Below are 287,000 nucleotides of genomic sequence, written 5' to 3'. Positions count from 1 at the left end.
ACAACAAGGTGTCCCAGGGCCTGTCCGGGGCCAGGGCCGTTATTCCTGCCCAGGGGCAGGACTCTGCACTCCCCCGCCCGCCCCTTCAGCAGCTTCCTGCCTGCCCAAGTCTCCAGCCTGGCCAGGGCCCTCTGGAGGGCAGCGCAGCCCTCTGGTGCCTCAGCCCCTCCTCCCAGGTTTCGACCAGGAGCAAACTTGCAGAGGCTGCACTGTGTCCCCGCATCCAGGTCCCTGAGGAATGCATTGAACAAGACTGGACCCAGCACCGACCCCAGGGCGCCACCGCTAGCTCCAGGCCTCCCACTACACCTGGCGCCGCTGCTCGCAACCCTCTGAGCTCTGCCATTCAGCCACTTCTCGATCCGCCTCACCGTCTGCTCACCTGGCCCACGCTTCCGGAGCTTGCCTAGGAGGATGTGACGGGAGACCGTGTCAGAAGCCCTGCTGAAGGCAAGGCAGAGCACATCCGCTGCTCTCCCCTCACTGTGAAGAGCGGAGGCACGCACGCACTGCAGCCGAGAAGGCTATCAGATTGGTCAAGCCTGATTTCCCCTTGGTGAGCCCTGGCTGACTGCTCCTCGTCCCCTTCTTCTCCTTCCCATGCTTGGCAATGCTCTCCAGGAGGAGCTGCTCCAGCAGCCTCTGCGCCAGGCCTCGAGGAGGGCAGGCTGACTGGCCTCTAGTTCCCTGGCTCCTCCTGCTTCCTTTTTTGGAAGACTACAAGGACAGCTGCTTTCTCCCAGGCCTCAGGCACCTCTTGTCATCGCCAGGAGCTTTCCAGGGTGATTGAGAGCGGCCTTGCAATGACATGCGGCCGCTCCCGCAGCACTCATGGCTGTATGCCAGCAGGGCCCATGGACTTGCGGGTGGCCACTTTGCCAAAGTGATCCCTCACCGCCTCCTGCTCCAGCGAGGCAAAGTCTCCCTCTCTGCAGACTTTCTCACTGCTCTCCAAGGAGAAAGGTGCCTTGGTGACTCCGTGGCCCGAGAACTTGGCTAGAGAAATGGGAGGCCTCAACGTCAGCACTCTCAGCCCTTCCCCTTCCAAAGCCACCAAGCTTGCCTGCCTCCTCAGTGGCCTTCCCTCCTTCTCAGCCCGCTCCGCCTCCTGCGGCCACCAAGGCCAGGCGCACACGGCCAGGCTGCTTGCCACCTGGCCAAGGCCTGCGCGGAGGAGCAAGGAAGGTCTTGGGCAAGGTCTTGCCCAGAGCCGCAGACAACACAGCCCCACTGCTCCCACGCCCGCCAGCAGCCCCCGCAGCAAGGCAAAGCAGGAGCAAGGAAGGCAAGGAAGGCAAGGGGCATCAGGCAGGACGGTTGAGAGCAGCTGAGAGTTTTATTCCGGGCGCTGGGTGCTGCTGCCATTGCTTGGGGCTGGCCCACGGCTCGGGCGGCAGAGTCTTCAGGGCCGGCGGTAAGGATTTTGGGAGCGGCGGAAGAGCCTGGAGCGGCTTGGCCTTCGCTCTGGGCCCGTCGGCCGTGTCGGGCTGCGGGTGTCGGGAGGCGCGGGGCTGGAAGATGCCGGCGGTTGTGTCTGGCTGTTTGTGGTGGGGCTGTCCAGCTCTGACTGCGCACTGGAGGCTGTAAGGGGAGGCAGAAGGTCAGCAGCACGGCCCCATGCCCCGCGGCATGGGCCTGGAGAGCCGCGAGCGGCGCCGCCAGCCCTCCCGCGGGCAGAGACGCACGGGCAGCCGTGGCCTGAGCACCCACTGCCAGGCCTTGCCTGGCCCCTGGCCCCTTTGCCTCTTACCGGGGCCCAGGCCGGCACACTCGTCGCATTCCCAGCTTGCGGTGCCATTTCCCAAGGCCAAGCAGCGCCGATGGGCCCCTCTGGAGGCGCAGGAGGAGCACAGCAGCAGCTCCCAGGGCCTGGCGAAGCAAATGGGTTGTTGGCGGTGGCAGCCCCGGGGCTGGCACTGAGGCCAGCAAGGCAAGCAAGGGGCAAGGGGCCGGAGCAAGGCAGCGGCCAGCACAGCTCTTGTGGCAAGTCCCTGCTCGCAGGGCCCCTGGGCAGACGCCGAGCCCGCGCAGAGCCCCAGCAGCACCCAGCAGTGCTTGCAGGAGCCCGGCCTTGGGGCTGGAGCGGCCCCCTGCCCAAGGGCTCTCCCTTTCCCTCTGCGCCAGCCCCACCAGCGGGTCGGGCCCTCCACCTCCTCGCAGCCCCTGCTGACACCGACACAAAGGCGTCTGCTGCCACCCCGGCAGCTGCACAATCGCCGCTTTGCTGACGTACCCCGTTGGCTCTGCCTGCTCCCTGCCTCGCGGGTAAAGGCACTGGCTGGCATCGCAGCGGCTGTGCCGCTGGTATAAATCGCGGTAGCGCCCGCCTTCCTCCCAGGCTGGTCCTCTGCAGGAGAAGGAAGGGCAAGTCAGGAGCCTCCTCTGCCCGGGCGCCAGGCACATGCAGGACGCGCCTGCTCTCCTGGCCCCCCGTCGCGCTGCAAAGTCCCCGGGGAAGCAGGGCCCAGGCTCGCTGCAGCCCTGCGGGCCACCACTGCCTGGGGAGCCCTTGGCCCGGCACCGTGCTGGCACCCTTCTGCCTGGGGCGCCCGGCACAGGAGCAGCAGGAAACTAACCTGAGGGGGATTGGGATCCCCATTTTAAACATTTCCGGCAGAAATTTTCTTCTGTTTTTACACATCGGGCACCGGAAGCAGGAAAAGCCGGCGTGCACAGCCTGTCCCTGCAGGAGAGGCACACGCAGCGTTAGCGGGGTGCTGTGGCTGGCCCCCCTGGTCTGTGGGCACGGGGTTGGGGAAGGGCCTCCTACCCGGATGCAGCCCCGGTGGAACCAGGCCCCTTTGCACGCCGGGCACACCATGGTGGTGTAGGAGAGGGCGTCGTCCACGGGCTCCAGGCAGATGAGGCACGTTGTTTCTGCCTGGGGCCGTGCCGGCACTGCCTGCTGCGGGCGGTGCTCCCAGCAGAAGGACCTGGGGGGAGCAGGGAAGAGAGGGCCGAGGTCAGGAAGGGCCACGGCCTGCCACGCTGCCGCAGAGGAGGGCCAAGCGGGCACCAAGGAGGCCTCCGCGGCCGGGCTCTGGCAGCTGCCCACAGGCTTCGCTACGGGGCAGGCTGCTCAGCTGCTCGGCCAGCGCTGGCCCGAGGGCGTCGAGGCCGGGAGGCTGCAGCGGCAGGGCCAGCGGCACTTACCGGAAGGGCGCAAAGAACTGCGTGACGCAGCCGTGCTCCGAGGCACAGGGCAGGTGGAAGCAGCGGCTGCAGCCCTTCCCCTGGCAGGCGATGGCGGCCCCGCGCTCGCCGCAAGCAAAGCAGCGCTGCAAAGAGCACAGCAGACCCGTCAGCCCCAGGCAGCGCGCCTGCACGGCCAGCCCCGCACCTCCAGCAAAGGCCCAGGCACCTGGGCCCTGCTGCCTCTCGTCCCGCCCCGCCACCTCACGCACGACGTTGCTGCCTAGGCTGGAGGTGCCGGGGAGCTCCCGGGAGCAGCAGCCTTGCCCAGAACGGCTGGCAAACACCAGCATTTCTCACCGTGCCCCAGGCTAAGCTCCCCGGAGCCTCTCCGTGCACCAGCCTCCCCATCCCTGGCACGTCCTCACCTTCTGCGCTGCACTCCTTATTTTCCATTTGATATCCACGAGCAGGAACCCACAGATTCCTTCCTCTCTGCTCCCGCGCTGGAACAGCCAGCTGGCGAGAAACTGCAAAGCCCCAAAGCGCAGCAGCTCAGGAGGTCGGTGAGGCAGGCAGCGGTTGCTGGGGGAAAGGTGGAGGGAGCCCCAAGGTGCACTCACCAGGCAGTTCTCGTGGACGCAGAGCCCTCTTTTCTCATGCTTCGGCCCGCAGATGTCGGCACTGGCATGTGCCCGGCGGCACAGCACGCATGCTGCAGGGGAGAGAGCAAAGGCCACCAGCACTGAGCACCCCGCCAGGGCCTGGGGACACGTCCCTGAGCGACTCCCGCAAGGCCCGGCTCTGTCCCGGGCCGGCGGGGGGCCAGGCAGGGCCGGAGCTGCTGCAGAGGCGCTCTGGGGTTAGCAGGGGATGGGGCTACGGCCCGGAGGGGGTCCCAGCAGGCGCCTGCGCCCAACCTGGGCACCGCTTGCTCAGGGGAGCGCAGGCTCTGCAGCGGGGCACGGGGGCAGCTCCTGCCTGCCCCTGGCGCTGCTCACGGATGGCCGCGACACCACCTGCGCTGGGCCGCGAGCTGCAGGCAGCTGTGGGCATGCACACGGCGCCCTCACCCTGCTCCTGCGAGTCGGGAGCCTTTCGCTTCATGGCGAACCCAGGGGCCAGTCGACGGAGTGCTCCGGAGAGCCCCGGCCACCGCAGCGCCGAGGTTTCTCTTCCACACGCTCCTCTGCTGACCCTGGGGGAGGAGCGGGACCACAGTGAGTTTCCAGCACGGCACCCCAGAGCCCCCAGGCTCCCGGGGCAGCCCCGCGCCGGCCCCTGCCTCCATCCCTGCTCCCTCCCTGCCCTCCCCTCCCCTCGCTCGCCTCACCCGCTTGCTCGGAGGTGCTGCCTCCCAACCTGGCACCTGCCAGAGCCGCCCAGCTCTTTTCAGCCTGCCGCGGGCGGTCGTGTCACAGAGCACCGCTGTGACCCAGGCGCTGCCGCGGGGCAAGCTCGCCGGCCAAACACGGGCAGGAAAGCCGGCAGCTACCTGCTGGCCACTGTGACACGGCCAGCGCCTCACGAGGGCCCGGGCAAAGGGCCGCCGAGGGGCCCGAGCCCTTGGCTCGCCAGGCAAAGCGGCAGGTTGCTCTTGCAGCCTGCGCCGCTAGTGCCCAGGCTGCCGCTTGGCGCTCCCTCCGGGCCGGAGCCAGGCTGCAGAGCAGCACAGAGCGCTGGAGCTCGGACGCCTCCTCTGGAGATCATCTGGTCCAACCCCCCTGCCCCAGCACGCTCCCCCGAGCAGGCTGCCCAGCGCCCTGGCCAGGCGCCTCTGGACCATCTCCAGGCAGGGAGACTCCAGCCCTTCTCGGGGCGAGCTGCTCCAGGGCTCTGTCCCGCCCTCCCTCACAGGGAACAAGATGGTCCTTACGGTCAGGTGCTTCGAGCTTCCTGCGTTTCCGGTTGGGCCCGTTGCCTCTCGGCCTTTCAGGGGCAGCGCTCTGAAGAGCCAGGCCGCGGCCTCCCTTCCGCTGCTTCTGGCCTTTGCTAAGGCGCCCCCGCAGCCTTGTCTTCTGCGGGCTCAAGAGGCCCAGCTCTCTCAGCCTTTCCTCAGGCGAGAGGGGAGCCAGGGCCTTCGTCCTCTTGGGAGCCCTTCGCTGCCCTCCCGCCAGGAGCTCCGGAGCTCGCTTGGACTGGGGAGCGCAGCGCCGGCCACGCGTCTCCAGGGGTGGCCTCAGCAGGGCTGAGGAGAGGGGGGAGGATCACCCCCCCTTGCCCCTGGGGGCGCTGCTCTTGCTCAGGCAGCCCAGGAGCCCAGGGGCCACCTTTGTCCCCAGGGCCCATTGCTGCCTCGTGGCCACCACAACAAGGTGTCCCAGGGCCTGTCCGGGGCCAGGGCCGTTATTCCTGCCCAGGGGCAGGACTCTGCACTCCCCCGCCCGCCCCTTCAGCAGCTTCCTGCCTGCCCAAGTCTCCAGCCTGGCCAGGGCCCTCTGGAGGGCAGCGCAGCCCTCTGGTGCCTCAGCCCCTCCTCCCAGGTTTCGACCAGGAGCAAACTTGCAGAGGCTGCACTGTGTCCCCGCATCCAGGTCCCTGAGGAATGCATTGAACAAGACTGGACCCAGCACCGACCCCAGGGCGCCACCGCTAGCTCCAGGCCTCCCACTACACCTGGCGCCGCTGCTCGCAACCCTCTGAGCTCTGCCATTCAGCCACTTCTCGATCCGCCTCACCGTCTGCTCACCTGGCCCACGCTTCCGGAGCTTGCCTAGGAGGATGTGACGGGAGACCGTGTCAGAAGCCCTGCTGAAGGCAAGGCAGAGCACATCCGCTGCTCTCCCCTCACTGTGAAGAGCGGAGGCACGCACGCACTGCAGCCGAGAAGGCTATCAGATTGGTCAAGCCTGATTTCCCCGTGGTGAGCCCTGGCTGACTGCTCCTCGTCCCCTTCTTCTCCTTCCCATGCTTGGCAATGCTCTCCAGGAGGAGCTGCTCCAGCAGCCTCTGCGCCAGGCCTCGAGGAGGGCAGGCTGACTGGCCTCTAGTTCCCTGGCTCCTCCTGCTTCCTTTTTTGGAAGACTACAAGGACAGCTGCTTTCTCCCAGGCCTCAGGCACCTCTTGTCATCGCCAGGAGCTTTCCAGGGTGATTGAGAGCGGCCTTGCAATGACATGCGGCCGCTCCCGCAGCACTCATGGCTGTATGCCAGCAGGGCCCATGGACTTGCGGGTGGCCACTTTGCCAAAGTGATCCCTCACCGCCTCCTGCTCCAGCGAGGCAAAGTCTCCCTCTCTGCAGACTTTCTCACTGCTCTCCAAGGAGAAAGGTGCCTTGGTGACTCCGTGGCCCGAGAACTTGGCTAGAGAAATGGGAGGCCTCAACGTCAGCACTCTCAGCCCTTCCCCTTCCAAAGCCACCAAGCTTGCCTGCCTCCTCAGTGGCCTTCCCTCCTTCTCAGCCCGCTCCGCCTCCTGCGGCCACCAAGGCCAGGCGCACACGGCCAGGCTGCTTGCCACCTGGCCAAGGCCTGCGCGGAGGAGCAAGGAAGGTCTTGGGCAAGGTCTTGCCCAGAGCCGCAGACAACACAGCCCCACTGCTCCCACGCCCGCCAGCAGCCCCCGCAGCAAGGCAAAGCAGGAGCAAGGAAGGCAAGGAAGGCAAGGGGCATCAGGCAGGACGGTTGAGAGCAGCTGAGAGTTTTATTCCGGGCGCTGGGTGCTGCTGCCATTGCTTGGGGCTGGCCCACGGCTCGGGCGGCAGAGTCTTCAGGGCCGGCGGTAAGGATTTTGGGAGCGGCGGAAGAGCCTGGAGCGGCTTGGCCTTCGCTCTGGGCCCGTCGGCCGTGTCGGGCTGCGGGTGTCGGGAGGCGCGGGGCTGGAAGATGCCGGCGGTTGTGTCTGGCTGTTTGTGGTGGGGCTGTCCAGCTCTGACTGCGCACTGGAGGCTGTAAGGGGAGGCAGAAGGTCAGCAGCACGGCCCCATGCCCCGCGGCATGGGCCTGGAGAGCCGCGAGCGGCGCCGCCAGCCCTCCCGCGGGCAGAGACGCACGGGCAGCCGTGGCCTGAGCACCCACTGCCAGGCCTTGCCTGGCCCCTGGCCCCTTTGCCTCTTACCGGGGCCCAGGCCGGCACACTCGTCGCATTCCCAGCTTGCGGTGCCGTTTCCCAAGGCCAAGCAGCGCCGATGGGCCCCTCTGGAGGCGCAGGAGGAGCACAGCAGCAGCTCCCAGGGCCTGGCGAAGCAAATGGGTTGTTGGCGGTGGCAGCCCCGGGGCTGGCACTGAGGCCAGCAAGGCAAGCAAGGGGCAAGGGGCCGGAGCAAGGCAGCGGCCAGCACAGCTCTTGTGGCAAGTCCCTGCTCGCAGGGCCCCTGGGCAGACGCCGAGCCCGCGCAGAGCCCCAGCAGCACCCAGCAGTGCTTGCAGGAGCCCGGCCTTGGGGCTGGAGCGGCCCCCTGCCCAAGGGCTCTCCCTTTCCCTCTGCGCCAGCCCCACCAGCGGGTCGGGCCCTCCACCTCCTCGCAGCCCCTGCTGACACCGACACAAAGGCGTCTGCTGCCACCCCGGCAGCTGCACAATCGCCGCTTTGCTGACGTACCCCGTTGGCTCTGCCTGCTCCCTGCCTCGCGGGTAAAGGCACTGGCTGGCATCGCAGCGGCTGTGCCGCTGGTATAAATCGCGGTAGCGCCCGCCTTCCTCCCAGGCTGGTCCTCTGCAGGAGAAGGAAGGGCAAGTCAGGAGCCTCCTCTGCCCGGGCGCCAGGCACATGCAGGACGCGCCTGCTCTCCTGGCCCCCCGTCGCGCTGCAAAGTCCCCGGGGAAGCAGGGCCCAGGCTCGCTGCAGCCCTGCGGGCCACCACTGCCTGGGGAGCCCTTGGCCCGGCACCGTGCTGGCACCCTTCTGCCTGGGGCGCCCGGCACAGGAGCAGCAGGAAACTAACCTGAGGGGGATTGGGATCCCCATTTTAAACATTTCCGGCAGAAATTTTCTTCTGTTTTTACACATCGGGCACCGGAAGCAGGAAAAGCCGGCGTGCACAGCCTGTCCCTGCAGGAGAGGCACACGCAGCGTTAGCGGGGTGCTGTGGCTGGCCCCCCTGGTCTGTGGGCACGGGGTTGGGGAAGGGCCTCCTACCCGGATGCAGCCCCGGTGGAACCAGGCCCCTTTGCACGCCGGGCACACCATGGTGGTGTAGGAGAGGGCGTCGTCCACGGGCTCCAGGCAGATGAGGCACGTTGTTTCTGCCTGGGGCCGTGCCGGCACTGCCTGCTGCGGGCGGTGCTCCCAGCAGAAGGACCTGGGGGGAGCAGGGAAGAGAGGGCCGAGGTCAGGAAGGGCCACGGCCTGCCACGCTGCCGCAGAGGAGGGCCAAGCGGGCACCAAGGAGGCCTCCGCGGCCGGGCTCTGGCAGCTGCCCACAGGCTTCGCTACGGGGCAGGCTGCTCAGCTGCTCGGCCAGCGCTGGCCCGAGGGCGTCGAGGCCGGGAGGCTGCAGCGGCAGGGCCAGCGGCACTTACCGGAAGGGCGCAAAGAACTGCGTGACGCAGCCGTGCTCCGAGGCACAGGGCAGGTGGAAGCAGCGGCTGCAGCCCTTCCCCTGGCAGGCGATGGCGGCCCCGCGCTCGCCGCAAGCAAAGCAGCGCTGCAAAGAGCACAGCAGACCCGTCAGCCCCAGGCAGCGCGCCTGCACGGCCAGCCCCGCACCTCCAGCAAAGGCCCAGGCACCTGGGCCCTGCTGCCTCTCGTCCCGCCCCGCCACCTCACGCACGACGTTGCTGCCTAGGCTGGAGGTGCCGGGGAGCTCCCGGGAGCAGCAGCCTTGCCCAGAACGGCTGGCAAACACCAGCATTTCTCACCGTGCCCCAGGCTAAGCTCCCCGGAGCCTCTCCGTGCACCAGCCTCCCCATCCCTGGCACGTCCTCACCTTCTGCGCTGCACTCCTTATTTTCCATTTGATATCCACGAGCAGGAACCCACAGATTCCTTCCTCTCTGCTCCCGCGCTGGAACAGCCAGCTGGCGAGAAACTGCAAAGCCCCAAAGCGCAGCAGCTCAGGAGGTCGGTGAGGCAGGCAGCGGTTGCTGGGGGAAAGGTGGAGGGAGCCCCAAGGTGCACTCACCAGGCAGTTCTCGTGGACGCAGAGCCCTCTTTTCTCATGCTTCGGCCCGCAGATGTCGGCACTGGCATGTGCCCGGCGGCACAGCACGCATGCTGCAGGGGAGAGAGCAAAGGCCACCAGCACTGAGCACCCCGCCAGGGCCTGGGGACACGTCCCTGAGCGACTCCCGCAAGGCCCGGCTCTGTCCCGGGCCGGCGGGGGGCCAGGCAGGGCCGGAGCTGCTGCAGAGGCGCTCTGGGGTTAGCAGGGGATGGGGCTACGGCCCGGAGGGGGTCCCAGCAGGCGCCTGCGCCCAACCTGGGCACCGCTTGCTCAGGGGAGCGCAGGCTCTGCAGCGGGGCACGGGGGCAGCTCCTGCCTGCCCCTGGCGCTGCTCACGGATGGCCGCGACACCACCTGCGCTGGGCCGCGAGCTGCAGGCAGCTGTGGGCATGCACACGGCGCCCTCACCCTGCTCCTGCGAGTCGGGAGCCTTTCGCTTCATGGCGAACCCAGGGGCCAGTCGACGGAGTGCTCCGGAGAGCCCCGGCCACCGCAGCGCCGAGGTTTCTCTTCCACACGCTCCTCTGCTGACCCTGGGGGAGGAGCGGGACCACAGTGAGTTTCCAGCACGGCACCCCAGAGCCCCCAGGCTCCCGGGGCAGCCCCGCGCCGGCCCCTGCCTCCATCCCTGCTCCCTCCCTGCCCTCCCCTCCCCTCGCTCGCCTCACCCGCTTGCTCGGAGGTGCTGCCTCCCAACCTGGCACCTGCCAGAGCCGCCCAGCTCTTTTCAGCCTGCCGCGGGCGGTCGTGTCACAGAGCACCGCTGTGACCCAGGCGCTGCCGCGGGGCAAGCTCGCCGGCCAAACACGGGCAGGAAAGCCGGCAGCTACCTGCTGGCCACTGTGACACGGCCAGCGCCTCACGAGGGCCCGGGCAAAGGGCCGCCGAGGGGCCCGAGCCCTTGGCTCGCCAGGCAAAGCGGCAGGTTGCTCTTGCAGCCTGCGCCGCTAGTGCCCAGGCTGCCGCTTGGCGCTCCCTCCGGGCCGGAGCCAGGCTGCAGAGCAGCACAGAGCGCTGGAGCTCGGACGCCTCCTCTGGAGATCATCTGGTCCAACCCCCCTGCCCCAGCACGCTCCCCCGAGCAGGCTGCCCAGCGCCCTGGCCAGGCGCCTCTGGACCATCTCCAGGCAGGGAGACTCCAGCCCTTCTCGGGGCGAGCTGCTCCAGGGCTCTGTCCCGCCCTCCCTCACAGGGAACAAGATGGTCCTTACGGTCAGGTGCTTCGAGCTTCCTGCGTTTCCGGTTGGGCCCGTTGCCTCTCGGCCTTTCAGGGGCAGCGCTCTGAAGAGCCAGGCCGCGGCCTCCCTTCCGCTGCTTCTGGCCTTTGCTAAGGCGCCCCCGCAGCCTTGTCTTCTGCGGGCTCAAGAGGCCCAGCTCTCTCAGCCTTTCCTCAGGCGAGAGGGGAGCCAGGGCCTTCGTCCTCTTGGGAGCCCTTCGCTGCCCTCCCGCCAGGAGCTCCGGAGCTCGCTTGGACTGGGGAGCGCAGCGCCGGCCACGCGTCTCCAGGGGTGGCCTCAGCAGGGCTGAGGAGAGGGGGGAGGATCACCCCCCCTTGCCCCTGGGGGCGCTGCTCTTGCTCAGGCAGCCCAGGAGCCCAGGGGCCACCTTTGTCCCCAGGGCCCATTGCTGCCTCGTGGCCACCACAACAAGGTGTCCCAGGGCCTGTCCGGGGCCAGGGCCGTTATTCCTGCCCAGGGGCAGGACTCTGCACTCCCCCGCCCGCCCCTTCAGCAGCTTCCTGCCTGCCCAAGTCTCCAGCCTGGCCAGGGCCCTCTGGAGGGCAGCGCAGCCCTCTGGTGCCTCAGCCCCTCCTCCCAGGTTTCGACCAGGAGCAAACTTGCAGAGGCTGCACTGTGTCCCCGCATCCAGGTCCCTGAGGAATGCATTGAACAAGACTGGACCCAGCACCGACCCCAGGGCGCCACCGCTAGCTCCAGGCCTCCCACTACACCTGGCGCCGCTGCTCGCAACCCTCTGAGCTCTGCCATTCAGCCACTTCTCGATCCGCCTCACCGTCTGCTCACCTGGCCCACGCTTCCGGAGCTTGCCTAGGAGGATGTGACGGGAGACCGTGTCAGAAGCCCTGCTGAAGGCAAGGCAGAGCACATCCGCTGCTCTCCCCTCACTGTGAAGAGCGGAGGCACGCACGCACTGCAGCCGAGAAGGCTATCAGATTGGTCAAGCCTGATTTCCCCTTGGTGAGCCCTGGCTGACTGCTCCTCGTCCCCTTCTTCTCCTTCCCATGCTTGGCAATGCTCTCCAGGAGGAGCTGCTCCAGCAGCCTCTGCGCCAGGCCTCGAGGAGGGCAGGCTGACTGGCCTCTAGTTCCCTGGCTCCTCCTGCTTCCTTTTTTGGAAGACTACAAGGACAGCTGCTTTCTCCCAGGCCTCAGGCACCTCTTGTCATCGCCAGGAGCTTTCCAGGGTGATTGAGAGCGGCCTTGCAATGACATGCGGCCGCTCCCGCAGCACTCATGGCTGTATGCCAGCAGGGCCCATGGACTTGCGGGTGGCCACTTTGCCAAAGTGATCCCTCACCGCCTCCTGCTCCAGCGAGGCAAAGTCTCCCTCTCTGCAGACTTTCTCACTGCTCTCCAAGGAGAAAGGTGCCTTGGTGACTCCGTGGCCCGAGAACTTGGCTAGAGAAATGGGAGGCCTCAACGTCAGCACTCTCAGCCCTTCCCCTTCCAAAGCCACCAAGCTTGCCTGCCTCCTCAGTGGCCTTCCCTCCTTCTCAGCCCGCTCCGCCTCCTGCGGCCACCAAGGCCAGGCGCACACGGCCAGGCTGCTTGCCACCTGGCCAAGGCCTGCGCGGAGGAGCAAGGAAGGTCTTGGGCAAGGTCTTGCCCAGAGCCGCAGACAACACAGCCCCACTGCTCCCACGCCCGCCAGCAGCCCCCGCAGCAAGGCAAAGCAGGAACAAGGAAGGCAAGGAAGGCAAGGGGCATCAGGCAGGACGGTTGAGAGCAGCTGAGAGTTTTATTCCGGGCGCTGGGTGCTGCTGCCATTGCTTGGGGCTGGCCCACGGCTCGGGCGGCAGAGTCTTCAGGGCCGGCGGTAAGGATTTTGGGAGCGGCGGAAGAGCCTGGAGCGGCTTGGCCTTCGCTCTGGGCCCGTCGGCCGTGTCGGGCTGCGGGTGTCGGGAGGCGCGGGGCTGGAAGATGCCGGCGGTTGTGTCTGGCTGTTTGTGGTGGGGCTGTCCAGCTCTGACTGCGCACTGGAGGCTGTAAGGGGAGGCAGAAGGTCAGCAGCACGGCCCCATGCCCCGCGGCATGGGCCTGGAGAGCCGCGAGCGGCGCCGCCAGCCCTCCCGCGGGCAGAGACGCACGGGCAGCCGTGGCCTGAGCACCCACTGCCAGGCCTTGCCTGGCCCCTGGCCCCTTTGCCTCTTACCGGGGCCCAGGCCGGCACACTCGTCGCATTCCCAGCTTGCGGTGCCGTTTCCCAAGGCCAAGCAGCGCCGATGGGCCCCTCTGGAGGCGCAGGAGGAGCACAGCAGCAGCTCCCAGGGCCTGGCGAAGCAAATGGGTTGTTGGCGGTGGCAGCCCCGGGGCTGGCACTGAGGCCAGCAAGGCAAGCAAGGGGCAAGGGGCCGGAGCAAGGCAGCGGCCAGCACAGCTCTTGTGGCAAGTCCCTGCTCGCAGGGCCCCTGGGCAGACGCCGAGCCCGCGCAGAGCCCCAGCAGCACCCAGCAGTGCTTGCAGGAGCCCGGCCTTGGGGCTGGAGCGGCCCCCTGCCCAAGGGCTCTCCCTTTCCCTCTGCGCCAGCCCCACCAGCGGGTCGGGCCCTCCACCTCCTCGCAGCCCCTGCTGACACCGACACAAAGGCGTCTGCTGCCACCCCGGCAGCTGCACAATCGCCGCTTTGCTGACGTACCCCGTTGGCTCTGCCTGCTCCCTGCCTCGCGGGTAAAGGCACTGGCTGGCATCGCAGCGGCTGTGCCGCTGGTATAAATCGCGGTAGCGCCCGCCTTCCTCCCAGGCTGGTCCTCTGCAGGAGAAGGAAGGGCAAGTCAGGAGCCTCCTCTGCCCGGGCGCCAGGCACATGCAGGACGCGCCTGCTCTCCTGGCCCCCCGTCGCGCTGCAAAGTCCCCGGGGAAGCAGGGCCCAGGCTCGCTGCAGCCCTGCGGGCCACCACTGCCTGGGGAGCCCTTGGCCCGGCACCGTGCTGGCACCCTTCTGCCTGGGGCGCCCGGCACAGGAGCAGCAGGAAACTAACCTGAGGGGGATTGGGATCCCCATTTTAAACATTTCCGGCAGAAATTTTCTTCTGTTTTTACACATCGGGCACCGGAAGCAGGAAAAGCCGGCGTGCACAGCCTGTCCCTGCAGGAGAGGCACACGCAGCGTTAGCGGGGTGCTGTGGCTGGCCCCCCTGGTCTGTGGGCACGGGGTTGGGGAAGGGCCTCCTACCCGGATGCAGCCCCGGTGGAACCAGGCCCCTTTGCACGCCGGGCACACCATGGTGGTGTAGGAGGGGGCGTCGTCCACGGGCTCCAGGCAGATGAGGCACGTTGTTTCTGCCTGGGGCCGTGCCGGCACTGCCTGCTGCGGGCGGTGCTCCCAGCAGAAGGACCTGGGGGGAGCAGGGAAGAGAGGGCCGAGGTCAGGAAGGGCCACGGCCTGCCACGCTGCCGCAGAGGAGGGCCAAGCGGGCACCAAGGAGGCCTCCGCGGCCGGGCTCTGGCAGCTGCCCACAGGCTTCGCTACGGGGCAGGCTGCTCAGCTGCTCGGCCAGCGCTGGCCCGAGGGCGTCGAGGCCGGGAGGCTGCAGCGGCAGGGCCAGCGGCACTTACCGGAAGGGCGCAAAGAACTGCGTGACGCAGCCGTGCTCCGAGGCACAGGGCAGGTGGAAGCAGCGGCTGCAGCCCTTCCCCTGGCAGGCGATGGCGGCCCCGCGCTCGCCGCAAGCAAAGCAGCGCTGCAAAGAGCACAGCAGACCCGTCAGCCCCAGGCAGCGCGCCTGCACGGCCAGCCCCGCACCTCCAGCAAAGGCCCAGGCACCTGGGCCCTGCTGCCTCTCGTCCCGCCCCGCCACCTCACGCACGACGTTGCTGCCTAGGCTGGAGGTGCCGGGGAGCTCCCGGGAGCAGCAGCCTTGCCCAGAACGGCTGGCAAACACCAGCATTTCTCACCGTGCCCCAGGCTAAGCTCCCCGGAGCCTCTCCGTGCACCAGCCTCCCCATCCCTGGCACGTCCTCACCTTCTGCGCTGCACTCCTTATTTTCCATTTGATATCCACGAGCAGGAACCCACAGATTCCTTCCTCTCTGCTCCCGCGCTGGAACAGCCAGCTGGCGAGAAACTGCAAAGCCCCAAAGCGCAGCAGCTCAGGAGGTCGGTGAGGCAGGCAGCGGTTGCTGGGGGAAAGGTGGAGGGAGCCCCAAGGCACACTCACCAGGCAGTTCTCGTGGACGCAGAGCCCTCTTTTCTCATGCTTCGGCCCGCAGATGTCGGCACTGGCATGTGCCCGGCGGCACAGCACGCATGCTGCAGGGGAGAGAGCAAAGGCCACCAGCACTGAGCACCCCGCCAGGGCCTGGGGACACGTCCCTGAGCGACTCCCGCAAGGCCCGGCTCTGTCCCGGGCCGGCGGGGGGCCAGGCAGGGCCGGAGCTGCTGCAGAGGCGCTCTGGGGTTAGCAGGGGATGGGGCTACGGCCCGGAGGGGGTCCCAGCAGGCGCCTGCGCCCAACCTGGGCACCGCTTGCTCAGGGGAGCGCAGGCTCTGCAGCGGGGCACGGGGGCAGCTCCTGCCTGCCCCTGGCGCTGCTCACGGATGGCCGCGACACCACCTGCGCTGGGCCGCGAGCTGCAGGCAGCTGTGGGCATGCACACGGCGCCCTCACCCTGCTCCTGCGAGTCGGGAGCCTTTCGCTTCATGGCGAACCCAGGGGCCAGTCGACGGAGTGCTCCGGAGAGCCCCGGCCACCGCAGCGCCGAGGTTTCTCTTCCACACGCTCCTCTGCTGACCCTGGGGGAGGAGCGGGACCACAGTGAGTTTCCAGCACGGCACCCCAGAGCCCCCAGGCTCCCGGGGCAGCCCCGCGCCGGCCCCTGCCTCCATCCCTGCTCCCTCCCTGCCCTCCCCTCCCCTCGCTCGCCTCACCCGCTTGCTCGGAGGTGCTGCCTCCCAACCTGGCACCTGCCAGAGCCGCCCAGCTCTTTTCAGCCTGCCGCGGGCGGTCGTGTCACAGAGCACCGCTGTGACCCAGGCGCTGCCGCGGGGCAAGCTCGCCGGCCAAACACGGGCAGGAAAGCCGGCAGCTACCTGCTGGCCACTGTGACACGGCCAGCGCCTCACGAGGGCCCGGGCAAAGGGCCGCCGAGGGGCCCGAGCCCTTGGCTCGCCAGGCAAAGCGGCAGGTTGCTCTTGCAGCCTGCGCCGCTAGTGCCCAGGCTGCCGCTTGGCGCTCCCTCCGGGCCGGAGCCAGGCTGCAGAGCAGCACAGAGCGCTGGAGCTCGGACGCCTCCTCTGGAGATCATCTGGTCCAACCCCCCTGCCCCAGCACGCTCCCCCGAGCAGGCTGCCCAGCGCCCTGGCCAGGCGCCTCTGGACCATCTCCAGGCAGGGAGACTCCAGCCCTTCTCGGGGCGAGCTGCTCCAGGGCTCTGTCCCGCCCTCCCTCACAGGGAACAAGATGGTCCTTACGGTCAGGTGCTTCGAGCTTCCTGCGTTTCCGGTTGGGCCCGTTGCCTCTCGGCCTTTCAGGGGCAGCGCTCTGAAGAGCCAGGCCGCGGCCTCCCTTCCGCTGCTTCTGGCCTTTGCTAAGGCGCCCCCGCAGCCTTGTCTTCTGCGGGCTCAAGAGGCCCAGCTCTCTCAGCCTTTCCTCAGGCGAGAGGGGTGCCAGGGCCTTCGTCCTCTTGGGAGCCCTTCGCTGCCCTCCCGCCAGGAGCTCCGGAGCTCGCTTGGACTGGGGAGCGCAGCGCCGGCCACGCGTCTCCAGGGGTGGCCTCAGCAGGGCTGAGGAGAGGGGGGAGGATCACCCCCCCTTGCCCCTGGGGGCGCTGCTCTTGCTCAGGCAGCCCAGGAGCCCAGGGGCCACCTTTGTCCCCAGGGCCCATTGCTGCCTCGTGGCCACCACAACAAGGTGTCCCAGGGCCTGTCCGGGGCCAGGGCCGTTATTCCTGCCCAGGGGCAGGACTCTGCACTCCCCCGCCCGCCCCTTCAGCAGCTTCCTGCCTGCCCAAGTCTCCAGCCTGGCCAGGGCCCTCTGGAGGGCAGCGCAGCCCTCTGGTGCCTCAGCCCCTCCTCCCAGGTTTCGACCAGGAGCAAACTTGCAGAGGCTGCACTGTGTCCCCGCATCCAGGTCCCTGAGGAATGCATTGAACAAGACTGGACCCAGCACCGACCCCAGGGCGCCACCGCTAGCTCCAGGCCTCCCACTACACCTGGCGCCGCTGCTCGCAACCCTCTGAGCTCTGCCATTCAGCCACTTCTCGATCCGCCTCACCGTCTGCTCACCTGGCCCACGCTTCCGGAGCTTGCCTAGGAGGATGTGACGGGAGACCGTGTCAGAAGCCCTGCTGAAGGCAAGGCAGAGCACATCCGCTGCTCTCCCTTCAGCTCGGCAGCCAGGCACTGCAGCCGAGAAGGCTATCATATTGGTCAAGCATGTTTTCCCCTTGGTGTATCCGTGATGACTACTCCTGATCAATTTCTTGTTCCTCATATGCTTAGTGATGACTTCCAGGAGGAGCTGTTCTAACACTTTTCCGGGGATCGAGGTTAGGCTGGCAGGCCTGTAGTTTCTTGGGTCCTCCTTCTTGCCCAATGTTTTATGAGTTCTGCTTTCCATCTTGGCCTTATGTCAGTCTGAATTAATAATACAGCAGCAGTTTACCTCTACTATCAGCGGTATTTTCTTGAAGGTTTTCTTTAAGGATTATCTTTTTTAGATGTATGAATATTTTCTTTCAAGATTTAGTGCAAATTCAGACTGAAAACATTTGATTATGTTCTCTTTCCTGTAGTGTGTTTTTTCCACGTTGTTTGTTGCTGCCTTAACTTTCACTAACTATATTTTTCTCTTAACATTTCATCTAAGAATTACAGAGAAAAGGGGAGAGACAGAAGTAAAGGAATGGTTGTTTTTTAATTCATTTCAGCCAAGGCAAACTGAAGATTTGCTTTCCTTTGCCATAGTTTGTTTTACCACTTTTAAAAAAAAAATCATCCGGATTTGGAATTATTTGTCCACTCTGAATCTCTCCTCGAGTTCATTGGTCTTTGGGTTAGGCTGTAATTTTACATAAGCCAGAGGTGATGGCTACAATCCTCCTCTGCCTGCTGGTGCCACGCAGATTTCTGGGAACATGCCATGAGCCAGCCACACTTACCCTTCCAAGCACTGTTTTCCAATTAGTGACTCACCTTCTCCAGCTCTTTGGCTGGGTCCCTGCATCTTACGATGTTTCCCTCTTACCAAATGTAGCCTGCAGAACTTAGTAACCTTTCTAATTGTGGGAAGTTGTGAAGAAAGTTCAGCACCTTCTATTCAGGGTGCCAATATAAAGTATTTAAAGTTGGTTTTCCTTCACCACCTGCAATTTCATTACTAATGCTACCTGAAGAACATCTTCTTTCTTCAGCTCCTTGAGCTTTTTTTTGTCACTTACATAGGCAACACTCTCGGGAATCTGTTCTTGTCAGAGGTACCTCTCAATGGCTTCTTTCTCCCTGAACCTTTACTATTAGGTATCACACCCCACTCATATGTCTTTAGGCTTTCTCCCATTTGGGTAAAAACCAGTATTTAGGTGAACTTTTGTAGTGACTGCCAATACCAAGGATATAATATCAACAGCTGTCATGTGCCTGCGGGACATACGGCTTTTTATGTCTCCAGCTGTTTCAGGAATTACACTCAGTCGCAACTGATGAATCAGAAAATGAAATAATAGCAGGCAATCTCACCTTGTGACAGGGAAAGGGGAACATCTGCTGCAGATGTGTTGCCTCCTCAGCTCTAAGAGATGAAGTCTGCATTACACATGGCTAGCTTTCTCCTCACAAGTACCACTGGGTGCACCTCTTTGTCTTGCCTCTGTCTCATGAATTCTCTAATTTTGTTAGAAATTTGGTCCTGCACCTAGAAAAGAAGCTGAAAAAAAGCCCAGATGGTTAAAGCCTATTGATATCAAATGGTGTATCTTCTTAGCTGTGCCTTGATTTTGAAGACCTCATCCTTTGAGTCATGATCCTCTGAAGTAAATATGTTTTCCTCAGCAACAGAGGCAGGCTTTAGCAGTGGGATTCATCTAATTACAAGTAGACATCTGCAGAATCACTCTATCTTTCTTTTATGTTTAATAGGGAGAGTTGGGCAGTTGCAGTGCAAGGTACATCTCAGCCGACAGTAGACATCTAAATAGGTTAGATGAATCATGCCTTGAAAGTATCTGTTTCTCTACTGACTGCAAAGGACTTCAGGTGACTCTCTAGGTGTGGAAGTCTATTTTATCTATTCTAGATACACACATGTAAGTTGCTGCTCGTTCTGAAGGGTTTCCTGCCTCTGAATGCTCCACTGATGAAATCTCTGCTGATTTTCCTGTAAATGTTTAGAAGTTATGAGCACTACAGACAATGCTACCTTGACTTCTTGATCATTCCGTCCAGGGAAGGAGCTTTTCTTTATTACAAGCCGTGGCTGTGTTTTATTTCTCTCAATGAAGTATAAAAAGGCTTGGAAGAGCACTCCCCGGAAATGCAGTGGAAAAAATTTCCGTGAGTTTCAAGTGCATCATACTCCAATACAGTTAGTGTGCCTAAAAGGTTAAATTCATTGGCCAGTAGATTTAGATTCATTATTATTCAGGCAGAAGATTGTCTCTTAAGCATGTCTACGTATAATGAAACTGGTTGCCAGCTACATAACTATTCAGCAACAGTAGGTGTCCTTGTTTCCCTAGATCCCCCATTGAATTAAGTCCAGGTTTTACCTTTTGATATCTCATGTTTGGAGCTCTGATGCTTTTGAAGTAATTATTGAACTTTTCCCAGTGAACCCCAGCTGCTCAAACTCTTCACCCTTTCCTGATCCAGGTCTGAAGATACAACATATCTTCAAGAAGCAAAGCTAATTCTGAAATCCATGTCCACCATCTAGCCCTGAAGCTCATGTCTTTGTAGTCCACAATGCCCTTGTTTGACTTGTTTGCCCAACACAGTGATTCTTTCCTGCCCCCTCATTGCCACTATTCAAAACTTACGCATTCTTGTAGTGCAGCATTTTCTTATAGCACCTTTCGTCCTCAGAACAAGGTCCTTCTAGGGTAACATTCTTCCTGGCACAGGACTGTGCCTCCTCAGACTTCTGTGCACCCACACCAGACAGGAATTGCCCAGATATTTTATATTTGAGAATAACTTTCTGTTGTCCTGGTTCACACATGACCGAACCCAACTTATGCACTGGTTTTGCCCTTTAACATAGGTATGGTTACTTGCAGTAGGATGTACCGTCTCTTTGACTTTTGGCATCTACGTTGCTGAGCCTGTCTAGATCCTGGACCAGTGTCCCTGCGCTTGCTGCTGTTGTTCCAGTGACAAGGCTAGGAGGACAGAGTGCTTATGGTCAAAACCATCAGTGATTTTTCCACCTATACATTAAGGAAGAGAGTCTCAGATGCTACATATAGCCATATTATCTCTGCTGTGTAGGTTTAAAAGAAGTTACTGACAGTCAGTTTATAGTTTTCTGTCCCATCACTGTTTGTCAGCTTGTATCTTGGATGCATCTTTCCTTTTTTTAGGACAGCCCTTGCATGGTATTCTTGAGGGGGGATCAGGAGGGACAGTAGAAGAGATTCCCAGGGCCTCCCACTACCGCTGATTCAAGCCAAAAGTGCTTGTGTAATGTAGAAAATCCTTTGCTTTGGTGTTTGAACCAAGAGCAATATTTCTTGAAAGTCAGATGGCCTGATGGTTAAAAGGTTAAAAGCTTTGTTAAACATGTATGTGTGTTGCCATTGATTGTGGATTTGATGGTATTTAAGTGTACTTTGAAAGGAAACCACTGATGTAGGGTCGTCTCCTTGTCATCTTTACTCAATTCCAATGTGAAACAGCTTAACGGGTTGTCAATTTATTAATTGACCACAGAGTGGAGGTCAAAGGGCTGATGTATAGGGGTGATAATTACTGCAGTTTGATAAATCTGGGCACCGAAAAGTTCACTGCAGCTTCAGTGCAACCTTTTTGTATGGTGAGAAGACTGACACAAATCAGGGGCTAGGTCTGGAGGACACATTCAGTATAGGTAAATGCCAGAAGATCTTTTCAGATCATTGTCTGAAGAGCTCTTATCTGGAAATGGCCATATTCAGGAGCTCAGTTGTCTGGAAGGTCAGCATAGACTCAGTTACATTTGGAAAGGAGTGTTGCCATTCTTAAAAAAAGGAAAGAAAATACTAAGAATACAATTATTATGGTGATATGTTTAACAGAAGAAGGAGAGCTCTTTTTACTGCATAACTCTTGTAGTACTTGCTGTTGTTCTTCTTTTGATTTGACATTAAAATAAATTGTTGATCTTCCTCAGTTGTACCTGGATTTTCAAAATTTGTAGTAAGTTTTAAAGGCAAGATTCATGAGGAATAAAAGTAAGCGGTACTGCTCTACAGTACACGTCATATATAAACGATGGCAGATCAAAATGAGTTTGTGATTCAATTATTAAAAATTGTTATGATAAATACATCTGTAAAACACATTTGCTTACAATAAGATACACCTGTTAGATTTTTCTTCCTAAGCATGTAAATCTTTATAGTCTAAGCCTAGACTATAGATAATATACTTGTGGCACTGAAATAATTAGTATGAGAACAATATCTGAAAAGACACTGGTCCAGCTAGTATTTTGTAAAAATTACCTAAGATCAACATGCTAACACTAGCATGTTATTTCTGGTGGCCTAGAAATGCTGACCACAAGCACAAGAATGCAAGCACTTCAGAGCTGACAAAACAAAAATCATACGCTTTTGCAAGCAGAGCAGCATCCATGAAAATGTGTTTTGACTGTTCTTGGTTTTGAATTAACTTCCTGTTCTTGAATATCTGGGATGATCCTGAGAATTCACAGAGGTACACAAAGACATTTGTTAAAAACTTCTACAACAGTGCAAAAAGCAGCTTATGCCTTATTAGATGCAGATGGGGTTTCTTTCACCTCCTAAGATACAATGTTTTTGTGGAATCACCCCATGCATTTACACAGTCAAATGCACATCCTCAGATGCTCAATCAAATGTGAGCACTATCCACACTGGAAACTGATCAGGCTGTTTGACTGCCACTCAGGAGGACATGGAAAATTGTGGCCAGAACATATGCTGAGAAAATGCCTCCTACTTGAGGCTAAGCAGAAGGAGACTTCATAAAATGAAGAGGATCTTCAAGGACCTGTAGGAGACTTCATAAAATGAAGAGCATCTTCAAGGACCTATAAAGAGACCTGAACACAGAGCTCACTCAAGTGCACTACTAGAGAGGCACTCAGTTGGCAAGGACAGGGAAGAGTAAAGATGGAGACCATTTCCCTCAGAGTTAAAATTATCAGACTGTGGAAGAGTCTCCCAGGAGAAAAATGCTGGAAACACCAATACTTGGCACGTCTAAAACAACCTTAAATAAAGCACTCGAAAATCTACTCGAAAATCTGTAGGCAATAAAGTTGCACTGGCATGACAATGTCCTGATCTTCTATCCTACTGATGCCCAAAATCATAATATCCAATGTCTTAATTCCCAAATGTGTGTCCTAACAGTTCCTTTTCAAGTCATTTCTATGATTAGATCCTGCTTGAGCAGGGAGGTTGGACCGGATGATCCCAGAGGTCCCTTCCAACCTCAACCTTTCTGTGATTCTGTGATTATGTAAATACAGGCTTCGTTAAATGAGGCAAATATCAGAACTTTTCCTGCAATTAAAAATTTACTTTCTTCCTGGAGCAAGGAGAAAATCAAGGAACAATTCATATCTTCCTAAAGTCCACTCCTTTTTCTGTGCCATTTCTTGGGTGCCTATCCTTAGAGAAGACAGCTTCTTACCTGACAGAGCATCCCTTAGCCTTGTACTTGCATAGCGTACATTGACTCTGCTGGATTTCAGAAACTGTGAAAGTGGATGTATCTGTCTGGAAAATTGCACAATGATCTGTTGAAGGCACATAACTGACCATTTGACCTTTAGGCTGAATCTCAATACAAGGAGGCTGGATTCTTCTGAGGTTTTGTATGCTTTTTGACTGCAGAGTGTGAAACACATTGAGAAATGAAAAGTAATAAGGAAATACAGGGGCAGTTTGACCTCTGCTTAAAGGAAAACAAAGAGAATAATAAGAGTAGTATGCCAGCTGTAAACTAAAGAACAGCCCTGGAATGTTCTAATAGAGGCCTGAGGCACTGGAATAAGTAAGGCTAGGCTGAGCCTTCAAAACTATTTTTATAACAGTGTCAGTACCTCTTTGTCTGGCAATAATGGTGCTAAAAACTCTTCTCATCACAGAAGATGCAGTAAGACAAAAGACCTGACTCAGCAATGAACTATCCTACTTTCATGTTGGGGTAGGTCCTCTGAAAACAAACAGATGCAATAGCATGCAACTGATGAAACAGAGGTGTGAATCTACCTAATCTCAAGGTAAAGATGTTCACTTACTGCTTACAATTAATAAAAACAGCTTATTTTACTGAAATAGAATACCAGACACCTAATACATAGTATATTTTCTAAACTGCACTATATTATAAACAGTTTAACAAACTACAAGGATGGTATCCTATATGTCTTAATTATGTTTTTAAGGCAGTTGTCATCAGGGAGTACCAATCAATACACACGGTCTTCAGAAAGTATTTTTCTTAGCATACAAGCAAAAGAAGATACCCTGCAGTCTGAGGGAGATTCTGTATGAAGGCAGTGATCTTGGCAGAAGACTTTTGTCTTCACTTGTGTCTCCAAATAGAGACAATTTCTGAAGAAAAGCTGCATCTGGAAGTGGGAACAGTATTGCTGCAGGATTTCTGAAAGAAGAGGTTGGCTATATGCCATTCAAAGACCCGTAGGCAAGGATGAGGGGGAATACAAAAGGTATCCCTTGGAATAAACCTAGATTTTGTACATCATTCATTTCATCACCGGACCCTGAGTACATGTTACCTCATACCAGAAGGGAATTTGGGGATTATAACAAGACATAGGTATTGGAAAAATATGCAGAAGTGTTAGTCACTCGATTGCATTTTCTGCAAGTTTGAGGGAATACTATAGACATTGTCCCCTATACTGCAAGGCAATTACTTAAAGCACTGAGTTCTAGGCACTCCTGAGAGTTCATCTGTGTAAGCTCTAGTCATGATGCTGGACACTGGTTGACAAGAGCGAAACCCGTTGAGCCCATGGTACGGCTCCTGTCAGAAAGGAGTGCCCAAGATAGTAAGCATTCCCAGCTGAACCTAGAGACTCAGAGGTCCCGATTCCCGTACTCAGAGAGCTCATCAGCATAGCAAAATGCAGTGCCAGGTCAGGTCCCAAAAAACTATAGCAAAGTTCAGAGCCAGCTAACAAACGCAGAACCAGCTGGCCTGCTCCGCCCAGATGCCTGAGCTAGTTTGTTTATTTGTTTCTTTTATGCTTTTTGCAAATAAATATATTTCCTAAGAGCAATATTTCACCCCATGAATAAAGGCTATATCTCTGTAGAAACATGTGATAAAGTCATCTACAACTCCTCCCAGTAGACTAAAGAGTGGTGAGGCTTGCAGTGTATGAAACCACAGAATCAACATGCCTGATTGCATTTTATCAAGGAAATTCTGACTTCTTTGAAACCTATAAGAAAACTTTCACTGACTTTTGCAGGGTCAGAACTTAATTTTACTCACACAGAACTAGATAAAAAGTTTTAGTGAAGCCAGTGGGATTCTCATACAAATTTCAGGGAGACTTGATGGACTCTATTTCTAAATATTTTTAAATATTTTTTTACAGAATGCGTCTAAACTCTGAAAAATGAACACCATCTCCAAATACTCTGTTAAATATTTTCTTTCCCCCTATACTCCATTCCTCTTCAATACTTAGGAATCATTTGGGACAATTTTATTCTAATTCAGTAGAACTGGTTTTCTAATGACATACTCATATGCTTTGTGTACACAGCATTCCTATCGTCTTGTGGAGACTAGACCTCGTAACAGTAAGAAATAAAAGTTCCCAAAAGTGCTGATCAGGTTTCTATCTTGAGAGAATAAAGTCATGGAAATTTTTATAATTATACCAAATACTGCTGCTCTGTGCATGGCGTGATTCTCTTTCCTGGATCAGAAACCCAAAAGTTCAGCTCACCAGCTTGGAGCTGGCCTCCTCCACAAAGCTGACATCATAATTAATTAAAGGAAGTCACTGTAGTACTGGTATTCTTTGGACGAGGCATTAGTGCAGTACATTCTGGACAGCATTCACTCTTACAAATGATATCACAAATTGCTTGGCACAGATACAAGTTCTCATCATGAAAGGAAAGTGCAGGAGAGCTATTTGGATTCCTGGCGTAGAGTAAAAAAACAAAGAACAAGAAAAAAAAAAGCAATTATTCAGTCTTTAGGGGTGATAGGGATGAGAAGCACTGAGACCATGCTAGTGGGTCCCTAGTAGCAAGAAGTAAACTACATTAGATTACACCAGATTATGCTAAGAGGTAGTAGCTGCTTCTGATCCCTCCCTAGAAATAGGAGAGCTTTCTGTGTACCCTCTAAAGTCCTAGTGCTCCTCTCGCATCACCACTCTTCTGTAACATGTTACGTTCATTCATTTCCCAGGATGAAGCTGAGCACAGCTGCCACATGCCTATTGATTTCACTCTTCTGTATTTCTAGGCATGTTGTTCAATTTTGACAACAAATGGGTGAATTATAGTTACCTTCTCTTCTCAGATAAGTATTCATAGCTCAGACTACTGTTACTTCCGTAGCTCTTGCCATTGCTGTTGGTTGATCATCTCCAATCTCTGTCATTTCTTCTCTTTGAGTAGGGCTTCCCGGTAGGGCTAGTGTCTATGATAAGCCTTTCTGACTGTGATTCCCAGAAGATGCAGAGAGTGGACACCCAAGTGACTATGACTCACTCTTGGAAGCTGCTGCAGGTCCCAGCTTCAGAAGCTTTTCTCCTCTTTTGGCTTGATTTATGAGCCGTGTAAAATGATCTGTGATTTTTGAACACTGCTCTTTGCAGCCAAACTACAAAAAGAGGGGGAGGGTGAAGAAAAAGAAAAAGAAGAAGAAGAAGAAGAAGAGGAGGAGGAGGAGGAGGAGGAAAAGCAAAGCTCACTTCTGATGGTAACTCTGTGTTTCAGTGCAATAGTCAGAAGTATTATTCCTCTTTCTTAGCTTTACATTGTCTCAAAAGTCATCATGTGCTGAGCTGCATAAAGATTCTAATTTCTGAAGGGAATAAACTATTTCTTAGAGTATAAATTTATTGAACAAGATCACTGAATCAGGGGCTGCACTATTTCAGTTTCCTGGATCTATTTTGTGTTCTAACATGCAGAGAAAAATTAGATTGTCAAAATGCAGAGCACTCAGCTTTTGTTCACTGTCTTTGTCTACTTAATAATTATATTAACATGTAAGGTGCAACATAGCTTTACACATGTAACTTATGGGAGTAGGTCCTAGGTGCATAAATATGCAGCTTTTTTTCAGTGGGATAGTGAAGGATATGGTACTTCTGCATTAGAGATTAACTGTCAAGAATGCTTCTCTGACCTTAGGGGAATATAAGACCCGTCTAGCCATCTCTTGAGTTGGGAACTGCAGGCATGCTTCCCAGATCCCAGGTGGGCACATGCACTCCAGACATGGAATTGGTGAGATGCTAGAAAGCACCATCCCTGCCCTCCCTCTTGGCATTCTGGTGTCTGCAAAGGGGAACTGAGCCACAGCACAGTACAGCACAGAAGGTCCCAAATCTGGGCAGCTGGAGTCCTCCAGATTCAACTATGAGATCTGCACTGATGGACAACATTTTTCCTCAACTGTTCCAGATAGTAGCCTAAGAGGTGATGCAGTCCTCTGAGTCCCCAGTGTTAGACCTGTCTGCATTTCCTGAGGCACCCTGTAGTTCTGTGTGGCCAGTTTAGGACCAGGAGCATGAACTGAAAAGGAAGGAGGGCAAGATCAGAAATTTCCAGTATGATCTCATATGTCAAAATCTCTAAATTTCTACAATTGGTCAAAGGAGAAAAAAAGAAGTTGCATAACATTTTCTTCAGAGCATATATAAAATATATAAAAACATTACTAATTACAATTTGAAAGAAAATCAGCACACGGAGTTTTCATAAACGACAACACATACAGGGTTTTAAAGAGATTTACATTTTCAAAAATGCTTTTTTGACACTGTGATTCACTCCAGTGAATCAAAGTTACTGTTCAGTCAAGCCAAATGTTTTGCACCTATGAGAATTTAATATATAAAGTCAAAGCAGGGAAAGCAAGCAAGCAATGAATCAAAAGTTCTCAGGCATGCTTTAACCAAAGGAGCTGAAGTTTTTTTCCTAAACTGCACATCTGTAACACAGTATAAAGCCACATAAAACAGCTAAAAGTCGAACTCCCACTGCAGGGTAAGGTGGGTTTTCTCTGCTTTCCACTACTACAGATCAATCACAGCACGTTGATGAGCCCAGTCGAGAATGCCTAAAGATCTCAAACAGCTGAGAATTCACCCAGAATTTCCTGAATGTTTTTACTCCACTGATTCATTAAGTTTTCTCCAAGATACAGTGTCCATGAAAGCTACTTTACTTCTCTTTATCTTTCAATCTTCTCTTTCCACTTCCCTTTTTTCTTTTTTCTTTTTGTTATGACAATTGAAATGAGTTCATTTCCATGTTTCATTTTCCCAGAATCTTTCACTTAGGTGAAAGATTGGTCTCAGTTTATTGGGAGTCTCTACAAGATCACTTAACTGGCATTTAGAGTACTTAACTTAGGGAACAGTTGTCACAAAAAGAAAGAAATATATGCATGCATACATACATACATACATATAAAATCAGAAGCATCTATAACTTCCAATAAAATATTTAAACCAAAGTGTGAAACACTATTACCTTGTGTTCACATGAGATGTAGATAGTCAACAAAGTCCATGCTCTGTGTATATTTTTATTCTTGTTAAAAATTCAAAAGGCAAGCTTTTAATGTCCTCAACATTAACTTAAGTTGCAGTCAGTCCGTAAAACAATAGGAGAGATGCTATTATAAGTATATTAATAATAAAACAGATGCTTTAAAGAAAGCTTAGTATCACAGCAACCTCAGTCCACTTTGCTTTGGGTGTAGCTGGATTAAGTGAGAATCGCTGTGCTTCAGTAAAGCTTCAGAGTAGAGCTTTGGGTGGAAGATTCGAACTCTTCTCTGAAAAATGAGTCTTAAGTGCTCTATGTATGTATTTTCCTTTGGAAAATAAGCAAATTTAGTTCTAGTCTTTAATTTAATCCCAGATACCAGTTAATGTGGTCATAATTTACTTTTAAGGAACATTGATCCAGACTCAAATACAAAACAATCATCTGAAGAGGATCAAGCCATGGCGGATAAGTTGAGCAGAGCTTTTGTTATTGGAGTATTATGGCTGAAGAAAAAGGAGATGTGATTGTTAATTCCCGGTAGTTTCAACAGCATGAATGTTTCCAGAAGTGAGACCTGACCCCAGCTAGTTCAGAATCAAAATGACGAGGTGCAGGCGAGGCCATCCTGACAGAGCCTGTCCTAAGTCGTAGCAGTAGCAGCCTCAGACAGAGCCATGGACCTGAGCCAAAAAGTACACTGCAGAGTCAGGACAGAAGAAAAAGGTTTCAAAGACAGTTTTAGAGCCAATAACCTTACTTAGAAACATATACTGTGTCCCTTTTCCTGCCAGTTTCTGTAGCTTTTGTAAATGTACTCCTGTTACAACATATTAAAACATTATGAAAATCCTGCACTAGATCTGAATAAAATATAAATGACTATTTCTATAAAGTCCATGCCTGCACTGTCCATTTTGTGGCACATTATCCTTGCCAATATGTCACAAACGTACACACTGTCCTTTAGAAATATATATATATGCTGGTGCATGCACTGTTAGTACTTTCATATTGTTTCTAAAGAAAAATTCTTCATTACCAAAAGCACTTACTTTGGTACAGCTGAAGCTGCCACCTCGTTCTTAAAAATAATTAACTTAGGGCATATATAAGCTCTTGATAGTGATCTTTACATCTACAAAGTGACTCTCTGCTTTGTTGAGATTTTTACAGATCTATCTGTTTTGTCTGCTGCTGCCAGCAATATAAGCTTATCAAGCAGCGGCACTGGACAGTAGCATTCAAATACCTATAAAGCCTATTACAAACACTGATGTAAAATTTTATCTTTGGCAGTTACAGTAAATAAAGCCAAAACATCAATATTTCCCCATTTAAAAGAGGCTGGATCCCTCTTAGTCTCAGAGATCTAAGCTACTTAGGTTACAGAGGCTCTTACTTGTTAACTTATATATACATATTGGTATTAATTTGGGGGCCCGATACAATCAAATGCTATTCAGGCAATACATACTACCATGATTTTTTCTGGGCTTTCATGAAATTACTTAAAATGTTTGTGGGTGATACACTGCCTCAGGTTTATGGAAGGGTAATACACACAGGTACTACTTTAATACATTTCAGGTTTATGTCTTGCCTGTTTTGTAACACCTTTAAAGAGTAATAGGAATTAAGTGCATAGTTCTAAAATTATTGGACAGTCTCCAGCTGACCTAGGGTGGCTTAGGTTTTACAGTAAAAGTGTTCTTTATTACTCAGATTAGAAGCCACTCATAAAATGGTTCCTCTTCTCCCCTCGTATCTACTATTGTACTTACTATAGAAGCATAATTTGAAGGAAGGTACAAGGCGCAGGCATGAACCAGTCATCCTCCCTAACGCAGAAAAATAATCTCACGTCCTCTGCGTATGTTTAAGACTCCTTCATCCTCCCTAAGATGGAAAGGGGGGCTCTTTGCTGCAGTGAACCAGCTCACCAGTGCAGCCTTATTTTCTGCGTCAGCACAAGCTCTCAAGCTTGCACAGGCAGTGGGATAAATGCCAGGCAGAGCAGGGGAAGCACGGCAAGCTTTAAAAAATTCCCCTTCACGTTCTTCCATGTGGCCACAATCCCTTGCATGGGACTCGGCATTAGGAAGCCACAGACTGCGCCTTAGCGGCCACGTGCAACACACATAGCAGAGTTCTCACCTCTCGATTTACAGGCTGGGGATTTGAGGGAACATAATGTAATTCACATTCATTTTTGCCATGGAAAGGGGTGTCTGTTCTGCTGCAAGGGCTCACGGAGCGTTGCCCTTCTGGAGGTTTGGTTGGGGCTCCCAGACAGCTCTGCGGAGCTGACACCCCTTCCCCGGGGAACTGCTTTCAGTGGAGCCTTTTGGTCCCCACCTGAACTACAGCCCCACTGCATCACAGCCAATTCCCAGGCTGGTTACGAGCCTTGCCAACACTGACCCCCTTGGCACACAGTCAGGAGCAGCCAGGTCCACACATCGAGCAGGGAGTAAGAGCAGGCTCCCGGATCCAGCCATACAGATGAAGCCGGAAAAAAATTCTACAACTTTGCTAGTTGGAGGCAGCCCCCCAGCTGCATGCTTAGGAGACTTGCTCCTTTCTTGATGCTGCCTGCGAGGTACAATGCATCAGTGTTAGAGGAAAGCATCTGGGCTGTGCATCTGCAACACAGGAGCTTCAGGAAATCTGAATGCTGAGCAACTTGTGGTTATCACTACACGGACTTCTGTTTTTACTATATCCACATTTACTAGTCCTACTGTAGAAAATATTTATATCCTGTTTCACATTTGTATGTTTTCAGAGAATAACAGTGATGGAGACCACAAATCCCTTTGAGATCAGTGGGTAAGAAGCTAAAAAGGACAGGCAGGGTCCCAGCAAATCCTGTCCATAAAAATAAAATGCTAAACATCAATTCATTAGTTTTACAAGTGGTGACAGATCGAACGATACACAATAATCTGTGAAATCTCTTTACCCATCTGCCCGCTGAATGTCATTAATTCCATGGCCACCTATCACTGGTTGCAAGAGACTCCAGACAATTTTTGGTAGATAAAGTGACAGAGTCCTTTGCCAAGCACCTGCTGTCTCAGGAATTACAAATATGTAGCTGTACACCACTTCTTACTATCCCAATAGTACAAGCCATCTTAACTTTAAAAAAAGAAAAAGAATATGCCTTGTGAAGCTTAAAATGCTGAACTTAAATTAGAAATCAAGCCAGACTCAGAATCAAAAACCCTGAAAGGGAGCTTAAGGGAATTAATGGATTACGGCAATTCACGCTGAACTTCTCAGAGAGGGAACCTAAAGTTTCTGTTTGTTTCAATATTTACAGTCTGTCTTCAGAGCATCTCTGGCCTCTACTTTTCCTTGGGGATCCTTTGGCTTTCCTCAGAATCTATATATGTTTAAATTCTTTGCTTTGCTTCACTCTGAAGAGAACAACAGACTCTGGTGTGTACACCATCACTCCAGCATATGTTTCAGACCTGCTTGATTTACAGGCTGATGCCTCTTGGTAATGTCAGCTCTGAGAGTCGGTCTGGCACTTTAACGGGTCAGATGGAAGAGCTCACATCGCCTCTTGATACAATGGTAGAGAGAACTGCTGTTCAGAGACACAGAAATATTTGGGAATCCAGATATTTTTACAATCACAGTTAGGAAAACCAGGTACTGGGGTTCCATTTTTAACCCTTTGAACGTAACAGAAATGTGGTATAATGCATAAGTAACAACACCATGGAACTAGAGTTTTTAAAGTTGGGGAGGCTTCAGCACACTTTATGCTTGTATTTTTAAACCAATTTTTTGCCATTTCACTGCAATTATTGGGAGAATTATGAGGCAGTGCTGCAAGACTCTCTTCCTCTGGGTGGCTTTCCTCCAGCTCTGAATGCCAGATCCTTCTGGGCTATGATGGTACAGTCTTTGTTAGTGGGATGTCTAAAAAATATGTTCTCCTCATTTATGGCCTCTTTCACATCACTTTTACCTTTGAGCTCACTGAGACATTTGACATCATGTGCCTTGCATAGCCCAGACAGGGCTATGGTTATACTTGAAGAGAAGCCACAGCCTTTTGGGGACTAACCCAGGACTGTTGCCATTTAAATGTGAGAACTTCAAAACAGAGTAGTCGTTAAGTTATTTTTCAGAAGTCAGATGTTGCATTTATGGCGGGTGGGAGGAAAAGAGAAATGAGGCATTTGTACAGAAATTTATTCTAGTGAAATGCAAAACAAAAGACTGATCTTTTCCTGGATTGCATTCCCCACTGTTATTTATCTGAGGATTTAAGACTTTATCTGCAGCTTACACCGTAAGAATTTCCAGAAGAGTTTTCACAACATAAGAATGTGATAGCAAAAAAGGTTTATAATTAAAACAAGCTATATTTAAACCCAACTACTAAAAAGAAAGTGGAGCCCAGTTTTTGGTTTTATGCATAAAAGACCACAAAAATGGCACAGGAAAAAAAATTGTAGGGATGTGATAGCAATGCAATGATAGTTAGACAGTGTGGATGCAAGCTCAAGACAGAAAAATCTTGAGTGTTCTTCAGCAGAGTAAATAGATGAGCATGGCTGAAGCTCTTTCTAGGCACGCTATATAAAAGGTTTTTAAAGCATGAAGTTAGTGAAGCAGACAGTCTTTGGTCTTCTAGGTAATGGCCTTCATTTAGAATTATATCAAAGAAGTATTCTAGTGTCATCTTTACTCAGCATTCTTGTAGTAATTATTACTAATTACAAAACATTCCAAAATTATTTTCACAGAAAGATAGTTAATAGGGATTTTAAATAGATGCATATATTCTGGAGGACAATTTTCTTCTCGTTTGCTTTTCTCCTGATTTTGCTGGTAAATTCTAGAGAAACCGTAGGATTTAAAAAACGTAGGTAGAACTTTATAGCAGCTGCAGTGATATATAAATTTTCAGTGAAGAATGAATTGCCAAGGAAATACTTCTGCTGAACTATAACCACCCCTACCGATCCCTTTCTATATGTTTAGTCAAACAACAATCAAAAATTCGCATGACAGAAAGAAATAACAACAGAAAGGAGAGGGCATACAAGGCACTCCTAGAAGTCAAAGAACTTGCAGGATCACTTGCACAAATTTTTCTGGAAGTCAAGGAAATTTCCAAGTTGTGAAGTTAATTAATGCAAAACTTCAACCTTCTAATAGATTGAAACCGTCCCTCTACGCTTCCTACCTCCTTCCTTCTTTATCCCTCATCTCAGTTATATCTTCCTCAATTCCTTCTGACTGCAACTTTTTGGATGTGGGACTATCCTGTTTCTGTAGCTCTACCACTCAGCACAGCGGGGTCCCGCTTCTGATTGGGTGCCCTGGGTACCACAGGAATAAATAATAAGATAGGATCATGCTGGAAATATGCTTTTTTGCTCAAAAATCTTTCCAAATAGGACTACCAAGTGGGTAGATAAAGAAATGTAGTTCTATACCTGCTAGTACCCATTCTCTCACAGACAAAACACGTGAAAACTACAGTTCTGACATGCTAATAACATCTGACTGATCCATCTGAACTCCCTTCCTACAATTCCCTGTATATTCCCAATGTGATCCATCAGTTTTCAGATTAAGAACTCTTCGTATCTTATTATGTTACATACAGATGGACTCAATGTCTTAAGATGAAATCTGATAAGATTAAGTGTTGCATGCACAAGGAGAATTTTTCTAATAAAGCACTATGCTTCCTGTAATGGAAACTTATTTTTAGAAAGTTAATAAAGAGGTTAATCTTCCAGAGCAGAGGTAGTAGGAACAATACCAAACTAACAGTTCCTTAATCATAAAGAGCAATAAGATGCTGTATGATGTGAAACACAAGACTAGTCACTGACCTTTTTTGGTGGGTGAATGGACCATTATATTTAACATTTGAAATTAACCCCGTACCACAAGTGCACAGTAATTGTGATTTTATTATACATTCACATAAATAATGCAATATTTTTAATGTTCCATAACCTTTGAAACAACACTCTGAAAACCACATCTAATACAATAAGGACTATGCACTGTTTAATTTTTACTACCATTAAACTAGTAAGAAACATTAAGATATTCAAAGAGCTTTAAAGGAAAAAAAAACATTTTAGCAATGAAATTGTCTGGCTAAAACATAGCACACCTCAGCAGATACATGCCTCATTGATTAGGAAAGAAAACTGGAATCAAAAAACATAAACACAATGTAATAACAAAGTCTGACTTAATCATTATTTTGACATTATACTAAAATAGCATCTTATGCATGTAGGAGTTTTTTAAACTGAACAATGCAAATACTAAACTGCTAAAGAATCAGACACATGCATTTCAGCATTTTCTTAACTCTTCTAAAAACAGTATGTATGTTCCTTTTCCCACCCCACTAAAGAACAATAATTTAGTAAAAATATGGTACTAAACAATTGCTTTGAAATACAAGACTCTCTGGGGAGCCCATCTTCTTGCCCCATGGGAACGGACCTTTCTGATTGTTTAGTCCCTAGAAAGGAAAAGTCGGAAAAGTATGCATGAGTGTGACCCAGTGAACAGCTTTGCAAAAGGATTGCAAATAGACACACACATGTGAGTGGGTGTTATTGGGCAAACGAAAACAACCAGCCCTGCTCTTGGGCTTTCTCTTTCTAGGACTGTCCTGCATCTTGTTTTGGGTCAGTACGCATACTCTTGCTTCAATCACTTCCATCCTTGTGAAAGCTCTTAGTCACATGGTAGCATGCGTATTGAGCCAATATTGCGTTCTCAGCTACAGCTATGAGCCAAAGGTTTTGCTGGTGTTTGAGCACAGTCCTACCCCTCCTTTTGCAAGAATCTGGAAACTGAAGCACATATACCTACATGTTTAATCCTTTCACAATTCTCAGAGCCTGTCTCTTGCAGCTCTGCTACTGCTCTCTGCCCATTCAACCCTCTATGGGCAGCTTGCTGGTTTGTATAAAGGGCCAAGGCCATTTTCTAGACTGGTCAGCCAAACAGCTTGCTAGAAACAAAGCTCCAGGGAGAGAATCGCAGAAGACGTCTGATGACAGGGTACTCTTCTGTCACTGTAAGCTTCAGTCAGAAATGCTGACTTGGCTTTCATGGCAAGGAAATAAGAGTTTGTCAGAGATGCCCATTCTGCCTGAAAGAGCAGAGGTCTGCTTTGCTTCTTACAGAGATGTGTGATTTGCCAAGTGCTTTTTAAGCCTTTCCAAATGTTTTCCATAACTCTAAAGACATCAGTAGCTCTGATCGCTTGGTCAACAATTCTCAGTACCATAGGTCTCCTCACCAGGAATCCCACAGGAAAAAGATGCTCCGTAGCACACTGAAGTGCAATTTCTCTGCCATGTCTTGTGCACACTCTTATTGTGAAAATTAGCAAATTATATTTCAACTGTATCAATCAGATCTGTTCACTAACTTGAGTATCTTGTAAGTACATGACAGTACTACTATTTAACACTAACAAGAGACCTTGCTTGTGAGCAAACAAAACAACAAACAGTTCCCCATGCCTCAGTATCCCCTGTGATCCTTTTTCTACACATCAAAACTAACCCTACATCACTCACAATTCCTTGACTTCACTTCAACAAACCAGACTCATTTTCACCCACTGAAACACTCAGATATGTTTAGTCTCAGACATCAGTTGATGATATAAATCTGCTTCACAGATCTCTCAGTCAGTGTAACTACACTAAAACATAAGCTAAGCCTATGTCTTAATTTCTCTGGCTGATTTGAGTTTTTATATATTCTGTCGAAGATGATAAAATCTAAAATGAAAGGAAAACTAGAAATGTGGTCTTGCTCATGCCTGATCCACATAAAATCTAAATTGCTGAATGATCTGTCAGTACACAGATTGAATATCAATGATCTGTGAACTTTGCTTTTAAACATCGCATCACTGACTATTGTGCAGCAGCTAACTCCAGGCACCTAGCTGCTCCCTGGAATGCTTGTACACTACCAAAGCAACGTTTAAAGACACCTCAAATTCTCCAGAAACACATGAAAAATACCTGTATGGTGGTCAGATACAAAGTGTGACAGCTGCCTGCCGGTGCAATGTCAAAGAGTTGCTAACGTGGAACAGCACTATCAGGTGAGTAATTATAGAGAAAAGAGGAGCCTGTGCATCTTTTTCATGTTCCAAGATACTTCAGGGGCTGGGGGGAGGGAGTGCAGAAGACATTAAGAGATCTTCCTTCGAGAGCGACCCAAGTAGCTCTGTAGCTTTTTGTTCCTCTGACAAGGAGCATAAAAGCAAAATGTTACATCTCTTCACTTATCTCAGTTATCCTCACAGCTGATACAACCAACTCTAACCAACCTTATTTATCATTAAAAATTAAAATCCTGTTTTTCAAAAACACAGCCTTGGTACTTTCCAAATTTCTATTTCCTCTCTTCTAAACCCCAGTTTAAAAAATAGATAGATAAATAAAAAGGGAAAAGCTACAGCCTGCCATTCTTCATCTAAACAGCATGATGCAGTTGCACAGCATTTATTTCTTTGAGTTCTGATATTGAACAGTTCAACAACATCACAAATTTAATTTATTCAGATTCTCATCAATCCTAAAGACAGCCATACATTTTAGCCTGTTTCTTAGTTTCTCTGAGTGGACTTCACACATGTAAGCTTAAAGAATTCTGAGATATTCACACAGGTATAACACTTCCCTATCTAAGCTACTACACGATTATAAATGGGAGCAAGCTAATAGGGCCTCTTGACATGTCCACCAAGGCAAAATGCAGATCCCATCAATTTGAGCAGGAGTTTTGCCATTGAATTCAGTAGGGCCAAGATATCATGAATTACTGTGACAGCCATTCTAAGGCTACACAAATTGACAGTGGATTCAGAGAATTCTTCTAGTCTCTCTCCTTCTCTTACCAGCAGAATTTAATTTCCATTTTAGTTCTTTGTTGTCCCTTGATGAGTTTGATCTTACAAGAGTTGAGAAAGGTTCTTCTGAAGTACAGTTAGGTCTTTTCATTTGGAACTGAAAGACACAAGGACTAAATACCTCTGTTTGCTGGACAGTGATAGAAAAGACGAGAGGGGAGTACACTGTGAAATAGTTCCCCTCTACTAGACTAAAGGGAATGAACAAAGCAGATAACCAATGCTCACACAATCCTTTTTGCTAAATCTTCTGCCAGCAGCACTTCTGGCTTGATTGGGTCGTTTTAAAGATACAGAGGAATTGGCCAAGATCATCATGTCTTTTCATGAACACCATTTGATAGCAAATATTCTTGTCAGTAGCAACCTGGCTAGATTCAAACTGAGAGGTCCTGTAGCTCATTATAAATCCCCTAACTTAGGCCATTATGGGTCTTTTTAAGTTTTGGAGCTTGCTGTCTGCATGAGATTTCCTTTGGTCTGTCACAAACATCAAAAAGTGCTTTAGACTAAAGGAATCACAAAATGATTTACACAATGGAAAAATACAGCACTGAAAAGCAACCATGAGCTGGTTGCTTACAGCTACCCATGTAACGAGTTACACGTGTAGTTCTGCAAGTAGTTCTGCACTGATAAATAGCTTATTTCTTTCAAACTTCAGATGAAAAAGTCTCCCAGCTTGAACATGAATTTTCTGTAGTGTAAGAATGCTTTGTTACTCCATAAATCACAGCAGTCATTAGATATGAGATAAAATGAAGCAAACAAAGACATTAATTCCAAACTTGTCCTTCATCCTACTTGTTGCTTCATACTGCTTCCGATTTACTGTCCTTCTTCAACATATGGGCCAAGATTTAATCCCAGTCACGCCAGTATATCCCAATTCTCTTCAGAAGTACTAATCTAAATGTCTGTCCACATACCATAAAGCTGACTTGCATGCCAGGGATCAAAATTAGGAAAACTTCTAGATAAACAGCAGACTGTAAGCTAGAAAAATGAATCAGTAACTACCAGTAGACTTCATTTCTGGTAAATTTATTTGGAGTGACATTCTGCTTGTTAACCAAGCTATCAAATATTATCAGTATGTCACATTAAAAAGATGTTCTGTTTGCCTTTTAACTTGAAGAATGCTGTTAAAATGTAGCTGTCAAATAAAATATTTGTTAAAAAATGTAAACTTTGATTGTTGTTGTTTGTTCTCAGATTCTGCTCAGGCAGCCTCATGGCTTACAGTTAAGAGGTGTAAAACTCCTCAATTGTTTAATCACTTTTCCAAAAGCATTCCGTCCTCTTGTGTGAAGCAGGTTTTTTTCCACGCTAAGTCCTGGTCCTTTGGAACACAACATTTATTACCTGCCAAAAGCTAGAAAAGGTCATTTTATATAATTTTCACTTTTCATCCTTAAATGAACAATCACTACATCCATGTGAAAATCATAAAAAAAGGAATCTTTTGCTCCTATCTTTTAACAAGTGGGGAGGAAAAAAAAAGACATCTGATGGAAAACATTTTATAAACTAATGAGGTTGCCGCAATCATCAACAACTCTTCCAGAACAGGAAAGCTACAGAGAAATTTTCTTCTGTTTGAGTAGAGGAATAGCACTGGTGTTGGTGACCTACCTTTCCATGGAAATTCATGATATACCACCAAGGTCAGAGGAACTGAAAAGGAGTCCATGTTTCTGTGTCTTTTTTATCTAACTGATTAGCAAGAAATATGCAAGAAAACAACATTGGAAGAAACTGTTATAGAAAATCAGGTATGTCTGGAAGAAGCCTCACATTCACAGGCCCTGGTTTTCGTGGAGGATTTGAACCACCCCAATATCTGCTGGAAGGGACAACATAACAGCAGTCAGGAGGTTTCTGGAGTGCATTGATGACCGCTTCCTAATACAGGTGATCAAGGAGCTGGTAAGGGAAAAAGCGCTGTTCTGCACCTCATACTTCCAAACAAGGAAGAACTGATTGGGGATACAAAGGTCGAGGCAGCCTTGGCTGCAATGACCATGAAATGGTGGACATCAGGATCCTGACCGAGGAAGCAGGGCAAATAGCAGGATCACAGCCCTGGACTTTGGGAGAGCAGACTTTGGTCTATTCAGGGATCTGCTTTTAGGAATTCCACGGGATATGACCTTAGAGAGAAGACGAGTCAAGGAGAGCCGGCTGATTTTCAAGGATCCCCTGCTCCTAGCTAAAGAATGGTCCATCCCAACAAGCAGGAAATCAAGCAAGAGCAGCAAGGAGGTCTGCATGGATGAACAGGACAAAAGTCAAAACATAAAAAGAAAGCATGCAGGAGGGATCAGGTAACTCAGGAGGAGTAGAGAGACACTGTCCAAGTGTGCAGGGATGGGGACCTGTGGGAAAGTCTGGAGCAAGGAAGACTTACCCTTGGTGGAGGAGGATCCTGTTAGGGAACATTTAAACAAATTAGACTTACACAAGTCCATGGGACCTAACAGGATGCACCCGAGAGTGCTGAGGGAGCTGGCCAATGTCATTGCAGGGCCACTCCTGATTATCTTTGAAAGGTCATGGCAATAGGTGGAGGTTTTTGAGGACTGGAAGCAAGCAAATGTCACTGCTATCTTCAAGAAGGGCAAGAAGGAAGACTGAGGCTGTCCAGCCCCACCTCAGTCCCTGGGAAGGTGATGGAGCAACTAATCGTGGATATCATTTTCAGACACATGAAAGACAATAAGGTGACTGGGAGTATTCAGCATGGATTTAGGAAGGGGAAATCATGCCTGACAACTTGTTAGCCTTCTATGACAAAATAACTCTCTTGATGGATGAGGGGAAATCAGTGGATGTTGTTTACTGTGACTTTAGTAAGATTTTCAGGAGTGTCTCCCACTACATCCTCACAGGCAGACTGATGCAGTATGGGCTAGATAAGTGGAGAGTGAGATTGGTTAAGAACGGGGTGAACTGCTGGGCTGAAAGGGCTGTGATCAGTGGCACGAAGTCCAGCTGTAGACTAGCCACTAGCAGTGTGCCTTGGGGTTGATCCTGAGGCGAAAACTGTTCAGCTTATACATCAATGACCTGGATGATGGGACAGAGCACACCCTAAGCAAGTTTGCAGACAATACAAAATTGGGAGGAGCAGTTGATACACCAGAGGGCTGTGTTGCCGCTCAGAGGACTCTCAATAGGCTGGAAAAATGGGCAGAGAGGAACCTCGTGAAGGTCAGCAAAGGGAAATGCCAAGTCCCGCACCTGAGGAAGAATAACCTTGTGTACCAGGAAAGGCTGGGGCCAAGTGGCTGGAGAGCAGCTTTGCAGGGAAGGATGAGGAGTCCCTGGTGGACAGGGAAAGAAGCCCCAAGGCATCCCTGCTACATGAGAAGACTGTTGCCAGCAGGTTGATGGAGGTGATTCTTCCCCTATACTCAGCACTAGTGAGGTCACATCTGTAGCATGGTGTCAGTACTGGTCTCTCCAGTAGAGAAAAGGCATTAAGATGATTAAGGGACTGAAGCATCTGACATATGAGGAGATATCGAGAGAATCGGGACTGTTTAACTTGGAGAAGCCTCAGGGGGATCTTACCAATGTGTGTAAATACCTGATGGCAGGGGGAGGGCAGGATGCAAAGAAGACTGAACCAGACTCTTCAGTCATGCTTTGTGACAGGACAAGAGGTAACGAGTACAGACTGAAATAATGGAAATTCTGTTTAAACATAAGAAAAAAACTATACTGTGAGGCTGGTCAAACACTGGCACAGGTTTCCCAGAGAGGCTGTGGAGTCCACATCCTTAGAGATATTCAAAAATCAGCTGGACACAGCCCTGAGCAACTTGCTCTACATGATCCTGCTCTGAGCAGAGGGGTTGACTAGGAGATCTCCAGAGGCCCCTTCCAACCAAACCTTTCTGTGATGTTGTGAATTAATGTTTGCTATCTGCAACCAAGTTCTGAAGACAGATATTTTTTTCTTCTCCCATGGTGTGACTCTTGCGTCCTCAGTTTGGAAACCTGCAGGCTTTTATATAATGGCTGGATAGAGATGTACTGCACTTAATCTTGAAAATCCCGAGCCTCCAATGTGCACAGACAGTCTAATTCGCATTGTATAGGAAAAAAAAAAAGAGACAGATTCCAAAATACTTGCAGTAGGCTTAACCTAAAATCCTCAGTGTTATTTTATCTATTTCCACAACCTGTTCCCATCTGAACAAAAGTAACTTTTAGTTAAAACAAAACCCATTTAGCAATTCTAGAATGATATTGATTTCTCTTTTCTCCAGAAATTTTAAAGTGCTGAAACAACACGTGATACAGAAAAATGATGCAAACAAATACATATTTGAGATGATTACCAAAAATAATAATATAGCCATGAATGGGATACCTAAAAAACATCTGATGACAAACTGGATCTCTGAGAAGAAAATGTAAGGTTTACTCTCAGAGTAGATACTAGACCTGTGCTTAGATCTCTCATTCAGCTCTGTCTCCTTTCTATTGAAGCATTACTATTAGTACACAGAGGTACAAAGATTACCACCTGGCGGTGTTCCTTGTACAGAAGAATATCTTGGTGGCATGAAGTCGACGATGCCTATTTAGTGCTGGTGGTTTCAGTCCTACATAAAGGATGGCTTTCATTGCATCATCTGCCTGTGTTAGTGTTCCCAGCCAAAACCAGAAGCCTCAACATGACAGTTACTTGTCCACACAGTATGGAAGGCAACGGCAAAGAAATAGTTGCAAAGGAGGATAGCAGCGGGAAAGGACAGGAGGAAGCAGAGACAGAGGAAGGCTAAAAAGGAGCCTAAAAGGGATATTTCTTTGTACCATGGCCTTCCCACCTATGAATGTGCCTAACACTATTTTTCTCCTCCACAAAGTGCTCTGAGATGAATTAAAGAGATAATTGGAGCTGAGACACTGCGAGATACTCCTCCGTCTCAACAGGAGAGTCATTGCTTATAGGTAGGTCTTCATGTGAAAACCTGATAATGTGGCTTAAATTCTGGGTTTATCTTTGTGCACCTGAAGAAGTTAAACAGTCACTGTAACTACCTGTAGCATAACAATCCAACGCTTTCCATGTGTAAGAGCAGAGCATGACAATTCTACTTCATGAAGATCTGGAGGATGTGAAAGACATTTCAGCTGGGAAAGAAACATGGGAAACTCACTGCACAGAGAAATGCACATGTAGAAAATAGTACTGTAGATCTTGAATCCTTTCCTTCTTTTGAAATCTAAACACATTAGGTGGGATTCATCTTGCTTAAATTTAGGCATTTAAAAGTTTGTCGTCAAAAGCAGTGTTGCCAGCCGGGCTTCCTTGACAGTTAAGTAGAGAAAAACAGGCACTCCTGGGGGAAACTCATCTAACCAGTCTCACAAGTGCACTGAAAGACTGGATGAATTGCTTTCTGAAGATGACAATTTATTTCCAATGGCTTCTAGAGACAGAGCTTAGGGTGACTAGCTCAGATTTGGTCATCTAACTCTAGATGCCCATGTTAAAACAGATTAATTGCATTTTTCTTTTCAAAAGTCAACTTCTCTCAGTTTAGGAGAATGATTTAGGAAACCTGTCTATATGTTACATATGAATTCTGAGCAAGGATAAAAACAATTGCATCACTGACTGAGTCTGAGTTTGTGGAGCTAAGATGCAGTCAGAGCTGTGCTGTGCATCTCCAAGGAGGAATGGAGGGCTGCTATCCTCAAGTACTCCAATTTGTACTGAAGCACTGGGACATATCTTAGGGGAAATGAGACCTGTCCAACTTTTCAATAGGACAGTGAGCATACAGACAGGGTCACAAATATGACAACCAGGTTGCCACATGTCCCTTCTAAAATACACAAGGACTCATAGTCTTGCAAGGAACTCAAAGAACAAAAGGAGGATTAGGTAAAGGGCAGGCGTGTGTTTGCCCACAAAGCGAGAACACATTTTTCAATTTGAAAGGGTAGAAGGAAAGTGACTACTGGAAAAAACAACTTCACGATTTGCAGGAAAAATCATGTTCAAGGGAGGCAAGTCTGGACTCTTACACAGAGCAATCAGAGGTGTTAAGGAGACAGAAGCAAAAATATAATGATTTTACCTATCCTTTTCTAAATGTTACTATTCCTTGAGTCACAGGAAAATGAGAAAATGGTTATCAGAACCTTTTGCAAGCCTATATGTTTGTTTTTTCTTTCCATTGTATCTCCCAAAAAAGTCGAATGGTTAATCCAGAATAGCCTCAGAGTGGGAGGTAGGGAAGCAGTGCGCCCCATGTAAGGATGGCTCAAAAGTCATCTGCTCTATTTCTCTCACTAAGGCATCTGAATGACAAGACTTCTGCCTCTGAGATGGGAAACTTGCAGACAAAATTATCCAGCTAATGTGCTGGACAAATCAAGAAAAGAAAGCCGAGCAGTGACACAATCACTTTTAGTTTAAGAAAAATATCCAAAATAGTGAGACCTAGAAGCCATAGCCTCACAAGTGAAGAGCCTGGGAGACTTAAGTGCACTGTAACAACGCATACACGAAAAGATAGAATTTCCCCTCTTGCCCCTCCGCTCAAAAAAAACATGAAAAAAAAACCCTCCATCAATGTCAAAACACTTTCCACTGTTTCTCTGAAAGATCTTCCCTGAAATTTCTGCATGACAGGCAGAAAATGCTGTGCTTCCAAAGCATTTAGATTCATTGGTAAATGGTTCTGCCAAAAATTTCTTGTGCAGTTCTAATAGCAAAATATTACTTTTGCAATACTTACAGCTCAATTGCATTGTGGGAGTAAAACTGAGAGCAGAATTTCATTTATTACTTTCAATGGTAATATCCCACAAGAATAGACAGTCCCAGTATAATAAGACTATTTTTCCCAAAAGCAATGATTAAAATGTTTTTGTCCATTTTTGTGTTCTAGTGTCTCACAGCTGTTCAGACACCTTCAAAAGTTTGTATCTCTTTGTGCAGATACTGTCATTGCTATATGACCAAAACTCTGTGTTCTCATTCTGTGTTTCCAATAAGTCATCACGGACAACCTCGCTGAATTGGCTAAATCTGTATTTCCAATGAGTTAACAAAATCCGAAAAGGGATTCCTTTTCCACATTTGCACCCAAGGTATCCTTTTCACGGTGAAGGATAACTATCGTCATCTACCTTAAGCTCTGGATTTTGCTCCCACTTAGACATGAGTAATTTCATGAAGTTAATGGATCTCTCATATCCGCTGTAAAAGAGATCAGAATCCAGCCTATCTAGAAGTAATATCACCCACCACAGTTTAGAGTGCATGTTGGCTTTCATTCTTGTTTAATGATTTTTGTCTGGTTTCCTAAGAAAATGAGGATTATACAGTCATGCTCTGTTGATCTGGCTGTCAATCTGTCTGATCAATCTGTTGAGTTCTTTCCTGTGAACAGTAGCTTCTGAACCTAGTGGCTATTTTCAGCTGAATTGCAGGAGGGCTCACAGTTCTTTTTAAACTCTGGGAAAACAAGTCACTTCTTTGTAGCAGAAAGATTTTTATCATCTGAAAGGAGGAAGTTTTTAGCGTGAACTCAAATGTTACTATATGCCCAAGAATACACACTGCAAATTCTATTGCTCCACCAAAAAACATCAATTACTGCCTATATCTTCTTCAAAAGATACTTTACACAGTCTATGAAGCCTAGGACACAAATCCATAGGAAAACCGACTTACAGGATGTTTGCTATTATTCATACATAAACTTTTCTGGCTGAAATTTTCCAGAAATATTTTCTTTCTGTAGACGAAGACTGAATGAAAAAGTTCAACTCCTTTGGAATACAAAGAGAGCTGGGAAAGCAAAATAGATTCCATTTGTTAAAATATATATTTCAATATATTTTTATTCAAACTTTCCTGGCTGGGAACAGAGGGAGGATAAAGTGTGAAAGCTCTTGTTCTGCCACTATCTTGAGCAGCAGATAGCTTCCCTATGACTGCCAATCCTTTGTTCATTAAAAAATAATGTATGCTTAGAAAAATAATGCTCTATCTTTTCCAGTGTAAATCATTAATGTTAAATCCAACAAAGGCATGATGGCTGAAGTAAGAGAATACTAAAGCCAGTACTTAGACATGAAAAATATACTATATTATTTAACAGTGAATTGGTTTTTAAAAACCAAAAATACTTCTGGCCTTACTAGAGGAGGTTGTGGATTCATGTGCTTCTAGTTCCTGGCTATGTGCTTCAAAATCTCATAATAATGAAGATATGATGTCAGAGTACTTGTGTAATTTTCATGTCTGCTTTACCCTGTTGTTGTTAGCCAACCTCATTGACATTTGACCAAAATACTGCTTTTAGAAAGCTAACTCTTCACACAGTCTGGGTTCTTCAGTTATTTCACTGAGTGATTTTATGACGTGCAGACAGTGAAGCTCCCTGAAGGAAAGATACTGTACATAGTCTTAAGAAATTCAAACACAGGTGATTTTCACTGTGATATGTGGATTTTTTTTAGGTTTGTTTCACAGGTTTGCTTCATGAATACAGATTTTTATTTGAATTAAAACATTATTTTCCTTTGTATGATTCTTTTGCTGCATTAGGGTTGACAGAGCCTATCAGTCTGATTATCTTCTAAACGCAACTATTTTTTCACTTCTCTTTGTCACCTTGAACAGCATTAGCCTTTTTTTGCTTCGAGTGGCATAAAAGCCAGCCTTAACCATGTCTTTTGAAACTACTAATACGCAACTGAAAAAAAGTTTTAAAGTGATATTTTGGATTTTATATCAACTCCGTGATTCAGAAATAATAAAATTTACTAATATAGGGTCAAATTGAAACATAATTTCTGCCTTCTTTTATAACCTGTTGCTGTAGTTAACATTTAAGATTCCTATAACTTGAAGAAATACGAATAGTTTCTATCAGATAACAGCTGTTACTTTATCCTGCTGTCTTTGCTTCCTTTTTGTCTTTGAGACCTTTCAGTATGAACATGTCTAAGTAAATGCACATTATTCATTACTGTTTCCATTAGTCATGACATAGGTAGTCAATCATTTGTGAAAAATCAAGAGATTCAGGAAGCTGTACAAATGCGTAAACAGAGATATTTGTTCCTGCCACCTACTTGGTTCTCACAAAATCCATTCTCTTCTACATGAGTTAGCTCACATAATTTGCAATCACTTGGCATAACTATATATATTTTAAACATCTATATTGGGGCTTCAGGAAAAAAAAAAGAAGAAGAAGAAGAAGCTTTCAGGGAAGTCATATGCATTAGTTCGTATAGTTAAGTGCAGAAGATAAAAATCTCACTCCAGCCTTGCAATGCCTGTAAGGCGAAGATGGCTGAAAATGGAAAGCACTGCCTTATCTAAAGAAAGAGGATGTTATCCATTTATCAGCTTGATACATTTCCTTAACAGTGTTAGCAGTAGCAAAGTGATAAGATAATGAAAAACATATTCATTTTAATTGTCTTGAATATTTCTCCAGCGAAGGAGAATAATTCATTTGCTTTAGTAATGAAGGGATAAAGGACCTAATCACATGTAAGCTAGATATATTTAAATAAAACAAATGTTGCATCGTAGTTTACAAAAAGATGTATTTTTGCATAAATTAATTTGCTACTTTTATTTTATGCCGACTTCTAGCTTAGAAATGTATATAAGAGCTTTTCAGTAACCTTGTCACTGTGGCATTTTCTTCAACTACAATTAGCATCGCTATTTTAGATTAGTCTTTCCTTTTAAATATGTATTAGTAATAATAACTCAGTACAGAGTCTGCTTTTTTGCACACTGATTGTTTTAATTTAATAAACTTTGAGTGCAGATCATGTGTAGGATCTGCGGAGATCGTAGTATTCTGATGGTCGCTACCTCAGCTCCTGATCACCATCAACGCTGATGGGATACTGTGTATTACATGCCCAGTCATCTATAATTCACTATGCAGTTACCATAACCATAAAGATTTAACATTTGCACTTCCTCTGAGTAACTGAAAATACACATGAGCACAAACAAATCACAACAGAGGAGACTTACTCCTACCTAATCCCAGTGATCAATGTATCACTGTCTGTTTAAAGATGACAAATAGAGACAGGAAATCTGGAAGCTTGCTATTCAAAGACAAATTTTGATAAAATAAAAATAAAATATGGCTTTCAATCATAGTATGTAAGCGCATTGATTAAACGTATCATTAAAGAACACAGGATGCAACCTGAAATACTCATGGACGTATACTTAGTAAAGGAGTCTTTTAATAGTATGCGATTTTCACTAAATGTAGATTAGTGAGGTCACTCTCCTTGACCTGTATTGCCCAGTTATGTTTCTGGACCAATGCTATACCAGGAATAACTTCATTAAACCATCATAATTAAGGCATAAACCCCAGATGAGTGAGAGCAGGTGACATATTCTGTGCACTGAATGACAGATTCTCTTCTGTCCGAGGCTCTCAGTGAAGCAAATACTTCTGGAAATGGCAACCCTTCCCAAGAAGGGCTGCCAAAACGCAACATACCCACAGCTGCTCCTGGCCACCCTCTATCCAGCCAAGCTCGAGGTAGATAAAATGGATGCAGTCACACACAAAGCAAAGACACAGTTCTATTTTCACAGAGGCTCCATAAAGACAGCTACAGTAAAGATCTTACAGTAAACACAATGTCTTCTCCGTGATAAGTGTGCCTTTGATCTTCCATAATTCTGAAAACATCAGGGAAGCAACTTTGGCTTAAAAGTGCACAGAGGGATTTTCTCATACAGGTTGAAATATGATTATTAAGGTATTAGGATGGACATGCCAATTAAAAGCAAACAAGTTTCCACACTCTGCTCATTGCTTTTATAGCTACTAGAACAAAAATTGAATTAAGAGTGGAGAGATTTTTTTCACTGATGGCCTAATAAGTTCTGATTTATCTTTCTGTGGAAACAGATTTTCTTCGGAGCCCCTCAATAATATTACTGATGTCTACTCTAGTACACTTCAGGATTTCTCCTTGGAAACAGGAAGTGTCAGGAATCAGTGAACTAAGAAAAAAAGGAATTAAATGCAAGCATCAGCCGGAGAGCACTTCAAGCAATGATTATTATTTCAGCATTCAGCTAATTACTCAAGATAACTGACTGTGATTAGAATATTACCAATCACACTTAAAAGCAAGCACGAATTTATGATCTATTATCCAAAAACATAACAAATAGCACAGATAAGTTTTATTCTGGTGTCATTTATATCAGCTTTTTATATGCACAGTGCAGTTTGACCTTGGTCTGGTCGCAGTCACCTTATTAAAATTAAAATTACTTTTGCTGAACTGTAAAGACTTCCTTCAGATTACACAGAATGAGATCAGGATCTAGATCCTTGATTTTAATGGACTAACACCTAATTTAGAGCAGCATGAGATTAGAATCAGCCTTGACTGTGAAGAAACAGTAGGGTTACAGTTTAAAGATATAGTAGAGTATGACATAATGAGAACAGAGTGCCCAGGACCATAGGGTGTAATATGAAAAATGAAGCATTATTTTCATCCTCACACCTGAAATGCAAATGTATAACAGATGTTTAGATATCTCCATTCTTTTTAGCAACCTCACATTCATCACAGTACAAAAATATGTAACACATCATAATGGAACCGATGGAAAGGCTGCATTATATAAGTGAATGTAAGGAGTTCTCCATTAGTATGTCTGATTTAATTTAAAACAGAGAAGTTTGATCTTCCCTCAGAGTGGGCCCAAACCACTTTTCACTGAGAAATCACTCTTAAGAACTCCTAATAATAGCTTTTCCATCCTCAAAGGTCTCAACATGTAAGAGTTCTGTGAATTACAAACCTATGTAGTATTTATATGGGGTATAAGTTTATGTTTAGTTATTCATATGCATACAAAATTGCATGAAAATATATGTTTTATATATTCATATTATACTTTAGTTGCTATGCTTTCATTTTACTTCAGCTGAATCCCCCTGTCATCTCATTTGTTTGGAATAATATGAATTTCTTACAACAGGCCACAAAGGATTAGGAGCAGAAGGAAATAAATAGTGTTGGAACAGGGAAGAGTGATCTTGTGACTAGAATAAAGCAGCCAGGGCTTTACTCAAGTTTCTTTTCTCATTGTTCCACCTAAGAGAATCAATAATGTCTCTGTATCTTAGGGCACACATTTACAGGAAGTCTAGAAAGTAGCAGTACACCTCTTCTTCAGAAGGGAGTAGTTTATGCATTGAATAAGGTTTTAAAAAGCTTCAGAAATTTATTTTTGACGTCTTTGGGCTAATTTGTGATGCTCCCTTCACGTTCTCTAAGGTTTTGCAATCCTTTCCCTTCTTTAGACACCCAGTAAAATGAAACGCTGACATTATTCTGCAAGGTTCAGATAAGCTATTGATTTGTGATCTCCTCTGCTAAGATGACACAAGAGCCTTTACTGATCAGAAGAGCACGTGGTAAAGAGAGGGAGCAAACAGTAGAGTTTCCAGCATACGGTGCTCTCAGCAGTGCCTAGGCAAAGCCAGTATTTTATTATAGAAGGAAAATGTTCTTCTCAACACATTAATAATTGAAATTACCAAAACAAGGTTCACAAAAATCAGTTTCCACAGGGATGGACAGTAAAAGAGCATCAACATAAAAGTGAACTTATATTAAATAGATTGAAAGGAGAAAGATCTCACGTTAGCAAAGTTTATGGTGCTGGGACCCACCCAAAGTTCACTGCTGAAAACTAGGCATCTTTTTCTAAGCATCTTTTTTTTTTAACTTCAGTAGACTTTGGATAAAGCATATTTTGAGCAGGAAGGAAATTCAGAGCAATTTCTTATTGCACAGTTGTGCTCCCAGCAATCCAAAAGGCCTAACTCTCGCATTAGATTACCAGATGCTCAGGGGTTCACTAATCCGTTGGCTATTACATCTGCATTCCAGGGTTTTCATAAGAAGTGCTACAGCTGTGAATCTCTAAAGTGTCTCCTGAAGCGATGACTGACTTCAGAGATTATCACTCCCTTTTCCCTCAGAACAGGATGAAACTTCCCCAGCGGTTTCATATCATTGGAAGAGATTCTGAATAACCTCTGACTGTTTAATCCCCACAAGACCTTGGGAGCAGTGCAAGTGTGGGTGGTAGATAGAGAGGAAAGTTTTCCTACTGAACTCTGAGAATTCTTACCCTTCAGGTGCTCCCTGTTTTCCAGGAGTGTCCGTGATTTGCTGTCAAGATTTGCAGAAGAAGTTCGAAGGAAAATGTTTTCCCTTAGGCTGAGATAAACCCTGTGTCTCAGAGATGCATATGCAAGCCCAAAAGAGGCAGAAGAGATAGGGGAGTATACATACAGCCCTCTCAACAAAAAGAGCAACTCCAGTGTTAAACAAAGTTATTCTAAGGAAATGTGCATACTCTAAAGGCATACTGAGCATATAAGTAGTGAGGCAAGAGAGTTTAAATTTACATTTGGAGCAAACAAATAACTTTTATGAAATTTATGCTAATATGGTTCAAGCCAATACCTCCAAATAACAGTGAATGTGACTGCATAAAGTGTATGTGTGAAGCTCAGCAACTAAAGACACCGCTTGTGAAGAAAATTTACCAGAACTGGTAGCAAGGAAGACACTTAAATCAGTTCTTCCCTCTTCACCCACATCCTTCATTCAGATCTTAACAAGGGGCTTATAGAAACTCTTCAAGCTCTTTTCAGATGTTACTTTCAGATGGTGAAGAGAAAAGTACTTTGTCTCTCTCAGTATAAATTATGAGCTCTGCTTCCTCAGACACTAAGGGAAAAGCAAAGACAGTCAATAAGTCTCTAGTTAAACACCTTCTCTCTGACTTAATGTAAAGCAGAAACTCATACTAAGACATTGGTCCACTGTCAAGTGAGTTTGGGTACAAGCCTGAATCTCCATAACAGGTTGTATTTTGTCTAGAAAAAACATAGTAGGCCAGGTTATGTTCGGCCTTCAGATGGAGCATCCCATAATTTTTCTCTTCCCTCTGACACACACGCATAACGAAGGTAGAAACAGGTGAAGACTCCTGTGTCGAAAGCTGCTCTGCATTACAGCCAGTTGGTGCAATCCAACTTGATAATGGAGTCAAACCCATAAGGCCAAGAGCTATAAAAACAGTCACAACACATCCTCCCTGAACCTCTACCAATGGATAACTCACCTTATACAATTTGCTATTCGCCTGGGGCTTTCTGGATCAGCTCAAAACATTCAGCACTTCAGGCACCTTTTCTCTGAGCTTTAAGAGTACTGACCCTGCTATCCACCGTGATGTTTCATTGTCATCCTTTATCAGGGGAAGAGGTAGAAGAAAAGAATAGGAAGAGGAGCATTAGTTCTTAATTTGGACATCATCAAAATGTAGTTTCTGAGCAGCATAGCAAGTGACTGAGTTTCAAAACAAACATACTTAAAACAAGTCCCAAGCTTATCTGATTGTGCAACAACTATGAGGAGAAATGCTCTCCCAGAGCAACGCCATTTGCTTTAACGGTAAGCTCAGCCATTCAACATATTGCATACATTCTTATGTACCTAAATATTTTGTGCTGAATTGCATTGTTCTTAGTTATATTGAATAGAAAGCCTTTTAGCAGGTATCGTATCGCTGAATTCAAGAGGACTACAAGTGAAATAAGATACTTCTGTGATTTCACATCCCTAGCAAATTTTCCAAATTTTGGAGGAATGGAAGCATAGTACTTCTTTGTTTGTATTCAGCTGCCAAATATATTTGTACATGTAAGATCATGTTATTTCTAAAATATCTAAGACCTGTCTGTGAAGAATAAGAAATTTTATTTTTCCTAGAGCTGCATCTGTGTTGGATTTAGGGAGCCTGTGAAAACCAAATGTTGAATGAAACTGCATACCTTCAGTGCTGAAGGACAAAGAAAAATGGCTTACAGCAACATATATAGTTTAGAGCAATTTATGTCAATTTATTACTACAAAGCATTCTTGCTAGTTCCTCTTGCTTAATTGTCACACTAGATAAAAGGACAACACAGGGTGCAAAGACAAGTTTTGACCACAGAAGCAAATTTCAGAAAAATATTGCAGGATTAAATAAAAGTTGATGTAGCAAAATTCAAATATAAAAGACTCAAGATTTTCAGAAAGAGGTGTACAAGGAGATGCTTCCGAATCCATACTTAGGTATCCATCTACATAGCCTAAATTTCAAAGCTGCTGACTATTCAGATACTCCAGATGACCTCAGGCATTATGGCCCTCAGGGATTATGGATTATGGATTATTTAGAGTTTTTGAAAATCATGCCAGTTCCTAATATGTCTACTCACACTAAAGAAATGTATTCCCATGAAAGTTATTTTCAAAAATCTTATCAGTATAAATATCATAGCATACTGAGTAGTATATCATCTACTCTGTAGTACCAGACAGTATGAATTGTTTTCCTGTTAACACATCCTGTTAATAGATGAATGTTTTTTCCAGCTCAAGTAAGGTACCAGAATTTGGGCAGTAGACAACAGCATCCAAAGTATAAATAACAGGGGACCACGTTTGCTGCCATCATAATTCTACATCAGTCAATTTGGTTACTTCAGAGACCCCGGGCTCGAGCTAGGTGACAGCATAAAGGAAAATAGTCTCTTTTCCTCTACCAAAATACCAGTGTGAGAGTGAAAAATAAAAGAAGGGCAAAATATTGTTTAATATGATACTGGGCAGAAAAGAGCAAGTGCTGTTGTGGAGGTTCATACACAGCTTTATGCACCTCACAAAAAGAGTGCACTTGCAGTACAGGTTCCCTCAGTTAACAGCTACAGGGAGTTAATTGGATGTAAACCAGTAAAGCAGTAAAGTCATCCCAGAAAGCAGTTGCCATTGCTTTGTAGTTCTAGCTGGCATGAGAGTTGTGTTTATACTGTAAATCCTCACAGTCCATTTTTCTTGTATGCCTCTTTTTAACTTTCCACTTTCCAATTGCTTTACTGCAGAGGGGATTATGTCATCTTTTACCTACTGTGAAGTTATAAACTAATAGCTGGGAATGTGCTTGTTTTAAATGTTTCTGTTTAATAGAAAGGAGTAGATATTATTACAGCTTTCAATATGCTTCTCCTTACAGATGCTCAGTTTCCTCACCTTTTAATGTGGAACACACTTTATTTTCCTGAAACATTAGGGTTTGCTCAAAAGAAAAACATTTTGCTTTGTAGACTTGAATTCTCTGCTCTTTGTACAGGCAGCTCCTTCTACAGCCTGATCCAGCTCTCATTTACCTCACTTTTTACAATGATTTCATTAATTTCAGTAGACAGGTTAATAAGATTTAGGCCAAAAGGCAGTCACGGCATTATGAAAACCCATTGATGACTGTACTTGCACTGATCACCCTAAAACACCTATGAACCGCCTGCCCAGCCGCAGCTGTCTCTAACCAGATGCAAATCAGTGTGCAGTCATTTTGAAGGAAATGGAAGGACTCCGTAAAATTGGTTTACACTTACTGATCTGCTGAGTTAAGACATTCAGGTATTACGGGAGGATCCACTAAGGCCGTCAATAATATAAAATTTTTTCAGGCAAAAATTCCCTTGATTCTGTCTGATCATTTGGTCAGTTTAGGGTAAACACCACAATTTACAGCAGCAGCAGACAGTAGGAACGATGCCTAGTGTTGCTTTTCTTCATGCTTGTCAGCATCCTAAAAATAAATTTAAAACATACAATAAACAAATAAAACAAGTTACTACTGATTAGCCATATTTACATTGTATAATAGTACATATACATGTAAAAGTATAAGAGCAGTTTAGGCTAGAGTCATTATAGTTCTTACTTGGCAGTTTTTCGTCAAGTCTTATGACATATACCTCTGCAAAACATTCTGGTGTAATAAAACACTGCAAAAGTGCATAGTCAAGTAGTAGTTTAGGCAGGATTTCTTTTGACTTTTTAAATAAAATGGCCTTTTAAATGCCTTTTAAATGATGTGATAACAACCTAACCCATTTTCCTGGCATCATCTCTCAAAGCTTACAGAGGAACAACCTAGATGCACTACATACAAGATACTTTTCCAAATCCAGTGACTTGCAGCATCTTGCAGCTCTTCTGTATGTGGAAATCCAAAGTGTTCAACAGCGCACATGGAATGAAATTGTTTACCAGACTTCCAAGAAGCAAAGAATATGAAGCTAAAGGCCAAGACAGAAAGGGAGAGGAAATTCTAAACCCTTTATAAGCCCTTAGAATTTGGTGTTAACTGCAGTATAAAACGAGTTGTGAGGAGAAAGAAGCAGATAAGAAGATTGCTCTGCTTTATAGGAGAACTTTCTTTTTTGCTTTGATAGCAGGTTATCCCACAGAGCGGGCCAGATCCTGACGATGTCTTGTGGCATGGCTGTTGCTTAATACTCTGATGTTTGTGATGGTGGCAGGATCTCCTGTGGAAAATTCCTTCCTTGATGAGTATTCTAAAGGCCCTAATACAGCCTAATCCATTTTGAATTCCTTTAGTTTTTAAGGTATCCAACCGGCTTTGCAGTCGCTAAATTGTGTGCCTCAATGGTATTTTTACAAGCATGCCTGTATCTTTGCAGTTCAAACTAAAACATGAATGTTCCGACTGAGTCCAGAAAATATTTGCCAAAAATTCTAATGGCAAGTGTTAAAGTAGTTCTGAATAGATTAAACTCACAGCATCTTTTTATTGCAGGCCACGGAAATAACCCTAGTGCTTGGTTTCTATCCTACATATTAAACTCTCAAAGGAGAAGGAAATTCCAAATAAGAGATTGTGACTGAAGGGATGCTTTCACATTTTCAGCATTGAAAGAAATAACATTTATTGGATAACCCAACTCTTTAAATCCTATACCATTTCCATAAGTAAAGAATCTTAACAATGTAATCATCTACAGCAAACTATGGACAGCTCAGAGGATAAACAGAAAAAAAATTACCTGTATTCATCAAAACTTCACAAATAAACACTGAAAATAAAAAAAAAGTTTCTGAAAAGTGTCCTAGTTGTAAGCAAAAGTGGAAACATGGATTTGTGAGGAGCTTTTGGCAACCAAGAATTTAAATCAGCTTTTGTAGATATAAATTTTCCAGTTTTCTAAGTCTCTCCTAGTCTACAAGCAGATTGGTACTATTTAGGAGTGGCATAACTTTGTGTAAAATGTAATTCCAGCTGTCAAGTGCTTTATAATAGTTACATAAATACCTTAGACCATAAGTGTTTAAATGAAGCAAGTTAATTGCTCCACAATGCAGAGTGATAAAAATTATCTATCTGTCAGAAATTAAGAGGCTGATTCGTTAATGTCATTCATCCTCCTCCTCCTACACAGACTGAAGCAAACTCTCCTATTCAACAACTAGAACAGTGTCTTATGAAGACCTCATGTAGGGCTACCATAATTGCTTTTGTAATTCCATTGATACTGAAAGAATCACATCAATAATGTACTCTCCCTGAATATAAGCTGCAGAACATCCTCTGCCTCCCAATTAAAAAAAAAAAAAATGTTTTCAGAATTATACATTCTTTCCCAGAGATCTGTACTCAGCATAGCTCTCACTAGTTAGCTTTCAAAAGACTAACAAGTCGCCTGTTGAGTTAGGGCTGCCTATTCTAGGCCTACTATATCTAATCTATCCGATTGCCTTCAAAGGGAGACACAGAAGAAGTAGCTGACATTAACCCTTAACACTGGGCTTTGTCTACCTGGGATATAGAGAACTGTTTGGCACATGTGGCATTCGTTTAGGAAATGGTACTGAGAAAAGAAAGATTCATGTTTACTAACTCCTCTCAGGGACTACGAATGTGCTCAGTAAATCCACCTTTGTACGAAATGGAGCATCAGCAGCAGGAAACCGGTGGTGGGAGCGTGGGGATTGACTTGTTGCTGTGAACAAAGAGTGGGGCCACAGCACATGGGGGGAAATGAGGTGAAAAATGGCTCAGTTTGTCCATTAGGTGATACGTAACTAAAGTGCATTCTGCCATGCTGACTTGAATGGACAGCAGGGTCTGGATTTCCACAGACACCTGTGTCACTCCTACCCATGCTGGGCTGGAGGTGGTTTGAAAGACCTGACTATGAAGAGTGACAAGGGAACTGTGATTCCTCCTGGGAGCCGGGAGTCTCCACCTGTCCCTGCCACCACAGCTGTTTAATAGCAGCTCAGCACACATCCCAACCTGAACTGGCTGTGAGGATGTTTTGTTAATTTGTTAGTAGATGATGCTGCAGGAGTAAGATCATCGGGGCATTTGACTACAGCAGTGGTGCCACAATAGTCAGCCTGATGTAGCTCAAGGTTTGTACTTGAGAGTTAAAAAAAAACTGACCATCTTTGACAGCAGATTGTTTCCTTGTTGTTAAAAACAACGTTTTAGCAGGGTCATCCAGTTCAGCCTTGATCACTTTTCCTGCATGTGATGAAACTGGATGTGACAAAAATAACATAGTGATTCACTGACTCAGGGTCCAGCATTACAAAGCCGTGTAAAGCACTAGATGTGAATTCCTCTACAGGAAGTTAGGAAAAGGTCAGTGCATCGTAAGACTTTCTTAAATGCACTTAAACATGAATTGAGAAGGGTCTTATTTTTGGTGAATTGTGGGTTTTTGGTATCTCTTGGCATAGCTTCATCTTCAAAGTACTTTTAGGTAGCTATCATCCACTTCTGTGGATTTCCAGCTTAAGAAAGAAAATTACATCTGGAAAATAGTTCTCCCTGCCTTTCCTACTAATGCCTCCATGAATTTTCACAGAACTGATTGAGTTTAGTGGTGTTTCAAGAACACCACTGTTTCTTTTCGTATAGAATCCTTTGCTAACAAATAAATGTTGTATAATTCACATGAATCAGAATCTCATCTGGCCTGAGGCTCTTACTAAAAAAAAAAAAAAGGAACCTTACCAAGCTGTACGAGAGCATAACACCTGTGATATGAATGAGACGCTTAATATGATAAACTGAAAACAAAACTTGCTTAGTATTCCTGATAAGTTAGTTTCAGTTTAAATCCCAAACTATCTTTCCATACTCTATCTCCAAGAAACAATGTTACAGAAAGCTCTTTCAGTTTATATTAGACTTATGGTGGACTGGGATATCTTTTTCTGTACAGTGCAGTTTTAAGATAATCAGGTTTTTTTTGTTTTTTGTTTTTTGTTTTTTGTTTTTTTTTTTTTTTGCTTCTTGACACCTGAAGTGAAGACCCTTTTGATTGATACACTGTAGGAGCCCATATGATTTCAGCTTGATTTTTCAGGAGGACTTTAGTATGGTGGCTTCCTATCCTGTCACCCAAATGTGTTACGGCACTCTATCAGTTATGCATGAATGTGCAAGTAGAATTTATTCATATATCTCGGCGTTCTCAAATAAAAAGGGACCAGGATTTCAGCCTCCTCAAGAGCTAGATCTACGTTACAAGTGGCCTTTCATTACAAAGCTTTCAGCAAAGCCACCTTTTTAACTGTAAGTGTACAAAAATGCATCAAAGCCCTTAGAAATTCATGGGTGTATTTCTTAAAAAAAAAAAAAAAAAGAGAGAGAGGGAGAGAAATGCCAATGTAAGCCCTCCAAAAAAAAAAAAGGTTTTTGTGATAGCATCATAACCATTGCTGCTAAAATATGTTCCATTCATTTTCAGCGTGTGTCAGTGCTGTTTCAGTTGCACGCATATGAGTGATTCTTAGACATGTTTCAAGAGTTTATCTAATCCATGCAAAATTATTTGGAATGAAAAGGCAATACAAACTGTTCCACTTCAGACAGCAAGCTTGCACTATTATGTGTAGGTCTTCCAGAATTTGAAATTGCCCCAAGACATAAAAGCAATGTATTCTAATGGGGAAACTGTTTATTTTTCATTTCAAACATACAGATATCTTGTTGCACTCTAAGGGGAAGAGAATTCAAAGGAAGGGAGAAAAACACAAACATGGAAAGAACAAATTTTCTACTCACTTTCCCTCAAAGCATACCAAAAGCAATGGATGTTTTAAAGTAGTGAAAATGAGTTGAATGATTCATATGAATTTTTGGCATTGTTGTATGCCTAACTATCACATTATCTATTACTTGCCTTCAAAACATCATTTAATTGCTTCTGAAAGAAAAAGTATCACACCAAATGGAACAACATCAGACTCCGGTTTCCCCATTTACCTTGTTTTTCACCACCCTCTTCACAAAATGAAAAGTATTATGCTGCTAAGAATGTTTGGGTATATGGTATCCTCTGCTATGATACTATGATCCCCACTTTCATCTTGCAATGTAATTTCTATATACTGGAATATAGATTTTCTGTGTCTTTTCACTAAGTACAGTGACAGTCTGTGAATAAACCTGTGAGTTTATATCCTTGATGAGGCATGTAGCCTTTAAAACTATAGAATAAGTGAAAGGTCTGTATTCAAGAACACTAACTCATTTCTGAATATTACACAAGGCTCCTTTAAACCTTTCTTAAGATTCAGCATCCAAGAGTGAAGACAGAACTAAACCATTTTGGCAGCTATTTTCAGAAACCTCAAAGGAGGGTGACTATAAACTTCGCCACAGACACAGGTAGAGCCAACCGAAGCTTTGGGTATCCCCCTCAATCAGGTATATGGGCAATTTGGCAGACTGGATCATGTAGCTCCAAACTTCTCAATTAAGGTAACATTATCAGCAATTTGCTGTCTTACCTCCTTGCTTCTTCACTTACACACAGAGGTACCGTTCAGTTAGATTTTCTGTCACCAAGGACAAATTCAGATGTTTCACCACTTCCAAGCACAGTTCCATTAGGGAAATTTCAGACAATGAACCAATGGTTCGGCTACAAGCTGAATGGAGACATCCTGAGATACAGTGACTGAATTAAGCGTAAGAGGTAGTCAACATAAAATACAGACCACATAAAATATAGTCAACATAAAGTGACTCCTATCCCTTTCAGTAGTACCTAAGCCTACTAAAGTTTTCAGTGCTCTGAAATGAAAGAAAATTCCATGTCAACAAGAAATTTACAGAAATATTTAGCTACCAAATCATGCTTCTCAAAGAAAATACATCATCTCCCTCTAATTTCAAACAGGAATACAATCACTCTGTATATCCAAAGGATTTACCTTTTGATTCTATTGAGTTTTGTAACACAGAGAGAACGATGTACACACCTTATAATCCAGTGTGTGTCAGGTGTACAACTGAAGTCATAATCTCAGATAAATTACCTTTCCAAAACTGCCTTTAACTGTGCAATTGTTGCTTTTAAAATGTTGAACACTGAGACTAAAGGCCAAATCCTCATGTGTACAAAACCAGGAACCTCTGATATCTTAGCAGTGCTCTAGATAATACATTTTCAAGTCCCAGGTTTTACTTTAGGAGGCAAACTTAGGGTTTCATATGCCTTATCATGAAAATATAACGTGGGTGTTTTTATCCACTTTCATGGAAACTGATGGAATTGAACACTGGCTCTAGTACTTAATTACTTACTGAATTACTGCACCAAAGCCATATAAAAATGGAGCAAAATTAGACATATCAATCATATTTTGATAACACGTAGAAAAAGAAAAAAAAATCAAATCAGAAAATTTGTGAAGAGAAAAAGACTTTGGTTTAAGGTTTTCAGAACCATTTTCTCTGTGAGACTATTTTCTTTTCAGAGTTGCACAGAATAAAGCTAACCTGAATATACATACTGTTTGAAAAAAGAAATAATACTATTTTTGTGCATTTCTGAGTGATTTCTGACTTCTGCTAGAATCACAGCTCTCTGACTTTGCTCACTTCCAAATCCTGGTGTTTAACCACTCAAACAGGTTCAATTTCAGAGGAAGAGAGTTTAAGACAAAGGTACCAAATTGGGATCTGGTCTAAGAGGTCACATTACTCGTGGCATCGAATTTAGTTCCTTGTTCTTTCAGAAAACTGTGCACAGATAGAATTAAGGCAAAAGTAAACCCCAAAGTCATTTTTCAAGAGCAAATCTGACTCTTATTTCAGTTTTGTTTATAAATAGAACTTAACGTATGAATGAAGGTGATAACTGAGGTTCCGTAGTGACTGTATTGTCATTTAGTGATGACTCATGACCTCTGTTTTATTTCATGTTTTATTTTTATAAAAAGTTCTCCTTAATAATTCCTTCATAGGTGAGTAAGGGGGTAAGTGATTTGCCACATTAGCAAGCTGGAAGAATCTGGAACTATGTCGGTGATATCACCTACTCAGTTTCCCACACAGCAAGAGTTTGAGCATGCTTATGAATCATGTGCTTCCTGAAGAAAAAGAGAAAAAAGAGAGAAGCGAAAAAAGAGAGAAACGAAAAAAGAGAGAAGAGAGAAAGCCTCTTGGGCTTGATCCTCAGCTAAGCACTAAGCATACCCGATTTCTAGGGAGTGAAAAGAAGGTTCAGTCAATCTGTATTTTGCTTTCCGCTTCCTCTTCCAGGATGTGGACATCATACATCTTTATGCACTCTGAACATTTTCCAGATACTCAAATCTTTTTTCCAGACAATTGAAAAAGTTCTTCAGTTTGTGTTTGCATTTCACCAGCCATCTGAAAGCTGATATGCAATTTATGATTCTCCACAGGGCGTAATAAAAAGACATGGTAAATGACGTAACGAAGTCCCACATCTGATCTAACCTCATGTAGTGAATACAGCAACTGTACTTGTATTTACTTCTTGCATGTACATGTCCAGTGACCATGGAGCAAAGTGAGTGACTGCAGGACAAACTAAAACTGTGAAATGAATCTGCAGTTTTATAGCTACCTGGAATACTGGGATGATGATGCTTTCTGAGGTAAAGTTAATTTAACAGTTCATCAGATTTTACTAGCTAAATCCCTGTCTAGCACTTAAAGAACTAACCAATTAGTCAAAACAAGGGTCTATCAAGAGCTAAGAATAGGTTCATGCACATATATATACAGCTTGGTATGTTAGAACACTCATATGTTATCACTTAGTTTTAGTGTTGTTCTCTAGTACAGTAAGTACTTTTCAAATATAACAGTCCCTGTGCTCCTGGAACTTGCTGATGAAACTCTAGGGAACAGAGAGTAAAAAATTTCTATTTATTTATTAAGGAGGACAAATATTTTGTCTAAATCAAATGCTTCCAAAAGCAGCAGTCTAGATACCTTCGCAAAGCTGGAATACATTCCTTTAAAAAAGCTTTGTTGTGCAAGAAGACGGTGGGAAATATTCTAAAGACTTCACTTTTTTCCTGAGCTTACATATCAGCCATAATCACTCATCTCCTCTATTGATTTTTTCCAAAATATTCCCTATGACCTCTCTCTGACAGAATCAAGGTCTGCTCTGTTGCCTCAGCACTTTTCCTAGTTATAAAAATTAGGCCATCCAACCAGAGAAGAGAAACAGTATCTGCAATTTAGGCAATCAATCAGAGCAACTCATTTTTTACTTTACAGGGTGCGATGGGACACTTTGTGCACAACAAGCTGCTTCTGATTTGTAATGTCTTTGCCTTTCAACTGCAAAGATGCATTTCAGCAGAAAACAATAAAATTTTACTAATGAGGAACAAGATATGGCAGGCTGATAATAGCAGATGATGTGTTCAGTTCAGACATCAAATGTATACCCTATCGTGTGTGAGAGGAAGAAATCAGCACAGAGCGTCTCAATTCAAAACAATACCCCATTTTGCATGCTCTAGAAGATCTAGAATAGACTGCAGCTATGCCAGTTATGTGAAAAATGCTGATAAATTGATGCTACAACTTAATTTACTCATGCAATCTGAGGGGAAAAAATTGAGCTGTACACTTTTTGCAGTTAGATTAGCCGAGGGATCAATGATCCTCTCATCACAGTAAGTTCATACTGGTGCTAGGCAAAGGCCTAAAATATGGTATTAAGCTTTCTGTCTACCCGGTTACATCTCAACAAGTATTTGTTTAGAATATGAACCAAGGATTTGGATATACAACTGAAAATGTTTTCTATGTCATTGTTCATAAAATATAAGCAAAAAAGTACATTTTCAGAGGGCCTGAGAGCAGAAGACATCTAACACTGCAATGTTCAGTTTCCTCTCTAGCCCATCATTATTCCCAAGGACTTCTAGGGACTTGGCAGCAAGGTTTCCCAATATTTCCAAGTGAGGTGATGCCCCTGCAGCAATTCCATCCTGTTCTGGAGGGAAGAGCAGCAATAATCTGCAAAGTCTGTCATTGCTTCAACAGGCATTTAATGGCTGCAGCAATAGCATTTCATGTGAAACCACTGGAATGTAAACGTAATGGCGAACGGATAAGCAAACCCCTGAGCATCTGGTAATCTAACACTCAGATTAGGCCTTTATGGATTGCTGGGAGCATCACATCAAGGCAGTGCTCTGCATTTCCTCCCTGCTCATAATGCCACAACAGCTCATCTAAACAAGGCAAATCAGCTTTTGGGCTGCTTTGCAAGGTCACTCCTAGTTAATTCCACAAGGCTTGTCTCCTTGCCTCTTGGGATGCATTGCACCAGCTGTAACTTGCATAGGATCTTCAATGTTGTCTCCATCTGGCAGATACTAGAATAACCCAGTTGAGAAGCAGGTGCTCTGACTTTCTTTTGCAGTTCTTGCAGAGTTGCAGCATGGAGCCTCTGTCCTCATGAGCTGAAACCTTGGGGGGGCGGGGGCAAATGAAATAGGGCCCCTGGGGGGCATCGGGCACCACCACACAGGTGGGATGGGACAGGGCCAGGTGGGTACCTGCAGGTCTGGGCTAAGCACCCCAGAGACACAAGCAGGGCTATGACACAGCAGGGCTGTAGCTCATCTGGGCCCAAAGCAGCAGATGCTCAGCTAAGAAATAGCGCCGATGGGATAGGAGTGAGCCCTGGCCAAAGCTGCTGACTGTGCTGCCAGGAGCTGCTCCCCACACGTCCTGCAGGACAGGGCCAGCTGCAGCCCCGCTGGCTCCAAGCCTGGCACCAGACCTGGCGAGGAGATGCTCTCCAGGCCCTGACATTAACTACAAGGTGTAAAGCTCATGGGCCTGAACTTAGAGCTGGATACAGCAAACAAAACAGAATATATCCCAATCCTGAGGTGAAACTTCCTCTTAAAATCCATTTCTCTTTCAAGGAATATGCTAAGTGCTCATACACTGATCTTTAGTGTCATGACATTACAAGTCAGACTCTAAGAGACCTTGTAGCTATGTATATTCATCAGAACAAATTCTGTGTTTAACTAAGATGTAAAATGAATCATAAAGCCCTTTTTCCCCATAACTTTTAGGATTCTTCTAATTTTACAAGTTCCAAAAAATATATATATATACACTTCTCATTTCCCACCCCCTCTCTTTTCTTTTAATCTTTTCTCAAAAATGTAAGGAGTGGATGTCACAGAAGGACTGAGTGCCAAACCAGTTCAAAGACATCTTAAACAGTTTATAGAACCGTAACAGAGAACAGGTTCGGATGTCGGTAGAGGCGTTCCTACTATTAACGAATGGATTTGATAACGAATGAATTAATTAACTAGTAAACATACTTATCAAACTATTTTTATATATCAACAATTTACATATATTCATATGTTGTGGCACAAGGAAAGGAACAGAAACTAAACCACAGACAAGAGAAGGGTAAGTAGCTGCTCTCAAACGGGAAAAGCAGTGAAGAGCAAGGGCGCTATCGCTTCCTTGGACCCCCCCCGTAACAAAGCAGCTTTGCCTCTGCAGGTCGGACAGTAACAGTCCAGTAGGTGAACCGAACGCTCACGCAGCCATGCGGAAAGAGACTTAAATCCTGGCAGGAATCCCTAGGGTGGCGTCCAGATCCGAGGGGAGCTCGTCACTGCAGCAGACCAGCTGTGTCCGATGAGGCAGCCTCCACGTCTGGGAGCCCCCAGCGGTTATTTACAGCCGTGATGGAAAGGGGGGTGCGGCCATACGAGCAGGTGGTGGCTCCGGCAGGGTCAGGATGATTCCGGCATGTTCCGGAATGTTCCTTGACGGACAGGTGCCACTCGCTCTGCTCACGTGGGATTTGATGGCTGGCTGTTTCCTCCAATCACCGTCCAGTCGCTAGGCAGAACCCTGTCGGCCCCCGGCGGGGTCAGCCGTAGGTCAGGTCAAGGGACATCAGGCATACCTGTTGACTTCTGTGGGTGCCACCACAGTAGAGGACAACAAAGTTTTACACTTTCAAGAGCAAAACTTTTGCCTACCTATTCCCATCTCATGTGGTATCATATTTAAAGCAGACTGCCCACTCCTCGGAAGAGAGACACCACACTTGGCTCTTTTCCAGGTTACAAAGGGATTGAAAAAGGAGTTCCTCGTTCTGGCTTCAGTGCCATTAAGTTAGGACAAAACTGAGCAGAGATATGAAAGAATCAGGTCTGTGTTCTCATAGCCACATGACCACAGGCAAAACTTTGTAATAAGTAAATACAGAAGTTGGACTACTGCCTAACTAACATGCATATAGACCTTGATTACTAGGGTCCTGAATAAAAAGCATATTCCACATACAATACTATTTACCAGCAAGCATCTTTCATAAATGTTTTGTAGTTTGCAGTTCATGAGGGTTCCCATTCATCCAAAGCTCCCAGGGTTTTGTGGACATCTGGTATATAGAGCATAGGCTGTCAGTTAGCTACTAGAAGGCACACCTAAATCCTCCAGAGCCCTACTCAATGCCTTCTCACTGAAGGCGAGAAATTTTATTATAAGGAAAATTACAATAGAGACAACATCCAGCAACTCTGCTTTTATGCAAGGAAGGACTACTGACCAGTTGTCTAAATATTGGCTTTCTGTGAATTGCACACCAGAGCTTTAAACCTCTTTGCACTGTGACTACGAAAATGGTGCCAAGGCCCCTTGATACTTTGCATCTGTCATGCATTTACTTTTCAAGATTCCCCAAGAAAACAAAAATGTCAGTTTTCATCTTGTGAACCATATGGTTCAGGCATTTTAGATCTGGCCCCTTAATCTCACAGATCGGGCAGTTTAGTCTCACTGTATTGTTTTTCACTTTTAAAACAAAACCTCTGCTTTAATACCTAGCACTGTGCTAAATGAAAACCTCCATGCAGGACCTAGCATGGTCCCCATTATAAATGTTGGCACAGGGATGTGTGCTGAGGAAATGGACTTCTGAGTTCTTAGAAGACAACCATAATTCACCTGTAGAAATCAGATCATAACGGAGGCCTTGTCTCCACACTGTCCCCCCTTCTCCTCAGTCAAGATCCTGTTGTATGTCTTCTTAGCTTGTGAGCTCCTGGGAGCTAGGATGCTTGTTTTATGCATTCAGACACAGCTTTGCAGAACAGGGCCCTGATCTACAGTGAGAGCCATGAAGGTGATAACAGCAGTCTTGGTTTTTCATTGCCAGTTACTTCAGAGGCTCTCACTTAGGTGTTACATCTCCCTACTACAACTCCATGAAGGGAAAAAACTCTTTGCAGTTAGGATATTACCTGACATGTGCAGAGTTGTGTGTTCACCTGAACCAGGTCCAGCTGGGAAGCGTGGTTAGCTTGTTGCTGTGCTCGAATTCACAAGCCCTATAGAAGAGCAAGTTGGGGATGTCGGCTTAGATGCACGTTTTCATCTGCATTTTATTAAGTAGCCTTTCTGTGACTTGTAGCTGTGTTAGTGCAGCAACAAAGGCCAAAAGACGTGTTTCCTTTCTGTGTCTCTTCATTAAAAGCCTATAGGACAATGCAAACACGAAACTAGTCTTTGTCTGGCACTTGTTAGCTGATGATTGTGTATTTACTGCCTTTGCTACGTAATAAATCCCCTGGCTGTGGCTTATGCTTGTTAGTGTCTATTTTCAGTTATTCATAGGCCCCAGAAATGTAAAATTCTGATTATGGTAGTTGCATAACAATTTGCAGACCAGCATGTACTGGACAGTATAATATGGGGTTTAAGTCTCATGTATTATCTTTACTCAGATAAATCAGAAAGTTACATTTCACAAAGCAGCAAGCAGTGCATCAAATCACTTCCCAAACTAAAATCATAGTAGGGGGAGTGGGGGGAGGAGGTAATCTAAATTACCGCTGCTGTATAATTGGCTAGCACACTTACCGTAAGACAGGGAGTTGGATTTGCATTTTAAAAAGTAAGAATTGTCTTACAGTGTGAGATCCATAGTCCCTCTAATCTAGCTTTCTGTTTGTTAATCCGACCAGCACTGAATGCTTCAGAGGAACAAACTAGCCTGCCATACACGTGACGATAGAATAAAAGTCCTCTCTAGCTGTGTTCATCTGGGCTTTAATAGTTAAAATTCAGCTTGTATTCTAAAAGTCCTATTTAATAAACCCATTCATTTCTAAATATCTACAGGTGTGACAGCTCTGAGTGTGCAGGTCTTCACCATTTAGTCTAATTTTTAAATTTACTAAGTTCTAATCCTCAATGACTAGCTGTAGCAGTGAGTTCCTTGAGCTCACTACACTGTACCTGTGGAAAAGTACATTCTTTACCCATTAGGAATTTGCTACTTCCTCATGCAATTGAATTGCTCCAGTTCTACTTGGGAAAGGATCTAGCTTTAACCCCTGATCTAATTCACTCCACTGATCATCTTATGTACACTCATTACAACAGTACCTTTTATTTATTTCCTTTCTGTGGTAAACATCTTCTCTACATTTCTTCAGAAAAAAAGCTATTCCATGTCTTAACCATTCTCAGGCTTCCGTAGCAGCTGACCAAAATTGTGATAGAAAATGCAATTACTGCCACGCACAAATGACGATATGCCACTCTATAGACCAGTACTACTGTGCTTTCCATGATGATCATCATGTCTTTTTCCATATATCTTGTTTTTCCGTTGTATTTTTTTATGTTGTTTGGCTTTATTTTGTCTCACATTTATTGAGATCCTAGTAAAATATGTAAGTTAAATGTTTTCCTTCAATGATTATGGATTTTTTAACATTGAATTCTGCCTGCTACCTTCCCACTCAGTTCACTCAGCTGCATGTGAATCTGGCCCTTGTTTGTTCTTCCCAGTTCAAAGTTAGATCAGGGCTCAACACAGCAAATTAATTCAGGGAAGCAAAAGTGGTATCCTCTTCTGTTTGCCTGCACTTTTGTTGCCTTAGAAAAGGGTAGCTAGAAGGTAGCTTTCTGTTGATCTCCTGTTGCAAAAAATTACACTGTCTTGTAACCCACCCAAAACTATGTTTACTTGAAATGCTGGTAGCTCTGCCTGTCCTGACAATACCAAAACCTTGTCTCTTTTCTGCAGGGTGTGGAAGAAGGGATCGTATCTGTACACTCACGCAATAACCTAGATTTCACTCATTTACAACACAGTAACATGTATTTGCATTATATTACAAAGCAGGTGCTTAAGACAACTCCCATAAAGCAAAATATCTAAGCATGTGCTTAACTTTTAATAATGCTTTTTCTGGCAATTTTAAATTAGGAACTCTATGAATGTTTTTAAATTGCAGTATTAAAAGGAAATCACAAAGCTATGCAGCCCCTCAGTTTAAAAGCCTTGTCAATTTGTCATCTTGGGATTTCATGTCCATCAATCTTATCACTAAAACATGTTATGTTCAGATCAATGAAGTGTCTTGTCTATAAGAGAATAATAGCTTGTAGAAATTGGAGACCACTATTATAGATAGTGGTTGCTATAAACTAATAGATAGAAAACAAATGGAAGGGGTACGACCAGCCGAGGAAAACCCACAGAAAAAGGATAAAATAAAGCAAAAAGTCACTTGTCGGGCAAAAAGTAGAAGCGATATAGTGTTAGTAGGAGAAAAAGGATAACGGGTAACCACAGGGTGACAGAAAAGCACATAGTTGAAAGAACACATTAAATACAGATAACTAAAGGAACAGTATGCAATCTTCGTGTAGGTGCTCGTACTTCACACTTCAAGGTTTTTGTCACTGGAAGAGAATCCAGTTTGCAACATAGCCATGAAAGAGGGTATCTCCTCTCCCGTTCTGTTTCTCATACAGCACTGAGGAGGGTGAAACACAGACAAAGACTGAAAAGAAAAAAATACCCTTCTGTGAAGGCATTTGCAGTTTCTTTAGCGTATTATTTTGACCAACATTAACATCTTGTTAAGTTTAGCACACATGAATTGTAGTGGATAGATGGCACTAAAAATTTAAGTCATCTTTACCTACTAATGAGATGATGTGAGTGTTTTCCCATATGAATATGCCTCAAACTTAATCTAGAAGCAGAACTGCCATGGATGAGATAAGCCAGCAATGACAAGTCAGTGATAAACCAGTCCTTAGGTTTTTTGGTTAATAGTAGAAGATATATCTGACCAGTAGAAATTACAAATAAGAAAGTAATCACTAACTGTGGAAAAGGCCTGCAAAGAACCACGAGCAGTGTTGATTTTTAGTCATTTCAAGTTCACCCAATATAGCTGGCATTCAGTTTGCAGGAAGGCTATCCAGTTTAGGATTCACTTTTTTTCAGGTAGCTGAACTGGCAATGAGAGACAAAAAGAGGTTTGTTCTCTACTTCTTCTGCAGTTAGAGGGGAGTGAGGAAAAAAATCATACCAACACACTTGGTATTTAGAAGCCTAATTTCTGTTCACCTTCAATAGGAATTAAATTTTTAATAAACATCTATGCCTCAGAAGTTTAACTTCTATTAAACAACTAATGGCAGTTGGCCTCCTAAATCCCATTGGTGCCTTTGAAAATCTCCCATGGAGTCTGAAAATAACACTTTTACATTTATTACATTATGTATAAGCTGTTGAGGATACACAGCGATGCATTTATTTCATCTCTTATGCGTTATCAACCAGTAAAATCAGATGTTACCGCACACCCTGTTAACTAAGATCCCTTACAATGGGGATGCTGTAATATGGGAATCCCCTTTGGCTTTCATTAATTCAATACAAACCTGAAACTTGCAGATTCAGCAAGATTGCCTATGGTAATTTCACTGGCCTTGCAGGGCTAAAGCATTGATTTGTTTCACTCGGATGAAGACAGAAGCCCCACAAGAGCAGGTGCTGTGTTTGGAGGTCACTGACATGCAGTCATAGGCTAGAATGCAGGGAGATATTGTTCGCATCACATTTGGAAAAAAAGACGGTTGACCAATATGCACAAAATGGTCTCTGGCTGGTTTGCTCCTACTAGATCATGTTACAGAGTCAGCAGAAGTATTCATCACAATTGTGAAGGAGTGTTAACATGCATAACCCATGAACAACATGCAGAAATAGCAGTATGTTAAAATTAAAAGTTAAGTAAGTTAAAATTAATTTCCAGCTGTGACAGGCGTAACAGTTGTTTTAGCTGGCAGAGACAGCCCTCGTCTCAATACCTCCTGAAACAAATATACAAAGACAGAGCAGTTAGCTTTGTAAAAGCCACAAATAAAAGAGTCTTCCTGCTCTGAAAGAGTCTACTTCCTGCATTATCAGTGGTTCAGTACAGGTCCTTATATCTTGCTCTTTGCAGTGGTACCTGAGCACTAACAACACAGTAACTATTGAATCAGATTCACTGACACTTTTCTATTCATTCTCTGCAGAAGGAAGGGCTATGTACAGTCTTAGTTTGCCTAATCCTCAGTTAATGTAATGGTTTCTCTATCTTTTTGCCCAATACTGAATCAAAGAAATGCACTGGGCACTTCCAGTAGCATAGTTTGAAGAGGTCCCCAGATTTTTGTCTGCTTAGGGGTGGCAGAGAAAATTCTCTCCTCACACAGGTCAGCCTTCCCCTTATGGTAGACACTTCCCTGTGCCTAATGAAAGTGTGCAGCAAGGACTTTCTGGTAGAGTTTGAGAAGATCATCTGAGCATTCTGCTCGCACATCAGAATGGCTATTTTATCTCCAAGTCTGAATTAAAAACATTAAAAACAAAACAAGAGAACTAGCACACTCCAGACAGGCTCTGGCATATGTTTTATATGCCATTACATCTGACTGAATTTGGGCCTTCACATGGGACACGTCCACGCTGCAAGTGAAAGCATGATTTCTAACAGAGGCCTCCCGAAACCAGGTTTAACCTACACATGCCAACACAGCAATTAAAACATAGGTCTACCAGGGACCCTGAACAAATACTGAGGTTTTTAGCATGAGCTCAAATTTCATCCGCCACATTTTGCTGCTGCTGTTGTCCAGATTGAGTTAAAACTAGTATGGTTGTCCCCTCCACTAACAAGGCACCTCCTTTTGAAAATGGACATTTCCTTAAATAAGGAATTGTTATTTTTCTCCCTTCAGCCACAACACAGTCTGTTCATTGCCTGAGATAAAAAGTATGTCCTCTTCTGGAGCTTTGCGTTTGTTTTTTAATCAAACTCCACAACTGTTAATAACCAACACTGAGACAACCTAAAGTCAAGTTCAAGTCTGTTTTCAAAAACTGGCTGAGTCTTACGTTCGTCTTTGTCTCATACAGATAATTCTTCTTAGAGCATTACAGAACTGAATCCTTCCTTTCTCTCAGTGCCTACAACCGATAAACTCACCTTCCAAGGCTGGCATTTCCAACAGGTTTTGAAAGAAGGGCTGACTGCCATTCACCTCCAAAACTGACCGCTGATTGTCATCTCTCAGGCAAGCAAAGGGTTTGACTCTCCTTTTAGGAGGGAAAGATCTGTGCACTTGCAGCTCTGAAAACTGGACTTCTTCAAGCACAGCCTTTCCAAAATGTTGGCACACATGGCATTGCCCTTAGTAAGAGGTAGCTCAGGCCTCCCTTGCTAGAAACAGAACTTTTTTCTTCTTTCACTTCCTTTGCAATGCATCATCAAAATGTTTATAGAGAAATGCCACTGCTGCAGTATATTTTAGTTATGGGCATATGGTAGCGCAACTGAAGTGCACAGTGTATTTATATATATATATGTATGTATGTGTGTGTGTGTATATATATATACACTCACTCACACAGCCCAGTAAACTTTGCATAGGACTACCAACATATAGAGGGGGCAGCATGACACCAGCAGATCTTGGCTATAATGTTTCCCAGATGGATCTGGGAAGGTTCCTTAAACGAAAGCACACTTTTTTTGCACATGAATATGAACTTGTGTGTAAAAGTTGTGATTACAGTACCATAGGCTATAAATTGTGCTCCTGAGGTAGCCTACAGCAAAAAAGTCTGAACAAGGTTTTTTTTGCTTTGTTTTGTTTGTTTGTTTTTTTACAAGTTTGTAATAAAAGTACCAATCAGGTAGGTCTTTACAAGGTTCGGTTCAGTTAAGAGACTGTCCATTTATTCCTTCTCTGGTCAAACTGTCTTCTTGTGTGTTGTGTCAAGATATTTTTCTTGCTTTGATTAACCAGCATATGCATTTCCATTCCTTTTTTTTTTTTCCCTGTCTTCTTTCTGTTACCTGCATATAACTACATGCTGTGCACCTGCTAAAGTGACAGAAGAATGTTCTTACTGCAAGATGTACAAATTAGGGCTTTAGTTACATTAGTCATTGAGGTAGGGACTGTTTGCAGAACCTGAATTATGCAACTTAGAGAGGTTTAGATCACAAAGATGCATATATTGGAAAGTTCTGAAAGGACAGTCTGGGGAAATTTGCGTATTTTCATTTGTAAATCAAAGACTTCCGAAACTCAGAGGCTCAAGGTATCTTGAGCAACCAGACTAGGGCTATGCAGACACACATCTACATGCAGACTGGAAGCAAAGGAACAACAGAAATCCAAAGAAATGGAATAGGATAGAAGCAGAGGAAGAAATTTTTGTCTAGAGATGCGTTGTGTAAAGTGTAAGAATAAAATCTGCTGTTCTCAGCTATTTATCCATATCTATTTCTATATCTTAATAAAAACGTTGCAGAAATCTCATAACTTCTTTGACTCATCTCTGCATTTACATAAAAAGCAGTTTTCTACTCTAAAGAATTCTCGTACCGTTGCTTTTGCTGTTTAGACAATAACACACTTGGTCCCTTAGTTTTTCTCCCCCAAAATGAGGGGAGAATTTAAATGCTTTATCTACTCAGTGAGAGGAAATAACTCCTCTGTAAATTGAAAGCTAATGTAGTAGAAGCCTCCTTACCCACCTTGCCTAGCTGCGGTTTACAGATGCTACTGTTAGAAATTTTAATGAAAAATACATAAAGGAGTCCTTAGCTGGAAACAGTCCTTTAATGTATAGTCAGTTAATAAGACAAGATTTACTCTAGGCAAGTATTAGTATTTCCTTCCTCCATAAGAATTTTAATCTTATTTTCTGATTTAAAGATCTCAAGAGCTAGAAGAGAAGATGGGGAGACACTAGATATAAATAGTTCATTCTCTTCTCAGTCACGCCGGGTTAACACAGTTTTACTGACCTGACAAACTCTCCTATTTGTTAAACCTATATAGACTGGATCCTCAGCTGGTGCAAATAGCAGTGGTCTGGTGGCTTTACTGGAGCTGCATCAGTATACAATCTTTATGAATCAAACTCTGACTTTATATACTAAATGGTAAAATTTCAGTGAAAGCTAGCAAAACCCACAGTTGATTTACCATTGACTGCACTGAAGCCACACTGCTCTGTACAATGGAGCATTTGAGTTAAACCCTATCTGATTCGCAAATAACTTTATAATATGTGAGATTATATTTGAAAATAACCCCCATCTGTTAGATACTGTTCTGATTAACGGCAACCAATGACTATGCCACTCTGACTTCAGTATTACTCAGTGCTTTCTTTGTGTGGTAGTTAACCTCCTATCAGTGATGATGTACTCAATCTATTCACATGACTTTATAGATCACGGCTGTGCCAAAGTAATTCTTCAGTTAAAACATTAACTTTCTATATTTTCTTTAAAGTGGTCTAATCTCCTACTATTTTTCTTATTCAAAGTTAGTAAAAATTAAACAGCTTTTATTTATGTGTGAGGTTCAGTTTCTAGTGTGGTTATTAAAGGAAATGCTTTGTTGAAAAGCTTGCATTATTTATCTGAAAGAATAATGAAATCATAATTGCTGCACACTCGTGTTACCAGATGAATTTCAAATGGAAAAATTCTCTCATTTCTCCCTGAGATACAGGGGGCATTTCAGGATCAGGGCTAAATGATGGCATTATTGTATTAACAAGTTACCCTCCAGTTAAAGGAATTGGGTACAGATCAAATTTTAGCAAAAGTTGCACGGTATTGCACAAAATGTATCTGAAAAGTTCTGGGGGCCAGTGAAAGCTGGTAGAGAAGATTTTCAGGGATTCCTGTCTCAGCATAAATGAATTTACATAAGAAGCTTTTATAGCTGTATTTTGTGGACTGGAATACTCTGTGTTATGATATCTGTGAAGCTTCCTGTTTGCCACCCTCACTGCGGAGGTGAACTTAATTCTCACGGGGCAACTACTAAAGCACTGAAAATTACAGCCTGCATATTTAAAAAAAAAAGATTGACTTCAACAGTAGCAGTTTACTTTTTAGTGCTGCGCTGCAAACTGTAATGGTTCGGGGTGAGAATCAGGATAATTGCCTCAACTTGCCCCACTCAAAAAGTGGTACCCTCACCTTATCAAAATTTTGGAATATTATTTTTCCTTGTCATATTTCGGTAGATTAGAATCAGACAAGATATGTTACTTTGAGTGCTTTATGAATGAGAGCTTGTGCTCCCCTTATCTCTTGAAGGATTTCCTCTTCTAGAATTAAAACATGTAGGACGTTTTGGTCCTGATTCAGCAAAGCATTAAGAATGCTTCATTTTATGCACTTCAGCATGCATTAAAAATCTATTAATTTCAATGGCATAGTAGTTAACACATTTAGAGCACTTTGCTGAATGAAAGCTCTTTAGTCAGATCAACATATGAAATCTAAGAATTTGTTTTTCCCAAAAAAAAAAGCAGAGATTTTTACATAAATGTTTTTCTTCATTATAAATTGATTTTGTATTGAACAACTGCTGGATCTCATGTAAACACAAGCTATAAATTTTTAGCCATTCCCATCTTCCCCTAATTCAGTTCTCACCATTCACAACATAAGCTGTAACCAAATTTTGAACTTTTAACACCTACAGAGTAATAGTTTGCCACACATTCTACTGCAGGCAGGCCTAAGACGACAGCCACAGCTATCTATGTTTCACATTAACCTCCTAAAGTAGGAGAGTATTTTGTCATGTATAATTTCTAAAGCATTCTGTTAAGCTATTGCTTACAGATTACAGGCTATTCATATCCTGTTAGCTTTCTTAGATCAAGTTAAACTGGTATTATGGAACATAATATGATATCTGCGAAGATACAAGTGTAATTTATCTCCACCTTGGGACGGTAGACTGTCAGCATTTCTGTACAAACAGAGGTTTGATACTCCTCTTGCACAAGTTCTACACTGCTAAAATTTCACCAGCTTCACTGGAACTTATCTCCGAGTGTTCACTCACAGAAGTAACAGGAGGGTTAGAAATATTTCCCTCCTTCGAAGCATTGAAAGTAGAGCCAGGGACCAGTTTCCTGGCTGGTAGCATGAAAACAGCCATTGGAAAATACTGCAAATCCTGAAATTGTATCTATTTTAAAGGCTAAATGGTTGCTTATACCCACTGAACTTTGAGACCCCATAATTAGAGGGGAGTAGAGAACATTTTTTTTCCACAAAAAATGTGAACACGTGCTAATATTTTCATTCTTTAATTTTTACCTATTTCTAAAAAATAACATTATTGCAGTACACAGCTATATTATTAGAGTTCAGCATCAGAGACCTTCAGCATCTCTGATTTCCCATTATAACAGCTCTTGCACTTTAGCTGGGAGAGACCGATGTCAGTTGCTTATAGAAAGAGCTATTCTTCCCACTTCACACTCCACATAGGGAGCATTTGGTCCTTTATGCTATTCAAGAAACAAAGTGTTTGATCTGGATTAATTTGCTCTTAATCTTTCCAGAGGTGCAAGGTAACCAAAATGGACTTGTCAGGATTCTCTAGCAGTTAATTTCAAGTCATAGCTGTAACTGATAAAGAAAGAAGAGATGCTGGTAACTCCCCCTATTCCCAGGTCATGGGCAACCAGCTGAGTGACAGTACTGGTGTCAGGATGGAGGCAGCCCATAAGTATAAGTGCCAGCTAAAAGTAGGGCTTCAGCACCACCAAATTCATCTTAAACAGCTGAGGACCAGCACTCTTACCAGACCCAGTTAAGCCAAGCAGAGGCTGTTGCCTCCAGAAGCATTTGCGCTCATGCAAGCGCACAGCGGCCAAATCACAGAGATTAAGTGTTCTTCAGCAGTTGCTTTTTGGTGGGACCAGATCCCTGTTGTAGCTGCATGTTTTTGCTAGCTGTAACAAAGATGCAGCACCGGCCCTTCAGGAGGAAAACTAGATTTAGACCAAGTTATACTGATTGCAAAGCCACACACATTGGTCACTGCTTTTTCACAGGGGCTACCACACTATCTCCCTATCTCAGGGGGCAATGACACTATCTGTGGCCTACCACTCTTGCAGTCAAAGTTTTAGGGAATTTTACTGGCATAGCTTTCCCTACAGCTTCTATTTTATTACTCATATTTCTAAAAGCAATGTTTTTATTCTCAGTGATTGAGATCTAGTCTGTGCAGAGGACCAGCTCAAGTCCAACTACCAAAATAGGCCACAGCAAAATAGCTAGTATGTTGCTCTATAAATTCAGCAGGACTTCAGCAATATACAGTTTTGATGTTCTTGAACGTATTTTACCAATAACCGTTTTTTCCTCTATGTCTATAGCTCCACAAATAACTCTACTAGAAGTTGCATCTGCAATATTTTCTCCTTGTGCCAAATAAATATGTTTCCAGACCAAGAAACCATAGATATGTTTTGCAAGTGGTTAGTGTCCTATTAATATCTAATAACAGAAGGGCTCACCCCATTCCCATCGGCATCTGGGAGAAGTGTATCATCCAGTTCAATGAAAGTTCTGGCATACAACCAGTTTGCAAATTAGGACCCTGCTTTCATCACTGCCCGAATCTGAGCTACTAAGGCAGATAGAATTATTTCCGCAAGTACAGAGGCACAGTTATAGAGATCTTCTAGCATGTATTTAAGCCAAATTTTTGAACATAGGCACCTAAATTCTTAAATCTACATAAGACTTCTTCCTATAAATTCAGCCTTTATAGATGGTAAACGTTCAGGGTACTTAGTTATTTTAGAAGAGAAATAGAAAAAACATACAAGAAATTAGGGCTTTTTGTTTATAAAAAGTTTAATTTTCTTGCCGTATATTTTGAATACATTTACTTTGTTAAATTTTGGTGTTACTGAAATAAAAGAAAAATTGCCAGCTGAATTGCAGCTGAATCATATTTTCATTGACTATAATAATTATTTAAATATTTTGGCTTTAGTTTGTGTACCCATTTTCACCTACCTGAAATATTTGCATCTTAATAAGTGCTATGTATTACTTTTGTATATTAACATATATATTTACCTTTTTGCTGATATGAACACCTAATAAACACGTTCACAACACCATTATTATTGTTAGGTTTACTCCAAGGTCTTTAAGCCTGAATAAATGAATAAACTCAGAAATAAGTTTGCTTCTGCACCAATTCAATAAATACCAACATTCCTATTAATTTCCCTGATTAGTATCATACTGATTCACTAAATGTAGGCATCTGTATTCTGGCTTTTAGTAAGACTATTTTAGAGATATTCTTTAACCTCGTGTAGGCACTCCATGGCTGATTTGTGTGCACAGTTAAGAGGTGAAGGAGCAAATGGGGGGGAATAAGCAATGTGATAGCTTAAAGAAAATAATCAGAAGTAGTCCTACATTGCATTAATACTTTCCATTTCATGGATTTATATGAGTCAGATGAAAGCCATGCAAGTTCCTGAAGGAATTCAACATCATCAAGCTTTTATCGCAGCTGAGATATGATTCAGAGGTTAAATGGTCAATTATGTGCTGCAACAGCCTATTGGGCAATTTTCCAGTCAGACACATCTACAGTCTCGGTTGCTGAAGTTCAGTAGTAACTGAAAATTTACACCATGTTCACAGAATATAAAATGACTGGAGGAAATTCATACTGAAGTGAACAAGAACAGGACTATTCTAACCAGGATCGTCTTTTTGTTTTCGCTTTTTCCTACAGAGATGCTTGTTATTAAAACTTGCAGTAGAATGATATCATTTGCTTTATGTAAATGAAGTCATTTTTCATAATGGCACTGTATTTGAGTATAAGACTGATGTGGCACAAAGGACCTGACAATGTCTCTTTTAGGGCCAGTACAGCATGATCAGAGGGGCAAATGTGATATTAGCTCCCACAGTAGCGCTTCCTGGCGCTGCACAGATGGGCCCAGCAGAGGGGTAGTGGTCTTAACATGTTCATCCAGCTCTGAAGTCAAGTTATTTGTCCATCTGAAGCAGGGAAGCAAGTTAAACTGGTTTCTCCCCCAGTTTGTCCCCTGTTAGACCTCTGGCTTCTTGTTTCAGCCCCTACTACCCCCTGCGTTATGCCAGCACAAGCAACTGTGCTGCAAACCCAAACAGGGAACCAAATCTGCAGAGAGAGGGGGAAATAAAAAAAAAGCACACAACAACAAAACAGTTATTTTAACAGGGTTTTTTTGGTTTACCACTTGGGCACACGAGTGGCTGCGTTGGCATAGCGCAGAGATGGGAACAAGCAGCCAAGGAGGCATATAGCATGGGATTTTGCTGGCAGCTTATACTGCAACGGCTGTAGGCCTTCTAGCAAGAGTTTTTCATGTACACCATCTCCTGCCTGGAAATTCTGGTGTTTCACTTCCTGAGACCATACCTATTGCTTTGATATTCATATACGCTAATGAAGAAATACGTACTAATAATGACCTTATTACATGTGAAAGCAATCAAAAAAAAGCCTGCATTGTACAGACCTAGAGGAAGAAAGATGACTGCTCCCCAGATATCCCTGTGCATATGCTGTTCAGAAAATCTGCTATGTTCTCCATGACTATTGGTATCTCCGACTATACAGGACTCACTTCCAAGCTCCCATTGCTGTGTCATGGGGATCATTTATCTTTGGGAATGTTTCCCCCAGAAATGGCATAAACTATTGCTCACTATTGCTACACGACACGTATGCACACTTAGCATTTACAGTGGTAACAGGTCTCCGTTTCAACTCAGCTATCAACTGAGTTCAACTCACCCTACAGTCTGACCGTAGGGTGGAATTGTCTTCCTAATATGCCCTTTTAGATCAGCTATCTATATACAGTAGGATAACTCCACAGGAAAAAAAAAAAAAAAAAAAAAAGGAGACTAAATTATTTTGAAGTGGTTTGGGATTTTTTCTTAAAGTTACCTTTTCTTTGATTTCTTTTTTGGAAATGTTTCTGAGATCACTCAGGGTTATCTCAAAGACCAAGAAAATCCAGAAGCTCAGAATCAGCTCATCAACTTCAATCAGATCATGGTGCTATGGTCTCTCAGCTTGCAAGTGTTTTTATTTTCATGTTGTCTGCTTTGCTCTCCTAAACTTCCATAAACAAGGCTCTAGAAGCCCATTTGCTTTGTTTGAGACATTTTAACAGAATATTGAACAAAACATTAGCTCCTCAAAGAGAACTGCTATGTAATGTATTTATGGATTTAAAAACTGGTATATGCTCAGACCGTATGGATTTATGTGCCTGAGGCAAGAAAGACCTAATGGATGTAATCTATAGCAAGTAGGAGAGATTAATACCCTTATTTATTGATGGCAATAATCTATAAATAATTGAAATAGAGTTCCATTCCTATTTTTCATACACACTCTCCCACATCATTCATGTTTATTCTGCAATAGTTTATCAATATCATCCGTGCTGGTATGTTTCTACTAATTATGTTTTTACAATGATATATTTTAGAGGTATGCTGGATTTGCCCCCAACTTTGAAATCCTTTGGCAAATTCAAGAGTTTAAATACAGTGGTTTAGTTTTTCTTAAGAAAGCAGAGAGGGTGCAAATATGGAAAACATCCAATAAAAACACAAATAAATGTGAAGTGGGCTAAAAACAACACCAAGAAACCCATGAAGGAGGAGGGGAAAAAAGAGAGGGAGAGGAAAACATATATTCTAGCAGAAAAATCAATCTATGGGACAAGACACCTACACTACTTTGCTCATTTTACTTGGTTCAAATGCCATAAAACTAGCAGAAGACTGACCACAAACTCTTTTCTGGAATACCTATCTTATGAATATGCTTAAGCAGGATTAACAACCAGGATTTGGAGTGGATATGCCCAGCCTGTAGATGGAAAAGTGAGGTATAAACCAGATCGAGGTCTGGGGAGCAGATTTTGACATATAGGCAATTAAAAGAACAGTGAATTTAAGCAGATTTGTGAAACTTAAATATTCAAGCCACACTTACAAATTCACAGTTCAAATTCAGGACTTTATTTGCCTGGAAGCCTTATCGGTGGGCCCGCTGTGACTCCACCAACATCAACATAATGGTAGAAAAATGTGATTCAGAGCTTAGACTAGATCCAAGAAAAGAAAACATAAGTGCGCTCAGTGGCAGTCCTAATATTAACTAGTGGTCATCTCAGTAGAAAATTTTGCAACAAGTTGCCTGTGCTCACATGCACTCCCTGAACACAACAGAAGTTTAAGGGAACAACTTCATATGAAACAAGAACAGTATATATTATTGATTATCATGATAATACCAGCAAAAAGAACTGTTTAGTAGTTTTACACTGAAAAACAGAAGAAAAAAAAATCCATTACCTTCTGAAGGACCTTGTAGCTTTCTCCTTCAAGCTGATTCTTGTGCTCAGCCTAAGGTACGTCTCTGTGAGCTTGGAGACGGCCAGCAAAATCCCCCCAGGTGCTGTTACATAGGCACAGCATACTTCCCAGGCTGGTGTGTACTCCTGTCCCTGTGTGTCATGGTGTTGGTCTCAATAGCTGATGTACACCATCTGCATCCAGTGCAAGAGAGAAATAGGACTAGAAATACTGTACTGGGGGTTACAAAAGTCTGCTGCAGATGGGCCCCATAATAAGAACCAAACCTGTTAAACTAGAGTGCTTTTTGGGCGTAAAGTACCACCTGTGCTCAAAGCTGTGACCCAAAAAGGAATGTTTTATCCCCTCAGACTGCTTAGGCTTACTGATGGTCGTGTTGTTGCAGCCATCACAGCTTAAGGTCATAGGCAAGGAAAGGTTTGTTAACCAGCCATGCCCTGTTTGACCTAAGACATTGCAAGACACCTGAATTTGGCCAGCACTGCTTTAGGCTGAATACCTTGGTGTCTAACTCCCATGAAAGCCCTATAGAATCCAAGAAAAAGTGAGGCAATTTTTAAGGTCTTTGAGAGACCCAGGCTAGCAGGATGGTGTGAGTATATTTCTTACACCCAGACTCCCTCTGGCCAAAGTTTATTAGCTATTTTCTGTCAAAATGCAGCCAAGAGAGGCCCACATGTTTCCTGTAACAGCCTAGTGAATGAAGGAGTCACACAGGCAAGGTAGACTGAGTTTCTCCTCAGTCTGATGATGTGCAAGCCATGAAAGCACAGTAACCACCACTTTATAGGTCATCAGAAAAAACACAGAAGAAAAGCCTGGAGATGTAGACTGGCATCCCTCTCCCCTAGCAGTTTAACCACTAAGCTCTCATGCTCATTTCTTTCTGAGCCAAGATGTTTGACACTGTTCTACACAATCACAAAAGGTGAAGAGGAGAGACAAAAACACTTTCCATGTAGACAAACATATAGTCAAGGAACAGGAAGTAAGGGCCTACACAACTCAAGACTTCCATGTCAAGGAGTGCACCAACAAGTATTTTTTAGGCTATTACATTGTAAGATGGACCCCACCAACTCCACAGCTTCTCCATACAAGGATAAGATTTCCATCATACCCATGCTTTCAGGTATTTTCCACTGGCTTGCTCAGGATGCAGACTTTCTGGAGCAGTACTCTGAAGCACTAAACATCCTCAAGGACTGCAGAGAGGCAGACAGCAGCCTTCAGCTCTGGGTTTTATATTCCACTCTTGCACCACACCTTTGACTTGCAAGTGTTCACATTTATTTGGTTCAAACTCTCAAACTTAAGTGACATCAGATCAGCTCTTCAACGTGCTCCCCTACAGTATATCCAACAAGCACTAAAAAAACCTATCTTTCAAGAAAAACCTGATGTCAACATTACAGTAATCACTCTACTACCTCATTTCAGAGTTATTCAATTTTTAGCTCACTTACATGTTTTTGATGAGGTGCTAAGTCCGTCAATTAAAGACAAAGGCTGCAGAGACACATTTACTCTTCACAGATGTGCTACTCAAAGATTTCCCCTTCTCCACTCCCCAGCTGTTAGCAACTTGTCTGCTGGAGGTTACCACCCTTGCAGAACAGTGTGTGTGAATGATGCATAATCAGCTTCTGGCAAAACCAGCTGAGTTAATTTAAACACTTCATATAATGGTTTGAATTAACTTGGCTTATTTTGCCTGACCTGGATTAGGGAGTATTACAGGATCCTTTTAACAAACCACAATTGTGGGAGGTGGAAATTTCAAGCCATTCAAGGAAGACACCCAGCAGGGAGTAGGCAGTAATACCTTCAGCGGATGCTGTTGCTTTCAAAAGAGAACATCTGTCCGTGGAAGAAGTTGTGGTTCCAGAGGCAGTATAAGAGTGGAACTTTTCACTACTGAATTCAGCAGACATTAAGAATTTGATCCAGATCAGATCGGGTGTGAACGTGTAATTGCATTTTTATCACCTGAGCCATAGTAAACAATTTCTGATCAAATAGAAACTTAGAGAAGTATGACAGGTATGCTTGAGCCAAAATAAACTTGATAAGAACAACATTTCTCCGTCTAAAAAAAATAAAGGAACAAAACACATTGAAATCACTTTGGACAGTGGAAGTGAATTTATATTGCTTTAGTGCCTTGGATCATACAAATGCAGCATTTTTGATCCAGGCACAAGTGCCCTAAACCAAATTAATGATCTAATGGAATCACAGCCTCACAGAAGCTTACTCTGAGGTGTTTTTTGTGGGGGGAGAGGTGGGGCAGGGGGGAAGGAGGAGAACGTTTCCTTTTTATGATTTGATATAGAAAAATCCATACTTCCAATGTTTTTGAAGAGTTCTGAGATTCCCCCCTCTGTGGAAACAAGGGCAACTCCACAGAACTGATAGGAATGAGGGAGCACCCTATCTATGAAGATGTGGAGACAACAGGACAACTTACCCCTGAAAGGTCCAAGCCACTAGTGTTTTCATTTTTAATAACTGTGTAAGCTTCATTATTGATCATATACATAAGTAAACTAGTGGATTGAGTATGGATTCAACAACCTGTTTTTAAAATTGTGTATTGAAGATCAAAAAATTGAATATGCTACTAGAACAGGTGATGACCAGGAAGACTTTGATTTCCCTTAAGTTTTGTCTGTCCTAATGATTATCGTTTGACCAAAATATCCAATGTAAAAGTGAGCCAAAACCAGAATGACAGAGACAGAGCCGAACATTCTTAAACTGTAATGGAAACTTAACCTGGGTCTGAGAAGCTGTCACTGTAAACTTCCAAAGAAAAAGTCTGGGATGGAGATCTCTTGAACTATGCAGGATTTAAAACCCTGATTCCAATGTAGATCGGAATTTTGCATCTCTATATTTGGACTATCAACCACACTACAGCTCCCTCAAATATGTAAGAGGAAAGGAAATCTGTAGAACCAGCCAACTAAGAATACTTTTAGAGAAAGGAAATCTTGTGTGGAGAAAAGCCCTGCTTTGCAAGTCTTCTCATAGGTGTCCCGAGGTATGGCAGGGGAATACTGCAAGAGTACAGCTCTCCTCTGGTGATCTGGAACTGTTTTTAATTGACATACAAGACAAGCTTTCTGCTTCCTAGCTGGTAATTTATGGTCCTCTCTCACTCTGTGAGAATACAAAAGCTGAGAAAAATCAATTTTGAATTACAAATGTGTAGATTTCTTTCTGTTTGTGAAATGTAGAAAAGCAAAAAACTAGTTTAGCACTAATGTTTGCACTGCAAATATCCTAGCCTCCACTCTCTCAGCTGTTTATTTTTAAAATACATAAATAAATGCTATTTCTATTATTATTTTTGTATGTCCTACAGCTACTAAGCAGAATCTGGGAATGAGTAAGCCAAGTTATCCAACCACACAAGAAAACACTGCTCTGTCCCAAAAGGCATTTGAAATGTTTGAGCCAGTGAGTTTCATTTTTGATGCCTGAGTTTTGCAGCTTAAATTATGTCATTGGGAGCTACATGTTAGAAGCACCTTTGTAAATCAAGTCTGTATCATCTTTGCCCTCAGGGAGATAATGGGACACTCCCTCCAATAATCCATTTCTACCATAAAAAAGCAACAGATTTTTTGGTGCCAGCAAAGCCAAAAATAATATTGCATACTGTGGAGCACCACCTACTGGTGCCTCATCTGCTCTCCAGCTGTTAGAGCAGTTTTTTTGGCTTCTGATTTTTTTTTTTTTTCAGTGAAATACTTTGGATTTGCTTTGATTAGGAGTAACTAAAAAAAAAAAAAAGTTGATGTTTTAACCAGAAGTGGAAAATTTAAATAAATCTGGAGAAAACTGACGCAGTCCACAGAAAGGTTCATAGAATTTCCAGTCACTCTTGGTATACGTATTACCCAGATATCTCCGTTTTACAGAGTATCTGTATAATGAACATATATCTCAGAACACACAGGACAGCTGAGAAGCTTTAATAGCACACGGCTGAGCTTTTAAGGCAGCCCAGGGCAACAGGCATTTGGCCGTGGAGAATCGCTGGGGAGGAGAGCAAGAAAAGATTAAATGAGATATCAGAGAATAAATGTGGAATGGGGTCTTAACAAGGTTTGTCTCAAAATGGCTATTATGATTATAGCTCCAATATGGAGCTAAAATCCACTATCCTGAAGAGGTGCACAGGGAAATAACAGGAGCCACTGTTACTACGTTGTTCTTCCAGTTTCTCCAGTATTTGACCTTTCCATTGAGCACAGCTGGCTACCACTTTCTATCTGAAACAGATTTGCATAAAATATTTTAAAAGGAAATCTGTAAAAATTGAAATATTTTGTGATCATATTCTTGCCAGTTCGGTGGACTGCCTAAGAGGCAAGAGCTGCCAAGCGTTGCAGTTCTGGCATGGGTATGATTTCGCAGCTGGGTAGCCAGGGCTGCACAGCCTTGGCCATAGGGACTGCCTTCTTCCTGGGACAGATATAGCTAAGTTAAGAGGCTCAGAACTTGTGTTTCCCAAGGAAATTAAAAAAAAAAAAAACCTATATCTTATATAATTTACTTAAATCACTTCTAAAAATCAGTAAAAAATAGTACAATCTTCCAAAATAGCGCATTTTTAGAAGTTTCTGTGGATGGGAATTTCAGTTTCTGAAGGGTTTTGCCGCTGAGCTAGACTTCTCTGTGCACTACTGGCTTCTGAAATCCTGTTGTTGCCAGTCATTCCTCTGGGAAAGGAAAAGGGGCCCAAGCTCTCCTCTCTCCCCAAACACACATGCGCACACACACCCACATCTAGATACCTCTTGGAGCCATAGTCATTTCAGCAAATGTTTTCAGTGGGCCCCACAACTTCTGAATTTTGATCAGCTGAGCTCCCAGCAGTATTGCTTCACTTAGCATAAATTATTAATTTATTTCAAAGGGATAGAGGAATAATTCAGCTAGATAAAGACATCAGTTGCAAAAAGAGGAAGGGGAAATCTTTGTATGGTTAGAGGAAGAAATCTCTGCTCTCCGTTTTTCAAATGAAAGTAAGTGGTAAGGTGGCTCACCTGGACATGAAAATTCTCAGGCTTCTTCCTAAATTAATTACTCCGTGGATAAGATCCACAGGCAGCAGAAATAAGCACACACCTATTCAAGTCATATTGATTTACATCAGCTGAGGACCTGCTTATCATTTGATGGAGACTGGGTTTTTCCTTGAGTGATTTTCTCTTACTTTCTGACATTATTTTTCAGAAAAAAAATCTAAAGAGTTGTGACTATCTTGAGGAAAGCTGTGTTATAATACGATTTGCTGAACATCTAAAGCTCTGGAAAACCATCTAGCGATACTAAAGGATCTCCTTGTTTCTCCAAAGCAAACAGGAAAAGGAAAAGCAGCAGTCTGGAAAAAAAAAATGTTTTCATGTTCTTACTCCAGTCAACTACAAACAGCTGATTGCATTAAGGATAGCATATGTCCACTCAGAAGAAATGCCTGGTGTTTCACAGTTTTACCTGTACGCCAGAATGTAGATTTTTACTCTTTGTACCACAAACGCTTGCATCTGCCGCTCACAATTGCAAAAAATAAGCATTTCCACAAATCTGATCTGATGATAGGGTAGGGATGAAAATATGCCTCAGCCTACAAGTTTCAGAGTGTAGAGGGGGTTGAATAAATATATTGGCATATATATGCCAAAGTGCTTTATGTATCCTTCTCGGTTACAGTCCTTGTACTGAGCTAGGCACTTGTCAACCCCGAAATGGGGTTCTTGCCACCATTATACCTCTGCCGGGTGGAAGATTAGCAGAAGATGGCTTCGGTCACCTGTACAAGCTCAGCTCCCTCAGATAACCGTGCTCAAAGGTGGCAGCAGCAGTTGCACAGCAGGGCACAGCAGTAACCATGGCACAGGGGCTTTGCACGTGGGGATGACTCTTGCCTATGCATCCACCCTGGGATGTGGTGCAGCACCAGCCTGCTGCAAAGTGCTTCAGCCACTGCTGAAGATTCACAGCCCCTTGGAGGTAAGAATGACAGCTGGTGCCATCATAACCAGCATGCTTGATAAAATAACCCAGGCTGACATTACTGGCTGCACTGTAATAGATTTGAACTAACTATTCAAATAACTGATGTCCTGAGATTGAGCAGACTGCGTAAATGAGAGACCCTGAGACAGAAAGTAAACAGTGACAACCAGGAAAATTGAATATTTAAAGCAAAACAGTGCTTGATGACTATGGCCATAGGACTGGGAAAAAAATTGAAGACTAAATTATAGTTACTGTCTTTCTCCTCCTCTCCCTTCCTCTCTTCTCCTCTTCCCTTCCCTCCACCCCAGCCAGAAATGCTCACAGCTCTCTTCAGGCTGTGCTGGGAACCTCGGAGCTAACAGAGTGGCTAGTGCAAAAACCCAATGGAAATGCTGCCATCAAGTGCCCAATAGATCTGTTTGCAGTGAAAACTTTTTCAACTGCAGCTATAAGCAGTGGTGTGGATGGTAATATGGAGTAGAAATCAGTTGTGGATATTAATGTGTAAATCTGCTTGGTACAGGGTCAAACAGTTAAAGAAGCTGAACACACATGTCAATGCAGTGATCCACCTGAAGACAGCAGAGCTGCGACAGATTTAGCAAGTATAGCCGGGACAGGAACTTCATCCTCTTTCTATGCCTGAAACGTCCATTCCATTTCCTGACATGCCCCAAAACTGATTTTAAACCCTCTCGCTTGATTCAGCCCTTAGGCATGCTGGCAAGGGCTTCAGAAGAAGCACACCTAAAGGTGTGGGGTGGTGTCCGGCACCCATAAGAAGGGGGGCACCCCACCTTGCATTAACGTGGGCCTCCTTCAGAGCCTGGCTGTGTGGGCAATGCTCTGCCACAGCATGAGGTGGCCCTGCAACACTGGGAAGGAGCCACCGATCTGCTAGCGACCCCTGAGGGCACAGCCTGCCCTAAAGGCTATGGTCAGCTCCTGGGGCTCATGATTTATTTCTGCCTTGCTTAGCAGGGCAGGGGAGACTTTAACTGTGTTGCTTATCCGTCCTGTTGGCTGCCTGGATGTGAACCACCTTCTTCTCCACAACTTTGGAAACCATAGGCCAATTTCAACCAGATCTGACTGAACCTATGTGTTTTTTGAAAATCTGCTGTTTTCTTTGAAAAAGAGAGACCCCAGCTGACCACCTTCTAGCATTCTTGAGACCCAGCTTATAATAATAAGCAATGAGATGTTATCTCACTGTTAATAATTATGCTTGCATTTTCACTATGTTATTATGTGATATTTTGAGCAGTTAATGTATAAAGCATGCTTTACATTACCAAATAAAACATATCTTCTGGCCATGTTATACGTTACACTGTAAGTGGCTTGGCAGTGTAAGTCAAAGTTACATGGGAACAGAGTGGTCACAGCAAATATAAGTAAGAAAAAAACAGCAGCAGAAAAGAGTCATGGTTAAACCGTCTTCAGAGAGATTTGAAGGGAGAGAGGAAACTGCTTGGGGACAGAAATTAGGCTACTGTTCCAAGCCCAGGAGACATCAGAGCAGGAGACAGGAAGGTGAGAGGCTAAGAAAGAGATGAAAGAAACAGCAAAGTGAAAAGATTAGGAAAAGCAACAGAATATAGGAAAAGCTGCAATAAATTAAATTGACGAATAAAGTAGAAACATGATTATTTGGGGCAGTCTAGGTGAAGACACAGTAGAGATGAGTTCACAGAATAAATAGCTTGAATATTGTATAAGGCTTAAAGGTGAAGACTAAAAGCCTGCAGGAAGAAAATCAATGAGGTGTTTCCAAATGAGGTGATCCAAGAGACTGAACAAGAATATAATTTTATAGGCAGGAGTAGGTTAGACTGTTCTGTGTGGGTTAATTATTAGTATTACAGTAATACTTACAGGCCTTAGCTGGGCTCAGGTCCCTGGTGATGACATACACACGGCGCTGACTACTGAATGCTGGTGGGAGACCAGACTTAGGGGTGACCTGCTGCCTGTCCCAGTGCTGTCCTAGGCAGAAGGGGAAGCTAGTGCTCTTTTCCAAGTCAAACTATGACTTCTGCCAGGAAAACAGATCCAAATGTATCCTTCCAAATGCATAGTTCAGATATTTTTGTTCTGTTATGCAGTTAAGAAGTAAGGGAATACATATGAATGATCAGGTGTAAGTAATAGGAAAAATAATGCTGATATTCACTTTTTAATCCCCAAAGACAACTTAGAGGACCAGTGCTTACTAACAGTGTAGCTTTAGCATAAACAGAGGCTTCCTGCTCTGATATCCCCTGGTGCATGGCCTAGCCGGAGTACACTCCACCCAAACCGAATTTTAGCTACCAATGAATGTTACTCCACTGCAGAGAATGAGATAATATATTGGAGTTTGTTTCCCTCACAAGGAAGAAAGAGGCGGGCAAAGTGTGCCTGACCTTTAATGGTTCTCCGCATCAATCACTGCTAGGACTGTAATATGATTCCCACATACTGTGGTTTGGTGCTGCCTAACAATTAATCTCATCTCCAGCTGGTGCAGGGCAGCTCTGCAAGGTAATTTGCTTCCAGTGGAATTTTCAAATATGCTTTAAAGTACTTAAGTGTAAAGCTGCGTAAAATGAATAATCCATCACAAATAATTAGAGCTGCCCCTAGAGGAGTTAGTTAGTCAGTCAGAAACAGATCTGTTATGTATTTAGCTTACTGGTTATGTGTGGCCTGAAGAGTCAGCTTTCTCCAGCAGTGGCTCCTACGTGGATCACAGTCAGCAGCTTCAGAGGGGGTCAGTGAGCTATTTGTTCATGTGAGGAAAGGCCACAATTGAAAGAGAGAATGGAAAAGGAACCAGCAAATGCTTTTGCAGTGCTTGTAGAAGAGCTGTATCATTTTATTTACTTAATTTTTTTTTTCATGTGCAGTTCACCATCCAAGTGGCATTTGCTGGTTTTCTGGCACACAGCATCTTTTATCTCATTGCATTCTGCACCAGTGTCAATACGTAACCAGAACATCTTGCTCATCTATATGGTTACAATTCCTTCCTGCTTTATACTCATTTCACTACTTTTTTAGTCTACCTGAAAATAAATCAATTTTTTTTTCCCTGGGTGCTTCTTTTGAAAAACTTCTTGCTCCCCTTATATACGGCTGTCCTGCTTCACTGTAATATTCAGGCTTGGGAATCGAGCTTGCAAGGGTTTGAGTCTGACTTTCTTTACTGTGCCCCCCTCCCTTTTCTAATCTTCCAAAAGCTCTTATCCCTCTTATTCACCAGCAATCCTCAAGCATCCAAATAGCCTGATACAGGCCCAAACGCTGGGAACTTAAAGACATACATGCACAGAAATTGCAGCCTGTACTGAGATCTACCCGAGGAATTAGATGAGGATGAGGGGGCTGAAAACTAGAGAGAACCGGAGACTAGAAGCTTTGTGCAGTCTCTATCAGCAAATTACACGGGTGTTTCCAGTGTAAATTAGATCAACAAGGAGTAGTTAATTTTTCCGCCTTTCTTCTGGAATAGTACTATCTATCACTAATCCTTTGGGCTATGTGGCACTAGTCGGCCAGGGGGAGCTCTCTCGTTGAAAAAGCTGGCAGAAAAATCACCTGTGTAGTACAGTGAAGTGAGATAGATGTTGGTTTTGCCAACAACAGGATACAACATCAGAAAAAAACTGTTTCCAGTCAGTTTAGTGTGTCAATTTTATGATTAGGTTGCTTTAGCTAGCTGTATATTTAACAAAATCAAAAAGGCCACCATGTCAGCAAATATTTAGCTGAAAGGCTACTAATGAATGCAGGTACCCTGCAGTATGGTTACATTTTAAGAAACATGCAAGTTAGGAACTTTCAATTATTTTTTAAGTATAGCAAAATGAGAACTGCAAAAAACTGTAAACCTAAGCTACCCATGAACAGATAAGCTGTGGGAACAAGGGATTTGTTGGTTGAAAGAGTAACCATTTGGGTGATTATGATACTGAATTTGGATCCTCCAAATCCACGTATGTGCTCTCAAGTAAATCCTTTGCCTTGACAGACAAGCTATAGTTGTGTTTCTTGAAACAAAAAGATATATATCCTAAATTCTTTAATTGGAGGAGGGGCATCACATCTCCTTATAGTAAACTGTGCTTGGATACATACCTTTAATCCCAGGCATAATGCCGGGTTTGCTATCTTGAAAGAAAGGTTTAACTGTTTCCCAGACAAAGAAGTCTTTGTGAGCCCAGGCGATACGTGATGCCGCCCTGCCAGGATGCCGCAGGGTGTGAATGATCTGCAGCCCAGGCATTATTTTTATTTCAGCTGGCCGAACAGGTTGGGACTGCTGTCATGTGCAACTTAGAGCTGCCTCAAACTTTGCTGTAGGCCAGATCATCCCTTGCACATACCAGGTTGATAAGAGTTTTAACTGTGTTAATGGTAGTATGTTAACAATGGTGGTGTTAAGCCACCATTGGCCTCTTCATCTCCTCAGCTGCAAGCAAAGGCCTGAACTTCTAAACAGCCACTAAAAATTCAAAAGAACATTTTAAATAGTGCCTCCTCCCTCCCCAAGCAATAGCAGTTTAACAGATGCCCTGGAGTTCAAACTGAGTGCACATGTTGCCCTTGGCTGGTATAGTATTCCACAACTCAGGGAATTATTTTCCTTTCTGAAGCGTATATTACCTCAACTGCTGCATCTGTTCAATAAATGTAAAAAATGTAGATACAAAATATGCCATTAGAGGCTTCGTAATGTTTAAATATTTCAATGAATTGACTTCCTAATATTCAAAGAGAAGGGTTTTGTTTTTATTTTAAAAGGCTTTGTTGTTATCGTTGCTTTCGAGCTGAACTCAGCACTTGAGAGATGCCTTTAAATAGAATCACATTGGATGAACCTATTGCATCATGCAGAGAGATGCTACATCATCTGGTGCTCCTAGGGAACCAACACAGGGGAGATATTTAGCCCAGTCACTGCAAGTTAATAGGTTATATTCAACCCAGTTTGTTTTCAAGGCTTGACCTTCCATATCGGGCTCCTCCTTGAAGTTTTATTCTTGCTGTAGACCTGTGGAATATTTATTCAAAACTACAGTGGTTTTGCATGCTCTGTTTCAAAGGCATTCATTCCACTAAGCGTGTGATATGTGACTAAAGAGAGATCATCCACTGAAGGTCTATGAGGGTAGTGTATTTTCCAGCACCTTAGAGGAAGGGTCAATGTCTCAAAAGTTCAGCCAAAAAACGCACAAATCCAAGACAAAGCTAGTAGGTAAATCAGAGGCGAGGTGAGGCAAGGCAAGGGTAAATTTGCAATGCTTATATACAAATGCTTAACCTCACTCCAGTGAAGGCAGCTCCAGGACTACAGCTGGCAGAGCTCTCTGTGTAGCATAAGCTGCTCTGATTGTGAGTTTTGTGGCAGTGAAGCTATGTTGCTTGCGTAAGGAGTATCTCTGCAAGGAACCACATTAAGTAGGGTATGCTCTTTACAAATTACTTTGGATCCCAATAATATCAACGACTGATTTATCATTAAATGTAAGAGGTGTAAGCTCAGAGCTTTCTGGGATGGCCTCTTCACTCCCCAAAAAGCAAGGATTCACACTGGCCTGTTAAAGTTTCTCCTTATCAACATACTCATACATTTTGAAACTCCAGAATCATTAAGTGTGTCAAGGACTCAGTATTCACACAGAAAAGTAACCACTGTTATTATTTGCATAGCTTTTCCTGGTGGAAAGACATCTAACTGCTTCCAGGACGTCTAGGTTCTTCAGCTTTCTCTGATTCATGATTCCTCTCTTTTTCCTCCTTTAGAAATGATTTATCACAAGAAAAACATTTATTTGTGCAGCTGAGATCACCCTGTAGATTACACAGTACAGGAAAATCAGAACAGGGCACTGACACCTCCATTTACTCATGTGAAAAGTTCTTATGTGAGGTTACCACTTCAGAAAGTTGGTGTCATTGTTTCGTTCAGAACAGGAACAAGCAATCATAATGCTAAACATTAAAACGTTTAAACCACGTCAGATTCTGCACTCATTGTTAAAAATTAGAACCGGTTAACAATATTTAGAAGAAAAGTTTATTTCAGGAGAAGAATTCCCAGAGTTACATAGATACTCAGAGACAGTGTGAGTTAAAAATCTAATTTAATGGTATCTTCTGCACAGGATAATGTTTACTTGGGAAATCAAATTGCTGACCAAATTGCTGTCGCTATCCAAACGCTGCAGGAATCTCCATTGCAAATGTTCTTAGAACGGCATCTTCAGCCGGATCAGATGAGACTCCCCAAAATGCAGTTGTGGTGAATTTGCAGCCCTAGAGGTCCTATTAGGATTTTGAGTGTCACCCTAGGTCCTACTAGGGTGACCCCTCGGGTGCATGCACGATCCACTGCTATTGGTTATTTTAAACGACGTATAAAATATGTTAACTACCTTAACCAGATACAAAAGACTTTCCTACGTGACCATTCCTGCATATGCAGGAAGAGTTTCTGATGACTGCTTAAAGTATTTTATCTATGCAAATTTTGTCAATTCCTTCTTTTGCAGGAGGAACTGCCTGGAGGAGTCCACAGGCTTGCCCAGCTTCTCCACCCAGGGGGTTAATCAACATATCTCAGGGTGCTCATAGCACCTATCCACTGGGCTGTACACAGCAGGAGCTGCTGGGGGAAGCCCTGGCACCATATGGAAACTGGCCCATGGATGAATCCTGTACCAATTAGCCAATTTTTGTTGTAAAGGAGGCTTGGAGTTTAGTCTATTAAGTTGTTGCAAATGGGTCTGCCATTGTAGCTATGCAGAGACAAGCTGAGGAGTTCCCATGACTAAAGGTGCATACCTCAGGGTACTCATGCAGACACAGTCCTTGTACCAGCTACACCTTGACTGTAACTACAGGAAAAACTTGCATTTGATGACATTTACAGACTGATGACAGTTATGCAAAGGTCGGGTAATCAAGAAATACCAGAAGTGTGAGGCAAGGATGAACTGGATATTTCTATAGGTTTTTATGCTTGATTCATTGATTCAGTGAATATTGGATATTTCTATATTATCTATTCTAAAGGTTAGAAGAAACTATTCAAGAGTCAGAGAGCCAATAGCCATATTTTTACCTCATTTAGATTAAGATTAAGTTGTCCAAATACCATCCACAGATCAGGATATTTTAGATAATCAAGACATTAAAAAGCAGCCTTAGCACCCTAATTGCTTGTCTCTACCTTTGAACCTATATTCACACAGAAGTTCCCACCTGCAGATAGCCAAACCATTTTTGAAAAACAGTCAGTGAACAGAGATAAGATTTCTACCCTAATTAAGTGATTTCCCTATTAGCATTCTTTGAAGTGAACTTTCCTGTTGAATTTAGGTGTATGCCTTCTTTTATATCTGCTTGTGTTTTCATTCTGCATTCATATAATGTTACATGAACGTGCTATGAAGCTATTTGTATAATGTTATTCTTTATTTAGTCTGCCTCGCATGATTAAAATGTTGCTTTTTGGTGGTGGTGGAGGGGGGGGGGGTAATACTGAAAGTCTGTGCCTTTTGGAGAGGTTTCCTTGAACTTTGCTGAAGTTGCTGCTAATGTCGGAGAATCACCAGCTGTAGGATCCCTTCTGTTTAGCCTTACAGAGGTATTTGTCACATGCTGAAACACAATAGCCCTCAAAGGCCCTGCACTTTCCTCCCAAGAAGTCGTACCCCCCTGACTCATTGCATTTGTTAAACACCAAGTTCTTCTGCGTCAATGTTTGCCTTCTGTCAAGGGGTAACTTTAGGATAACTGAGAATCATGAAAAAGCTTCATCTCTGCTGCTCCAGCAACTCTGAAAACCAGGGAAATGAATCATCTTCTCTGGACTTTGTTGGAGCATTCACGTTGTACCCAAAGTATCTCAGAGGGAGAGCCAGGAGCCAGCCTGAGCGGGAGACTCGCTGAGTGAGAGGCTGAGACTCGTGTGGACCAAGGAGTCTTCAGTGTACAGCAGACCCCAGGAGGCACCTGGACACCCAGGGGCTCCAGCAAGCTTGTTAAATGTGGTAGCAGTGTATTTTCATAAGGTCCATCTGGCAAAAGGTAAAATTATTCTGAAAAGGCTGATGATTTTCTCCCACTATATAGCTACGTAGCAAACAATTTTTCATACATGCTCTAAGGAAGAATTCAAGGTATTCAAGCCCAGCTAGACATTGTGTCTCAAAGGTTAGACACTCTGGACTGTCCATCTGTTATCTTATGGCTTACTCAAGGCTCTGTTTTCCAGAGCAAAGTGGAAATTCCTTTGTCCATTAGACATTTTCTAGGTCAAAAGTTCACCCTTTCTAGTCTAAATTCAGATTTTCAGAAACATGCCCTGGCTTCCACCCCATCAGCTTAATTTATTTTCCAAATGGTTTAGGAAAATTTGTTTTCCTTCCTTAGTAAAACATCACAGAAGAAGAAACGGTTCAATCAATATCAATGCTTTATGAGGTACACAATACATACATTTGTACCAAATGGCTGCAAAAACATATAATGCTGCTTTAACAGCATTTTCTGTCACTTTACCTTGTACAAATGTAAAAGACTAAAAGAAAATGGAAATTCAGGCTTCTATTTAGTGTCTGCCCTGCACTACATTTTAATTTTTTCAGATATTTCAAAAGCAGATTTATCTTGGTTAAAACATTTTATTTTCTGCCTTTCCCCTAAGACTGCAGGACTTGTAGGTGAGAATTCTGAAAAGGCATGTTCCCCTTTGAAAAGTCAGATTTTCCAAGGGAAGTGGATGTTGAGGGAATGTTTTACATGTATACAATTGTCTTTCTTTCCCAGAAGAGACTTATTCCTTACCTTTACCTTTTATTCTCATGACACTATGGAGTTTTGAGGGAAGGACCCAGGAAAAGAAATGCAATACACAAAACTTACAACAAAACTGTTGGTTTCTCAAAGATATGCTTTTTCTATGTGATAAATTAACAGCAATCCACTGTGCAGTAGTAACCAGCTGCTTGCAAATTGTATAGATACACAATTGAAGTTCTCCTAAAATTAAATTTTTCTTGGTCCGTATCAAAAACGTTCTGATAAAGCATGTTCAGATACTTAAATCCTCCAATGACCTCCCAAACTTTTCCAGAATGTTGTTTTAATGTAATAAAGTGCTTTGCTTTCCTAATATCTCGTTTCTCAGGGCTGCTAACCAAAACAGCAGCATCCTTTCAGTGCATCCAGAAACTTTTATGTTTATAAAAAGGCAAGTGAGAAGAAAATGAGGTAAATTATACATGTGCCTTCAAGTGAAAATGAAATTCCTCCATGTATTAGGCACAGTAGGAACTCAATCAGTTAACAAACTATTTATTTTGCATTAATACCATGTAAGTGTGATACACAAGATGAGTTTTGTCTTTCTGATTGGTCTGCCTTTAAAAAAGATAAACAGAAACCTGACTGTGAACTATATTAGTTTGTAGTTCTACTAACTGTAATTCACGCAGAAGTACTGGGGCTGAACTTAAAAGTTTCTTAGTATTATTCCTAGGAAGTAGTTCCTCAGTTGCTGGAAATTTTTCTCTCTTTTGTTATTGTTAGGCAACAGAGTTTGGGCAACATATATTGTTTGAGCCTAGCAGTGGTAGCCTACAGCTGTAAAAACACCCTAAAAATTAAAAGTCAGGGTCTTTAATTCCTTCTTTCAGCTGGAGAATTCACATGGATTTGGAAAGCAGATGCCCAGGCTGGTTATCAATTGCAATGGCAGCGTGTAGTATCTTGTACGCATAACGCTTCCTGAAAGTCAAAGTCTTCACGTAAGGATTTAAACTGATAAGAAATGGGAGGGGGCTTGCCATGAATCAAACATTGAGCAAACTCTTGGCTGATCCTGCCAAAACAGTATCAATGAGTTCCCATCTGTTGTTTAACTGCATGGCCTTTGTCTGCAGGAAAATGGCATATTTCAAATTTTCTCCGGTGTTCTCAGGATTTGTCTTGCACATGGGCTTTTCACTTTTTTAATTATCCCGTAAGTTTACTAAAGTTATATATAATTCAGAGGAGGGAAGCTTGTCGATATTATTCTGACATTTCTCAATGGAAAAGAACTAGTTTTTAAAATGACCTGATAAGTTGCCAGAAGGAGAGGAGCAGCAGCAGAAAACAGTTGTGTCTGGTTATAGTTACTACTGCAGAAGTTTCGTCCAACCATACAAGCGCACACTAAAGATTTTAGGATTACAGAGGCTGGCTCTGAAAATGATACAGTGAAAATGAATGTTTCCCTGCCTTCTCCCCTCTGCCAGTAAAAGCACACTGGAGGGAAGAGGAGGAGGAGAGAAGGCATAAAGGAGGAGAGAAAGAGCTGAGCTATGCAGCAATCAGCAGTCGTTTCTGTCAAACTTAGTAAAGACACTTACAGCTATTTCTTACTGGTGAATAGTGTGCAAACATAGAGAAGCTATTAGCCACAGAAATTGCTCTACAGAGCCAATATAAATAGCAACAAAAAGTCTGATTTCAAAATCTGAGGCATCAGAAAAGGTTGTTAATTATATATCCTGTTTTTCAAAGTCATGCACTCCTTACTGAAACAATAGAGAAGACAACCTGTCCTCTTTTTAAGCAAATAGTCAGATGGAGATTCAGATAGCATTCACTGCAAGTATGTGGTTTATAATATTAATTAAAACACAGTTATATGATGCCTCAAACAGATGCATCATCTTATTTTTTCACATAACTGTTCTGTACTTCCAAGAAATATATTCAGTCATGCTAATTCACTGGCTCTGTATTTCTAAAATAGGGCATCATTTCTGCATCTTTTACAGGAAGAGGAAAAACTCAAGACATTTTCAATCTCCATGTAAAAAGCTCTGAATTCAAGAACCCAATGAGTACATAAATATTTGTTGCTGTTTTTCAAAGAAACAGAACACTTCTTCATTTTTTTGTCCCTGAAGAAATTATATTAGTTCAAATTCTGTCTCTCACTAGTATTAGTGAAGTTACACCAAATGAGCTGTAAACCAGAAGTCTATAGGCAACTAAAACATGCTTAGGAGAGATCGAATTAGCAGTCCCAAGAATATAACTTTTTGCTCTTGCTGCCCTGCAGCAAGCCTGAAAACCCATAGGAGAAAACTTTTTTGATAAAGGTGAATAAGCACAGGGCAGATAACCAAATGAGCATGTGTCACCAGACTTAGCATGGGAAACAAAAACGCGTAACACATATTATTGGAGGCTTAGGAGTTGCTCCTTTTTTCATGTTCTCTCTTGCTAGATGGAGTCCCTAACAACTATAAAAGCACAGCCGTGATGACATCACAGAAACGGTGGCTTGAAAATAGCTGCTAAAAAGAAAAAACCATGCTGACCTCGCAAAGAACTGGGTGGGGAATATTTTCCATTCACTTTTTGCTTCCCCGAGCAAGGCAGAAAAGCCAGAAGTCATGTAAAAACACATATTTGCCTTTGGGCTTGCCCAGAGAGACATCTGCCTTTTGGGGCATGCAGAAATCCTCCCTTCTTGTCTGGAAACCTTGAATTCACTTTTCACGCCAGCCAAAAGGGGCTGTACCAGGGGAGAGAAAAGGTGGAGCCATGGATGAGTAAGAGCAACCTGAGCATGCCTCCAACGAACCAAACCTCAAGTGATAGGCACTGATCCTGTGGATGGATTAACCAGACACATGCTGGCTGCTGGTGTCCTATGCCACAGGTAGCTTGTTGCTGTCACCCAAATCTCTCCTGCCAATGCTAGGCACATGGAGCTGAAGGAGAATGCCCGTGACCACCCAGGAGTGCACAATTTGGCCTTCCAGGTAAGCTCATGCGGTTTTTTTTTTTTTTTTTGTATTTTTTTTTTTGTGGGAAAGAGGAAGGACTTAGAAACTGCGAACAATGCTCTAGTTCAGTACACGAACAAAGAAAGAGCAATTTCTGCTCTCTGCCCACAGATCTTTTACACCACCCTGCACGCTTTGCACTGGTGTCCTGCCAAAGTACAAGGCTCTTACACAAAAAGCCGGAGCACAATTGACACATCTATGAATAGGCTCCTTTTACTGCCTTCTTCTGCTGCCTAGCATATTGGCATCTTTGAAAAGTCTCCTGACTCAATAGTAATTCACCAGTTGATGGGCCTTGCTACTAACTCTTCCATTAATCCCATCTGTACTGAGTTAAAGCTGTATTAGTGGTTGCTTTTTTCTGAGGATTGCTAATTTACAGTTCTGTTGAATGGGGGTAATTGCTATGCAGCAGATATCTATCTCATCGAAGCAATATATATTAGCAACACGAGGAAAATAGTAGTATAATCACACTAGGACAAATCTTTCTTCCACACATGCCACTGCTCAAATAAGGCAGATGTTTCTTTGGCGACACTAAGCATCTGGCATATTATGCAACATCAGTGATGTCCAAACACTCTGTATCAAGAATTCAGTATTCATTTGTCTACAGAGACACACAAGGACAAGACTGATTTGATAATCTGCTTGTTAAGGAATATTTGCAGAAGGTAAGAGATGTAGGGTCTAGTCCCTACTCCAGACAATAGTTAATAATTCACGTTAAGTGGGACAGCTTCAAGCGGAGACAGAGATACTAGTAGTAATAGTATCATAATAGTTCAGTGGTTAGGGCATTCTCCAGGGTAATCAGAGTGCACTCATCACGCTGCAGCTTGGGAGCAGACAGACAAGCAATCTGAAGTTGGGTCTCCTTCAGCCCAGGGGAATGAGATCAGAGAGGGCTTCAATGTGGCTGCATCTGCACTTGAAATAGGTGCCTAAGACAGGGCTCTCAGCTCCCAAAGCCTGCGCCTAGAACCCTGCGGGGGAGAAAAGCATCTCCCTGGCTGCAGAAGGGTGCCTGATGCTATTGGATGGTCTGAATTTAAATATCATCTGTTTTCTCAGCAATCTCCGCAGTGACACCACTTCATCCCCTCTTTTATGTATCTGACTCACCTAAGCGATGTGCAGGGAAACAGGTGGTTCACCTGCTGCCCAGCTCAGAAAATGGCAGAGCCTCTAAGTCCCCTCTGAAATAATTCAAATGCCAAATCACTGAGACTGGACGATAGTGGAATTTGGGACTTCGGGCATGGTTTCTGGTTGTTTTTTTCCAGAAATAGCAGATGGGAATATAAACATATACAGTTACACAGTCTATCTCTGATTCAACAAATAAATTATTCCTTTAAGAAGATAAGAAGCAGAATAAAAGAAGTAACCTTCTGCATATACAAAACCAAATCACAGTAGATGCCATAGAGAAGAAAAAATTTCATCACCTTTTCCCATTTTCTCATATTTGAGCTTTTGTTATATGAAGAACAAATATTTTTTTTCTTTCAAGTCATGGTGTCTTCTTGTATTTTCTTCTCCACTGCTCAGGTACTAATCAATAAATATCTTCCCAAAATCATAAAATATAAAAGCATTCTGGAAAGGAATGAATTTAAGGCATTTTTAAATAGCTGTGTGGGACTGTACTCTAAATGTACCTTTAGATGTACCTGAGCTGTTTAATGATTAAACTGCAAAGTGATAGAAAAAAAAAAAAAAAAGGACAAAGTAAACCTAGCTTAGGCAGTTTGTTTTACAAAGTAAATAAAACAGCTCTCAATGTTATGCAAAGCAGCTCAGTGCTAAATAGTGATGGGTTAAGGATCTTATCAGAGTTGTATTATATCAAGAATTGAGAGGCATTCTGCCTGCTGTTCTGGAGAAAATCTAACGTGATGAAGAGGTTGTAATACACAGTAATCTCCATTTTACCTATTCACACCAATGTTCAGAGGGGAATAACTGAGCTCTTTCCACTTTGCACATTGTCTGTGGATACTTAAACATACACATCTTTTTATGATGCAACAGGATTTCCACTGCACCACAGAAGCATAAATCTTTTTCACCTGGATTGTAGTAGGCTCTCAGAAAAGTGTTGTTCAATGTTGTTTTTCAAAGAGGGTATGCGGTCCATCTGCATAGCATAAATTTCTACTAAAGGCAACAATTACATTTTAAAAAAATGGTTGATCCTGCAAAATATCAGCTACTCTTTCTGTATGCTACACAGGTGCCACTGGAGCTGTTCAGAGGAATAGCCTCAAAAACTTCTGGTCCCGTTTTATTGTCTTATGATAATGCCAGTATTTGGGAGACTCGGAAGCAACTTCCTTACCTCATTTACAGTTTACTATGGTCTCAAAAGAAAATAGACAATAAAACCAAATGGACAGCTCCAAATATCACTATCTGATGTTAGGGACCGCTCAGTTACTAACAGCCACTCTAAAGTACAGAAGGAGAATGAAGTTACCAACTTCATGCACCAGCATTACAATGAGTAATGTAGTGGTATTGATTTTAAGAAAATATGTAGCACTTCCCATACCACTGATTCTTCCCAAACACACTCCTACTCCCTCAGCACAACATTTCTATGATTAAAAACTCAATGCAACTATAAAACTTGCACACTAAAATTTCATGCTTTAGATGCTACCTCACAGCTAGAATCAACAGTTTGCTGTGCTGTTTCTACCAAGACATTCAGGCCTTTACTAGTTTTATTCCCCTAAATACATCAGAAAATTTAAGGAACCTAAATTATTATAAGGTATGCTGTCTGCCTAGTCTCATTACTATTCAGAGAACTGTTCATGTTACGTGTGTGCATGTCAATGCCATATACTGTGTCTGTATCCGCAATATCACACATAATACACAGAGATATTGCTGCACCTTTTGCTTTCAATGCAGTTCAGTTACCTCCTCTCTGATGACACTGGTGGAGCATTGCTATAGTTCCCCACAGGAATTCCTACTCGGGAAACCCTACAATGCTGACAGCAACCCTAAAACTGCAATTAGATTAACCTAGCTTGTGTTTAGCCCTAATTTAAGTTGCGAAGGTTTTACCTAGTCAATTCTGCAGATTCAGATCTCTGCTAATGATGAGATTAAACAAGAAGTCACACTTCTCCCTGAAGCAATGATAAGAGCTGGCTCATAAAAAGAAATGGCAGGGTGGACAAAATACTCAGGACTGACTTTTAAAAGGAACTCAGAGTTAAAATATAAACTAAGTAAAATGCAAAGTGCAGAAAACAGCTAATAAATATTTATTGTTCCCTGAACTCTGATTGTCAGTGTTATGATGCATTAAGCAATCAGAACCAGTTACTATAGCAAAGCACTGCGTGGTCTCAAGAAGCTGACCCAAGGAAGGATCCCCATTAAAACTCTACGTTTTATCCCTTTTATCTGTGTTACATAAGAACACAGGTATGACCATAACATGTGACTTTCACACTCCATTCCATTCAAACAAGCTAATACATCCTTAAAAAATACCTTTTTTTTTCCATCTCTCTGTATTTATCTCCATCTTCCACAGCTTCCTAGATACTCCTCATGGTTAATTAAAAGTATATAGGTTATTAAGAATTTCCATTTCACAGAAATCACTGTTGCAATGTCCCTTGGAAATTATGAAGCATTGCATTGTATTCCTGCAGCAGATCCTGTTAGGAAAGTACACAGCCCTTTCCCACAGTTCCCAAATTTGCTTTTCAAAGGCATGCTTGTTTTCCAAAACCATTTTAAAAATGTTTTTCTACTGTCATGTACTACTCCATGTCTTTCAGGAAATAAAATTGATCATACCTCTAGGCTCTTTTTTTGCTCAGACTAAAGTAAATACTGCTTGTGAGAACCATTTTCAGGATTCTTGTGCTTGTCATCCTCTTTGGGTTACTGCTTGCTATCAACAGATGTTTTGAATGCCACAGCTAGAGAGGTCATGGACTCCTTGCTATCTTTGCAAGAGTGCAAAGATTTTTTTTTTTTTCCTGTTTCAGTTTCTCCAGATTTTGCTTTCTGCCTCTCATACATTTCGTTAGCTCTGAAAGCAAACAGCTTTCCTGTTGCTTTTCTAAGGCCATTTTATGCGAGACTATCATTCTAACTTGTTCATCCTGCATTTCAGGTTACCTTCCAACTGTTGTGCTTAACATTGACAACTTAAGCTTTTAAAGAAAAGGTTAGAGGTGGGTGAGCCTACTTTACAACCCATTTCAAAACACCTCATTTAGATTTAGCCAGCTGAACTTAGATCTGGCAATGCTTTTTTTTTACCTGCTGTCTCTACAGCTCGTTTTCTTCAGTTTAACAAAAAAGCAATGAACATTTGTCCTTCCTCTCCAGCAGTTTTGATCCTGCACACTGAATGTTATCATTTGGCAGGAGCTGATGAACTTTATGATTATTGATCCAAAAAATTCCTCCTCGGTATCTAACACGCATTTTAAACCCTTCCAAATCATGACACTCTGGTTAACGAAGGATAGCACGTTTAATGGCAGGGGGAATCTTAGAGTAATTATTTTCATTTGGACTGAATATTAAAAAATAGGAAAGTTTTGAACTGTAAATCAGACGACTTCATTTCAACTGAGTGAATGAAACCCATGACATCCAACCAGGTGACTTGAAACACAGTATTCCTTTGTAGCATCAGTTTTCCACTGAATTCCTTAACCATCCTGACTCTCCTCTCCCAGACTGATGTAATAATCCATCCTTAAGCACCACAAGTTTAAGCAGTTGCTGGGGTGCTCTGACAGCCGATCTGTTCTCTTCACTAACTGGAAGAGCCTGGAAAACCATCTGTTCTAGCATGGGTGCTGTTGTTAAATGCACAAGTGAAAATCAGCAATAAGCAGTAATGCTCACTCTGTAAAACTAATTCTTCTCCCTCAAAACCCAGGGAGGAGATAGGAGGGAAGGTCAAAGACTGTAGTTATGCAAAAAGACTTGGCAGGTGAACTCCTCCTCTACAGGAAAACAAGCAAACAGTGAAGGAACACTTCACTTAAAAATACAATCTAGCTCCATGCCCTTGCCATTTAATCAAATATTTTACCGGTGGAAAACACCAGTGACTAAAAGTACAGCAAATGGAGTGTAAAAGCAAAAGCTCAACTGCTTAACACTCTTGTATCGCTCAAAGTAAAGGGATCAGTTCTATAATCTTTCTCATGTAGTTTAAAGGGCAGAAGTTCATCCATTCAGGCTTTTCTAGTTTTAAGTCTCTGCTTCTTTATGTCCCTGGGGCTTGAGCAGGTTGAGCAGTGACTTGTCACGTCATGTTGCTGGATCTGGCCTGTGGCTGTAAAACACCTATGCTGGCCTTATTGGCTGGGGACTGAGCCCTCATTTTTCTGCTGCAGTGCTTCGTTCTGCAAAGGTTTCCAGTGAGGACACAAAGACCAAATGTGGGAGAAGCTTTTCTGCCCTTCCTGAGTGCTTAGGTAGGTGGTAAGCACAGACAATTTGACATTTTCTTGAGGAATTTCTTCAGCAAACTAAGCAAGTTTTTAAGCGAGCAGCAAAAAGGAATTAGCATTTTTTGTTTGTCACTTGAATATTGCTGTTCTTACAAGGTGATGGAACTCTTCTTCTCTGCAAGGGGTGGGTTTAAAGAGCACCCATTTCCACAGAGCAAAACATCACGGCAAACGGAAGGATGATGAGACTGTATGTGAATAATCACCTGCAAAATACATGAAAATTACTCAGCTTCACAGGACTTATTCGAAGACTGCTTTAGTCAACGGAAATTGTCTCTCCCTTCAGTAAACTTGTCATCAATACTAATTTTCCAGTTCCTACTAAGTTTGGAATAAGCTCAGATCGAGTGTGATCAGTTGAAATCAGTGTTCCCTGCACTTGCAGAAAATAATACAGATCTACTGTTCTGCAGCATGGACTTTTTAGAGTTCCAGCAATCACGGGATGCTCTTGCTCGTTTTCTTTTACATAGCTCATCCACTCATAATTACTTTCTGTAGGCAACTCCTATGTAATTATTGTGGTTGAGCAGTGCATTGGACAAGACAACTTCTAGAGGTCTCTTCCAACATAAATTATTCTAAGCTTCAATTGCTGGCAAACAGTAGTTTGGGTGTTTACTGTTTTTTCAAAGAGACTAACCTTGGGCATGGGTGTCAATTATAGAACTTTATCACTTCTATTGCACTATACTATTGTGTAGAGTATTTTTTAGACACTGTATAAGAAAGCTACAATGAAGCATTGCTTGTTGAGCTTTTTTTTTTTTTTTTTTTTTTTTACTTTATGAACTGTTTCTTAGAGGTTTTAACTGTAGATTGTAGGGGCAGCTATGGTAAACTCTTCACATAGCGTAGTTAAAAGGCAAACCACCAACAGAGGTACTTTCTCAAAAAGAAATACATCCTTCCTAAGGGAATGTAAAGACACTCATAGGGTAAGGAAGAGAAACTGGAATCTGTTTTATCAAGGCCACAACCAACAGCTACTTGGGAATCTTTCTTTTTCTCAGACACGTAAGATCCTAGAATGAGTTTTACCGAAACAGATTTTTTTGTCACATCTAAAGTCAGAACATCTTCAAAGAAAACATAGTTCTGAAAAGGGTTCTTGTTGCTTCTAAGCTCGTGTTTCCAGTAAAGGGCAAAATTTAGTTTATGTCTATTAGCATTGTTTATTTCTACCTTTATCATCATTTATTATAATTAGGCTTATTTTGTGTGTTTCATTTGCAAATGTTCATTATCTTAGATGGATAAATGTCTGATTTTAGATGACTAATTCACTGATACCATTACCGTGTAAATAATGAAATATTTCATACAATAAAAGTCAGTGAAATAATTACTGCTATAAGAAACCACTGAAATATCAAATATTTATATCAATTGGGGAAATTAGTTATCTGACATTTTGTTTAAGTGGCTTTCTCAGCAAACCAAAATAAGAACGAGTCCTTCAAGGATCATTAAAAAGAAATAATGTCTCCTTCAAAGAATTAACAAACACAAAAAAATTCACCTTAAGAATTATAAGATATGCAGAAATAGTGGTCGGTTATGTCTAATGGAAAAGTGCAACTCTTAATACACTCCATTAAAAGGAGTATCACAGAAAATTAATATGACAAAGCTCAATGCTGTCTTTATAGATACTCTCAGAGTTTTATTCTGGAAGCAGTAGAAGTACATATTGAAAAAAATTACACTTTTACTCCATATGCATTACTACATGGCATTTTCTTGAGCAAAGCTACTGAAAATGAGGCAAAGCCCCAAAGAGTCAGTTTTACCCTTGCCAGGAAGAATGGATAGATCTCTGTAAACTCATTAAACCAATCCTGAGGCAAAGGTCAGCACCAGGAGGAGAGGCTAATCTGGATTAAGAAAACAGCAGATCCAGTCAGTGGAGCACCATCCTTGAGAGATGAAGCTTTGCCTAATAGCAGCAGGACTTAAACCCCCAAATTCTGTACGCTGACTTTTGGGCTATTCCATATTAGTAAAGTAACACATGGAAGCACAAACACCAAAATATAAACCAGTTCCTACTGCACATGAACGCAGTTTCAGCTTTTGATTTAAACAGATACAATTTCTGATCTTGTCGCATCCCAGAATGACAGCGATGTGGATGTTATAAATCAAGAAGGTCTTAGATACCATTCACAGAGAATCAAAAATTCACAGAATGAGAAAACTGTGCATACTAATCAATCAGATGAGTTTTTCTTTTTCTCTTCCAACAAGTAAAAAATATGCAATTACCGGAATAACCTTGTTTAAATTCGGAACTGCAAATTCAATGTGAGTAATTGGTTGTGATAATATATACAAGACAGATATTTTAACAAAACCCAAACTTGATTTAAAATTCATAAACTGACAGATAAGCCAGTACTGTTCTCAGAAATCCATTAAGAAAAAACACAGAAAATTGACAGGACACACAGGGACTCATAAAAAATGTTTTATAATATCATAATGTCTTCAAGCACTACACATAAGAGGCATCAGAAATGACCGTCAGGGGGACAAGGAGTTGATATAGGAGCATTTTCTCATGGAAACGGAGAACCTGGAAACACTACTTTTAGTGATGCCAGCTTTCAGATAGAAGCATATATTTATTATATACCTGTTCAGATTAAGGTGGTAACCACCCACCCAAAATAAGGGAAATCTCAGAGAAACAAGTTAGAGGCAACAGCTCTGACTTACGATTGACCAGAGGAAAAGGAAGATAACACAATACAAATGGCTTCACAGTAAAAGCATCCACTTTCATTTCTTTTGACCTTAGATTTGTCTAGGCCTACATAGTGACTGGCTCATTATTCATGAGAGTCAAGTAAAAAATCAGACATTTTACTGATGTCATGTATTAATATTTGCACACCCACATGCAAAAAATAATTCATTACTCTGCAAGTCCCATTAAGAACTTCATGTACTTGCCTATGCTGAAAATACATCTGCTTGTCAAGTTCAGTGACGGTACTTGAAGCAACATGCAAGAGAAAAGAGGTTTCTTGACACCGTGGTCATTCATTTCTGCCTTTTAATGATTTTTGGATTTGATCAGAGGCAGCAAAGAGGCTGCCTCTCAAAGCTGACGTGATCCTGGATTTACAACGAAGGAAAAAATCACTTGGTCTACTTCTAATATGCTCCTGGAAAGTCATCTGAGATCTGAAATCCTAGGAGAGGGAAGTGGCAGACAATGCCAAATAGCAAGCGGAATATCAAAAGAAAAAGAATAAAAGGATTGTCATAACTGTTAGAAACTGTTGAAAAATTGAGAAGAGTGGTCACGGTCAATGAAAGTTTTAATTTTAATCAAAAAATCCACTTTCTCACTGAAAAAAAAAAAGGTTTGGCTGAAAGTGTTCAGCCAGTAGTTTGCACAAATATACTGAAGGGATGCATATGCACACTGAGAAATTCTCAGACGCACCATGCCTGAGGCAGCAGAGTTTATTTTGGGACTCTGGAGCAGACCAGGACAGACTTTGTTATATCCTGATGGCAGAAGTCAGTATGCTCCGTACCGCCTTAAGGTCAGTCTCCAGAAATGCCAGCACAGCCCAAGAGCCAGATCTGGCATCATATGTGGCCAAAGAAAAAGCAAGAAGAAAGGAGTTTTGATCCATTTCCCTCTTCCCTTCTATATCTGCACAGAGTTAGACAGAAAGTGATATTTGAATTCAGATTTTCTTAACTCTTTTTTTTTTAATGGAGATGGAGGAAAGCATTTGTGACAATAAAATAGTGGCATTAATATTCTAGGCATATTTGAACATGTTGTCAGCAATGTGAAAAGCCGTGGATTGAGGCTTTTCATATTGAGACAAATCAAAAGAAGAAAAAACAGGTTATATTGTTGATATAAACTCTTTGAAAGTGATTTTTTCCCTAGCTTTCTGCACCTGGAAACTATATCACACCAATGTATTGCACAATTCAAAGAGCAGGGAGGTTAAGGTCAGGTAGCCTGAGAGGCACTACACAGAATATTCTCCTGTTTATTGCTCCGGTTTTACAGCCGAGAAGTTTTAGATGCAATTGAAAAATCACATCATATCCTGTTTTCGAAATACCTTTCCAACTTCCGACGAGCCTCAAAATTTGAGCTGACACATCGCTCAAATAATATCGAGTTTCTGAAAAATGTATCACATCCACGAGCCAGAAAACGTTATTGCTGCCCATTGATTTTAAGGTAACCACTCTTTCTCAAGCAGTTTCACGACAGGTGGATGGCAGATTCTGTGACAAGACATCTGGGCACCCGGGGCACCCACAGAGGACAGTGAAGCAGCTGGGGAAGGAGTGTGGGTTACTTCCACCAGTGAAGAAGGGAGCACGGTGACAACATGAAAAAAGACACGGGCTGAGGGTGTCGGCGGGGTTGTAAGGGGCCAGTCAGGGCTGTGGGCTTCAAGGTGCCATTTGGAGCGAGGAGACGGTATGGGAGAAGGTCGCAGCTGCCTGAGAGTTTGGAGGCACAGCTCTTCCATCCAGAGGCCTGGCCACTCCTGATTTGTCATGTAGCTTTGAGACATTTACATCTACAAACTTAAACATCTGTGAGAAGGACAGGAATGCAATATAACCCCAATTTAAGCTCAGGAAAAAAACAGTACACTGTTGCCATCAGCACTCAGTATCCCTTAGGTGAGAAGCCCACCTCCTACAGCTGCTGGGAAGGATGCTCCTAGTTACCAAAAACACTAGTAATTCAGTAGGCGGCAGCATCTGCGTCTCAGATTTATTTTATTTCACAGTAAATAGCAAAGAGAGAAAAGAGTTGAGTCTAGGAAAAACATGGCCATTACTTACAGTGCAGCTCCACGGAGCCGAATCTCACCCACACCCCTTTTCGAACATTTCAATTACGAGGACTGAGAGATTCCTATCTGCATCGCGTTGCACTTCCTCAAAGACGAATAAATGGCAGCCTTTATGTACATATTCCTACATGCCACTTTAATTACTGGCCATGTTTCCATCCTTTGTTCGTTTTGCCTTTGAGTTGTTTCATTTCAAATCTCTCACTAGAAACTAATTTAGGATATTCCAGAGCTTTCAGCAGAGTCTGTAATATGCAACAGAAAAGCCAAACTGAAAGGAGGGGGGAGGCCTATGACATGTCTTGATTTACAAAGTCATTTCGGATTAGTTAACATAAATATTAAAAACACAGAAAAATCTATACTAACCCAACCTGTAACTGCTCCAAATGGTTGGCCAAATCAGAGCGTTTTCTGTCTAGACGGTTCCACGTAGTCAAGAACGGCTCAGGAAATCCTTAGGAAAACAGTGTTTGCATAACACAATACAGTCACAACACAGTCTTCAGTCACACACGACATAGCACACACCTGGTCGTGCTGCTCCATTTCAACGTTAAAACAACCTGCTGAAGTGGCGAGGCAGGCAGGACAGGCAGCCACGGTGCTGGCGATAAGGCGAGATTCAGTTATTCTGTTATTTTCAAATGCCAAAGAATACCAACAGCCAGGTGCTCCCAGGCCCCTGGCCACCTCTTGGTGCACCCCAAGGACCCTGCAATGGATCATAAGGTAAGTCCACAAGAGGGGAGTGTTCAGCCTTGCCTGTGGAAGTCATCCCTGCCCTTCGCCCACACAGCCAGTTATTGGAGATGGGAGCAGGGGAAGTAATTTCAGGGTGGGGTAAGTCAGCCCCTTTTTTGCATCTGTTCTGAAAACGTAGCAGATTGCCTGACAGCTTAAGGGGACTTGTCTCACTCTGAATAAGGGCAGTGGTTGAACTGCACAGATGAATCTGGCACTTGACATGGCATCAAGGCAAACTACCGTATTAAACTACGTACACGTTCTGCAGGGTAAGATTACAAACCTGAAGTGAATATCCTCTGGCAAGAGGAGAAAGACCAATTTCCCTGACAAGTCGAGTAACTGACATGGAAAAAAAAGCATACATCTGTTACTTTGTGCCAGGCGTGCAGAGGCCATACAGGGACTGCACACACTGACTCGCTCCGTGGGCGCAAGCTGCCGAGACCTCCGAGCTGCCTCCTCACCGGCCAAACCTGCAAGGAGTTAAAATGCTCAAATTGGAGTAGATTAAGCTGTAATTTTCCCTAAACTTGTAATACGGCCAGATTTAGGTGGATTATGGCTGCAAAAAGGTACATTCCTGATGAAAATGGGCTATCTGGCCAAATTTCAAGTTTCTACTGTAAAGCCCATGGATATTCGAGCTCTTTAAAAGACTTGCTGCAACAAAAGCTTTTGCTTAGCAGTTTTTCTTTGGAATAGATTAATGGGTTTATTTGAATTTTTTGGAACATTAATCAACATTTTGACAACATTAAAGATTTGCAAAGAGAGGAGCAATGAAAATAGGAGGTTGTCAACAGGAAGTGCTGGGCAAGCTAGATAAGCTAGGGCTCTTCCAGCACGGCCTACAACATCCACTTTTTGTCGTTTGTGCAAAGGCATTCTGCACTGGGCTCTTTTTAGCTCTGAGTGACACCGGTAGCTTTTTCCTTTATTTCCCCTTTCAAAATTTTGTGGAAGGCTGAGGAAAGTTTGCAATTCAAAACGCTGATGACTTGACACCCATGGTACTGCCTGGTGCTAATAACAGCGCTGGCGCCAGACGGGCGAGCTGAAGCCGGGTGCGTAGCGGAAAAGGGAAAGTCTCGAGGCTGCGTCAGCCATCTGCCTGCGGGAATCTGTTCTTTCCAATGTTGCTGAACAAACATGCTCACAGTATCGGTACCAATCTGTTTTCCAGGAGGACGAATACATCAATATTGAGAGCGATCAGCCCCAAAACAAGCCTGACTCAGTGGATGAGGAGCAATCACTCATAAAAGGGTAACGTTTTTTTGGATGAGCAAGTTTTCCGCCTACTTTGCCCTGCAAAAAGTTGCCAGTGTTCCACTTCCGGCACAACTGCCAGAAATCCCCCGCCACATCTCTGTGCTACATAGACCCTCATACTGGCAATAATTTGCGTAATACAGAAACACACTATATTTAAAAATATTCTACCGTTTGACTGACATGTATGACGGTGGAACTATGCTTCTGAAAATTTTAGGAGCAGGGTTTATTTTTTCCTTTTCATATTAACTGTTTTCAATATTTCCCTAAGTGCCTTTTTTAGAGAGAGACTTTAAACAATGATCTCCTGCAAGAAGTTAAAGATTCTCCATTGTCCTACACTTCGCATAGTTATTTATCTGAGTGCAAAGTAAGAGTAGAACAGATGTAAAATAGCCATTTTGAGGTAGCAGAAATTTTATGCTTTTTTAGTACTGATGCCCAGTGACTAATGTGGAAGCACGCATTTACGTTATAATCGGGGATGGGATTCGTTTTTTGAACAAAACCTACAAACTCTGTATAAAACATTTTAAAACTTGAGATAAAAATCAAACTACATGTTAAAGGCTTTACATTATATTTTTCTGTCATACTAAAACTTCAAATAAATCTTCATACAAAGTATGCTATGCTCTTTCTCCAATTTCGATCACTGCGGTCTGTTAAACAACATGTCACCTCTATTTTGAAACTGTCTTTCTGTTGAACAGCTGAGCAGATTCTAGCAAATCACTTACTGGATATCTCGAATTAGGAATCTATCTCACGCAAGGCAGACTACTTGAACTGATCTCATGTCTGCAGAAACAATACACGTAAATTCAGAAATAGTACTTTCATTTATGCTCTAGAGTTGTGCAAACAGAATTCAACAGACCTGACAGTTAACATAATGAATAACTAAGGTTGATTTTGCGGGGCTTTGTTGTTCTCCTAGGTTCCTTTGTTTTTCTATCCAGAGCACCTATCCTTGCCCAGGGTAGATAAATTCCTTTGTAGATGGGCAGCTGAAAAGCATTTTGCTCTGCTCTCTAATTACACCCAGGCCATGGGTCTGTGTAGCTGGGTTTCATGTTTGGGCTCAAGATTTGTTTTTGTGTGGAGCATCTGGCAAGGGCAATGGTCTCTCTACTGAGATATTTACTCTAAGTTAGCTCTTAAAAGCTCCCAGTCTGACCTGATGTTTTGCTTGTGTCTTTCAAAAGCGGCATCCACAAAGCGTTTCATAGTTTCAAATACATCATTGATTTATTTCAACAGCTAGTACGGACAGACCATTGTCCAAGACACAAACCCTACAAAAAAAATCAGTTCATTGACAGCAACGATGCACCTTGTGGGCAAGGTGATATTCAGTTATAGATTATATACAGACCAAAAGAAGGATTTCTGAGTTGCAAAATGAAAGGACAGGAATTCCCAGAATAAAACAATGAAATATCAAAATCAACTAAATTTCTCAGAGATAATATTAGTGTTTTAACTGGTGAGCAAATATATTCCTCTTCTGCTGCTCTGACTGCTAATATGAATTAAGTTAACGTTTCTTGTATTTCTCCAATTTCTTTTAAATTTAAGTTAATCGTTTTGTGTACTGCAGCAAAAGAGGGCTCTTCATGCTTAATTTCACAGCACATCTGACTGCAGCTGCATCTAGTTTCCAAACAAGTACAGCCTGGATAATTAGCATCTCTAAATATGTTTCTTTGCCTTTACAGTCTATAGGGTGTGAAACACTATCTAAAGAGACTTAGCTATAGCTGTGACTTTTTTCTTAGCTTGCACAATACTAGGGAGTTTACCTACCTGCAGCTTTTGTAACATCTGCATCACCAGCATACTTAACACTGGAAATCTAGGTTCAATCCACTCCTTTCACTGCTGTTACCCTAAATCTCAGCCTCCCCCTGAAATCGCTGTGATTCCCTAGTGAGGGGAGAAAAGAAATGAAATGAGGCATTTAATGAATGGAAGAACTAAAATAGGGTATGATTCAAATATAATGAATGATTTTAGCTTCCATAATCTGAAGTCTTAGATGAAAAGTTTATATAATTAACAGCCACACTTTCAAATATCCAGATATATCCATGCACGCCAAGACAAGGTTTTAGGCAGATGTTAGTTATTTTGCGTACTTTAGAGGCTAGTGGAACCAGTCTGCAAACTTTGAGCCTTCATATATCTGCCAGATTTTCATTTTACTTGTCCAAGATGAAACCCGTGTCCGCCCAAAAAGATGCCAACATGATTTTCTCTGGTGCTTTGCGATACAAATCTATTCTAATGTGGGGCATTACAGTGGATAAATTTTGGTGGACTTAACCTGATGTTCCTGTGCAAACTACTCTTCTCTTATCTATGGCTTAAGCTTCTGTTCTGTTTGTTTTTTCATTTTCCTAGGCACTTTGAAAAGAAATATGATGAAGTGTGTGATTTTTGCAAGAAGCATAAAACTAGAATTCGTTATGTGATCTATGGCATTTTAATAACAGGTACAGTACATTACACCCAGTCTTGTTGAAGACTTATTTATTTACCTATATGAGACTGTAGACCATGCCAGCCTCGTACCTGACCTAATACAAAAACCCTCGAGTATCTCAAAGAATGCTTTTGAGAGGAGGTAAAAGATAAAAGTGAATTTCGTCCCTGATAAAGCTCCAGACTGCAAACCTCCTCCCCTTCCCAAATGCACCAGAAGCCCAGGCTTTGCTACACCGCTCTGCCAGAGTGTCAGCTCTGACTAGCAGTTACCCTTGGGATAAAAGGTCAATTCAGTCTTTGTATCTACTCAATAATCAGCCCCTTCCAAGAGGTCAGGTAAATTACAGCTCTCAGGAACTAGCCCAAAACCACAAAACCACACTAAAAGTAGTTAGGGACTAACCTGGACTGAACTTAAGTCCAGAAACGAGAGTTTTCCATTCTGACTCAGTTTCCACAGCAAATATTTGCTAAAGGAAACGTGCTGTATTTCAGCCTGCACAGCAAAGTCATTCAAACGTTCTTCTTTGTCCCTTTCCTATTTATGCAGTAGATGATTGGTTTACTTCCTTCCGTTCCTGCCAAGTTTCTTTTTGAGGTCCTCCTACCAGAACACTTTGTGAAAAAACATAGATTTAAAACATGCGATGTGGTAGAAGTCAGTGTAGCATAGAGATACCTACTCGGCAGGTATAAATAAGCCCATTTCCTCCTACTGAAAAAAGTGCCTTCCTAGCATCATTCTCATCCTGCTTTATCGTAGCGCAGACCTGTCCTGGCTCAAGAAAGGATTCTAAGGATATGTTGGTGTTTAACACGTTAATTCCATAAAAAACAACTTACCTTACAAAAAGCGGTAGTTCTTTCCTATTCTCCAGTTGGATAAAATCAGACTATTATTTTCAAGCACTGAATGCTTCATTAGCCAGCACATGGTAGCATTGACACTGCCAAATGACAAATCATTTCATAGCCAATTTATGAAACAAATACAGATTCTGCTTCTAATCTTCCCATTTACTTCAGAGGCGCATCACATCAGTCTTTTATGGTACAACAAGATAAATGTTTTTAAGTGTTTCTCTTAATTTTGTTAGATAGACTCATGCTGCTGTGAAAGTGAACTCATTGTTCTTAATTCACTGTTTTGACACTGAAAAAAGGTGTCCCATACAAATGTGTTTAATCTTCCGAAACGACTAATATATTTGATATACACTTCACTCAGCCAAAGCATATATCCTGCTTCGACAGGATGAACACCTCCAAAAAACAACTCCACCAGCAGCACGTTTTCATATCGGAAAGCATATATATCATCAATAACAACACTATCTGTGAAAGCAAGATTGTTTTCAGTATTTAGCCGAATCATAAAAGCCTTCAAAGATAAGCACAGGCCTGACTTTAAGGAGCTCTTTAACACTAAATTTAGGATTTGTTTCCATTTTTAAAGAGAACAGACTTAAGTGATATTTTTTGTTGTTTTTGTTTGTTTGTTTGTTTTTGTGACAGCGTACCTGGCAGCAGTTATTGCAGCCTGCACCCTAAATTTTCAGAGGGCCTTGGCACTTTTTGTCATCACCATCCTGGCCATCTTCTTCATCTGCTGGGATTTTTTAATAGCTAAGTATGAAGACAGAATTGCTGCATTCTTTTCCCCTGGAAAAAGATTTCTGGAGAAGCAGTGGTTTTGGCTGAAATGGTAAATATGAATGATTTCTTATTTATGCAGAAAGACAAAGCATTAGCCAAGCTTAGCCCTTCTGTTTTCCAGTTTTCTTTCAATTTTAAAAGTTTCACCATAATTATACCTTACAGCACACTTATACCTGTGCTTTCATTTATCCAGAAACATGTGTATGTTCCAGTTCATAGCATCCAAAACTACTCCTTGCTAGATTAAGGTTCCCAAACTAATACCACCACAGGTGACACTTGTAGCCCCTTACAGCAGCTCCTAAAGCATTTCAAAAGAAACGGTGGCAAAAAGACAGGCAGGGAAGGGTACTTGCTAGCAGATGCTACCACCTCTCTGCCTGGATTTCCGAGAATGAAATGTGCTGCATAGCTTACGCCCACAGAAGCACAGGGAGATGAACAAATCGTACAAATTGCAATAAGAGAAATGCAATAAATAAATTTTCCAGGGCAGTAAATGTGCAGCACAAGAACTGTGGAAACTGCCTAAGTTTCAGGCACACTGTTAAGATTGCAATGCAGTAGCTAAGTGTCAAAAATTTTGACAGAGGGGGTAAAAATTCCTCAAATCCAGATAGGTCAAGGTTGTAGTGATAAGGGATCATGTCTGGAGAAAATCAGGTGTGTTGTAGCCTTCTTCATTCATTCTGGAAGCCAGAAAGTACCTCACTGTCACCCTCTCAGAGAGCAAACCATTAACTTGTTATCAACACATGCGAGCTGCTAAAGACTGAAGTGTATTATCTATGTGACTAGTTGTTCACATAGACACATAGTTGTTCACATATCTCCATAACAGCACACAATAAGCATTTTATACCGTAACATTTGGGAAACAAAACCTGGAAGCCACATATGATGTCATGATAGAATCATATAGCCTTATCTGGGATAGTAGACATTTGTTTCCCGAAGAGTTATGAGGCATATTTATTATTCCCGGGGGAAGGAGGAACCTAAGGAGGCTCTGAAGTTCCCAAAGTCCAGTTAAAGTCTCATTAAAGAGGAAAGGGAAACTGGCCAGCTATCTTGACTCTCAGCTAGGTCATCTTCTCTCTAGGAAAGGGATCTAAAAAGGAGTCATTCTGGATTCAGGAGAACATATCCCAACCTAGTTTTAAGATTTTTGAAATGGTTTTGCCCCAGCAGCAGGAGTTTCTACCCCTTCTAGGGCAAAAACACCCTGGAAACAAAAGTGCTATAAAGACTGTGTTTGCTCTTCTGGACAGGAGCCACACTAGAGAGCAGTGGCACCGAGCATTTCAAGCAGACAACCTGGCAACGTCCCAGAGGGAAGAAGTTAACAGAATAAATGTGCACTGATGAGCCGATGGAACAAGCCGGGGCAGTACCTTCTGCATTTAGCCAGGCTGCAGTCTGTTAAATTGTATATATCAAAGATCAGATACTTCACTGTCAACCATGGTATCTGCCAGGGAGAGAGGAACATAGAAATTCAGGCTGTGGTGTTCAGCATTGCAACAGCCAACCGCATTGTGTTTTTGGTCCAGATCTAAAAAAGGAATTCAGGCTTCTTGGTACCACTGAAATCAGTAACTGTAAGAATCTGGGCCTACATTTAGCCTCCCTCTAAGTGGGGTGATGTATTTCCTTGTTTCTCAGGCCACTGTCAGAAAATTGTCCCCAAGGTGGGACCTGAATACAGTTCTGTCACAGTAAAAGGGCTGAACACAGACACATGCATGGTTCTTGTCACTGTTTCTAAGCTAATTAGAACTGTTGTGATTAAAAGTTATTTTTCTAAGCATACTATAGCCAGTTACAAAGAAGTGAACAGCTACAAATCTGCTCCTCAGTGCTAGGTAGTTCACAGGCCAACCAGTCAAACCATGCAATGCAGATTATGAAGGAAAAAAAAAGGAATATCTAATCTCTTTCAGGAAGTCATGCCTGATATCCTCACATGCTTTTTCCACAGGGTGCTGTGTGTAGTCCTTGCTACACTTGTCATCTTCTGGCTCATCTTTGACACAGCAAAACAGGGATCCCGCCAGCTGATCTCCTTTGGGGGGCTTGTGATGTATGTTCTCTTGATGTTTATCTTTTCCAAATATCCAACCAGAGTGAGTATTTAGTCCTTTCTGGATCTTCTATTTAATGTTTCAAAAACTGTTCTCCATACACATGGCCAAGCTCAGTAAGGGTCGTGGAAAATCCAAGAATATCAGAATTTAAGCTTACCAGAACCCAGACATGTTTCACTTATGAGGAAAGCCGTTTCACTCTGAAGACCTGGGGAACATGCACGGCCATACCAGTGGCTGGTTCTCCACTTTTCGGAAGGCCATATCACTTCCTTTGTGCCAGCCCCACTGCAAGCCAGGATGCATTTGTTCCTAGAGCATTAGAGCAAGCCAAGGCAGGCTGCTCCACACCTCCCAGCCCACGGTGGGCTCACCGCTGCTCCCAGACTTCGCAGGTGCTTCTGAGGATATCGTTGTCACACTAACACAAGCCCACAGGAAAACTGGAGATGCGCTTCCCTCGTGAAGCTCTCCGTTGAGTGCCTCCCTCAAAGGTTTGATTCCTGCTGCAAATACAGCAGCAGCTAAGACCAAGTGAGCCACCACATTGCGCTAACCCGCTTCCATAGGCTTGTCAGTGCCATTTAGTTTTCCAGCTATGATGTACCCCTTAATACTCTGTGATAATACAAAAAGGTGTACTTCTGACAAGTCCCAGCTCAGTTTTCACTCCTATATGTATGCACACAGTGTATGTCTTCATCAGTTATGCGGTAATCCACTGCCCAGGTCACCAAGTTTCACCAATTTTTTTACCAAGCTCCTGCATCTGTACTGAAGCTTTTCTTAGCCTACAAAGTAAAAGCAACACAAAAATAACTCCACAAGAGTGCTCGGCACATGTTCCAAGTAGCCCTCACCAGGGCCTGGTGTCCTTTGTGCACGCCGTGTGCTCTTGCACGGGTCCTCGTTATGCCTAATTGGCTTCTGTTATTTGGGTATTATCTGAATAAATTAGCAGGTGGTATCTCAGCTCTTTGCCTTGTAAATAATCAGATCCAGTTTTCACAAGACAAAGATGTTTTCCGGGACGGCAGAGCAGGAAACTGCAGTGTAGTGAACTAGAGAGACTGGTCACCAGCAGCCAGTTTTTCCTACAGCTGCCTTGGTATCATGGGAATCACAATATTGAAAGCAAGGCTGCTCTCAGGTATCCAAGCTCTTTAAAACTGGGGAATATGGAAAGGGAGTTGAAATTATCCAGCCACACAATAACAGAAGTAGCAGAATTTCCTTATTCCCAGGCCAGATACCTGAGGAATCCCCGTATTCTGTTACTTTCGTTGATGTTTCCAGTCTTCAGTTTTAAAAGTAACACTTTTCTTCTGCCCTCATCTACATTTGTTTTATCTTTAAACTGAGGCACAGGAAGGACTGTCTCTCCTTTTCTTATTACTTCATTACTTGCAGCCCATAATGCCATAATACTGAAATGAAAAGGAAGGTGAAATGGGCACCTGCGTATTTATACCTCACCAGCCTATCAACAGCCAGCTCAGATGGAGACATCCACACTGCAGACATCGCAGAACAGGAGAATATGACTCATACTCCAAATCTCCTAAAGCTTGTTTTGGCAGCTGCTGCTATCCTGCAGTATAGTCAGACAAACCCCTTACACCATTTTAGCAAACGTTCTAAAATACATTATTATTTATTTAAATAACAAGTGGTTTCTCTGCTTTTATTTTTCTATCTGTCTAGGTTGCTTGGAGACCAGTATTTTCAGGAATAGGATTGCAATTTGTTCTTGGGCTTCTTATCCTGAGGACCAAAGTAGGGTTTGATATATTTAACTGGCTAGGCATTCAGATCCAGGTAAGATAAAAGACAGAAACTCTGTTTTTTTAATATCATTTTCAGTCTTGAGACTCTTACAGTAGGATATAACAGTTAGGCAGTTCAAGGATCCATTTGCCTCTAAACATTTACGCCTCTTGTTGAAAATTGGGTCCTCAGAAAGGTAACTGAGTACCTGAATCCATTCTTATTTCTCTTTCTATCTGGTTAATATAGGATGCTGCGGGACAGGCTAATAACTAATGACCAGAGCAATCTCTGTCTGTTAATGGCCTTATCTTCCTTGGGCTGAAATGATATTTTGCACCCCTGCAAACACAAAAAAGTTATTATGCCACAGGACCCCTAGAAACTCTTAAATCTGGCCCAGTTCCTAAACATCCTTGCAATATGCCTTACCCGCTGAAATGCCTAGGGATTTGGCATGCCAGAACCCCCATTGCCCTAACCCTTCAAACAAGGTAGCCCACTGGCCCCAGGTGCATTTGGTAGCTCTTGTGATGTGTGATATGAAAAAGTAAGTTTGCATATGGGTGGGAAATCCATAGCTTGGACGAGGCAGACCTGCTGCTTGCGAGGGGCAAGGGATCCCTCCGGAGCAGGGAGGGATCCTGCCACAGGTACCTCTGCAGGCAGTCTGCAGGCACAGAGTTTTAAACAAGTCCATTACTGGAAAGCGGTAGATGAAAGCCAACAAGAGGATCAGAGAGTACCCACCAAAGGACATTCAGCCTCCTCATACCAGGGACGCTGTTCACACAACTGTTCCTCCCAGTACAGATAATTAAGCTCATTTAAAACAAGAAAGCACAGAACAGAATGAGCCTGTGCAGGAGGGAAGGCGCAGGTTGGATGTCAGGCTGCTCATCTACCAGCAGCCTGAGTCAGCTGGGCTTCAACACCAGCTTCTCCATTTCACCTTTCAGCTCAGACTGAAGCAGGTCTGATGCTAACTCTTCTAACTTCTGCTCTTCTTCTTCTGCTAACTCTTATAGCCCCTCTTTTCCACAACTCATTACTTCAGCCATTAGATCTCCATTTTATGCTGTATAATTAATTGCATATGGTGGCTTTAGGAGTAGAGAAATGCACCACAGTATCAGGACTGAAAAATAAATCCTTCTTTTAGGCTAGCTTTTGTCTACTCTTTTCACAGCTCATTGTTTTGGCCATTAAATCCTCATTTTTAAACTATATCACTTCTTGTGTGTATTTATATTAGAGGGAGCAGAGCAATGCATCACAGTATCAGCATTTAAAGATAAATTCTTCTTTTCAGTTAGTTTTTAGCCCTTATCCTGTCAGGTGCAGCAGGTAAACATGCCCTATGGCCTTGTCTGCATGGTCTGAGGCAATCTGCACTCTTGCAAGAGCAAAGGAAAGAGCCTAGACTCAGACAGATGTGGAGATAGCTAAGCTTCACCCATATGGAGCAGAAAGCTCTCTGCACCTCCCCAGAAGTCTCCACAAAGCAGCTAGTAATACTGGCGTATTATTTGGCAGCAACCCACAGCCCGTGACCAACTTGTTTTGTTTTCTGCCTCTAGACTTTTCTGGAGTATTCTGATGCAGGCGCTAAGTTTGTGTTCGGTGAGAAGTATACAGATCATTTCTTTGCTTTTAAGGTAAGGCAGCTTTTATATGCGCTGTGTGCATGGCAGGTAGACAACTGCCAAGGAACAAGGAACCTGGTCATTGAAACAAATATTACCTCCAGCTTACCTTTGCCACCTCTCCACAAATAAAGATCCTATCCTATGCTATGCCATCCTATCCTGAAATTGTGTGCAGACCACTGCATCACAAATATTGCCCCCATAGAAGTGGAACACAGAAGGGTATACTTGCGCATACATGTATAAGCTACGTATGTATAGGTGGGAAGAATTACAGAGTTATATTTGGCATTAAGGAAATCCCAGGGAGATTCCACTTCTCTTCTACGGGAGAACTTGTTGGGAAACAGCTGGAATACAACTCACTGTGCTCTCTAACCTGCACCAGCGTCCCATCTGGTTTGGCAGCTACACATAAGCCATGTCATAACACCTGCTTAGGCTGAGATCGAGCATATGTAAAGCGAAAAATAAGATAAATTATTTTAAAAGAACCCTGCAACACAGACCGAAAAAGCATCAGGAGTCCAAGTCCATTCTTCTGTCTGATAATTCAGTCACCTGATTCTGTGGACTTGCACACATTTTTATCCTCTTTCTTTCCTGGATTGAAGTGATATTCCAAACTGGGTATTTTTCACACTAAACTCTTTCACTATCTATAAAATATGCCATTACTAAGAATAGTCAAAAATTCAGAGAAGAAAGAAAAAGAATTTCAGCAAGGAACAGAAATTACATTTTAATTGCCGTCTCTTTAACTACAAAACATTCTGTTTTACTTTTCAGTCACCTCTCACTCTTACTCTGCTCAGCACTCAAATCACAGCTTGCATTCATGATTAAGTATTCTGGGGGTGAAATGGTTAAACCCTTCCCCAGAAATGTTTCCTGTATTTTTGCACAGTTTACTCTGAATATCATTTTTCAGCTAATTTTTTAATGCTTCAGTAGTGGTGCAAAATGTTTTGCTGACTGACGCCAAACCTAAGACTGGATTGGCAGGAGTCTGCCTCCGGGCAGGCACCCCTCCATCACTCTTATTCTATGGGCTAAGCCTGCAAGAGACACGTGTGAAATTTCTAGGGGAGGGTAACAGGCACTATTAGAGCGTTGTCACTCTGAAGAGTAAGAAAGCAAAAATCATGAGTCTATTTTCAGAGTTGCACATGCCTTGGGATAGAAACGTGCACACTAAACAGCGTGGCAGGCAAGTGCACAGCAGACCCGAAACCTTTGCCGTCTGCTTCTTCTGTATATCTCTTCCTACAGCCTAAGTGAGTGACAGCTGTCCTAGTATCTCTTGAAATATTTGCCAGGTACTTGGACATCCAGCAGGTCAAAAGTGGGTTTTTTTTGCATCTTTCACATATTTAATCCTATCGGCATACAGCGGTAAGCTGCCTAAATCCCACCCCAAGGTATTTCAAACCATCGCCCAGAAAACTAATGTTCTCAACCGCAGGCTAGCTCTGGAGCGGGAGCAGACAAGTGAGAGGGCGTCTCTTTGCAGAAAGCTGCCCGAGCCCCGGCCGTGCCCACCTGACACCCTTGGCAGTGACACCTTCGTTTCCCACCAGCGCAGAGGCACCCAGCGGCAGACCCAGCCCCACACTGCGCACCCGCAGGGTCGTTCTGCCCAGCTCTACTATACTCATTAATCAAGTCTCTCAGAACCCAGTCCTGGAAGCACTAATTAGTCATGTAAACACATGCATTGGCATGCATGAGCCAGGTTATTTTAAATGTGGATTTCCGTATGCATACGCAGAATTTCAGGGTCCTGGAACAACCACCACTTGCCCACGTAATTAAACAAACACATTATTTTCCAGTAAAAATAGATACTTAAGCCTAACAGAGAGACCACCTCGGCTCCACTACCAACTCCAGAGAGCGAAAAAACCGCACAGAAATATTCCTTACCTCGAGCAAACCCATATAGTCTGAAAACACCTCTCAGTACAGAGTCTTCTACCTTGTTTACTATGAAAGGCAGGTTTACTGCAGGCAAGCAGGGTGCTAGGTGTCTATTGTATGAGCGAGCAGCTTGCTTTCGGTGCCAGGAGCATTACAACTCCCTGAAAAGGGTTTTGCTGTGAAGCTGCGGCTTTAGGAGTGCCTGAAACCAGAACATACCTTAAACAGCCACAACTGCTCCTTTAAAGGACTGCAAGGAAAAAGCTGAGCCTCAAGTCGCAAATGGGAAAGGGGTTGTGAGCAGCAAACAGCTTCAATTCCTGCCGTGCACGTATCACAGGCAGCAAGTATGATCCAGAAAGTGGCTCTCAAATACAGCCAAACCTCTTTGCTTCCCAACAGAACTGATAAAACATGAGAATCTGGTTTATCAAAAACAGCGAGTGAAGGCCTAAAAACCAGAGGTTAAAGGTTGTATTATTGGAGCACTAACTGCAACTTTTTTTAGGCCTCAGATAAGTAATTTTAAAGTGCTGTGATACCAATATGCTTTTCAATTTAAATGTTATGGGATTTTCTGATGTGCTCATTCAATTTATTCATCAGTTAAAACTTGGCTTCCTAAAAGTATGTAGCAGGTAAGAAAAGCTATATGTATTGGAGACCAGACTCCTGCACAAGTGCGTCTGCAGAAAGATATATAATTCTAATAGCTTAACCATGCAGACATAATTACACCAGAGAACCTATACACACTTCATGTATGGAAACATGCTAGCCCTTTCCTTTTACATTTTTGTTTCCAGTTTTCTTAGGTAGAGACAGATGTCAACCCTACAAGCTGTACCTCTGCATAAATCCTAGTTCAACTGGTGTGTGTGTGGGGGGGGGGGGGGGGGTCAATGAGAAAAGAAAGTTTGAGAAAAATATTTTTAACTCCCTGTCCAGACTACCCACGTCTTGGAGGCAGACTGCTGGACTCAGAATAATGGCACTACAGCAGAAAGAGGGAGCTAGGAGTCCACAAAGACAGAAGAAAGTTTTAGGAGTTTTCTTTCCCCCTGAAAGGAATTTCATGCAATTGGTGTATGTCTTCTCTCTGATCTCAGATATCAGAGGAGACTCTTGGCCTGTTATTTTCAAATACATTTCACTTAGCTTAGCCAGTAAAGGAAATTACCCGTTAAGGCTGATATCCTACTATTACCTTCCCCTGCTGAGCACAGATATTTCTGTATGTACAACCTACCCGGCTGCCCCACATATACAGAAGAAAGGTATTCTCAGATGCCCTGGATCATCCCCATGCTGCCTTTTGCATAGCCATCCTGCTTCCCAAACCCCAGGAGATACCTCCTCAAATAGAGTGGTTTGCACTGTCCTTTCCCCTCCTCAAATCCCATAGCCCCAGCAAGGGGGAACCTGGCTCCTTCTACCACCCCCCCCCCCAAATCCTGCTTCCAGTGTTTGCACGTTTCACTGGGTGCCTGCACCCAGAGTGGGGCTGCTCTGGGTCCACCCTGAGGTTTTCCCCTCCCTCTCCCTGCCCCACGCACATCTCCGCTGCCAGGCTACATAGATATATACCCCCCGTGCATACGCTGCTGCCCCAGGCTAAGACTGGCATGTCTTTGGAGGGACTGCTACTGCCAACGCTTATTAACCTGTGCTTCTCATTTCTCATTTTTGCACTAGGAAGGAGGGAAATGGGTGGCTGGTGTCCATTACGCTTATTTTAGAGCAAAAATTTGCCAATATTCCATGCCCTGTCCCCCCCTTCTTTATTTTGAATTATATCCTAGGTGAAAGCTACCCTAGACATGACAGACGACCTCAACGATTATATACCTACTAGATAGTTGCTACTTTTTCTGATGAAGACATAACCTGCTAGGTACCACATGAAATAGCTGGGAATTCAGGCAGGAGATTTTACACATAAAATAGTCCAGCCTCTGTATGCGGTTGAAATACAAATTATCAGAACTGAAAAACAAACTCCTTGTTTTGTAAAACCAAACGCTACATCCAGAACTGCCTGCAACTGCCAAAGGGGAAAACATGGCAAAATGGGAAAACATGACAAAATGGAAAAACGCTGAAATCAAGTCAGCCCCAGTAAAAGTCTCTTCATTTGCTGAAGGATTTCTATCCCAAAGCATATATATACACCAAAGCTTATAGCAGTCCAAAGCAAAGTTTTTATTTTATTTTAAACAAAGACATAGTTCAATTCTGAGTTATATACCATCAACATATTGTGTGTATTTCAGCTGGTGGTTTTCAAGGTCTACAGGTGTAGAGATCCAGATATTTGTAGATGCCTGTGTCCAGTAAATGTTTGAGATGACTAAAACCTGGCTATAAACAAATGCATGTGCTAAACCGAACAGTTTCAAAACTATCACAATCCTATCAGAAAACTATCCAGATACCTGAAAAGTAATGCATTGTAACGCAACACAACACCTATACACAGTAAGCCCGGTTTGTTAAAAGTTTTACACTGTAAGTATGCAAGATAGATGACTTTTCAAGATCTTGAAGTATATCTCAAAAAAAACTGAGCCTCTTGTTGAAAAATGAAGTGGCCTACAGAAAAGAAAACCACTCTGGAAGTGTTAATGATTTTATTTTTTCAAATCAGGTCCTGCCAATCGTAGTTTTCTTCAGCACAGTAATGTCTATGCTTTACCACGTTGGATTCATGCAGTGGCTCATTGGAAAGGTACTGAACTTTTGCCAGCACATTTTCATTTGCCTAGTGCGGGACACCTATCGAACACATACACTCAAACTGTAGCATTATCTCCAAGTAGCTTGGCCAGGGTCAGATGTATGAATTCACTCGGAAATACCTTGAGGTGTTATCACTCCAAAGTCTTTATTAGCATCACCTAGGACACTTTCCTTCCTTCAGACTGATCTCATTCCTAATTTCACACTAATTGTTAGCTTTGCCTGGCTAGCTATCACTTCTCAGATGCTACATCTGTGAATTTTCCTTTCCTCTTCCCCTCATTCTCCCTCCCCAAAATGCAAGCTTAAAGTTACAGCACAGCCGGTAGGATTGCTGCCTACTACTAAGTATTGCAACGGCAATTATATATTGCATATACCCTTCTGTTGCAGATCCCTGAAGGATGCATCTCTGAAGGCTTGTAGCTGCAAAGACTAGTTTCTCTCTTCGTGCTTTGAGCACTAGTGCTGTTAGGTCCCAGGTCCAGCACTAGCTCAACAAGCTTATATCAAAACACACCTTCTTGCATGGTGGTAGTTCAAGCTTATTTGAATGTACCCTGGAGAAAGTCTGTTGTCCTTCTCATCCAAAGGATTGTTAATATAAGCACCACAAACCTCACCTAGCTGAAATGCTGTGTGTTAAAGATAATACAAATCATGTTTAGCCTTAGGTTAAATTCCACATTTTTTCCTTTCATATGACCAAAGTTCTTTTGGACTGGTACATATGTAAAAGACATGTCAGAATATCTGCCTCAGTTAACTTAGTTTGATGAGTTAGTTTCCAGGCCAATGACAGGAACAGCCTAGAGTCTTTCAGCATTTTACTTGCAGTTCTGCCGAAGTATTCCTCCCTGGCTTATTTTAACATGCTACTATTAAATGAATTCACTGCATGTTGAAATCATTAGTTCATGATATATTGTAAGCTTGTCTCTAAACTCCTATATTTACGTGATTAATTCAAGAAGGACATGGATTAGGCAGACCAATGTGTGATTTTTTTCTTAATCATTTTAGGTTGGTTGGATAATGCAAATTTTCATGGGGACAACTCCTGTTGAATCTCTGGTAGCTGCTGGTAACATATTTGTGGGACAGGTGAGTTAGAGCATGGAAAAACATGGATTACTAACAAAGGATTAACGAATACCAAAAGGTGAAATATTGCTGTTCACTGAGCAGCTGTGTATAACAAAATAATCGCTTCATATGAAGCTTCAACCCCTGAACACACAGTTGGTTTCCAGGAAGCCAGAATTGCATTAAGGTTGTATGTCGGCAATGACACATGAGTTGGCATGTTCTGGGAACCACATGTGCTCAAAAAGGAAATCTGAGCACAAACCTGGATGATAGATCGCCCTTAAAACAAGTACTAGGCTAGTTGAAAGCCATGAAGAAGGAATAAAAAAAAAAAAAAGAGCGATCAGATAGTATGAGAAGAGGGCATGTGAGGCAGGCAAGGACAGGAGAGACAGAGAATACAGAAAACTAAGATATAGGGCTGGCTATGTAAGATCTTAGCCAAAAAAAAAAAAAAAAATAGGAAAGATTCTAACAGTCCGCTTCAATGAGGAATCCAATAAAACCACATTACAGGAGTATCTGTCCTAAGCTCTGAAGCATCAAGTAGATTCTAAGCCCAGAAACAACACAACCACAGCAGCGGTATTTAGCAGGGGTGCATCACTGTAGGCTACTGCTTCCAGTGTGTCCATATGGCACTGTTTCCAGCATGTGCAGGCAGACATGCCAGGGAGTCAAGATCTTTATCTTGCCCTTAAATACTGGTGGTATGCACGTTTCACACAATGCATAGCCTTACCTGTGCATCAGACCTATGGCCGTTTCTAATTTACTTAAAATTGGCTTGGGGCTTCTTGACCATTTCATCATGGCTTTGGGAGAACCCCTAAAACTATCAAGAATTATCATCAACTAGACAAGATGAGCAGTGATACAATTTTACTTGGGGGGGGGGGAAGTGCTATTGATATTCAAAGCACTCATTATCACTAGATTAGCTAACACCTAAGAAAGTGTGATCAGCCAGTGATTTTCATGCCCTATCGTTAGAAAAAAATCGCTAAGAGTTTGCTAGGAAATGCTTTGTCTGATGGCTGTTTTTTACTTCCAGACAGAGTCTCCTCTCCTGGTACGGCCCTACTTACCTTATGTCACCAAATCTGAACTCCATGCGGTCATGACAGCAGGATTCTCAACTATTGCTGGAAGTGTCTTAGGAGCATATATTTCTTTTGGGGTAAGATCGGGAAGGAAACCTGAAGAATACAGTGTTTATCAGAAATCATACATGTATAGACGCCCAAATAGAATGATTTGGAAGTATATAATCCCCATGTATTTTCTTAGGAATTAACCACACAAATCTTTCCCAATTGTAGAAAAAGATATCAAGATCTGACTTGCAAACTCTTGTTGAGTGGCACAAACTTCCACCTATCTGACAGTCTACCTGTCCTAGCTGAAAGGGCACGATCAGCTTGCACTTATTCCTACAGTCCAGATGAACAGACATATGGAATATGCCAACTGATCGACTCTGCCACTTCTGTGGCAGTGATATAGATAAAGCACTCCAGGAATTGTTATTATTCTCATGAGTCTAAGGAGTATGTTCATGAGGGAGCTTCCAGCAATGTTGTACAAACACAAATCATAAATGACTGCTATGCTGAGGAGCTGACAGCACAGATTTACACAGAAAAACAGGCACGAAGGTGTGATTTCATCGGGGGGCAGTTGACAAATGTATTAGTTCCATATTTGTGTAAAATACAGCTGAGAGGCAGAAGCAAGAAGGGAGGAAATTAACTAAAAAGACCAAGAGAGTAAGAGAAGGAAGTAATGGATGGAGATACTGCAGAAGTTAGCAAAGGATGAGCTTAGAGTTGAAATTTATGAAAGAAGGGATAAAAGGCGAATTGTCAGGCCATGTAAAGAAAAAAAGGGGAAGGGGAATCTTACAGTTTCAAGGGACAAAAAACAGTGTAGTGCCATGAGGGGCATATAGGGGGTCTTAAGGAGCAGACACTGGTTCTCACTCACAAAGCTCTGCTATTTTTACACCATGCTGTCCCCCAGACCTGTTTTATTACTATTATTATTACAGATAAAAGACTCATACTTTTCACTACTTAGATTTTTTCTTCCTCTCTCCAGTTAGCTTTCTCCTATGCTTCTCATTCTCTTCTTTCACCTATGAGCCGCGCAATCCTGTTAATATCCCCCTGTAAAAAAATCATCCAAGCATCTAATGATTTTAATTGCTTTGCTTGTGGTTGCTCATGATAAGGTTATCAAAGCCTGTTTTCTGTCACCTGGATTTCTAGGTTTCTGCCTCCCACCTACTGACGGCTTCTGTCATGTCAGCACCGGCATCGTTAGCCACCTCCAAACTATTCTGGCCTGAAACTGAAAAGCCCAAAGTAACTGTGAAGAGCGACCTGAAAATGACAAAAGGGTAGGTTGATCTAGACCCTACTTAATAGTAAAACCCATGAAGAAATCAGATTGGAAATAATAACTCATCACACGTAACATCAAAAGGCCCTATAAGGCAGATTTGCAAGCAATAAGTTATTTACACGCCAATATACCCTAAGTAAGTAGTTTCTGAATTCAGGTGCAGTACACTCTGCTATAACTGCATGGGGGTATCTTTACTCAGTGGAACAGGCAGAGAGCAGCAAAGGGCTTAGGCTGTGCAATAAGCTCTCCACAGAAAGAGGGAAAAGCCTGCCCAAAGTGAACCACCAGGAGATTTTCCCGTTTGCTCTGTTGCTGTCTTTGCAAAGCGCGTATCAATGCAGGCATATGAAAGCAAAGGGGGAGCAGTCATCTCAGCGACAGCAGCAGCTCTGGCACATCCAGCAACTGACCCCAAATATGCCAAAATTCATCCTCAAGGCTCCAAAAATACACCTCTTGGTAACTCCTGGGATGATCCAGGGTAAAAACATACTCTGCCTGATCATTATTTTCCCTAGGAGGGCCCAGACAGCTTCAGTAGTTGGTTTCTGATCAAGTCTGTGTAACTGTTACTGTGCAACGGGTTGTCCTTGAACTGAAAGATGTTCACATTCTGATTTTGTTTTCACTGACCAAGTGATTCAAATAACCTGCTGGAAGCAGCCAGTCAAGGTGCCTCTGCCTCCATCCTGCTGGTGGCCAACATCGCCGTGAACCTGATCGCCTTTCTCGCTCTGCTGGCTTTCATTGACTCAGCCCTCTCCTGGGTGGGGAGTTTGTTTGACTACCCACAGCTGAACTTTGAGGTATGGTCCTCAGGCCCTTCCAGGGCCAAATGCATGCATACCCCTGTCATCTTCAAAATAACTACCTAGGTGGTTGGGTCTTTTTTAAATGATCTAAAAAATATGTATATTTTTATATACGTATTCTTGATAGTGTCTTTACAGCTCAAGGAAGAATAGTTGCTATGTAAGTATTTCTGTATCCATTAGTCCCTCTATAGCTTCCCTCTGGGGTGTTCCTGTTACCAGCAAAGCAACTTTATTGAGCATTGTATGCTAATACCTGCCTCCCCTGACTTGGCAAGGCAGCGGCAATCTGTTTACACACCCACTTGCCAGGCCATTAACATCCCATTCAGCTGAACACCCAGAGAGGCTTTAGCTTCAGATCACCCCACCAAGTCCTTAACACTCACTAACTTCACCCAAGGAAGGACAATGCCACAAGCTAGGGCTTGCCTGAACTCAGGGCTTACTCAATACCACTTAGTTCCCAGCACACTTGAACCAGGAAACTGCACCCCAATCACTCTGCTGAACAAATAGGTTTTAAACATGACTTATCCTTCGACCTAGGTCAACACGTCATTTTTGACAAGGTGGAACACTCTCAGTTCAAAGAGTCTGAGCTTTTTGTTTTGCAAACTCCTGATACAAGTATAGCGTCAACACAGATGCAATACCAAGATAGAGGTGCTGGAGAAGCAGGTAGATACTCCTAGCAGACACAGCATCAGCAATATTATGTTACTTTATTAGCTTCCAGAGATTATCCCACTGCACAAACACTCCCAAAGGAGGAAAGGCACGTGCACACATACCTCAGCCGCACTACTGCAGCAGCTTAGTAGCTGCTGAGTGGAACAGGACTGAAACAGACAGTCCACAAGGAGGCAAGACTCACAGGCACAACACATTCAAACATCCCTCCCAAGAGGGATACTGACCTCTGGGCTCTTTTGTGGTAGAGAAGCCAGGTGGAAATAATCACTGCTTTAACACCTCAGGTGGATTCACTAAAGACAGTCTGACCAAACCCTTTCACTAGTGGAAATATTTTGTCTCTTACATAAAAATAAGCTATTCAGGGATATGGGAATTTTTTACTTGCTTAGAAGTTTTTATGCTAGGAAGAAAGGATACAGCTTTAACTATATCAGATGCACAAATTTTATGCAGAGACAAGCCCTTTGTCTGCACCAGCTGGAGGCCCAATAACCTGTTAATTAGAGAACATTCATTAACACACTTGATTTAATCGTCTGAAGAATTAGACTTCTCTTTCCTCTTATCAGCTCTTTGAACTCAACCCTTCTTGTATCCTGCACAAACACTGTCCAATCTGAAGTCATTGTTAGGGGAAAAAAGAAAAGAGGCACAGAAATGTTTATTTAATTTTAGATGTAAAATGAGGGGCATACCTAATTACTTTGTTGTATCTAGATTTTGGGTTAGTCTTTTTATAATTATTCAAGCGTACCTTTCTATTAAAAATCCTCATTCTCACAGTAGTTTTAGCAACACAACTCTGCTGAGATAAAACAATCCTTTTTAAGTTTAGAGAACTTGTCAGATGCCATCATTTTTAACCAGTCACCTCTTCTGATCAGCTCCATCTTACATATTTTGCAGAACATTTGTGCTTATGTCTTCATGCCGTTCTCCTTCATGATGGGAGTGAACTGGGAGGACAGTTTTATTGTCGGTGGACTCCTAGGTTACAAAACTTTCTTCAATGAATTTGTGGCTTATGAGCGCCTCTCAAATCTGATTCACAATCGAGAAAAGGGTGGAAGCATGTACATTAATGGTGTGAAACAGTATATGACTGTAAGTAACATTTTCTTTTCTACTGATTTATTGGTTCTAATTCTTTTTTACTGGGACTCAACTTATTTTTAATGGGCACAGAGGGATAAAGGTGGCATATTATTTTGAAGTTTATATACAGCAGCACTGTGTAATTATTAAAATGCATCCCACCCTTGTCAGGCTGCCATGACTGTCATCACACTAGGTATCTCAAAAGTAGCAAAAAAAAAAAAAAAAAAAAAAAGCCTGCATAGCCTTTGGAAAGGGGAATCCTAGGGAACACTCAGCATCCCGTAGGACACGGTACTTGGTCTCCAGACCAAGGCAATATCTCTAAGATGAGTTTCTCCTCACCTCCTTTTTCACTAGCACTTCCCTATAAGATACCCTCCTAGGAAAATCCTGGGCAAGACCTGGAGAAGCCCTTCAGCCCACAGAGGTTTACCCAAGCATTAAGTACCGTGAGAGAAATCAAGGAAGCTTTAGCTGGTGAGATTTGAGATATTACTGGTACTTCCTTGTCCATGGCACAACTCTGTCAGAGGTTAAGGTCCCTGTGCAGACAGTGGTAACACAGGGCATGTGGCTGCACCTCCACTGCCACACACCAAGTCCAACTAGTGGGCTTTGATTACAATGGGCGCATATCTTGTCCACGCTTCCACCCAGATTCACCCTAGAGGGTAATAGTTCCTATACTGAGGAAGAAATCTAGAGGATCTCAGCACAAAGCATCCTGAGTGCATGCACAAGGGCAAAGAGGATGCAGTAATCAATGCTGACCTTTGCAGCGATGAGTCTTGCATCCCCACCTGGCTGTCTTGACTTCTCTTCCGTCAGCCTCAGTGCAGAGCATCTGCCAGATTTGTCCTCATTCTAAGCACAGGCAGTGAAAACCGTGATATCCAACACTGCACCTGCAGCAGCCTTTCTTCTCAAGTCAAGCTGCCGCTGTAGCGGATCCATAGCTGGGAAGTATCCTTTTCTACAGCATTTAGTGTTTACCCTTCCTGGTGTGATGCTGCAGATACCCACTTTATAGACATAACTGAGAACTCAAGTCCCTGACCACTTGCAGTCCTTAATACTAAAACATATTTCACAACTAGAGATACAGAGCCAGGTAGTCTGATCAAATACTTAACACTCTAACCTGAGCATCCATTACCAGTGTTGCTGGAAATAGTACCCTGGGCTGAGTGGACCTCTGCTCTGTCCTCTACTGCCATGCTATGTTCTGCAAGGGGGATATGGCTCTAAACTCCTAAATGAATGCTTAGATTTTTTTAGAGCTGGAAGTCAATCTTTAAAATTCACCTATATTTCACCTTTCTCATTATTTTAGTAAGATATAGCGTAGGACTTCTGTCTTCCTTGTTAATTCCTAGAAAGAGCCAAACTAGTCTTCCATGGTAACCAGCTCTGAGATGGAAAAATAATTTTGATTCATAACATTCCTGTAAAAATTGCCCAGTAACTAATTTAATTATGGCAGGACAACTCCGCTGAAAGTACACTTGGCCTCCAGTTTTAATTTCTGTTCAGCTTCCAAACTCTCTGATACATCTAGGCAGAGATATTTGGTCAGAGAGAGTGAACAAGCTTCTGAATTGCCTCCCCTGAGTCAGTAATAACAAGGCTTCCTGTTTTCTGAGCTAGGAAAATACAAGTGAAAGCAGGGAAATCACAGCAGACAAAGCCTTTTCCAGGAAAAGCAGATAGAGTGGGTACTTGAAAAGCATTTTTCTGCAGATGTGCAGAGTGATTGAAAATACCCACAAATTGGTTTTCATAAAACAGGAATGGAAACAGAAACTTCTAATAAACAGGAAACCTACTGGAACACTCACTCAGCAGTCTTCAGCTTGGGCTTAAAATACAATAAATAGGACTCAGAGCTGCCAGGGGGGAGAAAATCCATTTGCAAAGAGATGCTACCTCCTTTCCCAAAATGTTTGAATTAAGTTTGTCTCATCCAGGTGCATAGCCTGATTTCACTCAAAGTCATCCTGCACCCTGTAAAGGGTCTCTCCATGGAGGGAGACAGGAGGCAACCCACCCTCCTCTCTGCCCTGAGGTTCAGCATGAGCCACCATTGTCCAGGAGAAGGTGACTGATGTCGGGAAAGAAGTAAGCTGCTCATGGGACTCCAGTGGGGCTTCTAAAATCGTAACATTGTCTGCCTGTCACCGCAACAAAGAAAGCGCTCTCTAGGGCAGCCAGTTCTGTGCACAGGGTGGAGCATCCTTGGAACAGCTGGGTGTGTGGGGCGTATTTTTTCACGAATGAAGAAATCAGGTTTCCAACACAGCATTATAGAGGCAGGACAAATAAGAACATCTCAACTAAAGTTCTCTGACTAATACGCTCAAAAATTAGAAGGTAAATTGGCATCGGTAAGATAAGATTTATTTGTAATTACTAATATTTAATTCAACCAGGCAAAGCAATATACATAAACAGTACAACAAACATACGGTTTACGAGTCCTCACCTGCACTGAGCATGAAAACCACCACATTTTCAGAAGGAGAACCTTCAGAAGGAGACCTTTAAAAGGTCATGCTCAAAGCCACATACATAGGCAGCAGCTGAGCAAAGTGGAGCAATTTCCATACCGCGAGCACTGGGCCACAGTGCTGGTTTTCCACACCTCTAGGTCAGCATGAGATATTTTGAACCACTGAACAAATGACTCGACCGTTACCGGCCTGTGGCCTGTGTTTGTTTTTCAGGTTCGTTCTGAAACCATTGCCACCTATGCCCTTTGCGGGTTCGCCAACTTCGGCTCCCTGGGACTGGTAATAGGAGGCCTGAGTAAGAATGTCTTTCCTTACAATTTATTTGGCAAGCAAAAGCAAAGCAAAGACCCAAAGTGACATGCTGCGAGTAAAGCTTAGCGGCATTGGGGGCTGCTCCTCTGAGGCCCAGGACTTGCTGTGTGGTAGGGCTCCGGCAGCACGTGCCTGGGGGGCAAGAGGGGCTGAGGGGAAGGGATGGAATGAGCCAGGCCAACTGGCTGAGCAAGTGACAGCACCCTCTGACTTCAGGAAAAGCCAACTATCTCAACCGCCTGCTAGTCTGAGGGAGAAAATTGGCCATCTTCTCCAAGAGGTCACATATAAGAAAACTAAAATATAGGCTTCTCAGACCTCTGGAGAAATGGAGCAATGAAAAAGCCAGCTGAGATCCCTACCTGAAGGCCCACCACTGGCTCCCTTACCTGTGGATCTTGCAGCGGGGCAGTGTGGAGGAGCAGGACCAGCTGCGGGGCCACCAGGCCTGGCTCCGGTGCTGCACCCAGGGCCTTGTTCCCAACAGAAATAAGTAACATCAGCATTAAGCAGTCAAACACCCCACTAAAAAATGTCACATTTTCCTTCCTTGCTTTGCCCAGTTAGGCCTGGGGTTGGGACTTCCTCTCACTACGGGAGAGTTGGCAGGTTCATCTTCTGTATGTCTATATGTATTTATACTCTCCACATGCTTTAATTATCTTCCTAGCAAGTATCGCTCCATCCAAAAGAAAGGAAATTGCCGGAGGTGCTTTCAGAGCAATGATTGCTGGGACCGTTGCCTGTTTCATGACTGCCTGTATCGCAGGTATCCTGTATAAATTTGGTGCATCTTGCAGTGAGTGACCACAGGGTGGCAGTGCACCGGTACCATAACTGCCGCTGGGCAATTCCCGTCCTTTAAATGCCAGTCTTTCCAGGTTTGACAGGATTAAAAGTCAACATTCAGTGAGAAGTTGCTGAAAACTGGAATATAAAGTGATTTGTCTTATTTCTTCTTCTGTACCTTGCGTATTGACACCTCATTTTTTTAGCCTATGTATAATCACTGACTCATGAACAAAGAGATAATTGCAAGTTATAGATGAGCTGCAATCCCTCCTCCGCACCGCTGGCTCTGGAAATACAAAACTTACTATAGAGCAGAAAGGGGAGGAGTAGGATGAAAGGGGGGTGTGAGAGAGAAGGAGTGTGAAGGAGTGAGGGAAAGCTGAACACTTTTCTACCGTAGAGCCAAATGGATGCTTTGGGCCGATGACATTCCTGTAGCGGGACAAATCTGCATTTCAGTTAAAGAAAGAGCACTAGGGTGGGATTCAGCAGAGGCTCCTTATTTTCAAAGCCTCCCCTGCAAGCTGAGTAAAAATAATCACAATGAAACAGCCATCTTAGGAAGGAAGTGAAGAAGAATATTAGGCATTCAACTAATTAATTAATTGACCGGCCATGGTTCAGTGACAATTTTTTTCCCCAGTATCTAGTAATCGCTTTCCCAGCTTTCTTTTCAGAACGTGTGATATCCAGAATGGCCATGACAAAACTCAAAGCACTGATGTTCCTTCTATGAAGAACAATCTTGATGTGTTATTTAGCTGAAAACAGGGTATCTGTGTCAAATCCCACTTCCCTATCCCTTTGTGTTCAACCAAATCTCATACATTCAGAGGATAAGCCCACCCTATTTTCTCAAAGTTGTAAAACCGGTGCACTTGGCCTTTTATAAGTCCCATAGCCCTCACTAAGATTTTAGTGCAAAATACTGTTCTGTACAGTTGGGGCATCAGGAAATCTTACTAAAATGTGTCACTTGAAAACCTTAGCCCGAAGAGTTAAATAGTGAACAACCATTGGCAAGTCTTTTCAAAACAATGAAGCCTGCTGTGGAAAGAAAATTATATTCCACCCACTCCTGCCATGGCAAATGCTTTTCTTATGCCCAGAAGAAGGTATAGGAGCCAAGTAATTTCTACTACCCCATTTTACAGTAAGAATATATTAAATATTTGGCTACGTTCTGCAGCACTAAATACAATAAGAAGCTGTCATTTTCATGTTTTTGCTACTCCATTCCTATAATGAAAGCTGATGTTACTACCTATACAACATTTTGGAGAACACCTAGCAAAATAAAATAAAACAAGCCATCACTGTTTCTGTTAAAAAACAAAATAAAATAATGTCAGGTCCTGCATTTACATGCACTACGATAAATGTGGCATAACTGCATTTTAGTTAATGAAGGCAGACTGGTGCCCAGCCAGTGAGAAATGCATTAGCATACCTTTTTAGAACCATTATGAGGAGCAGCAAAACAAAATGTTCCTAGTGTGACAGGAACCAGAGTTTTGCTTTTATATAAAGTCTGATCACTCCTTAATCCAGTTCTATAAAATGATTCAGGTTTAAAAAAAAATAGGCTTTTATCTTGCATCATTTTACAGAACCATCCCAGAGTGCTCAGATAATATCTTCATTCCTACCAGCCAGGACACTTCATCCGACCGCACCCCAGTGACTGAAGTCCCCAGGTGTTATCACCCTCTTCAGTACTGATCAAGAAAATTTTACTTACTTCACAGGAATGCTGTCTGTCCCTGGTGTAGAGGTTCCCTGCCACATTTTATTAGGCAATGCCTTCAACTCAACAAATTTCCTGGCCAACAGCACAGCGCTGGTTGAATGTTGCCAGGAGGTCTTCACCAGGTACCGAGAAACTCTTTATCCTTTGTCAGCATAATTTGGGGAGCTCAGATATTCTCTAACAGACTCCTTCTATTTTTTTTCAATTTAGCTTTTTTCCTAGGTGCCTGGTCCCCATGAACTTGCCCCTTTTTAAAGAAATGAATATGTTAATGCCATTTGAGTGTTTTCCTTTTCTATAGCATTTCTCTGTAACATGCAAAACACAGATAGAACAAACCAAGAATTCAAAACATTTTTATCCAAACCTGAACTTTCCAAAAGGCTAAAGACAGTTGTATTCAGTGGTCTAGTTCAGGCTCATCTCAGATACTTAAAAAGAAAATCAAAAACTTGAAGTAGCATAATACTAGCACAGTATCTGAGGATAATTCTAGCTGAAAAAAGCCAGGGGCTTTTCCTTTTGCAGTCTACGAATCTGGCTGAACATCATAATAATGATGACTTTTGATACAGAAAACATTATACACATTTGAGATAGGAAAATGTTCTGAGGTAAATTATTTTTAGTAATTCTCTATCCAAGGGCTATGGAGAATAAAGGAATAATGATATTGAATAAGGAATATACTAAGTCCTACTTAAGACTACGCACAAAGAACGAAAAGTCTATTTATTTAGATTATGGCAAACGCTTTTTACATCTGTCATAATGTGCTTTTTCTCACTTTCACAACTAATTATTTCAGAAATGAAGAATCTGTTTCATCTCTTTTCCACCTTATGGAAAATCAAGGATCTTCGCCCTCTTTTCAAATTTCTTTGGCAAAAGGCAATGCTCTAAAATTAAGCATTTATCTACAAGAGAAATGTATAATTAAACATGACAGTGATGTTGCTGTAATCTAACCTGCAGGAATTGTCTTGGGAAGATCCTCAAATGGGATAAATTTTCAGAATTCTGTGGATTACATGTGATCTGGTCTTAGGTCCTCCTGGTTTAACTAACACAGGGCTTTTGTTTTATGGTAGAGAGGTATCTCATTAGACCATCTCAGTTATCAGGACTTAGGGCAATTGGAAATTCCTTCTGATATTTAACTCCCTGTAATAGGAATCAAAATTACAATTCTAACCTCAGCTGCTTTTTTTTTTCCCCCCAAATTATTCTTTTGAGACATATATGCCGTCCTTGTATGCCTCAGCATAAAACGTAGCTTTGAATATGGACATGCACAAGTGTATGCATATTACTGCAAAGAACCTTCTGCTCTTACCACTTGATGTTCTGAATGAGTTTATCATAACTCTGAACTAGCGCCACTAACTTTTGGGCAGAGCAAAAATCATCTGTGATACTAAGTACGTTCCTTTATTGAAATTTTCTCCTCACTCCAGCTTTAGCTCATCATAATAGTTTTAACTCTATGAGGTTGCTACAAAGCCTAGAACATGCTATTTTCACCAGAATCAGCACTAAACAAATGCATTGAAGATAAAAATATCCTGAATAGTGAAATCAAACTCTGAACCCTTTCGGTTATTTAGGAAGATATACCTGATGCACAAGGACTTTTAACAGAAAACCAGGCACTGACCCAAAAAACTAGACCATCTGGACACTGCACATGGCCAGTGTTTAGGATGGTCTAGTTCAGTTCCATTTCTCATGTGATAATTTAACACATTTTAAAGTCCTCTGGGAAAAAGGGTGCATGTGTGCATATATATGTGCATTCCTACATGAGGAAAAAAAGTAAATCCAATTTTTTCTTTCCCTCCTTCCTCAGTGTAAATGTGTCTAAACCAATCTTCCCTGGAGGAAACTACAGCCTGAGCTCCTGGAAAGGATGTTGTCGAATATTGGACCTACCTGCTTCTCATTGCAGTTGAATTAAGCCATAATTTGGGTTTGGGATAGTTCATAACAGGGAGTTGCTTTTCTTGGTGGAAAGGTAATGAGAAATGTCCTTTTCCCAAAAAAAGTGTGGAAATTTTTGACCTTTATTTCCCCTCTTACACAAGCCCAATTCCTGACTTGCATGGAATCATTTATAAGTTACATTGGGATAAATGCAAGAAAACTGAGACCTCTTGCTACAGATTTCTTCTGCCATTACACCTCAGAAAAGAATGAGAAAGTTGTCAGACCAGTTACTGAGCCTGATTCTCCCGATTTCATTTCTACCCTGCAACTATTGAATCTGTGGTATAAAACTGCTGCAGGCAAGAAGAAAATGGCTCAATGGATTTGACTGCCACATAAGGAAAGCTGTGGACTACAAATAACACTCAAAATTGGCGTCCACTCCTACTAGTATTTCTGCTCTTTCTGATGCCGAAGAAGTGCTTTTACTGCACGAAGGCAGATGACTGCTCTCAGAAAGCCCTGTGCATTTCTCCCGGTAGCTATGGCTACACGTGAGCTGAGCTGCAGCAGTGCTGTGCCCCTCACAGCTTGGTCACTGGGCCACCCGCAGCAGGGACGAGCCGCTGTCGCCGCAGCCTCCCACTGCCCATGGAGGCAGCTGGTGCATGCCCCAAAGGGTCGGAGGCCCCCGGGCCGCAGCTGGGTTCAAGAGCTTCGTCCCACTTTGGGGGTGACCTCTATGAACAGACGTGGCCAGCTCTGATTTTTATTTTCGTTTTGGAAGAAAGTCCAAGCAACAGTTCTCGTATCGATTCTTCTCGTTCTTCGTCGTTGCTAGCTCTGACGTCTGACACTGGAGTCACCGGCAGGACCTCACCAGAGCAATCCAGCCGGGAATGCCGGTGGCTTGCAGTGAATGAGCCCTGGTAAAAGCGAATCAGGCTCTCACCACTTGCCTACAAAAGCAGCATTTGTGAATCTTGACTATCAGACCATGAATAGAAGGATGCACTATCAACATTAACAAAATGTCTCTTTGAGAGATCACCTCATTTTTTGTCACCTGGCTATATCATAAAAAAAGACTGAGTAGATTGGAGAGAAAAAATGTACTCTGAGTTTTCATAATAAACCTAATGTATATTTTTGAGGCCTGTCTGATGAATGAAGCACTAATTACCCTATGTTAAGAATTTCCACTAAAAAGGAAAGTGTGTTGCTTTAGGTTTTAGCCCTTCCATGGACTCCAGAACCAAAAACTTGTATATGGCTTGCTTTTTTCAAAATATGTGGTGTTTATTCCTATCCTATGGCATTGTCAATGCCAAAGGCTTTAAAAAAAAGCTGAGAACTGAAATAGAGAAATGTCAGAAAATCCTGACAAACCACCCCCCCAAAAGACTTGTACAAATGGAGACGAACCAACCTATTCTGATAAAACAGTGACTAACTTTTCATCCTTTTTTAGCAAAAGATAGCAAAAGATGCTAGTTTCCTGTAAAGCTCAGCTTATTAGCTTAATCCTTAAAAAAAAAAAAAAAATTATAAATGCCAATATTGGTACTACTTGTGATTTTTGTCACAGGTTTCACATTATTAGGTGTTCTTCTTTGGCCCCACCCTTCTCAATTTAGGAGACTGTGAGAAATTTAGATTTCAGTGCTTTTAAAGAACATTTCTAAACCTCACTATTATGGGTAAATAGGCTGAAAACTATCATGCAAACCTGTCCTAAAGAAACCAAAAAACAGAAATATTTTGCTCTACAATTCTTAGCCAACATCATGGTTATAGCAGGGCTTAGCTCCCAGATCCGTTCAGCGTTAGCTGTTTTGAAACGCAGAAATGTATTCTTCCAAGGGGAATGAATCAGCAACATTAACTCTCACCATCAAACAGAAAAATCCCTTGCTCATAAGACATCACCAAGACCCTCCCTCCTTGCTGCTCGCCACCTTGCTCTGTTTAATATCCACCTTTTACAATGGCAGCTGCTGCCTTTGCTGCAGAGGCCAGCAGGTTAAAAGGGTCATTCTGGCTAGTCAAGACAACAGTGCAGAAACTTCTGAAAACGCCTCCCGTATGGCCAAAGGCAGCAGCCTCCCCACAGCAGGGGAAATTTGGCACGTTTCTTTTCTGAAGGGCTTCTCCGCTAGCATTAGGCAGGAGATCTAATGCGAATATCTGTGGTGGAGAGCAGACAACGTTGCCCAACCAACTGCCGAGCAAAGAGATCCTAAACCGAATGGAGGAGGGAGAACAGGACAGGAATGCTAATAGGTACCACCATGCTTTCGGGTGGGCTTTTTCCCACCCCTTCCTTGCAGCAGGGTTAAGATCTGTGCACCAAGCTCGCTCTTTCTCAACCGTGCCTTTCAGCTGTACCAGGTTAAGCCAGCAGCTTGGCCTCGGCCTGTTATCACCTGTGAGTGCGTCTCTGACACCACCACTGCCGGTGGTCCTCTTTGGCCAGTTTTTGGCTCGGTCTTGTTTTGTTTTTAGCTAATTAGTCACTAAAAATCATTGGCAATGATTCCAGGAAAGGCATTACCGAATTCTGTGTACAATAGTTCCAGGAAACTAGAAGGCCTATGAAGCCTTTCTGATGCTCAGAGCATATACAATGAAAGAGAGCTGTCCCTACTGTGAGTCATGTTCTCTCTAGCCCCATTCTCAAAAAGCAGTTAAATATGTAAACGAGGCATGACTTGTAGGGAAGAGGAATATTTTTATTTTAACCAGCTGAGAGGCAGCTGGAAAAAATAAGCGTACTTGTAGAAACAAGCACTTTTTCCAATTCCAACAGACCACAGCAGCACACTGTGCACACTTATAAACGTGTGACAAGCGGACTCCGACAAAGACACTAATCACATGTTGCAAGTTATGGAGGCATTTAAGTGTTTTCCAAAACCGGTCTGGTGCGAATACTACCTCTTTCTGACAAAATGCTTGAGCAGAGTGAGGCGAGTTAGCAAAAGAGACAGGGCATTAAGGACAATTTTTTCCTTCTGCAAATCAAAAGTGTTTTTGCTGTGCAGGCGTTAGATTACTTCATGCTATGCAATGACGTAGATCTACAGTTCGCAAATTTAACAGTCTGCAGGCCTCCAAATTGCTCCTCACTACAGATACAGATAACCTTAAAGTCACTTGCAATGCAGCGTTTTGTATGGCCCCCTTGTCACACATAGCCCCTCAGGTGGCTCTGAACCTCAGTCCCCATTTACAGTGCCTGCACGCAAATTGGTATTTAGGGCATTGAAAGGCAGCAGGTGCTCGCCGCCGCTGCAAGGACACCAGCAGCACTAAATGCGTCTGGTGAGGACAGAGTCCCGCGCGGCAGCCAGTGTCACGCAAGCCCAGAGACATCTGTGCAGGCACCCGGCCGCTCTGTGCTTTTGTGGGTGCGGACAGGCATTTTTTGCTACCATCAGTCATGCAGCTGACGTAGTCCTCGCTCCACAGGTCGGCCCGGGGAATAGAGACCTGCTAGTATCCTATGCTAATATCAGAGAGCAAACATGAAAACAAGCAGCAAGTTATAAATCTTTCCTGTCCAGATGTTTAATCAAATTCTTTCATTTACATCAGTCTGAACTTTGAGTATCATCCCTGAAGTTAGAGCTACTGTTACCTTTATAGCAGTGTAAATGAGAAAAGGATTTGCTTCTCTGGCTTTGATTCTGTTTTCAAGCTGGTTTTAAAGTCATATCAGTTCATAGGAGCTAGCGGAAATATTTCAAATACTATAGTAACGTAACAGTGCATCTGTAGACATGCTTTTGTTTTGCCCAGTAGAGCAAATTGAAATTGAAATCCAACGATATTCAGACAAACAGACTGGGGAAAAACAGCTTACTCTTTAGCTCAGAGCTACTTTGTTCCTTCATGATGATTTTAGAGAAAAAAAAGAAATCACAATATTTTCTTGTTGCTATGGCATCCTGCAGCATAGATACTCACTATAGCAACCCACATCCTAACGCCAAAGGCATTGATCAGCATGCAAGGGTTGCCATAGTAAAAATATAATTTTGTTGTTGTTGTATTGATTAGTGCCTTTGGTGCCAGGTGCCTAGAAATGTCAGAGGGGGTTGCAAGCACCCTTCACAAGACGACTGAGAGTGGGTGCACGTTCCCTGGTGGCAAGCATAGGCTAGAGTTCAGGACCAGCTTTGTCTAGGCAAAACCAGAAAATCTTGCGTTTTGCCCTGCAAATCTTGCATGTTGCCAGAGCTTAATGTATTTAAGAAATACTATATGTGGTTTCTGTAGTTTATTTGCTCTTCACGGGCTAGGGAAGCATTCCTGCTCAGCAGTAATTGCACTCTGACATGGGGAGTCCCCAGGTTAGGGAGAATGGGCCTGTGCGTCGGATAGTAAACCATGGCCCTATAGATTTGTGCCCACCTCCTAGTTTGGCCACAGGCCCCATGTGTACCTGGGAAAGCTTCTTGTATGTGGCTGCTCCTGATCTGTGGAATGAAGCAGTCACCAAGGAGCATTGCTGCCAACAGTAGTACAGCAATAACTGTTAGATAGCAGCAACGGGAGGGTATGATCATAGCAGCTGTGGGATTATACACCCAGGAGCTTTCCCCAGCCTGGTTTTGCATGGAGAAGTAATGAGAAACTGTACGTTACATGCCTAATTTCTGTCGGAGACTCACAAATTGAATCAGATGTGGCTCCCTCAACTTGGCACTTTTCCCAAACTGCGCAGCCATGGTTCAGAAAAAGGAGGAAGACAGTAGTTAAATTCACACCAGTGTTGTTTTCTCCACCTAAGGAAACACTAATCTGCTACTGTAGCGTCTGAACACGAACAACAGCAAGGGCACAAACGAATTGGCGCCTGTACCAAAGGACTATTGTCACCAGCATATAAGCCCTGCTGCCTTCCATGCCTGCTCTATTATCTCTGCGACCCCAAACATGGCAAGTGTTCTTAATTGCTGGCCTTAATTTGGTCTACAAAACTCTCCCTTGCCTGTAATTCATTCTGTTTTGCCATATTACACTAATTATTCTGGATGAAAATACTCCAAAATCTCTTTTCTGTTTATCTCAACGCATTTCTGCATAATACGTACTTCCCCACGAAGCCAATGAAAAAGCCTCTATCTATTGTCAGTTCACAAGTGCCATGTAAATGACATCCAGCCCCCAGAGTTTTTTGATTAATCATGCCTGGGCATTTTGAAAACTGAATTTATCCTTACGGTTACGCACTCTTCTTGTGAACGGCTGTGCTGAAGTCAACGGAAGTGCTCCCTGTGTTATGTGTTTGCCTTAGTATAACTGACTGCAGTGTACAGCTCGACCTAAAATCACCCAGGAAAACTTGCAGACATCCCCATGAACAAAGTCAGCTCTGTCAGCTCCCTGCTTACGCTACCTTTGCTGCTGCGATAGCCCCACAGTGAAGCCCGGAGGGACATTTCAGGTCAGACTCTGTCTGTGTGTTCATGCGACCGTTGCATTAGCAAGCCTCTTGCCTCCCTCCCTCATCCTCTCATATTCTTCTCAAAGGCTTTACAATAGCGCCTTTCCCATCTCCTTTCGTGTATCTGCTTGCTTTAGTCTTGATTACCTTTGTTTTGATTTCCAGCATCGCCACAGAGGTGCTTGGACGTTTCCTGCCTCAGATCACTAGGTGGCACAACGCAATCAGTGAAAGCTCTTGGTAAGAAAACACGTAGGGATGCAAGGATCTAACCTTTTTACTTTGATATATATGGTTTATTTGTTGTTTGTTTCTCAAAATGGGAGGTTAAACATTGTTATTAACTGCCTTCCAATTTCAGGTAATAGAAAAATATGATACGCTTTGGCCAAGATGCTTTGCTTTTGGAGGGCCGCTGTGGGCACTTCAAAGAGGTCTGCTTTTCACAGTACTACGCAGCCATCTCTGAAAATCTTCTTTTCCTAAAATGCTGCCCGTGATCCCCCAGATCTCTAGTCACCTTTATAGATTGTGGTGAAGGGTGTTAGTGCCTGCCTGTTGTAGCTGTAGTGAAAGTAGCAGAATGAATGATGGAGGAAACCACTTTGCAATAGGCATCGATATTGCAGAAACTTGCAATAGATGATATCAGGGGAGGGGAAAAGGTTGTGCACCTTGCTGTACTCTCTCCAGTCTACTTAGCCGCACATAACGCAGGGGCTAAAGGTTTCTGGGTGTCTAGACAGCTCATGCATGGCCTAGAGTAACACCACCAGTAACAGTAGCAAAGTACCTTTTACTGTAGTCTCTACCACCAGCCCAACTTTCAGCACATCCTCTGCATTGGAGTTTCCTGAGCAGTCCTCACCATAAAGCTTTTCACACGCTTGTAGAGTTTTCCTTAGTCGCACTGTAGTGGTAAGGAGGAGCTGGAGCAGTCAGCTCACTGCTGGAAAGTGGGTTAAGAAAAATCGTATTAAGGATGACGTGAGTCATGAGTAGTGGCCCTGGAAAATGGTATCCTTTGAAAGGAGAGGGAAATGATGTGTTGTAGAGAAAGCAAATGATGATCTATTCTTATGAGATACAACTTGGGTAAATGTCTTGTGTCCTGAGCATCATTAGTTGCAGTGTCTTGTAAACTCTTAGTTATAGGAAAGAGGGAAGTACAAATAGCCTTCCTTGCCTTCCAGAGATGTTACTACCCCTGCCCAAGAGCTTAAATGCTTACTGCTAAATATGGCAAAGTAATCCACTTCATAAACAGTAACCTGCTTGCAATAAGTTCCCAGAGCTTGTATAGCTTGTATACTGAATGGGAGTAGTCTTCTCAAAATCCAAATGAGGAAGGTCTCTCCATTACTCTCACTCCAAACGAGAAAAGTTTCATCAAATAATATGAGACAGCAAAGCACTCGCTACCTGCTTTTGGCTGTTCTCATCTCTCAGAGCTGTGACCGCATTCGTGGGAACATTCGGTAACGGTGTATTGCAAGGCAAGGCCCTGCGAGCACCCATTCTCCGGAAAGGCAGCTATCCGTAAAACACTCTTAAAAACCTGAAAGCCTTGAAACTGAAGGTAGTGTGCTGGTGGAAGAGGGTCAGAAAAATATGACTTTCTTAAATCAGCTTTTCTTAACTTTTCCTAGTGTCATTCTGTGAAGGTTGTTATATATGCTCGTCACTAGATTAATGAAAGGGCTTGGGGGTACAGGAGGTCTCTTGCTTGTGAGGCACAGCTTCAGAAAGGCTCTCTTTTCTGGGATGTGGCTCATAAAAGCATTTTCACTTGGACATGAAAGGCAGCATATGCTCCAAAGATGGTTCCAGAAGGCGCATTTCTGTCCTACAGACTTTGACTTGCCTGTTTACAGTACAGAAACTGCCAAATGAAGATTCAAAGAAAAAGATGACAGCTTTGGGTCTAACTCTCTATAGCTGAGTTTTCTCTATATTCCTTTTATTTCAAGGGATATACAAGACTTACTTAAAATACTAATATCTTTCCTTTCCATGAAGCTTGCTGCCTAAAATTCCCTCAAAATACTAGTGCTAACAGGAAGGTCTTTCTTCTCTGTGTCTCCAGCTATCTCAATAGCTAGAAAAAAAATATTATTTAGCTAATCATTGTTACTGTGATCCGTAGAGACATTTATTTCTTTGTAGATTCACTTTGAAGGTTCAGGAGGATGCTGAAGTTGTACAGGACTTGTACCTGCATTAGGAGGCACTTTCATCCCCTTTTTCCTCTTCAAACAGTCCCTAGACAGCAAAGGGAAGGTACTTTCAGCTGCGTTTAGATTAATTTCTTCTCTGAGACAAGCTTTTTGGTCTCTGCAAATATTTCCCGTACTTTGAACATCACAAAAATCCTGCAAGACAGATATCAGACAAAACCAGCTTCTTCTCTTTATACGTATTCACATATGTATGCTTGACACATAGGTAGGAAAATATTTTTCTACATAACCCCCATTAAAACTACATGAGGCAGTGGCAGAGAGTGAACTGGACTCCATTCCTGCTTATGCTTTCTCAGATGCAGCTGTTCTAGTAACCTCTGTGCAAATTCAGTCAGGTGATTATTGTCTAGCTATCTAACAGAGAAACAGCTTGTTTCCTAAGACCCGTTTGACTTTGTAGTACTAGCAACCAAAAAAAAAAAAAGAAAAGAAAAGAAAAAAAGGAAAAAAGTTTTATCTGACAACACTGAGTCACCAAAAAACGTTCTAATTGAAGCAGACCTGATAGTGGTGGCCTAGCCGAGGAAAACGGTAGCTCTTCCCCTGTTCATTTTGAGAGGAGACATTGAGGATATCTTTTTCCAAAGACACAAAATCTTCCCTTTGCAGATTACCTTTATCAATACAGATGTTTCAGAAAAACTGAAGCAGGATGAATCCTGAGGATTTGGTGCAAATAACCTAGGAACTATTTTGCTGATATTATAAACTTTTTTTTTTTTCTCTAAAAATGATCTCATTTAAGATTCTTGGAAGAGCCTCTTACACTTAGATGCCCCAACCCAAATTGCTGCTGGATGCCTTTTTCCTGAATATGACAAAATGAGGATATGTGGATGATGACCCTGTCTTGTTTGGTGGCACTGCTTGTAGCAAATCACATCATAAAATACAGTAAGTATAAATCTGAGTGTATTACTTTCATAGGGACCGCGACCATATGGAACCATAGGCACTAATTTCCATTTTGCTCTGCATTGTACAAACAAATAGACCAAGCATCAGAGAGCTTTTGATCCATTTTTTATAGAATAAACACATAAAGCATGTGCAAAGATCAAGGTAACGATAGAGACAGGTGCACAGAATAGTAATCATAGTAATGCTATCCTGGATAAATTAAAAGCAGTACAAATCAAACAGCCATTAATGATAGGATACAGAGCACAATCCAGATATAACCTAGTCTGTCTTCCTAAGCAAGAGGATGAACGTGTTACGCTTTTATGCTATTTGCACAGTGTAGTCCTCAACTGCTGATCAAACAATGCACTGGAATCAGATAATCTCTCCTTTTCACTGCTGTGCCCTACATTTAATGAACCACGGCCGGGTCTGTGTCAGTCGGCTCCGTCACTGACTGCCGATAAGAGCCAAAGTTCGCATTTGATAGCACAGGCTGACCTTGGAAGCTCTGCTGTCATCCCTGACAGCACTTTGCCTCTCAGTAGGTTTGCGCTAGAGCTTTAAATACACGTATTTTCTGAAAGGATCCATCTATTGCTCTAGCATGAATGCACAAGACTGTTTGCAAGGAGGTTTTTGTTTTGACTGATGTTAGCACCAGTATCTTCACTGCCTGTGTGTGACTGGTGCTGCTGCTGTGAGCGCCAGCAGAGCCCAAAGGGGCAAAAAGCCCAGATTCTTCAGGAGGGCGTACGTAAAGGAGGGGGCTGGAAACAAGTGCTTTGTCGGGGTTTTTTGGTCTACTTACTTTATTAATAGTCTCCAGACTACCAAAGGAGGAGTATGGGCTATAAAGGAAAACGTGTATACCCCTTTGCACAGAAAATTTTCCTCACTTGCAACCCCCATTCCTTTCTAGCAACTGAAAGACTTTCTTAAACATCACTGGGGCATGGATCCTCACCTTGTTAAAGTAGTAAAGGTAAGTCCTGTTCTGTAGCTGCACACCATAATGACAGTGTATAAAGGCCCTGTATTAGCTGTCAATGTGTAGTTTATAGGAAAGGTTCAAGCTATGAAATTGTTGCAGATGGGCAATGAGGAGATGAGAAAGGAAACAGCTAAACAAACAAATTCCAAGCACTCACTATTAAAAAGAGTCACGTAGAGCGTAAATGACACTAATGGAAATATTACTGAGCCACCACCTCATGCTAACCTCCTGTCTAATCAGAAATACAAAACAACCTTATTTGACTATTATTTAATAAAAAATGAGCTACAGGAACTAGTCTGAGACTGCTAGTTAGTGTAATCATCATCTCTGTTGTTTTTCTCATTCCCATCATACGAACCCTAAGATCATGTAAGGATAAAGTTTATCATTTTTCATTTTAGCTATTTAGTTACTGTGTGTCCCTGAGAAGCTAAAATCTACCTGGGATAGTCTGAAGGATGAAAACAACATCTGCAGACACACTCTTTGTTTCTATTTCTCTACCTGCTTCTACAGAGCCTAGTAGTTTCTCTGGGCTACTGGGCTACCTAGGCTTTTATTAATATGGGACTAGTGCTGCTCTTTGGTTCCACCCTTGGTTGCACCTGTGTTAAAAGTGACCTAGCCTGGAGCGCTCATGTTGCCCTGAATAGAGCAGATGAGCAGGATGTGGAGGACAGTTTTTCAAGCAGGTAATGTGTACAGAACAGCTTTCCTGTGCTCAAAACCAAGCTGTTTGCTTCCAGATATGTAAGGCCAAATACTACAGAGAGTCCAAGAGTTGCACGTTTTGAGAATCTATTTCTTTTTTCACGCTGAAATGGAAGTTGAGTCCCTTCAAAACCAGATGTACACCAACTACAGCCTCTGTAGTGAGCTCTGCAGAAAGGACTCCCCAAAGTATTTAGGCTTTTAAGCCATGGGGGCCTCTGCACTCAATCAAGGTCTTTTTTGAATGGTACACCTGCCTCTATAGCATCCTTGTCTTCTGCTTAAAAATGTCTTAACAATTGCTTAAGTTTACCCATGGATTGGAATACTTCAGTTATTCCGCAAAAGCATGGCAGAAAAGACAACAATTAAAAGTAAGAAAGGCATGGAGCATGGAGGACCAAGAGCCTGGGGTGAAACATCCATTGGCTGTTTTCTGCCTCTCATCTGTTAGTAATAGAGGAGCTCCAGAAAAGTTCTACTTGCTCCTCAAGCGAAGAGGCAGGACTTCAGGTCTAGGTAAGGACAAATTAGCAACTCTCGCAGAATTTCAGAAAGGAGTGTAGAGCTTTTATAAGTTACAGAATTTATTATTATGGATAATCCTCTAGAGATAACTACTATAAACTAAAAAAGCTGTGAAATCTCCAGATTGCAGGATCCTAATTTCTAAGATCTCCAGTGTATGCTTTTAGGCTGTTCTTAGTCCCTTATTGCAAAAAACTGGAGGATCCCCTCCATGCTGTTTGTATTGTGACAACATATATGATTTTGACAACACTTGAAAAGTGTTTGACAACACTTGAGAAGTGTGCATGCACCTCACATTTCTAGGCATGAAGGAAGCCTTCTAATACTAAACACTATTTGAGCCTGTGGCAGATATTTGTCTGAGCCTGTGGCATCTTTTTGAGTTGCTTGAACCTCTTTCCCACTCTCTACATCTGGTCTGATTCTTTCAAGCCAACCATTGAGGATCCCCAAACAGGATTTGCAGTACTGTATTCTCAGACCGTACTGTGTTCTCAGATCGTACACCTATTTCTCACCGACACAAAGGAAAAAGATGAGAACATTTAAGAAAGCCTTGAAAATGGAGCTAAAATGCAAGATATTTGAAGCTTAAAGCATTTTAGAGCTTTTTGCTGAATTACCATGCTACTATTATTATCTAAAACAGGAAATGTTCTTTGTTTTTCTGGATTGACTGAGACTGACATCATGATTCTAATTTCTGCTCGTGTTTTGCATTTGGAGTTTCTGATGTTAAGAACTATACATTTGCCATATGTCTGACATACAACAGGTTCTCTGAGACAATTAATTGATAGCTGATAATTCAGTTTGTTTAAATCGGTGGTTTTTAAAGAAGCAAAGAGGAACACAATTTGCCTTTAAAAACCAGTTTTCAGACAATTTTTAACAAGCTGCATATATATAGTGTATATATATGTGCAGAATATATATAGTATATATTACATATGTATGTACTATAGTATCGTATACTATAATATATATAATAGTTCTGAATAGTGCTGAAAATTTGACTGCTCCATCTTCCATTGTGAATGTCTCATATATGCAGCTAATGATACATTTAATTTTGTTGCTTGGCATCAGTGTTTTCCCCAGGCTCTAGAATATTCTGGTTTCAAAACCATCATTTTTACATTAAAAACTGATAGAGAGAGCACCTACTGGGAATGTTTATCAAAGGTAGAATTCACTTTTCTTCTTCCAACTTTTTCAGCTTTAAGGAAAATATGATTTTATTTTTTTTCTGCCACAACATCTCTTCACACAGAGCTTACGTACTGTGATGAGGAATGTCCTACAAGTACTTGACATTGGTTTGTATCCGCAGGCCAGCTACTCTGTGGGAGTCATCCCTCCTTGTGCTTCCTGGTATTTCTTTGTTAGTTTTCCAAGCTCAAATCTTTCAGGCATCAGAGAGCTGACAAATAGAACATCTGCGAGAAAATGATGGAATATTAAGTGCCCTCATTTTTCATCAAGTAGGTTTCCTGCAGTAATCATTCTTGAACCCGAAGTGAGCTATTGTTGAAATCACATCACTAGAAAACCCTCAGCTTCATTGTCACAGCTAAATAGTCATTCCAACTTTTGTCTGGACTTTCATGGAGGTGTGTGCAGACTGTTGTAAACCTTGTCTTCTCCAGGCTGATTCAAATCTCATCTCAATCTCTTCACCCTCTGTAAATGATGCAAAGTTCATCCACTTTGGAAACCCTTGCCACCTTCTAAAACCTCCTCCTTTCATACCTATTGCCTGCTCACCCTGCTTCTCTGCCATGTTTCAGGCTCTTGCTCCACTCATGTCCTCCTGACTCAGCCATTTCTATGGTGACCTGCTTTTAAAATTGCATTTCTGAACCCATTGGCTATGCTGCATTTTATTTTTTTAATCCCATCTTACAAATCCAGTTTGCAGTTCAGACTTTTGGACAGTTAAGCAAATGTTGGCCATCTACTAGCCATCAGAAGGACCGTACAGCACCAGCCTCCTCTTTGCTCTGATCTTTTCTCAATTCATCTCTGAATTTCCTCCTCCTCCTCCTCCTCCTGTTTTCTTAGTCTCTGAGTTCCTTTGAGCCAGGAATCCTTGTTTAGCTCTTCTGTAAATATATGACTACATACTTGCGTAACTAATACCTGTAGCCATACTTACAACAAACAAAACAATAAGAAGGGGCAGCAGACCGTGCTGAATATCAGGAAGTTTTCCAGTCTAATGCCCTGCTAAAGAACCACAGTAGTACAGGGCCTATTTCAAAGGTGAGAGGAGTCAGTGGAAGGACACCCACTGATTTTGATGAGCTTTTGGATTAGAGTCACAGTACCTGAGATACAACGCGCTATTGTAATACAATACAGTACTAGATTTATGTGGGAAAATATTGATTAAGATATCTACTATTTTATAACTTTGCAAGTACAGAGCATGAATGGTAAAAGTAAAATGTACAGGGATGCTAGAAACATCTCTATCAGGAAAATAAGAAAGGAACATGTTTACCTGTTCCATGTACAGTGTAAACTTGGGTGTTTGACAAAGTCATTCTAAAGCGGGATATTAAAACACTATCAGTAAATGTGCTTTAGCACAGGAATAAGCAACTAATGTTCTGTTAATCAAGATAAGGGACCACAGTGTACATACAAAATAAAAATTTCCATTTTCATTGCTTTTCCCTGGAGAAACTCAGAATATGACATCAAGATCTGAAGAAAAGCAATCTTTCAGGGCTTAAGCAAGAAGCCCTCTCTGTTAGGTTGTTTAGATGTCACTCTTCAGTGGCCAATTGTATTTTACTGAAAGAGAAAAATCATTACTGGGAGCTGTGGCAGTGCAAAAGCATATTAAGGGGCTGATGACATGGTAACCAGAAGAGCAGCTCTCGAGCGGCTTGCCACACTGTCGGACTCTGAGAGGCTGAGAGTGTGCAGCTCACCTCCTCGGTAGTGCGGGCTGTGGCCTGGTGGCTACGACAACGTTTTAAGAAGAAATACTTGTCCCTCTTCCCTCTAGTGCCGGTTGTAGGTATATGCCCCACAGGACAGTTTAGTCTTGTTATTATAGTTCAATTTTGCTATTTCTGATTTTATTTTCAATTCTGTTCATTAAGTAACCTGAGGGACATACTCTCTTTTAGGCAAGGATAAGAAAACTACCAGATATGATACGCATGGGATTTTTGACTGTAGAAACCAAGCGTTCCTTCTAAAATTATCGTAAAAAAAAAAATAATATTGACGCAGTTTCCTTCAGGCATCAGAGCTCAAAAATGCAGCAGAACATGTAGTGTCTGTCTCATGCTATCTGCTGGTACGGGCTGACCTTGCTGCTCTGGCTAAATTCAGTAATCACAGAGATTATACTTTTTTCAGTGTTACTAAGATTCAGATTCTGGGGTATAAATCTTCCGCAAGTGTTGGGTTAAGTTACCATCTATCAGGCAGTCTCAAATATTGAGAAAGATAGGAAACAGTTACAGGTAATATTAAAAGAAAAACAATACCAAAAACATGTAGGATATACAGGGACTTGAACAGCTGAATTTTGCTCCTCTTTGCTCCTATGCTGACAGTTAGGGGGGAAAAAACAACAACAATAAGAAAATGGCAACAAACGGAATACAAGCTTTGTATCTTACAAAGAGAGAAAAATACAGGAGTGTGCGGAGGGAAAGTAAAACCATCAGCTGGACAATAAGGCAAGAAGTAAAGATAGAACTAGAGCACGAGGAGAGAAATGCAAAGAGAAGAGAGACAGGCAGAGTCGAGGACAAGACAAGAGTAAGAGGAAGAAACAGAAGGGAATAAAAGGAAGGCAAAGAAAATAAGCAAGAAGTGGGAAGGAAGAGAGAAACAAGTTAATCGGACAATCAAAGCGCTCAGAGAGACAGAAAGGCTGAAAGAAGAGTAAAGGAATGAAATTGATAGAAAGGGCATGATGAAGTAAAAATAAATATCAGAGGATAAGGATAATAAGGATGTTAAATAATTCAAAAGCCAAGAAAAACAAGTGCAAGATATTACAGTTACGCAATAGGATTTTTTTTCCTATATATTCATTTTCTTACTGTGGTTATATTTCCGTGATAGACAAAAACTGACAAAAGGAAAACGGATAGTCCAGCTTAGTCCTACAGAATTTTGGGCCAATCTTGGAAATTCTTCGGTGCCCTCTTATGGACCATCGGTAGATCTGGCTCTCTGTCCTTGTAACAAGGCCAAAAGGAGCAGTTTGGCTCAGGGCGCCAGGAACGTCTTTGTAACCAGGGACTGGAAGAACACAGTGAAAGGACTTGGTCTGAACGCTTTCGTTGCCCTTCAGCCAGGTAAAATGAGGTCCAGATCAGTTCAAGCATTTTCTTTGGCATACCTGTAAAATCTTTTTAAACTACCACTATAACTACCTTATATTGTGCATTCTGGCAGAGAAGACTGCGTTTTGCATTTTGAGCAGGCCATTTTGATACTTTTCCAAACATTTTTCAAGCTCAAGAAATTATTGAAAGCAATACTTTCCTACCAATAACTTTTCTTTTGAAAAATTGGCATTTATGGAAATAAAAGGGGTACTTCGCTTAATTCCTGGTTGTTTGGTCTTGTGAAACAATTTGTTCTTAAAAAATCGACATGGTTTTTGGATATAGATGTAGAAGCTTGTTATCGCAGCTTAAGCACTAAGGCATTGCAATCCAAGGTTTTTTGTACTTCACAAGTAATGATCCTTCTGTTACTTATGCTAATTAATATGATAAAGCCAAAAATGTGTTTCTTAATAATCAAATAACCTTGATTAACAAACTTGATCTAATTGTGATTTTCAATAATGGGAAAAAAAGATTTAAGTCTTTTAGAAATGCCTTTGCAAACAATTTGTAGGCAAACTAGATCAAAGGATGATGGATATGCACAGTTGCAGTTAGACTTCTGCCAGATGCCTTAGCTCTTCACTACATTCAAAGGCCGTCCTGAATGTCCCACACAAAATAGACCTCAGAGTTTCTTTAAAGACTTTATAGAATTTATTTGGGAAAACATCCAAGACAGCTGTTTTTCCATTATTTACTGAATTAACAGTCTCCTCAACTAATGCTTATTCTAAGATATCCCTTGGTGTATCTGGGCATGTGGGGCATTTGGAGGCTGTTAAAGATTGCATTAATTTTTTTTTTATTGTGCATCAGGATAGTCATTTTCAAAGTATGTGTCTTCATAGACCTGCCTACAGGCTTTATCTTTCTGTTTGCTTAAAGTTACTTCCCTTTATCTTGAATATAAATGGAACTTATTTTATTATTGTTCCTTCATTTTTCAAGTGTACATTTCAGATATTTTTCCTCGCTTGCTCTCCATTTTCCGCTGTCACTGCCTTAAATGTTAATGCACAGCACATTCTGCGTTGGGGCCGGGGATCATTTTTACCTGTAAGTGCTGTAAAATGGAAGATTCGTCACTTCACCACAATGGATGCGTCCTGAGGTTTGATTTTTCACAAATCATAATCTGAGATGGATCAATAATAGTTGGCATTTTTATAATGTCTTGCATCCCAGGAACTAAAAGCACTTAAAAAACATTACCTGAGCTGGAGAATGCCCTGTAAAGTTTTTATAATTTTATGGTCTGTTATTTTTCCCAATTACTGGGCTGCATAAGCACCCTGTTTGGGAACAGTGTGTACCATTGACAGTTCCTCATCCTTCAGCTGCTGTGTGCATAGCGCAGCCAGCACTGCCTTTTTCCTGAGCAAATGCATTACACTTACCAATAACCCATGCAAAGCATTGCGGAAGGGGACTAAAGTGGCTGCTTGAGCAGACTTATGAGGAAAAGGGGATGCTGGTCACAGAGGAAGGAGCTGAAAATTTTGAAACAGTGTTATTGCAGAGTTGCAGAGCAAGGGAGTTACAGAAAAAAGCTTGTTGTTTGTTAAAATAAGAATATTTCAGCAAAATCCTTTTACTAAGCCTTCCTCATTCTGTCCGTAGTATATTGGTGCAATGCCTATGCCTATTTTTGGTGCCCAGTTCCTTTTGCTTATTCACTTTAAATGGAATTTTAAGTCCTTGGGTACTTTTAATTACGTACTTGCGCTACAAGCTTATTTTGACTTACCATGTCGTAGTAAAAGATTTTACAAGGTGCTTTCAAATGAGATCTAATTCATATCTTTAATAAAAGTTGTTGTAGTTAAAAAAAGAAGGGAAGAAAATAATGTGATTTGTTTTGTTTTTTTTGTCTGTTTGTTTGTTTTAGTTTGACTCCTGAATTTAAAAATAGCTGTTGAAAGTATGAATAACTACTACAGACCCCAGAAATAAAAGTGTGTTTGAAAGGCCTGGCAGATCCAGTCCATTTCTTTTTTCATAGTAGGATTTCTTTAGCCTGATAATTTCATAGATCTGGATTAGGGAATGATTGACTGTCGGTGTTATCTATGCCAAACGAAAAGAAAGAAGCAGGCCTGAGAACAAGTGCTTACGTCTTGAAGTAGGTCTCCTGGTGACAGCATAACTCACTTGCGTTGCTTTTGAACGCTCATGTTTGCTGCGCTGAAATTGCACTTGGTGATTCGGTTCAGGAAAGTCACACTTTTGCATCTGACCAGTTCTCTCTGATCCAGCACAAACTTTTCACCAACTTTCATAGCTGTGATTTCTTAGGCAATAATTTTTGAAGCCCTTGTGCTGAACTCATTTTTCCCCAGGCAAACTATTTGCTCTCGATACTCAAGTACATCCACAGCAAGGCTGCAGGATGCCCCTCACACGGACCAAAGAGCAAATCTCCAGCTATTTCCTGAAGGCCCCTGTATTTATAAACGCATATATTTTCTGCTCCCTCGTACACTGCTCTAAACAGTTCCCAGTGTCAGCACTGAGGTGGTGCATACTGTGTTACAAGACCCGTAAGAGCAATAGCCTGCCCTTTATGTATGTGTTTATCTGACAAACAGCAGGAGCATTCTGGCTAAACGCTTTGAAGCAGTAGTGCACAGGGCAGCTTTGTTTAGTAAATGAGCAAAGGGAGGTGGGTTTGAGAAAATTAAGGATTATGAAGAGAGCAGGCCTGAAGTCACCTCTTTAAAATGTTCCACTGCCTAGGAAAATTCCAGCTTTTGCCCATGCTTTGTCCAGTGCAATCCGTTTAATAATAAGCCAGGTAAGCCTCCGTTTGTGTGTTGTGGCTGGCTACTGCAAGCGGCCTTCTGTCAGCAGCTTTGCTGAGGGTGGCAGCCACCTGCTATTTCAGCAGTAAGCAAGAGAGAGAAAGCATCAGCAGGATGCAGGGGATCAGCAACCTAAATGGCATTCAGAGCATACCTCTTTCTTTCTGTATGGTGGAGAGACAGCACAAGTTGTACAAAACCATGATTTGGTTGCTAGTCAGTGTTTGTCTAGTGGGCTTTTTGAGCTCTGCACATGTAAAGCATATATTTATTGTTTATGGCTTTAGGGCTCGAACAGGTCTACTATGAGTCAAACTGTCCTCCAGGACAGAAGTGAAAGACAAGGACCTCTGAGACCTTTCCAGTAAGGGAGAACAACTTGCAGAGGTACTTTGTGCTGCACATTAGCATCGTGCTTACACTTTCCCTGGTATCATACTTCATCCCAATTTGCTCCCAAAGTCTTGCATTTATTGCCTCAGATATACTTTCTGAGTTCAAGTCTCTCTGACTGAACTGCAGCAGTACTTCATGGCTTATAGGATCCCTTTAGTATAGAGTTAAACAGGGCATTTACTACACTGTTGACCTAAATCCCCATCCTTTTCCTGTTCCCTGGCTAAACACTTATCACCAACTTATTAAGGCACCGGGATGTGTATATCCCTGTATGTCCCTGTGTCTTGGTGACACAGACTGGCAACCGCAGAGCCAGCAAGGGCTTGCTGGCTGCATTAGGGTGACCCAAGTGCTCAAACACAAGAAGAAATGATTTGACTCAACCCTATGGTGACATTAATGCCTGGACTTCCCAAACCTGCCCTTAGCTCAGGACCCTCCGCAGCACTGCATCCAGCAGCAGCAAGTCCTCGAGCCTCTCCATTGCCAGAGAAAACCCTTAGAGCAGTCAAGTGTATTGATTCCCCTGCAGTCATTACTTGATAATTATTGTAATTAACATTCATTAAAGTCTTTGGAAACAACATGCCACTCTTGTATACTCATGATGCAAGTATTTACGAGTAAAACCTGATGATTTCTATGTAATTAACAGGAAAAAAGGTAGAATTTAAATAAAATCACTCAAGGTGAGTGATGTCAGACAGTTTAAAGTTTATATGTCTCGTAGCTCGTGCTGTTAGTAGTCCACTCACCTCAGTAATGACTGGCAATTTCAGCTTTTTAAGAGCATGTATTAATGTGTCTTACAGTATTATTACTACTGGTGTTTTTGTCTATAGCCTTCAGTAAGTATTTCCTTGACTGGGTTTCATAGCTGGAGCCCCAGCCTCTATTTCAAAGGCAAGGGCCATCACCCTTTCCATGGCTAAGGGGAACAGACTGCAGCAAAAACCTGCTTTTGTCCTTCCAGAAGTCCTGCCACAAGTCCTACTTCAAGAGCCACAAGACTTAGCCCTTATGCTGTAAAATCCATATCACGATCACGCAGGAGCATTAACAGTCCTGCAAAGGGTAAGAGCGGGAGTGCACCAAATAACCTGGAGTGGGTACTCTCTACTGGTCCTGATTAGCTCAAAAACTAAACTGAGACGTGCTTTGGCAAAGAGTGTCTGCTGACAGTGGTCTCTCCAGATCCAGAAAGATCCATATTTCACTATGCAGGAAAAGCTGAGTTAAGACAGGCTTTGCTGAATATTCACTGAATAAGCTTGAGGCTATAAATATATCCACTTTCTATTTAATCTAGTGTCTGTTTTGAGATGACCCCAAGCTGTCACTGTCAGCACACTTAATCAATGTCATCCAATATATACTTTCCAAAAAAAGACAAAAACACAAAGAAGAACACCGTTGCCATACTGGAGGCCCTGTACAGCAGTGAGTAGATGTGTGTTGAAAAGTGGTGATGACCTCCCATTAAGATCATGTATAATTAAGATAACAAAGAAGGGCCATGGTGAAACAAATTCCTGAGAGGCTGTGGAAGGCCATGCAAGTTAAAATGCGTGGATGGAAAATTTTCACGTCAAGGTAGTAGTCTGTCTCTAATCATAGATGGGTCAGACTGGTGATACACAGGGGAAATTTATTTAGGCTGATGTATTGAGAATTTCAGGTTTTTAGTTTAGCAATATAACTCAGAATAGAATTTCAGTTTACTTTTTTGAGAGTGGAGAGAGTGATGGTAGTAGGGAGTTTGTTTAATTTATTTTTTTAGTTATATTTTCAAAGGACATGATGTTATTTCTAAGGGCTTTTTGATTCGGGATTTTTTTTTTAAAGTGAAATTACAAACAATGAGATGACAATAATAATGAAACCTATCCAGCCACTGAGGTGAAGTAATACAGGATGACGCAGATTCTGGAAAGAAAGAAGCAGGACCTAGGGTTACAAATAACAGCAGTAATAATAATTACAGATCAAAAACTTTGACTATATACATCTTCAGCAATGGTTTGCCTTATGTGTGCATGTGAGTTCACAGAAAATATATCTTTCACAGTGTAGCATGATTTTCTATTCAAATTATTATATTTGTGTATGTACTTTGTGTTGAAAGAGACAGAGACTAACAGAGAGATGAAAATATACCCCAGCTTTTATTCTGCTTTCAGATGCCCTCAAATAACTCCCAGGTTTCAGCTATTTTATCTGACTGCCAGGCTGATGTTTGCAGATGTTGTAGGGTCTGCTTTGCTCTTCCTAAGTAATGAACAAGGAGGTTAAAGAGGGAAAGGAGAAGATAATTTTAGTGTTTCTGTTGATTTAAAGAGCTAATAGTAGGTGACAGGGGAAAAAGGAAATCTAGTTTCTTCAGCATATCCGAGTGAACACAGATCACTTAAGAGATGGCCATCAATTGCCATATAAAGTTCTCGTATACTTTATATCCATGGCACTTACGAACATCATCGGTTGTTAGTATGATACCAGGCACGTTTTCTAAAACCAAGCATTAGGGTAATAAAGGTGTGCAATTCTGTGAAATAAATTGCTAACTTGAACCATGCCAAATATACAAGTGTTTTCAGGTGCTGGACATCTCAATAGGATTTGGGACCTCAAAACAGCAAAGGGATTTAGCCACAGATCTCCCATTAATTTCAATGACAGCTGAATGGTGAAGTGCCCTAGTTAGCTCTGCTAAACTTTTTTTTCTTTTTTTAATCAAAGCCTAATACTAACTAGTATTTGATCTCAGCTTAGTTTTGCCTGCAGATGTTTCAAATCAACATGGAAAGACATTAGCATCTAACCTTCTGTTCAATTACTTTGCTTCTCCCCAGTTGCCTTTTGCTATTTATGCTAATAAGCAAAATACTAATAATAGCTTTTTAAGCATTATTATGTTCCTAAGAACCAAAGCGAGGCCTGTTGGAGTTTACTTAGCAAGGGCCTTTTTATTTCGGAACACACGTACATGCTGCTTAATTGTGAATCACATCTACTGAAAGAAAGATCCGGCAACCAAATGAGTAAGGGACTGAAATGGTTTATAAAGACTGCTTAGTCCAAATTAGCATTGTGGGCAACAATGGTGTGCTGTGTTTTCTTCTTCAATTGCATATATTAACAGCTACACATGCAAAACAAATTCTCCTTTGTGGAGAATGAATTATGTAAATGTAATTTATAGCATTAATTTGGACTTGTAAATTTAATCCACTCAAACATAAAAAGGTTTTCGTGCGCTGAATATTCCTGAGGTGGTTTAATATGCTTAAAATAAATATTGAGCAGCTGACAGAAAAACATGCCCTCCATATCATAAAAGCTGTTTTAAAACAATAATTTGAGTGCCTAATTAATATTTACTACTCGGGGATTAAACTCCTAAGTAAATTTTCTTTCTAAAATATTCATTGTGCAATCTATACAGGTGGCAGATATTGATGGGAATAGATCACAAATGGTAGAGCCAAAGGCTTATTATAAATGCAGCTATATTCAAAAATACTTGCCATGAAATAAGAGTAGTTGATACAAAAGAGAGTTCAAGTTTCAGGTCTTAGCACATGAAGTGCATTTCCCATCAGCTCACAAGTTTTCTAAAAGGAAGGGTAGTATAATTTCCCTGAAAAAATTTTGTTTAATAAATGTAATACACCGTCAAACGCTTGTTCACCAAAAAAAGGCAGTAAGGCTCAGTCCCAGACTGAATGGTGAGTGCATCGCAACAAAACTGGTGAGACTACCCAGTATTTTGATCTTACTTGAATCATTAGCCACTTCAGCTTTTGCGTTAATCCATATCTCTGAACTTGTAAAAATCTACCAGACAAAACAAGCTTGATGTTCCCTTTCGGTTCTAAAATTTAAGGATAATTTTACTGACAGAAATAATGTAAATCTCCCAAAAAGAAAAAGGCACCAATTAGTTTCCTTTGTTGACTGCTTTTTAGAATGGAGAGAAGGAAAAGTGTGTTTGCTATGATTTTTTCTTCTGAATTGCATCTTCACACTACCTATATCAGAGACTATAACAAGCTGCTTTACAAAGCAGTCGTCTTGCTACAGCCAAATCTCCCTTATCCTCAGGGATAGATTAGTTTATATTTAGACTACAAACTGCAGCCTTGATTTTGTTTCCTAAGCACTATTGTTATTCAAAATTCTCTTCTACAGCTTCTCCTCAACACGAAACTAAGAAATGAAGATTTTTAAGGCTTGCTGGCTGGCCAGTCAAATGGAATAAAGCCTGAGGAAATCAAACCTCTCGCCAGAGACACGAGGTCCAAGCTGGCGGCAATTAAAGGAAGCTCACAGTGGGGAGACTCCCATAATCTGACGAGGGCTTTTTCTCAAGGATGGACGATGATGGGTATCTACTCACGAGGGAGATCAATTTGTGTAAAATCAGGGCCACTGAAGACAGAGAAATGTAAGCTGCTCGGAGGCTACAGAAAGAGCAAAACCTAATAGTGGTTAATCTTGTTTAACACACAGTAAGGGCAGGATGTGAGGAGAGAGTGCTGCAATTTGGAAGTCCCATCAGTCCTGGAGGAGTGGTGCCCTGAGAGAGCCGTGCCACAGCATCAGTTCATCTGTATTTTTTGGCCCATTTGGCATTTCAAGCATTGCTGAAAGAGAGGAGGGGTCACACGCTGTCAAGGGGTCACACGCTGTCAAGGACTTGGTAGCAGCCTGCTGAAATGTTTTATGTTGCTATTCAGTTCACAAAGTTCACTGCTCTGAAAAAGAGGGGAGGGGAGGATCTATTCTTTTTTCTTTTCTTTTTTTTGAATTAGAGATTTTTAAAATACCTCCTAGGTGAAACAGTTTTTCAATATAGCTAAAATTTTAAGTTGGTATGAACGGTACAGGTAGACAATGAGCTTGCAGTCTAATAACAATCTGATGGGGAAATTTGATGACTGCACGCAGTGATTTTTATGTAAACATCTTACCCAAAAGTGAATTAATTTATATTTCATATTGCACATTCAAATAAAGGCAGGTTCACCTAATGAGTTCATCTGAAGGTGCAATCGTTCACAGGCTCTTCATTTCTCTTCTTTAGAAAGAAAAAGAAAAAGAAAAATTAAATGCACAAGATTACAATACATTGAAGTACATTCCTATTTTTACATGTACTGATGTCAGGAGACACAAAGTTACTATTTCTATAACATTTATAGAGGTTTAGACATGTTTTTCTTGTTTAGAGGCATGGATGCTAAATAAATGAACAGTAATGCAAAACATGGCTTCATTGCTGTTTAGCTCCTAATCCATACATATCCAGGCCTAGAGCTTCTGTAATCTGCCAAAAAGAAAGAAAAGAATAAAAAGATAACTTTTAACCCAAAGCCATTCCCCAATCGAATTCAATACACAGCCTCAAAAAATATTTATTCAGGCACACAGTTGAAGACTGTATAGAGAAGAGGGAAGCTGTCTCTTTTAAAAGTCCTGCTCGTTTATATTTCAACTGTGGTATAGGATTACTGGAAAAGTAGGTGGGTGTCCAGGAACAGCTTTATCTACTTCCCTCTGTGGCTTAGCTGGATTTCTCTGCCCTTGAACTCCTTTAGCATGGTCCAGAAGTCCCCCAGAGCCAGGGAATCTGGTAGAGATATTCCCACTTATGTAGTGGTCAGTCTTCCACACAAGGAATGGAAACTCGGTAAAAAAAAAGGACAAATGAGAGAGAGAGAGTCTATGGTGGGGGGAAGCATTAAACATGGGATCTGAGCAAGTGTTGTGTAGATATGGACCAAAAGTTCCCTGAAATATCTATATTTATTCAAGGCTTTCTAAATTAAAGTTCTGCTGAAATTAAAGCAGAACTTTATGATTTCTAAAATCACATTGAGAATTTGGACAGCGGCTATAATGGCTTTTGGAATAGTCTTTGTGTTGTCCAGTAGTTAAATGATTCTGAAATAATTTTGGAAAAGGCATCTGTGCTATACTCCTGGATTGTTTTCTGAATCTCTGTTGGACATCTTTGAAGTGGGATTCATACAAGCATGTTGTATATTTAGAAAGGACTTTGAGAATTTTAGCAAAAAAAAAAAAAACCTTGCTTACAATGCAGAGATTTTTTAAAATATCTCTAGACATTTTAATTTTTCAATTACTATTTTGTTAAAATAGTTGTATTCTTCCACTGTACAATCTGTAGGAGGACTGCAGCATAGGAAAAACAAGGGAAATGAATTCTAGCAAAGCAGTTTTGTTTGGGAGTGTGCAGCACATCTTACTGAACTGACATAACAACATAATAATACGGTGGCAACCAAGCGTATTGAAGCACAACACAACAAATGGTGCCAATTGGCTCTTGCAAGAGTTTCTAGAATATACAGTTCCTCACATCTTTCCCGCAGCAACCTCTAAGCCAAGTTTTAAGAAAAAAGAGTGTATCCTGCAGCTTAGCAACATTTGACAGCTTTGTCCCTGTCCTCTCCAGAGAACCTGCGCAGGCTTTTGGCTGGGAATCAAGAAGACTTTGATATCTCCTGAGGCCCTTGAAGTAATGCAGGAGATAACAGAGGGTGAGCTTAAGGGTGCCTTGGACCTTCTAGGTCCCTCTAAGAAAATTTATAGATGTGAAGAGATGCCAACCACATCATTCTGCTATGAAAATGATCCAGGGTACCTTAATAGGCACCACAGAGGACATCACATGGAAAAATTTGGAGCATCAGCTTTCCTCCGTGACTGATATCTGAACCTGCTGGACCATTTCTTGTGATGTCAGATACAGGAAGACTGAAACCAACCAAGCCCTTGGCAGGCCAGGATCAGCAGCAGCAGGAGTGCCTGATAGCAGGAGAACAGGAGCACGATGATCTAAACCAAGGAGCAAGAGCTCATCTGCTAGCTACAGTGGGCCAGTGCACCCCAGAGAGCTCTGTGGTCTTTCCAAACATAGCCAACCTTCCTTGCCACCGTTCAGTTATGCTTCTTCTAAGCATCAAGGACAAAGATGCAAAAGCCTGGCAATCCCTGGGGGTTCCCTTACACCCTTTCCTCAGTATTTTGCTAATACTACAAATTGTCCCAGTTAATCAGCATCAGCAGGTCGGGGGACAAAGGAGCTGACAGCCACGTGGGCCACAGCATTCCTCAGGGCCCCTAGGCCCTCTTTTCTTTTTATCCTCTCTTTTCAATTTGTCTTTTGTCAGGCAGGATGCCCACGGTCATTCTTTAAGTCTATGAGAGGAACCGTTGGGTGGGCAGCCCAGGATCTGGTCTCCAAGCCCAGAGTCATAGGGTGATGAGCACCTCCTCATTTTTGTTTACTGTGCTTTTAGAGATGAATGATGGGGCTGCCTCGACACTTTCTGGTTCAGGTGCCTTTGAGAGGCAGGTCAGCATATGGCCTACATTCTCAGCTTACTCTTGCTGTATAAAGTCAGAGTAGAAACTGCAGTATTTTAGATGGATACAGTGAACAAAGGAACAAGCACTCTTTGTCAGGCCTGGGCTTCATTTTACCTAGTTCCAAGGAAGAAGAGCTGTTCTTTCCTTCCATCACAGTGATTGCACTTCAAATTATTTAAGCTGGTCATGGTAAGGAGGCTTGGCCTGTATATTTTCTCCTTTTTCTTTGAATCTCTTGAGAGAGTGGTGTTGACTGTAACATGACTTCAAGGCTTAGTTCTTTCCAGAAATGATTTTATATGAGGTCAATACACTTTGCTTAGCTTTCACAACAGAAAGGTGCTGTTGCGGGAGGTTACACACTTTCCAATATGTCTGTTCTCCGGACTTGCTCTCCTTTGGGAACACCCGTAGGACTTTGGCTCTGGCTACCAGGTCGCAGTGCCACCAGTCTGCGTCTTGTCGTCGGCCCGGGTGGCAGTCAGTCCCCTGCCATGGGAGAAGGGGCAGCCGGAGGCAGGGCTGAGGTTGAATACCAGCTCTGGCAGAGGGACTAACCTGGAGACAGGAGACTGCAGAGGCAGGGGTCACACATGGGCCTGGGCTGCTGTCCATTGCTATGGCCCTGAGAGAGGGGCATATCCACAGAGGGGATGTGTGAAGGGAGAAAGAAGGGGTCCTCATTATATTTCCTTTTGTTATTATCAAATTTCATTTTCTTCAGTGTAAAAAGAAAACAGATTCTTCACAGAATCTGACTGCTAAGATTTAAAAGATGTAATCAAGACAGTTTTTGACGGAGCAGTTTTGCCACTCTTTGCCTCTCTTTTCAGCAGCAGACCCCATGTCTCCTGCCGAAAGCTCAGCAGGAAATTCAGTATTATCCTCGTGAACCATTTTAGTCCTCCCCTGTAAGGGATGAATGACTTTGTCGGACTGCTATGGTTGGTAGTGATCAGCACTTTGATAAGCCTGCTGCAGAGAGCCTTCTCCTGTGAGGTTCCTGAAACATGAGACCACACAGGACCTTGCTGGACCAGTTCTGCATAACTACAGTTTTTCTTCTCTTCCCTGCTTTCCACAAGGATCCTGAGCCTTTTTGGGTACAGAGAGCAGCCTGGCCTCCTCCTTTGCTCTCTGAACATCCCGGTAAATCAGCCTGCGCATAGACACTGCTGAGCTTGGCCACACCACGCAGCAGGGATATAGCTCATCCTCTAAAGAGAGCGGGGGAAAAAAAACTATTAGAAACACAAAGCTGCATCACCATACAGCAACAGTGACAGTGTTGACATCGACTCTATCCAATTTTTTTTTTGCGGATAACTGATTGATTTTGAAGGTGAATAATACAACTTTTTTTTTTCTTTAAGTAAGACCTTTAAATGCAGAATTTTTAATTTAATTAGAACACTCCCACTTTATTACCACTGGTGTGTCTGCCAGAATTAAAATGTATGCCATCCCTTTTACCTACTGTGTAAATTGTGCCTGGAACATAATAAGAATTTCATTTTACTCCTACAAATTCAAGTGCAAGATAATGGACGGTTTTGTTTTTCTTTTTCTACATTAACAAAAATGTGTGTTACCTCTAAGAGATACGGAAATTTGAAAGTCAGCGCAGTGCTCTTCCAGGGGAGCCCTAATTATAAATGAATTAAAGTTTTATCTGAAATTAAAAAACCTCGTGTTTACAGGAGAGAGTTTAGCAGCTTCATCTTCGTTAACTTCAGCAAAAAAAGAATTGCTTTTTACTGTTTCAGATTGTATCTTTGTGTTTCACAGAGCGTCATAGAATGTTGTAGGATGGCTTTTAAAAAGATTAAGAAGAGTTCTGTCCTATCAATAATCATTTATACATCAAGGAGGACCTGTTAACAGCAGGAAAGAAAGGATTCATAATGCACCTAAGTAATTTCATCATCATTCCTAGAATTTTGAAGTTATAATACCTAAAAGTAGGAACACTATATCTGGTAATTATCTAAACCTGTTTCCAGTAGCCAGTTCTTCTACATCCATTACCAGACACAGCCTTACCATCAGGTGGCTGGTATAAGGGAAAGGGGAGATAGGAGCCTGGATAGTCCACATCATGTGGCATGGCAGTGGCTGTGCAGTCACGAAGCCCTCTTGGTCATTCTTATGCTTTCATCTAGGTATAGGTATATGGCTAGAGAGTATAGATAGGGGGCTGAAATCCCTCACCCTGAGTCTTGTATACCACACCTAAACATGCAAAAAAGGACTGGCAAAATTTTCCTGAATCTGTGAGGAGCCCCCATCAAATAAATCTAACTGGTCTCTAGAGGAACACTGTGCACAGATCTCTTTATAATTCCTTGCCATGAAATTGTTCTGCTGAAATTAGTTTCATTTTGTCATAGAAGGCTATCACGTTGGTCAGGTATGATTTCCCCTTCCTAAATTCATGCTGAATAATCCCAGTCACCTTCTTGTCCCTAATATGTTTGGAAAAAGCTTCCAGGAGGATTTATGCCACCACTTTCCCAGGGACTGAGGTGGGACTGAGTGGCCTGTAGTTCCCCAGTCCCTTCTTGCCCTTCTTGAAGACAGCAGTGACATTTGCTTGCTTCGAGTCCTCAGGAACCTCCACCTATTGCCATGACCTTTCAAAGACAATCAGGAATGGCCCTCCAGTGACATTGGCCAGCTCCTTCAGCACTCTTAGGTGCAACCCGTCAGGTCCCAGGGACCTATATATGTCCAATTTGTGTAAATGTCCCCTAACATGATCATCCTCCACTGAGGGCAAGTCTTCCTGGCTCCAAATGTTTCCCATGAGTCTCAAGGGTTTGACACTCCTGAAGGCAAATCCGACCAGTAAGGACCAAGGTGAAGAAGACAGTGAGTACCTTGGCCTTTTCCATGTTATTTGTCACCAGGTCCCCCACCTCATTCAGCAGCAGGCCCACATTTTCCCTAGTTTTCCTTTTACTGCTGATGTACAAGAAGCACTTCTTGCTACCCTTCAAGTCCCTCATTAGATTCAACTCAAGGTAGGCTTTGGCTTTCCTAACCTCATGCCTGCACACTTGGACAGTGTCTCTGTTCCTCCTGAGTTACCTGATCCTACTTCCACCTGTGGTATGCTTTCCTTTTATGTTTGAATTTTGTCGGGTGCTCCTTGTTCACCCATGAAGGCCTCCTGCTGCCTTTACTTGACTTTCTGCATGTCAGGGTGGACCACTCTTGATCCTGGAGGAGGTGATCCTTGAAAATCAATCATCTTCATTTTCAATTACTTGTAAAACTGACCTTGTAGAGAGTTAGTCTTCACTGTAGACCTTGGCCTGCTTTTTTAATAGAGGGAAAAAAAAAAGTAGTGGTGTTTGACAACAGCACAATTACGATGCCTATCACTACCAGAGTAATAATGACTTCAGTTTGTAAATATAAATTGTATTACAAAGGGAACAGCTTTTATTTTTCTAAAAGCATTGGGAGAACGCCTCTAGTGAAATAAAAGAACAGCTAAGGTATTGGGTACACAAAACTATTGGAGAGGATCAGAGGAAAAGTGGTTCTCATCCTAAGAAAATGGAAGGAAGTGACTTGTCTGTGGGCTGAACTGGGAGAGTTATTTAAGAACTCTTATTTAAGAATTCAGGAAGATTTTCAGAAATGCTAAAAACAGTCAGAACTCCTGTGCATCTGTAGGTGCCTGAAATCTATAAATATACCTCTCCCTTTTGCAAACCTCTCGGTCAAGACACTGTAGCTCCTACAGCTGTGCAGGTGAAGATCTGCGCAGGCTCCCCAGAAAAGCCGTGGAGTCTCTCCATCCTTGGAGATATTCAATACCTGACTGGACATAGTCCTGGGCAACCTGCTGTAGGTGACCCTGCCTGAGCAGGGGGCTGGGTCACTGGGTCAGACGATTTCCAGAGCAGTTTGCCAACCTCAGCCATTCTGTGGTTCTGTGAAGATCATACTTGGTACACAGGCAAAAGCGCTTACAAGCACTTGTTTGTACAATATTTTGGCCTTTGCGAGTTCTCCGTATACCAGTAAAACACATCTGAATAAATAAATAAGAATCATGTTTCCTTTATGATAAAGAACAGTACTAAATAGAAGGACAAGAAACAGAAATGCAGGACAAGACCTATGTCACTCTTAACAGAATTGACTTTAAGTGCTAGCCAGGACACTGTGGAGGTAAAAATGAAGTTCAAAGGAAGATAATATACAGATGTTTCTATTTAAACCAATATTTACTGATGTAACTCTATTTTTGGATGGGGTTTTAAATATCAATTTACATTTTAAAATGCAGGCCTTAAGTACAAGTTGTCATGTCAAACATATGTTATTGCCTTTAGAACCGTTATTCTCTGACTGTCTAAAGAACAACAAGCTATTTAAGAAGACCCTAAGTTTTACAGAAGAAAGCTCATTATTCAGCAGTTAATAACATAAGACCCAGCTAGTCTCTCTACTTCCACGAGCACAGAAGTGCATAGAGATAAACAAGGCAAAATCTGCTGTGGTGTAAGGTTATTCCTTGTTCTCATCACCTGCTTTCAAGTCCCTTCACTGACTCTCTTGATGGTCAGTTCTCATCCCCGAAATGAGCAGGAGCTAGGAAGCATTGCTTACTTAAGGCATTTTCATCCCAAAGGTGGGGGAAAAGAGTATTTGCCAAACTCATGTCTTGTTTTCCTTTGTTTATTAGTGTTTTGGACTTGCAGTTCCCACTGACTTCACTGATGTGTGTGAGTACTTGGGACTTCTTAAAACTAGGCCCAATTTATTTAATTTCTTTCAAAGAAAAATAGCATACTTGGACACTCAGATTTGAAGCCATTGATCAAATTAAATAAATTATTTTACTAGCAGGGTTGAAAAACTACCCATTAAGAAACTTGCAGCACTTATTAAAATGATCTAAAACCATTTTGAAGTCACAATGGCAATAGGTAGCACAAACGATTTCTGTGCAGTATTTACTCATATTGCCAAACAAGAGCAAGAACATAGCTGTGTTCCATCACGCAGGTAGCCATAGTTCTAAAAAGTAGTTTTGTTTCACTTTGGAAAAATAAAGGCACATTTACTCATTTGTGACTGACCCTCATGTATACGAGAGAAAGACAGACCCATTGTCAGTGCTAGCATGTTGCCTTAAATATACTGCTATCTATAGGGCTCTTGCTCCCACAAGGAGAACAGAAAGGTGAGGACAAAGCCACAATGTATTATTCTGCCCAGCGAAAGAAAGTGTAGTGCTACAAATTCCTGTTTTCATTAAAATCAATATGACTTTGTTGTAAACGGCAGTGACAGTGGTATTTGGCCCCTAGCAAATACAACTGCTGTGAAGCAAGGAAGAAATATAATCAAGGAAGAGAATTAAAGAGGCAAAGCATAATGATCTAACCTTCCATTACTTAATCAGCTGTTTTAAAGCATATAGGGCTTTCCTTGCCCTTTCCAGTAAGGTGCATGAATAAACAGCCTCCTTTAAACAGATATAGATAAGATGTACTCCAACAATAACTGGATCTGGCTGATGAAGGAGAACGTACTGTAACATATGTATGAGGAGGTGCTCTCTGCATCTTAACAATGATTTGAAATTGTCTAGTTCACCTGTGTGTGTGTATTTTTTAAATGTCATCAGTGGCAGAAAACTGATTAAGTGTAATGCTATAGTAAACAGGAGGCTGCCATGGATGGGTCTATAGTATAACAGATGGCACAGGTTAAATCTATTTATTAGCAATCACTTGGCAAAGAGGCTGAAAAAGAGAAAGAAAAGAGACAAACAGATACCAGATGTAATCTAATACTTAATATAATAGTGCCATAGCTTTAAAACCAAAACAAACTTCATCTTCCTGCCTCTCTCACACAAAATTCCCTCAACTTTCAGTGAGAAATTTCTAAAATCCATCGTTTCCTGTTAGGGATTTTTAAAAATCTACACAACGTTTTCTCGAGTATATTACTGGTCAGCTGGCTTCCCACTGCTGGAAAAGAGGAAGTTTACTACTACTCAAGTGGAAAATCAAAGATCAGAAATAATACAAAGTTGTTGGACAGTGATGGAAAGCTAGTTTGGCATGGGAAATTTGTTCATTTGAAATAAGCAAAGTAAAATGGGTAGCTTAACCGGCTATCAAGTGCTTTCAAATTAGATAGATTTCCCACCTCTTTGTTCACTGTACTGCTGCACTGCAGTTCTTTTCTTTAACTACTAGAATGTCGTTCTTCGTATACTTTATTCTTGTTTTCTATGTGAAGCTTATGAAGGGATGAAAATATATTTTTAGTGTTTTAACTTTGTTTTTAGCTTTAAAAGTCTAATGGGCAATACAAAGGTCTGTGTATTCAGAAGATAATTATCCTATTATTGTTCCCTTAGAGCTCATTAAAATGGCAATGCATTGTTTCTTTAAGAGGACAAGGCTGCTAACTCTGGTGCTAATAATATGATGATCATCTCTCCCTTTTTTTTTCCCCTCTTCTTTCAATGGTTTGGAGTTCATGGGAAAAAGGGTGCTTTGGTCACCATTAAATCAATCTCACTTCATATCCTTTCATAAGTGTGAAATTAATTCTGAGTGATACTGATTATAGCAACTGTATCCTGGCCTTGGTCAAACCTAATTACTATTTCATGCAGTGTCGCACTCCATCATTGTGTCCAGGTAATGTGGCCTCTTTTTCGCTCTGCAGCCTTTGCAGGCAGCTCCTTGTTAATGAATAAGAAGAGCTGAAAAAACCTACACAGAGTCTCAAATGACCTCTTTTGCATTGTAAAAAGATATGTGGATTGATAAATACACTAGGATGTGCTATTATCCATTATTCAGTTTTACAATTAGTGAACACCTGGCATGGGGAAAGTGAGATGGCTGTTTGCTTCCCATCAGTATTAATGTTGATTGCCAACAGGCACCAGAGAGCATACCAATTTCACCCTTTTAGAGAAGACAAAAATGTGAAACAAAAATAACCTTACCTCACATTAAGAGATATAGATTTAAATGTTAACTTTCTAAAGGTTGTGGATTGCATGTCTTTTCTTAGAAAAGTATCATTTTTATGAGGCTTACTTATGGAGCTGAAATAAGACTGACAAGGATTGTGAAAGGTCAATCTATTTCAAGTCTACCAAATAACAAGGAGCTAGTGCAAGGAGGTGTAACACTGCAGTCAGGTATAACCAGACAAAGAACATTTTGTTTTGTCTATCTGCTGTTATCTAGAAGAGCTGAATTAACTTGATTTTCCATTAGTCTTTTAAAAAACTTACTCTGTAAATCGCAGATATGTCTGATTGATGACTGTGGCCTGTTGATTGGTTCTGATGTCTTTAGTCTCCAGATGTATCAGTTTCCACTCGGATGTATAGGCTTCTAGTTATACAACTTCATAGAGAGATGTGGATACATAAGGCCTGTCAATCAATAGTATGTTGAATTCAGTTGGCTGCTGTTGTGATGCTGGACTGAGATTTCTTGTTCTGAGTTTGTGGTTAAAGGATGCTGGTCACCAGAAGTGGGACAGGGAAACAGAAGCACTGATGCTATTCCATTTCATGAAATACTTTTTACTTTATACTGCCGTCTCATAGGAGAGATAATATTTTCTTTCTCCTTATCTATTTCTGTCTCCCGCTCAACCCTACCTGTAGGATCTATAAGATGCACAGAGCCCAGCAGCCAGATTCAGCAACACTTGAAGGGATGTCAATGCCTCTGGCTAGCCTGAACGAAGGAGTGCAGAACCCAGCATAAGCAGAGTTTTAAGCTTATATTTTTAAGATAGATTGTAATTAATTAATTAAAATGTAAATTTATGTATTTTAAGAGTCATAAGCTGATTTTTTCACTAGATAAAATGTTTTTAGGATCAGGTTTGAAAAACTGAATGCTGACTTTTAAAGAGAAAGTAACAACAGCTGCTGTCATTAGATACACAGTTGTATTTGACATGCATAGTTGAGTTTGCTTCCTGTTTTAATGCTAGTATAAAACAACAAATACAAATGTGTGAAGTTTTATTAGCCATAAAATAACATCTACCACTGATACCTCAAACTCATATGCGTTGTCATCTTCATGGCTTTGATATCAATGCAAGTTCATGAGGCAATAACTTTTTAATAAATCTTTTTGATTAATATCTGTTCTATAGATCAGCTGGAACTAATGTATATCTAGCAGTGCTTCAGGATTTAAAGGGTACTGAAGGTCTTGTAAAGTATCATTCCCTGACTCTGCTTAGCTCTTGGGCAAGTACTGTCCCAGTAGCCTTTGTAGATGCTTGTGTCCATGGAAGAAGCATATTGCAGCATCTCAAAGCAGTTTTAGGACTGCTTTGAAAAATGCTGCTGCTTTTTCAGTGAAAGCATATCTCTTGAGGGAGAAAAAGCTGTAAGGACACAAACACGAACACACTGAGAGGTTGCTCATGTGGCCCAAGGAGGCAAAACAAAGCTAACAAAGATTTATTCTGTGGAATACCTCACCAAGATACAGATATTAAAAATAAATGTAGTCTCCAGATACTTGAAAACTTATTATATTGCTGAAATTTGCTATAGACTGAGATACAAGGTTGTAGATACTGTTTTCCTAACTCTGAATATGCTTGCTGGGTGCTGACAACCTCAGATCCCTCTAAGAAAAGAAAAAGAAAGACGGTTGCTTTCAATTAGATCAATTAATAAGCATAATGCTTTAGATATGACTAAATGAACCAAATTTCTCCCTCAGATAAATGGGTGCAATTCTCACAAGAGTCCGCAGAGTGCCCTCCTCATGCAAGTCAACAGACATTTATGCTATGTGACGTCTGATGACCCTAGAAATGCCAGGAAGCAAAGAGAAATGCTTCTTTTCCAGCCTCTGTGAAGCTGGAATAATGCTGTCTTTTAACTTCTCTTTAAACTTTTTCGATTCCATTTGTGGTCATCTTTCATGTGTATTACATTAGCGTCTGGACATTTATGTTAGGACTGGGTGTGTACCTTGCACCCAGGCACTATATAAAAGAAAGGAAGGAAGGAAGGAAGTTGCAGGCTGAAAGTTAGTGCATCTGTTTGCTGAAGTACGTTCCACTTAAAAATGACATTTGAAAGATGAAATTTTCTAAAATTGTGCCATCTTAGCATTGATTTGAAACAACAGCAAAAAAGGCATACCAATAAGACTCAACATTTCCAAAATATAAATGCTAGGCTTTCCAGAGTCTTGTAAGTATCTCACCAGAGCTGCACTAAAAGTTTACAGTAACATAGTACATTCAAGTACTTCTCAAAACAAGTTATCTGTCTTTGGGAAACAAGAAAAATAATTTTCCATCTATTTAAAGCACTTACAGGCTTCACTTTGACACTCCAGTCACTATTTAAGACCTGTTAACCTTATCCTGATTATTACTTCATTAATATGTATAAGTATTTCTTGCTTGCCAAATACCATGCCAGTGTTTTACAAGGAGTTTTTAATCTTCTAGTGTCATCTAATTGGATAGAAGTTCTTTGCTAAGATAGCTTCACCGGCCACAACTGAAAAAAGTTGTGGGGGTATTAAGGTTTTAGGATGATTAAGATGATATCCAGTTTATTATATCTGGCAACAATTCAAGAGCAGCTATGTTTCCTTTCTCTGTTCATGCAGAATATATGTAACAGCAAGAGATAGGCACTGAGGGAAAGGTGTAGGAACTTCTCTTCTGGCTCCTTTCCGACTCGCTGCTTGACCTAGTGAAAATCTGCCCATAGCAGAGGCTAAGCGTAAGCCCTTAAATAAGTGTAGGTGGATGTAGTCACCCAGCAGTTTACTGGGGTATATAGACTGCCTAAGCAGAGAGGAGGGGACTAAAATAGGTCTGAATCAAGCAAAAGAGTGCAGCAGCAGGCTACACACTACTGCTTTTTAGTAAAAGATGGGGAGACGGGTTTGAGCCGGACAAGTACTAGTAGGTAGCCAGAAATCATATGGCTTCTAAAATTTAAGCTTCTCAAAGTTTAGTGGATGCTTTCATGTGGGAGATTTGGGCCCAGCAGTCACAAACAAGAGTTTCACTCTTACTGGCAGTGCTGGTTACAGTCCAGGCAATGGAGAGTTAAGGGGTCCAAGGCAAAGGCGGCCCTTAGCGATAACATTGCCTGGATATTCTTTTAAAAGCATGGAGGCAGGGAGAGAGAAAAAAAAAAAAAAGAGGAAAAGAGAGAGAAGAAGAGGGGGTCTGTACCTTTTGCTTGCAAATAGAGTAACTGACGAAGCTTTCTTGTCTCTGTATGATTTGAGGATGCAGGTTCTGTGGACATCTGAAGGGACTTAGAACTTATTTCCTCATTTGAACAGCAGGCAGGCTGACAAATTTGCATTTAATCTTGCTAGCGCCATGGTAAGTAGGCTGGGGGAGAGAGATGTGGGTGAGCAGAGGTATGTGATCCTTATAGCATAGACAGTGTTTTAAAATCAACTAAAGTTCACCTGGGATGGGCCATTCCCCCCTCGTGCACCCGAGCGCTTTTGCATGCTGGCTATTGGCAATACAGTTGCTTGTTTTATAAAATGGCATTGCTGCCCAGGCCATCTCCTGCGAGCTAATGAGAGAGAGAGAGAGAGAGAGAGAGAGAGAGAGAGAGAGAGAGAGAGAGAGAGAGAGAAAGAGAGAGAGAGAGAAAGAGAGAAAGTGTGCCCAAGCAAGTAATAGCCATGCACATATACCTATGCTAGGTACTGTCTACGCTGGTAGCTGTTAAGCCATTTAAAAGCATCGAGCGCACGGGCGAACGTCGGTTGGTAAGGTGTGCTGTGGACAGCCACTGCTCAATCCCCCAGGGCCTGTAGTCACTTAGGCAGCTGCCAGCATCTGCGCAGGAAGCCTCTCGGAGCAGCAAACCTGGGATGAAGGTGTCACAGGGAGCAGCAAACCCAGGAGCTGGATGCTGCAGGGAGCAGAGTGCTCACCAGGGTGAGGTGGGCTCTGGTTCTGGAGCTCTGCCCAAAGGTTTCTTCTACCTACAAAAGCAAAGAGGAGGATGGCCTCTTCTACCATGCTACTAATCATCAATAGATGATTCTTCCACTTCATTGCACACTTACTTTACAAGAGGCTTTTTGAAGCAGGTGTTTCCATTTAGAGAATTCCCCCCCACACACACCCCGGCAGAGTTCTTCACTTTTCTGCCTATGATTAGCATTGCTTGCAGGGGTTTGCAAGGTTCTTTCATTGTCATTTTCTTTGAGTCCTTACATTATATTGTGAGATTTTTTTTTTCTTGCAAGTCTCAATGCTTTTCACCTTCTCAGCTGGGATCAAGAACTTCTTGATGTTTTGTCACCAGTCCTGTCTTACTTTTTTCCCTTTGCAGGTGTCTCTGGTTGCATCTTGTTGTATGCGGTAAAGAAAAATCTTAGACTCCCAACATTTTAAAGAAATTTATTTTCTGTTTCATTTTTCCCCCCTCCCTCCTGCTCCCAATTCTTCTTTCAGTGAGGCTTAAAAGCTTGTCATTCTCTTTATTACCAGACCTGCTATATGGTAGGCATTGACTATTTCCGTTGAAGTAAGATAAGGATATTCCACGCATTTAGGAAGATAGATACTAAGAACTATAAATTAGCTGTAGTCCATAACGCTGTGTTAATGTGTACTCCAGCAGACAGACTAGATTCAGAAAACAAGTATAACCACACTCTAGCATATCGGTTTGTCATGGTCCAGGATGTTCGTGATAAAGTATCATTTTAGTTTAACTTGTTGCAGTGACACAAGTTAAGCATTGTTTGCATTCTAACCATTTCTTTTTAATTTAAAAATTAAATTAGTCAGCAAAAAATAGAGGTGAATGGAGTTTATCCACCTCTACTTTGAATAACATTAATTTGCCGAATGTTACTTAATATTTACCAATTAATTTGTTTTATTTACCAATAAAATCAATAAAATTAGCATGTTTTGGCATGGGATGTCTTTAGCAATGGAAAACCCATATAATATAGTTTGGAAAGAGCCTTGGATTTACAAACCATTGTCATGACTTCCACAGGTACCTTTTTGTGCTAAAGAAATATTTTATTCATGGTAAGAAATTTTAGTCGTTGATGTAGAAAGAGATTAGATTATATAAAGCAACTGCTCTGGAAGCTAATTCAGACTCTTCATCCTAGCAAAAAAGGTGGGTGTGTTGGGATGAGATGGTTCAGCTCTATTATCCTTAAAAAGCATTTTACCAAAACATTGTATAGGAAGCACAATTCCTTCTTCTGCTTACTTCCCTTGCCTATCACATGATATGAAGCAATTAAGAAAAGCCTCATTAAAATGTTTGTTATAATTTAAAGCTAGCTCAATTTGGAAAACATTTGATTCTTTGTCTTGCATATAATGTCGTGATTCATCTGCTTGCAATTCCTTCTTGTTTGTTTCAGTGTTGCTATAGCAATCCTTGCCTTTCAAGTAGCAAGTAAATTGTTGAAAAGTACATCTTTTTTGATTATGTAAACAGCATGCTCCTATAGAAGGAAAAACTTTATTATTGTAGGCACTAACATTTGTTTACTCTATTGTAGCTACTCTCCCCTTTTTCAATGTGAGTATATCCATTAAGATCCTACTTTTTAAATTCTTTTCTTATCGTGACTTCAGAAGAGTTTCTCTCATAATGACATTCAAAAGATTTGATCCTCAAAAAGGGCATGGTAATCAAATTATAAATGTTAATATATTTCCTTTTTCATAACAGTTTTGTAGTATCCTTGTGCAAGCCAAGCACTTAAGACCAAGAGTTTGCTATACATACGCCAGAATTCCAGTCTAGCATCTCTCTGTAAATGGAATTACTTTCAGGCAACTGAGCAACCCCCAAAACAAAACAAAAAGCACTAGAAGATACAAGGCTTACAAACAACTAGGTTTTTTTCTGCTTGTAAAAGCAATGTCTTATCAGGACCAAAAATAGATTTAAAGGGAAAAGGAGAATAGATATTGTATAAAGTGATGTTGACAGAGTTTGGCAAGTTTTTGGGTTTTTAGTATCATCAGATAATCCAGGTTGGATGGGACCTATCATTTCCAGGAGTTCTGCCTTTCCAGGACTCAGCATTTATCACTGAATTTCACCAGGTTCCTGTTAACACATTCCTTCCACCTGTCTAGGTCTCTTTTGATGGCAGCTCTGCCTTCCACTGTACTGACCAGTTCCCCCCAATTTGGGGTCATCTGCAGATTTGGCAAGGGTGCCCTACATACCCTCTCCAGGTCACTGACAGAGATGTTAAACAACCTGTAGTTTACTGCATTGGCTTTTGCCATTTTTGGAAGACGGCTGCAACATTTGCCTTTCTCTGGCTGTTGTTGGGACCTTCCCCAATCTCCAAGGCCTTTCCAAACTTGTGAAGACCAGTCTTGCAAGGACATTTTCAAGCACCTTAAGCTCCCTCAGGTGCACTCCATGGGGTCCCACGGACTTGTGCAGGTCAAGTTCTGCCCTTGCAAGCAGTTCCTGACTCATCCCTCATCCCCATCTAGTAGCCCCTCTCCTCCTTGAGCCCTGTTGCTAAGCTTAGAGAGATGGCAGATCTTAGCAGTGAAGACCAAGGCAAAGAAGACGGCAAGCATCTCAGCCCCAACTGTGTTCGCTGTCACTAAATCAACTGCCCCTTGAGCAGCAGTCTCACATTTTCCTTGTTTGGCCTTTTACTCCTTATGTAGCAGTAGAAGTTCTTGTTGCCCTTACATCCCTTACAAGTCTCAACTTGCTTTGGCTTTCCCAACGCTACCCCTACATGCCTAGGCAGTTTTCTGAATGTCTCCTTCGTAGCCTGATCCTGCTTCCCCCTCTTGTATGCTGCCTTTTTGCAATGGAGTTGTGCCATGAGTTTCCGGCTTAGATAAGCCAGCTCTTGATTTCCTGAGTATTGGGATGGACAGTTCTTGTGTGTGGAGGATGCTGTCCTTAAAGACATGCCAGTTTTCTTGAGCTCCTTTGCCGTTAGAGCTGCCCCTCATGGGATCCCACCTACCAGTTTCTGAATAAGCCTAAATCTGTTCTCCCAAGGCCCATGGTCAATGTTCTGTTGGTCTCCTTCCTCTCTCCCCTCAGGATGCTGAACTCTATGATTTCATGGTCCCTACAGCCAAGGCTGCCATTGGTTATCACATCCTCAACAAGTCCTTCCTTATTAGTGAATAGAGGATGCAGCTGTGCATCACTCCTGGTTGGCCCGTCAGCACCAGGAAGTTACCCCAACACTCTCCAGAAATCCTCTTGATTGCTTGACTCCCACCACATCGCCAGGAGATGTCAGGGAAATTAAAGTCCCCCAGGAGGACTGAGCTCTGCGACACAGAGACTTCCCCACATTGTTTAAAGAAGCCTTTAACCACTTCCTTACCCTGAGCAGTGGGTCTGTAGCACACCCCCATCACGGTGTCAGCTTTACTGGACACTCCTCTGACCCTGACCCATAGGCTCTCACCTGTCTGTCATCTGCCCCCCACGTCCAACTGCTCCTTCACACGGAAGGCAGCCCGCCTCTTTTATCTCCTCTGCCTGTCTATCCCAAAGTGCTTGTGTCTGTCCATCACAGTACTCCAGTTACGTGAGCTGTCCTACCACCTCTGAACTATCCCAGGGATGTAGTTTTGTGACTACATGTAGGGCTTTGGTCCCCCCTGCTCATCTTCCAGGCTACCTGTGTATGTGTATATACACTTGAGGTATATGTCCCTTTGCCATTTTATCATTTCTGAGGTCTCACTTGTTCTTGTCACTTTGCAGCCACTGCTTTCCATCTCATCCAGCATTTCGTCACTTAACTGTGGGTCACCATCTCCTTCCCTGTCTTTCCTAGTTTAAATCTTTCATCACCAGGTTGGCCAGACTGTTGACTCATCTCACTTTGTCAGGTGAATCCTGTCTCTTCCTAGCAGTCTTCAATCTATAAAGTTTGCCCTGTGGTCATAAAAGCCAAATCCCTGCTGATGACACCAACTGTGCAACCAGGCATTGATGCACAGGATCCATCAGCTCCTCTACAAGCCCTTCCCTTCACCAGCAGAATTGATGAGACAGCACCTGGGCCCTCATGCCCTTGACCTGAGCCATGCAGTCACTCCTGATATGCTCAGAGTCTCCCTTGGCCATTTCGTTCATGCCCCCAGGGATGAGCAGCAAGTGGGAGAGAATAGTCTGAGAGCCAGACAAGCCTTGGCGGTCTCTCCACAATGTCCTTGATCCAAGCCCTGTGTAAGTGGCACACCTCCCTGCGCAGCAGGTCAGGTCAGCAGATGACGACCTCCATCTCCCCCAGCAGGGAGTCACCCACTATTATCACTCACTGCTTCCCCCCCGTCACTCCTGCATGATTCAGGCTTGTCCAGTTCTGTTGCTTCTCCAGACAGGGCTTTCTGCCCCTCACCTGCTACCGGGGTGCTGAGCCTATTCTGCAGCTGCAGATCTGCAGGCAAAGCAGGAGCCATCCTCCTCTTGCCCCAAGCCACAAGCTTCCAGCCTTCTCCATCATGGGAGTCACTACTTGCCCCACAGTCAGCCACTGTGTCTGGCTATATCCTTCTGTGCAGTTAGGGTTCAGGGTCTGGTCTTTGTGAGGATCACTTAGCTCCTTAAGTTGGTTCGCAGCTACTGAGGCAGCACACCCTTCCTGCAGGCAAGGACACCGCCTCTGCCTGCCCCAGCCCCAGGTGGAGGCACCAGGCACTGCCTGCAGCCCCAGGCCTGGGCAGCTGCTTCTTCCCTCCGGAGCTCTGAGTTGAGGCCTCTGAGGTATTTTAGCCTCCACAGCTCAAAATATCTAAGTACAGGACAGTCAGTTCCAAAACTCAAAATATTTTACAAAAAATTAGCTGCTTCTTTGGGAGTCAAATGCATTGAAGGTAAAGGTCATTCTGCATCTGGTCTGCCTCATCATGGTATTATAGACTTTTTCACTAATGCCGTATCCAATATTTTCAATATTACCGGCCCTCAGGTGGCTTAGGCACAGTAGCCTTTTTCTGGAAACCTTTTTCATGCTGCGTCTTCTCACAGTGGCTCTTCATTCAGTTGCACGCATGCTCTGCTATTGCAGTTTAAGTATCTAAAGTATCTAAACCCACACTGAGAATGACACCATATCGGAAGATTCTGATGTCACATTAGGCCCTATTTATTCCAGTGATTTGTACTGAGACTCACGTGGTCACGTTCCAGTCACTGCAGCTTCGCCCTCTCGTTAGGTAAACTCTAGAGTCACTGAACACGCGGTCCAAAGCCCAGTGCCTCATTACATTCTCCCTTGAGTTCACTAAGGGTCGGCTGATTTCTGGCATAGAGAGTTCCTAAGCATCTCCCTGTGAAAGGCTCCGGACCTAAAATCTAAAACCCTAAAAATTTTAAAACCTAAAAATAAACTCTCTAGGTATTTATGATAGCCCTGTGTGGGTATTTCCTTAGCACTCTACTTAATGGTAGTTACTTGAAAGTTCATACTTCCCCTAAAAGGAAGCACTTTCAGAGCTGTGGAAACTGAATGATTTCTTATGCCAAAATGAAAAATTCCTAATAAAAGAGTAATAATTTTAAATGAATATTCTGAATTCTTTACTTTTTGTAAACTTCAGTATACAAACTAACTGAAATTTTGTTGATTTTTTACATGCAAATCTTGTACACTTCCTTTCTATCTAATCTCAGTTTAGTTTGTTAAGAATGTCTATGAGCAACAGGGAGTCAAAATGAACTTTTTAAACTATTTGAAGTATTCCAGGCAGCATCCTTTTCACAAAGCATCAGAAATTGTGAGTAGTCAGAGAACTTATACTGGGCCCATACTGCTAAAGTAAATCATAACAAGACCTTGAAGGACTAAAATTTAATCAGTATCTGAATTCTTTACCAAAGACCTATCAGAAACTTCTGCTGCCTAGTCATCAACAGAAGAATTATTTACCTTCATTTCAGTATAAGAATAGCTCACAAAAAATTCCAGACATAGAATTTTTATCAGAAAAGTATGTTGATTTAATTATTTGGAGAATTAATTTCCTAAGGGTAGATTCACTTTGCTGTTGCTGCCCTTTTCCCCTGCATAAGCCAGAGACTGGGAAATGTGATCCTTTCTGATCAGGGACTTTGTCAGGGACTTGATTTTCCTGAACTCTGAAGGAACAGCATATTGCAGAAGTTGGCCATAGAAAAGATTTTACATTAGTTTAAAGCACAGTACCTTGAAGTGCATCAAAAAGAAAATCTATTGATTTTCTTTACTAGGTGTTATTAAGCTAAGACTGTGGTTGAGGTCTCTCTGAAACAAAACACGTCACTCTTCTCAGAGGTTGATAATCATATATCAACAAACACGTAAATAATGCAACAGCGCTCTTCTTTTTCTGGAACAAATGGAAAAAATGCACACATCTGTATTTATATACAGATATGCACACCTATATCTCTTCATGTTTTTACATATATAGACCTGCATATATGTGCTGATAAATGGGGTGGCAGCTAAGCTAAGCCTGTATCTCTATTTAATGTGAGTTTCAAGAAACCTAGTAATATTCTTCAAAGTTCCCATTATACTGGTACTAAGTTGTATTTTCACCTACTTATCTACTTCCTTGCCTTGAGCTAGCTCATAATAAAGAGGTCCAGCGTAACACAGGCTGCATTCTTTCACCTTGGTGTCAGTAATCCTAGTACTACTCTATCTCTAATATTCCAAATTATGTTTAAACTCTGGCCAGCCCTTCATCTGCACCCATCAACACTATCCTTTCCCAAATATTCTTGGAAAATCCTCTCTCACAGTCATAGGCAATATGGTAACCTATTTGGAGCTGCAGGTGCACTAGTTAAAGGACAACAAACAATATTTCTCACCTTACGCTTGTGACCCAAATTTAGAGGTTACGATATAATCAAGCATCCTGAGAATCTTTTAAATCAAGACTGAATGGTCAGCGCACAAAGCTTTTTCCTGGAGTTCTGGAAAACCAGGCAGGCACATTCTCTAACTACAGCCAATCTTTGGGAATCCTCCAAAGCACTAATGACAATTTGTACCAGCATGAGATGTGAGGTCTCCAGAGATTAGAATGTGCTTTTTTTTTTTTTTTTTTTTTTAACAAAAACAGGTTTCGCTGTCTGTGAAGATAAGTCTGGAAGTGTATACAAATTCCTGTTATTGTTCCAGGACACCTTCACCTGAAAAGACTAACTCACTATAAAGTTCTATTCTAATTAGAAAGCTGCCCAATAAAAATTTCAGGCCGATTTTTAATTGATTAGGTCTCATAGACTTCCAGACTGAAGCCCTCATGAATTCAACCTAGAAGCTATGAATTTGTTTTTTCTCTGACTTGCATGCTGTTGGCAAAACTAACCGTGTAACTGAAATGTAAATTTTAGTTGCCTCTATGGATTTACAAGTCAGAATGGAACCCGTTCACTTCCTCACTGCTCCAGTGCCAAGAAGAACACAATAACCTACTGTAGTCATTACAGTCCACACATAAAATTTTGATATATGCTCTACAGAATGATTGCATTAAAGTACTAATTTTTCAGTTAGAGGCATCTAACTTACCTTAACAGACTTGTAAATTTTAAATGTTTTTATTGCATACAAATAGGAATGTTATGACATTTTGAAAATAATGTATCAGTTGTGTAACTGCTCTCAGTAAAAATTAAAAACAGATATGGAAGCCACAGTTGAATCACCTTAGATGATGCCTCTTTATGGAAATGTGTGCAGGTACATCAGAAGTAGAACATTCTTTCCTTTAATCATTGATCAATAAATCTGGCTGCAGCACTTTCAGAACACATTTTTGTGAAAACATCCTGTTCGTCCAAGCTGAAACATATGAAAGAAACGTACTGAGTTGTACAGAGTTTTTGGTTAGAAGGTTTTGTAGCATTCCGGGCCGCATACTTAGTACAGATGAGAAAGAATAAAATTGAAAACCTGAGTATTTTGTCCAGAAATGGATATTTCAATGCCATTTTACTTATGAAAATGCTTTAGAGGTTTTGTTTTTACTCCAATGCAGAACAAAATCATCAAAAGCTTGAATGTTAAATTGAACTGTCATCCTTAACCAGCTCTAATAATCAATAATAATATTTTGCATAACAGTTTTGCTTTCCAAAGGATTACAAGATTGGACTCAAAATATCTGTTCAGATAATAGTACTTTGTAGAGCCTCTTTCATCCAACGATCTCAAGTATAATTAATTAAGCCTTGCAACATTTCAGTCATGAACATCATGCCTAACATATTACAGAAAATACAGTCAGAGGTTAAATAATTTCCCACTGTCGTACTGGTGGCCTGCCGTAGAAATCACATTTCCTGACTCCCAGTCCTATCATCTAATCACTATGATCCTGTCAAGTTGTGGGAACTATTTACTATCATTAAGCCACAATCCAAAATATTATTGTCCGCAAAAGCAGAAGTCACACTGTAGGTCTCAAAGGAGAGAAATGTTAAAGAGAAGGAGTCAAGCTGTATTTAATAGGTGACCTACTGTCTGTTGAGAAGTAAAGTTCAAAATAATTTCTTTTCTTTTTCAAAAAATGAGCTCTTTTAGTATTATGGTCATCAAGTGATGCATCATTCATTTATTAAATAAGAGAGCCCTATTACATCTGAAATGTGGACTAATTATTGTAAAAACATTAATCAACTTGTTAAGAACTCTTCAGTAATAATGTAGTTTCTTTGTTGCTACCACAGTAAGATTTACCTCACATAACCATAATCTGCTTATTGATACAAATACCATCTCCTCTTAGTTAATTTCAGGAAAACATTGTAGAAGTGCTCTAGGCTGAGAGGGATGATAAATAATTTTTAGACTGAAAGTTGAAGTGGATTGATTAGGAGCAATTTTTTATGTTTTACACAATAAAAAGATGAACTACATGGTTCGCAGAGCCAATTTGCAGAGCAACCTCTTCTCTCTAATTGCTGCTAGACTAATGTAGAAGAACACTTCTAGGAAGTAGAGAAATCCATTTAGCCAACCATGTCATTTAAGTAGTGAACACAAGTAGTGGATTTTTCCATTACCTTTCGTATTAGCCTTGCTACATTCCACCTGTGACCCTCACTTTAAGAGGGCAATGCTCTTTCATACAATTTTGTAACTATAATAAAGGTCCACTTCAAAATTTTTCAAAGTAGACTAAGGACATTTTAAAAAAAACATAATTAGGGACATAACCAATCTCACTAATTCCTGGTAATGTATTGTAAAACCAAATTATTTGCTAAAAGGTCTAATAAATCCCTATCTGCAGGAGTAGAAAAGAACATTTCCTCTATTTCCTCTGGCACGAGAATCTAGTGACTGTTCTCTTCTGACTACTCACTCTGTGGTTGCCTCAGCTACTGTGAAATTTATTTTAAGAAGCATTTTTTTGTAACAGGAAATGGACAGATTGAAATGGACAGATCTTATCAGATAGAATTTTTTTAGTACTCTTCACATGAAAATAGATAACATACTGGAGCTAGAGAGAAAAAAAGATAGGCATAGCTTTAGCTCCGCCCATTACAGCAAGTCAGAGCATATGGATTGAAACTATTACGTATACGTTCCAGACTTCTTCTCTAAGGATTGTTGTTATTAATTGCAGTAGCTGCATTAAAAGGAATGATACAAGCAAAAACTGCCCTGGAGCAAAAGTTGGTTCTGTGCAATGCTTCAAAGCTTCTTTATTGAAATAAGAACATTTTTTAAAGTTAATCCCATAAATATCTAGGAAGAAACACTGACATGTTTGAAGAAAGTACTCTTGGTAACTTAAAAACAAAAGCAAATGACAGTACTCACAGTGTCCGGTTACAGAGAGTTTCCTAATAAATTGAATTACTTTTACACAGCTTTTTCAGGCATTCTGATGAAACACATTAAATAAGTGTGAGGTGTTGTGACACTGGTACCTCAATATATATTTTACGCTATACCAAAACTAAATTAGAGGGTTGACGCAGCAGGAACTGCTCTACTTCGGCATTGCACACAGAAGGCCATAAAAAATCTGAAAAACAGCTTCTGTTTCAGCATAAATAGGATCTGTACAGAAAAAATGGGAGAACTGGAAATGCCAGCTTAGTTTTTTCATGACAGTAGCATCACCTGTAACACTTTAATTCAGCTAACACCATTCTCACCGCTTAAACGCTCTGCTTTAAAACATGATTAGGGAAACCTGCCTCTTCCTTAACAATATTAACTGCAGTGATTCAATGTAAATGATAAATATCTGCTGGTTGTCTAAATACTGTTTTGAATGTATTATTTTGATACCAGAACAGCAAGGCCAGCATGGATACATTTACACTGCAATATTTACTTGTTTTCAGCAGTACCTGGGGTTATTTTAAAAAAGGCCTAACATCGATGTGGTTGTGACAGTTGCAGAGGGGGGGAAGCTGTTATTTTTATGTGTATGCATGCGTGTGTGTGCATTTTCCACAAAGACGTGGTTTTAATAACCATATTATATATACTAACATAGGCAGGGCCTAACGGTTTAAAAAGGATTAGTATCTTGAAAAGGAGTCATTAGTCATGGTCTGCCTATTGCATGCGCTAGTAATCCCAGTACAGATGCAGGACTCACTGAAGTTTTAGGTGAATTGAGCTAGGTAACCCAATCTTAAAAAGAATTACGACTTCTCCAAACCTAGACCAGCCTATGGCACACAGCTCACGAGCTATTCCAGTGAAATCTGGGAAGGAGAGACAAATAGGCTATAAAGTCCTGTTCAGTCTAACAGCAAAACCAGCAGTGCTGCAGCTCCGGAGCAGCACACTGCTGCTAGGCGAGGACGGCCTCTCCTGACTTGCCGGCCAGCTGTGGCGACCCAGGATCTGAGCGCCCGGCGGCAGGGAGCACATTCACACAGGCTGTTACAGCCAATGCCGCCGAGTTACCTAGAGCCACGGCACCACCATGGAACACAAAAATAGGACTTTGAGAAAACCGCTGTCATTGTCTACCTGAGCACTCTTTCTAAAGGTCCCCTTCTCTAGTTCTTCCCAGCAAATTTGACACTGAGTAAAGAAAGCTGTCCTAATATACAGATTTACTGATTTTCCTCTCCAGCTCTGTTATAGCAGCATAACTTTGCTATCTGTGATAGACTTATATCTGATTTATATCAGTAAAACTGGGAAGGGAAGCAGGCCAGCATATTTACCCAGCACTAAAGTGAGAATCTTAAGCAAGAATAAACTTTGCTTTAAAGGGGCAAAAGAAACTGTGTTAGGCAAGTTTTCAGATTTGATGCCACAGCATAATGTGACTCATACAAGCACCCTGCCCCCTGAGTTTTAAAAAACATGCATTAAATATGCAACATTTGCAAAACATAATATCTAGATTTTTAAATCAGATGGTGCTAATCACAGTTTGGCAGCACTGGAAGTAGTCAACAGCAATTAGCTTCTTTGTGGATTCAGTACCGAATCTCAGAAAAGTTTCCAGTTTAGGCAAAGTGACTATTATCTTCTCTAGCAGTTCTTGGTAACCATGATACAAGTTGCAATCCTAAAGTTAAAATTTCCCAGACGAGGCAGGTTTATATCTGAGATGTCTGCTATGTGCTGAGTGACACGATTTGTATCAAGAGAAGTCCCCAGTATAAATAGAACTGTACAAGAAAAACCACTTTAACCAGTGCAACTGGTAGATGCAGAAGGGGGAGCACAGCAATAGGTAGGCAGAGAAGACGACAAATTTGTAGATGATGGTTAGTTTTTATTAGGATAAAAACAAGCCTTTTAGGTAATCCTTTTTTTTTTTTTTTAAGATACAACTGCATTCACCTCTGCGATACGTATTTTAATCTTAAAATACTTTTCAGCTGCGTATAATTTTACAGCCATAGGAAAACACATCTGAAGGGACTCAAAATTATTTAGTTCTACTCCCTAGCCCCAAACCACAATAACTATCCTCATGTTATTCCTGACTGATGCTGTCTAACCTGCTCCTGAAGGCCTCATCATGGGAGTCCCCACAACCTCCCCAGGCAACTTATTCCAGGTCTCTGTGAGTAGTACCTTTAATAAGTTTTTCCTTATGTCTAACCTGAATCTTTTCTGCATCAGTTTAAGCCTGTTACTTCTTGTCCTACTGCAGATACACAGAACAGATTATCCTCTCTATGTCGGTTAACAGCCTTATGCATATTTGAAGACTACCATGTTTCCCCACTGCTCCCTTAAGTCCTCTTTCAGATAAACAACCTAATTTCTTTCAACCTTTTCTCACAGTACATGTTTTCTGTGCTAACAATCATTCTTGCTGCTTGTCTGGACTTTCAGTGTTTGGTTCACATCTTCCTCAAAGTGCAGTTCCTAAAACTGGACCCAGTAAAAATGTACAGATTTACCAGCGGAGAATTAGTTCATGCATCTCTCTGGTTAGACTTTTTTTTACACTTCCCTGTCTAACAGCTATCTTTTTCACAGTCACATGAGGCTGAGGCTCACTTATCCTGTGATCCACTACATTCAATAAATCTTTTCCTGAAAAACTGCTACCTAACCAGTTATGGCCCATACTTAAATTGTACAGTTGATTGCTCCTCCTTAAGTGTACTTCTACTTGTTCCTGCTGAATTTCATTCTGTTTTTTTAAAGCCACGTATCCAATTCGCCAAGATTATTTTGAATCAGACTTTAACCATTCAAACATCATGCTAGATTCCTGCCTCAGGCTAAACTGAGAGAAATTTTAGCAGAAATGGTTGAGTCATTTCTCAGAATAAGATGATGGAAAAAACATGCTATTTTGCCCAGTGACTGTTAAGGATATTTTAGAAATACTAGTGCATATGATCCCAACTCCCACATCTCTATGCTCATAAGCACAATACCCCCAACCTGGTGCCTGTCCCTTCCTGCCATACTATCAAGCTTCTTTTCTCCCAGCTGGGCAAGTTTTCAGTATCCCAACTTTCCATGTCATCTTACAGTTCATGCTCAGACTTCCCCACATCTACTCAAGTTTCTCACTTGAGCTCTCCTGCCCTTTCCCCTCTGCACACTTTCACATACCCCAATATTTCCCTCTCTTCTCTATCTACCCAGTCCCAGCTCTTGCATCTCTCCTATGTGTTTCTCCAGCATTTGCTTTCTATTCTTCTGTCCCAGTACCCAAAAACTCAGGATTGTCCTCTGCCCTTGGAGAACCCCTTTACACCTACAGGCCTGTACAAAAATGTGTTTTGCTGCATCTTTGGTGCTTTCACTTCGCCCAGACCCTGCCTTTTCCTTACTGTCTGCTTTCTGAAAACTCAGGCCTCCCTGCTGCAATGGCCCGTTTCTCTCCACAGAGGTAGTTGACTTCTACAGCCTGCAGGGCAGGAAGAATTTCTCTCATCTTAGCTGGTGCGCTAAGTGCGAGTGCCACTGACAGCCAGTAACAGCAATTACAGGGAAAGTCCTAGTCAGTCATCTCGGTCTCGAGAGGCAGTGCACAATTGCAGTACAGTTAAGACAGAAAGCCTGTGAAGGGAGGGGGTATGTGTAAAGTAGTTTTCTGCAGAGATTCTATTTTTATTATATTTAGGTACATTTTCACAGGACATCAAAAAAGCATCTACAAAATATAGGGAATATACCGGAGTAAGAAGATAGCGCTGCCTCCACTTCTGCAATTACATGATTACCTGAAATCATTTAAAAAACAACACAAGACGGCCACCCCTCAACGTATACATTGATTATGGAGGAAAGAGTGAGAACAAGTACCCTTAGGCTCAATCAAATATCAGGAAGCAAGCAGAAAAGTCTTAATATTTTTGAGGTGTTAAAAAAAAAAGTTATGCCAATCACACGCTTTCTAAGGGCAGAAATCACTCCTTTAATCTCACTATTGTCTTCCAGCTGTCTTTTTGTTCATCACTCAAAAAGCCTGAGCAAGAAGGGAACATGATGGAAAAGCATCACGTTTTGGTAATCTCTCTCTAGTGAAATTAACAGCTTTTAGCTGCCTTCAGGACTGTAAACTGAAGGGCAGAAAAATATCATTTTCCGCCAAAGAATTTATTCTATTTCATTTCCTGTATCTGAAATAGCAGACTTTCGAGGGCAGCACAGGTAAAGCAATAAGTTTTATGTTTAAAACTATAGGTTTTATGTTTTGTATTATGATATACATAGAAGCTTCAGCTGAGAGCAGGACCAATGATCTTAGACGCTGTAGTTACACAGAGTAAAAAAAAAGGTACAAATTCTAATGGTCTTACAGTTCAAGTTAACAAAACCTGTAAAGCATAGGGGAAAAAAGTGTTAGCAGTATATACAAAAAGAAAGTGAGAACCTCGGAGACAGGTTATCTGCATGACTGAGGTATTGTTTTTAGTAATATAACTAATTCTATTATTTTTTTAATCTAACAAAGATTTAAAAATCACTGAAGTTCTCAGTTCTCAAAAAGATCTTTCAAAAGAATAGTATCATTGTTTTATTTAGAATTGCTGTGAATTCTGTATCCAAACAAATACTAATTCATCTTATTACAATTTCTCTAATACTAGCTACAAGTGTTCAGTTAGAGCGTTAAATTAGTTGGTTTTATTGCCTGGCTAGATTAGCTTATTTTTGTGGGCTTTTTTTTTTAAGACTTAAGAAAAAATTTTTCTATGGGAACATGAATGGATTATGGCATTAACTGTACTTGTGTTGGTGATTGGGAGGACATTATCTCTTTTTTAAACCAGAGAGCATCCTCAGTAAGGCCTATGTTGAATTAGAAAGTGATAGCTCCTCTACTAGAGATGTAGTGTAGACTGACAAAATATTTGTTCCGCAGTAAAAGATGGTATCCAATCATCACACTTTTAGCCAACATTTTATATTGACAAAACCTTCTGGTGTAACTCTAGTCCTATTTTTGCTTTTTCTTAATTTCCATTAGGGACTCCTGAGTGCAAAGGTACTATCTCTAGCTTAGGGAGTCCATGAATCAGAAACTGCGGAAAGAATACATCAGGGAAACATTACTATATATTCCCATGCCACCCAAGGCACCCACTGTGGCCATTTTCAGGGTCAGAATAGTGAATTATGTGGACAGTTGGTCTTACCCTAAATAGGTTTCCTATATTTTTGTTTATAAACAAAGATTCATAAAAAATTGAATGTACTTGCGCTAGTATGGCAACAACAGTTAATATTTGATTTTTTTTAATATTAGTTTATTTTGTTTACAAGTGGTTTTCCAAACACTGGAGGTGTGGAAAATAACATTTTGTGTTTACCATATCATTTGTACATCTTTAGTAATGTATTCTGAGAACTCATTAGGACACATGGTTGGAAAATTCTCATTTTAAGTAGAATAGTTGTTAAGCAACTTTAAAATTTAATTAGAACTCTTTGCTGCATTTCATTATGAGGTTATTTCATAATTACTCAGCAGGTCCTAGGTATTTACTAATGCAGAAGTGACAGTACATGATACTGCTGAATTATAACTGCACAGCTGGAGAAAATACTTAGAAAAATGAAGAACAGATAAGTGCATCATTTAAAAAGCATCAGGGGAAAACTCAGCATCAAGCAGATCCTTTTTTCCCCTCTAGTTACTACTCACAGTTGTAAATAATGCTACAAAATTTGGACTGGAAGTCTGTTTTCTAATAGCTTAAGGAGCCTACCTAATAGAACCAACTGGTTCTTCACATATGCAACTTGCAGGAATTAGGATATTAATAAGTAGAAGGAAGGTGTGCTCCTAACTAACAGGAAAAGGTGGGAACTATTACAATTGGGCCTGTACTCAGTAATATGAATTTAATGCAGTGAATCAACATGCAGGGGCAGAACTGGGTTCTAAAGATGCTGAGACACACTGTAGGTTTTTCTTGGGGGGGAAAAAAACCCCTAAAACTACAATTCCATTTGCCTGAGTAATAACTGCATTCTGCACCCTCCCAAGTTTTGCCACGAAACAGGAAGTTACACCATCATTCAAGCCTATTTTAAAAATATGGTAATATGTTGCTACTGGTCAGGGAGATTTAGACATTATTGCATAGATGGTATTTGTGCACTCATTCACAGACAAACTGTCTGCATTTTAAAGCTTTCAGACCTAAGAATTTAAAGTTCAGTGGAATACTTTTGTGAAAATAATGCTGCACTGTGCCTTCCTTTCTCTGTTGACTAGGAAGATCCCATCAAGAAACACAATGTAGATAACTAAATCCCCTCAAATTAAGTAATCTCTTCTAATCATTTCTAGCATTTTTAATCAATATAAATATATACGATTTTCTTTTTTGGCATCTCCTGCAGCTAAACCTGGATTTCTACAATCAATTACTCTTTTTCAGTGTCCGAAGCAGTTTAGAATCGCCCTCCTTTTCCCTCCTTCCTTGTCTGCTACTCTTTACTACTGCTAACAAAGCCATTGCTTCCTTTGTGGAAGAAAAGAGAGGATACAGTAAGCTTTTTGGCATTGTTATGTTCAAGTGCTGAATTTCTTAGCTTCCTTCTCTTGTGTTTTTTACTTGGCCTCTTCTCATTATTTTCATCCTACTTTCCTCCAGCTGGGTCCAAAGATGCCTGTTGCTATCCCTCAGCTGAATTGTGTCTATGGCTGTAGTTTGACAGGCTTTGAACTAGCATACACAGCTCCGTCACCTCTCCTGCTTCTTTCCACACCTGCACCTTTGCACCTCAGGAGAGTGATCCAGGCTAAAAGTCAATCCAGCAACACCAGCTAAAGATAGTTTTTACCCTCGCAGCTTTATGGTAATGTTTCAGTTTGAACCCAGCACAAGGAAGATGGTGTGCACGCATGAGAACAGGGCAGGAGAGGTCTAATGGCTCCTTTCAGTGGCAATGCTGGCTTATACTGATCTAAAGCAAATGTGGGACTACGGCATAAAACGATTGGGTCGGTCCCCCCCCCCTTTTTTTTTTTTCCTTTTTTCCTCCAGTTAGCCAATTTCCAACTAAATCTTAAGGCATTTAGGGGCATGATTTGCTTTTATTTTTCTATACTTAGCATAGATATACTGTTTTACTGCCCTAATATGGTCAACTGGTCTTATTACACAGCTTCTGGAAGCCAGTATAAATTATACCAGTCTATGCATCTTTAAACCGATAATACAATGTCCATAGATTTTGTCAGTCTGCATCAATTGTACCACAAGTAGTGTAGTTACACTGAACGATAAACAACAAACTAATCCAGAAAGTGCGACTCAAAAGCTTCAAGCTACCCCAGACATGGGCTTCTTCCTTAAAAAGAACACACAATTCTTTTGCTTCCGACAATATGCTGGATGGGACGCTATTGTCAAAAACACAACAGCCTTAAAGTTTTGACACACAAAGTGTGCAAGTACTAAGGAAATATTAAGCACTACTCATTTTGGATGACAGTCTACCATGAAATGGTCCAATAGAAATTTTCCTATTCATTGCTCTACCACTACTGCAATAAGGATAGTCAGTATCTATGAACAACATTATTTCCTTGCCTAGACCAGCAACCTTAGTTTAAATATATTTTCCTATAAAAACAGATTAAATTAAAGTCACCAAATAATGCTTAATCGAGTGCTCTTTTTATGTTGCTTTATGTAATTTTTTGCCCTTTTTCACTTAAGAAATATCCTATTTAAATACCCTTTAAGACATCTAGCAGTCTCACCAATTACACCTTCCTTTTCCACTCACAAATCCTCCACCTCCAAGAGTCTCTTATGCTTCCAAAACTAAGTCAGGAATAGAAACACACAATTTCCCAACATCAGACTAAAACAAAATCTTAGCTGGCAACATATGAGAACATATCCCCATCATGAGAAAAACTTGGTTTGCTTATTTCCATCACAGAACATCTTTCTTGAATTTTGAAATCATCCCTGGTAGAATACAATATGAATAAACTGACCATATTTCTCAGGAAGATCTAAAGTTGTAAATTACACTGAAGATGTAAGATTGCATTTTTAGATTCAAAACTATTCATTTCATAAAATAATGACATTCCATAAAAATGCTTAGCTGTGCATTTAAATCAGTTTGTTAAGATTATCAAAACATTGTGAAAGAGTACTTAATATTTCTTGTATCAAACATTTTCATACATCTGCAGCTGAAATTCTTTTTTAAAGAAAGCCCTCTTCTACAAAGAAGTGGCAACACAGGCAGTAACAATAGCTTCTTCCTGTCTACAAGACAGTGATTTTGTAAGAGCTGCATCAATACATGGTATACTGTTGAAGTATATCAGTTTGAGGCATAAGAATAACCTACTATTAAAAGAATATGAAATACATAACAAAGGATAAAAACTTAGTCATGTTTCATGTTTCATTTTGTACATCTGCTACAGTCTATTCAAATTGATTAGTAGACATAAACAGATAGTTAATACCTAGCTGTAATTATTTCATTTTTTAATTTTTGCACGTGTAGTCAGGGCCTAATTTACTGGTTATTAACTTTATAAGGGCCACTGCTAAGGTATTACACCAAACTAATTCCCAGTTCTGTTTTTTGAACAGCAGAAATAGAAGAAGGTTCACTGATTCAGGAGTTTTAAATACAGGGGGAAGGAATAGTAGCCAAACTGGTATCATTTGATAAAAGAAAGTCCAGAACTGTTTCTGCTTCATGCTTAGTCATCTACCCTCACCAATAGCACAGACAGTAGATGCAGTATTTTGCTAGAGATACTGAGGATTATTTTACATTGCTCTCTCCTATTTTACACTAAATAGGATTAAAGTCCACGTTCTAGTATTAGAAAATAAGGTTATAAATAAAAGTGAATATATTTATTAAAAACAAATCATGTCACATCAGCCTAATTTCCTTTTACAATAAGCAACGGGCTCTGTAGATTCGGTATCTGCTTTTCTCCTATTTTGGCTTTGTCTGCTCTGTCATGTGGGATCTCATTACATTATTTAACAAGTTGATGCCTGTCAGTTGCCTGAACCTTTGTATCTAACCATGTGTGGTGCTAGTGACTTGTGAAATAAAAGGTAGACTCTCTTCCAGTGTTTTTGCCTATTTTAACACACATTTTTAAGAGGCATAACCTTTATTCCGTATAGATACTTGCTGCACATGTTTTATGCAGTATGTCAGTTTAGGTCTTGGCACTTTAAGGGTATTTTTCATCAATTTTTATACTCAAGAGCAAAACCTCAATCTGTAAGTAAAAGGATCCACATGTGTTTTCATTAAGAGTACCCTTTGAAAGATTTTTTGAATGTTTTAAGTAAGTGGGTTCTTATTTACACTTTCTACTTAATGGCAACGTATTTCCTAGTATGTAGAAACTGTATGAGGGCAACTACACAAATAGCTGGTACCAGGGGGTAAATTATCTAAGCATCTGCTTAGGTAGCCAGCAGCGCAGGGGCTGCTATGTTTTTCTTTACAATAAATGCCAGATTTGTGGTTTAATAGCAATAATACTTGCCCTTTTTTATATACAGTACTGATTTGTTAAATGATGACTGCACTGTAATTGTAAATATTAAATGAAACTCATATGCAGAAAAGTCAGTTGTGAGCATTTAGCTTGCAATTACAGTCATTACCTAAGTGCTGTTAGTAGAACAGAATACTTCCTTTTAATTATCATAAATCAGACTTCCCCATCACAGATTCTTTGTACATATGCATATTTTCACCTTAATGTTTTAAGAGTCTTAATTCAAAAGAATGCTTTGTGAAGGATATGGTTCTGCCAGTACTTTAAGAGTAAAACAGATATCTGCTGCAGTTAATGCTACCATTTCCTCATACTGCATCCTGTGATTATTATCAATATCATTAAAGAAAACCCTTGATCCCTTACACAGAAATAGTCATCTCCTTTTTTTCCTTATAGCACAGGCTATTCTTATCCAAGCACAAAATTCAAAACTACCAGAGTTAAACACAAATGCAAATAATGTGTTTAACATTGCAAGGTGGTCTATACCAGCTAAGTCAACCGAACAGGCTCTCTGCACAGTCAGTGCAGAGCTAGGTGCTTTAAAAGAGAGCTAAATTGCTGAGCAGGGGGATGCCATTACTAGTAAGAAACGTTAAACATGGAGCGTCTCTCAGCTCTCACTTTCCTCTATAGATTAGGTGCTTAATTTAGCTGAAAATTAGATGCCTTCAGCCGCTTGGATTCTAATTCTTACTACTCTTGCAGTCGTTACAGAACTGAGGCAGATTTCTTTTTCTTTGGCACAATGGCCTCGTGGTGAGAGGTCCCCTCAGAAAAATAGGGAAATACCCTTGCCCTGAAAGGCCTCATATCTGTCACTCATACATTCTGTGAATGTCTCAGTTGTTCATCCAACCAGACTGCATTCCCAAAGCAGGTGACATTTGGGAAGCCTGTGTCTTAGCCCTTTACATAGTCACAGAACTTTTTTTTTTTTTTTTGGGGGGGGGGGGGAGGAAATCAAAGTTTTATCCTTGAAGATAGTGTAAAAGTTAGATTTTGTATTCATTTGCCACAAAACAATAGGCTGCATATTGCCACTGCTTTCTCAGTAGTATTTTCCAGTGAAACAGTTTATTTTCTTCCCTCATCCTGTAACACTGCAATACAGTAGAAGGTACTTTAGAGCCAGTACTAACAGTGACTTGCGTTACAATATGAAACTTATGATAAAGTCGTTCTGCTAAATAACTTAAACACAGAATACAGATAACAGAAGAAGCACATGATCCACGAGGCAATGAGTGGAAGCACTCTGTGAGACCTGCTACCTGCAAAAAGAAAGAACTGAAATAGGAAGGTCAAGGGCAGTCTGGCTGCAGTGACCACGAGTGGCAGAGTTTACAGTTCTGGGAGAAGTGAGAAGGACAAGTAACAAAATCACAACGCTAGACCTTTGAGAGAGCAGACTGCAGCTTATTTAGGGATCTACTTGGGTCTAATGAGAGATAGCCCTGAGAGAAAGGCCCAGGGCAGCTGATTCCTGTTGAAGGATGACCTCTTCAAAGTACAGCACCCCACCGGAACACACAAAGCCAAGCAAGCACGGCAAGAGGCCAGCAAAGGTGGAAGGGAAACCCTTACTGAGGTCAGACACAGAAAAGAAAGAACATAAGGACATGGGGATGAGAAAGGCAACAAAAAGGCCTTCTGTAAGTACAGCAGCAAAAGGAAGACTGAGGAAAAAAAAAAATCTCAGCTCACTCTTCAGTGGGGCAGGGAACCTAGTGACAAAGGATACGGAAAAGACGGAAGCACCCGGGTTTTTAATAGCTAAGGTTTGCTTTCTGGCTGCCCATTTCCCAAAGTCTACTAACAGAGTCTGTGGAAATGTAGTATTACCCTCTGCAGGAGCAGGTGCAGTTAGGCAGTGTTCAACCCAGTGGACATTGAAAAGCCATAGGATGAGACAGGGTGCAGCTGAGGCTGCCGAAGGGAAGCTAGTTGATGCCCTTGCAAGCCCACTGCCCATAAGATGGGAAAGGTAACGGCAATCACAGGAGGTTCCTGATAACTGGAAAAAAGCAAATCTTACACCAATCTTCAAGAAGGACAAAGAGGAAGATCGAGGGAACTAGACTGACCAGCCTGACATCAGTCCCCGTGAAGGTTAGAGCAAATCCTTCCTGAAGCTGCATAGGGGCACACAAAGGAAAAGAAGGTGATTGAGAACAATCCCCATGGGTTTACCAAGGGGAAATCATGTCTGATCAACCTGATTGTCTTCTACGATGATATGACTGACTGTGTGGATACAGGAAAAGCAGTGGAAAAGGTACCAACTCAGCAGGGAACAGTCAATGCAGTAGAGGACAGGGACCTTGGCAGGCTGGAGAAACAGACTGATAGAAACCTCCCAAATTTCAACAAAGGTAAATGCAAAGTCCTTCATCTGGGTGGGAATAACCCCATGCAACAATACAGGCTGGGGGCCAGCTAGTTAGAAAATAGCTTTACAGAGGAAGATCTGTGTGTCCTGAAGGATAAGCTGAGCATCAGTCAGCAGCGTGCCCTTGCAGCAAAAAAAGACCACCAAGTATATACCAGGCTGTATTAAAAAGAGTAGCAAGCAGATCCAGGAACATGATCCTTCAGCTCTATTCAGCATTTGTGAGACTGCATGTGGAGTACTATGTTCAGTTTCAGGCCCTTTAATACAAGGCAGGCAATGACATAGCGGAGCAGGTCCAATGGATGGCTGCCAGGGTCTTCAAGGGGCTGAAGCATGTGAGAGACAGAACTGGGTTTGTTCAGGCTTGAGAAGAGGCTAAGCAGCAGGGATAGGACAGATTCTGACAGAATACACTGCAATTTTGCACTGTTAGAAAACCCAATGTGAGGGGAAAAATCCTTAAGGATGAAAGATTAAGAGAGTCATACATTTGTACAAGAGTCTGTTAGGCACATCTATACGAAAAGCAAATTTGTAAAAGAACTTCTACCTCTTACTTTGGATTGAAAAAAGAATTTCAATGTCAGGCTGCCCTTAACCTCCAGTTTGCTGTCATTATTCCTAGCATTTTCTTTCTTCTAGGGCTATAATGCAGAAAATTGGATCTGAAATTAATATTTACTTTTTAGAGTCTGTTTTGCCCTTTCCTCCCTAGTAAACTTATTTAAGTCTGTCTGACACAAGATAACCCCAAAATATTTCATGGTTAGTCACTCTTCCTGCAGGGAAAAGCTTAAAGTCATTCATACTTTATTACCATTTCATTTAAGAGTGTTCCATTCTCTATTTAACTTCAGGTGATATCAGCAGCAGAATTTTCATGAAAAGTATCAATTTAATGTGAAGGCACAGTAACACTTTCAGACTGGACACCCTTTAGGAAATCCTTTAATATTCCTAACTGGTATTTTATGACATTATTACAAGTAGCTGTTGCTTCCTTAGAACCCTCTCTTCATTCAACAAGAAAGAAGCTACTGGGTTATAAACACAGCCATTGCGGTGGCCAAATTTGTATCTAGTAGATTTAGCCTAGTCCTCAAGCTGTTCTTGTCAGCCTTGTTTATTTGGAACCCTGCCACATTCTTTGGTCTAGCCACTGCCTTGCTCTATAGTCTGAGTGAATACCCTTAAAAGAAGCAGGGCACAATTAAGTTTCTCACAGAATTTTCTTCCTTCTGCTACTTGCCTTAGTGACATAGGATTTAAATGAGATCTTCTGATGCAGATAACTGACACAGCCAAAACCAGTTTATTGCTTTCGGTTTCTCTAACAGCTGAAAAAGGCAGCAAGAGTAAACTTTCATCATTTACATTAATATCATCCAAGACTTTACGTGAGAACATCAGAGGTTTCTTACTCTAAAAGTGAATTAGGTAGAAGTTTCCATTGTAACCAGTAATGAAGAAATGCAGCTGTTTTTCCATTAATGTGAAAACATTCCTGAAGAACACAGCTTCTGAATTTGAATAGAGAGACAAACACACTGCAGTTGTAGAAGTCTATTGACAGCTGAAAAAAAAAAGGTTAGCAATAAAAAGTAGACGTGTGAAAAACCATGAAGAAGGGAAGAGCAGTAACTGCTTTCCTGCTAGAGGGCTACATGTAACTCAGGGCTGCCATGCCAATTGGCTTCAGTAGCTTTCACAGGAACTCTGTTGCACTCCCTAGCAGAAGCATGTTCATACACTGTTCCCGATCATTTCCAGAGTCTTTGAAGCATGCAGCTTGTTCCCTGAATTTGGCCCATAATAAGAACTCTTGATTTTTTGAAAGACTGAGACGTGTACCGCCGCCTAGCACATAGAGGTAATATACATAAAAACAGAGCAAAACTGCTAGGACTAGTAATAGAGATCTTGGTTTTGAGAGCACATGAAGTAAATTAAGCATGAATCAATGTCTTGAATTTGGGCAGCATTTGACATGCTGCCCTCACCTGAGGGTGTGTTCTCAAAATCACTTCCTTTCTTTCTTTTTCCTGTCTGAAAGTTACAAAATTATGTAATACTTCTCATTAATTCTGTAGGCATCATTATATGCCAGAAAATTAAACTTAAGTATTTACAGTGCAAGGTCAAGCACTAAACAGCTTGACAGTATTGAGATTTATGTTGCTTGTGCTTGAGAACATGTACAGCAGTAGCCTTCCAGGAAGAACACTAAAAATGAAGACAAGGACAATGGCGGGAGGGGGAGAAGGAAAAGTCAGAAAAAAATTACACAGTGCCTTTAAGGTAAAGGACAGCGAAGCATGAACTTCTCTTAGCAGAGATGACTAATCCTTAATACAGATTCAAAAAAAAGAGGGGCAGGTGTGACTTGATCAGATGAGACAGAGATAACAGTTACTTGATTCAGTTTAAATGGTTTGAATGACATCACTCTTGCTTTACACAAGTAGAATAAAAACCACGTACTGTTAGTCTGGCTGAAACTTTAAGGTCTCTTCACCTTTTTTCAGGGTAAACCCAACACTTCGAAGGAAATTAAGCTATTTCCATAACTCATAATACAAAAAATGAAGAGGTTTCCACAACACTGCACTAGGTGCTTACATTGAGCTGTATTTCCTGTTAAAGAGATTTACTTTCTTACATTTTTACCCTACTTCAAGTGATTTAGGAAAAACTAGAGATAATTTGAGTCTCAAAGGATGGCCTAGCAACCATTATCTAGAGAAGGAGGCGGCTACCAAAAAAAAAGACATTGTCAGTCCAATTGGAAAAATCCCTCTTTCAGCTACCAATTTTACATTCTTAGCAAGTTATATCAATATTGCACAGAATTCTCTTGTCATTCATCCTCTACCCTGACAGGAAGATTCCTATTGTTTTCAAAAAAACAAAGCAGAGAGTAAAGGAAGAAAGGAAAAAACAAGCAGTCCATTTCTAATACGCGACATGCACAATGAGGTGTATATTTTCCTTTGAAAGGGACTACAGAGCTTCCACCAAAAAGTTTTCATTTAAACTTTAATTAACTTTAAAAAAAACATATTCTAAAAGCAGAAATAAAAAAAAACCAAACAAATCTAAAGCCAATATAGGCATACAGGTACAACATAGATGCAGCACAAGCGTATGACTACACTGTGAAGAGATCAGACTAATAAATACTATAAAGCTAATTAATAAGGGTGGCTGTGGTTTCAAAACTATTAGTAATGATTAACTTTAACAAGACAAAAATAGATTCCCCATGTTACAATCATTCTTTTCCATTAATAAAGGAATTTAAAATATTTTGAAGGTTTGTTTTTTTTTTTTAAAAACAAGTGCATATATTTTTAGCCTATTTAAGTATATAATTTTTTTTCTCACCTGAATATTTAAAGATGATCTTTCACTTCAGGTTCTTGCACACTAATTACGCATATAAATGTTCACGTTGGCATAGTCAGAAGTGACTTTGCATCTAAACAATAATTCGTTGTGTAATCGCTTTTCTCTGAGAAGAGACTGACAGTCTCCAATAACTACCTTTTAAAAATCAGGTTAGTAATAATCCTTTGAAGTGTAAGAATGAGCTAACCTTCTCTTCCTTATCCATTTCCTAACAACATCTGCTACTCCAGATCACCAGTCAAGAACATGGAGGATTTTACAGAATAAACATGAATTTCTTAAGTCAAACAGGTTTGAAGTTTATTTAAACGCGATCACCATAGGAAATAAACTACTAAATTCCTCCCCCCACAGGTCATCCCCTCCTCTCACTTTCCCACTATTTTTCCTGAGAGAAAAGACGCATCACTGAACTTTTAATTAAATTTTCAACAGTCCCCTAGGGGAAAGTTTGACTGAGAAGTTTCCTAATCCACATTCTACAAGTTTTCAGACATTATTTATACAAACGTTTCTTTAATTCTTCTAGGTGCCTTGCATCAGCATCCTGCAGAATTAATACAGTGGCTTTAGACTGAAAAGGATTAAACTCTATAGTCATCAGACAACAGAGATCTATTAGGTGTCTTTGACATTTTTCTAAACCATCCTTAAGCTTCGCATGTGAAGTAGGATCTTTTTTCAATATATTCATTTCAGGCACTGAAAATCCAATCAAACTTGTCAGAATATCATCTGCAAAATCTACTTCTAGATAAGCTGAACCATCAGAAATTTTTGCCTTTATACCCCAGGACCCATTATTGCTTGTGAGCTTTCCAGTAAGAGTTACAATAAAACATTTGAGTTTCAGAATTGTAACAGTTTCTGGTTTTTTCGAAAGGAGAACAGAAATGTATGTGAAAGGTGGAGAATCTAAATCAAGATCATGCACCTGTACTGCTTTGCCACGAAAGGTTTGTATATCATGCTTCTGCTGATCTGCCTCTGCGTCAGCTTCTGAAAAACATACTGGCTCACTGTTCAGCAGCCTGCTGTGAGAAGTGTTCTGGGATTTATGTCTGCTCTCAGCAAGATCTTTATCATTGTAGCTTTCTTCAGGAGCATTATACAAAGAGAAATCTGCAGAACTGTTGGTCTGACGTGCACTATTGTGCTGTGAAGAGTTACTTGTACTATTTTCACCTCCAGTAGATACTCTTCTTCCAAAAGTCTTCTGCTTGCTGGTAGCGTCTACAAGTTTCTCTCTCTCGTTCTTATCATTTGTTTCGTAAGGGCCATTCAAATATGAGTCCCATGAGCTTCTAGCCACATGTGGAAGTCTCTCAGTAACTAAACCTATGTTTCTGTTCCCGACCACTGGTGGCACTTCTTCCAGCTCTCTTTGGATCTCTTCTTCTAGAAGCAAGTCATCTTCCAAAGGAAAATCATTTAAAAAGCCATCCGCATATTCCACAGGACGTGAAATTTGTTCATCTGATTGAGGAAAAGGACTTCCAAGCTGTTGTTGTAAAACATTTCCATTGAGTGAACCTGAGGTTGTGGTAAAATTGTTGCTTCTACTGCAATACCCACTCTCTGAAGGTGTTTCATTGTTAAAAGTAAATTCACTGTTTTCCTCAAGACTGGCTAAAAGCTCTTCATCTGAAGGGCCTAGAGTTTGCACCAATTCGTCTACAGGCCTTGGAACAATTTGTTCGTGATCCGTTCGTCCAACAGGACTAGGATTCTCAGCCTCTCCAATTAATCTAGCAAGGACTCTTTCCTGACTATACTCCTCTAGAAGAGCATCCACTTCACCCCCCAACAATTTTACATTTTCTGGTTTAAGCAAAAGGACACCAAGACGATATGCTACATTACCCTGTACAGTGACTTTTGTTCCTGGAGGAAGATTACTATGCAGGACAGGGACAGGTTGATATTCCATGCCCTGAATTTGATGTACCCCATCAGTTAGCTGCAGCATCAGCATTCGAGTAGGCTTTGCTTCCCAGGGCTTTTGGAACACCTGAGTGTTGGCTGTTACTTCTTCATTTACAGTACTTTCTCCTCTTAGCTTCTGCAACTGGGAATAAGCTGGCTGACTAACATCAACTAGAGAATCAATCTGTATTGAGTAGAAGCCAGACAATTCTCCTTTGGGGGCATCCAAAATGCAATCAGGCAAAATGGGATATTCCAAATCTCTTAGATCTGTAAGAAGCCATTGCTCAAACACCTGTCTGTTAATCTGAGCTTGACTTAAGTTACTGCCATTATTTTCTTCCTGGATCCAATTAATACATGCTTCCAGCCATGTCAAAGGAACTTTAACATGCCATGTGGATGAAAGCCAAGTTTCCGCTCTTGCTGCAATGTTAGATGAAGACATTTTCTTTCAAGTTAAAAAAAGTGAGTTCCCTAGAAGAAAACCCAAAAAGACACGTTTACTCTTCTGACACTTGCTAAAGTTACGACACGTCTTTCACTGGCATTATACAGAAATTTGCTCTCAATTCAGTTCAGTCATTCTAAATGTGACAAAGCAGAAGCAATTCCATAGAACTGGAATGCTAAAAATAAACATGCATTTCCAACATTTAAGCAAGTAAACTCCAATCAGCATAAACACCCTATGCAGTTTTCTCATCACGGAGTATCAGGAAAGTACTGACACTTCTACGAGCAGCCCCTCTTGACGGCTTCATCTTTTCTGTTGTTTTAATTGGAAGCATACAAGAAAAATCATTTTGCTGTGGTTGGAAAGAAATGAGACCAAAAAAAAAAAAAAACTTTCTCCTCTTGACAAGCAGTCGGTGCTGCTGTTAACAGTAACTCTACTTTAGCATTTGACCGTCTTAAGTATTTGTCCTAAATCATTAGCACTGCTATGAGCAGAAGTGGGAGGCCTCATTTACAATACAAATTGTGAGCGTTGGTACCACAGAGGCGACTTTTACACCATAACTAGATGAAGTCTTTGGGATCGAGAAGAGAATGGTAGCAGGAAATATCAGCTTTACCTGGAGAGCCAAGCCAGTGCGTCTTTGACTGCAGTACTACGAAACTCTGGCAGTTGTCACCTCAGGAACATCAGTGGTTAACAAACTCTAGCCTGCTATTAGCTTTGAAGTGCCCAAGCACATTTAAGGTGTGTAACTGTGCTTGGAACTTGTTTATCACTCTTAAGGTGAAGGGCCAAAAACTCTCAAGGAGCTCGATTTCTCCACAAAACCACGCTGAAAAAGATACTGTAAGAATACTTAAGAAACGCACGCCCGGCCTTCTGCCGTGAAAACCTGCAGCTAAGGAAAAAAAAAATCTATAGCCTTCTTAAAGTTCTCTCAAATGCTCCTCCAGTTAAAAAAAGCGCAACTATACAATTTCTTCCAGCTGAAGTAACGCATCTGTTTACTCATCGACAGGCCGAAGCCCGGGGGCCTCCCGTCAGGTAAGAGGCGGCCTGCCCCGCCTCTCCCGACGCGGTTTCCCGTCGGGGGCGCCGCCGCCGCCCCGGCTCCCCCCGCGCCGCCGCCGGCGGGCGGGCGGGCGGCCGCCCCGCGCCGCGCCGCGCCGCCCCGCACTTACCCTGGGCGCTACGGGCCAGGCGGCCCCGGCTGCCATGGCCGGGCGGGGGTGGCGGTGCCCTAGGCGCGCAGCCCCCAAAAACCCCGCGCGCCCCAACGACCAATCGGAGGCGCGGGGCGACGCGCGCCTTTAAGCCTCGCGAGAGCTCCGCCCCGCCGGCGCGCGCAAGGCGGAGTTTTCGCAGACGCCATTTTCTCTCCGCACGACCGAGGCCGCTCTCGCTCCCCTTAGCCGTCTCCACCGCCGCTCTCCTCGCGGCTCCTGCCTGGCAGGTAAAAAAAAGGCAAAAACAAAACACAAAAAGACCACCGGGGCGAGCCGAGCCGGGCCGGGCCGGCGCGGGGCGGGGCGGATCGCGCTCTTCTCGTCTCCTCTCCTTTCCTCGCGGTGCCCGGGCCTGGCTGGCCGTGGCCCACACGGAGGGCGGGGCAAAGCGGGGTCCGCCCCCGCCGCCCTGATGGGCAGCTGCCTCCGCCAACGGGGCGGCGGAGGACTCTGACTGGGGGGAGGCGGCCGGGCCAATCGGCGGGCGGCGCTGGTGGCTGTGCGCGTTGGCGGTGGGGGCTGCTCCCCTTTCTCTCGCATACGCGGTGGGGCCGGCGGCGGGCGCAGGTAAGCGCGGCCTGCGCGTCCGCGAGGAGACGCAGCGGGCGGAGGCGAAGGAGGGATCGGTGCGCGGCCGGGGAGGGGGGAGCGGCGGCGACGACGACCAGCGGCGGAGGAGCGGAAGGAGGCCCGGCTCAGGCCTGGCTGCCCCGGGGCGAGCGGAGCGGAGCTGCCATCGCGCCCCTCTCGGCGCAGCGGCGGGCCTGCTCGGCCGCTGCCGCGGGGCTCCAGCTTCCTGGGAGCCGCCGCCGCGGCCCGGCACGTCCGCGGGCTTCCGCAGGGAGAGCGGTGGGACAGAGCCCCTTCCTGCCGGCGGGGCGGCGGCAGAAACGGGTAGGTACGGGCACGGCTGCGTGGAGAGGGTAAGGGCTTGGGTGCCGCTTCCTCAGCTACTGCGGAGCGACGTGGGGCGGCCTGCGGGCCGGAGGGGCGCCGCCCGTGCTGGGGGGGAGGGCGGGCAGGGCGGTGGGTGTCGCTGCCCGCCGCCGGAGCGGGCAGGGCGGCGTGGCGGAGGCCGGCAGTGCCAGCGGCTGCGCATGTTGGGCGGGGGAGCGGGCGCCGCCTTGGTGCCCCCGCCCTGGTAACTCGGTGCCCGGGGCGAGTTGTGGGGAATTATGGCCGGAGGAAGGGAGGGCGGGCGCTCCGGGCTGCGGCCTGTGCGGAGGCGAGCTGCGAGGCCGAGCCGGCAGGCGCCGCGGCGGGGCCTGTTGCCTGCGGGGGGCATGGCGGCGGCGGAGCCCCTCTGGCGGCGGGGCCGTTCCGCTCGGCCCACCGCGCTGGGGCTCCCGGGCGGCAGGGCCGCCGGGGCCGCCTTTGTGTCTCCGCGGGCAGAGCGGGGTAAATCTCCTTGTGACCGCGTGGTGGTGGCGGCTTTTCCGCTCCCGGCTCCGCCTAGCAGCGGGCAGGCGCCATTACAGCGGCCGCCATTTCTGCTGATCCCCGCCGTCGGGCAGGGGAGCCGCGGCTCGCCTCGGCTGCGGGTTATGTAACGCCGCTTCCCCCCCTCCCCGCCCGCCCGCCCGCAGCGGGCTGCGCCGCGGAGCGCCGCCGGGCCGGGCAGCTGGCGCGGGGGGGCTGCGGCGGGAGCCACGCCAGGGGCAGGGCCGAGCGGCGGCCTGTGGCGCGGCTTGCGGAGAGGGAGGCGGCCCGGGCGGGCGGGGAGGGCCGCTGCGCCCCTGAGGGAGCGGAGCGGGGGACGCGCCGGCATCTCCTAGCCCTTTCCTCGTGTCTCTGGGCGCTGGTGCTGCGTCGCTCCTTCCATGGCGGCTTTAGCTTTTCGGGGCTTCTAAAACGGTTGCGTTAGTCAAGCCCGTAAACTCGATTTACGCAGCAAAGCACGGTAACTAACGGAGAGCGCCTTAAGTACATATGACTAAGGGGGATTTGAAGGGGATGTAAGCCCAGTATAGTATATTACGTTTCTTTCTGCGCAGCTCTAAGCTTATTAGGAAGGTTGGAAATAGAATAACCGGGATCCAGAAGAGCTAGCCGTTTGAACCTTGTGAACCCCTTCCCCCTATCATCATACCTTTTGGCAAAGTCTGTTCGACACTTGGCTGCCGTTAGGGCAGTGCGTGTCCCTTAGCTCACATCGGGTGCCTCGAAATACCAGTGCGTGCTGGGAAGGCAGTCACACAGCAGTGGTTGGCTGTAGGAGGGTGCATGCCTACCGGCAGTGCCCGCTGTTAGCCTGCACGAACAGAGCAACTGTTAATTAACAGCTGTTTCAGAGGATATTTAAAAAGTTGAATGTACCTCATTTTTTGTTCTTGGATTTGCAACATTTTGTTCAGGCCATGGAACTCGAAGCAATAAAATTCAAAGTGGAGGGAAACTAGCATTCTTTGTTTGGCTGTATTGTCTGTAGAAATGTGTTTGAAGAGAGTAATCTGCTGGTTAGTTCTACCTGGAATTCTAATATGACTTACAAGTATCCTCGGATGGACTTAAAACAATTAGGACTGAGATGCCCGTTCCACAGAATCAAAAGGAAGTTCAGTTGCTTTTGAGGTTCTAAAGTGTGGCTAGGTGGCTTGTATGTAATTTGTCTTTTGTTCAGCTGTTGTGAGGTCTACTAAAATATCTGTTAGTAAACTGATACAAAATTTATAAAATTAATGCTGGTGATTATCATAATTGGACTTTTGTAGTCCAAACTGCTTAAACAATAGGAACAGATTGAAACAGTACCTCGTAAAAAGGAAATCCAAAACATGCATTATATAACATGCTGTAGTAGGAACTGGATACTTGCCTGCTTTAAGTATCTGAAAATCTTTTTCAGTAAATGTGAATGTTTGAAACTAGCAAATATCTGAAAACTTAAGTAGCCCAGAATAATTCAAACTGTAGTTGTTTAATTGTAAGTTTGACTGTTATTTCTCATCTTACCGATGTATGTGGCCTCTTTACGTTTTCTCTTTTATATTTAAAAAAAAAAAAAAAAAAAGCTTTGCAGCACAAACTTGGAACAAATCCCTCTTTTCTGCTATAGTGTGAACCAGAGCTGTAAGTGAGCAGAGCCACAACTGATATATGCTGTTTTCATAGGCTCCTGAAGCAATAGGCTGTTCGGCTTTGATCCCGCCCAGAACCCTTGAGTTTTGTTCTGCAAGGATATATAATACCGGTAGGTTCTAGAAGCAGACATTTCATTCTGCTTTTTCCCTTTACTATGATGCACATTTTGCTTTTTCACAAAATACATGTAGTAGCTTTTTTTTTCTGCAACAGGTTTTATCTGCCCACCTAAGAATAAAGGGTAATGGAGACTGAACAACAGGAGGAGACCTTTACCAACACAGAGACAAATGGTAAGTTTTTTAAAGGACTATTTGTTTTTGGAAATGACCATTCTAAATCTTATTTTTTCTAAATATATTTTTAATTGTTTCTAAATATGTTTTTAGTGATTTAACTGCGTCAAATATGATTATTTCAGCACTAGTTTTACATTTTACTTTTAATCTTACAACTTTTAATTATCCCATGTAGTTATACATGCTTTTGTTTCATGAATGCATAGTTTTTCTTTGGGGATATTTTAGACATGGCGTAAGTAGCTGAAAATTAACAGCTGAGGATTTGAAAATATTGACAGCTAAATACTCAGTACTTGTTTGGAGAGTGTCATAATGGAAGAATTACTGTCAAGCATTACTGCATTTTATTTATTGCAGTTATTACACTGCAGGAGTACATATATGTGAAGTATCTCTAAATACTAACTTCATTTAAAAGCCTTTTGGGCATAATTAGTGAGGAAGTAAAGGCATTGGTATTAAGGTGATTCTTGCCAGTTTTTCAAAACAGTATTTGAAATTCAGCTTTCCTGTTATTCCACCAGTATTTCAGTATTGGGCAAACTACTTTTGAGCTTTTTGGCTGGAAAGTTTTTTCCCAACTGTAAATAGTAAAAGAAATACTAGATAGGTGATACTGCACTGCCTTAAACAGCGTGTTGTAAACTCGTCACTGACTAACTGTGCAAAATTCTCATTAAAATTATAGTTCATAGATTTTTAAAAGGATTTGTCAGTAGTTAGTTGATTTGCAGGCTCATGAAGTAAAAAAACCTGTTTCTGTACTGTAGAATCTCAGAGTAGATCTCAAAAATTACTATTGAGCTAATAGGAAATAACGCTTTTTTAGGAATGTAGCGCGTAAGCTTGATGTGCCTTCCGTTTTATTATGACTTAGAAAGTTAAATAAATGTTTATGTTTTCCCCCTATGGACCTGTCTACAGGCAAACGTCCTGCAGAAGATATGGAAGAAGAGCAGGCCTTCAAAAGATCTCGGAATACAGATGAGATGGTTGAATTACGCATCCTGCTTCAGAGCAAAGTATACTTTTTCAATATCACTCTGATATTGCTTAGGGCATTGTTTAAGACAGTGGTGACAGTGTGTTTTGGGGTGTATGTTTAGAAAGAGCATGTATTTTATTTAATAGAATGCCGTAGGAATATTTGCTTGTCCATTAATGGTGGAAGTGTCTTGCAATGGCATTGTCTAAATTTTTTTTTTCCTCCAAGGATAAATCTTTAGAGGACTATGGGACTTCTTAATTTAAAAAAAATTACTGAAAAAATAGAGCAACAGCGATTATAGGCTATTTCTCTTAGGTTTGAGTAGAGGATTGTCTTTTGAGGGGAGCAATTGTGTACTAAAAATCTCTGGCAAGCAAGCAGTTTAGAGAATGACCAACTAATGATTGTAAATTGAATGTGAGAAGTAAGATGAGAACTTTTCCTAGATGTTGTTAATTCTTCCTACCAGATTAATAAATCCATTTGTGTATATCAAATGGAAGAAAACTGGGAGTAATATTTAAGGGATTGCAATAGCTTCATAGACTAGTTTAAATTATCACAGTAAAATAGCTATTTATGAACCTGTTCCAGTGTTTCTAGTTGTTACTGATGAACTTGGTTTTTCTCTGTCTAAAGTCATTCACTCTTTTGTGTTGGGATGGAGAGCGTTGCCTTAACTCTGCGTAGTATTTCTGACCAGTGGTCAAGTTATGCGGAATGTTGCAAAATGTTCATATGCTGTTAGAATCATGTATGGACTGCATTTAAAAAGGCACAGTTTAGCAGGTAGTCCTTGAAATAACCTGGTAAAAATGTACTTTTGTAATTACTGTTCTTGAATATCTGCCAGTTTGCTCCTGTTGATTTTGTAAACTTGAGATTAGCAACCGTTTATATTGGCCTTAGCTTTTTCAGACCATACTGGTCTGAGGTCAGTTGAAACACATAGCTATAAGCCAGACGCAGTGCTTGAAATTATCAGGAAGCTTTCAGAGTGGGAAAACGAAGTTTGCAAAACGTTCAACCAAAAAAAAAAAAAAGAAAGTGATAAATCATTGACCTACATAACCTGTGGAATCCCATAAGATAGTTTTTTCAAAGAGTCATATTCTGACGATGAGATTGTTTTAACACAGACAGAATTGCCTAGCAACTTAAATTTGGAATTGAAATAATACAAGCTGAAAAATTGAATATATTTCTCTTTCCTATGTTCAGTAGCAAGAGCTGTTTTGGCCTTTTTTTCATGGACAAACTATGTCAGTTTATCATTTAGTTTAATGTGAAGCTTTCAAAAGCAAAACGCTCCCTCTCCCCCTGGCACAGTGCATTGCAGGAGATAATGCAGAAATAGATAAATCATTCTTAGTGTGCAGTTCAGAAACATAGACAGTGCTGTGTTGGCATAACATAACTCTTGAAAACTATTTTCCAGAATGCTGGAGCAGTGATTGGAAAAGGTGGAAAAAATATTAAGGCACTTCGTACAGACGTGAGTATATATGAGTTTGAACTAATTTAACACCAATTCTTTCAGAGCGCTACGTTGAAAACTTGATTGCGTGCATTTCTAGAAATTGAGGAATTCAACTCTAGACATCAGTAGTCTAGTTACAAGCCATTCGTAATAATTGTTAGAGTAGATAACTTCGTTTTTCAGTTTGTATTGTAGTTTAAACCCAGCTTGAGTCATGTGAGAGGAGAGGCTTGTATTAAACCTCTTTCCTTTCTAAAAGGAATCCACTAAATTACACACTTCAAGTGAGTTAACATCTTAATTAGAAATATTGACAAAGCTTGAAACCCTTAATTATACCATTTCCCATATGTGTGAATCAGTTGTAGTACTGCTGAAACCATTGCAGGTGGCTGGCTTAAACCAGTGATAGAGGAATTCTTTAACTTCCTTTAAAAAAAACAAACAAACAAAACTGTCCATCTGTTCTTTCTTCAGCAGCTTGCACGTGAAGAACAAAAACATTAACGTTAAGGTTGCATGATTTAGATATGAGTATAGAACAGTAAAGAAACATTCTGTTATGTTAATTGGAAGCATTTTTAAATGATCATGATTTATTTACCTATTCACATTTTATAGTGGGTTGACTCTTGTGATTAGACACATGTTCAGCGTTAATGTTATGTATTTATAAAACTTGGCAACGCTTCTTAAATTCCATTTGTTTACACTCCTGTACTTAACATCAGCTACAATTCCAGCAATTTTTCAAGCAAGACTGTGTTCAACACAATATTTGGTAATATATCATTGCACAATCAGTTCCAACTAAGTTCATAAACTATAGCGGCCAGAATTGAGGATTAAGTTGAAGTGATCAGGAATCATACATGCGCTCACTAACTTTGGCAGCTAGTGGTTTTTGTCTTTTTTTTTTTTTTTTTTTTTTTTTTTTAATAAATAAATCACCTAAGTCCAGATATTATAGATGGGTCTGGAACTTTCCCGATTTGCCCAAGGTTTTAGTCATATGGATCTCGACAGGTTTTGTGTCTACCCTCATGAGCCAGCCTGCTACTGAAACATCGTATGTTAAAAGTAAAAAGTAGTTTAGTCAGATCAAGTAACTCATTTTTAAGGTCCATACTGTTAAGCCACAGTCGGTGTAGCAATCCGTTATTGTGTTAGTCTTCAGAACAACTTAAGCTTGTTTCATTAATTGAGAGTAATGAGTATAGTTTGTATTAAATTAAAATTTATTGCTTTTCCCCCTCTTCCCTCTCCTTGTTTTTTTGGCCATATATCTCCGTTGCCCATGTACTGGATCGACTTGCCCCTGCGTTGCCCACCATGACGTTGGCCCATCCGCCCCTGAACGCCCATGTGAAAACCCTGGTTGGCTATGCCCAAAAATGTGCTCGTTGCCAAACGGGTACCATACTTGACAACTTCCGATTGAATGCCCATGCCCAATGCCAACATCCACGAACGCCAATGACCAATGCAGTACAATGCCAGTGTTTCAGTCCCAGACAGCAGTGGCCCCGAGCGGTATGTCCCAACAGTTTATGCCTCACTGCCTGATTAGAAAGAGAGAAATGTATTTTATTACCTGCCTTTTATATAATTAAATAGTATCCCCTTATAGACGGTGTATTGTTTTTTCAAGTTTTCTGTCTTATTTTCCCCATTAAGTCTTTTTGTCACTGAACTTTTACGTGAGTTGCCCACCCGAACAATCCACTAATTTTATTTCAATGGAAGGAGCACAGCTTCAAGTGTTGCATATTCGCTGCATTGTAAATCAAATTGTTTCAAAATAGTCTCTCGCTCTGTCTTTGTGGCCCACCTTGCTCCCCCCGACATTGCCTGTTCATAATTATTTCTGATGAAATGCTAACTCTCTGGTTCACTTTTCTTCACTTCTCATTTGTGTTGTCTTTTTTTTGTCTTGCATTTGTATTTGTTTTCTTGCAGAGTCCATTAGTAATCTAATTTCTAACTGGTCTCATAACTTTACTCCAAATATAATGTTCACCACTTGCATATCCCTACTTTTTCTACGAGAAGGTGTGCCAGTTTTACCAATGTAATAGCGAGGGTATCCTAAATTAGTGGTGGCGGGGAACATTAATATTCACTTCTACTTTCAGTTCTGCGTCAATTTCTTGCCCACTTAATCTGAGCCCTTCCAAAGCCCATTCTCTCTTTCTCTTTCTCTCTCTCTGCAAGACCTACCTAATCTTAAAGTTATCATGCATATATATTGGGCATAAACAAAGATGCATGTGTTGTAAATTCAGTTAACAGGTTTACTTTAAATGGGGAATATTAATTGTAAGTTCTTCTGTGTAGTAAATCTTGTTAGAATTTTGTGCGTGATTGGGAATACAAAACTTACTTCCACTTCTTCTTTTCCACCTTCTCCATATTATCTGGCACTTATGGCCTCTGACAGCATCTTGAGTATAAGTGCAGATATAGAGACAATTGGAGAAATCTTGAAGAAGATTATCCCTACTTTAGAAGAGGTACGTCTTTTAGGTTTGCTTCTTCTTCAGAGGTACAAGTTTAGCTTTTAAAACAAAATGATTCGAGATGATGTGTTGTTGTTTTATTATATCAGAAAATAAAAACAACCTTTCCTTTTTTTTTAAAGCAGGCCTGAAGCTCGCGAATTGTGTTGGTATTCTGTTTTTTGTAGAGGATGGAGACAGTCTCTGCTTACTAAATTAACGTTTGGAACCGTCTCCTCCCCTTCAAAACACTGGTCTCCTGACTTATTTAGGCCCCAGTTTGATGTAGCTCTACTGTAATTGGCATCCTGCCTGGGCTTTGTAAGAAAGTTATGTTGCACTGTTTGATATCTCCTTACATTTGTATAGAAAATTACTCAGTGTAATGAAAAGAATGAGGAAAACTAATTTGACATTACCTCACATTGAGGCAAGGTGCCTAAGTAGTTGTGATTCTGTCATAGCAAATACAGAATTACAGTTCAGCAACAAATTAGATCATAGCATGGTGTTTGGGGGAAAAAAACAAAATTAGTATTTTAAATATTTTCTGGGAGTAATATTCTTTATTTGCATGAATCTTACAGTATCAACACTACAAAGGCAGCGACTTTGACTGCGAATTAAGACTTCTAATTCACCAAAGTCTGGCAGGAGGAATTATTGGTGTCAAGGGTGCTAAAATCAAAGAACTCAGAGAGGTACTGTTTCCTGTTCTTCTTAGATTTGGCTTCTGTTGTATAAACAGCTTGGCGTTCTGTGTTCATAAGCAGCGAGTGCCAGTATCTTCTGTGCAATAGTTCCGTCAGAACATGCTTAATATATGCTTTCGGTGTTGCAAACCCTCAGAAATAAAGTGGCTGTTGGTGATAGAGTCTAGGACTTCTCACGAAGCTTTTAGGAATATTAGCAATATGTATAAAGGAGAGATTTTATTTCATTTAATTAAAACAGCATTCATCACTCTCTTGGGGATGAACTACTGGATAGACTAGGTGTACTGGTGTGGAAGAGATAAAAATCGTTTAGCGTGGACATATGCTCCATGAACTCCTAACTTGATAATTTAGTAGATGTTTGAATTTTTCTATAAAAGGGCAAAATTGTTCCACCTCTTTGAAGACGATCATTTTGCATCAGTGGAGGAATAAGGTTATGTTCTGAAAAGCTAGTGATCTCTATGAATCTAGAAGGTTGGATTATCTTTTTGTTATGAGAACTCAGAAGCAAGTGTGCACTTAAAATGCTGGAAGCTGAATAGTCTAGTTTAATTGTTTCTTTAAAGGTGTTTTAAGGTCTACTACCCTTCTTGTTGTCAGTAAGTTTATAAAGTTGTTTAAAATAGTTGTATTTGAAAACCTTGGGCTTTTTCTTCAACAGAACACTCAGACCACCATTAAGCTCTTCCAAGAGTGTTGTCCTCATTCCACTGACAGAGTGGTGCTTATCGGTGGAAAACCGGATAGAGTTGTGGAATGTATCAAGATTATTCTGGATCTTATCTCTGAGGTAACGTGTGTTAACTAAGTTTATTCCCTTCTTTCATTGGCCTTCATGGAAGTTAAGGGGTGATTTGGATGGAAAATTATATATCTCCATGTTTATTTTGCGTTTGGTACCTCTTACTTTTGCATGAAAAGGTGTGTTGGACTGTTAGCAGCCATTGAAATTATTCCTTTTTTCTGGAATTGGGAGGCACGCTATGGGAGGGGGAAGCTGTTTTTGGTACAAGTGAGCTGCTGTTTGTGCTTTGCGTATCGTTAAGACGAGAAATTAAAATTGGAGAGGAAGAGGTGCAAATTCAAATGCCATTGATCATTAACAGGTGTTTCGCTATCGTAGTGATAATCATAGGGAGCACATTACCATCCCTACTGCATAAAGTGACAGCTGTTCTAACTGGTTTTGTTAAATTGAAATTGTAATGTGTTCAGAATGTATAAATTCACATTTTTATGTTTACTTTATTAATTCAGTGAAATGTGCTGACTGTTAACAGTCAGTGCTAACCCAGGGAGGGGATTGTTTGTTTTTGTTTTGATTGTTTTAGTCTCCAATTAAAGGACGGGCCCAGCCTTACGATCCCAATTTCTATGATGAAACATATGACTACGGCGGCTTCACAATGATGTTTGATGATAGAAGGGGACGTCCTGTAGGCTTTCCAATGCGTGGAAGAGGAGGTTTTGATCGAATGCCACCTGGTCGTGGTGGACGACCTATGCCTCCATCAAGAAGAGACTATGATGATATGAGCCCTCGCAGAGGACCTCCACCACCTCCCCCAGGTCGTGGGGGCAGAGGTGGCAGCAGAGCTCGTAATCTTCCTCTTCCTCCTCCTCCACCTCCTCGTGGCGGGTGAGTTGTTGCATAAATACGTTGTGCGAAACTCAAGTAGAGTTTGCTGAATCACGTCTGTTGCACCAGTCTATTTTAAAAAGTATTTGAATTGAATTACTTGCTGTAGAGTAGCAGTTAGCAGAACTATAGTTGATAGTTCTTTAACTTTTCTGTAATGTGAGTTAAAACTTGGATAAAGCAGTCAATTTCTGAGTTTTGTGTAAAGGACGAATGTGAAAGTTTGAATCGGCGTATGCAAGCTAGGTTACAACACAAGTCACGGGCTGCTGCTTTTCTCGTTTTAGAGATCTTATGTCTTACGACCGACGGGGCAGACCTGGAGACCGTTATGATGGAATGGTAGGAATTTAAAATTCATGTTGTTTTATTTAGTGAACGCAGTTAGGACTTTGAATGTCTGAAGAAATTTGAGTCTGTATATTTAAATATTGGACATGCACGCCTCTGATAAATTTTGATATTATCAAAACGTTTTGCCTATAAAAAATACAAGGAGTCCTTCCTGATGAGGAATGTTTGGAGTATGAAAAGTCATTTAGGGTGTGAAGGGTATCTGGGGTATAGTCTGCTCCAGTGTCATCTTTTCCTCCTGCCGTTAACAATGGTATAGAAAGTTAGACTGCTCTACTGTGCGGATTTAATTGCACTGACCTTTTAGGGTTGTGTGTATGTTTCGTTTTGTTTTTTTGTTTTATTTTTGTGAAGTCAGAAATAGGAATTGGGACGCTTTCGTATCAAGAAAACGCATCGGAACAGTCCTCTTAAATTCTAGTAGCAAGTCAGTCTTTGATTCAGGCAAGCACTCTTAACGTACCGGTTAGGAAACTTGAATCGTATCTTTGTAGATCTCCAGTTGGTCTGACATATTATTGCTTTTTCAAACCAGTTCTTGCCTATTTTGCTGATTTCTGTGTCTGCAAAAAAAATCTACTGTGATTCCAGCTGTTTTGGAGGCAGGGCCACTGTTAAGTTGATGCAATTGGATATATGCAACCATGTCGCAACTAACTGTTGCTGAGAAAGATAATTTTTTTAAGATATGGAAGCTTAAAGGTACTTTTCCACTGTATACTCTGAAATACATTTTTCCACTGGTTATCTGCTGTTGTACTAGACCCTGTTTTCCTGGGAATAGGAATCATAGGCATCAGGAAGTTAGCAGTCTGGAGTAAAAATCTTCTTCAGTTCTCCAGCTCTGTTTGGCACTTTACTTAAAATAAGAGATCAGACAAGACATACTTTTTTTTGTGGATGGAAAAGAAAGGCGTGGAGAGGAGCTGTGAACTGAACTACCTAAACAGCCTTGCGCTTTTTCTCTCTCTGGGAGGAAAACTTACTGGCTATTAGTAGATATTACAGGAATGTCAACATTGGGCACTATAAGCTTGTCAGAAACATTGGAAGGAAAGACTCATACTTTAAAATTACAATCCTTTTGGACTCTTTTTAACGTGACTTTTTGTCGAGTTGATCTTGACTTTCTTGACTGGAGTTTCCACAAGTAAGTGTAATCATCGTTGCCAATTCTCTATGTTCCAATAAGCAATTTTATTTTGTCGTTACAGTGGAATTGCTCTTGGCTTTGGATGTGTTATACCTGAGTTTCATAGCCTACCTAAACTGAGGACTGCTTCCTAACATAGATTGTATTTAATTTGCAGTTTTAGTTAGCCATAATCCTAGTATCTTCAGTTGTATAAGCAGGTGAGAAGTTCTCACGTGGGTTGTGAGGCTGCACCTGGAAGTGCAATGCCAGAAACAGAAGGTCTTCCAGTTGTTGCCATTCGTTTCATATAGCAAACATTCTCTAGCAAAACATAATGCATTTTGTGTAGATGTATTAAAAAACAAGAAAAGATCCTCACTCAGACCAAGATCAAGGTTTTAGATGTTGAATGTGCAGAAATCCTCACTGCCTGCTAGTTTTCCTTTCCACTAGAGGCAGTGAGATTCAGTAGTTGAAGACTGAAGATGCTGAACCTTGAATTTTACGGAATTTGAGATGCAACAATATTGACAGCCTTGTAAATTTTAAGATGGGAGGGAAACATTGTTTGAATTACATGGACAAAAAGGAAGTTTTTTGTTTTTTAATGTTGGCCACATAGCAAAATGTTTGTCTCTTCGTCTGGTTTACAGTTGTAACTGGGCACTGCTAGTTACAAGAGTTCACTTAGTTTATAATCTCTTCTTCTGAATCTTCTATTTCCTAGAAGAGAGACACACCTATACACTCTTTCTCTATTACAGAACTTTGTATTTCAGGCTGTAACTACTCCAGATCAAATGCCTGCGGACCATAAAGAATATTTGATAGTTGAGAAAACCTGACTCTGTTCCTGCTATATCTTAAATACCCTTTGGCATGGGAGTGTTCAGATATATGAACACACGCATAAAGAAACAAGCATAAAAATCCATTTACTTTTTTTTTTTTTGAAAAAGTGGCCAATTCCTAATGTTTTCAAAGTATTTTTAAATTAGAGTTAATTGAGAAGTAAATTAGAAAAGTTACTTAAAGAGGGGAGTATACATTCAGACTTCTAATCTGTCTTTACTTATTCAAATGCTTCCTAGTTCTTTATATTTTTAACATATATGTGTGTGCACATATGAATCCTTGTGTATAAAGACTTCAACAAGAGATATGCACACTAAAGAATATAGAACGTACTTCATATTTAGGAGATTTGACATTAGAAAGCATATAAGAAATCAGTAACAGAAAAATTTGTCAACTCTTGTATTTATCAGTCTAAATACTGGAAGAAACCGACAAAATGTTATTCTTCTAGACTAGAGTTGAGAAAGTTATAACAAGAATTTACTACCATCAGTTAGAATGACATGCATCTTCTTTCATTAGATGTAAAAGTTAATATAATTCTTGTTAGTGCTTGTTTGTTGCCCGGTTAAGCCAGTGTTTCATTTGGTTTCCGTTTTAGTACCAGTAGTAGCTAGCACAACTGAGTCTATAGACTACCAATGACGTTTAACATTTTAGTGTGCTAATCATGTTCTGTGTTTTGCATTTATTTTTAATCCTGCGGAGGCCTCTGCCTTAATAGTAACTTAAAGTGGATTCTACAAATTATGTTTTTAAGTTGTCTACTGACTTTTTTCAGCATTTGTTTTAGGATTTTGAAGGAAAGAAATCTGTTTATCACTTTTTAATGTAATTAGATTGTTAATATAATTAGATGTAGATTGTTACCTAGTTCTGGGCTACATGAGGTATATGGAAATGAACTAATAAAACATGAGAAGCTATGTCCTTCCTACTTGATCTGCTGCTGACGTAGAGATAATGACTTGTTTTAGTCTTTCTAAATGTTTTTTAAAAAAGAGAGAAATAAAGGGTTTTGATACCTATGGGTCATATCTTTTGGTAAATGGTACAGCAGTAGCACTTAAAGGTCTTTGAAGGAAGAAAAAAAAATTGAACTTTGCCCTCCCCTTATTTGCCTGACACTGTTTGCAGGAGGATTGTCTCTTTACATCACAGAAAGAGAGAAGAAATAAATGTGACCAGTTAGAGTACTCTTACAGTAAAAGTAAGAGGGAGCAAATCTTGTCTCTGGTCTAGCGGTCTATATTATATCTCTGTAGTAGATTAGATGTTAAGGAAAATGTTTCTCTGTATATGTATATGTATATGTTTGCTTGCAATGCAAAGTTACTTGTAAGCCTCCTTGAGATGGACTTAATTTGGATTCATTGCCTCTTTTCCTCATGTCATGTTGTGCCTGGAAGATGATGCAGTGCCATGTGGATGCCTGCGATGACATGCAGCCACCAGAATTGGTGAGTGTGTTCATTGTTTTATTTGACTGGTTTAGTAGCTGATGGTGAGAAAATAACTTACTTGAATTGTTTTAGTAATAACTGGAATTACTTGAGCTTGACTTTAGTGAGCGACAACTTGCAGCTATTGAAAATCCATAAAGCTGTCCTTCTGAATCAGAGTATTGGCACTTTATGTCCTAAAAGTGTCCTGCGCAGCAAGGAAGTACGCAGCAGTACGGCCGAAGGAGAGGAGCTTTTCTGTTTTGCCTCATGTACCGCATTTTGATGTTCTAAATTGTAACCGTCATCATAACTCCTTTTGATAGCATTGGTGGTGCATATATTTAGGATACGTGTTTTGCGTTAACTTCTTCATGTTGTGTTTTCTTGTGTTTTGAACAAGGAACTTTAAAAATAGGTTTGTTGTTTACGGTTGTGGAGAAACTAATCTACATAACTTATGTCTATATTTGAAAGTACTGTACTTGATTGGACCAATTTGTGTTTTTCAAATTCCTTACTCCTAGGGGATTTTAGGAAGGAAAGGGTGAAGAGGGTAGTCGAATGTTTATGCTATGTAGAAGATGACAAAGTACTGCCAAATATTAAACTTCAGTTTCTAGCTTACATATAAACACAGTAGCTGTAATTACTTTAGTCATCTGCTGTCAAGTTCACTTGCTGCCCTGTAGCCTGGGGGGGAGAGCCAGGAAATGAAGGAAAAGAATGTTCATTGAAGCAGATAAACCCCAAAAGAGATCCTCTGCAAAAACATCAGCAGAAATAATTGTGTGCTTGTATAAAATACGCAGCTCTGATCAGCCTCTGAATTAAGTCCTAAGCAGTGCCCTTCATTCTCCTGTGTTTCGCACTCCACTGCATGTTCTATTATGCTGTATTACAATCTCTATTGCTAAGCAACATGATTACACAATATAGGTTGCTTAGAAACAGATGATCAGCTGAACACTTTGGTCTGAATAGCTTCCACTTTGATGTCGTTCCAAAAAGATAGAAGGTAGTTTAGGTTGGGCTTTTTGGTGCGGGGAGGGAGAATTTGCATTAGAATTTCTGCAGGCAAGTAATTCACACAAGTTCCTGCATTTCTGTAGTTCAGTGATTATGTTTACGCTGAATTTTGGAGAAGTGTGCGCATCTATTGTATAACATAGGAAGTCATAAAAATGGGGTTTTGTGCATTTAGAAGGCATTAGATCAAATTAAGCACTTGATATATCAAGTATCGGTCTACAAATTCTAAAAATAAAAGCAGCTAGGAGTGCTGCATTGCAGTGATTTGGATTTGGTGTATGGTCGTTTTAGCAGAATGGCAGTAATTCATGTCGTGATTGCCCCTTGTAAAATACAAAGAAGGATGGTAGCATAATCTCTATGGAGAAGTTGAGCTTACGAAGGTATTCCTGGAGTTGACTTGATTTTCCATCAAGATATGGACGAAGTAGGAGGGCTGACAATTTACAGGCAAACTTTTTGACCCAAAACTGAGGTTTTCATCTCTTCTGAGCTATACGGGTCGTAGTAATAAAGCTGAACTCTAATCTTCTGATTTGAACGACGGCTCAGTCTGAGGGTCAGGGGTAGGTCAGTGTCAAGAGCTGTCTAGCAGCTGCTGAATCAGTAGGGTAGCTTGATAAACTGGTATGGCTGGATCCTTAATTTTATTAGATGCCTTACTCCTAGAGGCTTTGACAGCACAGAATGAGCGATCCATGAGATTTCCCCCCACACAGTTTGTTTCTGGTCTGTCCTCTCCCCCCAGTGTGCCTTTGACACTTCTGTATTTATAAAAAGATGGTTTAGAGTTTGGAGTATTTGCCTAAAATAGGCTTAAAGTTAACAGTATGGTACTTAACGATGAAAACATGTTAATGAAGCATGGCTGTTTCACTATTTAAGGGTATTTTTTTGTTTCTCTCTCTCTCTCTTTCTCTTGTAGTTTGAGGGTGGCTCTGGATATGGTAAGTTTTTTCTATGGAATTTTTACATGCACTTTGTTACTTAGTCATTAAAGGGCTTGATGCATACGTTTAAATCAGACTATTCTTATGCAGGGGGGCGTGGTTCATACGGAGATCTTGGTGGACCCATCATCACAACACAAGTAACGATTCCCAAAGATGTAAGTAAAGTTGATTTGCCTGCTGGTTTTGAGATTTTTTTTTTTTTAATCAGCCTTTTCTCAGACTACATGAGTAAATCATAAGTATTTGGGTTGTTTGACAGTTACTTTTAATATAAAACAAGTATTTCTAAATCACCAAAAGTCTGTTCTTCAGGCTGTTTATTTTGTGACTTTAGTGACACACTGAACCGTTGCATTAATTGTTAATATTGAATAATAGAGATGGTCGATGTAGCTTGTTTTATGCAAACCAGCAGCTGGTTCTTCCAACTTTATACCACCTGTGTTTATACAATTAAGTATTGCAGAGGCTGTTTTGAGTAAGCTTCCATTGAGATTCTTAAAAATAAATTCATGGAAGCTTCTTGAACACTACTGTGATGTCTGTAACTGCTTTTACAGAGAAAGTTGTATCAAAAAATGGGTGCTTTGTTTTCTCCCCTAGTTGGCTGGATCTATTATTGGAAAGGGAGGCCAGAGAATCAAACAAATACGTCACGAGTCAGGAGCTTCAATCAAAATTGATGAACCATTAGAAGGCTCAGAAGATCGGATAATAACTATTACGGGAACGCAGGACCAGATACAGAATGCACAGTATTTACTGCAGAACAGGCAAGTTGAAGCTTATTGCACGAATGTTAAACTGACTTTCTTCCCTACTACATTCTAAAGCTCGTATTCTCTATGATGTAGTTTCTAGAAGGCAGGTTTTTAAGTAACTATTTGAACCTAACTTCTCCAGTTGGTAGTTCTGCCTTGATTCTCTTCTATTCTTCCATTCTAACTAAAATGAAGACGCCCTCAAAAACTAATCTTGCCGGAAGACGCCTTAACCGAGCAGTCCTCTCATTTCTCTGGTGAAAACTGCTGCAAAAAACTACTTGTAATAAATTACATAGAGCCTGTAGAAAATGTAGAAGATTTCAGTGGACGTTGGTCTAGTTCTGTGTGGAAGACTAGTGATTTTGTTGTTTTTAGATAACTAAATTGACAACAAATCACAGTCTGCCATATGGCACAGGCCATGCCTCTACAGGACAAGTTGAAATCGATTGGTGCTGTAAATGCAGCATTTCACACCTTGCTGGCATTACTTTTGTCTTTTCTGCCAAATATTAACAGCTTCAGATTTATTTTGCTTTATTAACATGTTGGCTATCATAGCAGTTTTTAATGTTTAACTTGAATGTTTGGCTTTAGACTACTAATATTTAAACGTGCTTAAAATCATTATATACCTATAATTATTAGCCATTATATTTTAAAATAATTTACTTTTAAATGTTTTAGGAGTTTGTAATTTAATGTGTAAGAATGTCATTGTGAATGTTGATGCAAGATGTATGGTCAATCATTCTAATACATGCTTTTTTCTTTTTCTTTTATAGTGTGAAGCAGTATGCAGATGTTGAAGGATTCTAATGCAAGATTATTTTTTCTTTTTTATAGTGTGAAGCAGTATTCTGGAAAGTTTTTCTAAGACTAGTGAAGAACTGAAGGAGTCCTGCACCCTTTTTTTTTTATCTGCTTCTGTTTAAAAAGCCAACATTCCTCTGCTTCATAGGTGTTCTGCATTTGAGGTGTAGTGGAATCTTTGCTGTCCACCAGATGTAATGTTTTAGTTCCTTACAAATATTTGGGGGGAGGGAAAGGGCGCGCGAGACTAACATTGACATTTTGAAACAGCAGCAGAGAGAGTGGATTTTATTTTTGTTCATTGTTGGTGGTAAATTGTAATGTTTTCTGTAACTATTGTGAACATCCTGCTTTATGTACACTGTATTTTTTTTGAAGGGGGGAGAATACTGGTAGTCCCCGTGTCCCTGGCATCCTTTGAGAGCAGTGTGCAGAATGTAATGCTCTTTTGTAAGAAACGTTTTATGATTTTTAAATAAATTTAGTGAACCTATTCTTGGTGGTCATTATTTTTAGATATGCATAAGGTAGTATCTAAAATGGATACACCATTTTCCCCCAGCCCTACAAGAAGATGCATAAATGAAAGTTGCTGTTAAGCTTGCTCTTCTGCTTCCTTGATAAAGATGGAGTTAAGTGTTCTTGGCAAATTAAAGAAACAGTGTGAAAACAATGGCTAAGCTTTGCTATTTGGGAAAAAAATGCAAAAACATTCTTGCAGACGTTGTGTAAAATTTGACTTTTTTGCAAGTGTTTGGCCCTTTTTGCAGTACATATATATATTGGTGACAGTATATAAATAAAGTATTTAAAAACTTTGTGATGTCACTGAGTTACAGTGGTAAAGTACACTTAATTCTAGACAGCTTGCTTAATGCAAATAACAGTTACAAATGGCAGTTGGCGTACCATTAACAATTGAATTCTAGTTTTCAGAGCTTTCATTTGTATAAGGTAGAAATTTTTATCAATTGGCAAATTGACAGTATCTAACTCTGTAACTTGTTTTTCATTGTATACAGACTTAAACTTGTTTGGTTTCCCTGTTGTGTGTTGAATTCCATAGGAAATATTTGTGAGAAATTAAAAAAGATAATACCTCTGGATATCTCATGTAATACCTTGGCATTTGTATTTATAGTTTATAAGTTTTAATTTCACTTCCTGAATAAAAACAATTAAAAATGCAAAAGAACTTGGCACATCTGGATGTGATGGATCCAGAGTAAGAGTGGATTCTTTTACTGTTTTTTATTTGTTCCAGAGCATTTTACTCTTCTCAGTTCTTTCAGCCCTATCAGGTAATTGCTGTCATAATATGCAGCTGTAATTACAATGCAATGGGAAAGGGCAAGGAGATGAGAAACTATTTTAAATAGAAGAAAAGAGAAGAAACAACCGCTTTTGTCTAGGGGAATGAGCATGCCAGTAACTCTACGTCTAGAATTAGCCTTTTAAGAACATAAGTTATATGGAGAAACAGCGTAGAAAAAGTTGTCAGACAAAAGGCAAGTTAATTAAGAGAAAGCAAGGACACAGGATTTTTGTGTGCCCTTAAACCCTGCGTATATATGCAGGTGCGTTGGGGTTAAGGAAAAGTGGCTGCGTCGACATGCTGAAGGAACTAACGATTTTTTTTTTTCTTCCTTTCTACGGTGCACCGCAGGAAGCTACCGCCGGTCAGTGGGAGCTGAGCCCTCCTTGGGGCAGCCGCGTCCGGGGCTGAGCGCGCGGCTTCCTGCGCGCCCCGGCGGCCGCAGGGGCCGAGGCACAGGCCGATGTTTCAGCGGACCGGGTGCGCCCCGCAGCGCGGAGGCACCGCGGCGCGGGCAGGCAGCGCCGGCCGCCCCTCCCCCTTCCCCACCCCCAGCACCCGCACGGCGCCTGCGCGGAGGGCGGCGCTCGCTGGCGGCGGCGCGGAGCTGGCGGGCCGCCGCGCCCCGGGTACCGGTAAGGGGGGGGGGGAAGGGGGCGGCCGGGGCGCTTCGTGCCGCAGCGGCCGCGCGGGCTGTGGCGGCGCCGTCGGCGCGAGGGGGCCGGGCCGGGCCGGGCCGGGCCGGGCCGTGCGGCGGGGAAGGGCGGCCTTGGAAACGCGCGTTTCCTCCCCCAGACAGGAGTTCGAGAATGGAGGCGCCCCTCTCGCCCCTGGAGTCCGCGCGGTTCATCGCGGAGAACAGCAGAGACGTGTCCGTGGAGGAGGAGGGCGTCCGGAGCGTGGCCGAGGCCCTGTTCGACAAAGCCTCGGCGGAGGAGTTCGGCCTGGCGGGCTGGAAGCGCCTCCACGAGCTCAACCCGCAGGCGGCGAGCGAGGAGGCGGTGAGCTGGGTGTTCCTGGTGGACACGCTCAACTTCTCCTTCTGGTCCGAGCGGGACGACCGCAAGTGCCTGGTGAAGTACAAGGGCGAGACCTACAGCGGCTACTGGTCCCTCTGCGCCGCCGTCAACAGGGCGCTCGACGACGGTCAGTGCCGCCGGCGGCGGCGGCGGCGGTTGGGGCGTCCGTTAACGTAACGCCTGGGGCCCCCGCTGGCGGCGGCGGGGGCGGTAGGAGCGCCGCAGCGGCTGCGCGGTGAAGCGCCGCGCTCGCAAGCAGGCGCCGCCGGTGCGCGCACCGGCTGTTTGCATAAGTAGAGTGTGCGGGCAGTTCCTGGGAGCTCGGGTGAGGTGGCTGGGGGCGCTTTCGTAATGCCTGTGAGCAGAAAGCGAGTTATTTGTGACTGACTGGAGGCACCCCGTGGCCGATGGGAAGACCGCGTTTCGGCGGAGGGTCCTGAGGGGATTCTCCGTGTTGATCCGGTGCCGAAGCAGCTCCAGTGAGTCTGAGAAGTCGCGCGCTTCAGAAAGCGACAGTCTAAGCGCTCCCTCCGTTGTTGCTGTCCTTTCATCAGTACTAGTTAGCGCCTGAAAAATCTATTTCTAGGTTCAGATGGCGTTTTTAATTAAATTCCTACATATTTGCATGCAGAATAAGGGAAAGTTTGTGTGAAGATACTTTTGGTAAATGTAGGATGGTTAGAAGCTGTATGCCAGGCATACTTTTGCCTGATGTGCTGGGAAAACACACGCTAAGCTTTGAGGACTAAGCAGGTGGGGAAAATTGCGTGTTAGAAGGAAGAGAGCTACCGTGGTTACGTGTTGGAAGTGGTCATCTATAGATGGGAACGCTATGTACGGTAGTGTTACATACTAAGTTTGAAGCAACCATTGGAGTGTACTTATTGCTGGGTCGATCTTAAGAGTTGATACATTTTTTCAGTCTTTGTTGCAGTATGAACGCTCTCATCTGCAGTAGGCTACTACATAGGTTCTTCAGGTACCCTACCATATGTCTAAAGATCGTATTTTTACTTCTCTGAAGGAATACCTATTACCAGTGCCTCGTATTATGCCACCATGACACTTGAGCAAGTTAGGCATGTGTTTCGCTCTGACACGGAAGTTCCTATGCCTTTGATTGAAGAGAGACATCGCGTGCTGAATGAAAGTGGAACAATTCTGTTGGAGAAATTTGGAGGCTCTTTCCTCACCTGTGTTAAAATGAGTGAAAAAAGTGCTCAGAAACTACTACGTTTAGTAGTGGAAAATTTCCCTTCTTACAGAGATGAGGCTGTATTTGAGGTAAGTTGGTTCTAACACTGAATTTTTGTCATGGGAACTTACTCTGTACTAATTGTGGCTCTATAGCTATTAAGCTGTCTGTGAAAGTTCTGAAAGGGCAGTCAGTTCAGAATTGATAAAAAAAAAAAAAAAATCCCGACCAATTCACAAGTCTTAGATCTCGAAAAACAGGAGATGATAGTAATTACCATTATTTTAGCATTTCACCTAAAATTGATGGAGATTGGTCTATATAATGAAAAGAAAATCAGACTTTGAAACTGCTGTTCTTAACCTATGTTGCTATTAGTAATAAAGATAGGGAAGTTTTTTACAGATAATACTTTTGGACTAAAGTATACCTCTTTGTTAAGATGAGATAAAACTATCTAGATTTCATTTCTCTACTAATCTTATCTTTGAAAACAAAATCACAGAATTTATTAATGAAGAATTTTACTCAAGTTCTTGAAATGCAGTTTTGTATTTCTTATCAGTCACTTTTTTCCAGAAAAAGTTTTTTTTTTTTTTTTTCCGTATGCTGTCTGTTTTCATCATTCTGTTGTAATATATTACAATAACGTCTGAGGTCCCAGCTGGATAGGAAACACATGGTACCCTCTGCATATACCTCATGTTTGAAGTAATTTTTTGCCAGAAAATTCGGAATTGGTTTCTAATCCTCCCCCCATCACTTTATCTTGAGTTTCTCTGCAGCTAACGAAGGAAATGAGGCCCTGATAGAACTGTGAAAATGTACGACTATAGGGAATCCAGACTATTGTTGATTCAGTAGGCACTGCTCGAACAACTGCAGTCCAGATTTAAGCCCAAAAATATCATGCTTTTGTCAGGGTTGACAGTACACTGAAGCTTTTTGAAACAGTTCAGTTTCCCTGAAAGAAGAAAGCTGCTGGGAAGTAGCGTGTATTTGGTATCTTAGGCATCTTTAGTTTTATCTGTACAGACATGTTCTTTGTTAAGTGTTACTGGTATATCTAGCTTCCCCTGTGTTCAGTCCCATCTACGGTAGTATTCATCAGTTATGTCATTGTGTCAGGAAGACTTTCTTCTAGTGATAGTACAGCCTATAACTATTACTCGGTGCAGTCTTTTCAAGATAACTCCCTGGAACACCATTCATGGGGGCTTGAAGCTAATTGCACTTAACCGCTGAAATCTGCTCTTGAGTAGGTGGCGTCATTTTATTTTCCTGTCTCGTACTGCAGAGTAACTTACCATGCTTGCATAAACAATCACAGGTTATCGCTAACTAATCTTTGAAGCTACTAATTTAACTCACTGGTATTTTTTTATGTATGGAATAAACTTTTTGAGGATAATTTTTTTTGTGATCAAAAAGGAAATATTTTCCGAGTGATGAATAGAATATTCTTTCTTATTTTTATAGTAACTGTATTCACTGACGTAAAGTCTTTCATGAGATGGTGCTCAGTGCTTTATACAGCAAGGCTCGCTAAAAGCAGCAGCAGGCTACAGAATGAAAAGCTGTTCCAAAAATGACCGTAAGCATTGACAAAGCAGTAAAGCCTATTGCACCAATACTGCAGCTATTTTCTGCTTTCACAAAGAAAGCTGTGTATTTTGAAGGTGGGTGAAATAACGTAGGCCAAGTTTACACCCTGTTGTAACAAAGCCAGTGTTATCACCTCCACCTCGTACCAAGGTGACAGGGATCGTATTGTCAACATTGTTTGTATGGCAGCAGGTTGACATCTCACAAAAAAGACTTTGCCTTCAATACAGAAGTGGGAGGGAGTTGCCAGCAAAGTGTGAAATCCAAAGAGAAAGCAGCGATCTTCAACGACTCTCAGGAATGGAAATATGTTTGATAATTAAAATCTGTGCGAGTAGACTCGTACTATCACAGTTTAAAAGTTACTCGGATAGATTATGACAACTTTCCTCAGTTATGTTCTGACCTCCTACGGTAAGTTCTGAAATTAAGACAATTCTTTGGCTATATGTTTTACCAAACATAGACACAAAACATTTTTCAAAACTATACATTACTGAGTGTATTTGTATAAATTACCAATGTTCCTTTCCTTCTGAAAAGTGAATTGCAAACCACAGCCAAACCCTTCCAAAACCCTTTTGTACTTGCATGGATTTTTTTTTTTTTTTGTTTCCTATGGCTTTAAACTTAAGTGCATTTATATACAAATTTAAATGCTGTGCTGAATTTGAATCATGGCAGAAGTTATTCAAGCTATGTTATGCTTGCATATTCAGGATTTTCGTGCGCTGATGTATATGCCATGGAGTCCTTTCAGAGCTTCCAGTCATTGACACTGCATATGTCAACCTTTTTTTTTTTTTTTTTCCCCCCCATCCCCTAGGACTCAGAATATAAAATAATGATCTACCTATTCTCTGATTTTGTTGGTTTTGTTGCACCAGTTGTGCTCTTTTTGATGTTTTACCAACCTGATACTCCTTCTCTCTCTTCATATCAATAGGTCAATTAGTTATATCTCTCGATACTGGCTTATTGTAGTGGGGAGAAGAGACAGATGTCCCCGTTCTGGTAGTTTTCCTTGGAAAGTGACAGAGTTCTTGAAAAAGCAGTTTAGTAGTATTATGATCAGGTAAAATACTCCATTTTGTACAAGTGATGCTATCTTTTAGACATATTATCATCTACGTAAGGCTTTCATTACTTTTCTGTTGAAAAGAGCGGTGGAAAACTATTTGTATTCATAAATATAACTTTAAACAAACTTCAGAAGGTCTGTGCAGTATAGAAATTAATAATAATTGAAACAATGAAATTACAAATCTGTGTGCTTGATGAAAAGTCCCAGACAGTATTTTTCTGCCAAATTAAGTTGCTGCGCAGGGTGAAAAGTTCCATTTGAGTTCTTCCTTCTTCGAGTTCTGTAAAATGGTGTAGTGATGGAGGCTTAATGCTATCAGAAGAGCAATCTTTGTCTTTGATTTTTTCATTAGCTTCAGGGCTGTAGGAGCTGTAAAGGGATTTGATCTATTAATTCTTTACTTCCTGTTGTGGTGTTTTAAATACTATTTCATTATATAACATACAAGATTGTCTATAGTATTCTCTAGAATTAAGTTTATCTATGCCAAATAGGGAGTGAAGTGCAGAGAAAGAAACAACTTTCAAAACGTTTGCAGAAGTTGCTGTTGTGTGAAATGCAGTAGGACATCTTGTTTTCAGTGTTTTTGGAGAATAACACTTGAGGACCAAAATACACTTTGTTTTCTGGAATAGTCTGTGGCATCTTGGCAGTAATGTAAGATTAAATCTTTTTTTTAAATGTCCTTTGTAAATTGTGACTATGTGAAGGAGGATGGTAGAGTAACACTGGGAAATGAATAGAATTCCCATCTTGTATTTTAGAGTAGCCATTTCAGTTATATCATGTTGGTAGGCACACTTTATCAAAAACTGAAAATCTGTTTCAGCTGTAAAGAAAAAGAAGCCCTAACACAATTGTAGCTATTTTTTTAAAGATGCAGATTTACTTTCACACGTTTTGCTTTGTCTTAGAGTGAAAGCCTTAAATCCTTACAGATCAGAGCACATTTTTAGCTTTTCCTCTTGTAAGTAATGACAACAGCAAATACATTTTTGCAGGTTTAGGACCAGCAATAAAATATTAGACAAAAATAGAATCATAGTACTTAAGAAAATCTCATATTTGCGAATATGCTATTCCTGAAATTAATTTCCTTCTCCCCTCTTTAACCAGGAAGATGTACTGCACACTACAGAGTCATTCAATACAGTTTTCACTAGAATTTTGTTTCCTTAACATTCGGGATAAGGTGATTAACAAAACATGTCGGTTGTCTAATGTCATACATGCTCTACTTACGCTTCTCTCCTCCAAATAAATGGTTGGATGAGCACCAGAGTTGCTGAAATAATTTGTATTTGCTGGACTGCAATCACAATGCTTGCCTAGTAGAAATAAACAAATATGTATGTGTTCTGAGATCTGAGTGTAATCTAAGCAATTTTTTAATTGAACTACAGTAATCTACAGTAGATTTCTCTTTCTCTTTACAGTAGACTTCTCTTCAGAAGTTAATGAGGATTCCGTATGATATCTCTCTGTGGTTCAATAGTATCTTATTTTTAAGGTGTTCATAGTGTTGTTCTTTTGTCCTGTGTATTAATTAAAATAATTGCTTGATCAAAATGTTAGTAAGTTGTGTTTTCTAGAACAATGTAACTCCATATGTCTCTCTGTATGCGTAATTTTCTCTATATATTGCTCTCTCTGAGGCACTTAAATAATTTGGGCATTTTTCTTTATCAGAATAAAAAGGTGTCCTTTTACAAACGAGCACAAATACTTGTGGCTGATACGTGGAGTGTATTAGAAGGCAAAGGAGATGGCTGCTTTGGTGACGTTTCTAGTCTGACTATATTTGCCGACTACAGGATCCCTCAAGTTCTTGTTCACCTAAAAGCAATGAAATACTCTGAGGAACTAATGAAGAAACTACGTGAAGGTTTGTACCTCCCTTATTAACACTGAGTAATTGTGTTTTCTGATAGTGTAGGCTAAATCTAATTTTCAAATGTAATATTTTGTTGTTATGAGGGTTGGGGGGTTTGTGTGTGTGTTTGTTCTTTTTTTCCTGCGAGGAATGAGGAGTTCTTATGTAGTGAGGAGGTAACAGGGGAGATCTCGTTCTCTAACAGTAATCTCGAATGAGATGTTAAACTTCCTTTCTTTAATCCAAGGAACAGCTTGTTCTTTATAAATGTCAGAGAGAGAGGATTAAAGAGACTCTAAGTGAGTTGATTTCCGAGTTTGAAAAAGGCAGGCCGCTCTTACGAAAAGCTTTTCAGCAGGAACGTAGGTGTGGTTTTCAGGTTTAGATGATAGAAGCACTGATTTCTTTGTTAGTTCAAAGAAGATGTAAAAGTATCGAGATTCCTGTTTGTCTGAACTGAACTGCTAGCAACTACTGTTTACATGAGGACAAGCAAGGTAATACTTATAAATGTCCATTTAAAAATGTCATAGCTTTTGATGAAGATAATCATGCAAGATGAGAAATGAATCTCACTCTTTAACCGTGGTTCCATTTTCCTGCACATATTAACTATAAACCTCAATGAATAAAGATATAAACCAATCCTTTTGCTGCCGTAAAATGACTATTTATAGGGAGAACTGCCATTTCTCAGTTCTGACGTTACAGAGCAGGATAAACAGACCAACACAATTGTCCGAGCATCTTAATAGAATGGCTACATATGTAAAAGGGACCCATTTATTTGAATTACTTGGATGGGCACGTCCTTATTAGGATTCATGGAAAAGATAAACTGTCTACAGGATGTATTTAATCTCTCATCTTCTTAAAAGGAGTGAAGTTAACCCTTGCAAAAAAAAGAGTGTGTGTGTGTGTGTGGGGGGGGTCCTCAGAATTGTGTTTGGGTATCCTTTTCTCTCAACAAGAAAAGAAATAGTCATATAATGTGCAGTATAACCCAAACACCTGTTATTTTCTTAATCCGCTCTTAAAATACATGATAGCCTTTTAACTGAATGAGAGACAAACTTACAGATACGTATCGGTAAGCTTGAAGCAGTTCATAGGAAATGTGTAGCAACTCTGTTATTGATGGTAGTGAAAGCAGTCAAAATTGCAGTCCTAGGAGAGAATAAATATGAATTAAAAATAAAATTCGGGACACTTTGGGGCTTCTGTCTCTCGTATATAATTGAATTGCTGTTTCTTGTGTCCTGCAGGAGCAATTTTCCAGTCTGGAGATAAACGAGAGGTGGAGATCCGTGGTTGTTCTATCTGGTGTTGTGCATTGATTTGTAAGCAGCTGCTGGAGCTCTATGAGAAGAAGGGTCAGGACATGCGTGAAAAGATCAATGCGGTTTTACTCGATTATTACCTTTGGGACTATGCCAGGGATCACAGGGAAGACATGAAAGATATCCCATTTCATAGAGTACGATGCATATATTATTAATACCAGGCTCATAGCAGTTATATCGATGCCTTATTCTGCATTACTCTTTTCATATGTTGGTCTTGTCAAATACTAATTTGGAACTTGCAAAGTAAATACTGACTTTCCGATGATGCGTTTAGTTGCGTTTATTGTTTAGATGTGTTTAGATGCGTTTATTGTTTCTCCTGAATGTTTCGCTAGCCATGACAGGAACTAGTAGGGTAAAACTTATATGGGTGATCCATATTAATTCAGGGTTTTATTACTCATGCTTCCAGGTCTGTGCTTGCCTGTGTGCTTGTTTGTGTGTGTATGTGTGTACACACTTACGTAGATATCTGTCTTTACACTGCAGGCAGTTGTTTTTGTGGCAACAGCATGCCGCAACAAATATGTTGCCAAAGCTACATGGAGATGCCCTGTTGTTTGTGTTCAAGAAAACCTGAACTTTTCCTGTCGCAACTGACTGGAGCTGACTGTCTGATTATTAAATGCGCTGATGTAACTTGCTTTGTAACTCATACCCGCGTTTGAGTGGGAGCCTGCCGAGCCCCCGGGGCGCTCTCCGTGGCGGTTGCCGGGCGCCGAGGGGCGTGGGCGGCCGTTACCGGTTGCGGGCCGCCCCTGCCGCCGCCGCTGCCGCCGCCGCTGCCTTGCCGCGCTCCGCCCGCGGGCTGGCACGGGGCGGGGGCGGGGGGGCGCCGCCGGGGGCAGCGCGCCCCTCCCGCCGCCGGGGGCGCTGTGGGCGCGGGGCGGCGCCGCGGGGCGGCCGGACGTCGCCGCAGTTGCCTAGCGAGGAGCCGTAAACAAGGGCAGAGGCCCGGAGCCGCCGCCGCCGCCGCAGGTGGGTCCGCTGCCTGCCTGCCTGCCTGCCTGCCTGCCTGCCTGCCTCCCTCTCCCCCCCCCCGCGGCGGCCCCGGGCGGGCCTCGGCGGCGGCGCGGAGCCGAGCCGAGCGGGCGCCGGGGGGTGCGCGGCCCCGGAGCGCCGCTGCTGCCGGCGCGAGGCAGTCCCGGGACCGGCGTTGGTCGCCGTCCTCCGCCGGGCTGGGAGTCAAGGCGCGCCTCAGCCCACCGCAGGCGTAGGAGGCGTGCGAACCCAGCCGCAGGCTGCTCCTGCCGGCCCCGCGCCTTGCCGGTGCATCTGCCGCTGCTTAAGAACCGGCAGCGTACGTCGTCCGGCACCAAAGCATTTCTCTAACAGGCGTCTGTTTCCGATTCTCACGTTTCGTGGCGTTACTTTATGATGCACAATGAACAGTATTTCTTTTTTGTGCGTGGCTTGTTTTAAGCTGTTTTTGTTTGAAGTGTGCTTTCGAAAAGGCAGAATGCCGGCATTTTAAAGCAGTACTCGCCTGTGGATACAAAGGATGCTGCCTGGATGAGTAAAAACAGCAAATGATCAAAATGTGTTTTGAATTTTTAGTTAGTAAATTTAAATTGTTGTTTCTGATCACCGTATTATTTATGACATGAGGCTTATTTCAGCCTCACGCTTTCCTTTGGATTTTTTTTCTTCTACTCAATCATTAAAATAGGGTTTTACTTTCTTTCAATTTCCAAACAGGTTCACAACTCTGAATGGACAAGTCCTCCATCAAGCTAAATGGAATAAAATGATATGCAAAAGCCCCTCTCTTTGCAACCACAAAAGAATACGTGAAGCTGGTTATATTTTCAACAAACCTGAATTTCAGGTGTTTACTGGAGGAGTCCTGCCAGTTCAGTAATACAGCTTTCTTGAAAGCAGTGTGTGGGAGTTTAGCAAGCAGGAAGTTCAGCAAACTTTCCCTTGTGTTGCAAGTAAACTTACAATGAGCGAAAGTAAATGATATGTTTGGAACCCAGCAGCACTTGGTATCGGTGAGTTTTTGAAAGTTCCTGAAAGATAGCTTTCAAGAAAGCTTGGTCTTGGTGGTTGTGGGACTGTATAGTCCCTACATTGTAAGAATTAATATGTAAGGGATATTATAAGGAACTATGCTGGCTAACATATACATAGTTTTTATTAATTAGATATGCTTAAACAGGCAGATTAAAATCAGAGGAGTAATTTACGTATAATTATTGGATGTATTTAAAGTCGCACCTGCTCTGTAGGCAGCACAACTGCTTGCTTTGTGCTTGTCAAGTATGGACTGCTTGGCCTTTCTTAAGTAGAAGAGTTTTAAAGCACGTGTGGGTGTGCATGTATACATACAATTTTGAGAGAAAAATGTTTTGTTTCACTGATTTCTGTTGCCATGTAGCATGCTGCTATAGGAAAATAAGTAGATTCATTTGAGCATATGTTTCTTCAACAAAGTTCGTTAACAAACTCTTATGATACTGTTGCTTCACGTGACTATATTATGCTCAAACAGAAGAGGAGGTGACTCTCGGACTTCAGATTAAGTCTGCTACCTTAAAAACTAATGGAGGCAAAATTAATTTATAAATTGATTTAACAGTTACTAATGTAGCTGCTTTTTACTACAGTTACTTTTTAGAGTGTAACTGTGCTCATGTATTTTTTAGAAAACTCTTCAACTTTGTACTTCAGCAGGAAATTAATTTTTAACTCGGAAAACTTTTTTTTTTTTTCCTTAGTTACAGACGATTGAGAATGAGGTGAAGACAGGGACCGCAACGGGTTTCTTAGTGCTTCCCTGAATAGTGAGTGGAGAGCACAGAGATGGAGTCTGGCGTGGAGGAGATTCCAGTTAAAGTTGCAGTACGGATTAGGCCTCTGCTTTCTAAGGAAGTTCTTCATAATCATCAAGTGTGTGTGAGATTCGTCCCAAACACACAGCAAATTATCATCGGAAAAGATCGTGTCTTCACTTTTGATTTTGTGTTTGGCAAAAATTCAACCCAAGCAGAAGTATATACCACTTGTATTAAGCCTCTCGTAATGTCTTTGACTGAGGGATATAATGCTACAGTCTTTGCCTATGGACAGACAGGTTCTGGGAAGACCTATACCATTGGAGGAGGTCACATTGGTAGGTGGTAGAAAGTTTATTTTGTTTTTGTGGCTTGTGATCAGTCTGTTTGCTTAAATATTTAATACATGGCAGATGATTCTGCAGTTTTGAAATAGCTTTGCTCAGCAGTTATATTTTGAAAAATTTGCAGTGTCTAGATCAGATTAGCTGCTAGCTTTTTCTTTGTGTACACCTTACTTTTTTCTTCATCTTTGATTTCCTGCTTAACTTTCCCTGTTATTGCCTTTCAGTGAATAGTTGTGTTGGGCCTTTTTAGATGAGAGAGTCTTTGTGCCCGCTCTCTGTGTTCTAGCAATTTCCATAGGGTGTGTCAGTAAGCTACCTAAGCATAGTGCTACTAATAAAAAAATTTTTAAGGCATAATGGGGAAAAAAAGTATGGTTAAAAAAAGTGCTTCCAAAGTTTATGCGATAATTGACCTATTCTAAACACAGATTTTCCATAATTAAGGCTATACCAAAGATATCTGAGAAAAATACAATTGAGAAAGCGCTCTTTAACATTCTCCATTTTAACGTGCAACTTAGGCTAGCATTACTTTCCGACATGCACTATCTGGAAAGTCTTGTTACGTTTACCCTACCTTTAAAAGGTCTCTTCAGGCAATCAGTTGTTTGCTTACCCACTCGTTTTGTTGTTCATATTTAAATTTCACTTTTTTAAAAGCAGATATGTGAAACTTTTCTGTTTAGTTAATTTGGTGTTTCCAAGCCATTAATTCTCAAATGCGCTAGAGATTGGGCTACTCTTTTCTGTAGTACTTTGCAGAAAACCTTTGTAGCTCCTGCATGTATGCTATTTTCTTTTTCTTTCTTTCTTTCTGCCTTTCTACAAAGTCCCATATCACAAGCTTTGGGTCCTCTTCCCTGCGCTCCTCGGAAGTTTAACAATTTCTTCTATTTAATAAGACAGATAAGAAAGAGATCAGCAGAAGGACAAAGGCTGAGTAGGTTTTTTTCTTGGTCTCTCTTATCCTCCCCAGAACAGTCTGTGTCATCTCCATCCCTTCTCCAGACCACTCCCCCATTTGATTAGTATTGCCCTAGGTATCCATCATGGTAATTCTTGAAAATCTGAATTGTCATCTCTGAAAAGTGTATATTCTTATAAAGAAAAGATTTGAAATAGTATTGTTAATTTGCTAGTACATTTTAAATAATGCTTTTTCTTTTGTTTTTCTCAACATAATTTTTAGTAACTTCAGTTTTCTCTCAGTCTTGTATCCGCAGAACGTAGTAAAAGTTCTATGTTAGTGTAATTTCCATGCCAAAACCAATAGAAAGAGGTAATAGTGTATCAGTTGAGGTATCTCAACTTATCTATGAGCCTAACTTCTCCTCCATCTGTACAGTTGCTGATGGCTAATAAAAGGAAATACTTTTTAACTGGTTTTACAATAATGAATTGGGACTAGATTCTGATTTAAAGTAATGTAGCAGATGATTTATGTTAATGTAATTGTATTATACTTTATTTTGCCAAATCCAGCAATTTAAATAGTAGCTGTACCAGTTACCTCTGACCTTATCTTGAATTATCAGACTATCGAAATGTAATTCCATTTAGAATGTGATGTCAAGGTAGGAATTCCCATAGGAATAAGACTGTAAGATACTTCTTTGTGGCTCAGTATTCTAGGTAGACTGTTTGCTTGTTTGTACATACTAGTGTGTCAGCTGGTAATCTACGTGTTATTCCACAGTACGGACAATCCTTTGGATTAACTGTGACTGTAATATTTGATTTCATGTCAATTCTTAAAATTAATTATTTGAATATTAGATTTCCTTTCTTTGCTACAATGTTTGCATTTTAAGGCAGTATTTGTAATAATCATACAAGATACCAAATTGTTACATGGTAGTTTTATTTATGATTTAACTCTTCCAAGTAGATATAAATAGATAATTGTAAATCTCTCGGTAGGTATTAAAATCTTCTTTATATTTAGTTCTGCCTGTTTTAACTTCATGCTGTCTTTCCTCTAGCAGTAGTGATTTAACATTCTTGTAAGCACCACGGTTAACTAAATTCTTTAGGTAGGGGATGCCACACTGTTCAAAGCTCAGTAACTCTAGCTTTTTCATACGTTTATTAATTTCAGAGTTAGATGTGAGCAACCCTTCATTTCCTTGGTAAAAAGAAGAAAGATACTTAGTAACCTCCCATGGACGTGCAGTCAGTTTCCATATTCTTCAGTAAATACCAAAAACTCTTTCTGAAAGCATTGCCCTGGGCTGAGTATTTAAAAAAAAAAAAAAAAAAAGCAGACTTGGGCATTAGTAATCCATATGTACTTTGAAAAAAATAGGAAATTATCATAGATGTTGGTCATAAATCTTGTCTCACCAAGTTACTAGTGGTCTTTACTGTACTGAAATGAAACTTGTAGATTTTCTTTCTAAACCTTTCTGATACTGTTACTACACATAATGAATTGGAATGAACAAAGTCCTCTGAGCAGTACAGGGTTAAAGCAGACTACATGTTTTTCCTGGTTTTTTGGAATTTAGCATAAAGTTATTCAGAACTTAACTTTGAAACCTATTAATGCGTGCAGACAAATCTTCTGATCCTCAGAAATGCAAGTATTTATATAAATCACTGGGAACACTGAACGCTTTAGATACCTTAGTGTATTAAGTAATAAAGCTCACAGGCTTCTCTCTGTCTTCAGCCTTTGTAATTTCTGTGGTGGAGTGGCTGCAAGCTTCTGTGACGTCTTTGTTTGCGTTTTAGCATCAGTTGCAGAAGATGAAAAAGGCATTATCCCACGGGCTATTCAGGAGTTATTTCAGCATATCTCTGAAAACCATAACATTGATTTCAGTGTGAAAGTATCATATATAGAAGTTTACAAGGAGGAACTTAGAGATTTATTGGAGTTGGAGACCTCTGTGAAAGATTTACATATCCGAGAAGATGAAAAGGGAAATACAGGTAGGATATCAGCTCTACAGTTTGTGCATTTGGTTTCATTTGTGGGCTGAAATGCAGATTATTCTTGAAAAGAATTTACTGATTACTAATACTAGAGAAAAAGTTACTGCTTCTGCAAATTCTGCCTAAGAACACAATGACATAAATGTGATTGTTCACTTGAGTAAGTATTACAAGATTGCACCTTTGCTTCTCACTTAAAAATTATAATGGCTAAGCCATTTATAGTGTAAATATCTGCCCCCGTTTCCAGGTGAACTGCATAGGAGAAAGGAGAACATCTCGTTAAGGATAGCATCTGATATTTTTTTGGAAGCTTTGAAATTAACACTTATCCCATCGTCCTCCTATTCACTACAGGAAAATGCTAGAAGAATCCACAGCAGAGATGTTTTATTCTGAAATTGTGATCTGCTTTTCTCTCTTTATTCTTTATTTTCTAGTTGTTCTGTTTGTTTAAATAGTAGTACAGTGTTGCACTGAGCTGGCATGGCTTTCTTGTCTGCAGTTGGAAAAAGGCGCTGTATGTACATTTACTTAGTGCAAAACCTTCCCTGTGGGTAATATCATTGCTTCACAATGATCCAGCAACATGTTTTAAACTATTGCTCTTTTTCCATGTGGTTTCAGTCAGCTTTGGTAGATCATGTACCTGCTAGAGTAAGATCTTTCTGTTCTTTATTAAAATTATGGACAAAAATATGCTAGTAGGAATAGTCATTACCATTTTCACGTTATTAGATTATTCACATAAAGAGGTAACCGTCCAAAAGGCCCTACTACCTGCAGCAATGCAAAATAGGAATTCTTTTCTTACAAGGGCTTAGGAATCACTCCTATTATAAACTTTACTTCTTTTTTTTTTTTTAAACTGGAAAAATACCCTTTAAGCTGAGATTGCACATATTATTTTTCTGGATAGCATTAGATTGCAAATTGCATCTGGTAATATGCAAATGACTAAAGCTGTTTATTATGCTTAAGTTATTATTTGTTTCAAATGCTTTAACCTGGTACACTCGCATATTAAATATCTGTAGGTTTCAAATGTGCTGTACCTCGTGCTTTTCAAATATTAATGTCTTATTTTCCTTTAGGTATGTGCTGTGAGCTCATAATAATGCAATCTTTTATCTTTCTTTGGATCATGACTGTGGCTTGACTATCCATAATTCCTGTAAACTTTAGCTGACAGTTTAGAATTAATTACTGTTCTTCATTTGTTTGGTCTGGTGTTTGAAGTGATTGTTGGTGCCAAGGAATACCATGTCGAATGTGCAGATGAAGTGATTAGCCTGTTGGAAGGTGGCAACGCAGCTCGTCACACAGGCACAACGCAAATGAACGAGCACTCCAGTCGATCTCATGCCATTTTTACCATCAGCATTTGTCAGAAACAATCTGCAGAGTCTCAAGAAAATACTGATGCTGCACAAGATTCATCTTGGAAGTCAGTCCAGATGATTGCTTCAAAGTTCCATTTTGTGGATTTGGCAGGCTCAGAGAGGGTAACAAAGACTGGAAATACTGGTGAACGGTTCAAAGAATCCATTCAGATCAATAGTGGTTTATTAGCCTTAGGAAACGTAATCAGTGCCCTTGGAGACCCAAAGAGGAAAAGTGTACATATTCCATACAGGGATGCTAAAATCACTCGTATTCTAAAAGACTCCCTAGGAGGGAATGCCAAGACTGTCATGATAACATGTATAAGTCCATCCTCATCAGATTTTGATGAATCTTTGAATTCCCTCAAATATGCCAACAGAGCCAAAAATATTAGAAATAAACCGGTTGTAAACTACAACCCTGATCAAGACCGGATTGATGAAATGGAACTTGAAATCAAATTGCTTCGAGAAGCTTTGCAGAATCAGCAAGTTAGTAATCATGCTAATCAGGGTTCACAAGACTTGAATCAAGAAAAGACTCGAATCAATTCACTTGAAGAGCAGGTCACTCAGCTTCAGGTTGAGTGCTTCCGTTACAGAAATTGCCTAGATGAAGTCTTCCCGTTCCTCGTTGATTTGAAGGATGATACTAGCTTAAGAACAAGTCAGCAGGACAGGTTGCAGGGCTGGATCACCATGGTACAGGAAGTAAGGAAAGAAGCGCTCGCCATGCAGCAGGTCGGTACAGGGTCTGGAACCAACCAAGAAGAGCCCCATCATACTACAATTCTTCAGCTAAAGAGGGAACTAAAAAAATGCCAGGTATTTAATTACAAGCTGGTTATTTAAATAGATAACGTTATGTGGAAGGGCCGTCTGCTAAAACTGAAATTCAAGTTTGTACAATCTGGTACAGTTCTCTTTGCCTGCTCCCCTGGGGAATAGTTGTACTTGAATGGATGGTTGTAGTATCAACTTCATCATGGTAGAGAGAGGTAGATAAATGTCATACTTTGGCAAGTAATTTTTAAGATGATTCTATGCGGGTTGAGCTGTTTTATCTGCTAGGGTTTTTTGGTTTTAGGCTACGATAGTTCCAGTTGTCCTTTAAACTTATCATTTGTTTTAAATCCTGTCAACAACTTAGTCTGTCCGAAGTATTGTAGGTGTAATTACAGTGGAGATACTCTGCTGGTATCAGTGCACTTACAGAGAACCGTAGGGTTAAGTTCATAGTACTATGGAGTTGTAGGTATTTTATCTCATGTTATTAAATCAGATTTTCCTAGCCCCTATTTCTTCAGCAGTGTTCCTGTAGTGTTTCTGCCAAAGGCACCTCCCTTTTCATTATCAGGCCTTTAGCTTACTGAGTTTCTAAACTATTTACAGATTTCTTTCTCATCACTTTTCTTACACTTGCTTCTGAGTTATAGATCAACTTTGTGCTTTTTGGTGCCATCCTGCTTCTTTAACAGTTTTCCAGCCGAGGTGAGAGTTTCAAACAAGATGTGGGATTCTCAGCATGCAGCTATTGCATGAGGATCCTCTCATGCTGGTAACTCTGACATAGCTTTCTCAGACAGCACATAATGGTGCCAGACAATGATCTGTGGGGAGAAGAGCTCTCAGCCTTCTCGAGCGTGATAATGTCTCCGCACAGAACTTAAACGTGATCAAATACATAATTCTTCTTGGGGACATCCCCCTATACATTTAGGAAGTGTGTATCTTGGATGTGCTGAGTTAAAATGTTGAATATGAATAACAAAACATCTCAGATGATGCGGATATTAATGTACAATAAACCGAGCCTCAACTAAAAATTAATTTTGTAACTTGAAATTCCTGCACGCTAGTTTGAAACTAGAACTTGAATGAAGTTCTGGTGAAAAGATCTTCATGAACATATCCAAAAAATTAATCTGAGTCTGGCTCGTAATAGAAGGAGGCTGTGCTCCAACAAATGGGAATTTTATAACACCAACCTGTTTTGCGATTCGCACACTAAATTCGGATAAGCATATAGATTATTATCAGGCAGTTGCATATCTACATTCTGTCTTGTCTTTAATTCCTGTTTAAAACTGTCATCTTAATTACCTTCCTGTAAGGTAACTACCTTATTTTAAGCCTCTGATTCCAGGGTTCAACAGAGTGCAAGAACTGGGTTAAGCTGAAAGGTTCCCTAGGTCAGTATGCTAGCAGCAGCCAGGAACAGGTGGTTAGGGGGAGGCTAAAACAAACAGGACAATAAAGACGTGTGAGCTGCCTTTCAGCTGGCCACCTGTTTTTAATAGCAAACAGTGGACTTATTCTTATGTGTACACGTTGTTGGGTTTTTTGTTTGTGTGGGGTTTTTCATGTTGGTGCTGTCGTATGCAAAATAAAAATATTGGGCAGGAATATTCTGCTATTTAGTTATGCACATTGAAATAAATACTTTTTCACCAATAGTTCCTACAGCTTTCCGGATCCTTCCCTCTAATGTTTTTGTGACCTCAGAAATATAAAAATTAACTATGACCAACAGAGTAAGCAGAAATAATGTATTTTGTTACCAAATATATTACTTGCTTATTAGTATTCTCATGAGCCAGCAAAGACTAGGAAGCTGTTGTTCTACAGTGTTTAGTGGCGAGTACATATGCAGGTTGCATTTTACTTTTCACTTAAACATGTAAGCTGTGGCATCCTTATTTTGATTTTTGTTTTGTTTGGGTTCCTGAATTTCCTACAGAAGAAGTGTAGATTAAGGTAAATGAATATCCTGAGGGGAGGTGTCTTTTTCTCTAGTGAAAATTAACTAAAATATTTGGATGTGACAGATGCTATAGATGAATTCACTGTTTTCATTAAAGATCAATATCTTCTACTCGACATGTATTGTTTTGGTGTAGCTCCAGGTATTGCATGCATAAATATTACTTCCCTGCGGCCAACTGTATAAGGTCAAAAAGAAATAAATGGACAGTATGCTGCTTGCTTTTGTATCACTGTATCCTACCTGACTCTGTCATCATGCTAACACCTATGCAAGTTTCCTTACTAGTAGCCTTTATTTCCTCTTCTTTTTTCTGTAGTTGGCTCAGCTCTGAATGAAAATGTGGTACCATGGTGGGGCAGGACACACATGTCTGCTAAGTTTTATAGAAGCAAGGTATTGTGTTGCTACGTAGACTTTGGAAAAGATTCTGCTTTCTAAAGAAACATCAGGTTCTTGAATGCATTCTTAAAAGGTGTTAACATTTATCTCATCTTAGAAGAAAGATGTAGGTAAGCTAGTTATGCATAGCTATCCAGCTTTAGAACACTACAAGGTGATGCTTCCATACTTTGCACTTGGCTTTCATGAGTCTTATGGTCTCTTTAGGCAGTTATCTGAGTTGCAGAACGTGGAAAGCCATCTTTACTACTTCATTTTGAGAACTGTACTACTCTTGTGGTTGATGTTGAGATCTTAGGGCTACATCTCACAGCACACGATAAAGAAAATAGTTGTGTTTACATACCCACTTCATCCTGCAGCATTCATTATGGGTACATTTTTTCTACTAGGAGAAGGAAACTTGCCAGAAGGAAACCAATAGATGAAACACAGAAATGAATAAATAATTAGTAGAAGCAACACACAGCCACTTGGAGAATTTGCCATGCAAACCGTAAAACTTGGCAGTTCTGATCACTTTTTTTAAATCCCAAATGAATTAATTGTTTCTTCTGTTTTCCAATTGCAAGAATACTGAACTTTCCTTTTATTATCTAGCAGGCTCTAGTTACGGATGAAGAAGTATTTAGCCAGAAGGATCATGAGCTTAAAGTACTACAGAGTCAAATGAAGACGTTAATGCAGGAAAACAAAGAACAACTGGAATCTTTAAAGGAAGCTCAAGAAACAAACAGATTACAGGTATTTTTCCTGTGGTACATATGACTTTGTAAAGATGGTTCAAATGAGATATATGTGTGAATACATTCATTATTTCAAGGCAGATCCTTCAGGCTTTCCTTTTCGGACATCAGTATCCAACAATCTTATGGGCGTTTTGTTTGAATCAGACCTGTATCGCTTAATGAGCTGGGTTCATGACGCACGAGATGAAGCACAAGACTATGATTCCTGATGTTTGTATGCCAGCCTAGCTGTGCCACAGCCTTCTTGTATGGCATTAGGTAAATCATTCAACCTCTCTGTGCTTCCTGAAAACCAAGCGTGCATCCCCACTGTGTGTTTTGTTTCTAGGTTGTTTCAGGGCTATTAATTAATCGAGATTTGAAAAGTCTCTGAAGGATTCTAAAGATTCTATAGAGTGCTTTAATTGAGAGGATCTATAGCAATATGTTTTGTTGTAGCTTTAGTAATTATGAGAGTAAAATTTTGTTGCCTTTTGACTTTATAAGGCAGAATTTCATCCCAAGTTTCTGAGCGTTTACTATTATAGGAAACTGAGTGACATAGCGGAAACACTGCTTGTCTTTTGCCTCTGTAGATCGTTTGCTTGCTCATGAGATGGTGATGGGTAGTAAGTATGTAGTATTCCAAGGTACACAAGATCGTAAATGGAGTGGCTGATCTTCCCCTGCTTTTGCATATCACATGGTTGTGGAGAGAATATTGTTTTACTCTTTTGGAAGAAATAGCATAAACATGGCTAGCTAGTACTCTTCTCCTTGTTTTACTTTTTCTCCTTTTTCCTCTTCTTTGCTGATGTCTTGGGGAGAGTCATTATTAAATGACAGGTAAGTATACTACTCATTACCTTTTTCTTTCCTCTGTTATTTTCTTTCTGTTCTGTCATCTTTGGCTAGCTTTGTTTTATTTTTTTCCTATATAATATAGTTGCAGGTTATTACCCTGAGATAACGCTCACGATTTATATTTTGGAATATACCAGGTCACAGTAACGAACAGAAATAGTCACACAGTGAGTAAAACACTTGCTAAAAGTCATGATCGGTTCGGTATCAGAGACAGGAGAAGAGCTGGAAACCTCTCAGACACCAGTTTTGTACTTAGTCTACTAAACTGCCCCTTTTATTTAAAAACTTATATGACCATAAGTAGGATAATTAAAAGTAAATACTTGCGTCAACTAGTTTGAAGTAGCATTCACAGAAATATGTAATTTAGTGATACGTGGTAGGATCAGAGTTGTAAAAGTAGCATCTACTAGTTTTAAATGTTTACATGTGTAGGTATTTATATGATTGCTTCTGCACTATGGGGGGTTGTCTGTGCAAGCGTACTGGGGACAAAGAGTCTTAAAAGGAGTCGAAGACTAGCTTGCAGGGTGGATCCATGCAGTTGACTTTTCCTGCTTCCAAATCATAAAAATGTGGTATTACTTAGATATTCTACTCCCTATGGCATAGGGATATTTCATTCCATACATAAGTATTGTATTCCAACAAAATTTCAATTTGCAGGGCATTGTCTGTGTGCTCAGGAAGAACTTGCAGTCTCAGAAAACAAGGTGTAAAAGATAAATGAAAAATTTATGATTCAGCATAGGAGAATGTAAAATATCTGTCATTAAAAACCTTCAGTTGACTGTCACAAGCTGTTTTTCATATTTTCTCTTGTTGGTAGGCCAGATTTTAGAGGCACTCTGAAAAGAAGTGGAAGTAATGGAGAGAGTTGAAAATGGATATAATCTTGATGTTATAGATCAGTTTACGGAAGATGTGTAATTTTGAACAATGTACAGAGACTGCTGTAGGAAGGGCAGATAAATAAATTCTCCAGATGAGTATTGCTAGCAAAGTTGAGGCTGGGAAGAAGAAGTACCTAAGACAAATGGTCCTGGGATTTTACAAACAGTTGCATATATCTGTTTGCTAACACAGATAATATTTAAAGTGAGATTGCTCAAAGAGGATGCCTGTGTACATGTTCAATTATTTAGACTCAGATTGTGTGTTTCATTTAAATATTTTTTGCTGAATTCCCATGCCATTCCCCCATAAAGCTAAAGTAACTTACCTAGTATAGGTCTTTCTAGAAAAAAACAGTCTTCAAAAATACTTATTAGCGTTTAGGGGTATAGTAATTAAAATGATATGTCATAGAATTTCCATTTCGTTGCAAAATTTGCATGTTTATGTACTGCAGAAGAATTTAGGGTAAGTGATATACAAGATTCGTGATCTTCGTTATGAATTTATGAAAGATGAATGTGATGGAAGGCTGATGGTCAGCAACAGTTTTGGTTTATATTTTCTTTTTCCCTTGAGAAAGAGAAAATGGTGGAACAGCAAATCCTAACTGATCAGCTAAAAGAAAAATTAGAGAAGTTTACAGTTATGAAAACTTCAGGCTTCTCTGCTGCCTGTGGAGATGGGCCAGCTGGTGCAGCGCCTGCAAGGAGGCCGTACAGCGTCCCACTCACAAAGAGCCTACTACACACCCTTCATCCACCTTCAGGGACAGAGACCCGAAAGGTAAGGGCTGCCCAAATCTTAAATTTTTCTCCTTTACTTTGTAATGATTATAATTAGAGTGTTAGAGTTGACATGAGAAATTATGTGGCTTTGTCAGCTGTCATTTAGTTTCCCATTGAAGACCTTGAACAATTACTTTCTAATTTGTTGCTGTACAAGGTATGCTGCGATAGTCCAAAATGTTCCGAGGAAATTTATCACTTAGAGTGATAAAAGTTGTTGTCTTTTCTGTTTTTTTATAAGCCTTTTGAGGATTCAAATATGGAATGTTACCAAAAATGAATGATTACTCTGTACTGAGGCATGGAATACATTTTGGTAATGAGTTGCTAACAGTGCCTTCTTTAGTGTTTGGAACAAGTTCTCTAAGCTCTCTCAAAAACTTCTGTTACAGAGGTGTTCAGAAACTTTCTAGAAAACCTTGGCTTGCAAACTCAAGTGGTAACACTTTTGAACTGAGATAATTTTGAAAAATCGGTGAAGAATTGCTGGATTCTTACAAGTGATTTTTCCGCTTGTTTTTGGGGGGTTTTTCGGCAGGTCTATACCAGCCCCCCTGCCTGTTCCCTGGCCCGGGTGATGGCAGGATTCCGTGCTCGCAGCCAGATGATGCTGAGCTATATAGAAGATCAGGATGAAGTCCTTCATTATCATCTTTCTGATCATAGCGATGAAGAGGATGGAAATGCAGACAGCAAAAAGAAAACGTCATTTAAGTAATATTTGTTTGTTGTTCTTTAAAGGGTTTTTTTGTTTTGTTTTTTTTACACACACATCTATATCAAATATAGTTATTACTGCCTAATCTTGCCATATTATGAGGCCATTTAGGATGTTACTTAAGTTAAACTTATGAGACCAACTTGGCATAATGCAGGACAAGTATAATAAACTCTATCAGTGACCTGTGTGTCAGGACATAGCTTTTGATTTAATCAACATTGCACAGTTGTTGTTTGAGGGCCAGAATCTACCAACAAGATCTAGGGGGAAAAAAGGAAGGTAAAAATGTCCATATGAGTTTTCTCACTCTAGGATTCTTCGGTGTTAAGATCATGTACTGTTGCATGAAGTTAAAAGAAGACAATCCCTGTATGTTTTGGAATGTACCATGTTTTCATTCATTCTTAGGCATTCTATAAACCGCACATGGACACGAAAACAGGCTTCTCTCTGCTTTCCGCTTGACCTAAGTGACATGAAGCGTCAAGTAGACAAGTCTAGCCTTCACAACAAATCTGCAGTACTGACTGACACGATCACAGGTAAAATGGAAGTTGTGAGAGAGAAGTATATTACAATGTCAGAATATGCAAGATTCTGTTAATCACTTTAATGCTTAAATAATGTTAATAGCCAGCAAGTGCTTCGCACATCAGAGATGTTTAGATATGAATCTTTAGCACTCCTTCAAGAAAGAAAATAAAGAGTAGTATTTTGTCAGAAATACACTGAAATTTTTTTAAATAATGTTTTTCTTCCTACTCATGGTCTTGGAATGCTAATGAATGTCATCCTTTTCTTTTCCCCCTGTTTAGACCTACCGTCTTTTATACAGATAGCAGGAAAAGACTCCTTGCACTATACTCTCTCCTTTTTTTTTGGTTTGTTTCCCCCCCACCACTTCTCAGACTAGAAGTCTACATATACAATGTTCCAGAACACTGTCCTTTGGACACAGAGTGTATTCCAGATCTTTCATCTCACTATTGCTGTGTTTTCTTTCAAGGTGAAGAGATTGACAGCCTCCAGAAGAGTCATGTGTTCAACATGCGGAAGTTAAAAAATTCAGAACTGAGACTCACTGAGGCCAAGCAAAAAATGAGAGAGCTTGCACTTAACATCAAAATGAAGGAAGAACTTATTAGGGAATTAGTAAAAACAGGTAACTGGCTACTGCAAAGCACATTAAAATGAAGAAGTTCAGAAATAAATAAGGCAAAAGAAGACAGAATACTTCTGAAATTCTGCTTATCTTAGTTTTTATGTAATTATCTTATGCTAGAACACAAGGTAATGCTAGAAGTTACAGATTTGTAACTTTTATGAATTATTTGCTGTGATGGCATTGAAGGCTGTAAACTTGGATTAGGGACTACTGTGCAATGATGTGCAGCTGTGTTTGCTTTTGTGCACTTTGCTCATTATTGTAATTTTTCATGTGTGCTTAGTGCTACAGGTCTTTCCATGGACATATATATGTCACGTGGTGTCTAGGATAGGAGAGAAGATGCAACATTGTGCTGGGAATGTACGTATTTCTAGCACTGCAGCAGAGAAGCAGGAGTCAGGAGCTAATGAGGGCAAAGGCCAATGTCCCTGTTAGTCTACATCCCTTACGCACCTGTCCTAGTATTTTCGTTATCTGCCGGAAACTAGCTTATGGTGATGGTAAGGACCTTTCTGCTCAACCCCTACAATTACACTCTTCTCCTGTGCACGCATTCCCTTGGGACTATCTCTTGACATTGAGAAAGGTTCTATGCCCCCATAAATCTAACGGTGAAAAAGACTGCCCAAACTGGACAAATCAGAGGGTGGAAGTTCAATCTAAAGTTATTCTCTGGTTATTCACCTGAAAGTTGAGTAATAAGCAAACAGCATATCCTTCTGGAAAAGAGGACGCCTTTATGAAATACAAAGGAGCCATTTCGACAAAAATTGCAGGGGGTGGAAGAATTTCACTTTATTTGGTGCTCTAGATGATATCAGATGACACACAAAGGATTCTCCTTTAGACTTCTGTATCTCTATCGCAGAGTCAGACTTGTAGATTGAAATTTTCAGGAAAGGAACTGTTTGTTCCTTTAGGGTTGGAAAATGTCCTGAAAATTGTTGGTTCAAGCAGAATTAAATAAGTAATAATTCAACTCCCTATTTAAGTATTACTTTTCCGTTGATTATCCTGCGGCGCCTATTTTTAAACTATTTGGATATGATGTCTTTAAGGTAAGGATGCTCAGTCTGTAAGCAGGCAATATTCTTTGAAAATAACTAAACTGGAGCAAGAATCTGAGCAGGCCAAAATGGAACTGGCTGAAACACAAAAGCAGCTTCAGGAGCTGGAGAGTAAGGAGCTGAGAGACATTGCTGAGAAAGCCAAGTTACAGAAAGAGTTTCGGAAGAAGATGGATGCAGCTAAGTTGAAAGTGCAGGTATTTTTGACCTGACAATTAGGATTTGCAAATCCCTGTCCTACCAGCACCTTTGAAATGTTAACATGCTCCCTGTAAAATCCTCACTAGTTTTACACAATTGAAGCTGGTTGGATTGAAGGAGGTAGTGAGAAATTTGACATCATTATACTTGCGGTGCTTCTTAACATATGTGGCTAGATACATACAGTACTTTCTTCGTAGAAAAGCGTCCGGGTGGATGTCATGAGATGATCATAAATCATTGTATGTGGTATCGTACAAGAACCTACGCAAGGAGACTATTTCAAGTTTTTTTTTTTAATTACCTGTCATAAATAAAATCGCCATTTTAAGAAATTACTATATAAATTCCAGCTCTAAGCAAATCTCTAAGGAGGTTTGTGATGATATGTTTGTAAGACCAGGCCCAATACAGTCACTTCACGTGGCGCTGACATCATGCTTTAAGGTCTGCTACACCTAAGTTCAACTTCTGTGTGGGGCTAGCTTAGGTGCTCTGTGCCTCACATGCGGAGTGGTGAGCTTGGGTAGGCACCATAGGGGAAGAGCTAAGCGGTTTATCAGCTTCAGCTGAGTACTAGCAGTGGCAGGGACATCCTCACTCCATTATGTCTTTGCATGTATATGGGCCTTTTCTCAGTGCCTGAGATTAATTCTGCCTGTGCTGACGTCACCAGATGGTTCAGAAGCCATAGGAATGATTAGTGATAATTTGGGCAAAAGTTACTAAGCCTTGTTGACTGTAAGAATACAGTGAAATGAAGAATTTTGCCATAAACTTTCAGACCTTACAGAAGAAGAAACAGGACACTAAGGCCCTGGTTTCATTGTCTAACCAAAGTGAGAGACGAGCAACAGAACTTGAGCAGAATGTGGCTCAGATGAAGCATCAGCAGACTCAGCTACAGAAAAGACTGCGTGAGGAGACTGAAAAAAAGAAAATGCTAGAGGCAGAGATTCAGCAGGACCAGCAACACATTAAAGTAAGATTCTTTTTGTTTCTTCATGCTAGAGAATGAGATCAGCCAATTTTGCTTCTGTTTTCTCAAAGGCAGTGAAATATACTGCTACATTTCCCGCAGTTTTAAGTAATCCCTTTCTTGAAGAGTGCACTAAAGACACTGTGTATAAATATTTTTTACATATATCTTCTCATTTGCCTTTCTCTTCAGTTTTTTTTGTTTTGTTAATGGATGTCTAGCCCTGAATTGCAATTTTATTGATAAACCTAAGGTCAGTATTTCAGGCTGTACACCTGAGAGGACTTACTCTGACATTAAATAGATTTTTTTTTTTTAATAGGACCTCCAGCTAAAGATGGAGCAACAACAGAAGATTCTTAAACTTAAAGATGAAGAGATTGCTGCATTTAAAAAGAAGAAAAATAACTCAGCAGGAGCTTTACAGAAGCTACAGGTAGCTAATCTAGTCTAAATCTGTGTGGGCCCTGAAAAAAAAAAAAAAGAGGGAAAAAAATTTTTTCTCTGTAAGGTGTTTGGAAGATGATATTCCGCAGTAGCTTTGTTTTCTTTTTGCTGTAACAAAAACTGAGACTACAGTCAAGAAGCTCTTACACCCTTTTGGAATGAAGAGAAGGAGGGGGCAGTAGTGTGTTTGATTGTCTTCATATGAATTGTCAAAGATGCCGATTCAGAAACCTGAGAATTCCATAGGTTTGGTTGTCTGTTGGATTTGAGGATGATCCTGATGAACTCTGTAACAAATGTTTCAAGGTTTGCTTTTTGGTGTTTTTTCTTTTTCTTTTCTTTTTCTTTTCTTTTTTTTTGTTTTCCCCCTCACTGATTTAGCAGGTTTTTGTATGGTTTGATTGTTCCTAACAGCATTAGAGTAGTAGTTGTCCTCTGTGACAGTGTTAATCTACATTATTCCAAATTTGGATATTGGAATATGGGAGTTCTGTGAGTTATCCAAAATCTTTAAGGGCAAAAAGAAATTTAGAAAGACAAATAAGGGCATTTTTTTTTAACTTCACCAGCGATATACTCTCTGATTAAGCATGGAGTGAGAAGTTTCCAGTGGTCTGTATTAGCAGGATCAGAGCTCTCGTTTTATTTCTTTCAGCATCACACTTTCTTGGCACTTACTGTTTTCTTCACAAATAACTGATCTGGAGCAACTACAATGCAGTGAGGATGGGCTAGCAGAATTCTTGTGTTAGCTTCCAAACCTAGTTGCTATGATTATATATAGGACTCTTATTTATATAGCTATTCTTAAGAATAGTTTCTACATCTCATTAAAGGCATCTGATACAAACTTTTTTAGAGAAGATGTGGGGAAGTAACACTGCTTAGTCTCTTTTCAAGTCAGTCCAGTTTCTTTATTATTCTGAATCGACGTTCTGTTGCAAAATTAATGTTAACATTAGAAGTGATTTTTTTTTTTATACGGTTATAGAAATCAATTACTCTAACAGAGCTAAAAAACATAAATATAAAATTCCGAACCAAAAAGTTCTGGTTAAAGCTCTCTGGATCTCTGTTTAAATTTTAGAAATTAGAAGAACAAAAGAAATGGCTGGATGGAGAAATGGAAAGAATTCTTCAACAGCACCAACAATTAGCGGAACTAGAAGAAGATTTAAAGAAAAGAGAAGCCATTGTAACCAAGAAAGAAGCATTACTGCAGGAGAAAAGCCACCTTGAAATCAAGAAACTAAGATCTAGCCAGGTGGTCTAAGAAACACTGTGAAACACTGACTACAAGTGTAGTGCTAACTGAAAGACTGGGGCAGGGGGGAGCCACAGCCACATAGCAGAACAGACTCAAGTCATCTAACCTGTGTCTCTAGCACTGCCACTGAGTTGCAGAGTGGCTTGAGTAAATCAACATTTAAATGTGGATAGTACAGAATAATAATATTTATTCACCTTTCTTCTCCAAAATTCTGACAACAAAACCAAAAAAAAAAAAATCTGAATTTGGATGTTATGTTATTGCAGAATACTACGTAACAGGATATCCAGAAATGACTTAGTTCTTTTGCAGACTAGAGAGCACAGGGGAAACATTTTGCATTATTTATATTTAGTAGCAAAAATTAATAGAAATTAAAGTGTCATTGTCACTCATGATGGCTAACTCATTATTTAACTTTTTGTATGTAGAAAATCGATGTTAAGTGTTTTCCTCTGTTTTCTTTCATCAAGTATATTGTGAAATTTTTGGTAGCCATCTACTCAATATAATTAGAGTCCCTCTGTGCAAGAAGCAGACAAGTCTTTCGTTGCAGGATGTGCAATTTGAACTGTGTACAGTCTCACATACATGCTCCTTCTGGACGGAGTATTATATCTGTGGGGTCTTTTTCTGTTTGGTTTTTAGGCTTTGAACAAAGATAGTGTAAAGTTATCTACTCGCTTAAGTATGCTGGATCAGGAACTGAGTGATAAAGGTATGCAGCTTCAGGACAGCACCACTGAAGATAAGAAAGACATTTTGGAAAAAATTCAGGTTCTGCAGAAGGAAAGAGATGAGCTGCTCACAAGAAGAAACAGTGTGGATGAGAAACTGAAAGATGGTAAAGTTTTGTCAGCTGAGGTAAATAAACACCTTTGAGATAAATACAGCTTTTAGGTAGTGTTGTGTAATAAGGCATTCTAATCATAACCTAAAATGTCTCCATATACTAGGTAAGCTAGAACGAGGAAACTGAGGGGTTTTGTTGTTGTTGTTGTTTGGTTGGTTTGTTTTTCTTTTCTTCTTTTTTTACAGCAATGTTAGAATACTGCAATGATAGCACTACTTATGCGCTAGCTAACAAAATCTGCATTCAAAGGGACTTAGTTTAGCTCGTGCCTTGACAAACTCCACTGCCTCTAAGGACTATGTAATTAGAAATAAGGAAGCTGAAGGCTTTAATCAGTTTATCTTAGGCAGATATTTTAGTGTCAGAACAGATTGTACATTGCCATGTTCTAATAGTGATGTCCCCTGATTGATGGATTGATTGATTTATTTATTTTAAGCATTTTGTGAAAAGCAATCCTTACCTGAAGGCCTTCATATTTTTACATTGAAAATAACCCGTATTGCCTGGATGGTCCACATTTTAGTTGATTAGTATAATTAAGTTAAAGATGCAGTAAGTTTATATAGAATGCACAGATTCTTTCTAGGTCTTGACAAGTAACATGGGGACGTGGCTGAGCTGATCAAATAGTCTGCAGGTGCCAAAAAGACCCCTCCTTGCTTCACTCCTCAGAGCCTCTACATGTAGTGCCCCAGGCCATGCATTTCTGCCATTTTGCTGCACAAGTTATAGTCACTAAGCTCTTTAGTGACCTTATTCATTCATTAATCCAGGAGAAACCTAGCACAAAAAAAAAAAAAAAATTATAATAGAAGTTGGACTGCGGGAAGGGAAGGATGAGGGAAGGATGAAAAGGGAAGTGTAACTTCTTCTGTGGTGATGAACCATTTGGTTGACCTCTGTATAATGGAACTCTACCATGGCAAACAAAAAAAAAAAAAAGAAAAGACAAACACTCTAGATTTGTATCTTGTATTTTTTCCATTCCAATGTCTATACTATTACCAGTTTGTCTTCCTCTTCAGAGTAGTCTCACTCCGGAGAGTGCGGTTTAATGAATGTCTTATGTATAATAATATTGTTTTTTCGCACATTTTTTAAAAGATCTCAGTCTTGTGCTTCTCTGTAGGAAGAGCATGTCCTTTTCCAGCTGGAAGAAGGAATTGAAGCCTTGGAGGCTGCCATTGATTACAAGAATGAAAGTATTCAGAGTCGCCAGCACTTACTTAGATCATCTTCTCAGATTCTCTCACAGAGTGAGGATAATGTGATAGGAAAGCTAGTTTCCCTATCTGCTGCTGAGCTCAGAGCTATCCTCTTCAAATATTTCAACAAGGTTTGTTTTAACTTATGAATGGTACTTTATCCTTCTGTCTATTGTCTGTTGTTATTCTAGATAATGAAAGGAAGTGGTACCAGGAAGTAAGGCTCAATTTAACAGGCTTTTGGTGAAAGTCTGCTGAGGTTATATTCGTCTGGTATTGATTCAGATATTGGAATCTTTACATTAATCTAAGTAGGATACTTAAAATTTTAAGTTTGTATATCTTGTTGTGGGGTCAGTAGCCTATAGGGTGCAGCTAACTTGGAGATATCCTTGCTCTTTTTCAGTATTCTGTGTTGCTAATTTTTGGAGCAATGACGTATTTAAACACTGCTGTCAAATTGAAATTCTTCCCAAATGTAGGCTTCATAAAGCTCAGGCTAGTATTCCTTTTCTTATCCCCCTCTTCCTCCTCCCTTCCCCCGCCCTCCACCCCCTCCAGTATACAATCTGTTTGCAAATACTGCCTGCAGTGTTTACAGCCACATACTGAAGAATTGCATTGACAGCTGGAAACATAAAAAATAAATGCATTAGGACATGGTGCGTCTTTGTGACCTTGGGTGAACCTGGAGGATCTTGTGAACAAGCTGTCTGTGCTATGCAAGTTGGAATTTTTCCAGAATCAGGGAGACTCTATTATATCAGTTTAAATTCTGGGCATAGTGTTAAAAACAAAACAAAAAAACACACTAGTCTATGTGATTAAAATATATCTTTGCTAAGAGCTTGTTTCTGAAGTGTGAACTCACAGCAGGCAAGTCTGTTTCCAGTCAATGCTTAAGGCTAATAGAGACCGTTGCTTTTGTATACGTTAATCTATAAGCAGAACTGTAAGCCTTCGTTAAAATGGCTTGATAAATCAAAACAAGTATATTTCTTTCGTAGATTGTTGGTCTACGTGAGTCTGAACGTAAATTACAACTGCAGACTGAAGAACAGGAAATGAAGGTCATAGACCAGGAAAACGCAATACGTGAATTGGAATCGGCGCTTGAACGCATCAAGCTACAGTGTGACAGACAGCTGACCGTACAACACAAAGAACATGAGCAAAAAATACAGTTAATACTGCATCATTTCAAAGGTATTTGCTTCTTGTGGGGGATTGAACAGCAAATATTATCTTTAGTCACTACTGAGAAATACTGCATTTCAACTGAAAAAAACACATTTAACAGTAATACATGAGGGACAGATATTTTGTTTGTTACTAATTCTGATGTTGTATAGAATGCTGGGGAACAGAAACAAGGTATCTGTATAAAAAGAAAATTGAATGTTTTTCAAAACAGTATCAGAAATGTCATATTTTCATATTTAATTGGGTGTTAATAAGTTGGAAGATACAAGCCCTGTTGATCTTGATCTTATAAACACTTGTACTAAAACTGATGAGCAGGGTAGGCATGGCTTTTTTGATCCTGTGTCATAACAGTCAAAATGTACATACTGCAAGCAAACTGTCAGCAAGATATGGGACATATTCTGTCTGGTTTGGCATCTTGATTTTTGGCATATAAAAATGCAATGCATACTTGTTTCTGAAACTAGTTTTACTTGTTACAGAACATGATGGTGAAGGTATTGCAGAAACCTTGAAAGCATATGAAGTAAAAGTCCAGCAACTGGAGAAAGACTTATTTTTCTATAAGAAAACCAGCAGAGAATTGAAGAAGAAATTGAAGGAACTTGTTGAAGATTCGTCCCATCAATTATTGACACCCACTAAATGTAAGTGTGTTATCTTAAAATATTTATGCAATTGTCAGTAGATCATTTGAAGTACAGTTACACGCGGAATATATCGGATTGAAAAACTGTGTTTCTTACTGCACTGTATATATTCTCTGGAAAGGGTTAATTACATCTTCCTCCGGTTTCAAGTACAAGATAGCATGTGTTTGTAGCGCCAGCAGTATATGATACAACAACGCTTTAAACTCTTGTTCCGTTTTCTTTGGATTCTAGCATAATTTCAGGAGTTGCAATCTCAGACTGTTACGGTTAAGGGAATTTTACTATCTGAAAGGCTCTGAATGACTTTGTAACTAACAGGATGGTAGCATGCCGCTGCAGGTGTTGGGCTGTTCAGACTCTTTTAGATGTATGGTAGTAGTTTAAAACACAAAATTAACTGCTCCCACCACTTGATTTCCTAGAAGTTTCCCACTAGGAGATTGCCAGTGAAGAGTTCCATGTTTTTGGTGGCTAAAAGTTTATTCCTTACTAAGGCGAAAAGAGAAGCTATAGACAGCTGTAGTAAAGACAAACTTTCTAATGTGATTTTGTGCTTCAAAAGACCAGCAATTGCTATCCTAAGTTATTATTTGCTCCCTGTCCTACTAGCCAGAATTCAAGCCTATAATAAAGCTGTTCTGGTAGGGAGAGAAAGAACTGTTTTGGTTCTCACACCTCTCAATGCCACCACCTAGTGCACAATGAAGCGTTCTTGGCCTTGTGTTTTTTTTTTGAGGCTCAGCATGACTGGTTCTTCCTCCCAGTAGATACTTCTGTTTCTTTCCACTCTGGGCAATGCCATGCCTTTGTACTTGTAGATGCTGATCATGCACCTGCCCCTCCCAGAGTGAATTAAGGCTCAGCACTTGCCCTCTAGGTAGGATAATGAGCCAACAAATTCATTACTATAAAGTACACTGTCCTGTAGTGAACATGAATGTTCTAGAGGTTGCATCCTAACAGAGCGTGGGAAAGATTATTCTGTGTCCAGTATACAAAGAAGCATGTAGCTCAGGACATGTTTCCCCATGGAGAAACATCTATCTTAGCCAAACTATGGCAAGGAGTAGAAGGGAAAAGATCCCTGTGCATTTCTGACGTTTTTTGGCATATTTTGGAAGGAGTTAGAAGTGCTCTATATTTTTGTATCACTGCTTTCAGTTATTTTCCTTTTGAATGCACTCTGAATCATGCTTTCATACAACAGAATAAAACTTTTTTGACAATTGATTGCTGAACTTTAATAAAAGCCATACATGTACGTTAAAGTCACATTTGCAGAACGGTGTGTTTTGCTTGCGTAGTTACATGACTGTTTTGGAGAATATGAACAATTAAGCTGACTATGTTTTGAGTCAGTTGGCCTAAGATTGCTTACTAGGATAGATCAGCAGTGACAATGATGAAGCTTATGTTACAAGCAACTAGCCAGAGGAAAGAAGCAAATGATCACCCTGACGTTTTTGTAGATGACAGACTTTTTAACAAGAAGGATAAAATGTGAGGTGATGGTTATGTTAGACCACTTTCACACGACAGCCCACTGAAGTTGTGAAACTATGCTTGCTATTTAACTTTTTCTTGAATGCAGGTACTCATGAGTTGTAACTCTTAGCTATTTATCTCTTGGTAAATTATGTTTTAGATCACGGGGTTGGTAACAGGGCACGCAGTCAAGGTGAATCAGAAGTTGCTTCTGAAGACTTCAAGTGGACACCTAACCCTGAAACCAAAAGTCGACCGGGGAAAATTAAAGAAACAGACGGAACAAATGCCTTAAGAGCATGGCTGAATTCGTGCAAGTTTAGAGAAGACGTTTCAGAAGTTGGATGTAGCAAAACATGTTTGTCAAGCGGTGGTGATGACAAAATAGGAACAGATGAAACACAGGCTTCAAAACCTCATCCTCAGCTACTTTCAGTCACCCAGAGGAGAGAGACCATAACACAGTTTCAAGGAGCAACTCCAGTAAAACTATCTCGCCGAGAGCTACGTCATATCCCTCCCTCTGAATTATCTTTGAGGCGCTCAAGCCTTGGAGTTGGTGTCAGTTTCATTGCTCCAGACTCCATTGAGATGGACAAAAAGTCTAGTGTCCCTAAGATATAGTTACTCTTCGTTGCATTGTTAATAGCACTTGCTACTCAAGTAATTGTATTAGATGTCTTTGTTCATGCTCCTGTTAACTAGCAGTCATGGATAAATGAGTAAGTGTTCTTTAGTTATTAGACACACTATAAAGTCATTAGGTGTTTGCTGTGCTCCCACAGCTTCTGGGAATCTGAGATGCATTTTAATTGGCACAGTTATCTACAGGCATATCATACAAATGCCTTAACCTTAAGGAAATTATTTGTACTGGTTGGGGTTTTTTTGCAGCAATTTCAAAAAATATACGCATTTTTCAGAAACTGCACTGTATGATTTAAGGGTTTTTTTAAAACAACTTTGTTTCACTTTATTGAGTCAGAAATTATAACTATTTAATTTATTTGGATCTATAGCTAGAAAATGTAGTTGCCAAACTGTCTCTTAGTATTAGTAACGACCGACTTCTGTATTCTTTGCTTTTTGTGTATGTGTTTTTTTTAATAATACATTTTATACAAGACACACTTGAGATCAAAATTGGTATCTAAAGCTAAACTTGTTCCTGAAAAGGAACATACAGTACTTTTTTTTTTTTTTTAACAGTATTTAATTACTCTTATTTAAGAGTCTTACTGTGTGCGCCAAAAGTCTTAAAATTATTTAATATTTTATAAAATAAACTTTGCATGCAAAATAAGTGTTATGTCTTATTGTGAAATTGGGAGACAATTACTTATTTCACTTTTTAGTTTTGTTTACTGGAGTTTTTCTGAGGGTAAGAATTGCACTTAGGCAACCCTGAAGCATGATATTTATGTCTGTACTAATACAATGGGAAAATATAGGACCAAACTCAGCACCTTTTAGGTAAGCCAGATGGACCAATGTATTATTCTTTTCTTTATACTAATTATTCATGTCTTTTCATTTAGAATAAATGCAAATTATTCTCTTAGGTTGCCTATCTGTTTCCGAGCGAATACTACACATATCTCTTTGTTGTTGTGACATTGTTGTTGCTAATCCGTTCAAGATGAAAAGCAATCTTTTGGTAAGAGGACAGTGATCACTGAGAAAAATAAACTAATTAGTAGCTTTACAGACTTGAAGACCGAGTCCGGAATGTCCAAACTTAAATGAATTCAACACTTCTGTCTATAATGGCACATTTGAAAGTAAGGTTAGTTTTGTTCTAGTGGTGGACTAAGCAGTCATGTTTGAAAGTACTGTCTTAGATTACTAGATGTACTTAGCAAAGGACATTTTCATATTGTGAACTAAAACCACTTTCTGATATTGTCTAGGCAAGGCCTTGTGTATAGAGTGTGTGGCTGTAGATTTAAAAGAACTGCATTTTTTCCGTCTTGCAAGCACAGAGCAAATTTGCGCACATCCAGAAGTCTTGCTACAACATGATCAAATGGCACATTTTAATATTTTGAGTAGACTGCAAAATATTTTATAATCAGATTGTTAAACCACTTCACCTGTCAAATGATTGTATCTTTCACAACTATACTTAATTATTCCCTGTTATTCAGCTGAAGTGTGAGATAAGGATTTTAGGCCTTTTTGTTTGAATATTTTTCACTGTGATGTAAGTAACAACTGGGAATCCTACTAATGTTAAGTTTAATATTACGGTATTTATTATTCACTTAATGTTTGTAGCTAGAAAGCAATAAACAAGTAAATGTATTTTAATGTGTATTTCTATTATTTATTACATCTCAAGTTTTACGTGAAAGAATTCTTGAGGGCATTTCTTCTAAGATAATGCTGTGCATTATCATCTACCACGTACTACTCTGTAAATAAAGGTGTTCTTTGCAGAAATTAAAAACTTAACTCTTTTCAGATGCAAAATTAAGAACAACTCGATCACTAGTAGGTGTCAGTTGATGTTCTACAGTTTCTGTAGCTGTGGGACTGCAGGTAAGTTATTCGAACATGGGTGGAATAATACACTTAAAATAAGAAATACTAGTGTGATCAAATAACATATAGTCAATTTTTTCACTTTACATTCTATATGCTATGCATAACCATTTCGAGACATAACTGCAATATCATCTGATGTTAAGATAGATAAGAGATACATTAGAGATGTTTGTGGTCTTGAGAGAAGTGCAAGAATTGTTGACTATGAGTGGAATCTAACAATTTACATACGTAAGCAGAACAAAGAGAGCCCAGTGAGGCAGTGAAACAGGGATAATGAAAAAATAGTGATTATTTGCTGATTTGTATAAATAAAACTGGCAGAGATAATAATATATTTTCCCTCTTTGAGACAATCTGTAGTTCCTCTTGCTAACTAAAAACAAGGCTTTGAGGCTTTTATTATCAGTCGTCTTTATGTTGTTTTGATGTTATTCGTTCGTTGGCATTTATGGCTTCACTGACATTTAGTTGATGTGCAATATGGGAATAAAAACAACATGGAGTTAATTTACAGTGAGCTACCATGTGATTCTTTAGTTATTAACAGCTGTTTCTCCTGTTACGCCAGTACTAAAACTAACTGCAAAAAAGCCATAGGTATAATCTATTCTGTTGTTTAGCTAGCATTTGTGAATATAAACTATTTATGATCTGAATGCTCTGTTACAATAACTGAACACTGATGGCAGCTGGCTGCATTTCTGTAATAGGCTCTTACTTTTTCCATTATTGAAACTTTATGTAGGACAATGCTTGCTTTTTTTTTCATTCACCCCATGCAAGTAGTTTGCACAATTAATTTGCACGTTAATTACCTAATCTCTGAGAAGCAAATCTGCATTTTAAAAAGTCAGTGAATGTTTTTTGCCCTGGTCTATACTGAGGCAAACTTCTGTTCTGAGTAAATTAAAGGGGAGATTTAAAGGGTACTGATGCTTCATATATATTACCTATGTTGGGAGCAGGGAGGGAATCTTTTACCTTGAGAAAGTAATTTTTAATCAGACTGATTTGAGGTTTTCAGCTCAACTATAGTTTTACTGTATGGAAAATTGTATGTCAGTTCTGTTGCTCAGGATGAGTGTGCTGATCAATCATGTTCTATTCTATTTTGAGCTTTTTAATGCATCTGAAACTTATCTGATACGGAGCAAAATTATTTTATGGGGCTTCATTTCAAGAAGGGCACTTGTATACACTTCAAATATTATGTTATTTTTACTAAATGAGGAATACCGTAAATTAATACAGCAAACAACTGTTCTATCTGCAGATAGTGACCTTGTTAATCTTGATTATGCTATGAAATATAATCATAAAACACATGGATACTGCATTAGCTGAAGGAAATAATGTAAATGAACGTTTTTGTTGTTGTTGTTGTTGTTGGACTGATTACACGCCATGGTTACAAAATACAATGGTGTAACTTAGAGCTAGTTAAAAACTGGTAGTAGCGTTGGCAAAGACGTACTTCTGGTCTTCCAGTGCTCTTCAGACTGCACACCGTCCAAATGATGAGGCTGAAAAAGGACAAGTATTTTTGAAGCAGCTTGGAGAAAAAATATTTTACTTTCCATTAATTTTGGAGATGTATTTAAGGAGAGGCAGATTTTAAAAGATAAAGCAGGCATCAATTCATTCACCACATTTTCTGTGATCATTTCTGTTGTGTCCCTCCTACAGTCACAGTTTTGAGGCATCACTAAACCCTCTTTCTCCTTGGAGGCACAGGCCCTGAGTTATGACGTCTCCAAGGCCCTGGGTGCAAAGACCTTGGGGCCCTTATGCAAAAAATGTCCTGAAGGGAGCTAAAAGCTCAGGTGAAGCTCAGGAGGTCAAGCGGAGGGAGGGAGGGAGAGAGGTAATATCACAAGTGAAAATCCCGAAGGTGTGCTTCACGCTCAGGGAGCAGCAGACGCACCAGCTCTGCCTCGACGCTCGAAATGGCGCCGGCAGCAGGTGGGCCGCGGTGCACGCTGGGAAAGGCCGCCCGCCGCCGCCGCCCCAGGCTTAGGCGGCTCGGCTCACCGCGCCGACGGGCGGCCGCTCGGCGCCCCGAGTTATTTTGATCCAGGCAGGAGCCCGTATTGGCCGGCCGCGGTTCGGCTCCGGCCGCAACGCCGTTGTGACGTCGGCGCAGCGGCGCGCGCGCGCGCGAGGGCTGGTGCCGGCGACGCAGCCAGCCAGCGGGCGAGGTAAATAAACAAACGCGCGAGGGAGCCGCGCGCCCCACAGCGCCCTCCCCCTCGCCACCGGCTGCGGCTGCGGCGGCGCGAGCGCGGCTCCGGCCGGCCGTTCGCCCGCCCTCCCGGCCGCCCGCCCTCCCGGCGCCCCGCCGACCGTTATAACCGCCCGCCCGGGGCAGCGGCCGGCCCGCCGCCCCGCGCCCGCCGCCGGCGCTGCCCGAGTGAGTGTCCCGCTGGCCCCGGGGCGTGCGTCCGTCCGCCCGCCCGTCCGCCCGTCCGTCCGCCGCCTTCCCGCTCCTCCGCGCTGCCCCTTCCGCGGCGATGGCCGGCCGGTGCCAGGCGAGCGACGGAGCTCCGCGCCGCCCTGCCCCGCAGTGGGGAGCAGGCGGCCGCGGGCCTGTCGTGTCGGGGAAGGGGGCTTCCCCGCAGGGCCGGGAGCCGCGGCCCCGAACGGACTTGGCCGGGCCCGGGCCGGGGGCCGGGGTCGATGCTGCTTGCACTCGGTGGGGCAGGGCAGTGCTCGGGCTGGGTTTAAAGCCCCTCGCAGCCAGCTCTCTCCGCTTGGTCGCTGCCGCGCAGCTTGAGCGCCCGGAGACCCTCTGCCACTCTTCCTTAACTTCTCAGTTTAACTTCCATGTGTTTGCTCTTACGCTGTCTTTGCTTCTGCAAGCGTCTGCTGCAAGGAGTCACAGTTCTCTTAATCCTTATAAGTGCCGTCTCTACATCTTGGGCTGTGTCTCAGCTTGTGTGTGATAAGGCAGGCTCTTACTTTGTGTTTGATACTCTAATTTTTGCTGTTGTTGTTTTCATTTGATTGTAGAATGCAGGAGCCTTTCCCCAGAAGTAATTTTCTGACCGTTTATTATTTTCAATGGCATAAAAAGGGGTTACTCCTTCTCTCGGTGTGTGTTGGAGAGAGGGGGTTAGTTCAAAGGACTTGGCGACAGTAAAAGTAGATCATGATTAGAACTCAAGATTTTGCTGGGGTGTAGTATTTACTGACTGCTATTGTATTCAGTTATTTGAAGTTACTAATGTATGTTTATTTCTAGGACCGTTACTGTTCTTCTGTTGCACTCAATCTATGTGCATCGCTAAAGCAAACTTTCAGACTTTGTTAGATGAAAGTTCCAAACTTTAAAACTTAACTCATTTTCTTCAACCTTTCTTTGGGGGAGAGGGGCGAGCTGAGGAAGGAATGCAGGAGAGGCTAAAGCGTCAGTGAATTTCTCACGAGCAAGCATATTAAAACTTGCTTGATCCTGGGTTTAAATAATATTTTTTGAAAACACTTTTCCAAAGTACGGCAATAACTGATTCCCCATTCAAACTGTATGAGATCTTTATTTGTTTTTTTTTTCCTGACATCTGTGCTAGTAGTACGTTTCTTAAGTAGTTTTCTTATTCAGGCTTTTTTTCTTCTTCTCTCTTTATAGTAACTATCTTGACTTTAAGTAGTTTTAAGGGTTTCACTTGGTTTAATGCAGCCTTATGGCCTCTGATTAAATGTCATAAAATAAAGACAATTTAAAAAGAGAAAGTTGGTCACACAGCCTGAGGATTGAAACTTCCTATAAATGCACTGATAAGGAAAGGTAGATAGCATTTGCTGTGATCAATGTACAAATAGACAAAGATCAATATATCACATGCAGAAACTGCTAGAGTTGATCAGAGCCAGTAGAGAAGAGAGATGTTCCTTTTTTGCCTTTTTTTTTTTTTTTTAGCCTTTTGTGTATGTTAGTGTTATTTCAGGTGTACGAATAAGCATGGAAATCGGTTATAATGTCGAGTGTTCACTAAGTGGGTATAGTTAGTGTACGTTGTCATAAATATGTATTTTAGTTCTTGAAACAAGTAGATTGCATGTGGGAAGTAGTTTTAGCACGACCATATCCTATTTTCCAAGTTTTTGAAAATCTGCATTTCTAGTAGCAATTTCTTCGAAGATGGAAGTGGAAATGGCTTATATTTTGGGCCTATCAGCATGTTCCCCTTGAAAAAAGTAAAGCTCCTTGTGTAGAGCCAACCAGTTATTTCACAGATCCTTAAAAGTCTACTACTAACATTGGACTAGAGGTTCCTACTGCTATATTGTCCAGTTCTTTGTGCTATTTGAACATTTGCCAAACAGTTAAATGCTAACTCATGCACATGTGCAGAGCTCAACATAGACCGGGAAGCTACTGGTGCTCAAACAAATTAGGTTTGTGAATATGTATTAACGTCTTAACATACGTATTGGATGGTTTACAGAACAGCTTTTAAAACTTCAGTATTTCAAGAGCTGTATCACCTGCAACATGTGGGTTCATATGTATAACTGATAAAGAATCAAGTTACCTTAACACCATATGAGTATGTTATTTTTATTACTGTAATCCTTGCTACATCATATCTAAAATTAGATTGAAGCTCTTCAGAGCCTTGACCTATCTTATGTTTCTGGAATATACCTAGTACACTTCAGGGAACTGAAGTTAAAAAGATACTTTTTTATTTCAGTCATGTCACAGTTTAACTTTCTAAATATATCTCCTTGTTTACCAAGAACTTAAAGTAGCCCTTTAATGTGCTTACAAATCACTGTATCAGTCTTGCTATAGTAGTAGAAAAAATGTATTATAAATGGGACTAGCTTGGAATAAGGTAATTTTAATATTAAAAAATAATTCTTTTAATGTTTAAGATTTGAAGATAATCTGTGTAGATTGACACGACTTACAGAAGACTGTGACCTATAAACTACTAAAACACTAAACATTTCCTACTTGCAATCCAAGATAACAAATGCTTTTATCATTGCCTTGAAGTTATATGGTTTATATATATAATGCTTATCTTATGCTCATGATATACAAATTTGAATAATACGTACTTTTGGTTTATGGAACTCTGTTCACAAACCTTATAAATTATAATAGACTGCACACATACTTTAACTAATAGTCTGCTAGCGATCTGCAAACCAGGAAGTTTTGAAACTAGATCATGACTTGGTGCCACCTGTGTATCAATGCCATAATGATGTTGCAGTTTTGAAGTCCATTCTTCAATAATCTTTTCCTTAACATAGAAAGGAAGGGGGGTTACTTTCTTAATGTATTAGAAAAGCTCTTCTTGGAAGAGTATGAGCAGTGCTAATGCACACCAGAAATAGGAACAACTTCAAGTATTGATTCCTTTTTTCCTTGAGGTATTAATGAGCTCTTTAAGCATGTTTTGTTTCTTTTTACACCTCTTACAGTTTTTTTTTTTTCCCCCCTATGCTGTATATAATAAGGAGAGGAATTATATTATGTTTACACAGACCATTATCAACTTGCAAAGTTTCTCAGGCTGCCAAACTCTTACTTGAAAGCAATATGAAAGCTGAAATGATTTCTCAGATCATAGTTTGATCTGTAGAATTAGAAAATCCCTTCTGGTATTTGAACACATCTTCCTTCCCACCCTGCCCCTCAAACACAGCTTGAATATTTTCAGCTGAAGAATGCCAACACTTAAATTTTCTAAGACTGTTCATGTCTGTAACAATAAAGAAGAAAATTACTTTTAGTTCCCCATTTCAGCAAAAAAGTGTCTTGTAAAAGGGCTAGGAAGCATCTCTCCACAGCTGAAAGCTTTGAGTTGTCAGTCAAAGCTTTCCTCTGGTTTCCCAGAGGAAAAAGTCAGATTTTGAAAGGGAAATATTAGAGAGGTACTTAGTAATGTCTGTCAGAATTGTAGGTGTGGTATTAAAATGTGGAGCTTGGCATGGTGAAAAGCCTCCTCGAAACACTGGAGCCACTTTTAAAATGTTGCAGAAGTAGAATAAATAGATCCTGCTGTAATATGAACATTTGTGTTGAAATGTCCTACAGTGGCAATATTAACAGCTCTTTTAAACTTAACTGAAAACATTTGTAGTCTTATATATTTTTAATTTCGTCTCCAAGGTCATTATTATCTCTTTTTAATTCAGTGTAAACAAACATAATGCAGGAATAAACTGTTCTGTAAAATTATTTTCATGTTGCCACTGTAGTATTTCAGTGAATCATAAAAACAGTGTTTCGTGGGTAGTGCTTGTTTGATATGCTTGTTAGCTGAGCAGTTAATTGCAAGCTAACCACGGTATGACAGCAAACGTATACCTCTTGCGTTTTTGCTGTATGAGGGAGAGAAAGAAAGAGGGGGAGAGAGAGGGACATTTGCAGCCGTGTTTCATAGTTGTGTAGCACTCCAGCTACAATGGCCAAGTCCAGCCTTTTTCCATCTTTATCTGTTATTTGAGAATGACTAATAATTGTATCTTGACAATGTTTTCTTTTGCAGTATATTGACAAAGGACCTAACTGCTATCACTGCAGCTTATAAAGAGGAAATACTACTCTTTGCCCATGCGGTTTGAAAATACTTGGCATCAATAACAGCTGTGAACCTAATAATAAAGACTGTATTGTGCTACTTTTTACCATATATATGAAGAGCAAACTATATCACAGTTAGTGTACAGAGCACTGGAAGTTCCAAGCTTTTGACTGACATAGTCATGCTGGAGTGCGCTAACTTTTTTCTTATGCCAAATACCGTAGAGAGTCTACAGATTTCCAGTCTTAGGACTGGTGTAGCGCCAAGAGCAACATCCAGTTCTTGTTTTAGCATGACTGAGCACTTTGCCTCTGCTGGTTTCTTCTTCTTCTTCTTCCCTTCTCTCTGTGAAGAAGTGTCTTTAACTTATTTTCTGACTTTCAGATTTAAATTTACAGTGTGTTTTTCAGAGTAGTAATAGCACAACATTTCTACCAGCCGTAACTAAGCTCCTAGGCAGGCTAACTGTGGAGTTCTTGTGTTTTAAAATGTATTTTAAAAAAATAAAACCCAAACTTACCCTGCTCTCTCATCATTTAGAGAGAATAACAAGTACTTGTGATGTTCTAAGTGTTATTGGCGTGTTTTTTCTAGATTCATGGTGATGGTATGATCAGAGGGTCTGAGTATCAGCATCAGGTGGATTCCCTCTGCGATGCCAAATTGGTTATATTCTTTAGATATTTCTTATGATCAGCTTTATTTTCCTTTTTGGAGAGAAATGCAGTGAAGTATCTTCTGTATGGCAAGAATGGAGTTTGCAATAACCTTTCCTCTTCTGTAAGCTTGAATAGAGCAGTATTAGTTTACTTGCTGGTTCTCTTTCATCTCTGCAAAGTGAAATGTAATATTCCTTTTTAATAATTCTTTTGGATAATGTAAGTCACTGTAACCCTATTGTTTCCTGTCGATATATCTGAGTGTCTTTAGAGCACTTACAGGCTTCTCCTGGAGAAAATCTGGAATTGAGTGTTTAAAAAATTTTTTTTTTTTGAAATTTTGGTACATTCTCATGTTCTTCTGTAACAGTGAGTAACAAGCAACATTTTCACAGAGCATTCAAGGAGACATTCAACTCATTATGCTTACAGTTATAAGACTGTAAATATTCCTTTCAAACAGTTGTTTCAAAAAGTACTTAAATATACCTCGTCATCGTAATAGATCAACAATAGCTGGACTTCTATTTTTTGTAAAATTTATACTCCGATGAATTGTCATCACTTTCTGTCCTCTCTCCTAATGAATTAAACGCTGGATGGAAAAATTACAATTTAACAAATACTCCTATGCCAAAGATTTTACTTTTATCCTAGGTGAATGATTCTGGTTTTGGAACTGTGTCGTGAGGACGTAGATATTGCTTATAGCTACAGGGGGGGCAATTGAAAGCACACTAAATGTATCCCTAGTCCTCCCTGCTCCCTTCAAACCCTCCCTCTGTATTTTGTCCTGAGAATAGGTGCTTAGTGTTCAAGAATAGTACCAGCCAGAATGCTGGGCTCTCTTTCCTGTGGAGAAGACTGCTTGTTGAACAAAATGATTCTATTCGTAGAAGAAGAAATAAGGCTGCTTACCCAAAACTAGACTTCTTTGTAATGAACCTGCCTCTGCATAATATCCGCTTGCTTTCTTTCTCAAATCATGTGTTTGTCAGGCTCCAAGGACTGCATCTGAAATGATTTTGGAGCGCTGCTCTATATATTATCCTCCCTCCCCCCTTCCTCCCCACCCCCCCAAAGAATGTGGAAGCCAATTTGATCAAACGATGTTTTCTTTCTTATTTCTGTGCTACTTTTCCAGGAAACCTAATCATTAAAAAGAAGCCATCTCAGTACAATTTCGGACTTGCGATGGCATCTGCTGTAATCAGTTCAGTTCCCTCCACTGCATCTCGTTTTGCTTTGCTACAACTAGACAGTGATACTGATTCAGAGCCTGGAAAGGGCAGAAGCAGCCGAGGTGCTGGTAAATCTCAAGCTTCAGCAGGGAGATCTTCTACAAATGAGAAGAAACGAGAGAAAAGGAGAAAAAAGAAAGAACAGCAGCAAAGTGAAGCTAATGAGGTAAAGGGACTGTATTTTCAGTAGTGGGTAAGATTGTTATTCATTAAATAGTTAATATGATGGGGCTGCTGTTCTTTTTTTATGAAACAAATAACTTCTTAATTGCAGAGACATTTCAAATTTTCTGTAGTTTTATTAAAAGTTCATTATGTAAACGTAGGATACTTCCTACTATATAATTTGATATTCTTAGTGAGAATGACCTGCTGTTTTTTACTTTTTATTTATTTATTGCCTGACATCAACCCCTGAGTAGTTAATCACTGATGCAGGAAAAGACTTTCTTAAAAAGCAATTGCTGTGGAGCAGCTTGTTTTCAGCCTTTTGTAGGTAATCAATTTTTAGTTGCCTGCTTGAACAGCCAGCATGCTGAAATTCAAAGGTGGTTTGAAGTTGGTTTTTTTTTTTTCTTTTTAGCAGATAGCTAGACCTACCTACTGTGTCTGAAGAGCTTTTAAAACGGGTACCTAATTTTTACTTCTCAGTCTTGTCCATCACTCCAGCCCTGAATCCATTAGGTCCACACTTTTTTTTTCCTTTTCTGAATTTGGAGGGATGGCAGTGGTGTTCTTCTGACATTTGAGTTCTCAAGCCTAAGGTTAAATGGAGATTGAGAAGCAGGACTGCAAGAATTGTTTCAAAATTATGGGTAGATGAATCAGAAGCTGCTCAAACCACTATCTAGCTGCTCTGCCTGAAAATATACATGTGTTACTGCTTTTTTTTTTTTTTTTTAAACTTTACTGTTCTTTTGATACTGAAGTTTAAGCTCTTAATGGACATTCCCTGACTTTTGTGCCTGCCTGTGCAACTCCAGTACCATCAAAATTTCTGTGTGTTTGCATATGCACTGCATATACTTATATTCGTTTGCATGGAATTGATATTTAATCCTGTGATAGCAAAGACACAAAGTAGGGCTGATTTAGCAAAGACACAAACTAGGGCTGATTAATTTTTTTCACCCCAGCATGTACTATGTCTATCTTTGCTTACTCCACTGAAATAGTAAATTGGTGTTCCTGCCAACACTGTAAACTGAAGGAGGGAGCCGGGGGTTTAGTATTGGTGCCAGTAGCGCGGGTAAAGAAGGAAGAGGCAGTATGTGAAAGGAGCGTTTGGAGGGGAAAGAAAACAATTCTGATTTCTCTGCACTGGTACCTAATTTTAAGTAACTTTAATGTAGGATGAGCTGCCATTTTAAGAAGTGGTTGTGACGCTTTGTAAGCACACCTTAAGTATAATATTGCCACCGCTGTACTTGGTTTCACTTCTCAAGCATCAGATAATAGTTTTTCTTCCCTCCGGTAGCCTTTATGTTAAGGAAATTCCTGACTCTAAACTGAGGCGAGATTGTGTGGGTGTCTTTATTTTCACTTCATGTTAGGGCTAGACTGTCAGCTACTGTTTAAGCTTGAACATTGTATATCTTTTATTCTGAGCTGCAAAATTTGAAGGTTATTTGTTCACTACTAACTTTTATAATTGTGTAAGGTATTCTGAAAGTGACACCATAGTATCCCTGTGGTATAGCAATTAGAGGTAATTCTTATTGCAGGTTTGTAGCTCTTAAAATGTGACTCACTTCAGATTGTTGACAAACTGTAAGGATTGTCTGTCTCGTTGTTTGTTTTTTAACCTGATCCTCTAATTTCTCTGATCATCCATGCCAGATCTGCGTATTGTGTTCTTATATGGCACTATATTTAATTTGGGTCAGGCGTGAGCACATGGTTGCATTTCTGCAAAGGGAACTTAACATACAGCATAAAACTTTCATATAAATTGTATTATCTGAAGGAGGATGGATAGTACCTGATCTAGCATGAAATCTGTAGGACACAGTTACCTCTTCAGATTTCTTCAAAGTGTTTTCAGCTGGCAAAACATACATACTATTTCATTGCTTTACGTTATTTGGCTGCAGCATTTATGATCCACAGTTAAGATCCAAAAGAAATTTTAACTTCTGGTGCCTACCATATCTGATTAAACAAAAATTAACCCCAAACTGCAGGATAAGGTAAAGTACATATATGTCTATTTACACATGTGCCTGAATGTTTTTGTTAGTCCATTAAAACTGTTACTGTATAATCATTAATATTCAGGCTAATGTTAAAAATACCTTATTTTGTTTCTCAGCTCAGAAATCTTGCTTTTAAAAAGATTCCTCAGAAGTCCTCCTATGGAGGCTATCTATCTCAGCATGAACAAGCATTGCACAGCACAATGCAGAAGGACTCTCAGGAAGAAAACTGGCAAGAATGGAGGCAAAGAGACGAGCAGGTACAGCTTACAATATTACCTTTTTTGGCTTTGAAATGTGTTACTCTATAATGGAAAGTCTCAGAAATAAAGAGATATGGCTGAAGAGAAAGAAACAAAATATTGCCACATGGAAGGAAGCATTTCAGTGGAAATTTAGGTTACCCTTCTGTCAAGTGTACTGATGGCCGTTCAGTATATTGGTAGCTTAGAGCCAGTACATGTTGGTTCTAACGTAGCTCATAGCTGGGGTGTGAAATTTGGAATATGTTAGGGGGCATTCAGATGGTTTGGAGAAAAGATGAAAACACTGCCATAGGAGAATGGTGAAGGGCTGTAGTGGGAGAGAAGCTGAGAATGTTTTGGGGGAGTGATGTATGGATATGCAGTACAGATCCATAGTAAACTAAGCTTTGTAAGTTCGGTTAGGAGTGGAATAATCAGTTCCTTTCTAGATAATCAAGATCATTTCACCTCTGAATGCTGACCATCCTTTTGGAGACCAGAGTAGCCCTATCTTTGAGTGTGAGAACCTCCGTTTTTCTTAGAACCTATTTTTGGTAATATCCCACTGTTAGTTAACATTACCATTAACACTGTTATGTTAATGTTAGTTAACATTAACATTAACACTTAAAGAATAGAGTAGAGATAAAGCAGACTGCCTGTGCCTGTATGAAAGCTAGTATCATGCTTTGTCTGTGTGCCTGCTTGCCCAAGCTACCACAAACAGAAATTGCACAAAGAAATACACTTGATCAAAAACCATAAAACAGTCTTTACCTTAACCTGATACAATAGTTCGTCTTGTTGCTCTGCTGTCAGTGAGGAAGAATGCTTGCAACTGGAAGTAACCGTTTTCCTCCTTGACTGTATCAAAAAGGAACATTTAAAACACGGAATTACTGAACACCAATATAGTGATTTTCTTGTATGGTGCCCTATATGAAAGTTTTCAATTGTTTGCAGTACTTTGGCTACTTTAGATAGAAATAGTGGGTGTGGACAAATAATTTGTTTTAGTGCATTTACTGAATAGTGCTTAAGTAAGTGTTTCACTATACCTTTTTTCTAGGTTCTTTTTGAACCCTGCTACACAGATTTGTGTTTTCTTTTTCATGTAACTGAGTCATGCAGAATTCACTGTGGATAGTACAGTTTTGGCTGTTCTGGTATGCTTGAAGGTGCCTTTCAAAGTGTTTAATTTTCTGCAGGCTCTTTCATGTGACACCAGCTAGAGTTGGAAAGTGTTGCCTGCGGTTACTGAACTTCATATGCTGGCAGCTACTAGAATGCTGTTTCCTTTTACAGAGATATTTTCAACATATGTCTCCTCATGAAAGATTGTATTCAACTGCTTCCTATTTAATTAAGAAGATATACAGAAAGCCATATTGACAAATGATGAATTTGGATGCTGGCCTTGATTGTCGCTAATGCTTTGGTATATTTCCCTCCTGAAAGAGAGTATAGCCACCTCTCTAGGTAGACTTCTGGATTATGGTCCTCGCAGTGGAGTAGTGTCCTAGTAATCATTTTGAAAACTTCCAGACCTAATTAGCTTGAGATTTACTTGTAAGGTACAGGTTTACTTTGCTCAGCACTTGCAGGTTTGTATTCTGCCTACTATAAAGCAGTCATTTCAGGTAAACAGAGACTTTTACAATCTAATTATTGGGTGGCAGTCAGACAAAGCAAACTCTGTTATGAAACGATTGATGCTTACTCATTGGTAGCTTGCTGACATACAGGCTACACTCCTGTTAAAGTTGCCTTGGGATTTTTTTATAGTAAAAAAAAATAACTTCAGCTGTAACCTATGATAGTTACAGTCTTGAAGACGTTTTCTGTCCCTTCTTATGAGGGGAAAAAGGAGTAGCCAAATGCTGTCATTGACTCTTGAGGTGCGCAGACCGTTTTGTAGCAAGCACAATTACATTTTTAAAGCAGCTTTCTATAGTCACAGTGGACTGAGCATAAAGAATGGAGTTACAGTATGGATTGTAAATATTCTCCCAGCAAGTTCTGTGTTGACTTTTATTTTGCTAGAATAAAAGTTTAGTGAAATAGTTGACATTGTCGTGATCACTGTTAGGCTGCAGTGTCAATATTTCATAAACACAAAGTAATTAAACTCATTGAGTTATTGGAATGACTTCTATCCTTTAGGCTTTGAGGCAACCATAGGGGTTAATAAGTGAAATTTTCTTGGTTCATAAATGACTTTGTTTAAAAACATTGTGTTTTAGACCTCAGAGTGCCTGGAAGTCCCACAAATTGCTTTAAACTTTTTAAACTTTACCCAGAAACTTAAAAATGTGAATATTGGAATCTAAGCAGAAAAAATACCGCTATTTGAGTATCATTATATTAGAACAGCAATCAAAATTTTTGCCGTAGTTCAAAGTATATCCGTGGAGTATGTGTCTCTAAGATAGTCTCAGTACAACAGGTATAATCAGAAGATTTTCTTTGTAAGCTTTTACTTTATTTCACCATTAGTTATTGCTGATGTATTACAGAACTGGCAGGCATTGAATTGGCCTTGTTTTCCTTAGGGGAGGAAAAAGGACCCTGGAGTGAAAATGGTGAGGAATTTAGTTTAATTACAACCTATCCATTTTTAGGCTATTATGGAGATGGACTAAAATCCTGGGAGTCCTCATTGATTTCCCCCCGCCCTCCACCCTACTGACAAGACAATGAGGCATTCATGATACTGAAATAAACATTAGAAAATAAAAGCCAGTGTCATACAAGGAACCAGGAACCTTCAGTAGCTGCAGCTATGCTTTGTTACATCTATTTAGTATTGTCATCAACAGTTTTAGAAATAACTTAATTTTTTTTTTTGTCCAGAATCTTGTTGCCCAAATTGTGTCACAATAGTTTAATTTCAGGAAGTGCTTTCAGTGTTACTTTTTTGAAGTAACAAGTAACAACATTTGTGCATCACTTGTGTGAAACTATTACTTATTAGTTGTGTCTTTTAAGCATATAATTTCAAGAATCTGTTGATAACTCTGAATTAAAGAATTGTGACGTTAAGGTATATTTGATTACAGATGCAAGGTACCAGTGTTGGATACTCATGCTCCAAATATAGTAATCGGTGAAGAAAAAAATAAATATGTGAAGAAAAGAATAAAAAATTCGCCAAAAGGCAAATCTGCTGAGTACTAATCTATCTAGTCAATCTGAGCACTGGGACTCAGAATTGATACATTACTGAGGGCTGCATATAATTTTTTTTCCACCACAGGAACACAGCCTTGTTCAAAACACGCTCTATTCTGTTGCCTCCCCTAAGCAAGCCAAGAGGAGAAAGCGATGAGGTGGAGGCACGTGTAGCTTCTGTTTAGTTTAGCTGTTAAACAACTTCAAATCAAATCTGGGATATACATCCTCAACTTGAAATGCTCCAAGCTTTTCACTTCCCCTTCCTGTGAATGTGCTAAGAGCATCAAACTGTGGGGTGATTTTTATCTGCATCATTCCATCCCTCCAAAGCTATGTTATTTTCCTTGTGGGATTTGCACTGTACCCCTACACAGAGTCAGTATTGCCCTACTCGAGTCAAGTGTTGCTCGCCATTTAGCAGTGAAGTTTTGTGCCTTTCAGCCCATTGACTCTTCAGTTTTGTGGGAGAATGAAGCTTCACAGGAAGGGTTTTAGAGCTCTTATCACTGGTTGCTTACGTATATGCTTATTGCATCATTACCACCATTTTAGAAATCTATATTTTATAGAGTCTATGTATAGCTTTTTAAGACCAAGTTACTGTATCAAAGGCAGATATGGAGGAAAAAAGGAAGGAAGCAATGAGAGCAAGTGCTTTTGTTGATGTGAAATGCATTAAAGGAGGAATTGGTTAAATAACTTTAAATCTCACCATAGCACCATTCTGTTAAAAATAAGAGATAGTAATTATAACGTAAAGGTAAGGTATCCTATAAAGATAAAGAGTGTTGGAAGCTTATGAACAGCCTGAGCTGTGTTGAGGGAAGATGGGGACCGGCTGCAAACAAGTTCAGTAGATTTAAGAATGCAAAACTTCCAAAAATGGCATTGTTCCACATCTAAGAGGTTTTTTTTGTTTTTTTGTTTGTGTGTTTCTTTTTTTTTTTTTTTTTTTTTTTTAATAAAGGCTTGCTTGTCTCAAGAGTACTGTGGTTTGGTCAAGGTTATGTCAAAGGTTGATCAGTACTTTTAACTGTCTTGCTGTCCCTGTTTTTTAATCAACTCATGCCGATTGGCTTGTGAGATAAAAAGCATCTTTTATCTGAATTGGAGAAACTTATTTGTGGGATGGTTCAGACTGCAACTTAGGCATACTTCTCTCAGAGAAGAGATGTGGGTTTGAATTCTTCATATCTGGAGGCATGAAATCCTAATCTCTCACTTCCTCGTTCAATAATACAGTATTGATACTGAAGAGGTGTATTTTGACCAGTATACTGTAAGGCAGGGTGATATTTAACACATGGTGAGAAACAGTGACTCTCTGCTCTCACAGAATTCGGCTCTACAGAGAGCGTTTCCCAGTTCATGCAGAGTTCCTGTTGGCATATTTACCCTCCAGATTTATAAAGAGAAGTACTGTCTGGCACTTTAATTTGAAAGGATTGCCAATATCTGTCTTAACTATGGAGCTAATATATAATTAAGGTGGATAATACCACTCTTCCCTCAGCAGTGCTTTTAAGAGAGTCACTGTAAGAGCTTCCTGCACGGATTTCAACTTGTTACAGAGTATCAAGTGTGCTCTGAGTTTGTCTGCTGGGCTTGCACCCCTGACCCACCCATCCACCCAACCTCAAGGTATGCAAGCAAAGGCACCTGTGGTTCCCAGGTTCTGGACAGGTCTAAGTGATAGTGAGAATATATAATAAGGCAGAGAAGCAGAAATGAATGTGCTTGGGAAACTTGGTGGGGATGCCAGGCTTTAAGAGCATTGGGGGTTAAGTAGCTCAGTGGAGAGATATAGAAGTAGCTACTTTAGTTCTTAAGCAGTCTGCTGCAGACCCCCTGTCCTGTCCTGAGTGGAATGACTGTTAGATAAATTTATAGTAAGATTATTATCGTATCAGATCTCAGAATGCCTTTTTTTGTATGAAATTGTTTGATTTTCATAAGAGTATTGCGGTTGTACTAATTCTTAATAATTATTTGGGATCTTGTGTGCTAAATTATTTACAACATATGAAGAGAAAAATCCTAAGTTCGTCTTCCATGTAAGCTTACTGTATTTGTTTGTATTGTTCTCTCTCTGTTTTTTAAGCTTTTCTCACCTCGATTCAGCCATTTTTTCCTCTGTGTTTATATTGAGCTTTTCAGTGCTGTGGGCAGGTCTTAATTTTTGGTAGATAAGTATCACGATCAGATTGGATTCAACAGCTGGTACTAAACTTGAGCCACAAACCACTCAAGACTAGAAATAATAGCACCCTGTAGCCTACAAGAAATCTTGTCACAGCTTGCGTTGAGAGTACCGTTTTACTGTGTTTAAAATAACTAGTCAAAAAGAGATGAATGGTTCTCCCTTTCTCTCTCTCCCGGTTTCTCACGACACTAAGACAAAACCTGAGGGTGCTCTTTGGTTTTCCTTTATGCAAGACTGATTCTGGAATGAATAGCAGGGTCCTCAGTTTCAAATTTGAAGAACAAGAAAGTGATGTTTTGGTTTTTTTTTTTTGTGGTTAATATTTCAGTTATGGACATGAAACAGAGAACTACAAGGAAGAATAAGGCTTCTATCTGGCAGCACGTTACACTGAGGACTGTAACGATCATTAAAAGAGTAGTTCTCAAAGGCATAGAGTTTTGCATTTGAAACAACTTCGCCTTCGTTAACTTACTGTATTCAGTAGAAGAGGTCATTACCAGTTTATATATTTAGCTTATGCACTATCTAATTTTTCAGTATCTTAACTTTAGCATTTACTTCAGGTAAATCCCTTCTTTTGGCCCCATTGAACTGTTGCTGATAGGGGTCACGTGCTCACATTCAGTACTTCTGCCTTTTATTGAGTAGAAGCTGGCCTTGCCCACACTTTTCTATCTTCCTGTCACACAAAGACCAGGTATCCTGTCCTTGATTGTGTCATGTTGTTCCCAGTTCTTCTGCTTCTTAATAGCTCATGCTTAGAAAATTTCAGTTTTCCTTTCTGTCTCTCAAGGAAACTCATATACTTCCTTCTCATTTTCTCAGAAATGAAAGAGAAAACACCATTCAGACTTGCTTAGCTTTGCTCTCTGTCGTAGGGGAGGTGTTCGTTTCTTAGTTTAATCTTTCCTGTGCAATAGGAGAGCTCTTTGGCTTCTTAGTGATCCTTTTACAATGACAGTACTTCTAACATCCTCTTGTCTTTTTATGCTGAAACATGAAAACCAAAAATAAAAATGATTTTTAAAAGATCTCATATAAACAAATCTTGAGAATGGTAACGGTATTGACATTAAGATGTGCACAACTTACTGTACACTTACATGGCACAGTTTTCTGAAGCAAAGCATTTTATTACTGATGGTACAAATTAGTATATTGATTGCTAATGTCATATTTCACATCATATCAAGCTTTTGGACAACTGTAATGCTATCTGTATTGAAAATGAAATTTTAACGTGGTTTTAGTGGTTTGATCGCCTTTTTTAACAACCTTGTCACTAGGAATATGTTAATTTTCTTCAGCTGACATCTGAAATGTTTGAAGCAGATCTTGAAAAAGCACTGCTGCTAAGCAAACTGGAATACGAAGAGCACAAAAAGGTATTTGTGGGTTTCATCCTAGTGTAAAATCTGTACAAGTGTAAGGCTTGGATTTAAAAATTAATCACTTGGCAAAAGTAATACTACTTTTGTGTAAATTGTTTGCTTATTAATCAGCTGCTTAAGAGTTCAGAGAAAGATTTGAAAGAAACTATATATAATATTGTATTTTAAAATAAGCCTGTAAACATGGAAAATTAGTTTAACCTTTTCAATCTTCTGACATATACTGAAATTTTGAAAGTACAACAAGGGATCCTGTCTGTACTTCCTTAGAAGAAATCCAGCACCCTTAGAATCAAAGCACTGACTTTTCTTTAGGCCTTTTAGTTAGGTTTGAATCTTTTGCGTTTTCACTGACACTTTTTCCATTTTGCGTTACATATCTTAGTTTTAATTTAGTCTACGTTTTCTCTTAGCTGACGAGGATGCTATTTTCTGGGTACTTCTTAGGGAACACTGGAGAGTTAGTTGCCAAAATATTTTGAGAAAGTATGCTCAGAAGAAGTTTTAACCTCTTAAAATTCAATGCTGAATTTTTGACTTCTATATTTAAAGTTATTTTCAAAAGTGAAGACTGTCTTCAAGCATAGTAAAACAGCATCTTTTCTAACTTTTTTTCAGAATAAGCTTCACTGAACAATTTAAAGTACGTAGAGTTCATTTTTAAATATACAATATGCATGAGGAGAGAGGACCAATTTTACAGAAGGAGTAGCATTCCATTTCCCCTTCCCATCTTTGCTTTCTATATAATAACCTTTTTTAAGACTATTTTGGCTATGAAACTAGGGCATATTGATGATTTGCTAAGAAAGTTAATGCAAATAGGAGGAGTGGAACTCTGGTTAAAATGGATACCATGTACCAGCCTGTATGATTTCAGCAGGAGATAAGGTTGATTGGCAGAGCACTGCTGCGCAGTAACAGCGGTGTGACTCCTAGTGAATGAGTAAGCATATTTTAAGAGTAAAAGGAAGATGCTGTAGGCCTGCTTTTTTAAAGGAAGTGTTAACGGGCGTTATGTAGCACTCTACACTTGCGCTTTTGACTACAGTATATTAGCAGACTGTCAATTTTTGGATAAAACTTTATTTGGATGATAGGAGGTGTTAGACTGATAATTGATTGACTGTTTAGTAAAGATCAATATTCTACTTTAGCGAACAAAGTTGATGCTTAGTTGCTGATAGGGGCCTTACACTCTTTAAACCAATCAGAAGCCTGCAGATTGTGTAGCCTAAAACCTCCTTTAGTATATTATCACTCTTTTTTTTTTTTTTCCTTTATAAAGCTTTAGGAAAAAAATATATGGGGTATTGAAGAAAGTTATACCAGTGGGACTTTATTCTTCCAGGAATATGAAAACATTGAAAATACTTCACTTCAGTCAAAGTCTGTGAATAAGAAAGAGAAAAAAAAGAGCCAGCAAGGAAAAGACAAACCTCTCACTGTGTCTCTGAAAGATTTTCAGTCAGACAGTCCTATAGGTATGCCTTATCGTATTAGTATATCTGCTTATGAGCTATTTTACTTGGAATTTTGATAGCGTATACATTAACAGCAAAACACCCTCTAAGTTGGAACTTGACATTTTTTCTGTTGGTTAATACTGTCTTTAAACAAACACGAAATGAGTTGGAATTAATGTATCCTATGAAGTCTAAGAGCTAGAAGTCCATTTTATAACAATGAACTGGTTACACTAGCAGAAAAAGGGAAGAGGTTAAGGAAAACATAGTTTCATGCATTTCTGGGGTGAGGGGGACACACTCAAATACTCTTAATGTGGCTTTTTTTTCTTCTGTCCTTTAAGTGTTTGGGGCCTAGGTTGGGGGGGCGGGGGGAGAGGGAGGTTGTACTAAGCCTGTGCTTCTCAAACAACTGAGTTTTTGTTCCTTGGGCACTGTTTGCCTTTCTTCATGGTCTTGACCCTTTATTAGAAGGGGTAAATGTTTCAAAACATTCTTATACTCATTTTTACATGTTCAGAATTTTCATCTGTACCTATAGAGCAGGGATTCTGAATTTTAGTGGAGAAATTAAGACAGACCCTGAAAAAGGAAGAAAGCAGTTCATTTTGTAAGTTTTTTTTTTTTTAAAGAATGTTTTCGTCCAAATACTGCAATATTTGTTAAACACGTTCTTTCCAAAGAATCTAAACAGAGAAAAACAGAATGAAAACAGTGTTAGTATCTTGAGAGGCAATTAGAAGGCATTCAGGTATGCAGTGAGATATGTGCTATAAAACTGTAAGTAGAATTTAAAACAAAGAAACAAGGATGATGTCTTCTGCTTTAACTGAAGTAAGTGCTTATGGCATGCTTTTGATTATATTAGTCTGAAATATGTTGGAAAGACTGCAAATATAGGATTGACCTAAAACATAGTTTATAATTCTTTTCTTCTAATGCTTTAGTCTTTTTAAAAGTTACTTTGAGATGAGAGTTAATGCTGGAAAAACTACTGCGGAATGCAGTAGATTTCTCCTCGCTTTTCAGAATGATATACTTTAATGGCCAGCTGTACAAGATTTGAGTAACTTACTGCTGGCATCTTTTTTTTTTTTTTCTTCCCCTTTTCTTTTCAGATAACCTTGCTAAAAAACATGAGGTAAGCCTTATTTTTTTTTTTTTTATTAAACTAGTTAGACTAACTCAGTTTAAAAGGTAGTTATTTCAGCAAAAGATATGGTCACTTTTGTAACAACCATCAAATATATATTCCAAAATGGAGTGATCTGTGTTTGGAAAACTTGTATGGACAACTGTGGACTTTAACTAGAGTCATTTGTCTGCAGTTTCTACTGTCAGAGAACTTGGACTAAAGGCTGAGAACTAAAGGCTTTCTTGGAGCTAGCTTTTGCTTTTTTTGCTTTCAAATAGTCTTTAACGTTGGTGCAACTTGCAGATTTGAAAGCATGTTAAAAATATCAATTTTAATACAAAAAAGAGAAGCAAAACAGGTCAGAAAATACTAATGGTACTACATGGTGAGCATGGTCCAGTAATACTAAAACTCTTACAGGAAAGAATTGTTAACAGTGAAATAAAACAAAATACTGTGGGCGTGGTACAAACATATTACATTCTAATTCAAAGCTTCTGTGTAGTTAAATTGTCAGTTAAATATTAACTGTTAATTGATTTCTAGACTTTTCAGCTGGGATCAGATATTCTGTAGGCAGAAGTCACGGTATTCTCAAGATGTACAACATAAAACAGTATCTGGACTTTGCACTTTTCCATAACAATCTATTTTAAATGTGATGTCTTTTAGCTGAATATTGACTTATATGTGAAAGGAGATAAGTTATAATTCTTATTTTTGACAGGAACTGAGTTCTGCACAGTCTTTTTTACATGATGGAGGATTTTTCAATAGGCTGGAAGATGACGTTCACAAAATACTTAAAAGCGAAAAGAAGAGAGACCAGCTCACCGAGTACAATGGAATGGATGACACTACATCTCATGAACACAGCCAGGCATGTACAGTAGCAGCCACTGAAGTGACGAAGTTTGCCTAATTTTCATTCTTCTGTAATGATTAGAAGAGAGCACCTGATTAGAAGAAAGCACAAATCAAAAGAATGATAATGTTAAAAGAGCCTTCTAAAAACTGTTTGTATTCTTTTATACCTAAAAAGAAATTTAAGTTGCTTTGATTTTTTTTAAACAGAAAACAGTCCTCACTGAAATATTTTTGCTCCACAACACACAGCAATACTTATTACTGCCTCTCTTATTCATCTCTTTTGTATCTGTGCAACTAAGTGCACGCGTACATCTTTAATTTCAGTCAAAAACGTTATTACAAACAGGAATAAGTTTCCTTTCCCGAGAACAGAATTCACATGACTGAGTTATTAAGAAGTGATGTTTGCTTGTTTATAGGAGGGTGTTTTGAAAGATGGAAAAACAGAACGACTAAAGCTCGAACTTGAAAAGAAAGATACAGAAATTCAGCAATTGAAAAATATAATAACTCAGTGGGAGGTATGTAGCTGATAATACCTGCAAGTAGTGAAGAATAAGTCCACTCTATGAAGTGCTTAAAGAGAGCAGTGCATACTTTGTCAGATTTAAGGGGAGTCCTTGAAAGCTGCAGCATAACGGTAATGGTGTTCCTATATTCTCTTTTCCTATTACATACAAACAAAGTTGGAAGTGAGATTCAGCATATGCTAAAACACAGCAGGAAAAAGATTTGCTTGTTAACAAGTATCACAGTGTTGCTGTATGCCAGGATAGTTAGGGAAAACGTCTTCCTTTGCCTCCTTGTTTTCAGTCCTTGTTAGTGTCATCTGGATAGTATCTAGAGCAGCAAGGGTAAAATTTCCATGAGGAACTAAGCATTATAAAGAAAATGTAATGAAGCATTATGGAATTATTTTAATTGCTTTCATTATGATATTTACTCCTTGTTTAAGGTAGTCTAAGTAGTTTGATTGGAAGTTTTCTGACACTTGAAATAAGGATTTTTGCTTGTGGTAGTGAAGACTTGCACTCTGTTAACAGCTGCCTTAACTGTGTACTAGAGTTGGACTCCCCAAATTCAATTTTTCTGGTATAAAACCATTCATATTTGTCACTGTTAGCACTTGATTGCACTTGGCAGAATAAATGCAGTGCGTAAGAATATTGGTGAGATGTGGGGTGATCATAGAGCTATTTCACTTTATAAACTTGTCCAGAGAGCCTAATATAGTTTTAAGTGGACATCAAAGGCTGTGCTTAAATATAAATCTTTAAAATATTAAATACTGCATCTATTAAAATGCCCTTTAATTTCATTCTTGTTCCTCTATATATTAGCATTTATTGGTTGTGGCAGTGATACAGTATTACACAGTGTTTTGGTATGCTAGAGTTGAAAAGTTCCTCTCTTGAAGGTTGTGTTTTTTTTTTTTTTTTTTCTTTCAAGGGGGGAATGGGGTGTTGCATGTGTGCACGGTTCCGTGACACAGAGAAACTGGGCATTCCACTGATCTATACTATAGCCTTTTCCTATTTACAGTGGACTGGAGAGTGAACAATAACTGCTTAACTTTCTGTAAGATCAAATTTTTCCCAAGGACTGGGGTGACAGTGTAAGTGGAAGGTGGCAGTTTCTTTATTACAAAGAAAAATTCTCCCAATTTGAACTTCTTGCAAGAGCCAACAAGAGCAAACTACACAGAGAGACTTGTGACAGGAAAAATTAGTATTAAGTTAAGATAAATGGCTAGAATTAGCATTGGTGGCCAATTAAGGAAAAGGCTGCCCTATGAAAAAAGTATGTAGTCACCAGATAGGTTGGAAAAACTGGCAAGAGTAGGTTTCTAAGTAGAAGTGTAAGAGTTGAAAAGAAAGAAACTAATTTCAATAGCTGTGACTGTGTAAAAAAAAATAATCTGTAGAGCTGTAGAGGGCTTGTCCTAGTTGCCAAGTAATACGACAAACCATTTATACTAATATGGTATCTAGAAAGTGCATTGTAATTGTTGTGTGCTATATGAATATTTGTCAGGGGAGAAATTGTAAAGCCTTTGATGCACATAGGCCTACATACTTTAGGCAGACCCGAATGATGGTTCTTGCACTGTCAATGCACTGACATAACTTTTTATTTTAACTTGCTGTAAGCCTTGTTGTGCTTCATTTCTGGACTCTTAGCTGATTAATCCATTCCTCCTGTGGTACATTCATTACATTGGCTGTGATTTAATTAAGACATAGACAACAGATTCTCTGCAGAAATGATAATTTTCAACTCTGAAACATTTTAGTCGTGTTTGCTTTACAGAATTGCTTCTTTTATAGCACATGTAAGTAATAATCCGATCTCTTTAACACTAGGCAAAGTATAAGGAAGTAAAAGCAAGAAATGCACAGCTTTTGAAGATGCTACAAGAAGGTGAAAGTAAGCAGAGTTTTAACAGGCAGACTTGAAAGTTCTTTTAAAGAGACGGAAAACCCTTTCAAAGCAGCTTTTTAAAAAATACGTTGATGCAGTAACAACTATAAGGAACCAGGAAGTTATTAATTTGCAGCGACTCCCGTGAAATACAGAATCTAGACCACAAAGTACTGCACTCCTGATACTATATAATGAAATCATCAGTTGAATTTTAATAGCAGTCTTTGAAATTTAAGCTGTTCAGTTATATTTTAGGCACAATGAGTCTTTGAATTCAGGCTTTTTTTTGCCATTGACTTGATTGGTTCTGGACTGATCTTACTGTACTCCCTGTTTAGACCCTCAAGGAAGTTGTTTGGTTTTCATAGCTTTGCAAGCTGTGCTTTCAACTACTGGAAACATCGTCTTACACGTAAGCAAACCTTTTGCCAGACAGTGAATAGGGCCAACTAAACTAGCACTGAGATTGAATATATAAGTAAATTTCCTGGTATCCTTATACTTGTTATGCATAGTTATAATCCTGATCTTGTGTGATGAAATCTGCTGTCCATAACATCAGGCAAACTACAGGTATTATGAATTTGCTGTTGCTGTTCAATTTCGTAATTTAGCTCCTAAATACAGTTTCTTGTTTGGGCTGAATTTCTGAGCTAGGAAAGAGATGAATATTTTTGTTTAAAATATTGACAGGCAAGCTACAGCCAGTTTAAATGTTCAAAAAGTGATTGAGCACTGCAAATTTTTACTTGCTGGAACTTCAGGTCGGTCTCTGAGATGAGAAGAAGTACTCTCGCTTCAAAAGGAAAGTGGTGAAGTTCTTAGGTGGTTTTTTTTTGTTTGTTATGTTTTGTTTTTTCTGTTTGTGGAATAGTACTGTACCATAAAATAGTAATTTTGTGGTTTTACCAGATCTAATCTTCTGCAGATTTCAAGGTATTTTGCATTTTGGGGAGAAAATTGTTCATGGCAGAACTGAGCCTTGAAAAATCTCAGTTTGTGCATATTGAGAGTTTAGTTATCTGCAGATGTTTCATAGACACTGACTAAATACACAGTTTGAACATAAACATATCCCTATTTTAAATGTTTAATACCAGTGTAAGTCTCCGTAGGTATGGCTGAACTAATATGTGAAGCTTACAGTCCCAAAATCTTGGCTGATGACCAAAATACAGTTTTCCAATTGATCTTGTTCATAGTGTTTTTTCTCTAAAATCCTTGCTGCCTCCAGGGTTAAGCGTGGGGAAACTAGTATTAGGTTGTGGTTTAATCATTAGAACTTTTAAAGCTGCTACTAATGGCACTGGTAACTAATGATTGTTCTTAATTAACATTTGTTCTCTCAGCGAAGGCAGACTTATTTAGAAAAAACAAAATAGTGAAAGAGCACAATGCCATAGTACTGTTGCAGGCAAAGACCTGTAAATCTAGAAAAATTCTCACACTCGGTCTCTTTCTTTGTCTCTCTAGTGAAAGACAAAGCAGAAATACTCCTACAGGTTGATGAATCGCAAAGTATCAAAAATGAATTGACCTTACAGGTAAGCAAGAATTTCTTAACGTAGAATGTCATGGGTATTTCAAAGATAAAATTTATTTAAGGTAATCGGGGGGGGGGGCGGGGGAGTGGAGAGAAAGCTGAAGAAAAACTTACTTGAAGCAAAAAATATTAAATTTCATCCTTGCCCAGGCACTGTGTGTGTCAGAGGACACGTATTATGTCAATTTCCAGCATGATACACTTAAAGGTATTTCTGGAAAGACAGCAGACTTCAGCATGCCTGAAAGGATCTTGCCCTCAGCAGCCCCTTCAGAATATCATCCTCTGCCTAATCGAAAACGAGGAAGCTCAGAAAGATACTGCGGAAGAAAATGCTTCTTTCCCTTTTCTTGCTTTCTAGCCTTTAGTTAGAGAAGTGATCGTTTACCAATGTAACTGAGCTACAAATTATTTATGGATGACTGTTAGCAAGCCACTGTAGTAGAGAGCATGTAACATTGTTAAGCTTAGTTTGGGTTTGTTGTCACTGTTCTCTAAGTTCTAAACTTGCACGAACTTATTAGCATAGAACACAGTATTAGTTCTTGAGGGTGATGTAATCTAGCTCATCCGCTTTGCATAATATTACATCAGTTAAGTGCTGTATGACAGGAGCGGTGCTGTATGTATGTAGAGGCTGCAACCTGGAAGAGCGTCTGACCCTGTAGCTTTCACATAATAGAAATATTATAGAGGTAAACCAATAAATGTTGCTGGGGAAATAAGTCATTGTGGAGTATCTTACTTGCACTTTCAGTTCATGCACAATCATAGTAATCTTTCTTGAACCCAGCATGTGTTACCTCTTAGTCTAACACAATACTAACATAACTCTTTTGACTTGGTAAACTTGAAGATGTAAAGCATGTTTTCTAAATTAATATTCTGCATGGGTTTTTTAGGTAACTACACTTCATGCTGCATTAGAACAAGAACGATCCAAAGTGAAATTACTGCAAGCAGAATTAACAAAATATCAGGTATTCCTATTTTCTTTAGATGTAAGTTTGCCTGTTGATGTAACTGAGACTATTTCAAAGCACCATGCGCTCAGCTGGCCTGTTAGCTCTTTTTTTTTTCAGGTTAAAAAAATACCTATAGCGGTTCCATATTGTAGGCAAAAACAGCAGCAAAACTAAAGCGCAGTTTTGGCCAGAATTTTGCCACCTGTTTGTTGCCACAAACTTCTTGGTATGCTGGTAAATAATCAGCATTTTCTACAGCTTTCGTGTTCTATGTGTAACTAAACTAACAGTAGACTTTATAGTTTTTTTTTTTTCTGTCACACATTATTTCCTGGGTTCTAAATCTTACTTCTATCTGTAGCCAAATCTTTGTAGGAGATTCAGAGCAAATGCTTTTGAAATGTGAGTGGTAAGATCAGTGCCTTGCTGACTGTGCATATGTTGTTTGGTTCAACTTGGCCACTAATGCAGTTCATTTTAGTGGATTTCAGTTAACTCTCATATAAGACGTATGCTGTTAAAATTCTCCTTTTAAAGACTGCAGTCCCCAGAGAATAAGAATTTGTGCTTCTGTGTGGCTTACTTGACACATGTTCCTATTCTCTTTTACTGTGACAGTTTGCATAGGTTACAAGGAGAGCTTATAGTTTATAATGGAAACTTCTCAGGTAGCCATATAGTCTTTGGCAAGTAATCTCGTTTCAAGTTGTAACACGCTGTTTGTGTTGGAATACTGTAATTTCATTAAAACTGACTTATTAAGCCATAATTGTTCTTTCTGAAGCAACGAATCTTTTCTGATTACATCAAATTCCTTGGCTGGTATTGCATGGTGTTCTGTACTCACTCTTCTCTCTTCTTTCACTTGTCACTTACCACAACAAAGCAAGCTCCTTCTTCAAATTGTTTTGCAGCCGTTCCTAGATGCAGTGTACTTGGTCAGTCCCTTATTGACAAGCTGGGTGCTTATGCTTACACCACTAATTGAAGTAAATCTATTGTTACTGTCAAATTCAGTCATTCACATCATTGTTTAGACTTTCAACTTCAGTCTTCCTCCTTTTTTCTGTGCCTTCCCTGCTTTTGCTAATGTTTATTATTTTTCACATAAAGAGAAGATTTTTAATTAGAAACATAATTTATTTTGTGATTAATTATCGTAGCATTAACAGAAAAACAGAAGAAGGATTTACAAAAGAACTCGGCCTTTGTTTTAATTACACTTTGTAATTATTGCAAAATCATCCCCTCTGTTGCTCATTTTGTTTTTTATTTGTTTATTTTTGTATTAGCCTTACAGGGAGAATTGCTTCTGCTTTTATTATTCTCTCCTATAATCCTCCCAGACTGCTCAGGAAAACCCTGCTTATACTACCACTTTTTTGTGGTGTTGCCTTCAAAGCATTAGACCTACCTTCTTTATTGGGATACTGCTTTGAAACATGAGACGGCCCTTCAGAAAACTAAAACAAGTATGTGTGGGTTAAAAACAAACCAAAAAGCAATAAACCTATGTTTTTATCCCTAAATGTCTCAGTTATTTGGTGTTCAGATGGGTTTCTCTTCCATATAGATAGACTTGCATAATGTAACAGAAGTTTGCAATTTAAAAAACTTCTGAATTTTTCAAGTTGTTAATTACCACCATTTTAATATGGAAAATAATTGCAGATATAAAGCATCATTTTTAGTATATCAGCTAAACATTTGTTTTAATTCTCTCTTACAGGGTGGGAAAAAAGGGAAAAGGAACTCAGAATCTGAACAGTGCAGGTGATCTCCTCTGATGCCAGATCCAAAGCAAAAAACATCAAATCTTTCTTCAGGGTTTCGCAAAAATTTTTATTTGTTGTAGAACTGCTCAACTATGCAGTATTTTGAAGAGAAATTAGCAATTACTCGTTTGACTAACATTCTGAATAATTGATTTGTTGCACTTTCTCCTAAAGAAAAATTAGAAAACTAGTATTCCGGCAAAGCTCAAGTTTTAATTGTAATGCCATGACTAGTTTTTCATCATTCAATAAAACTTACTCTTCCATTTGTGTGTTTGAATTCTTGCTTTCTTAGAATTTCTTAATTAAGAAGACCTCATTTAATGACTATCAGGATACAAATGCATCAGCAGGCAAATGGTGAAAGCCTCACCAAACCAAAACAAAAAATGGGGCAGCTTATGCAAAGCCACTTCCTTGTGGCTGAGTCTGAACCTGTAGTTAATGTTAACAGTTACTGTTTCCTCTCCCTGCATAGGACATCTGTATCCTTTTATTTCCATTGTGTATGTATGTGAGTTTCTGCACGAAGATGCAAAAGCTAGCACGTGCAGCTACCACGTAAAAAGCTTTCCTGTCTTTCAGCTCTAAAAAATAGCCCGTGTGTTGCATCACAGCATGCTCAGTAATAAACAGTTTATCGTGTGCTAAGAGACAAAGTCCAGCCTCCCCCCTTTTTTTGGCCCCACGCGAACTGCCAGTGAATGTGATAGGGCTATGAAAATTCAGAATTGTTTGGCCGGCACTGAATGTAGTACTAAATCTTGGCTCTGTTGGGATAGCTGCTGGAGCGGAGTACTACCGAGTACAAATAGGAGCTGGCCGACATAAACAGATTAGAAAATTGCTGTAGTTACCTGGGCAGTCAGCAGAGAATACAGAAATTAGAAGGAAAGAACTAGAGAAGAGAAGTAAGGAGGGAAAAAAAGCAAAAGAGCTGTAGTCTTGAAAATAGAGAACTTATTAATTACCTTATATTACTTATTGTTACCTTGTTACTTACCTTATTACCTTGTTGTTTGGTTTTATTTTGAATGCAATAAGACACTGAACAATTTGCAAAGCAAGGTGCATATATATGAAGATGGCACTTTATCGAGAGGT

At 41.3% G+C, this 287,000-nt stretch overlaps 8 protein-coding genes and 1 long non-coding RNA gene across 24 annotated transcripts; 5 read left to right on the top strand and 4 right to left on the bottom strand.

Moving 5' to 3' along the window:
* Positions 1-829: 829 nt before the first annotated feature.
* LOC138064599 (PHD finger protein 7-like) lies at positions 830-4,239 on the bottom strand. The gene is made up of 9 exons (XM_068927975.1): positions 4,206-4,239; positions 3,756-3,847; positions 3,561-3,662; positions 3,154-3,278; positions 2,771-2,933; positions 2,577-2,683; positions 2,234-2,347; positions 1,751-1,869; positions 830-996 (listed from the first exon to the last, which is right to left on the bottom strand). Exons 1-9 carry the CDS (start codon positions 4,237-4,239, stop codon positions 830-832), a joined length of 1,023 nt encoding a protein of 340 aa, XP_068784076.1.
* Positions 4,240-6,268: 2,029 nt separating this feature from the next.
* On the bottom strand, positions 6,269-9,678 carry LOC138064598 (PHD finger protein 7-like). The gene is made up of 9 exons (XM_068927974.1): positions 9,645-9,678; positions 9,195-9,286; positions 9,000-9,101; positions 8,593-8,717; positions 8,210-8,372; positions 8,016-8,122; positions 7,673-7,786; positions 7,190-7,308; positions 6,269-6,435 (listed from the first exon to the last, which is right to left on the bottom strand). The coding sequence occupies exons 1-9, from the start codon at positions 9,676-9,678 to the stop codon at positions 6,269-6,271; spliced, it is 1,023 nt and encodes a 340-aa protein (XP_068784075.1).
* Positions 9,679-96,675: 86,997 nt separating this feature from the next.
* SLC28A3 (solute carrier family 28 member 3) lies at positions 96,676-138,307 on the top strand. Its single transcript, XM_068926959.1, has 17 exons — positions 96,676-97,014; positions 109,347-109,429; positions 111,845-111,936; positions 113,444-113,633; positions 115,569-115,713; positions 117,379-117,492; positions 119,022-119,099; positions 123,658-123,738; positions 124,773-124,853; positions 125,893-126,018; positions 127,109-127,239; positions 127,885-128,053; positions 129,665-129,862; positions 132,580-132,661; positions 133,349-133,447; positions 135,219-135,342; positions 137,070-138,307. The coding sequence occupies exons 1-17, from the start codon at positions 96,958-96,960 to the stop codon at positions 137,170-137,172; spliced, it is 1,953 nt and encodes a 650-aa protein (XP_068783060.1). The 5' UTR covers positions 96,676-96,957; the 3' UTR covers positions 137,173-138,307.
* An 18,736-nt stretch (positions 138,308-157,043) lies between these two features.
* Positions 157,044-173,264, bottom strand: LOC138064760 (uncharacterized). The gene is made up of 3 exons (XR_011138013.1): positions 173,191-173,264; positions 170,243-170,386; positions 157,044-164,171 (listed from the first exon to the last, which is right to left on the bottom strand). It is a non-coding gene; the product is annotated as an uncharacterized lncRNA (long non-coding RNA).
* A 23,879-nt stretch (positions 173,265-197,143) lies between these two features.
* RMI1 (RecQ mediated genome instability 1) lies at positions 197,144-203,258 on the bottom strand. Of its 2 annotated transcripts, XM_068928812.1 has the most exons (3): positions 202,829-202,899; positions 202,264-202,545; positions 197,144-201,661 (listed from the first exon to the last, which is right to left on the bottom strand). In XM_068928812.1, the coding sequence occupies exon 3, from the start codon at positions 201,630-201,632 to the stop codon at positions 199,755-199,757; it is 1,878 nt and encodes a 625-aa protein (XP_068784913.1). In that variant the 5' UTR covers positions 201,633-201,661; positions 202,264-202,545; positions 202,829-202,899; the 3' UTR covers positions 197,144-199,754. The 2 variants fall into 2 exon arrangements, with proteins under 2 accessions (XP_068784913.1, XP_068784914.1); XM_068928813.1 differs by lacking the exon at positions 202,264-202,545 and having other exon boundaries at positions 202,829-203,258.
* Positions 202,968-221,424, top strand: HNRNPK (heterogeneous nuclear ribonucleoprotein K). 10 transcript variants are annotated; one of them, XM_068928821.1, is made up of 16 exons: positions 202,968-203,100; positions 205,985-206,063; positions 206,168-206,247; positions 207,181-207,278; positions 208,683-208,739; positions 210,214-210,257; positions 211,165-211,237; positions 211,810-211,923; positions 212,603-212,731; positions 213,273-213,580; positions 213,868-213,922; positions 217,337-217,387; positions 219,327-219,348; positions 219,427-219,509; positions 219,958-220,127; positions 220,965-221,424. In XM_068928821.1, exons 3-16 carry the CDS (start codon positions 206,199-206,201, stop codon positions 220,993-220,995), a joined length of 1,284 nt encoding a protein of 427 aa, XP_068784922.1. In that variant the 5' UTR covers positions 202,968-203,100; positions 205,985-206,063; positions 206,168-206,198; the 3' UTR covers positions 220,996-221,424. The 10 variants fall into 10 exon arrangements, with proteins under 10 accessions (XP_068784922.1, XP_068784919.1, XP_068784918.1 ...); XM_068928818.1 differs by having other exon boundaries at positions 220,904-221,424; XM_068928817.1 differs by having other exon boundaries at positions 207,169-207,278.
* Positions 221,425-222,811: 1,387 nt separating this feature from the next.
* On the top strand, positions 222,812-230,633 carry QNG1 (Q-nucleotide N-glycosylase 1). The gene is made up of 5 exons (XM_068928416.1): positions 222,812-222,881; positions 223,042-223,392; positions 224,290-224,549; positions 228,839-229,034; positions 230,288-230,633. The coding sequence occupies exons 2-5, from the start codon at positions 223,056-223,058 to the stop codon at positions 230,518-230,520; spliced, it is 1,026 nt and encodes a 341-aa protein (XP_068784517.1). The 5' UTR covers positions 222,812-222,881; positions 223,042-223,055; the 3' UTR covers positions 230,521-230,633.
* Positions 230,634-231,258: 625 nt separating this feature from the next.
* KIF27 (kinesin family member 27) lies at positions 231,259-257,819 on the top strand. Of its 2 annotated transcripts, none has more exons than XM_068928093.1 (19): positions 231,259-231,346; positions 232,067-232,362; positions 233,089-233,483; positions 236,226-236,426; positions 237,669-238,639; positions 241,584-241,724; positions 244,049-244,255; positions 244,796-244,971; positions 245,387-245,520; positions 245,985-246,140; positions 247,205-247,410; positions 248,199-248,396; positions 248,716-248,829; positions 249,928-250,104; positions 250,759-250,974; positions 252,096-252,302; positions 253,179-253,377; positions 253,860-254,024; positions 255,676-257,819. In XM_068928093.1, the coding sequence occupies exons 3-19, from the start codon at positions 233,174-233,176 to the stop codon at positions 256,137-256,139; spliced, it is 4,242 nt and encodes a 1,413-aa protein (XP_068784194.1). In that variant the 5' UTR covers positions 231,259-231,346; positions 232,067-232,362; positions 233,089-233,173; the 3' UTR covers positions 256,140-257,819. The 2 variants fall into 2 exon arrangements, with proteins under 2 accessions (XP_068784194.1, XP_068784193.1); XM_068928092.1 differs by having other exon boundaries at positions 241,581-241,724.
* A 2,255-nt stretch (positions 257,820-260,074) lies between these two features.
* GKAP1 (G kinase anchoring protein 1) lies at positions 260,075-286,162 on the top strand. Of its 5 annotated transcripts, none has more exons than XM_068928397.1 (12): positions 260,075-260,263; positions 266,411-266,673; positions 268,819-268,962; positions 275,635-275,712; positions 277,070-277,202; positions 278,303-278,325; positions 279,047-279,199; positions 279,609-279,710; positions 281,553-281,610; positions 283,087-283,157; positions 284,059-284,136; positions 285,851-286,162. In XM_068928397.1, the coding sequence occupies exons 2-12, from the start codon at positions 266,461-266,463 to the stop codon at positions 285,896-285,898; spliced, it is 1,101 nt and encodes a 366-aa protein (XP_068784498.1). In that variant the 5' UTR covers positions 260,075-260,263; positions 266,411-266,460; the 3' UTR covers positions 285,899-286,162. The 5 variants fall into 5 exon arrangements, with proteins under 5 accessions (XP_068784498.1, XP_068784496.1, XP_068784499.1 ...); XM_068928395.1 differs by having other exon boundaries at positions 281,553-281,616; XM_068928396.1 differs by having other exon boundaries at positions 260,261-260,475; positions 281,553-281,616.
* Positions 286,163-287,000: the final 838 nt, after the last annotated feature.

This window comes from Struthio camelus, chromosome Z, assembly GCF_040807025.1.
Source record: "Struthio camelus isolate bStrCam1 chromosome Z, bStrCam1.hap1, whole genome shotgun sequence".
Classification (NCBI taxonomy): Eukaryota; Metazoa; Chordata; class Aves; order Struthioniformes; family Struthionidae; genus Struthio; species Struthio camelus.
This window is presented reverse-complemented; position numbering and strand designations above follow the sequence as displayed.

What these genes read in the sequence shown, in the direction of transcription:
- LOC138064599 (XM_068927975.1), bottom strand. Translation starts at nt 4,239, where the DNA reads ATGAAGCGAAAGGCTCCCGACTCGCAGGAGCAGG. An exon ending in TCCCGACTCGCAGGAGCAGG is followed by an intron (nt 3,848 to 4,205) that starts GTGAGGGCGCCG and finishes TCTCCCCTGCAG; the next exon opens with CATGCGTGCTGTGCCGCCGG. An exon ending in GCGTCCACGAGAACTGCCTG is followed by an intron (nt 3,663 to 3,755) that starts GTGAGTGCACCT and finishes GGGGCTTTGCAG; the next exon opens with TTTCTCGCCAGCTGGCTGTT.
- LOC138064598 (XM_068927974.1), bottom strand. Translation starts at nt 9,678, where the DNA reads ATGAAGCGAAAGGCTCCCGACTCGCAGGAGCAGG. An exon ending in GAGCAGGCAGAGCCAACGGG is followed by an intron (nt 7,309 to 7,672) that starts GTACGTCAGCAA and finishes TTGCTTCGCCAG; the next exon opens with GCCCTGGGAGCTGCTGCTGT. An exon ending in GTGTGCCGGCCTGGGCCCCG is followed by an intron (nt 6,436 to 7,189) that starts GTAAGAGGCAAA and finishes CCATTTCTCTAG; the next exon opens with CCAAGTTCTCGGGCCACGGA.
- SLC28A3 (XM_068926959.1), top strand. Translation starts at nt 96,958, where the DNA reads ATGGAGCTGAAGGAGAATGCCCGTGACCACCCAGGAGTGCACAATTTG. An exon ending in GAGCATATATTTCTTTTGGG is followed by an intron (nt 126,019 to 127,108) that starts GTAAGATCGGGA and finishes CTGGATTTCTAG; the next exon opens with GTTTCTGCCTCCCACCTACT. An exon ending in TGCCAGGAGGTCTTCACCAG is followed by an intron (nt 135,343 to 137,069) that starts GTACCGAGAAAC and finishes CTCCTTCCTCAG; the next exon opens with TGTAAATGTGTCTAAACCAA.
- RMI1 (XM_068928813.1), bottom strand. Translation starts at nt 201,632, where the DNA reads ATGTCTTCATCTAACATTGCAGCAAGAGCGGAAACTTGGCTTTCATCC.
- HNRNPK (XM_068928814.1), top strand. Translation starts at nt 206,199, where the DNA reads ATGGAGACTGAACAACAGGAGGAGACCTTTACCAACACAGAGACAAAT. An exon ending in TTCTGGATCTTATCTCTGAG is followed by an intron (nt 212,732 to 213,272) that starts GTAACGTGTGTT and finishes TGATTGTTTTAG; the next exon opens with TCTCCAATTAAAGGACGGGC. An exon ending in CAGTATTTACTGCAGAACAG is followed by an intron (nt 220,128 to 220,903) that starts GCAAGTTGAAGC and finishes TTTCTTTTATAG; the next exon opens with TGTGAAGCAGTATGCAGATG.
- QNG1 (XM_068928416.1), top strand. Translation starts at nt 223,056, where the DNA reads ATGGAGGCGCCCCTCTCGCCCCTGGAGTCCGCGCGGTTCATCGCGGAG. An exon ending in GAGATGAGGCTGTATTTGAG is followed by an intron (nt 224,550 to 228,838) that starts GTAAGTTGGTTC and finishes TTTCTTTATCAG; the next exon opens with AATAAAAAGGTGTCCTTTTA. An exon ending in AATGAAGAAACTACGTGAAG is followed by an intron (nt 229,035 to 230,287) that starts GTTTGTACCTCC and finishes TGTGTCCTGCAG; the next exon opens with GAGCAATTTTCCAGTCTGGA.
- KIF27 (XM_068928092.1), top strand. Translation starts at nt 233,174, where the DNA reads ATGGAGTCTGGCGTGGAGGAGATTCCAGTTAAAGTTGCAGTACGGATT. An exon ending in TAGGGAATTAGTAAAAACAG is followed by an intron (nt 246,141 to 247,204) that starts GTAACTGGCTAC and finishes GATGTCTTTAAG; the next exon opens with GTAAGGATGCTCAGTCTGTA. An exon ending in CAGCTAAGTTGAAAGTGCAG is followed by an intron (nt 247,411 to 248,198) that starts GTATTTTTGACC and finishes ATAAACTTTCAG; the next exon opens with ACCTTACAGAAGAAGAAACA.
- GKAP1 (XM_068928395.1), top strand. Translation starts at nt 266,461, where the DNA reads ATGGCATCTGCTGTAATCAGTTCAGTTCCCTCCACTGCATCTCGTTTT. An exon ending in AGCAAAGTGAAGCTAATGAG is followed by an intron (nt 266,674 to 268,818) that starts GTAAAGGGACTG and finishes TTTGTTTCTCAG; the next exon opens with CTCAGAAATCTTGCTTTTAA. An exon ending in CAGAATTAACAAAATATCAG is followed by an intron (nt 284,137 to 285,850) that starts GTATTCCTATTT and finishes TCTCTCTTACAG; the next exon opens with GGTGGGAAAAAAGGGAAAAG.